The sequence below is a fragment of the Crassostrea angulata genome, chromosome 5 (assembly GCF_025612915.1).
Source record: "Crassostrea angulata isolate pt1a10 chromosome 5, ASM2561291v2, whole genome shotgun sequence".
Taxonomy (NCBI): Eukaryota; Metazoa; Mollusca; class Bivalvia; order Ostreida; family Ostreidae; genus Magallana; species Magallana angulata.
In genome coordinates, this window is record NC_069115.1 from 43,138,790 (window position 1) to 43,346,289 (window position 207,500).

At 33.2% G+C, this 207,500-nt stretch overlaps 14 protein-coding genes and 1 pseudogene across 18 annotated transcripts in view; 11 read left to right on the plus strand and 4 right to left on the minus strand.

Annotated features, from left to right (window-relative positions):
* The first annotated feature begins 8,725 nt into the window (after positions 1-8,725).
* LOC128185443 (uncharacterized) lies at positions 8,726-10,425 on the plus strand (annotated as a pseudogene).
* A 4,004-nt stretch (positions 10,426-14,429) lies between these two features.
* LOC128183359 (DDB1- and CUL4-associated factor 6-like) lies at positions 14,430-25,447 on the minus strand. The gene is made up of 18 exons (XM_052852338.1): positions 25,284-25,447; positions 24,265-24,326; positions 23,825-23,917; positions 23,517-23,588; positions 23,023-23,121; positions 22,314-22,427; positions 21,502-21,637; positions 20,857-21,017; positions 20,450-20,509; positions 19,859-20,186; positions 19,325-19,531; positions 17,818-18,861; positions 17,485-17,584; positions 16,825-16,981; positions 15,740-15,896; positions 15,463-15,551; positions 15,069-15,178; positions 14,430-14,689 (listed from the first exon to the last, which is right to left on the minus strand). The coding sequence occupies exons 1-18, from the start codon at positions 25,351-25,353 to the stop codon at positions 14,629-14,631; spliced, it is 3,120 nt and encodes a 1,039-aa protein (XP_052708298.1). The 5' UTR covers positions 25,354-25,447; the 3' UTR covers positions 14,430-14,628.
* Positions 25,448-28,717: 3,270 nt separating this feature from the next.
* LOC128184408 (MLX-interacting protein-like) lies at positions 28,718-34,640 on the minus strand. Of its 2 annotated transcripts, none has more exons than XM_052853860.1 (7): positions 34,083-34,640; positions 33,156-33,338; positions 32,228-32,312; positions 31,679-31,778; positions 30,589-30,826; positions 30,207-30,336; positions 28,718-30,060 (listed from the first exon to the last, which is right to left on the minus strand). In XM_052853860.1, exons 1-7 carry the CDS (start codon positions 34,158-34,160, stop codon positions 29,462-29,464), a joined length of 1,413 nt encoding a protein of 470 aa, XP_052709820.1. In that variant the 5' UTR covers positions 34,161-34,640; the 3' UTR covers positions 28,718-29,461. The 2 variants fall into 2 exon arrangements, with proteins under 2 accessions (XP_052709820.1, XP_052709821.1); XM_052853861.1 differs by having other exon boundaries at positions 30,700-30,826; positions 34,083-34,637.
* A 5,396-nt stretch (positions 34,641-40,036) lies between these two features.
* Positions 40,037-50,096, minus strand: LOC128183153 (uncharacterized). Its single transcript, XM_052852042.1, has 9 exons — positions 49,979-50,096; positions 47,516-47,766; positions 46,722-46,841; positions 46,198-46,262; positions 45,982-46,074; positions 45,535-45,768; positions 43,568-43,633; positions 43,114-43,193; positions 40,037-42,910 (listed from the first exon to the last, which is right to left on the minus strand). The coding sequence occupies exons 1-9, from the start codon at positions 49,990-49,992 to the stop codon at positions 41,620-41,622; spliced, it is 2,214 nt and encodes a 737-aa protein (XP_052708002.1). The 5' UTR covers positions 49,993-50,096; the 3' UTR covers positions 40,037-41,619.
* Positions 50,097-50,172: 76 nt separating this feature from the next.
* Positions 50,173-52,284, plus strand: LOC128183156 (uncharacterized). The gene has a single exon (XM_052852046.1). The coding sequence runs from the start codon at positions 50,301-50,303 to the stop codon at positions 51,327-51,329; it is 1,029 nt and encodes a 342-aa protein (XP_052708006.1). The 5' UTR covers positions 50,173-50,300; the 3' UTR covers positions 51,330-52,284.
* A 238-nt stretch (positions 52,285-52,522) lies between these two features.
* Positions 52,523-54,704, minus strand: LOC128183154 (serine palmitoyltransferase 1-like). Its single transcript, XM_052852044.1, has one exon. It carries the CDS (start codon positions 54,672-54,674, stop codon positions 53,238-53,240), a length of 1,437 nt encoding a protein of 478 aa, XP_052708004.1. The 5' UTR covers positions 54,675-54,704; the 3' UTR covers positions 52,523-53,237.
* A 190-nt stretch (positions 54,705-54,894) lies between these two features.
* LOC128183155 (hsp90 co-chaperone Cdc37-like) lies at positions 54,895-61,628 on the plus strand. The gene is made up of 11 exons (XM_052852045.1): positions 54,895-55,007; positions 55,810-55,943; positions 56,068-56,119; positions 56,546-56,650; positions 56,784-56,834; positions 56,943-57,002; positions 57,558-57,716; positions 58,293-58,408; positions 58,582-58,702; positions 59,181-59,249; positions 60,708-61,628. Exons 1-11 carry the CDS (start codon positions 54,969-54,971, stop codon positions 60,915-60,917), a joined length of 1,116 nt encoding a protein of 371 aa, XP_052708005.1. The 5' UTR covers positions 54,895-54,968; the 3' UTR covers positions 60,918-61,628.
* A 9,724-nt stretch (positions 61,629-71,352) lies between these two features.
* Positions 71,353-77,699, plus strand: LOC128185657 (ras-related and estrogen-regulated growth inhibitor-like protein). The gene is made up of 4 exons (XM_052855275.1): positions 71,353-72,403; positions 75,763-75,819; positions 75,929-76,005; positions 76,727-77,699. The coding sequence occupies exons 1-4, from the start codon at positions 72,337-72,339 to the stop codon at positions 77,201-77,203; spliced, it is 678 nt and encodes a 225-aa protein (XP_052711235.1). The 5' UTR covers positions 71,353-72,336; the 3' UTR covers positions 77,204-77,699.
* A 16,888-nt stretch (positions 77,700-94,587) lies between these two features.
* Positions 94,588-106,804, plus strand: LOC128184658 (protein henna-like). 2 transcript variants are annotated; one of them, XM_052854223.1, is made up of 14 exons: positions 94,588-94,747; positions 97,932-98,057; positions 98,512-98,701; positions 99,360-99,374; positions 102,655-102,743; positions 102,902-102,969; positions 103,577-103,627; positions 103,733-103,878; positions 104,366-104,501; positions 104,752-104,878; positions 105,043-105,138; positions 105,268-105,401; positions 105,508-105,623; positions 106,424-106,804. In XM_052854223.1, exons 1-14 carry the CDS (start codon positions 94,694-94,696, stop codon positions 106,471-106,473), a joined length of 1,398 nt encoding a protein of 465 aa, XP_052710183.1. In that variant the 5' UTR covers positions 94,588-94,693; the 3' UTR covers positions 106,474-106,804. The 2 variants fall into 2 exon arrangements, with proteins under 2 accessions (XP_052710183.1, XP_052710184.1); XM_052854224.1 differs by lacking the exon at positions 99,360-99,374.
* A 235-nt stretch (positions 106,805-107,039) lies between these two features.
* Positions 107,040-109,697, plus strand: LOC128184659 (5-hydroxytryptamine receptor 1A-like). The gene has a single exon (XM_052854225.1). The coding sequence runs from the start codon at positions 107,736-107,738 to the stop codon at positions 108,924-108,926; it is 1,191 nt and encodes a 396-aa protein (XP_052710185.1). The 5' UTR covers positions 107,040-107,735; the 3' UTR covers positions 108,927-109,697.
* A 2,314-nt stretch (positions 109,698-112,011) lies between these two features.
* Positions 112,012-114,288, plus strand: LOC128184812 (uncharacterized). The gene has a single exon (XM_052854403.1). The coding sequence runs from the start codon at positions 112,297-112,299 to the stop codon at positions 113,467-113,469; it is 1,173 nt and encodes a 390-aa protein (XP_052710363.1). The 5' UTR covers positions 112,012-112,296; the 3' UTR covers positions 113,470-114,288.
* An 8,154-nt stretch (positions 114,289-122,442) lies between these two features.
* On the plus strand, positions 122,443-131,013 carry LOC128182809 (uncharacterized). Of its 2 annotated transcripts, none has more exons than XM_052851562.1 (2): positions 122,443-122,513; positions 128,027-131,013. In XM_052851562.1, exon 2 carries the CDS (start codon positions 128,148-128,150, stop codon positions 129,318-129,320), a length of 1,173 nt encoding a protein of 390 aa, XP_052707522.1. In that variant the 5' UTR covers positions 122,443-122,513; positions 128,027-128,147; the 3' UTR covers positions 129,321-131,013. The 2 variants fall into 2 exon arrangements, with proteins under 2 accessions (XP_052707522.1, XP_052707521.1); XM_052851561.1 differs by lacking the exon at positions 122,443-122,513 and adding an exon at positions 123,323-123,589.
* Positions 131,014-140,062: 9,049 nt separating this feature from the next.
* LOC128184310 (neuropeptide S receptor-like) lies at positions 140,063-142,194 on the plus strand. Its single transcript, XM_052853744.1, has one exon. The coding sequence runs from the start codon at positions 140,106-140,108 to the stop codon at positions 141,189-141,191; it is 1,086 nt and encodes a 361-aa protein (XP_052709704.1). The 5' UTR covers positions 140,063-140,105; the 3' UTR covers positions 141,192-142,194.
* A 31,870-nt stretch (positions 142,195-174,064) lies between these two features.
* Positions 174,065-195,308, plus strand: LOC128182828 (multimerin-1-like). Of its 2 annotated transcripts, XM_052851581.1 has the most exons (4): positions 174,065-174,859; positions 175,346-175,474; positions 192,989-193,117; positions 194,787-195,308. In XM_052851581.1, exons 1-4 carry the CDS (start codon positions 174,139-174,141, stop codon positions 195,194-195,196), a joined length of 1,389 nt encoding a protein of 462 aa, XP_052707541.1. In that variant the 5' UTR covers positions 174,065-174,138; the 3' UTR covers positions 195,197-195,308. The 2 variants fall into 2 exon arrangements, with proteins under 2 accessions (XP_052707541.1, XP_052707542.1); XM_052851582.1 differs by lacking the exons at positions 192,989-193,117; positions 194,787-195,308 and adding an exon at positions 176,876-177,440.
* Positions 195,309-205,246: 9,938 nt separating this feature from the next.
* LOC128186055 (snake venom 5'-nucleotidase-like) overlaps positions 205,247-207,500 on the plus strand; it is a 10,970-nt gene continuing 8,716 nt past the window's right edge. The window contains exon 1 of the mRNA XM_052855781.1: positions 205,247-205,702. Within this exon, the coding sequence (XP_052711741.1) occupies positions 205,361-205,702 (342 nt within the window). The 5' untranslated portion in view covers positions 205,247-205,360. The remainder of the gene's footprint in view (positions 205,703-207,500) is intronic.

The window sequence follows — 207,500 nt, forward strand, 5'->3', positions numbered from 1 at the left end:
AATTTAGCGTCTTATTTTGACTGTTATATTCAAAATCGTGAAAATAAATAATTGTTTTGAATAAGATCAAAGACTTAGGATTATCCTTTAAAATAGATGTCAGTGCTATAAAATCGGGTAGTACATAACTGCCACATTGGTGCATTATCACGTGACAACTATAAATAGCTTACGTATATTCCTTAATATAAAATGAGATAGAACAACACTACCCGGCGGTTTCAAAAATAAAATAAACATACCAAGTGAAAGCAAAACATCTCAGTTTAATCAAAACCGCTGCTAGAATCCAATGTTTTTCCTTATTAAAAAAGTTATTTATCCGCTTCTCGTAAAACCTTCCCAACTTTTATATAGTTTGCACGGAAGACGGCAAATTGCATCAAAACAACACACAACATGGGATTCTAGCAGCACTTTTCAATTTAAGCATTGATCAAACTAACGATACATATAAAATTCCAAGTTCAATATATGCGGGGTAGTGTTGTTCTAGTCGGATTTTTATATCGTAAACAACGACAGAGGAAAGCCTGGCCGAGAAATAAAAGCAAATTTACATACCTTTTAGCGTATGATTGATAAAACTAACAACTCCTCCAGTATTCTTATGTTCAATTCTCAATAAATCACACCACAATACTTTATGAGAGTTCTTAGATTAGTTATATTTTGAATATGTTTACAATGCTTTCCGATCAAATTCACACGACATTCAACTTTTAGTCATGGAAAAAAAAATTGTCTTCAGTATTTTTCATTTGTGTTTTATCTACGTTTTGTTGCTTAGATATTTGAATATGTGCATAATAACTAAGATTTGTGATTTCACGGAATTACATGTAACTCAGATTCCATATGCTTCCTTAACACCCCCGCGGAAGTGTATTAAATACCTATATTTACATTCTACTGTGTTTTTCCATTAAATTCTGTGATCTTCAAATGCCTCTAAATGCAACAAGTAGTCAAAGGTCAAATTGACGAGTTTTATTATGACGTCACAAACGTTGAACGCTGTAAACTGCAACGTCACAAGCGAAAATCAAAGTGCACGCTCGTGGCTGTTACTGTGGCTCTTCCATTAATATTAACTTACCCTTAGGATAAGATCGGAATTTTAAGGTATAATTCACATTTGCAGACAAGGCAAGAAGTTAAAAAATGTAAATATAAGCATTAAATCATGATTTTTTGAAGTATACACTCTCATAACTGCCGCGGTGTGTGCATACAAATTTTCATAACGCGCTAACGCGCGTTACTCAATTTGTATGCACACACCGCGGCAGTTATGAGAGTGTATACTTCAAAAAATCATGATTCAATGCTATATTAACGAGGCCGAGTACAGAACGAGTACGCACGCTTTCGCGCAGCGTTTCATTTGTATTGTGACGTCATTTTTATGCTTTGTTGACGCCATGACGTAATAGTTTCAACTGCAGATATTCAGCGGAATTTGTTGAAAATAGCTAGTTTGATGCGTAAAATTGATATTATATTGTGGAATAAACATAAATGTATCGAAGTATAAGCTATATTCGGGCTCGGGTCGAAAACGTGAAGAGGGTTCAGCAAGCCTAGCCCTCTGTCACGTTTTCTTAACCCGCCAAAATATTGCTTAATTCATTTATTTCAAGGCATTAACCATGTATTTTATATTAATGAACCTTAATTTGTGATGTTATATATTTATTTATTTAATAAATATGTCTGAATGTTTTTATAATACTATATTTACATTCTACTGTGTTTTTCCATTAAATTCCGTGATGTTTAAATGCCTCTAAATGCAACAAGTAGTCAAAGGTCAAATTGACGAGTTTTATTATGACGTCACAAACGTTGAACGCTGTAAACTGCAACGTCACAAGCGAAAATCAAAGTTCACGCTTGTGGCTGTTACTGTGGCTCTTCCATTAATGTTAACTTACCCTTAGGATAAGATCGGAATTTTAAGGTATAATTCACATTTGCAGACAAGGCAAGAAGTTAAAAAATGTAAATATAAGCATTAAATCATGATTTTTTTAAAGTATACACTCTCATAACTGCCGCGGTGTGTGCATACAAATTTTCATAACGCGCTAACGCGCGTTACTCAATTTGTATGCACACACCGCGGCAGTTATGAGAGTGTATACTTCAAAAAATCATGATTCAATGCTATAATAAAGATCACTATTTCCGTCTTTGTCAAATAAAATATAGCCATTATCTGACAAACTGGGAAATTGGGCATACAAAAAATAACTTTGATAAGACCCCTGGAACAAACCAGGAGGTAAAAGGGTTTTTTTATTTGACCATTTGATGCCTTTTAGCTATAACTTTAATATGTAGAACAGAAAAAGCAATCCCTAGGGCAGAAGTTTAAAAAATGTGCAAAATTGGTACATTTCAAGCAAAATCCCATGAGGTCCTATGTTAAATATTAACAAACTTTGAGATGACCCCTTAAACAAACGGTATGGTAAATGTCTTATTTTTTTTATCTTAAAATAATAATTTTATTAGTAGAAATTCTTGTAAAAAATTTCATTAAAAAATCTAGGGCAGAAAAAATTAGACCCGGCCTCGTTAAAACGATCAAGATTTTGTAATGCATTATAGAAACAAAGTTGTTGACCGTAACAGTATCAGTTTGTAAAACTCATTGCCACACCCATTGATGACGTAATTAGGGATTTTAAGGAACTAAAAACTTACATCTCTAATGTTCTGTATGTGAAAAAGCAAAACACTTTGTTAAGCATTTTAAAGGATATTGACAATCGTATACATTATCTGAAAGGGAGTGGCTGAGGGGGAATTCTGACATTTCATTGATAATTTAATCGTATTGTTAAAAAATTGAACGGATGACCTCCTCGTTACTAGTAATGAGATCGTATCAAGTGTTACATGTATTTTTAGAAAATAGCAGTATTCAGTTAAGGAGCTTGATTTCGATTACCAAGGTTGCTAAGCAATGCTAAAATATCTACATTTCTGATTTAAGTGGTTAATGATTCTGTTAAATTATTGCACATAATGAAAATTGGATGTTCTTGATTTTCCAGCAATCGCTGGTGTTAGCTTACTTGAGTTGTCATCAGTTATGCAATTGTGTGCATGAGATATCATCAAATGATTCCTAATGGTATGATTTTTTTCGTTTATGTATATGTTATGATAAAATGATTTGTAATGATATCTTGTGTTCACATATATATTGTTCACATAATACAAAATAAATGTATGCTTTATTAGTGAATGACATACACCATTATACTGATTAATTATGTTAAATACAATTTTATACAATTTTGCTTCATCTTTATAATAGTTGCACCGTATTTACTGTATTAAAATAATCACACAATTACATCATATTTTTGGTTTAAATTAATTTTCTTCAGAAGGAAAGAGAACATTCATATTTACTTTAAAGACTGTTTTATTAAATACAATATCCATTTATAGTTATAAAAATTATGCAAAAGATTACCCTGAAAAAAAAAACAACCTAGCAAACAACAGATTCTTCGAATAGTGAGAAGTTCTGACTAAATAGAACCTGTACAGTGGCTGTTGCTAGGAATTTTACTCACCATTTCGACGTTATTATTGATCGAAAGGACGTCCTTTTGAGCACTCTCACTTGTTTTTTTTATAATCAACGCTCAATTTGTAACTTGTAAATGTTTGTGAAACTTGCAGAGTGAAAATTTACATCATATATCTTGATGAAAATGCATTGATGTTTTTGCTAAAAAAATCTTATCAAAAGTGATTTACAGAGAAAATGGTATATATTATTGAACACCTGATATGCCAATATGATACCCATAATTTGACATAGAAGGGTCTTTTTTGAATAGAGGGTTATTAAACACTTTCTCTAGGTATATGACATAACGAGAACTGACTCTTGGGTATTTTTTTTTAGCAAAATGATCCATTTTTTCTACAAGTTATGGTCATTTTCCTATCTCGAAAAATGAATCCCGGTCACCATTATTCTTTACACTGAACAAGTTCTAAACAGAGCGAAAGGTATAAGGAGGTGAAAGATACACATTTTTTTCGCAATATTTAATATTCTAAGAAATGAAGAACGTTGGCGAGATTAATTTGTTTTGTCAGAAAAACCCCGCTTGTGCCCAAACAGTCTAAACTATTTGATATATACATATCGATTGTTCATGCAATGCACATTGTGTATTACCCAGCAGCGCAACGTCCTGTATGAATTGATATTTTTTCATCTTATATAAATAGTAATTTTGGCACTGTGAAATTTTACCCAATACTCTTGATTTGATATAATCTAATATACAAGGGCTATAATGCTCAAGAAGTTAAGAAGAATGGCATTAGTTAGTAAAGACGAGGAGATATTGGTAAACGATATACAGAACGCAATGGATAACATCCGGACAATCACCGGCATAATCTTTGAAAGAGATTATTAAACAAAGAAGAAGACATGATATAGCCAAGCCCTTTAGTAAAATCGATGCCTTAGAATTTTAATTTAAGAAATTGATTCAGTGATGTGGACATCTATTTTCAACTGATTGGATGGCAATGTTACAATATGCTCCTCTGTTAAAAGCAATGTTTTTAGAGTAACTCTAAATTAATCTTTTGGAAATAATTACGTACATTTTAAGGAATATTACATAGATCCACTTTTAAAAGTGGGGTCGAAACTAACAATGGTTTTTTTTTATGTACAAGTATTTATAATTGTGTTGGTGAAAAATTTTAGTGACAAAGTCAAACAGGAAATATATCACATGTGTCCGTCCAACTTGTGAAAATTAACTCCGTTTTCGTGCTACTCGCTTTGATAAGATTTCATTAAGTCGTCTTAGAGTATGTTTTACAAATAATCATATTTCATGATAAAAATATGAATTACATTTGTATATTTAAAACGTTTGGAGAACAATATATCTGAAACTATATTCTTATTGTAAATTTGTGATTCTTGGGATGAAAATGCTTGTGAACAATTATAATTCAAAATACAGAGACGTGACTATATACTTTCTCGAATGTGCGATTTGTTAAATACATATCTAAGTACAATTGTTCTTTTTTGTAAACCATTTAATTTTTCTTGTTTATAGTTTAATATACATGTTAACTTTTTCATACCTCAAGAAAATTGTATATAACGCGTTATCTATTTAGTTCTAAACAATCACGTGTCAGGGCAATAGAAACTCATATTTCCATGTCATCGTCATATTTTTCATCATATCCCAACCCTTTGAAAACGACGTGAATTTTCATTCCATGCGTATGAAAAATTCCGAAGATAAGCGTACGATATAATCGAATTCTTCATTTTAAAAATAATTCTAGGATTATATCAACATTTTAAATTCTTTTTTTTTCAGAAAACTTACAGAGACAGAAACCAGTAAACATTCACTACATTTTTGCTTCACAAGAATTGAAGAACAGATTAAATCTGATGTATCCTAAATTATCACCTGTCGTTCCGTATAATAAATTATTTATTTCATGAACGTGCAAGAGATTTATTACCCCAGAAAAATCATATTTATAAAAATATGACTTTTTTCCGGAAAAATTTGTTTATCTCCCTCACTATCATGTGACAGTCGAAAAATACAATTTTTGAAAATAAAAACAGCTTAAAGAAAGAAAAGAATTGCCTTCAATTTTAATAAAATATGAAATTTAGAAAAAATAAAATATTACAGGTGGCACTATTCGAGTGACGACATCATTGATAGTTCAGTATGCAATGTAACAAACAAAAAACATTATTATTGCATGGATATTGAGTTTATAATATTGTATTAGACCGATGTGTAATTTTGTAAACTTGTTATTGATTTACATGTTAATTTCTTTGCCATTATCTTCTTACATCTTTACATATACAAAGGACATACTCCAAGTCTACATAAACCTGTAATAAATTTACGTGTAATATTGCGGTTCATTCTGTAACATATATCCCTTCAACGCTGTCTATATGTATCTACGTGTAACATGGTGAAAAGGTTTAGAAATATACGTTAAAGTCTTACGCAGAGTTTAGTGCAATAAATCATTACCAAAACCACTTTTTATTAATGCAGTTGCTTTTTTCTGCTGGTATAATTTTTAAAATATCATGTGCGTGTCATTTCTCAAAAGAGAAAGTGAAAAATATACATGTACATCTATCTGTAGATGTACGTGTAATAGTAAGAATTCTAAAAAGTTAAAAAAAAATTACATGACTCTACAATTTCCTGAGAGAACTTGATGGGGGATAGACAACTATATTTTCCTCTGCACATTATTCTAAAAAATGCAATTCTACATGCACACGTTTGATTGTTCAAAAACAGATTACTCCACAAAGAAATCTTCCTTGCATTGTTGTGTGATTTTTCTTTCAAAGCAACAAATAAATTCCACATCATGTGACCTTGAATTAGTGTAATACTGAGAAAAAAACACAAGAAAAATATTGACAATCACTATTTAGATTTATCCATACAAATTTTGGTAGTAACTGCATGCAAAGTTTAGTTTATATAACAATATAAAATTGGGTAAGGGTTTTTTTTAACAAGAAGCCGTGCTTGAGGAAGACATTTGCAATTAATTTGTACCAAAGATGTCATTCACTGGATGAACTGTCATTTTCAATCACAAGTTCATTCCTGGAGTATGTTCTACCTGACAAAAGATTAAGATTAAACTATTTCAGTCAGCTTTATGAAGTCATATACAAAATATCTGGACAATGTATTATAATACATGCAGATCCTGTATAAATAAAAGTCGATTTTTAGGGTCTTCCGTTTCCAACGGAAGACACTCTTGTTATTCTACGGTTTCTCTTTCTTTATTATAATGTTTTTATTATTTTTCTGACTTTTTTGGAGTGTTATTTCTCAAAAACTATTCGAGCGATTTGCATCAAATTTTCAGGGGTTATAGGGCGTTATAGTTGCTACAGATTGTTAACTTTCAAATGATGACGTCATGTCCGGTATTAAATATTGACGATTTGTAATTTTTTTAGGGTCATGTTGTCCATGCATCTCTTCCGGAACTAATTAGATCGAAGCTTGAAATTTTTTGCGATTGTAGATGAATGTTTGTAGATGTCCTCTCATGCAATGAGAAAAATGCAAGATGCCTCGAAGCTCGCCCGAACCTGAAAATTAGCAGCAATTTTTTTCACGAAATGTTTGCATATTTCTGTTATATCTTTTAATGTAAAAACATTTTGTTTAAACATGTAATGCAAAAGTTGTTCAAATTTAGACGGGCTTAAATTTGATATCAGTTAAAAGGAGCTGGTCTCTCAAACTATGGGGCCAGGGTGGCTTTAAAGTCTTTTTATAATAACTCTTTACTAAACAATAATTTGTTATCAATTATAGAAGCAAAACTGTTCATTGTACAACTGTTTATCTATACAGTACCATATCTAAATCATATTACGTAATTAGGGGTTTCAAGGGGCCAGAGGTCCAAAACTTTGATCATTAATATCTAAAAAAGGATAAATATTTTGAAAAGCATTGCAGAACAATATGCTTCCTTAAAAAAATTGTTGGTGGCCCCAGTAAGGAGTTTAAGGGTCGGCCCCTAAAACACATATGTTCATATATCTTTAGAACGGTCAACAATTCCTTAACACTTGTTGAACAAATTGTATTTATATTTACAAGACCTTTTATTTGATATAATGCAAAAAGGGCTGGCCCCTAAAATAAGGGCCCAAAAGAGCTCTAAAGTATTTTTATAATAACTCTTTACTGAAAAATAATTTGTTATTAAAAATTGAAGCAAAAATGTTCATTGTACAGCTGTTTATCTATACAGTACAATACCTAAGTCATATGTTACGTAATTATGGGTTTTTAGGTGCCAGAAGTCCTATACTCTGATCATCAATATCTAGGAAAGAGTAAATATTTTGAAAAGCAATCTAGAAGAAAAGTTGCTCAGAATAATGTTCTTAACTATATGATACCTTAAAATATTTTTTGGTGGCCCCGGTAAGGAGTTGAAGGGTCGGCTCTTCTTCTAACAGGGTACTTTTAAAGTCATATCATATAGTGAGCATTGCAGTTCTCAAAAAACTCCTAAACAATTGTTTATATATAGGATATAAACCTTCCTTGAACTTTGGACCCCTTGTGAGACCCAATAATCGTCCGGGGTCAAAGTCTTATCAATTTTAATGAATCAACAATATGTCATCATGTTTGCATATAAGTAAAACCATATATTATAACATTTTAGTTTTTGTGAATAACTGAAATGTTTTCTTTTGTAAAATTGACCCCAAATATGGACACGGATAACTGATATTCTCCCCATTGTGGCCCAACCCTACCCCCGGAGATCATGATTTCAACAAACTTGAATCTACCTTTCCTAAAGATGCTATCCACACGAGTTTCAGCTTTTCTGGGCAATCGGTTTCTTAGTTGAAGATTTTTAAAGATTTTCATTATATATTCCCATGTAAAAAAAAAATTGACCCCTCCCCCCATTGTGGCCCCACCCTTCCCCCGGGGATTATGACATGAACAACCTTATAATACCTCTACACAAGTGTCAGCTTTTCTGGCTGATTGGTGTTCTGAGAAGACGATTTTAAAGATTTACGCAATGTATTCCTACGTTATAATCTGACCCCCTCCCCTTTGTGGTCCCACCCCTACCCCTGGCGATCATGATTTGAGCAAACCGAAATCTACTCTATACCCCAAAGAAAAATCTAAAAAGTAAATTTCGACAGTACAGTCCAACTCGACCCATAAATGCGTATTTATCTGTCAAGAAAAAAGGGGCAAGTGTTTGCAAGGCTGCAACGCAGTATAATGTTCCAACTCAAACTCTTTGTGACCGGGTCAAAGGAAAAGTAGGCCTAAAGAAAGTAACTATGGGACCGGCATCATTGCTTGGACAAGAAAAGGAGGCTATGATCTTTTCACATTTGAAAGCAATGGCATCATTTGTATATGGTTATACCCGAAAATAGGTTACCAATATGGCATCTGACTATGCCATTCAGCTACGTAAGAGAACCAAGCAGCAGAAACCTCTCGCATTAAATTGGTTTAGAGGGTTCATGAATCGTTGGTCAGATCTGAAGGTTGTTAAGCCACGAGCATTGGAGCAACAGCGCGCAAAGTCATCAAATCCGATATACGATATTTTGTTGAACTGTCATCGATCGTCATAAAGTACAACTTATTCGATAAGCCCCATAGAATTTTTAATGTGGACGAGAAGGGGATCACACCCAATCATGCACCTCCTCATGTGGTATCCGGCACTGGAGACACGCCGCAAGCCGTTACAACAGGAAAGTCCTCTACGGTTAACATACTGGGATGTGGTAGTGCCTCTGGGGTTGCTATTCCACCATATTTTGTCTTTCCTGACATGCAGATGAGGTCCGAATTGATGGAAGGTTCAACACCTGGAGCAGCTGGTGGTGTCAAAGAGAGTGGATGGTTAAACACTGTTATATTTCTTCAGTATTTACAGAGTCACTTTGTTCATTATGTTCCTGGTGGACTCGATGAACCAGTTCTGCTGCTATTAGATGGGCATAGGTCTCACGTTTCAGTTGCGACTTTTGAATGGGCAAAGGAACACAATATCGTGTTGCATGTTTTGCCAGCGCACACTAGTCACATTCTTCAGCCAATGGATGTTGGTTGCTACAATGGCCCTCTACAGAAAATGTATTACAATTTGTGCCACCAAAAGATGAGAGCAACGTCAACAGTAATCATCAAACAGGATGTTTGTTTCCCTGGCATGCCAGGCATACAGCAAAGCTTTATCAACTCATTATCTTCAGTCTGCCTACCGCAAGTGTCTAATTTATTCTTTTAATGCTGATGTGGTGCAAGCAGAGGCTCTTGTACCTTTTTGCGTATTGACTCAAAAGAACGAGGAAGAAGACATGAGTGGTTCTTATTTGGATGCAGATGAAGACAACAACAGTCAGGATTTTTTTGCAAAGCAAACGCGAGAGTTTGTTCTTATAGAATCCGAGAGATTAAAGGCCAAAAAATAACGCAATACCTTGACCAAGATTACATCAGGCAGAGCAATTACTGAGCCGGAGGTATCAGCAAAAATTATGGAGCATGTTTCAGCAGCAGCAGCTCCAAAACAGAGAAAAAAGATTTTTTTAAATCAGAAGCTCCATACCACGTCTACCATGATCGAATGGAAAAAGTCCACCAAAGTGTGGAAACAAGGGGAGGAAAACATCTGCTAAAACAAAAGATCATTCACAGGAACCTGCCCCCCCCCCCCCCCCATGTACAGCCAATCGACAACACATCTTCAAGGAAATACTTTCTATCCAAACACTCTGAGGACGTTACTATTTCTGAGGAAGAACTGTGTTGTGTCTGTTAAATGTTTACCCCACATGCTGTTCAAAATAGCACATCCTTTATTTTGTAAAGTAGATACAGGGTGACAAATGTAGACATTGGGTGCATTTTAATCATTTAATCACTGCACTGACATCAGAGTAGTCCGGATAGTGGATGACACTACATATGCCCTCACTGTAAATAGAGTAGAATTTGAGTTTCAAATCTGTTTATACCTTGATCTTGGTAAATTATTGTGATTCTTAAGATTGTATCAAATATTTGTTCTCTTGAAATACAAATTACCCTGTATATGACTGTACCACATGTTGTGACAGGCATGTAGCTTCGTTTTTGAAAGTGGGGGGGGGGGGGGGGGGGGGGGGGGAGGCAGACTCATCCAAAAAATCTTGACAAGCAAAAAAGAAAAGGAAATATATCCATAACTTCAATTTAATACCAATTTTTCACATACTCCCAAAATAGTGGGGGTCCAACTCCATGACAATTCAATTTTTTATATGTAAATTTAAAAAAAATTCGTTGCTGCGAAAAAAAAGCCCCCCCCCCCCCCCCCCCCCCCCCCCCGATGCTACGTGCCTGTGTGAAATGATGAAATTCATTGAGATTATGAAACAACGTTTGTTTAACTGTTATTGTTAAGTTTTCATTGCATTTGTTCGAATATGTTGATGTTTATGAATATATTTGATGTTTTTTGTGATATCAAAATGAAAAAGTTCCAAACCACACAAACTTTTATAATTACTTTTCTTGGCCTCATTCCGGGTGCACGGCTACTGGTTCCAAACAAAGATGGCCGACATTGAAACCTCGCTTCGTTTTTGCCCTCGATAATAAGTTGTTTAAAGCACTTTGATGTATTTTAGATAAACAGAAAATCCGAATAAAGTTCAGTAAGTTTAATTAACGTGACAAAATTAATATCCATTAATTTGATTTAATCGCTCAATAATTCAGATCATTTCTAAAGGTACCTCACTACACCTACACTTATACTTTTTAAGATACTACGTCACAAGATGGCGATTTAAATGTTTTGTTAAACATTTTATCGTTCATTCTATTAAAGGCCCCAAGTCTTAGGCTTCAAGTTAAAATTAAAAGGTCAAATTTTTATGATATCTTTCATTCTAACCTCAGCAGGTATTTCTTTTTTTAATTGTGACTAGGGATTGTCTTCGAGAGACAAATTCATAGTGTGATGTCATAGTTAATACCAATGGAGACCAAAACTGTTCTATTAAATTTTCAACTTCTTAACATTACATTGTGTATATCTGCTAATTTATTGTGTCTTTATTCAAGTATGGTAAACTTCAGTTAAGAAGTCAACTAAATGCAGATTCACGGAGAAGTAAAATAGACATGCTTGTCATGTCATAATATTTTTGTGTTGGTTTGATATCAGATTTAGTTCTCACAAAAGTAATTATAAAGTACCTTTTTTAAGAGATATAACTTGTTAGTGTAAAAACTTGTTAGTGTAAAACATTACCCATACATGTGAAATAAAAACTAAATAAGAACACGTAACCTGTTTATAATACAGTCATGTAGTTCTAAATTAATCGGTGCCGGTGTCCGGACATCTCATCGAAAGACGAGAATTAATGTTTCATTCTTATATTGTTACATTCAATTGTATATTCTCACCATATAATACAGATAGTCAACAATTGAAATGCTTCGCGTCTGGCATTCTCCCCCGGGTGCTAATATAAACAATGTTGTCTTTAACACCAGTCAATATATTATATTAAATAAATAGTGCCTGTTTCGCAGGGTAACAGTTGAAATTGACATCCCGACGCGAAGCGGAGGTTGACAATGGTTTTTGAGGGGTTTCAATTTCAACTGTTATCCTCCCAAACAGGCACTTTTTTATTTCATTATACTGAATGTCTTAACTTTAGAGAATTTTTTTAATTAATTAGGCTCCTGGAGTCGGATGGCGGTGATGTGTCTCTCCAGGGTATCTTTGCAACAAGAACAGTGCGTATTTTCTAACGGGCATCATTTTAATTCAGACGCGTAATTCTTAACTCGTAGTATAAGTGGTATTTCTGGCGATATTTTTTTTTGGCGGAACACAGCGTCTGCTAATTCAAGCAAATCGCTTAATGTTATCGTTGATATAACTGTATGTATAAAAATGCACTAAATAAACTCTGTGCTAATTTGTTAAAAAATTGTTTTCTGCCAAATATCATACACCCAAAAATAATATTACGGTTACAGTGAGTTTACAGTTATGAGTAAAAAGAAAAATTGATTGTAGAATTCTTATCTATAATATGACTTTCGTTACATCCGAGACACTGATGCACGCTACGATCGGACCCTCAAAGCTCAACCTAACCAAATGTTAGCAGCATAACCTGTGTATTATGTGTGTGCCTCCTCCCCAATGTAGGACCCCCTCTCCCTTTATATATATATATATATATATATATATATATATATATATATATATATATATATATATATATATATATATATATATATTTTGTAAATCATTTTTTCTTAATTTATTTATTTATTTTCATTTAATTTTATCTCTTTTTAATCAAAATTCGAGTCTACATCATAAGTGCCGTACGAGTTAACAACGAGGGTTCAAATTTTCATTAGTTAACTCGGACGCCAATTTTAATTAGCTAATTAACTTAATCAGACGTGAAGTTGGCAGTCGATTGATTACTTTAGAGCGATCGGCGACAGTAGCAACACCTTCTATAAGAATGTAAACACATGTTTATAATGTAGCTGTTCTTTTTTATAGTTTCTTAAGTAGTTTAGTAGTAGCTTTAGATTTTGTTTTCTTTGTTTTGTACTTAATGGCATATATTTACATTCTACTGTGTTTTCCCATTAAATTCTGTGATCTTCAAATGCCTCTAAATGCAACAAGTAGTCAAAGGTCAAATTGACGAGTTTTATTATGACGTCACAAACGCTGAACGCTGCAAACTGCAACGTCACAAGCGAAAATCAAAGTTCACGCTTGTGGCTGTTACTGTGGCTCTTCCATTAATATTAACTTACCCTTAGAATAAGATAGGAATTTTAAGACATTAATCACATTTGCAGACAAGGCAAGAAGTTGAAAAAATGTAAATATAAGCATTAAATCATGATTTTTTGAAGTATACACTCTCATAACTGCCGCGGTGTGTGCATACAAATTTTCATAACGCGCTAACGCGCGTTACTCAATTTGTATGCACACACAGCGGCAGTTATGAGAGTGTATACTTCAAAAAATCATGATTCAATGCTATAGTAATTTATTTTTTGGTCCTGAAGAAGGGACTGGTTGTCCCGAAAATTTGACAATTTCTATTGTTCGTGTCGTTAGCCATTTTTAGTGCTTTTTATATTCAGTTTACTGGCTTAGTATCTATATATTAGATCCGACACTTTAACGATGCCTAGTGTTGTTGATTCTATTCAGTGCTATATATATATATATATATATATATATATATATATATATATATATATATATATATATATATATATATATAATAAAAGAAAAAAAGCATCACTAACTGCAAAACATTTTTTGCAGTTAGTGTTGCTTTTTTTCTTTTATTATATTTTTACCGGACACTGAGAAAATACTTTTGTGATTTGGATATATGTATATATATATATATATATATATATATATATATATATATATATATATATATATATATATATATATATGTGTTCACTTTATTCAAGGTAAACCGTAAATTTTGTTAATGATGTATTAGACCGGTTATTTTTAAGTGCCAATCTACCTATTAAATAAATTCAAACATGTAACGAATTGATATTATACTTATTTTTTAACATACTTAACTGCCCTTCTTTCAATGAATTAACAATTTTTATGTTCTGAATAAAAGATTTTAAAGGATATAATTGAAAGACACTGAGGGCTGATAATGTTGTCATGGAATTTTCATTTTCTGTGTACATTTCCAACATATAGATCTATGTGTGTGATATCAAATGATAACATATGAGAAAATGTATTTGTTGACATTTAATTCTTAAATGGAAAATTAGTTGTGTATCAATACAGTTTTCAGTTTAGAAAATCTTATTTTCTACAGTTCAGCATTGAGTTTAACTGTAAAACAAATACTGGAATTGTCAACATAGGTAAGGTTTTATCATAAAAGTTTAGCAAGTGGGTCTGCTATATACAAGTTACATTGGTATCACATCACTCAGAATCACTAGATGAGGAGTCATTTTCAACCACAGGTTCATTACTGGAGGATGCTCTGCCTGAAAGAAATCAAGACGACAAAACTATAATGGTGCAAAAAAAAGATCGAGAGGCCCGTGAGCCACATTGCTCACCTGAATAGAGAAAATATAATTATATTGAACATTCCATATGAATGTAAAGTAAAATATAATTATAAAGTCACAAACTGTACAAATACTTATCTTCTAATATAAGTGTAATTTACTAAACAACTACATGTTACTTATAGTATGGGATGCATGCCAACACCAAAGAAGGAATTTTATTAGTCAGTTGATGACATCATCATTAGTTTTAAACTGTCAAATGTATATTTTAAAATAGAAGACATATTTGATAAATGAATAAATAACATGTGAACTATGTAAAAGATGAATCACATTGTTTAAGACTTGCCTGCCCTAATCTGGTTCAGAGACGCTAGAACTCGGAGCATAAAAGCAGCAGGAACGGTGATGGTATCCCGTGTTTCTTCTAACATCACCTCATTACGTCTCATAATCTACAAGACAAAGGTGGATTTTGGTTATTTAAATCATGAAACCTTATCCTAAGAAATATTATTACATTTCTGCATTTATTCAACATTTTACATTTTGGTTATTATACAGAGAAAGGGTCATATTTCTTAGAGGATTAAAAAAATAAATGTAGTTAATGTGATTGAATTATTAAATTAATATTTATTTCAAAACATCAATTGTAAGAGGACCAAAAAAAGTTTTCAAAATGTGTATCCTTTAATTTGAAATGTCTTATGATAATTACATTAAGGTTTAAACTTACCTCAGCTGCTCTTTCTTCTTCAAAGTGGGGATTCTCTTCTAGAGGCATCCATAGTTTGATATCATAGTCAATACCACTGGAGGCCAAAACTTCAAAAAAACAATTTATTCCTATCAATTGCTGTTTTGGAACATGCTATTAAAATTCTTTTCTAACAATCCTTGAAATGATTCTCTCCTTATTTGCAATTTTAAATGAATGCATATATGTAATGCATATATGTTTTAAACTAATATGATAATTCTTAAAAATACATTCAATGACACCCAAGTCTTACTTGGATCTATAGGATGAGGCTGCAGACAGTTAACAACATGTCGGTCAGCCTCCAGCAGCATGGCTAGCTTGGCTGTGTATCGATCCCAGATAAAGATATGGCCACAGTCAGACCCACTCATCACAAACTGGTCTCCCCAAAAATTGGCTTCTTTTATCTGTCAAAAAAATTACCGTACACGTGAACTGATTACTACAAGTGAAGAAAATGATCTGTTAATTATCAATGTAGCTCTGAAGGACTACTGATATGTGTTAATAGCACCATATCAAAAAACAAGACCAACATGATGTTTGTAAAACACTTATGCCCCCTCCCTTGGGAACATCTGCAAAAACTACAAATAATTGAAATTTTTCTAAGTCAAAGGCACATAACTCTGTCAAAAAATGCTTGAACGTACCAAAAATTACACTTGACCTAGATATTAATATGATAAACCTGTATAAGTTCAATATGTGCATCCTATGTGGAGAAAATAAATGGAAACTGCAAATAATTGGAATTTTTTTACGTCCAACGGGCATAACTCTGTCGAAAATTGCTCAATTGTATCCAATATCAAACTTGACCTAGATATTAATATGATAATCCTGTATACCAAATTTCATTTCAATATGTGCATCCTTTGCGAAGAAGAACGGAAAATGCAAATAATTGGAATTTTTCTACGTCCAAGGGGCACAATTGCTTGATCGCATCCAAAATCGAACTTTACCTAGATATTATTATGATAAACCTGTATACCAAATTTCATTTCAATATGTGCATCCCTTGCAAAGAAAATGAATGGAAACTGTTGGTGGACCGACCGAACGACCAACAGACAGCAGCAGCAAAAGAATATGCCCTGATTGTCCTCCCTTCTTTGAAGAGGGGCATAATAAATTATATTTCCACAAAATATGGCAACTTACTGTGTATAGTATGTAGCATTTAAACCACGTCCATAGAATGTTCATAATATATTTTGAATTTGACTCTTCTAAAATATTGATGCACCAGTGCTGAGAAATCATGGTTAATGATAGTAAAAAGAATTCAGTCATGCAGAAAATTCCTGTTTGTAGATCATGCAACCTTACCATGGTTCTGGCGTTTCTGTGACCTTTGAACTTGATCTTGTGGAGAGGTTGGTGTATACTCCTTGTTTCTATCTCCTCATTTTCCCGCTCCTCCTGACGTTTCTTGTACAGTTCCTGGAGTCGGATAGCGGTGATGTGTCTCTCCAGGGTCTCCCTGCTACAAGTACATTCATCATATAGTTATATGACAGGCAGTCATTATGTATACATGTTATCATACATAATGCTTCAATCATAAGTTAGGAGAATTTAAAAATGTGTATGCATCGACACAATTAAAAAGCATGGGTTTCATTTCTCCAGGGTTTTCCTGCTGTACATAGATGTATGGTATAAATTTAGCCAGCAATCAATTAATATCTGTAAATTGCTTTTATCTTAAAAATATATGTTGACAACTTCGGAGAATCAGAAAATGCCTTAGCATCTGCACAGTTACAGGTAAGTTATGTTTCTATGTGTAATACATACAAAAGAGTTTTGATTATTCTTTGAGGACAGGAAATTCATTATTCCTTATCATAGTACATGTAACTATTTTTACCAAACCCTATACAAAGTAGTAGATATACTAATTCAGTTTATCTTTTTATCATTTACTGGTTTCAATTGTGAGGGAGTGAATAACAAACTGTCATGTTTTCAGCACAGAAGCCTTACCTTTGACCCTCCCCCTCCTCATCAGAGCTGGCAGCCTCGTTCCCCTGATGATCAGATGTCCTTGTTCTGTTCTCTATCTCAACATCTTCTTCATGCTCACCTAAAAGTATCATGTGGTTCTGACAGGCACGGTATATTTATTTCATACTCAAATATTCTTATAATATAATTCTCTGTAAAATTTCTATGAAAAAGTTCATGATCTTCTAAATAACTTTCAATTGACATACAGACGAACATAACTGATGGATGCTGAATTACAAAAAGTCTATTTAATGCTTTGGACCAATATCAAATTTAATAAATTAAATGTCCTAGTGTTCTAGCATTTACCTGTAGCATGATCAGACAAGTGACTGGCGCCCCTTACAACAGGTATTTCCTCTTCTTCCTCCTCGGACGTCCCACTGTCCCCAGTGAATCTGTCCGGCTGCAGTCCTGACCCTCTCTCCCTACAGAGTCGCTCTAAGATCCTCATCCTCCCAATCTGCCTGATTTTCTCCTTGACTGCTGCACTTGCCTTTCTTCTCCCCGCTCTCTGTGTTTGACCGTCTGCTTGTGAACTACTGCATGGCTGGTTCTCACTCTCTGACTCCACTAAAATTTCACTGGATTTTTCTGCTCTCTGAGATTCAGCTGTGGAATTAGTTTCAGTTTCAATAACAGTATTTTCACTTTTCTCTCCTGATTCCTCTTTTCCAGACTCTCCTGAGAAAGAATCACTGTCAAAAATATCGCTGCTGTCTGTGGAGTCTGCAAACCCTACAGAATCCTCTCTCTTTGCCTCTTCACTCCCTTCAGCAGCTTCATGGCTTTCAAAGTCTCTACTACTAGTGGGAGTTGCCTCTCTAACTAAAGGCTGCAATGAGGCGTTTTCAGCACTTCGCTCCAGAATTCCAGCTTCTAGATTTTCAAACCTGGCAAAGCCAAGTCTGACAGTACTACTAGTGGTACCCTCAGAAGAATACTGAAGACTAATCACTGGCTCTTCTTGCACTAACAGTCCCACATGTTGTCCCCTTCTTTCAACAGAACTCCTCAACCCCGATATACCCTGGTTTTCTTCAGTGTTTGCTGTCCCCCTTGAGGCAGGTCCTACGGAACGAGTTTGCACACTTGCCTCATTTTCTGCTAATGTCACCTGTGGATCTGAAAGACTGCGAGGGTTTTGTATTGCACTTGATGTGGAGCTTGGGCCCTGGTTATCACACTCTGGTTGGGGATTAATGTCTAAACTGTGGATATTGTCCTGATTTCTGTCACTTATATCTTGGTTTTCTGTGTCTGAGGCTTGGTTTTCTACACTAGAGTCTTGGTTTATTCCTGTAGAATTTTGAGTTCTTCTATCAGTGGTAACTGTATTTTCTGTATCCATGTCTACAAATTAAAAGTGATAATTCTATAATCTATCTTAAGTCAAATATGAAAAGCAATTGTCTTACATTAATCAGCGATTATCATAAACAATTCATGCATGCAATTAATTCTATATAAGCTAAGTCATTATTTAAAGATATCCTTTTCCAAAATTGTTTTTGGACCTTATTCATCAAATATGGTTTATTAAATGCACATACATATATATACTTTACAACCTAATCCCAATATTGTGTTTTTAAAATCAGTTACTTTACTCCATAGTGTTTCAAATACCCAAGTACCTTGAGTAGTTTATGGTAAAAATGGTAATGTTAGTTTTCCTAGTTAATCATCAGCTACATACATGTATATCTTAACCTTTAATTAAGTTTCACATAACTACACATTGTACATGAAATACCCCTTGCTATAAAATTATAACATAAAATGTAGCAGGTTTCTACTTGTATGTATACGCTACCTTCAGCAGCTGGAGCTGATTCATTGACAACATCACCACTTCTCTCCCCTGACACGTCCTGACCCCCCGAGGCCTGGGCTTCAGACCCCCTCCCTGCGGCCTCATCTTCCCTCTCCTCCTCCTCTTGTCGCCTCAGATTTCCATCTAACCATCGCGTCAACATGTCAGACATCCTCTGCATAATGGTGGTCTGTCTGTCTGGTTGTTCTTGGAATTTTGATAAAATTGTCAAAGGTACAATATATTTTGCTAAGCCAAGTTCTACAGATTTCAGTTTACTTACAGAAAATTCATCTCATTCAAAATTCATATGAATTCATTAATCTTATTAACTTGGTTATTAAAAAAGGTGTGTGTTTAGCAAGAAATGCTTTTGTATATCATTACAAAAAGCAGTTGAAGTTATTTATTAAAGTGGAATAATTTCCTTTCCCAATATTCACATTTACCATTGGTATGGTGTTCAATATCTTGTCTGGCATGACGTTTTCTTATCAATGTAAGATAATTTACGTTGCCAATGTGCCCACTTACCATTAGTATGTCGCTCACTCTCCGGTCTGGCATGAGGTCCAGTGTCTGACCAATCTCCACGTAGACGTAGCCTTTTGATTGGTGGTTGTCGTAACGATGATCCAGAAGGACTTTGAGGAAGTAACATGGAGGTGACCCCCTCAGAAGTGGACAATCTGGGGGAGGAAGAGGTGCGGGGAGGGGTGCTGGACAGTGGGAGGTCAGCAGGGGGATCCCTGGAACCTCTAGAGGAATGTTGGGGCTCAGGAGTTTTGTGTTTAGGAGGCGGCTTTGTAGGTTTCTCAGCAAACAAGTCAGACGATTTCACTTTCTTTGCTAGCCGCTCAGCCTAACAAATGAAAAACATTTTAACTCAGAGTTGAACTATAAACTGGTGTGGTCTCTAAAACAATTTGGAATTTTTTCTGGAATCAAAATTTTTTGCAAATTATATTATATATTGATTTTAAGCATATTTCCCAAAATTTGAATTTTTCAAAGAGATGCAAAACTTAAACAAAGAAGACAACCCATCTCAAAATTAAGCACTACATTAATTAAAAATTTCATATAAACCAGTACGTACAAGTATTTTTACATTTGGACACTTACTTTGTGTTTTGACTTTTGAATAAATTCAGCAGGGGTCTGTAACCTATTTGTCTTAAAATCCTGTCAAACGAAATGTTTAAGAAATGACATTTCAAATTACATCCTAAAACTCAAACCCAATCTAGTAGCGGTAAGTGTTTTAAAATAAATGACATATAGTGCCCTTACTTTTTATTATCAACCTGAGAATAACACTATGACTTTTTTTAAAACTGATATGATACACTTACCATGCAATATGTGCACAAAATTAAATAAAACACAAATCTTCAAGAGAGGTCCACAATCTTTGGGCTTAAAGAATTGGTCCCACTAAAATTCTAACAGCTAACACAATGACTGTATTGAGCATATGCCTTCATAATTCTGTATGAACAATAAAGAAGAATCCCCCAATCAACAAGTACCTTTGATCCAAAGAGATAGATGTACTCTGAGGAATAGCTGACCAGGATGTCCTCCCCATTGGGACTGTATGCAAGGGAGGTAATCCTGTGAGGTCTGCTGGACAGGGTAGGTGCTGTGAACTTACAGGTCATTCCCAGAATTCCCTTGCTGCTGTGGGAACCTTTGTTAAATCATGTACACATAGAGATTGACAGAGAACTCTGCCTCAAATGATATTTTTTGTAAAAGCTTCCAAAGCCAATCATATTCACATAGCAAATAATTTATTTCAAGAATATCCTAGCCTTTTTCTATTCTACAGGACTAAACTCTAACAGTGCATGAAACTGATTAATAAATAAATAATAGCAGTACATTTTCAAAATGAACTAAAAATTTACTCCTATACCATAATACTGTATGATGATGACAGTCTAAACTATCAAAAATTGTACATACCTTCATATAACTCAACTTTCAATACTTGTACATCAAAATTTCTTTGTAATTCGAATCATTAATTTACCAATAGCTATTTCACATAAAACAAGATAATCTTCATTTTATTTAACTATCAAGCACTACATGTCCATATCAATCAAACTTCCCGATGTAACATGAGAAAAAAAAATTAATGACAGGTGTGAAGCTGCTTGTGTTGTTACCTGAGGCTTTAGTTCCCAGCATCCTTCGGTCGTAAATTCTGACAGAGCTGTCCGCACAGGCAATGCTCAGCTCATACGGAATCAACGGATTGACAGCAATGGAGGTCACTGCTCTCCTACAGTTGATCAGGATGTCCTACAAAATGTTAGTTTATGTTACTGAAAGTAGCAAATACTGATGATATATAAGAGACACATCTTAGGGCGCAAAGAAATGTATACATGGTCTGGAGAATTGTATAGAATTAATGTATCGCATACAATTTCAATCATATTTTCAATAGTTTGGTATCAGAGTGCAAGAATTGTTGTTAATTGATTATGTACATACTACATATATCAAAATATGGAATATCACTATAGACTGATAAACAGTACGGCAGAAAATAACAGTACTGTTCCAAAATATTGGTGAAAAACAAATCTTTACCTACCAGGTACATTGACAGCAACACTCCCACATAAGAGCTACATGTATTTTAACAAGACCTTTAACTTTGGGTAGTAGTTTCAAACAGCAATGTGATGTAGGAATGTCGATTTTTCGTTTTCAGCCATTCAATCATGGCTCATTGAAATCAACAAGATTTGTATGACTTTAGTTCTGAGCCATTAATGTAGTCCGAGCATATTTTGCTAGAAACCAGCATCAATTTTAAGTTGTTCTGATGCAAGAACTAGATACATTCATCACACCGAAAGTCAATGTCTTGTTAAAATGGCTCTATTATATCAAGTCAACTACAGTAACTATAAGGTCTTGAGACCAATACACATGTATTTTACTCTAGTTCTGTACTTTACAAATGTACCTCCTTGCAGTCCTCTTTTACACAGGAAGTCTTGGCCCTGAGGTCGAACCAGCGGACCGTGCCGTCTTCTCCACATGACAGGAAAGTGGAGGATTCACTGGGGATTACTATCACCTTGATAGGGAGGAGCAAGGGGATTAAAAGAATCATCACATGAAAAGCAAATGCTTGAATAGAGTACATGTCATTAAAATTAAAATATTAAAAGTACTCATTGATAAAATGAGATCAACTAATACTGGTAGTTCAAAAGACACCTCCAAAAAAATTAGGTCATTATCAAATATAATACCCATACATTCATAATAAACATGAAATAAATGGTCCGTGAATTTACATTGGTTTACAAACCAGGCCGGTGTAAATTTCTGTACATCCTGATGAAACTTGAGGTAAATAAATTGATGTCACAATACAATGTGATAAAAATTAGCATGACCTCTTAATTCACTTTGCATAGTTCTACACATATAAAAATATCTGAAATATCTTGAGTATGTACTTGTAAGAAATAAACTCGTTAAAAATGAATCTTAAGGTATAAGACATTTTAGTCTACTTGATGATTGATTTCCAAATAATGTCACACCAATTCGAATTTCAAGGTATACACAAATATGGTTATTGGTACATAAATTATTGTTACGTTACTTAGCTTCTAAAAAAGAGTTTTTGAGGAATCTGAGATAGACCATGGACAAACAAATACCTCATATGTTGTTCCAAAATGACAATCAAATAAGTTATTTCTAGAGCTGGTATCCACATCTGTGTAGTAGATTTTGCCATCCCCCGAGCAGCTAATAATCTGAAGAGAGAAGGGCAAAACATAAATCAAATATCATATTAGCAAAATACAGGTACAAATATATAAGATTTTCATCAAAACTTCAGGTACGGTACAAATTCATTGTATATAATTTATAACATTTAATGGATCATTAAAACAGTAAATACGCATTAAAGCAGCTTTATTCAATTCTGATAAACACTTCCATTTCAAATGTGATTATTGGGGATAAGATTAAAACTGTATACTTGTATCTGTACAATGAGGTTTTGTACTGCTTCAAATAAATAAGATTAAAAAATACAATTAACTAAATTTAAATTTGTTTTGGTAATTAATCTATGAGAGTACAATATGTCATAGCAGTGTGATGATGACTTCTTAAAACTTGATTTTGCCTTTTTATTCATTACCTTTTCATTGGAATATGGGAGGAATTTGGCACTAAATATGTTGGCTCTGTGTCCTGACCTTACAGATGTAAACTGAAAAACAATAGAATAAGTTAATATTACAATGCATAATAATTTGGAAAATTGTTTTCAATTCTGAATAATTTACATCTACACAAAACACATGAGAAGCTCAAATAAATATCAATAAATGTCCTTTTAAATATCAAATGACTTATTATGCACTTGACACACTTAATATATCAAAATAATCTTTATGGGCCAATATAAGGGCATATGTTAAATAAATAGTCTATAAACCGATTTACCTTTCCAGTCCATGGTTCTGATATAACTAGGTGTTGGTCATCTGACCCAGATAACAGATATTGTCCCGTTTCATTCCAGCAAATCGTGTTTACCTAAAAAATCATTATCAGAAATAAATTATCATATGGTATGGTAACCAGTTGACTGTGCACAGTTTCACAACCAATGCATCTCTAAGAAAAAAATACATTCAGGTCATTTGAGAAAACTTACATAATTATGATTAAGCTTAAAAATAATATAAAAAATGCAGTTATCATATGATATTATTAATACTGTGTACTACCTGGTACATGTATTAGCAATTACTACACATATTTTTTACAAGCAAGTGCATACCTACATATTAAATATTTGTATTGAATGTATTCTATGATAAAATTAATACAACTTGCTGCCTTTAGTTGTTATATGAAAGAGTACTTAATCATCTCCTTACACATCCAGAATGAACTTCAATTTTCTTGTGTAATTTCAGTCTTTGTACGAAATCAATATTTCCTGTGGAGAACAAAAACAAACAGATAGTTAATATTTAGGTAACGTGTCAACAATTTTGACTATAGTCTGTCCCGAGTTATAGCTTCCATCACTTTTTAATAATTTTTTATTAAAATAAACATACCTCTCAATGATCGAAGTTGAATTTAAATCAATGAAAAGAAAATTTATGATTTCTTTATTGATACATTGTCTGTTTGTACCCTGAGAATTTCACAGGAATAAAAACAAACAATGTGCAGAAATTCAAAATGGGAAATGTTTATCTTTTCTCCATTTAGAAGTACTCGGAACACCTCGCACAATTTTTCAACATTATCATCCGCAGTACTTTCATGTATTTTACAATGCAAAACCCCCGCTAACATTCTATTTTTGGTTGTGTATAAAACCTGAAGCGGCAGAGGATGCATTTTTGGCCCAAAGGTATTTATGACTTTTGAAATATTACGCAAAAAGTGGTGGCAGTAGAAATGTGGGACAGAGTATGATTAACTTTAAATTACATTCAACACACAATAAGCATAATAAGGTTCCTTAAATGATTTTATATATTTAATAAAAAAAATAATTTTTCTAACTCTATCATGTCTATTGCAATGAAAAGCTGTTAAATAATTTTCAAATAAACATATGCAAAATGACAAATTACGTTTTATTAGTTGCATTACACTTTCATGGCTTTGCACCTATAATTACTTAACAATAAACATACACAAATAAATTGATTATTCGCTTTAGACATTTTAGACATAATAGAAAGAGACATGTTTTAATTTTTAGTGATGTGTATAATGTTAAAGGTATGGTATTAAAGATCTATATAAAAAATCATATAAAATCAGTCTTTTTCTTACTAAATATTTGCAAAAATAAAATATTTTGACATAAAATGGCATTGAGCATCCTACAGTAAATAATAGAATAATGAATTGTTATCTAATAGTATTTTCTCACCTTTAGCAGCATTGTATAGTTTTTGTTTGCTATCTAATCCGTAATATCTGTCTTGTAAAATCTTAAACATAATTTCCTGACAGCTAAACGCAGAAGATCCTCATTGACGTATGTTTGTTGTTGTTTTCACAAATTTCCATTCCGAAATTCCTCAAGGTGGCAGGGGATAGTTTCGAAGGAAAGACCCGGTCAAAATTTTGAAATAAAGGGAGAACCTGGGGTTTGGCTGGTTATTTGAGGGGTATAAATTGGTAGAATATTTATTGCATTCATTTTGTGGATAGAGGAGCTCATGTCAATTTCTTTGATATATGACACTTTAATACTGGTAGCACTTTTCATCAGATATGAAATAAAAATGCGAAACTGAGGCCAAAATTTTCACTTTCGGTTTTGTGCTTGAAAAGTAGGGTGGGTTCAGAACACGAAATGTCACTCGAAAAGAAGGTGATTGACCCCCCATCAATTGGTGATTATTTGCATGGGTATACATTAAGCTACAAATCCTATGGTAGTTTATGGCAGTTGCTCGGGACTGGAGCGTGGTTCTGGACCCGTGAAAATGTGAAAAAAGGGCAATTTTTCAGAAAATTTTGAGACCGTCCCTGGCTGTTCTTTATAGTGCTATATGTAAGTTGTACTTGTTTTATTCTGAAATGTTTAAAAATTCTCAAGAGTTGGGACCATGTGTCCCCTGCATGCAAACCAATTTTAGCAAATTTAAAAATCCACTGAAAAATTAAATCTCATATATGAGCACTATCTGCCTCACATTTCCTCGACCAGAAAAACTATCCCCTGCCACCCAACTGTATTTTTTTTTTTCGGTAGGTTGTTCATAAAATTAGTCGCTTTACCGTAAGAGCGTATGTATCATATGTATAGGCTTGTTGGCCTGCTATTACCATTGATTCTTGTGTATTTTACTTCGGGTTTTTGGTTTGTTTTGTTTTCCAACACCCCAGCTGCACATGAATCACAAGGGCTCGGTTGTCGGAAAGTGGAGTTCTTTAATTATTATTTGTTCCCGCCTGAAAATGATTAAAGAAATCTATTTATGTGTATATTTACCTATATTTACATTCTACTGTGTTTTCCCATTAAATTCTGTGATCTTCAAATGCCTCTAAATGCAACAAGTAGTCAAAGGTCAAATTGACGAGTTTTATTATGACGTCACAAACGCTGAACGCTGCAAACTGCAACGTCACAAGCGAAAATCAAAGTTCACGCTTGTGGCTGTTACTGTGGCTCTTCCATTAATATTAACTTACCCTTAGAATAAGATAGGAATTTTAAGACATTAATCACATTTGCAGACAAGGCAAGAAGTTGAAAAAATGTAAATATAAGCATTAAATCATGATTTTTTGAAGTATACACTCTCATAACTGCCGCGGTGTGTGCATACAAATTTTCATAACGCGCTAACGCGCGTTACTCAATTTGTATGCACACACAGCGGCAGTTATGAGAGTGTATACTTCAAAAAATCATGATTCAATGCTATAGTATTGCAAATAAAACACTCTCTGAAAACTAATGTGGCATATTTCTGCCCCCTACATGTTAGATAAATTATGTCAACATGCACGACAATTATGTCAACATGCAAGATAATTATGTATACATGTAAGATATTGATTGTTGACAGGCAAGTTTTTAAATCTTTTCAGTAAACGATTTGATTTTTATATGGGTAAAATGAGATAAATACTGCCAGACTCTGACATCAAAGATACAAGATGCAAGATAATTTTGACAACTTGCAACTTATCTATGTTGACATGAGAGATAATTGTGTAGACATGCAAGATATTTATGTAGACATGCGACTTTTTATGTCAATTTTAACATGCCAGGTATAATTATGTTAGCATGCAAGATATTAATGTTGACATGCGAGTTAATTATGTCGACATGCGACTTATTTATGTGGACATGCGACTTACTAGATATGGGAACATGCAAGTTATTTAACCGCATTACAATATTACTTATTAGGTTTGTTACTGACTGTTTAAAGAAATTTGTGGGGTCGACCCCACAAATTTCTTTAAACAGTCAGTAACAAACCTAATAAGTGTTTTGTTTTGTCGAGGACCTAAAGTTTGATAAGTAAACAAACGTTTGTGTAGAAAATCAGTTCAAATAACGTTACGTCCGCCATGTTGCGCTATAAATTTTGACGCTTGCCTTTTAAAGAAATTTGTAAGGCAGCCACGTGACGCGTTTCATCCAATGACGTCGCGACATTCTAGTCCGAGGCAAAACAATAGCAAATATAAAGATCGTGAGTTTGAATACTTATACCGCGCTACAGAACAGAACATTTTGTTGATATATACATGTACATGTATATATTGAATCACACACCAGTACGTTAAGTAAAATATCTTAGTCTCTGTAAACGCTCTAAATAGCCTTATTTTCAAGTCTGGCAATAATTAACAAGTTCTTACAAATGCCATGCATTATTTCACTTTGAAATTTTGGTCAATTTTTCCCCCAGATTTAATTTTGTTTAGCTTTTATAACTACTTTCGCGAATTTACACAAAATAATTTCGAATAAAGGCAAACAGTTTGCTTACATCTGGCGTTTTAATATAATCAGTCCAACCGGATTTCAATCAACTGAAATTAAAATCAATCTTGCAAAATCGTTCCGAAGTCGGTCAGCGTGCTTACGAGAAAGTTTGGGGCAAGTACATGTAAAGTGACAACATTATGCAGTAGTACATGTAAGTTGTCTAAAGGATATAATAATACTATTTATTTCTACAGAATTTGCATGGGATTAAAAAGGTTAATAAGTCCAAAACAAGCATATACGTTTCTGTGCGCCGTAAATTGCAACTTGTTTACACGTATATGTATATCCATAAGGAACTGTGGCTCCCAGGTCGTTCATCCGAATTTTTTTTATTTTAGATAGGGAGCTATAGGTATATATACCTTAGCTAGGGGGAGCATTCATTCCGAGATAGATTTCTTTGTCGGAAGCTGGATCGAGGAATATTTTTGGTACCGTTAATCAATTTGAATTTCAGTGTCATGACCTCATTGATTTCCCTGATGATCCGCGCATGCATTGTGAAATACACCCAGTTTCACATATTCCCAAGTCAAGGGTTTCTGATCCGATCCGCTCTACATTTACATTTTAGCGGATCAGTAACCCTTGACTTGGGAAGATGCCAGTTACAAAGCCGGTCAACTCATTACAATGTAGACCTGCATTATTTTAATCCTATTATTTTTTCCTTTTGATATATAAATTTCATTCGACTTATTAGAAATTTGTATAGTTTCCTGTAAGGAAATAACTGCAAAACATGTACACCTTTTTCCTCAACTAAAAATGGAGTGAGTCCTGTCATGAATATGTTCAGTATTGAACAAATCCTCTTACAAATGACCAAAAAATCAATATTTCTGGGAAGGAAAATATTTATTTTTTACAAAACATACAAGCATATAAAGCCCTTTACAATCACTTAAAGGAAATGGAAGAACAATTGATTTGAACATATGATTTCACATGGCAATTTACGTTGAACACGTCAAATATAGTATATCATTGGAAGCAAGGCACAATTAATTTCACAAAATCATTGGTCTGTCAGTGTAAACACAGATTATACAAAAGCTTTCTAAATTATCCTATCAAAAATCAGCTACATGTATTCTATATTTTGAACAACTTTGTTTCCCCAATACTTGTATAAAATGCTGCAAAAAAGTTTTTAAAAGAAATTATGTAAACTCATTCAGGAAATAACAATTAAACTAAATATTCATTATGTATTGTAATACTTATATAACTATCAAACATGTACATCCCGGATGGACCACTTACAATGAAAATTAAAACAACAATTAAATACAGTAATGCCACACTTGATGAAAGGCCTTTGTGTAAATACTGTAATTAAGCATCAATAATACATTATCACGGATAAGCAATAGTGCAACATCGATCCCTATTCTCGATAAAAAAGCACAAACAAGAAATGCAATGAAAAAACTTGTAAGCATGGATTAATCAAGGTGAAAGCAAACACCAGCAAGATAATAAACAGTCAAAATGGTACATCTACTCAAATATGGAACTGAAATGAATTTTTTTTTATACAACAACAGAAAAGCTCATTAAGTTGAGCTAAAAAAGATGTGTCAGAGTGAATAATGGGCATTCTGATGTCCCTGATGTGGTGTAAAAGTCTGCGTATATGGATTCTGACTGTGGGTTATGAACCCCTCTGTGATGGGGGTGGGGGTAATGTCATTTAGGGAGACCGGTTGGTCAGACAAGAGATGGTGGAGAGAGTCAGAACTGTCCAGATTGTTAAGTAGAGAGTCCACAATGGACATCTCGGAATCACAGGTTGGGAGTGGGATGTCCCCTAGAGGACCAAGAGGAAGTTCCTGAGAGTCCGTGCACATGGTAGCTTCAGTCAGGGCCTGCGGCAGGGCGCAGTTATCCGAAACGATGCTGGAAGACATCATCGAATTCCCTGAGGAATAGGTAGTGGACAGGTCCGTGTTTGTTGACAAGACTGAGCTGACCCACACATTCGATTGCGATGGGAGCTGGGGAGGGCTGTTATTCACTGGTGTAGCAATGGTCAAGGGCGTGTGTACTGCCTCCATTTTGATGTCCGAAAGTGTGCACAACTTGTCAGCACAACTCAAATGGGCTTCCACTGGTAGCAGTTCGGGGGCATCCATGATTTTGGTGTTCTTGCTGACTGTTCTTAAGCAATTCAGAAATTCTGGTAGAAAGAATAATTCTTACTGTATTATAAATTTATTAGTTTATTTTCGAACTTGTAAATGAAATTGCCTGTAGTTCAAATGTTTCGATAAACAATGTTCTTGTCATGTGACACAATTAATCATTCAATTACAAACAGTTTACCTATCCGAAGATTTGGAAGAGCAAGTTTTTCTTTGACCCAGTTGCTGACAGAATGGGAAAAGTCATCTGAGGTTGTCGTAGTGACCATAACTTTAAAGGACTCAAACAGTGGCTTCAGCATAAAGCTAAACTGATCAACATAAGGAAAATTCATCATAGGTCTATTTTTCTTCCTTGTGGACATCTGCCTTATTTTAATTTAATATCAAATAAAATTCTTTTTTGTTTTGAAATCTCTGATTAAAAAGAGTTAACTTCTAAATAAACAACAAAAATGTAATATAAAAATGTTGTTTGTTTAAAATCTCTGATTATATGGAAAATTCATCATTTACAAGACTCAAGTCTTCTTTCCTTCCTTGATGACATCTGCTCTACTTACCAATGTGTTAAATGAAAATCTCTGATTAAAGGAGAAAATGCCTAAAAAACATAATTTTTGGGACGAGAGGAAATGGCTATCAAATTCAGACACAAAGTGTGAGCAGGATACGATGTAGAATTTCCAGTTTTTCTTGGTCTGTGAGGCCACATACTGCTGATATAGCTGGTCGATATCTGTACTAGGGGGTTCCTCTACTGCGTCTACACCAGTCACCGGAAGCTCCTGCTGAAGGTCACTGAAAAAAGTCAAAGAGAACCAGTTAAAGAGCGACAGTCCATATTACTGAAATGCAGAGATATTTAAAGACTGAGGCCATCTTCCAAATATCCTCTGCAATACATTTTTGGTGGGATTACAAAAATCCCTGGATTCATCATGAGTGAGATATTTTCCATTCTGAGAGATAATTCATTTATTTATTTCTTTTGTTTTAAACTTGATAATGTAGAGAATTGTCTCTAAATTTTAATAATAAATTTGAAAATTTGAAAATTGTACATGTAAGCAAGAGGAAAATATCTCAGTAAACCAAGTTGTTGGACAACTAAAATAGAAACTTTATCACCTGCAAAAAATACAAACTGTTTTAAATCATAATTCTGATGTAAAATTATTGTAATACAAAGCTGACTACACAGTATATATACAATAATCTTACCCAAATGTTCTGAAAGTAAAAACAATACTACATTTAAACAATGGTTCTTCCTGAAAAATGAAGTGAGAATTAGTGAAAAATCAATACATGTACAAAGCAAGTGTATTTGACTACAACAAAATATTATATTAATAACGTACCTGGAAAAAAAAGAGAAAAAAAATATTTAAACATAAGTTCAATGTACAATTTTCTGATATGAAAACATGTACATTTTCACTTATCAATAAATATATCCAACAACTTGGCATCAATATCATAACATCTGGAAGAAGAAATATAAGGAGAGACTGAGACGGTAAGCATACTGTATAAATAGGAATAATAATATACAAATAGGTACGTACAAACTATTGTTAGTGACGACCATGTACATGTAGAGTGAATCATACATAGCATGGTCAAACATTTAAAATGTTTTTGACTTACTGAATTTGAGTACCCACGGACTGGATTTCTTGCCGCAAAGCAGCCGCCTCATCGGTGAGCCCCCTACATTGGCCCTTAAGTTGCCGACAGTATTCAGCCGCTACAAGAGGGAGACAAGTCAAAACTTTGGGGTAAGATGCCCCCTCACAAAAGGGGGCAAACTATGCAGAGCCTTTACACTATACTGCCCCAAAAACATTCCTCTTTCTGGCATCCAACAAACATTTCTTTGTGGTTTTTCTTTCTTTTTCATCCAACAAACATTTCTTTGTGGGTTTTTTTTTCTTTTTGGAGTAAAGTTTTTTTTGAGGTTTTAAATCTCACACACAACCAAAGTGCTTTAAGTTCTTTTGCAAAAACATTTTTTGCAGTTGCAAAATTTTGTAGAACCACACAGAAGATGTAAAACTATGTCTTTAAGGTGCAGAAAGAGCAGTGTTATCTAAGGAACCTTAAATACCCCTAACACTAGCAGGTGCCCATGAGTGACTTCCCCCTTACGGCTACTGACTTAATTAAAACCTAACCAGGCGATTGGCGGATACCTACTTTTAAACAGCATAACAGCTTTGCTTTCCTTTTCAGACACATCTTCAAGAGAGGGAACCAAAGACCTTAAACTTTCAAATCCTTTCTGCAAAAATAAACCAACCAGATAAACAAATATTCAACAATTCAGAGCATTTTAAATAGCCTGAAAGAAAAGAAATAATGTCAAGGAAAATATAACAAAGCAACAGAGCTTATTATCTTGGAACATTCAGAGAAATGTCTTCCATTTGAACGTAAATATCAATTACACTGTATATTCATTCTCAAACATATTACTGATATCATCCCATTGAGTACAGAAGACATTTCTTTGTTGTCAGTTTAAATATAAACCATATGTGATAATGTAGAAGAGCTTATCAGCTACCAGTAAATCTAAATCATAATGGTTCTAATAAAAATTTATGTCATAGTCATACACTTCTTGAAGTCTCAGGAACAGACTTTTAAATTAATGCTTTTTGCAGTATTTGCTTCTACATATTCACATACTTTGAGCTGCATACAGTGCCAAAATATGAAAATATAAATTGATCAATGTTTCTTAACACACACCCACATCCACTTACCCAAAATGATTCCCTTCAATAGGCCTTACCTGATAGGGTATCATATAGATATGGGGACTAAATTTTAGGTACACTGGCCAATTTAGCCCAGGCTTTCTTTTTGCAAGTCGTACTACTGTGTACATTCAATACCCATGAAAAAATAACATAAAAAGTAATGCTTCAACGAAAACTAACACAGACTTGCAAGAGAGCAGTGCACAGAACACTATGTCACTAACTATAACATGAAAATACCTACCATAATTACTAATAATATATCCCTAACGTGAGATTAAAAGCAATATCTTAAACTACTAACATCTTGATAAATCTCTACAACATAGCAAAACCCAAACTGAGCCATGAATTCAAACCTGTATTTTGTCCCTTCGCTTGTGTTCCGCCTTGATGTGCGAGTCTCGTTTGTGTCTGGGGATTGGATTGGCTGGCCTTCCACATTTACCTGTCCGTGGAGATGAAGGGGAAGATGGCGAGCTTCCATCCGGAGGACTTTTTGCAGCCCTATGTCTGGTTTTTCTCTTTACCCTACCATTTACCTATATCACAATCAAAAAAAAATGATAAACGATAAAATAATTATAAATAGAGATCTAACGTTAACGTTATTTTTTACGGTTAAATGTTTTTAATATTTTAAATCAATTTTTCTCTTGATAATTCAGTTTAGTTAAATTTGATTAGTAGTTTAGGCTTTTTTCTATTTTTACTTTTTTTTTACTTAAATATCTGAAAAAAAATCCACAAAATGATTCCATAACAAATTTTAGATCCACTCCACCTGTTGAGTCAGACCTCGGGACTGTACCTAATGGAATCTGTAAAATCCCGAGTAGTTACGTAGGGATTGTGACGTGTTTTAAACTAATTCATATGCATACCACAGAACAACCAATCAGAATTCGTGATTTCATTTGATCATGTGACTAGAAACAGTCTACTATATAAGCCGAGTTTTCCCCACTAAGAATTTCTTGGCAGTTGTGAACCCGACGGATGTACACCCGTCAAATGAAATTGCTTTCATTTAACCAATTAAATGAAAGAAAAATGTTCCAAAATTCTATGGATTTAATAGAAAAGCTGAAGTAATGGAAGAAATTGGAAAATATAACAAAGAACAATTAAAAAATCATCAGAATTTATGACTGGAGCAAGCTGTCTACAAGTTCGAATGAGAGAAGTAGACGTGTGCATGGGGACAGCATGTTTCATTAATAAAAACATTCTGAGCAGCAAAAGATGGCACGAACTTCTTCGATTAATAAAATAATCTTACATACCTGTAATTTTTCGGTTATTTCCTTGTGGAGATTATTCAAATCCAATTCCGTTTGGTGATTGTTATAACCTGTCATCATGAGTTCACCTTGCCGGGTGAAGGCAGAGCGCCAGTTTTATATACTGCTATACCACAATGCATTGCGATAATAGTCTCGAATCCATTCATGAAATAGTTTTCTTTGTTGTGGTGTTTGTATTAATTAAAAACAAGACCACTGGATCTATACCAGAATGTGTGTTTTACAAATACCACATGTTTGTGTGTCAAAACATCAATTGTTTTGATTAATGCAAGCGAACACAGGGGGTTTACTTAGCACGTGCACACGTGTACCTAAAATGTTGACCTCGTCACCTAAAAATTTTGCAAATCGGATTTTGTTTTGGGGTTTTTTTTTGTCAAAACCTGATATAAAATGAAATTGTTTCAATAAAATAAGCGTTTAATCACCCTGAACCGTTAGATTGAGACTATGTTTACCTGTTTGCCACTGGATGGAACCGGTTATAAACTTCAAAGGCGGATCTATGAAAAATTTCGCGCGATTAAATCGGTAATTGCAAGTACATCATGTCATGTATATCATCGGATGTATGCTTACCAATATACACAATTGAAACACTTTATGAAATAAAAGCGACACAGTGTCTGCCTATGCTTTGTCTTTATTTGCACCTATGCAGCTTGTTTAGAATTACAAATTACTGCACAAGTAAGAGATTTCATGGAACAAATTAAATTATTATATGATTAAATATATATCTGTTAATATGAATTTACTCAGCTTTACTGAACATTGTCATCTGAAAAAAAAAACTTGACAAAAATTAACTGCATTTTTGTCTCTGTAGTATTGTATGACAGTAACATAGAAGGAAAATAAAAGGTAATAAAAATATATTGACTTCAAGTAAGTGTCGACTGAAATTAATCTTGAAAAAATAATGATTTTAATGATACATGCGCTGTAATACATGTCTTAGATCTAATTATTTTGCTTTTCAATGTGAAAAAAGACTTGAAATGTCAAGGAAAAAAGGCGCAAAATAATTCAATAGCCACCCAAACAAAAAATGTTCTTAAGAAATCATATCAAAATCACTTAAAAATCGTATCCAACTCACAAATTCATGATTTTGTTCTATGATTTAGACATGATCCATTAAATGAATCATACCCAAATCATAAGTGACAAATAAGGAAGTATGATCCTGATGTGATTTGTTTCTTGGTTTTGAGTCTGCTATGATTTTCTTGTGATTCTGGTATGTGCTATTATCTTAGAAGGCAACAGAGCATGCGTTTGAAATGATTCGTTAATTGCCAGATAAACTGACCACTAAGAATTAAGATTTCTGCATAACAGGAAGTTGAGTTGCAAATTTTGAATGTTCATCTTGGAGCCTAAATGTGATGTACATGTCAGGGAAATTTCTAATTGTTGGGCATCTGGCTCTATCTTGGCATATTTATAAAGTGAATTTATGGAAGTATTTTGGGGGAATATATTCTTATTCACTTGAGGTAAATAATATTTCATAAAGACTAATTTACAATACACTATCAAGTGATTTAGTAAGTGAAGCAAGCAACTAATGCATGGATGTACATGTATCATTAGTTCAGACTGGGAGCTACAGACCTGCAGCTAGGTTTTGAAATGCATACATGATATTTTAATTTGAACAATTCATGTAATAATTGCTAGAAGAGTTTGAAACAACAGTATAATTATCATCTAAATTATGGAAGACTTTGATCCTGCGTTCTAATTCAGATTATATTGGCTTAACGATACAGTTCATGAGACATATATGTATACTATTTTTCATATTTGGTAATTGACAATGTATTTCAAATATTAAAAGTATATGATTTTCTGTTGCAAAATATTAATTATATATATAAGTGGTCATTTTTTTCTTTAAGAAATTATTGTATAATTGTCCTTTAACAGGTCATATAATGATCATGGTTTTGATATGAGTTGTTAGTTACAACAGATCATACCAGGACCATGGTTTTGATACGAGTTGTTAGTTACAACAGATCATACCAGGACCATGGTTTTGATACGAGTTGTTAGTCACAACAGATCATATCAAAACCATGGTTTTGATATGAGTTGTTAGTTACAATAGATCATACCAGGATCATGGTTTTCTTGCAATTCGTTAAGTTTAACAGATCACCCGAGAATCATGATCCATTAACTCATTTGCATGTGAAATTTTCCTATACCGAAATCATCTCAAAACCATGATTTACACACAAGCCATTGATATGATCCCGTAGGCTATTTTTTCTGTTTGGGCAGCTAAAGAGCCCATATTGGTCGAACCATTTTGTACTTACAGTGTATTTTTAGATCGCGTGCAAAATTCAATAATCAGAGAAATGTGATATTTCTGCATCTTTTGAATTATGCATCTTTTAAATTATGCACCAATTTAGTTTTTAAAACAGTAATGCCCTCGACTGACAGAATTTTATTTATAAAAATTTACACAAAAATTCATTTTCGGAAGGACATCTTAACAACGGCTTCCATGATTTCGGGGAGGGGTTTACCTTAATTTCTTAAACGGGCACCTGCATACTTTTGTCTGTAATCGAAATCCTGATAATGAAGGTCATATATTATCTTCTAGCAATCTTTTACAGCACATTGCAGCGTGTTCAGGTAAACGACCTTTGCTGTCACTTGTATACATGTATATGGATTAACTTGAATTGTATGGATGCTGCAAGATATGAAGTACGTAGCTATATTATAGAACGTTCGGTTGATCGTAGCACACACGCGTAGCACAATATATATCTTTATTCGTAGCACAATTTATATCTATATTCGTAGCACAATGTCAAAGTTAATGGTAAGATGTAATATTAGACCAGTTCAGCCAATGACAAACCTAAACCATGCATGCATGAGTAAAAAGACAAAAAAAAAATCTACCACAGGGAATCTAGTGCAGTTTTGATCCTGTTTGTTAGTAATAACAGAAATCATTAAAATTTATAATCTTCGAAACTACAGGAACCATCAACCAAAACTACAGGAACGTAGTTACATACATGTACTAGTATAGGTCCCTGCTAATCCCTCTATCATTACTATCATGTTTTAAAAGTGTATTCAATGTACTTCATAGGCGTCGGAGCGGGGGGGGGGGGGGGCTTAGCCCCCCCCCCCCCCCCACTTTTTTGCAAAGTTAGACCTATTATAACCATTATAGGCACAATTATAGCATCATATAAGGTACAGGCCCCCCCCCCCCCACTTTTTCTCGCAGGAAAGATAATTCTTCCTAAATGTACCTTGAAAAGATGGAAATATTGAGATGTTGGAGTCATAGATATACTACCCCCCCCCCCCCCCCCCGGATGAGGAATATCATGATTTGGGAGAAAAAAAATTGGTAGGTAGGAATTTTTTGGAATTATTTGGAACTATAGGTATACCCCCCCCCCCCCCCAACTTTAAAGATGATTTTCCAACTTCAGTATTAGAATTTCCAACTTCAGATCCACAACTCGTAAAATTTTATGCGTCTTACATTAATTATCCATTTAAAAAGGAAATAATGAGAAAAAAAGTGGGACAAGAACTTATTACTCGGTTGAGCGATGTGGCTCGATCATGTCTATTTTTAAATACGCAAGGTTGCAAAGTAGGAAACAAGGGTATTGACTAATTCTATCATTGTCCCTACATGAACCCTACAAAGAAAGAAAAGTTATAAATAACGGGGGCCGTAAATTTTTTGAAGAGCTAAACTATTTAATCTTACGAAACACGAATGACAGGATACATGTAAACTCTGCGCCTAGTGAACTAGGCACTTGATAAACTTGGTGCTTTAACATTTATTTAATTCCGAGTCGAGCTTGTGTGTGTGTGTGTGTGTGTGTGTGTGTGAGAAGGAGAGAGAGAGAGATAGAGAGAGAGATCCGCGAATTATTCATAGTAAGTTTATGTGTATGTTATATATGTAAAGTGGTTTAATTAATCAAAAGATCATTAATCCCCCCCCCCCCCCCCCGAAATAAGACAGTAAAAGAATCACGTCCAGGATTAAAAAAAATAAAGTTTGTATTTGAAGAATATTTAAATGCAGCAAGAAAATATTACATGTATGTTCAGTCGAATACTAAGTTTTGTAATTTATTGTTGAATAAAAACCCTGAAAATGCATCACCTTTATGAGATCAACTTGATCATACTACATTAATGTATGAAAATCATAGCGGTTAGGCCTATAAAAAAAAGTTGTGTGTTTAGGGTAACACTGATGAAAAAATTAGGTTAGGTAGGTAGGGATTTTTTTTTATTTTATCATATTTTTTTTTCTGTATGAATCCTAAGAATGTTTGTTTGTGTCATATTTAAAAACAGATTTTTTAATAGAAATAACATAAAATTCACAATCGGATAAAAACAGACATCTAAAAATGGTAGGATCGGGGCATTTTTCTTGTATAGGTCGGGTTACCCTAAACACGCAACTTTTTTTTTAGGCCTTAAAAGGACATGGACGTGATATGTGCTCAAAATCTAAATTTCATTTTCCCATTTAGAATGGTTAATATGGGTATTTTAATTTTAATGCCTCGTCAAAATTTGAAATTCATGCAAGTAATGAGTTTCAAGCAAGATACAGAGTTTGGAATTGACGTCTGATTGTTCCAAAAAAAAAAAAAAAAAAAACCAAACCCGGATCCAAACGTATGGCAGGCCTAAGCAAATAGTGTGCTAAAATTCCAAGCACATGCGTTAAACACCAAATAGTTGCTCCGAAATTTTTGTCGATTATTTGTTTGAAAATTTAGGCTGAAAATAAAAACAGTATTCATTTAACAAAAACTTGACATCAGATTGGTACCAAAATAGACCCGTCATATGGCATGCCTAAACAAATAGTGTGTTAAAATTTTTAACCTCTGCGATGAATAGTTGCTGAGACAGAAACTTTTGTTACGGACAGACAGAAGGATGGACACAGACAGACACACAAGGGTAAAAAAAATGTATACCCCTTCTCCTTCCAAGTGAGGATATAATGAAGCACTGACACAATTCACTCATTGTGTTGCAAATGTTACAAAATATCGACTGTCTAATAGTCTAGGACGACTGACTTATAATGACTAATTTTAATAATGAAAAAAGTTTATGAAATAATCACTAAAACCATTTGTTTTTAGTACATTTATTTATTTAAATTCACGGATTTCCTGTTTTGAATATCACTGAGTTCCTTATGAAGTTCAAAAAAAGTTTAAGCTTATGTTTAAGATACAAGTACATTCTCTTTTGTCTATATCTATATCTCAATCTATGCATTCAAGTAAAATAATAGGTATACAATTTTATCATCTCAAACTGATGTGTATACCACAAGAGCAATACATGAAAATGAACTTATTGGTAAAATCTACTGTATTTAGACAAGACCATACAAAATATAAACAGGCACCTGGGTATAACTCTAATAATCTAAATTGTCCATGAATCAATGTTCATAATTGTTTCTGTTTTCTATACAAAATGTGCACCAATGGGTAATCTCTACTGTCTATATTATTCTGTGCCAGTGGATAACTTCTATTAAACTACATTCTTATTATCTCAATGTGCTGCCTATACAGGGCATCAACGGGCTACCTATCTCATTACTTGGTAAATTGTACCTGAATCTGTGTATATACAGAACATGTATTAATGTGTAATCTCTTTAGGTTATGGTACTATACTAGTATACTATATGTAATCCGTGTCTTGGTCTCTATTCAATCTTAATCTTATTCAATACATGGGTAGACTCTATTGTCAATTAAATCTTTTGATTTCAATCTGTTTACAATAACTTACATTCAATATTTTTTTCAGAGCAACATTATTCTAATTAGAATTGTTCACATGCAGTAAATACAACTTCATCTAATCTCTACAGTCCATGAATTTTATCTCAATCTGTTGGCTATACAATGGATACTTTAAAAAAAAGTTATTGGGGAAAAATAATATTCAGATCAAAACTTATTACAAAGGACAACAGTATACCAATAACTAGTAGTACACGTATTTAGATTAACAAGGTTCTCTAGGCCATTTTACTACGTACAAGCTGCTCATCTATTTTACATGTCATCAGAACAAAAAATTCAGCACCACAATAAAATTCTCTGCATGCACCAAATTTAAATTGACAGCAATTCCTCAACTACATGTATTACCAGACTCTGCTGGGAGTTCACACATAATAAATTACATGTAGAGATTATTTATATTTTTCACCCAAAACATGGTTGTGTCAGCTATTATGACATTGTAAGACAAAAAAGCAATGAGTGTAGAAACAGCTTTTTTTCAGTTTGCGTAACAATTAATGTTTAGCTGACAGAGAACTTTGCAGATATTACATTCAATGAGGTAGTCCTGACAAACTGGTAAATGCTGCTATATGCTGACTATTAAAATACATGTACCAGTAAATACTTATTAAGGTATTACTAATACAATGTACTGTCAACAATGTACATGTATATATACAAATACCATGTGTATACAGTTTAACAAACACTAGAAAAGATAGAGTACATATCAGTTTAACAACAGGTTCCAACAATTTGTCACATACATCTTTATAATTTACACAAGTGTGTTTGCAATTGTCAGGATAATGTATGGAGTCAATTTATTTTAGATAAACATATCAGAATGCAGAAACAAGGTTTATTTACAGAAAAAAGAAAGTTTCTTTCATTAACTCTAAACCAAATATTGTTTATCCATTTTATACAACTTACACATTACATCTCTTGTTTATTTCTTTTGTTAACTTGATGTGTACACAACAAAAATGCACATAACATGGATTTTAATATCAAGTCTTTGAGTTTCAGTAGACACTGAGTTTCAATCAATTTTTTCAAACGAAATATGAAAAGTCATGTATACGTGCAAACACAGCATTTCATCAAATGTCCAACACCCCCCCCTATCCAAACTACTGTACATATTTGTAGTTTGTCTCTAATAAATTAGACATACCATTCAATAATAATGTACTACCAGTAAATAAATAGTTATAATCATTGTCAAAGCTGAAAATACACATACCATTCAATAATAATGTACTACCAGTAAATAAATAGTTATAATCATTGTCAAAGCTGAAAATACACAAAGCTCTTGGGCTAAAAATTTCATCTACATATATTACACAATCAAAAACTATCAACTGCAATTAACTATTCTCCATGTAAAGATGGAACTCTACAGTGCATAGAATACATTAATAAATTATGGCGGATATCAATATTCTTGATAATAATTCCATGTCTGATTTACAAAATCAGATACAATTGTAAACATGATTAAAATCTGTTCTAGAATAGTGAATGTGCAACTATTCAAAACCAATCCACTTCTTTTTTCAAATTGCTGAACACTTTTAAAAGACTGACTGTTTCAGCTAAATGTACATTGTATATGTACATACAGATTTATGTACACGTACATGAAAGCATCACCATATGATTGTTTCCATAGACTTTGACCTCTGGAGGTTAGATAAAGGTTTTCTTTTCCGAGGTGGTGTCTTGGAGCCCATGATTGGTAAAGGAACAGAATCAATATCTGTCTCCAAAACTTTCTCCTTTGATTGCGCCTTTGGGCTTCCTAATTCATCCAAGGACATTGAGAATTTCTCACTCATTTCTAATTTTGACTCTGCATTACCAGAATGGTGTTCTTTTTTCCACTGAGACTTTGCTTTTTCAAATCCATTCTGTTTAACATTTGGGTTCTTTGTTTTGGGTGGGTTGTTCTCTCCCACTACAAAGTTCCTTACATTATGGAGACCATTGCTAACAGTCATAGTAACCCTGAATTCGTTTCGCAGCTTTGGAATATTTCTCGGCAGTACCTTTGGTTTCTCCTTTTGACTGCTACCATCACCTGATAAAGACATTTCATGCTGATGTCCCAGACGTTTCCTGGACGACACATTCTCTTTTCCATTTTCAGGAAAAGAGGAAGGTTTTGAGGTGGCCACAGCGCGTTTTTCGGGAGTTATCAGGTATTTGCTGAAGGAGAACCTATTTTCTTTTGTTTTTTGCAAGTTTTCTAAAACCACATGTTTAACTTGGGATTCTGGAGAAGTAACCATGGAAGATGAACCACTCTGAACAACTGTATGGGTAGTCTGTGATTCAGAACCTTGCTTGATAAACACATCATCTTCATTTTTCTTTGTAGATATTCTGCCATGTGCATGGCTCTTGTCAAGGGAATCTGATGCGATGCTTTCAGAAGGCTTCATTTCAAGAGAGTCAATTTCTGCATAGATTTGCTCCTGAGGGAAGAAGGTTTTCCTGATCTTTACCGGCGGACTGAAAGGTTTTCCTGCTATGGGACTGTGCCATCCTTCATTTCGTGGTTCTCCCATTTCCTGTCCACAATCATCCACCTCCATAGAAGTGCAGGACTCGGTGACACTTACTCTATCAACGGAATTGGAACCTCTCTGTTTATAGTTAGTACTTCTTTCACCTTCCTGAGCTAGGGTGAAAATTTCTGAAGCATATTGACCATGATGTGTTGGTTGTTTTGTAACATTATTATCATCATCAATGTCAGTCAGAAATGATTTTGGGGGGACGGGTGGAGGAGGTGGGGATGTGACCGTCTCTGCAACCACTGGAGGTTTTTTCCTGGGGGTCGGTTTAGGCTTCCATGGTACAGCATACACAGGGGAATTATCAGGGAATGAGGAGGCTGGGGTACCTGGTAGGCTTGTGGCATTGTTATCAACATTTCTGAAACAAAGCAATAAATTTTAATAAAACTGGAAGAACTTTCTGTTGATTTTTAAGCAATAAACTGTTTCAAAAAATAAGGAACCATGTCTGAGACATAGACACTATTGTATATTCTTATATGCTGTTTAAATATTTTAACCTTTGTCTAAAAAGCATTACAAATACATGTACAGCTGACAGATGTTAATTTAAATAACTACCTATCATATGTTGATTGAGTTGACACCCCAGATTCTACCATTGGTAAAGCATTTTTAGGCATTTGGTATTCTCCAAGTTTCTAAGGAAATAAAGTATGATGTAAAAATCCATTTAAAAATACATGTAACAAGAACAAATAAATATCACACATACATTACCGGTAGTTTACAAAGCTTCTGCAGACGTCTTAAACGGCGTACAATTACATGTAATAAATTTTTTTTACTTCTCTCTTTGATGATAAAGTAATACTTAAACAAATGATAAAATGACGGTAGACAAAGATGCATTCTTCATTTGACATATTAACACAAATTCATGGTCTAGTCTATAGAAAGTTACCACAAATCTCATTTCTTGTGGATTGTCTTGATAATAAAATTCTATATAATATTAAATTGGCGTTCAGAGAAAATGAATGAAATAACAATATTTAGTAAATTTTAGTATTACTGGTAGAGAGTCGTGTCTGTGGCTCCCTGATGTATTATGGGTCTCCTCACTGAGTGAACTGTCAGTCTGCAACAAAATTGAACCTTAATCAATTAACATAGAGAATTCAAATATGAAACTAGAAATTACACTCTACAGAACAAAAAAACTGATATTATGATGGAAGACCATCTGAAGAATTTGAATGTTTCTTAAATAATAAAATATTATAAACAAGAGGCCCTGGGGCCACATTGTCACCTGAGCAGCAATTGCCTCAACTCTGATCAAATAACCATTACAGTATCCAAATCAAAATATCTTGACAACTAAGTACAGTAGATCTTGCTTAAAAATTTTTAAAAATCTGCCGATTTTTATCCACATATTTTTATGGTAAATATCAAGCCCCTTTTATTGCTGAACGAAGAAGAAGAGCCTGTAAGAAGATTTAATTACTCTATTCCTATATACCCCCCCCCCCAAGTTTTATGGCCCAACTTTTCTCTAGGGAATCATGGTTTGATCAAACTTTAATCTGCACAACCCATGCTTTCACAAAAGTGAACTGAAAAGTGGACTGAAAACATTCCCAGAATATTTTTAAAGATTTCCTCTATATATTCCTATGCAAAAATTCATCCCCTGTTGTGGCCGCAACCTACCCCCAGGGACCATGATTTAAAAAGACTTGAATCTACACTATCTAAGGATACTTCCATTTCAATTTGAGCTTTCCTGGCCTGATAGTTTTTAAGAAGAAGATTTTTAAAGATTTTCTTTATATATTCCTATGTAAAAATTCATTCCCCATTGTGGCCCACCCAACCCACAGGGACCATGATTTGAACAAATTTGAATCTACACTGTCTGAGGATGCTTCCACACAAGTTTAAGCTTTTCTGGTCAAATAGTTTTTGAGAAGAAGATTTTTAAAGATTTTCTCTATGTATTCCATGTAAAACTTGATCCCCCTTTCCCCCCATTGTGGCCCCACCCTACCCCCGGGGACCATGATTTGAACAAACTTTAATCTACACTCCCTTAGGATGTTTCCATACAAGTTACAGTTTTTCTGGTCTAATAGTTTTTGAGAAGAAGATTTTTGAAAAATACCAACAAATTTTCAATAATTCTAAATTATCTCCCCTTTAAAAAGGCGTGGCCCTTCATTTGAACAAATTTGAATCCCCTTCACCCAGTGATGCTTTGTGCCAAGTTTAGTTGAAATCTGCCCCGTGGTTATGGAGAAGAAGATGAAAATGTGAAAAGTTTACAACAAAGACAACGCCGCCAACACCAATGACAACAACGATAGACAACGGACAAAATTTGATCAGAAAAGCTCACTTGAGCTAAAAACCAAAACCAAGAACATTTAAGGAGGTTATAGGACACTTATATTTAGCATATAAAACATATCTACATTTTCTTTTGTATTCTTGAGGTCTAACAGCATAGTGCAAGTAAATAAAATGTCAGATGCTGATCTACAAGTCATGCCTTCACAACCTGCTGGACAGGAGATTTCAAAATTTACACCTTTTAAATTTTTCAAATGAGATTTTATCATGTTTATGATCAAACTTTCAATAATAGATTTTGTGGTCAAATATTGAATAATTTAAAAATTCATAAATGGGGATTACAATTTGAATATAATGTATATTTACATCAATATCTCAAGGTGTCTCATTTTATCAATGTTTATCTTAAACAGAAGTTTTATATATACATGCATATCATAAATTATAAGAAAAGGCACATATATTTGTTGGGTTAAAATGTTGTTGTTTTTAAACCAATAATTTAATTTAATTTAATTTTGTAATATCGTAATCTCTAAAACCTATCAATTCTGTATGTATGAATACTTGGATTAAAAATTTGCCATGGACTTTATTTTGTTGATTAATAGTTTAATCCTGCTAACGAAAATAACAAAATTAAATCCTCATCGAATATTTCTGCTTCTACAGTTAGCCTACCACTGAGGAGAAAGACTCCAATAGGGGAAGGTTTGATGTCAGGAGATGTTTTGGTGGTGTCTTTCCAAATGTTGAGAAGGGTGAATCGGGTGGCCCCCACGGCTCAATGGACAGGCGCTTAGGCTTGGGGCGCGTGAAACTGACCACCTCTTCCTCATCATCCGCAAAACTGAACGTTCGAGTTGGATGGGTGGGGCATGGACTCTGTATCTCAGCACTGCCTCTGTAGTATTTCTATTTACAACAGTGTAAATATAATGTGAATAAAATGAATGTGGATTTGTCCCAAAGTTTACAGATTATAATCGAAAGTTGGTGCATATTTTTAATTTCAAGATGGAGAACTTTTTAGCATCATTTAGCATCAAAAAATACTTGTACATTAAAATATCAGGAAAAAATTTCCGGTACATGTATAGAGTTTCAAGGTTATAGTGGATACTTTACCTGTGGTAATTTCCTTTTGTTCCACAATTTTAGGAAAGATTTGAAGTAAGCCTTTCTTTTAGGTGATGACATTGCTTTGGGATTTTTATGCTTCTGTGAAAAAAAATTTCACAACTACTATCAAGAGGTTCAAAGAAATTACACAAAATGACACTTATTGTAAAATATTATTACATAAAAGTATTGCTCAGTAACATGTACATGTATTTACAGTACCTCTTCTTCAAGCCAGGTTATAAACTCCACTTGTTTACTCAGGAAATCATCCATGGATAATTTATCTGGAACATACAAACATAGGTATGTTACAATGGAAATAATGGGAGCTCAGTGTTTAAAACCACCATTCAAAATTCTCTATCTTTATGTTATTAGTACCGTACAATGTGTACTTAGTATTTTTAAGATGATATGAAGTATCTGTACTTATTTCAAGATTACTGCTTGCATGCACGACACAGTGTTCATGGGGGTTAAGGTGAGGGTGCAGGGATTGGGGATGGTTTTGAATACCAACATATAATCAAATATTCTGGATAATAATTGTAAGGAACTGCCCCCCCCCCCCCCCCCGGGTCATAGAGGACCCAGTCAATTGATTTTATACTAGTACATGTACTTCTTTGAACTAGCCCAAATTAAAATATCCCAACAAATATGATTGAAAATAAAATAGTATTGCTTTAAAGTTTTATGATTATACATTTTATGTAGTCACTGTCAGTGTATGGCAAACTTACTTTTTTCTTTTCTCTCTTGCTTTTCCTTCTCTTTTTTCTTATCTCTCCTGATAGACTTCTTGGCAAAGGTCTGGAGCTTACGACTGGCTTTGTGGACATCATCACAAGATGATCCTGAAACTAAACACATTAATAAATTATATGTATGCAGAGATGAAATAGTTATTACCGGTAATAAGTAACCCACTATACATGAAATATTACCTCATCTTCAAACCAGAATCACTATTTGAACATTATAGTTTAACATTACAGCAAAACATCTGAATAACAAGTGAAAAGCTGTCAATGTGACAGCAAACCGGGTTTTCTTTTATGTGATCTGTATCAATAATCCATGTCAACCCGTATCCAGTGAAATGGATAAGGTGAAAGGGTACCCTATATGCAATAATTTGCCAAAAAATGACTAAGTTCAAAAGCTGGTATTTTTTTCATAAATAATCAGAAATCAAAATCCTAGCAATATGCACACCTCTGATATATGTACAATTGATCTGCAAAAGGACAACTTCCTATCTTGAAAACTGAAGGAGGAGTTATCCGTACAATGAGAGTACCCTTTTGGCAGCCGCCCGCCTGCCATTTTCACCATTTTAATAACCGGATTTTTCCGTTGGAAAACCCGGTTAAAAGCCAACTATTCAAACATGATAACAGATTCTAGTTGCGTACTCCTACTTATACTATTTTATTAAACCTGTATCAACGAAAAAGATGCATTGAATTTGTTTGAATTATTCATAGATATCATGAAACTTTTTATACAGGCCCACAAGAAATTTCTGCATTACCTGCAGTCTCGACCTCAGATGAACTGTGGTCTGAAGTGTCTCCTTGTTCCAATTCATCATCAGTAACTCCATCAAAATCCTGATAATCTCCATTGGCATTTATTGAAGCACATTGATTTTCTTTGAAATATTTGAATTCAGCTTTGTTTTCCTTATAAATGTCATTTTCCTGTCTATTTCCTTTGTTGCGTTTCTTGTCACTTGAAGAGCTCAAGACAGTTGAAATGGCAAAAAACCCTCTTTTCTTTGACCTGAAAAGTATTAAATCAAATATTTTATATTTATCAAAAAAATCAGTTAATTTTCTTTTACCGGTAATTAATATGCTTTCCGATCAAGGCATTCAGGTTGCATGGACTTCTAATTTTATGAAAGAACTTCACACTGAAGTATTATATTTGTAAAAAAGAATATTAAAGGAAACTATTGTAATATCAATAAAACATAAAAGATTACTTATTCTTTTAATTCACAAGGATAATGCTGCCTTACTTTATGTGCCCATTGAACACAGGTGTCATTCATACAGAGTGCATATAGTCTGCATGTTATTGTAGACCCACAAAGTGTCATACAGTTACTCAAACACAAGAAATGTTTTAACTATTTTGCTCTGAGTTCCTTTTATAATTATACTACATAGTACAAATATAGGTTGACAGTTCCTTCGACTTTTTGTCTGATTTACATAAAATGTAAAACTGCATAAAGGTAGCTAAATAAACCTACTTCAGGTACTAGGTAAATAAAACTATGTAGGTAAATCAAGCTACATAGCTATTTAAAATCTAGTAATGGTACCTGACCTGCTGAATACAGTGAAACATAAATAGTGCTCTCGGCCTTATATCAGTCAGGGCGAGACTCAATTATATCATATACCTAGTAGTGTATCAGCCCTGATACACGTGTTTTGGACTAGGTGAGACAGCAATCGGAAGCTAGGGCTGTATCGCCCTCTGGGCTGATATTTCTCTGTCTCAGCCCGTCGTCAAGGGGGTGTATTGCCCTCAAATTTGAAATTGATAATTTCCATATATCTCTGCTTTAAATTAAGACTAGTTTGTGAAATAATGATAGAATAACGAATACATAATACAAATTATCACCTTACACGTCTGAATATTTTTATTTATTACCAAAAATTGAAAAATAATAATTTAAAAATAGCGCCAAAGAGTGACGTGTATCTAAGTAAGGGGAGGTAACCTTCACAACGGTTGTGTATTTAGAACAATAGCACGCTTTATTTAATATCAATCAACGTTTAAATTATGGGGGATATAGAGAAGGATGAACAGAGACTTAATCTTAAAAAACCAGAGATTAGACTGTAAAAATTAAGGGGTTAAAGTAATGGACGCGCTTATGAACGTTCTCAAACAACTTTCTAGTTGCTATAACACTATGGATCTTTATGAATGAAATCTGACGGGAAACTTACGAAATCCCAGTGAAAGAATTTGACTCATAACGAAGCTGCGTAGGAGGGAAGTTTATCTCACGATAATTTTGAATTCTAGAAGATAGTGCTTCATTTCAGACGACAGACTTCCTTCTACTGTATTTCAAATGACGATGGTTTGTCAACAAAGTCCGACAACTCTTACAGTTTTAACACATATAAAAAGAAATAAAAACGAACAAGTTTTGTAAATCCGAAAAAAATCTATACATTTGTAGCTTCTTCATCATGTTCATGATAAATTATATTCCTAATTTGGAATTTAAATTTGAATTAAAGTCTTTGATTTTAGATATATGATATAAAAAACATCACACTTTTGTTTTGATCTCGTCCCTGGTATCAGCCCTCGGATGGTATCGGCCCGCGACCTTTGGGCTTGGGCCGATACCAACCACTCGGGCTGATACCGGGGCCGAGATCAAAACAAAAGTGTGATATTCTATACATCTATCATTTTTAAATGATGATTACTAGGGTCCAATTTCTTTTCATAAAACTGGTTGGGTGTAGTTGGGGTCCTCTGGTGCTAGGTTGGGTCTGGCACATGTAGATACTGTACTAATATTTTCCACAGGATTTGTGTGAAAATAAGGTTAATCAGTCCAATTTAATACTAGCGCAATTTTTTGGTGCGCAATAACCTGTAACATTTTAACACAGAACTTTATCTCCCATGTCGTCCATCCGCATTTTTTTTTCAGACCAGCAGCTATACATGTATTTACAGACTTGTAGCTACTCTGGTGTTAAGTTCATTTCAATTTCTTTTGGTTTAAAAAAAAAATTGCTGTCTCCTTCTAGGAACTGATGGCTCTGTCTAAAATCTGTACAGTGTCATAGCGTGTGCCCAGGGTACAAAGGTATCACCTCAACCATAACATGTAGCATGCTCATAGCAGAAATTCTCGCCATGGGCATGATGGGATGATTGGATAACATGCCTTAACACAAAGATTATCTGTAATGCTTTATAAATTGATTTAAAATTTAATTACCTTAATTTATCCATTTTTGAAAATTTTACACCATTTTACTGTTTTTGGAAATATCCCTTCGATTTTGACTGGTGTTTGAAATTCGCGTGAACCGCCTACTCTTGATCTATCTGAAGCGTACGTTTCACGTACACATTTTCTGTTATAATAAACGCGCTATTGATTAGGACTAACATGATAAGGTGAAGGTCGTGCAAACTATAAATAGAAAATCACATGGAGGAACTTGTGTCAATGTTATGAGAGAACCAGACTGATAAAGTAGAGGTTTTCTGGTTGAATCACAATTCGTGTGCTAAAAGTTACAATTCCTGAAGTGAAAATGTTTTCATACACGTTAAGGGCATTATACAGAAACATCAATAAATGCTCATTGTCTGGAATTAAAAGTAGAAACTTTTCCAGAAATATCCCATGGAGAAATTACGGAAGCGCCCATTTGTCACGAGAAAAAGAAACCCAAGCAGTGACAGATTCGTCCAAAGTGAAGGAGATAATCGATTCTTACGACACGTATCTGTTGGATATGGATGGCACCCTTTGGGGAACAGATCACTACAGCTCTATTCCAGGAACTCCAAAAGCAATAGAATTCTTGAGAAAGCAAGGAAAAGAAATTTTGTTTGTGACCAACAATAGTTTTCATTCCAATTCTCATTACTTGAATAAATTTAAGTCTCAAGGGTTTGAGGCAGAGGAAGATCATGTTTTTGGGGTGGCATATGCAGCAGCTCTTTACCTGAAAGAGATGCTGAATGTGACGGGGCAGGTTTACGTTTTAGGGACACATGGAATGGAAGACGAGTTGAATAAATTTGGACTGCAGCATTTCGGTTTTGGACCAGATCCAGATGTCTCCAGTTTGCTTGTTGAAAACCTCCTAAATATGGAATTCAGAGAAAACGTCCAGGCAGTGTTGATGGGCTTTGACAAGGACTTCCATTACAACAAAATCTACAAAGCAGCAAGCTACCTGATGGATCCTAACTGTCATTTTGTTGCAACCAATGATGTAGAAATTGCTGTGAAAATTGCCCCGAACAGGATGCAGCCAACCACAGGGAGTCTAATTCAGTCAGTGGTTGCAGCCTCAAAACGAAAGCCCACAGTTGTAGGCAAGCCTCACACCCTGATGTTTGACTGCATCATGGAAAAATTCCCAAAGACAAACCCCAAAAGAACCCTGTTTGTCGGGGACAGCTTGAAAGCAGACATTAGATTTGCGAACAATGTTGATATTGATTCTGTTCTTGTGTTGACAGGAGCTAACACCATGAAGGATTTGAAGGACTACCCTGATGCCATTCCAAACTTTGTGATGTCATCGTTTGCTGAATTCTGTATACCATAGTCATAAGTTAGTTTAATAAACTGGTACAGTAATTGTCCAGAGTATGAATTAACAAGTTAAAGCTTTTATATAATTCCTGCTATAAAATGCACTTTTAATTTATCTTGTATCTTTGTACATGTAAATAACAAGCATTTTATCAAAATTTTAATATATTTTAGAAATACTTCATCCTGTTATCTAGTGTGCCACAATGCTATAGTAAATCTATGTGATCCCTTAACTCTGTCTCAAGATATTAAACATGCAGTCCATTTTCTTAAATTATTCAGAATTAATTTTAGAAATACCTCAGAGGTTTCAACAATGTTCATTCAATACAACTATAAAAAAACCCCAAAATTTCTCCTTTGGAACTCCCCATCTGATTACATACACAGCTAAAAAGTTTATCGGGATTATGCATTGCAAGTGACATGAAAGTACCTGGATGATAACATTAAAAAATTGTGCAAGGTGTTCCAAATGGACTCCAAAAAAGATATCGGATTTTCCCCAGTATAAACTTAGATTTTTCGCAAGAAGTCGTATTTTGTTTGTGTGGACTTCCTTGGTAAAAGTAGATAAAATGTCAATGAAGAAATCTTGGAATTAATCCTTTTATTGTTTACAATTGGTATGTGCATTTTCTTTAAACAATAATAACTTAGTACACATTATATAGTAATCCATGAGGAACTAGTGAACTTTTATGTTAATATTCTTGGTGTATAGAAATGCAATGGGTACAAATCTAGCTTTTTAACTGTATCTTATATTTGTAACTTCATATCAACTGCCATTAAATGCTTGTCCGGATTGTTTAGTTTTGTGTAATAATAACGGGTACATGTATTTAAATAATTTTTTTACAATATATTGCATGACAAGATTTTTGCGCGCTTACAATTTACATGAGAACTTTGTTTTTTATAATGCTTTTATTCAAATAAATAAATCACATGCTTATAGTTAATACAGTGGTTCATGTTTATATTAATTTATTATAATAACAATGTCAATGCATTGAAGGCAAAATTCACTTGGACGCAATAGAAATTAATAGAGATTATCTTAAGAAACACGTACAGTGAGTATTTTAAAGGAAAGCCATTTTAAACTCTGATGATTTAAATCCTTTAATACATATGTAGTTTTAAAAAAAAAACCATGATTTTTGGGATCACCACAAAGTTCATTTTGACTGAATAAAATTGGACATTTTTCAATTCATTTTATTGTTCAACACTTTAAAATGAGAGATGAAAACAAAAACATGTTACTTATTATCAATGACCATTATGATGTGTTAGTTAAAAATATTTGGGTGTATATATATCACAGTTTTAACATCTAGTAATTAAATTTATGTGTAAAGCTTTCTGGCAACACCTTTGTTCATTCAATCCCATAAAAAAAACTAGCATACAACGTCTGTCAAAATATTATTCAAAGCAACAAACTTATGTAGAAAAAAGCAATAGATGACAAGTAACATTCAATTAAAAATTCACCAAAATCAAAAAATTCTTACACAATGATTGATCCTAAATTAACATTCAAGTGAACAAATCTCAGCAGACAAAACTCTCACCTTTGGAACATACAAGATAAATGCCCTATGAAGACTTAACTTGTTAATAGTGTATTGACACATTTCTACCGGTATTTGCGGCATTTGACATTACAATTTGTTAAAAAAAATTACAAATTTAAACACATGCATTTACTTTAAATGTTCTTATGGCCAAAAGAAAATGTGTAATGTCAAACACCTTATACAGAAAATTATCTAAGATATACATACTTGTACAAGACCTAGTCTAAGACAAGATGATTTGTGTAGCAATTACCCTTTACAATAAGAAAGTATCAAATAAATACTGTTCCCTAATATTTCTGACAATAGATATTTGTTCGCACTTCACATTAATGAGTGATGATTTTCTGAAAAGCTTCACTTAGTGTAGTGAAGACAGTGTCAATTTCTTCATCTGAAAGCTGGTTGTTCACAGATATCCGGATGCTTGGCAATGGAAGTTTATGTTCCTCCTCTTCTAAGTAGCGAGCCAACGTCACAGCAACTTTGTTGTCTCTCGAGAGATCGGCTATCTTCTGCAGAGTCTGCACATCAAAGTCCCTGTCAGTACTTGGCTCTGCAAGTCTAATGTGCTTGACTGGGGAAATAGGTTCCCCTACAATGACGGTTCCATTTATATCTCTCAGCTTGCTGTGAATTTTTTCACAATTTTCTCGCAATTCAACAAGCATTCCTGGTTTTTCATCAATCAAACGCAGGGACTCGATAGCTGCAGTTGCTAACATGGGAGGTAAAGATGCTGAGAAGCAATATCCAAGTCCTGACAAACGTTGATGGTCCACAATATATTTCTTCCCACAGCAAAAGCCTCCTGTTGATCCAATAGCATTTTCTAATGAGGCCGCAATCAAGTCAATATCATCTGGAGAGATATTGTAGTGTTCTGTTACACCTTTCCCATTGCTACCAAGAACGCCAAATGACAAACTCTCTTCCAGAAAAAGGCGGACTTTATACTTCCACTTGAGTTCAACTAATTTTGGAAGAGGACATAAGTCACCATAGTTAATGTAGAGTCCTTCCACAACAAGAAATCTTCTGGTCACTTTGGCTTTCTTAGGGTTTTTCTTGTCCTCCTTTGCTTGTTCAATAAGTAGACGCTCTAGATCCTCCATATCGTTGTGTTTGAACCACTTTATTTTGCTTCTTGAGGCAACGAGTCCTTTCTGTATAGCAAAGCATACTCCCTCATCAGCAAATATTACATCTCCACGTTTCGAGTAAGCTGGGATAGCACTCGCTATGGTCGCAAAGCCAAAAGCATATAATATAGCTTCCTCACAATTCATGAACTTTGCTATTTTGTCCTCAAGTTCTAAATGGACGTCCATTGTGCCATAGAAACCTCTGGGTCCACATGATCCCACTCCATACTTTTTCAGAGTTTTGATGGCCTCTGCCTCCACAGATGGGTTCCCTGCCATGCCAAGAAAGTTTAATGTAGCCATGTTAACACAAGATTTTCCATTAATGGTTACATATTTTCCTGGTTTCCCTGTAATAATGTTATTTTCCATCGCCATTAAAACAGGGTGGTCGTCTGGAATTTCGGGAGCTAGAGGTTCCGGCTGCCATTCTGCAATCAACTCCTCCTTTTCCTTTTCGGTTAGGACGGATTCTGGGGCGTAGGCTTTAGAGAAAAACAATAGCTTGAAAATCCATATGATAAGCAATGCTTCGAAGAAAAGATGATATGAGGGAGCCTGCAACAGGGCTTGAAACATATCATACATTTCCCATGTTTGAGGAATGAACGTCGACGCCATGGCGTGATTTTAAACTGGTTCTCCAATACCTTTAGCATATGAACCCGAGCCTTCAAAAATTATGTAAGGGTTTCTTTCATTGATTTTTACTTCATTTTATAAATATATAACGGTAAAGGAATATATTTTCATTTTAAAATATGCATTAAGTAAAAGGTATTTGAATTTGAATTAACGGCTTTCATTCAGAATTTTTTTCAAATCGGGCTCGGAATTGCAGATCATCAACTTCCTGATCAACTGCTGTTTCTGGAAAGAAATTTGAGTTGATCCTAGTTTACAAAATTTTACATCATGACAACGATCAATTACAGTAAATGGGACCACATTGAGGTAAATAGAAAAATTAACAATTTATATCTATGACAAATTCATTTTTGTCTTCGAATAAAGTTTGAGAAAAAAGAAATTACGTTGTTTTACATCTGTGTATCACTGTATGAAAGAATGTTCCAGAAAACAATAGATTCATATAGTTTGCAAAATATTTTTTAAAAAGTCTTAATAAAATTTGTTTACGTGTTCCATGAAAATTGATTTTTCTGGCTATTGCATACTTGGTAGTTGCTTGCCTTTGGTCTCTTTAGTTCTTTATGATCAACCGATTATAAACTCTTACTTATCTGGGTAAGCCAAATGCCTCTGAATTTCTATCAGTAAGCCATTAATTATATGAAAAGAGAGAGGGTATATATCCTTCCCTTCCCATGAATTTGATACATTTAATGGCTTATTGATAGAAATTCTAGATAGAGTGTATATCTTTTTCTTCCGTACATTTAACGGCTTGTTGATAGAAATTCAGAGGCTTAATATCATACAGCACCGTTAAGAGAAAATACATGTGGATAACCTTAACTCTTGGATGAAATAGGAATACGTAAATCAACTTTTACTTGCCTGCAAGAAATTTTTGCAAGGTTTACGAGAGCCTCAAAGTCGCTTTTAGATCTTGCAGCTGGCCAGCATTTGCCATATGTTGTAATAAAAAAACAGGTGTGGATGAGGCTTAATTGCAAAAATTAGTCACCACAAATCAGTTCATCACTAAATATAATCATGACGAATAATAGTTGGTTTGCAATAGGTTGGATGATGATTTCATTTTATACGCTAATTAAGCTTCATTTTACAGATCTCGGATGATGAAGATGACACTCATCCAAATGTTGACACAGCCAGTCTCTTTAAGTGGCGACATCAAGCCAGGATGGAGAGAATGGAGCAATCCAAGAAAGAAAAAGAGGAGTTTGAGAAAGGTTACAAAGAGTAAGTATTTCTTTTCATTACAAATTATCCCTGTCTTTTGCAAAAATTATTTATTTATTTTTAAATTCTATGACTGATTCATGCTAACACTGTTAGAAAATGAATTTTGATTTTTACCCTATAGACACCAGCAAAAGATGAATGAAATTAAACAGAAATTAAAAGCAGCAGATCTGGTGAGTTTAAAACTATTCTGTATATGCACTAAAAGTATTTACAAAGAAATATTACTAGAAGTTGAAAGCAGAACCATTTTTTGTGTAGTGTAGAAACAAAAATGTTCTGGACTAAGAATTGTCAACTTTTTTATACCATAATTTTGCAGGGATTCAATTTTCATGTTCTGTTACTGTTTGTGGGGTTTGTGTTTGATTCTTAATTGTTTGCAATAAAAGCTACACTTTGCTGTCAACACATTTTAACATATATATCTGGTACAATTTTTTTTTTTGAGGTTTAATTTCTTTGATAAATCTGTCATATGAAATCTAGGATGAATATCTTAGCCTTTAGACTATATTGCACAGATGTATAGAACCACTTGTCGGTAAAGAAATTTGTTGATACTCTAATGTTTTTATGAGACTGTTTTATTTCTTTAGAATAATGACCAAGAAGCACAAATTGCAAAGACAAAACTCTCAGAACTGGAGGAACAGGAAAGGAAATGGAAAGAAAAAGAAGCTGAATTAAAAAAGAAAGATCAAGTAGGTTTTTGTTTGATACTTTTACTGTATTTTAACTTAAATATTTTGCATAGTCTAGTTTTTGTTTTCAGCTAAATTTTGTATCATATAAATTTATATTCAATCAACATACCTTACTTCTTTTTACTTCCAGTTAACTCCCTTAAATATTGACACAATTTGCCATGATGGAAAATCCAAAACAGTTTGTATATGAATATTATATATAATCCACATTATTGTAGTTCTGTAAAGCTTGGAAAGATTAAAGAAAAATTACTGCTTGCATTAAATGTTAAATTTTGATCGTCAGGTGATTAACAAACCAGCACCAAAGAAAGAATTAACAGAAGAAGAGAAAAGTAAAAAACATGTAAGTCAATATGTTTTTGCATGATTTAGCTACAGAACTCTATATATAGCTGTACTTGATAGGGAATAACAGGCAGCAAAACTACAGGTCCTTACATACTAAAACTAGCAATTTATGGCTCTCAACAATGTGCACTAGTTTTGGACTTATTATTCTAATTTTTTAAACATTCTGTGATGATATTTAATGCCTAAAAACACATATCACTACTGATGATGTTACTTTACTTGCTGTTGAAAATCTTTTAATTAATCGCCCTTGCCAGCCCCAGCTGTAAAGTCGGAAATTGTGGTAAAAATATGTTAACAGGTAAAAATATAAATAAAACAGAAGGATTTTACAATAAATCTGTTAAGTCTGTTTTATCATTCAGGAATTAATGAATTCTAATGATTCCTGTTCTGTAAATTTGATATCAACCATTGAAAAGTGAGGTTTATATATATAAACTTAAGGTTGATACTTTTAAGCTTATCATTACATCACTTATCATATCAAATAATGATCCATTAGTTTTCCTATGTGTAAATTTGATTCAAATTGAATGATTTACAGGCAGAATTTGTGGAGAAGCATAAAGCAGAAGCCAAGAAATTTGGGATGCTGCGTCGATATGAGGACAGCCAGCAGTTTTTACTGGACCATCCGGAGCTTGTGTGCGAGGAAACTGCAAATGTTCTCGTCATCTGGTGTATAGACCTGGCCATGGAGGAGGTAAGATTTAATAAATAGGGCCAAAAAATTAATCTCTTTCAGACCAAAATGTAGTGTGACCGTGTGACTATCTTATATTTACTGCAAGAATTTAAAAGGAGCATAATCAATATTATTTCCAATATAAAAGTTGAGTTATTCCCCTTTTCAATGTGGCATTAAAGTGATACAGCAGTGCCTGAAAAATTACTGTGGAATCGGTAGATTTCGTGGTGGCTCAATTTTTGTGGAATTTGTGGATACCTCTTAACCACGAATTAACATCCTCCACGAATTAAAGAATAAGGATTATAAAGTCATATTTTCTTTTGTAGATATCAGAAAATACACGAATTTTCATCCCCACAAACCTATAAAATTTGAGCAATCCATGAAAGTTGGCCCCCATGAATTTTAATGATTCCACAGTAATTCAATTTGTCCTAGTATATTCAGTCAGAGTAAACAAGTACCTGTAATTAGATACACGACAGTCAGAAAATCGCATAATTTTAATTGATCATAGAAACAAAATTTGAACATTTATAGTTGCAAATGATTCCTTTGTTTTAATTTATTCCCCTCCTTTAATTACAGAAAAATGACCTGATGAATCATGTGGCTCACCAAACAATAGTGATGAACTTCATCATGGAGCTCGCAAAACAGATGGATGTGGATCCACGCAGCTGTGTTCGACCTTTCTTCTCAAGGTGAATGTTCATAGCTTTTGAATCTTAATTGATAAAATGTCATGTGATCCTGATTGAGATGGTGAATGCTAACTAGATCTATGGAATAAACTTAAGAAATAGCAAAAGAGTTGTGCAATTGAATAACTTTTGAGTTTCGCTTAAATGTTCTTTTTTTATTTGCGAATCCGTAGAATAAAGCTGGGGGAAAAGCAATACATGGAGGCATTTAACAGTGAACTGGATGCTTTCAAAGAAAGAATTACAAAGAGAGCAAAAGAAAAACTACAGAAAGCTATGGAGGAATATGAAGAGGTAGAATATTTCACCATGGGGACTGATAAATCATTGTTTTATTTGTTTATGATATGGATATGGATTATGATATGGATGAGGTTGATCTTGTTTATGATAAAATACTTTATGGATAAGGTTGATCCTGATTTAAAGAAAGACTTAGGCTTATATTTCTGAGAACTGTAATGATATACTGTAAACCAACTTTTATTCACAAGTGAAAAAATTTCGCAAGTTTCGAGCCTTATCGTCGTGAATATTTCTCCTTGCGATCTACGCCGTGCCATATGGCTGTTAAATCAAAACGGGCGAGGGTTAGGCTTGGTTGCAAAAATAAGTCCCACAAATCAGTTCATCTAAGGTTAATCGTAAAATAAAGTCGTCGAGAATAAAAGTTGATATACAGTATCAGTATATACAGTATATGGGTGTGGAAAATAGTATTTTAGACCAAAGTTCTTTCAAAAGTGTAACCTGTTTTTGACTTTTTGAATAGGAAGAGAGACAGAAGAGGTTAGGGCCTGGCGGACTTGATCCGGTGGAAGTGTTTGAGAGTTTGCCAGAGGTAAGTCTCCTCTACAATCTACAGCCATTGCATGCACAGAATCAAGAGGGGCTCAGAACCAACCCCTGGAAGTTTAAACTTGATAAATTTGTTTGGTTGTGTACCGTACCCCAAGAAGTTAATAGACCCATCCAAGCAAACAAAATTCAAGAAGCGAAATTGTTTTTTTTTTATTAGTCTAAAAATTAATTACAGGATATATCAGATACATCTCTCATATAAATGATTTTTTTAACACCTCATTATAACGATGATTATTGTAGTAAACTGACCTTTTTTATGATCACAAACAAATAGCAGGTAAAGGAATTTGTTTACACGTATTAAAGTAAGAGAAATTTTAAATATTTGTACCAAAGATTGTTTACGATGAATTGTGCAATGTTTTGTGTCGTGAACAGAGTTTGCCACCTGTTAAAAAATGCTGTAGATGGAGTTAAGGTCCTTTCACTTACACTATTGACAAGGAATCGAGTTGAAATTTGATGTTTAAGTGAATTACAAAATTGCATAATGAAGAAAAAAATTGTTTATGTTGGCATGGATTGGAAGCCATGTTAAAACAGTTGTCTCTCTTGCATTGCCTAAATGAACAGGAATTGTGTATCTTTAAATTAACTAAAAAATTAAGGAAATCTCATTGAACTTTTATGACATCATACAACTGTTAAAATGGGTCCCTACTCAGCAATGTTTTATTTAAAGTGATGCTTTTTCTCTTGAAATCATTAGTTTGACATCTTGTGTAATTCAGGGATGTATATACATGTACTATGTTATATATGTCTCTGTGTAATTAAAAAGTCCAAAAAATAATTTCTAAACTAATTACTCTCCTCATTATGTATACTTTATGTATACCGTACACGTCTTCAGCCAATTTCCATTTTTGCAGTTTTTGATACATTTTCAAGTAAAGCAAGTTTTAAATAATTACACATTTCTAAATTCAGTATTATGTGAAAAACACATTACAGTTGTTATATTTTATTGATAAACTGATACAAATAAGATTTTGTAGGAAAAAAATACTAATACTAAACAAGAAAATAAACCTTATTACAAAATTAAAAGTATTTTTTAAGTGCTTAGTATTTTTATCACAACTATGTGAAAAGAACATGACTATATATACTACTTTGCATGTACAAATACAATATTTGTAGTGTACAGTAGTAGGTAATCAAAACCTTAGAAACATGCAGAAAATTACACATAGGTCTGGTACTTAAATGCAATACTATTAATTCAAGGTCTCTACAATAATTTTGTGCCTAATACATATTTTCAATACATTGTATATAGAACCATCAGTGATGACAATGAGTGGGGTTTCACTACAATGCCTTCTTTAGCACCATTTGATTACATGTACATGTATGATGTAGTTCTCTAACCCAGCTTGATTACATGTATGATGTGTCTTAAATTGAAACTAATTTTGATACATTTTGACAGGTCTTACAGAAGTGTTTTGAATCTAAAGACATTGCGTCACTACAAAAGGCGATCACGGAGCTGCCTGAGGAAGAGGCGCGCTACCACATGAAGCGCTGCGTAGACTCCGGATTGTGGGTCCCCGAGGCCAACAAAGGCCAGGAAACCGAGGGCAAGGAGAAAGGTGAGGAAGAGGGGGAGGGGGAAGAAGTGTATGAAGAGGTGGAATGAAGAGCTCCTCCCTCAAGGTCAAGGTTAAAATCAGCAGCTGTCACATTAACTACAAAACCAAAGTCTCTAGCACGCCTGACATGTTTTTCTTCTTAGAAAAGTATTAATGAACAGAATATATTACTTTTTCTTTAAAGTTAATGCATGTACATGTAAAAATGTAAGAGTGTGATGTATTTGACTTATAGTGGTGGCATTCATTCCTTCATTATGGTAAACAAAGCACTGGATTTTGTGATAACATTTAATCTAAGCTTGTATTGTAGTAATTGAGTACCTGTGAAGGTTACGTGTATGTACTTAGTTAATGATGTGAAATTGTTACCTTTATTTATGTTCACTTGGTAGTTTTCTTTGTTAAGTACAAGAATTGCAAATGTATAACAGGTAGCCTGAACAAAAATAATTGCTAACTCTGCAGTATTTTGGATGCCTATGCAGGCTAAATTTTGTTAAATTAACAAGTAAAACTTGTTGATATTGATTATATTAGGAAAGATAATTACATGTATGTATAACATTGACGTTCTCTCATGTTCATCTAAGTTTGTCTCCATTTGTCAAAAACTAGGGTGATGTCATGTTATGATGGGAAAAAAACAATTCTTTGTCACCCAATGCATTGTTGTTGTCCATTTTATCATTAATTCATTATAGCTGTCTACAGCATGAATTTTATTAATTTGAAAATAAATAACTCGTATTTATTAATGTTGTTTTAAGTAATTCTCTTTAAAGAAAACTTTTTAAGATTCTGTCTATTGTATCTCGCAAGTTATTTCTTGAAGACAACCAGTTGTCTGTCTATTTATCTAGATCTAACCTTGAACTTAGTTTCTAGGTCAATTATCTAGGTCAGGTCAGCAAAGTCTTGTCTCCCTTAGACCCAATCTGGCTCGTGTACATCACCCAACAAGTGCTTTTGGGTAAAGGATTTACAATTTTCTCCTCATTGTTCAATTGTAGTGCCTGATTGTAACCTTGAACCGAGTATTTTATTATAAAAGTCAAGGTTATAGCAAATCTCCAAATCCTTATTAGAGGATATGTTCCCTTGGCCCTATTTGCCTTATAATTCACCCATAGACTATTAGTTCATTTGGCAAAGTAGTAACCCCCCGAGATTCTACTCGTTTCTATTTACAAAGTGTATTGCTCAATATAAAGTTATTCAATTATTTGCTTCAGTAATTGACAGCAAAATTGTAACGAAAACGTGATATAAGCTTTCACATGTTTTTATCATTACAGCAAAAATGAGCATTTACCATTATAGTTATGTTTTGCAATGTTTAAAAGTCTCATATGACACGTATTAGCTGACATAATTTCTGCGGGTTTAATTGTTTGCGAGATAAAAAATAATAATGGCGAAGTAGAAAAATAGGAGCAGATAATCGTAATTGCAATAGTAGAAGAAAATTACATCTTAAACATTTATTTACTAGAGTACTGTTTTCGATTTTGTTCAAGAGCATTCACCTCGGTGTGTATTGGGTGTAGACAAAAACACATTCTTATATGCATCTAATATCAAGATGAAGATAAAATCATAATTAACAAATTAAGTGTTTATCGTCATCAATTAAAACTGTTATTTTAAGAAACGATACAGTTAATCAGGAAAATAGGATCAAGGTGATGGTAATTAAGGCGCCCTCTACTCGCTTCTAAATCTGTGGCGCTGACGGGAATTAAGATACGGAGCCGCGTTATAACGTAATGGCGATAGAGTGAGCGACCCACGGCTGGAAGTGGAGACAAAAAAGCTCCTAAAATATATATCGTGGCTGATGCGGGTCTCTCTGAGAGAGCGAGAGAATCATTTTATTACTTTACCACATAGCAGTACATGAAAAATCAACAACGCTGATGTTGCAAATGTTATACTTTGGTAAACTCCCAAACTGTTTGTCTTTTGATAGAAGAGGGGAGCGTTTTCTTATAATTAATAACTTTTATAAACCAAGTGAACCTCGTCATATATATCTCTTATCCACGAAAGATATATCAGAAAGTCTGCACTTTACTTATTATATCATTTTATGTAGACTTCTGAATTCCACATCTGCCAGCCATTAAAACTTTATAACACTTTTCGAAATTACTAATAATAAGAGAACCATTGCTTAAGAACGGGATAAATTGAGAAACGCTTCCAGTACGCATCACTGATGTTGGACTTTTATAATAGGAGAGATAGCGTGGCGTTTGAAGATGGCTCTGTAATATCGAATGGCGCGGCACCGCGGAATTAAAACACAAATCTTCCAAGGTTTTTTATTATTAATTTCAAGGAGGATTCTATTTTTAAAGCAACTAATTGCCAAAACGTGTATCATTTTGATCAAAGGGCCCGAGCCAGAGAAAGATGCCATTTGCATTATTTATATATCAAACAAAATATAGCAAAGAAAACCTCGTCTTTATTAATGGAAAAATAATTTAGCTTTATTTAATATTCCTGATGAATGAAAGATATACATTGGTTCCCATAAGAATACACATTCATCTTAGAAGTGACGTTATCGTGTAAACTCTTAATTTATATTTTGCCCGTGCAGCAGATATATAGAAATACTGCCGGTAACGTTAACGGTACGAGTTTTTCTAAGCGTATTATTTGAATAAAAACGTTACCAATTATTTGGCCAGCTTTCGAATTATTCGCGACCATGATTTTTAGCGCAAGTGGTCAAAGTTCATTCTCAACGTTCTTTTACATCACCGAGACAGAATTCGCGTTCCCTAGGTATACGTTGAGCGGCCCTCAGATGTTTTAGCTTTAAAGATGCCGTTTCATTAAACGAGTACGGTATTTTATTAAAACGATTGATTGGTTGTCGTTGGATCACACGAGTCTTTGTTGTGATTTATTTTGTCATGTATAAATGTGCATTATATTTGATTTATATATATATATATATATATATATATATATATATATATATATATATATATATGTCAGTTATTAGGGTTGAATTTTGATAACGTCACGCCCTTAATTAATATATACTCCCGAACATAAGCATTTAACGTTAAGATTTTTCTCTTGATAGATTTATACATATATTTTTTTCATATTATATAACAGTTATACGCATAAAAACATTGGGTTTATTTTTCATGCTTAATAGATATAAATATTTTGTAATATTTAAGGAATATCTACATGTACATGAACCTATCAAATAACCCCTTTGTAGTACCATGCTTGCAGGAAAGTAGGACAAGAGGTCAATGTATGCCATTATTTTATGCTTGAATACATTGATTTATGTATTTATAGAACAAAAAGAACCACAGACTAATCTATATGTACATCGATCTACTAACCCTCCAACTTCTACACGATCTCTTTCAGTTTTCTATGATCTATCACTATTTTGGTTAACCCGATTGTGGCATTTTTTGATGCAGTGATATATATTCATAGATCGACATACAAAATATATAAAGACTTATAGCTTAAAAAGCATATCGACCATGTGTGCGAGACCGAAGTGCTTTTATCCCAGCTGTGAGTCGATGCATTTCTCTTGCGCCAACTTTCCCTCGTTTTGTTTCACTGTCTTATAAAAAAACAGCAACTGTTTTATTGTCATAGTGTAAACTTTGAATCTACTTGATGTACATGGGTGTAAAAAAAATACAGAATAAAATCGTCATATTGTAAAACTCTATTTGCATCCACTTGGTATAGGTTTGATTCACAGGCACCTGACGAACGTTATTTTTTTTTTCAACTCAATATGAAAGAATATAATTATATACTTCATAATATTAGGAATGGTATATATTTTTTTTTAAAGTAGAAGCAAAATTAAAGCATATGCCTGTGGTATTTCAAAGAGACATGAAATGTACCAAAAGACAGTAACCATTCGCCGCAATTATATGTGTGCATATTTATTTTCTGTCAGATCTACTAGTATTGACATTTTTTTTCAATTTTCAAGACAAGTACTTGTAAAAATGTAGAAAAAGATTAGCGAAAACGTGACCTATACTATATTTCAGTTAAGCTAGTATCTTTCATTTTCTCTCTTTTAATTTTCCCATTCCTCTCTCCAGACGCACCCCCCTTCCAAAGAAATGTGTATTATCACAATCTCTTTTGAACAAGAAAAAGTACAGGTCATGGAGATAATAAATGCAGGTACGAGAATCCATCAATGTCTAATGATGAACTACAAATCTACAAACTAAACGACGGGAGCTCGCCATGATAAATTGACTCTGGTCAAATTATTCTTTCCTATCTATCACTGCGGAATGTTCGATATAGGGGTCAGTTTTTGGGGGCACGTTTTTTTTTCTATTTCGTGCATTCCCCTACACATATCTTTTTGGAACGACTTAGTTCAAACAGACTACGGTAGTTAATTGTCTAAAGCTGCCAAGTAATGGGTCAAGATTTAATGTATAAAGAAAATTTCATGCGATATGTACCCGAACACTTACATTTTCAATTTTATATAATGTATTTCTATATAATTCATAAGAAAGCATGAGAGGAGTGAATATATGATGCTAGCCATACACATGTACATACCTGGAATAAGCGTTTATTTCTTAGATTAAAATAGTCTCGGACATATTTATTTTAACGTTTTATTCTCCCAAAATATAAATATGCTGGACCCCCATTTTTCTATGCTCTCATGATATCGTTATATAACACCGTTTCTAAGCAATTATTACAGTGTTTTTCATCATTTCGACAATCCAGAGAATTGTTAGGGGGGATTTACAATTTCGGTCAAGATATGCGCGAAGTTGTTCTGTCGTCAGTTCAATTCGGGAAGGCGTCGATATAGAAATTCCTCAGCAAGTTCCCCGGTGCGGGTGGGACAGTTGTTTAGGAATTCTTATCAAATTCTTTCGGAGTGTATTGTCCGTGTTACTTTAGAGAGATCCTAACCGTACGTACTGAGTAACATTGCATTGACAACTAAGCATTATGTATTCCACTCCATTCAATCGCAGCCAAAGTAGATATAAGAAAATTTAAATGATAGAAAATTGATAAGAAAGAGAATTATATCGCCTGTTTTATCAAAATATACATCCTTGCTCCGAATATCGTGAAGATAAGCTAATAAAAACTCGAAATTAAATGTTGTAGTTTGTATTTTTAATATATTAATTCAATTTAAAAGAAAGATATTTAGGTTTATTACATAAAAATTAGTCTACCATTCATGTCAAAAATAATTTGGTTTTGAAAATTATATTTTTAAGCTAAAAAAAAAAAATTGGACTCCGAGCTGCGTTGCCAAAATCTATTTCAATTTGAAAGTTGAAATCTGCTACTTTTTACCAAAATTAAGATTAAATTATCAAATGTGAATTAAATTAGCCATGACACGATATTTGATTTTGTTGTGTAAAATTTGAATTTACCGATTGATAAAATCGTTATCGGTTAAAAAGAAGTCTACATAAAACAAATACATGTACAAATTTTGTATTTAAATTTGAACCTTTTAATTATTAACACTATACTTGCAAATCAAAAAAAATGAAAATTCAAATTAAAGAATCACCAATAACAAGAGACGAAAAACAAACAGAGAACGACGAACATCAACAAACTGTTATTTATTATGTTTTCCATCTCCCTTTTGGCTCTACATATGGCGATTATAGCTCTAACATGGACACCAGTCGTTTGACATTCATTGGCTTCTGTCGCCGCCGATTGTCAGATAGAGCCTTATTTTTCATTGCAAATTTATTAAGACAATAAAGCCTTTACACGGCAATGTGTCTGCATGCATATATAGTGTTTGTATTTCGCCTTTTTGTTTCTTTTCTATTCAGCGTTTATAGATAAATACTTAAAATCGCAGGTACTTGAGATCTGTTTAATCCTTTACTCCAATTGGAAACCCAACCCCCCCCCCCCCCCCCTGGAATTTTAAAACCATCCCATCCCTGCACTCTAAAAATTGTGTTTATTATAAAATGGGATATTTGTACACATGGGTTCAAAGTATTCTCCACCAATGGAAGATTCCACGAGCCCAGGGGTCTAGATTGATAGAATAGTGTGAGGGTGGGTGTTTCTAGTCCCTCAAGTACCAGTGACATACACGTTATATATATATAGTTTTGTTTTTTTTTACTAATGTATGATTAACAAACGGTGCCATATCCACTGATGAGCCAGTATCTTGATATGTCTGGACAGTTGACTCACAAATTGGGGTTCATTCTGTGGGGGTCAAGGAGAAAAATTACACAAGATGTTGACTCTGGTCCAAGTTGCAAAAACAGTTGCTGGTCAGAAAGCTACATGTAATTGCTGAAAGAAAAATACAGTATGTATATATATACGCGCTCTATAGCTGCGTCTTAGTCCAATCAGGCGGTGGATAACTGTACAGTAATCCACTTCTCTTTTATAATTAGCTTCTTTCTTCGTTATTAATGTACATGTATATCATATCTCAGTTGCTTACGGTAATATTAATACATATATTTAATAAATAAAAAAGATTTTAGACATTTGATCTGCGTTTTAGAATTCTTGACTTTTTGGAGGATTTGTTCAGTCTAATCGTACAATTATTACCTTTTTTTTAAAGTAAAGATGGGAAATCAAATCGGTTGAAATTTGACGATATACAAACATTCCAAATTAATATCCTTGTACCGTACTGGCCATATGGTAGGACGGAAAAGAGGAATTTGAAGAATCCCAACCTATTTAACTTCTGTAATAGAGTCCGCCAATTTGATGTCATGAAGTCTCCCCCCAAACATCAAATAAAGCTGGAAGTCATTCTCTGTGCACCATTAACAAAGGATAGACTAATGAAAAGAGGTCATTGTATCTGTTATTAAGCTTATAGCGCTACAGAATGAAATTAATTTCTTTTAACATGGCGGTATCGAATTTTTACCGTCTGGTAATAAAACAGCGCACTTTTATAGAAGTAGTTTTTTTTAGAAATATAATTTGATACACCTGGTATTGAAAAAAGTTCATTTTTTAATGAAAAAAAAATTGAAGTTAAACTTTTTTGTGCCAGCCAAAAGACAGATTGTAAAGAGCGCGATTCTTTTTCAGTTCTTTGAAATTGTGATGTAAATGTTGATAATTGTCTCTAGGTAAACTATATAAACCCGAAAAAAGGCTAAATATAGAGACATGATTGATTTACAACGTACCTCAGCATTTATTCACACAATTCAAGGCTACTAGGATAAGCAGAAATAGCTCCGGTAAAAGATTGTTAAACTCAGACAACCATTTCCTCAAAGTTTCAAATTCACCCAGTTGCCAATTTTATTTTAAGGTATGTTACTGATAATTTTCTACATAAATGTGACATGAATGTCCTCCAGCCTATTTTCTTAAATGCAGTTCGTGTTTGTAAATTAACATGAATAGTAAAAACTTGCCAGGATAGACTAATAAAATTGCTGTCAAAACCAAATTGTAGAACTGCATGCTAGCAAAGTTTTATCTTTTTTTTATTCTGTACAAAAAATAGTATCCACTGACAAACGTTGTGTTCGGATATTGATATTTAGAGGGTTAATTGTGGTTGGAAATTGGAGTTCATATCGTTACATTCTCTCTCTCTCTCTCTCTCTCTCTCTCTCTCTCTCTCTCTCTCTCTCCCCCCCCCCCCCAAAGGCCTAAAATAAAGCTCCCGGTCGATTGATCTCTGTCAACATAAAAATACAAATCCAGGTCTGTCTTGTTCACTTTTGACAAATGTATAATCTGCATGGAGACGTTTTTATTTTTACTCTCCAAATCTTTCAAAATCTGCCATTTAAAATCGTGATACCCATCTACCTGTCGGATGTTAATTGATAAAAAAAGAAGCCTTTTAAACAGGTATGATGTTTATCACAGTTTAAAGTGAATGATAGTCGCTTGTAACCCCATTATCGTGTTGAATTTAGAAACGGCTCATTTCTTTGATGGATGTCAATTTCTCCGCAGACATGAGTCGAAATTTTAAAAAAAAAGTAACCGGCTTTGTCAAAAGTTTAATCTTCCCAACAATGCCAGATTGCCTGAATCATAACATTAAACAGAGGCATTTAAGACACAACAAGCATATTCCATTTCTCTCTTCCAAAGTATGACCAAGGCACACTCTTATTGGGTATATTGCCTTTGATCTATGTTCTATTGAATTACAAGTCTAATCTCTGTACAGGAAATGCACAACCGTGAGTCAACTTTTGCAAAGGGGTTCTTTTATGTCAATCCTCCATTAATGAGATCTCACGGAAAATAAATAAATAATGTTTGATCTGCCTTTGTGGACAAATTCTGTTTAAGACTAGGGGACAATTACCACATTTTTCAAATATTTTTTCTTCAAGATGACATAACAGTGAAAAAAAAATACATTAAATATACGTGCCTCGGAGAGATATGTATTTACCGTTTAAATTTGCAATTAATCGCACGAATGTGAGAGAGCAAAACCCATTATCATGTATTCTTAATTGATGATTTCCAAGTTTAGAGTGCAAACCTTCTCCTCATCTTTCAAATTCGTCAGCGAGATATAAATCTAGGAAATAAAGGAAGTGCCACAGGATAGATGGAAGGTGAGAAAAAAAGTAGGGAGGAAAATAAACAAAGCATAACACCCCTCCCAGGCAATGGAATTAAGAGGGAGTATTTGGGGTGAATAGGTTCCTGGACAGGTATTAAGCGAGCTTTTTGCACCGGGTTACACGAAATGCTAGAGGCTCTGTATGAGTTCGATAAATGGACTCGATTGGAAATACACACCAAACAGGTGCATATATCTCTGAATCGCGAAAAATAATAATTTATCGAAACACACCACTTGAAAGAGATCAGGGCGTTTTGAAATAAATTCATTATTCATATTAAATCGGGGAAAATGTTTTTATTGAGGAATAACAAGATCAGATTGCGAGAGATTTAAACCATTGGTTTAGATTGTTGTTTTGTTAAAAAATAAACTTTGTTTTTACAAACATAATCAGTAGTTTATTAAAAGAAATTGTGACCTTGTGAGCTTTTCGATTATGTATTGGGTACTAACGTGACTCAGTCAGAGAGAGAGAGAGAGAGAGCGAGAGAGAGAGAGCGAGAGAGAGAGAGAGAGAGATGCAGTAGAGGATATAAAGATGTGACCCCCAATACCTAACCTCAACCCTCCAAGAAATTGAACACAACGTTTGCCAGTGGTGGCGATATTTTTTGGTGCAGAATAAAAAAAATTAAAACTTAAAAGCTAGCTGTTCTCCAATTTGGTTTTGACAGCAATATTATCAGTCTATCCTGGCATGTTTTTACTATTCATTTTCAGAGAGAGAGAGAGAGAGAGAGAGAGAGAGAGAGAGAGAGAGAGAGAGAGAGAGAGAGAGAGAGAGAGAGCACCACTAACTGAAACAGGACCTCTTGTAAACAATTTCAAACAAAACCTATTTATGAAAGTTGACTTCAATTCATTCGATTAAAAGTGTATACAGAATCCCCCGCCGAGTAAGGATCTAACGCGGCTGTTCTATCTTATCAATTCCATGAACAATTTATTATCGTGGGTGATGATAAAAACTCAAAATTATAATCCCAAATCTATTTTTCGAATGAAATTAAATTTACATGGGTCCGTTCGGTTTTCTGCGTTGTGGAATACGGCTGACACCAAATCTAGCAACATACCCTTGTAACTAAGTGACTGTAGCTAGCTCTTCACACGCGAGATTTAACAAACTTTCAAATTCAGAGCAGGTCAGAGAGATAGGTAAAAGATAGCGACGATGTCCTCTCTATGAGTAATTTGAACTCAGTGTGTGTGTCATACTCTTGACAAATAATATCATTGACTGGGTCATTTCACTTACATCTGGAAGAATATAGATATTTATATACGAAAATGGTGACGAAGGATTTCCATAGATCATATAGGAAATCCCGGATAGTTTTGTTTATTTTAGGCGATATATATAGATTTCGTGAACTTATTGATTTTTCATAAAGAAAGAGGAGATATATAAGAAGCCCCGGGAAAATTTATGAAGATTTTACAATGTATGAAAATAACCATCGTCAGAGACTAACAAAACACTCAAAAACACGAGAACACAATAGAAATGCAAAACAGGAAATGATATCTCCCATATTCGAAGAATACGTTTTGTTTACTCAAAGACGTAATTCAAACAAGAAATATTATAAATCAGAAACTGAATACCTGTCGTCTGAATAAAATCATTTGCAATTTGACCCTTACGTAATATCTGGCATTTTAAAATGGTAATAATAGTAAAAAAAAAATTTCTTCTTTGGAACATTTTAAATTTAAATTCGAATGCATAATCACAGTAAAGCTAGAATGACCTAAAGATATATTAACCCATATAATGCTATGAACAGCTCACCACCATTCGTGAGGAAGACGACCTCAAGATTAACTCGCCCTAATACATCTAAATTGGCCCAATGAAACATAATTACAGCAGAGGACAAAAGGCGACAATAAAATGGATGGGTAGGTAAATTATGAGTGACCGGAGAATCCCTTCAACTTCACGCCCGGATCTGACCCAGTGAAATACATAATTCGCGTCGGAGACTTCGTAATAAAGGAGGCAAAATCATATAAAAAGCCCTTACAGAATAGCAGTCTTGTTTAGATGTATTGAAGGCTATTGGCAGGACCTGTGTCAAACAAGAGTTTTCTTCAACGATCGACAGTGTTTACCTTCTGAACAGAGCCTGTCCCGTTTTCACCTGTGCGCCGTTCTTTTAATAAAGCACCTGTGCGTGTGTGTATACAGCTATATAAGCTTCGACCCTCAGATAGCACACATTTAGACTTAGGGGGCGAGAGCTCCACGATCGTATTAAATCCATTATTTTGTTTCAAAAATATTGATTCAAAGGATCAGTTTAAGCAAAAAACCTTGACGTGTGCGAATTAGGTGCATTTGGAAAGGATAGAAGTTGAGTGAACTTCTTGCATAAGTTATTTTTTTTTCTAACCATACACCAGGTTGTTTAAGCCTCGTGCTCCGAATCCCGTGGAGTCATTGATGCTAAAAGCCGAGCCGGGATACAGTGTATTCATAGTTTACATGGATGCGGGCCAGCGATTGTAGCTCTATAAATGAATAACCGATTTTGCGGAAGATAGAGGGAAGAGAAAAAAAATCAGCAATTATCGAACCTCCTGTCGCAAATCATCTAGCGGCTTCACTTTAATTATTCAATTTTTTTTTCGTAGAGTGGGAGAGTATATATAAAAGAAAGCGACTGTGTTTACAAGCAATGTGTAGTAAACTTTTACCAAGAGATCGTGCGTGACTATATATACTACCTGGAATAATTCTGATGATTGTGTCTTAACTTTGTGGATTTTATTATTTTAATAAAGACTCTTAATTGCCAAAGGACCAATTCCTAATGAAGACCACTATGACGTCATCACTAAGAGTAGTGGTCCTAGGGGCAGAAAAGACGGGTAAATCAGGTGAGTCTTGCTCTCATTTATTTTAGAATATTCTTTTGAAATATTCAATATGTTGATGTCTTGTGAACCTTTTTCGTTCTTAAACCTAACTACATTTATTGCATTTAAACCTAGCAGTGGCGAGCAAAACTTAATTTAAATACAGTTAATATGTTTTAGGCATTTATAATAGACTGTATTTACCATCAGAATCTTGCATGCTGATAAAAACTTAATTTAACATCTGTATGGGTCGAAGGCGAGACTTAAGTTACCAAAACGCAACTCAAAAGTGCAAATTGTAAAGTACACGCGTTTCTTTTCTTCCTTCTTTTTTTTTTTTTACAAACTTATTATCAGATTGATTTCATTTTTATGTCGAAAAACACTAGATAAAAAACCGGAAACTTCTGTCTACCCACAAAACTGCTTGATAAGTACTACAGTAAAAACACAATAAGTGCATACTGTCTAGGACGACTACATCACGTTTTGCGATGATGTACGATGGCTTTGATCAGAAAACAAACAGCAAAAGCCCATAATTCAGATTGCCTTGAACAGCCACCCATCTGTTCCTCTGAAGTAGATTTTCCCTTCCTATTTTTTCTCTCTTCGTTCTAACATCTGAGTGAATGGTGGCGCTGGCCATTATACGTGATTCTTGGTGCAGGGATTTGACGTAAAATAAGACTTCTAAACGTTGCTTTTTGTTTGGTTTTGGGATCACGAACAGAGAAATCTCCGGAGTTTATGTTTTAATTGGTAAACACCGCCTACTAACACTCGTCAGAATCTAGAGTGGACCATGTTGTTCCAGTTTGGCAGTACACAAAGCCATTTGAAAAATCAGAAGTTTGAAGTATACCCACCGTACAATAAGAGCATGTTTGCTGATAGACCTTCTCACACAATTTTAAAAGCTGATGGCAAATTTGAGATGGTTGAAGACTTTTGTACACATATATGACCAGGAAATCCCTTTATTGGTGTTTCAAGGTTTTAAAGATGTCAAAATCCCTATATAAGACATCCAATATTTTAAAGATGTCAAGTCTGACCTTAATTGTTTGTTTTCAACACACATTACAAAAGCAACACCAAGGAGGGTAATTATCAGAAATGAGCTATAATCAAACTTGCCGATTTATGTAGGTGGATTTATTTCAAGGACGATGACATGTATTAAATGTCTGCAATGTTTAAACGTTCATTTTTCACGACTTAATATGGCAGAAAAATAAAATAGAAGCCTATTTAAAGTCTTTGCTTTCTATTTACTTTGCATTTTTTCTTATGATGAGCAAACAAAGACCTATATGGGTAATAGCCGTTAAGTCTGGGTCTTGGTCTTTTTTGCAACCACTAAGGCATTTTTAAAGTTAAACGATATACACACTGTCCCGCAAGTTACCAAGCGCTGAAGGTTTTTTTCTTTACATATGTTAATTCTTTGTTATTGTTGGGGTCCTTGCTAAATAGCTTAGAACGGACATCAAAGAACTATTTTGACAATTTGAGTCTGAAGCGGCGGTTCCATGTCATTTCGTGGTCTGGTGATTTCGCTGGTAATCCATAAGATGGCAATATGAGCTCACCCATCACATCTTTTCATGTCTTTTCTTGTTCGTCGTGACAATAAATGCGGAAATACAACGATAAAACATTTAGATGTTGTACCTTGAACAGAAATTTACATTTCTTGCAAGTCTAGAGTTTTTACAAAGAAATTTAAAATGGGTTAACTGCTTTGAATTCTTTGAAGTCACAAAGAACATTGTTTACGACTGTAACGTTTTAATGCAGTTTTCAGACAAACGTTGACCCTCGGCGTGCACTTACGGATTGAACACAAAGACTGGAGACCATTGTTTTACGAACCATTTACAATATCGCTCTCTTTAATTAAAGTTTTACTTTTTGTTTTTCAAGGGTTATTGCTTTTTACTGCCATAGAAGAAGCCTCGTGTTACATTAACACTGCACAGTTAATGCGTGCACACTCTCTCTAAAGTTCTCATCCATACATAACTTTTAAATATTTTACTTTCATAGAGAAATAAACCTTAATCAGAAATACATTGTTCTTCGATTTGAGTCGGCAAGTGCTTTTGGCTTCGTGAATGGTTCTTCGGATATTAACCCTTTCAGAAACATCTGCAATATATGCCAAGATCATGTTGATTACGCAACATTAAGCAAAAAATATATTTATCTTGTATAAAATGCAGCATATGATCTGAAAGTACGATTTTGTTGTACGATAAACCGCTGACGAAGGAGAAAAGGGAAGGAGATTAAGCACCAAAAAAAAATCTCGCACACATAGATGAGTTCATTGTATCTTTGTTGGAAACATAAAAGACAAAAATGATTCGGGAGCTGAGGGTGGTGAATATAAATCCGAGATATAAAGAGAGTTGAAACGGACCTATGTATAGTTTTTTTCTTTGATTAACATGTTATATATTCATTGATAAAAATAATATAAAGCGGATCCTGACAACCTAAAAGAAATACATCGGACAAGAAGATAGCACCTGATTATAAAGAAGCAGCTTTTGTACAGCTTGCACTCCCTTAGTACATAAAACATCGGGTAAAAATATGTAGGAGCTAAATTGTGGGTGGCTTGGTTTTAGACAACTCAGTGGGTAGAACCCGGATCAAAGAAAATCATGCCAGCTTTGTCTTTTTTATGTGACCTGAACACTTCTATGTAAAATAAGTTTGTAAGTGATCATCAGGGGTTTCAAGATCTAAAATTGCTTATACAGCGCCCGATGTCGAGAAATTAACATTCCTGCATTATTCAACCCATCATCACATACAGCCACGTTCTTACCTTGAACAACTAGATAAATAGGGATCTAGGTAAAGGGGGCCCCCGCGCTAGATTTGACAATGGACGTCCTACTCTCAACTTCAAATTAAAACAATATTTGTCAACCAAGTGTAATCTTATGGGTTCTCGACAAAAGGCGACTAAATCTTTAATTTTACGACATAAATTGGAGGAAAAAGAGGCGTTATGTTACATTTCTTTACACCTGTTAAAGAGCTCAGAATATTTCTGTGTGAATTACTCCATCACGTTTAGGCTATTCCTTTACGTAATTAAATAATGCAGCAATTAAGAACTCCTGAAGTGAACATTGTTTTTAATTGTATAACAAACCTTTTCAAAGAAATAAGTTATAGTTTTGAAAACCTTTGCAAATTATTGTGCAGGGACTGTTGTGGTGAAATTTCAGTGATTTCATGAAAAAAGATATAATTATTTTGTTCTTTGTAATTAAAATTTTTAATATTTGACAATTTGTTGTAAACACTTGACTTAAATGTTTCAGTTTATTAATGATATTTTTTATTTCTTTTAGCTGTCACTGTGAGATTTTTAACCAAAAGATTTATTGGAGAATACAACTCAAATATAGGTGAGAACAATCGTGTTTTGTCAAATTATCGTGTGCGTTTTTAATTTCAAATGTGCACTTTTGTTTTTTGAAATCCTATAACTTATGCACTTTTAATCTCTTTTCACAGATCTTTTGTACAAGTCGTGCATAAAGCAAGAAGACTATCTGACAGACATCGAAATTCTAGACACCTGTAGCAAAAAGGTAGATTTCAATTCTTACTCATCTTCCTCCAACTGTCAAAACCCTAATGACAAATCTCCTCAAAAATGCGGATACAAGATAAAGAAGCAATGTTCTTCCCTGGGCAAGGCCGAAATCAACATACGTAATCATAAAAACCTGAATGAATGAATAGTGATTACGTAACGTTATAAAAGAAAAACAATTGTTCAGACGAACAAATCTTACGAAGTTCCAACAATAACAACAACAATATTATGAAAACACAAAATGCTTGTAGTTTCAACTTTAGTGTCTCTGTTTTCATTGAAAATTAGTCTAAGTACTGCTCTACCTGATAATATAAACGCAGTGAAGTCATAATCTATTACCTATATTTCGGGTTTATTTGTTCTGACCCACGGAATGTGTAAATTTGAAGAGCCAGTGTTAGCTGGAGTGTTGACATGGTTGAAGTGATTACGGGGAATTATGCATTACCCTAAATACATTATCTGTCTTATCTTTGGAATTCGTGCTAATATTCGATTGAATGTAAACATTTCATATTAATCCATATCGTATATATAGGTCATCTGAAATATTAATGCCAATAAACACAAAAATGAGAAAAACCTCCTTATTCGTGTTAAACATATTTATTATCATTCGAAATCTTGTATATATTTTATAGCTATACAATGAAATGATAACTGCTTATATGATTTTTAAAAAGATGATTTGAAATTGTTTTCTTTTTTAGAGTAATGGAACTTCGCCATCAGCAGAAACACAGATGAACTGGGCCGACGCGTTTGTGATAGTTTACAGTATTTGTGATACGTGTTCATTCGAAAGGGCGAAATCTCTACTGGACACTATCGGCAAAGTGCGTTCAAACTCTTACATTCCCGTCCTTCTACTGGGCAACAAAACGGACCTCGAACACAGAAGAACTGTTGGCGTCGAGGAAGGCCACCAGGTGGCGCTAGAGTATAACTGTCAGTATTACGAAGTTTCCGCCGCGGAAAATTACGTCACGATCAACATTGCATTCCAGGCTTTGCTCAGAGACGCTAAAATGAACCAGCAACAGAAATCGATGCTTAAGCGCAGGAGAACTTCTTTAGTAAATGTTTCCAAGAAACTAGGTGCCATGTTCAGTGGGAAAAAAGACTGTGCCGAGTTCGATAAACGGCGGACCTCAATGGATGTCAATTCGCCGCTCAAACTCACGTGAACAAGTGCTCTCGCGAAAATGCGCGTGAGACACGAACAAGAACATGTTAAATCTAAAGAAGAGGTTTGCAAGAGAAATGAAAACAATCCAGCATTATCTGTGAACAGTCTGAATCTTCAAAGAATCAGATTATCAAAAAGGTGCTGTGAGAATTGCATTGTTAAGCAAATTGTTAATCGGGCGTGTTGCAAGAAATTAAGAAATTAGAATATAGTTGTCAGACTGTGCGTTTTAATACACAAGTCTTTGAACACAAGACAGAGTTCCGGTATGTGCCCCCTTAATTTGAGAACGACGGCATTTCCCTGTGATGTTTTTAACGAGATAAATGATCAAATCATTGCTCACTAAGATGCCACTCTATTAAATCTGAAGACAGAGTTTATATTATACCCAAGCATCGAATGCTTCTTGGTTTTGTTACAATTGTTTCTTTATTCATGTTATTTCGATTATCTTTGTATATCCATTTCAATAAAAATGAAATGTGCTTTCTTGAAACCGTCTTATGTTATTTAAGTCTCCTTTAAACTTTCCTTTATCTCGTTTGTCTGTTTTCAAATACAAAAAAACTTTGACGAAAATAAATGGAGGGGTTTTTATCACACCATGTCCTGGTGCTGGCATCGACCAGTTTTGCCAAACTGAAGGCTTATTTTAACAAGACTATTGATTTTGGCACAGAGATACAATTTCCGTATTGACATATTTACACTGGGTGACAGACTGTTACCCAAAACATCGTTGTGTAGATTGGAAACCGTGACATGCACCTTGGCACATGCAGTGCATTGGAGGTTCAATACGTAACTTCAATAGATTAAGCCCCGTTTTTAGCTACATTGAACTTCAAAATTTCTTCAAGGTCGGGTCAATGTCTTATTAGGAAATGCTAAAATAATAAATAATCAAGCTTTTAACAAACAAAAAATAGGGCATAAAAAGTGATCTATCGGCCATTCTTTTATGAAGATTTTTATTCACAGTCTACTTCAAAAGTCTCGTCTCATTGTATTTAATATCTGTATAGTTATAAATTCAAGCTTATTCGCAGAGAGTTCAATAAAGCAAAGATTTAGGAGTAAGTGTTACTCAACACTTGATCCCATTGTCCCATTTTTGCTTTTATATATGCAGGTTAATAATGACAAGCCACTACTCTCCTCTAGACTTAATGCTTTTTCAGTAGAGTCACGATATTTTTAGCATAATTACGCATTAACTTTAAAACATCAAACCCTTTTTTTTTAAAAAATAAAAGCACATGTATTATTAGAATTAACACTTCACCTAAAATCTATTTTATTCCCGTTCAGAAATTAGCCGATTTGGCTGGTGTTAGTTTCTGTTGTGTTTCTGACTAAACTTAGCAAGTACTTCAGACTGACTCGTATTCGAAAGTTTAAAATTTTGATAAATATTGACGTTGTAAAAGGCGCAAACAGAAGGGGAATTGATATGGAGTCCAATGAGAAAAAAATATCGATTCTTATAAATCACACGAGAAAATTATGCAATCAGGTTTTTTAAGGGGGTTTGTTTAAAGCATGCTCCACTTGTAATCCATTTTGCGAGATGAACGGGTAATTGCCACTTTTATTAATATCGCTAACGTCTGGTTTCTTATCCATATGATGAAAGGAAAATGGGAGTTAGTTCCTGCATGATGTGACAAAAGATTGCTATCAAAGGCTATGATTAACCAAGTTTTCAGACTTTATCTTTCTTTTCTTCGTGGTTTTTGATAAGACTTTTTGACAAGACAGATAATTGCTTAAGACAACAATCACGACACCATACCGTGATGATATCTGGAAGCCGGAGATTGCCGAACACAAACGACATCCATATGTATTAATAACGTTGTTATATTTTCACATGTATATATATTAAATTTGACCAATTTTTATCAAAGAAAAAAAACAGATATGTGGGGTTGAAAATTAAGCATTTATTTAAAAGTATTGATTTGAATCAAATTTCACTAAATATCAAAATGTTACACTGTAGCATAGAACCGCACTTAAGTGACACACCTCATTACAAAAAATAATGATAAGTATGTTTATTGAGTAAAATCTGAAATGTTGATTTTGAAACCGGGTTAATAGAGCTCTGTTGATTAGGGCTTGGTCCTTTTAACCAACTGCTCTACATTTTTATTGATGCTAGAATTCAGAAAGATAACAAAATGATAAAAAAAGAAGAAACGAGAGTAATACACTTTCACTGTTAAATGAGATTTGCCGCCAATCTTCGCCGATTAACCGTGTTTTGGGTGCCCGATGTTGCTGATAAGTAAATCCGTGTTTATTGAAACATTAATCAATCTTAGATCAAGCTACCGACATGCTCTCTCCATGACCCGTCGCACACGCGCCATCATATCAACTGCCGTTCTTATTAATTCATACAACCAGTCTCCATCTACTCTACATAGAAAAACTGCCCCCACATTTTGCCTGCGCTGATTGATATAATTCATTAACTACTTACAGATTTCCGGTTTGTGTATATTAATATTAGTGAACGGCGCCCATGTACACCTACGCTTGCAAAAGTTAGCATGGGGTGCGAAGAGACGTAATTAATTGGCCCAACGATCATGACATTGCAATCAGACGTCTGCAGTTTCCGTCAGTGCTTTCCGCTTTCTTTAAAAGTTTACCTCCTTAGTACAGTGTACCATTGCAACATCAGTTGGTACAATTAGGCATCAGAGTACCAAAGCAAGCACTACTGATGAATCGGATGCACGGAATGTATGTTATTGCATGGAACCCCCTCTCATGCACAGGTGCTCTATGGATGGAGTCTGTTGACATTCAAGATGTAGACAACACATAATTTCAACATTACACTTAGAGGTTGCCTCTTTCCTCAAATTTAAGGATGCATTTGACACATCTATTTGTGACGTTCGGTGTTTCAAAATAAACAAAAGAACTTAACGAGTTTTTTTTTTAACGTTTTACTTGCTTACAGTGACACTTATCACCTTAATTCGTGTTCAGTCTTTCTATTTGATTTAAGCATTATATATTGGTATACACTCGAGGCAAAATTTATACGTTATAAAAGATTTTGCTTCTTTTTCCCAATACCTAAGTGTTACTACAATACCGGTATATTTTGTACGACGTCGCTTGATAATACTGCGAGTACTGTTGACTTTTACTAAAAGTGCGATCGCATTAAGCAGCAAAACATGTGATAAACTGATAGCGATCGTGAGCGATCTATGAAAGGGTTTAATGATAAACATATTTTGATTTGTTAACATGAATGAAAAATGTATTAAATGTTTTGATGAAATAAATATTTATTTTAAACGATTTTCTAAACAACCCCACTCCTTTATAAAAAGTGCAAATGTAACTGCATGATACATTTATCATCAGAGAAAATCTTCAGAATAAGAGCAAAAAATAAAAAAATGAAGAAAATACATCAAAATTGATCTTATAATAAGAAAAATATTATGTTCATATATTTATTTGTTCACAAAAATATCATAATCAGATGATAGAATCAGCCATAATATATATTGCTTCAAAACAAATAACTCCATTTGAATCCAATAAGGCCAAGAGTAGTATTCAGTTACACGAGAAAACAGAAACAACTGTTTTCAGTTAAAACGACTTCATTGTAAGCTTTAGCATAGAATGGCAAGTTCATCCAGCATGCCATCGTAACATGTTACTTAACTAATTATGACAAAACGTCGAACACCACCATTGTCTTTTATTATAGTTGCCTCTATTACTGGAGCTATCGTGACCTCTCTATGACCTTACGGCAAAACAGTTCCCAAACCATTCCAAATCCAATTACCCTCAATGGCCAATGACTGTTGCTTCATCAATTTCAAAGTTTGCTTTCACCTACGGTGATCCCAAAGAAACCAAAACAAAAAAAGTTATTTTCATCAACAGCTAGCGGTGGTTATTAAAAGATGTTTTCTTATTGGGGGGAAGCTCCCCAGTGGAGGTACCATTCCCAGGTGTCTAGAGTTCTTGTTTGTTCTTACAAACACGAAAAGTCATTGATTCTAATTCGCTCGGTGTTTAAGGCTGTTGACTTGTTGTAGCATGATTCTTTTATTTTCTGAATTACAATGATTTCAATTTTGCTTGCAGAAATGGGAATGGTTCTCTTGAAAATGGTACAAATGACATTGTGTATTACGGTATATTTTGTATGAATGTAACGTTACGGTATTTGTATTTAGAGGGAACACTGTTAAAATGATAGAATCAAAGAATTCACAATTCGAACTCAATGCTTCCTTGAATATAAGTGTTTTAGTAGGAAATATAGGCATGCACTAATTGAACTTTTTGCACTCTCTGCATTTCTCAACTTAACGTAATATCAGAGTATTTCAGCACCAAAAATATGTTGTGGGATTATAAGATTTTTTTTCTAAAAAAAACAAAACAAAAATGTACCATGAACAATAAACTGTTTATATACAAGATGACAATCTGTAATAATTTTTTCAACCTCAACACCTGTTGCTTGGTTTCTGTGTTTAAATTATTTCACTACGAATGATTCTGGATTTTCGGTACAAAACACTTTTATTTGAATGGTTTGGTTTTTGTAAGCACTCCTACACTAGTCTGGGATATGTCAGCAGAGTTCCAATGGAGCTGTACTGTACCTGGCGAAATCTTGTTCTTCAAATTGTGTATAAGTGAACCATTCCTCCACAAGAGGAGGTCTAACGTATATCGATATATATGATTACGTACAAATGTACATCACAAGAGTTCCAGTACTTACGTTAAAAATATAAGTACAGAATAAGTAGAAATAGTTTAAGACTGTTGAATGTAGACTGCATATGTACGTGAATTTTTATCCATTATGTATAAAGCTGTTTGTGTATACTTATATCTACATACAATTTATAAAATGAGATTGAACAATATTACCTTAATCCTTTTGTATTAAATAATGATATTAAATATGAAAGCGTTCTCGCTACCATATGTACATGTACATTGTGGTTTTTCTTTTAGAGGAGTAAGTTACATGTATATGCTTTTGATTGAAGTTTTTTACAACGTTAATCTTACATGCATATCTAGTTAACATTAGATTTGTTGTAAGAATTCTTTAGCTAAGAAAAACATTGTGTTAGTATTGAATTATTACGAGTATAGTCGCACACACGGATTTTGGAAGTGTTTTAAGATCAATCTAACGGCAAAGTTAAGTTTTTATTTTATAGCAAGAGAATAGGGCCATTTTTGTGTTAAAAAATCCATACAGCTGTGACTTTATTTTTTTCCCCAATTCTCTTCTATTTTCTGCGGTATATGCCTTTCCTTTTGATCTTTGATTCCAGTTTCCAAAATAGCAGAGCATGTTCTACATCGATCTTTTTTATTTAGATTTTTACCAAATGACCGAAGAATGAAACAACACGAGAACATTACCTGATGTTTAACATGAAACATCAGGCGCTGGGTGCACAACAAATATATCTATACCTACATCCGTGCTATTAAAGCCTTCAACTGCATCGCCGTCAAGCTGTGAAAGTTTATACTCAATAAGATATACGCATTATTTATCTGAAAGGAAAGCATATCTTAGGCCTGTCATTTTTTATTCTTACTCTCTATAATTCTCATCATCTTTTATTAACCCACCCACTGCGAGCACAATAATTTGCACGTGCAATTGGTAAAATTTTTGGGAAGTTCTCTTTGGAAAGGCTGGGGCATATTTTCATCCATGTCGGAGAGACAATAAAGGCTGGGGGATTATGCTTAATGTAGGATAATAATAGTAGACTAGCTGACATGCACATAAAATAGAAAATCAAAGCGAACTTAGAAGACACTGATCAATGTTATGACAAGATAATATAAGACATAGATTATTCTTACTAATATATATAGGGAGTAAAGATTGTTATATTTAGTCTGCAGCTGCTTCTGATACAGTTCACATGTCACGCAATTAAATAATAGTTTATGTACATATTTACAGATATCAAAAAGATATCGTACTGTTTGTAACATTGCGAAACAGTGCATTATCATGATGTTTATGTCCCAGAAGAATCTAAATGTATATACAATACAGGTGAGTTCCATTTATCGCTTCCTGTAAAATAATCAGTTATGTGTTGAATTATATAGCGCGCAGGCTAATTCTAGATAATTTAAAACCAGTAATATATCACATTTAGTACACAGTCAATATGTATGTATCCATTTGTGATATCAGAAATTGTGCAAATGGAATATCTATATCTAAATTTATATCTACATGTGCAGGTGTATGAAAAAGCTAGTCTAAGATTGATTGAACGGGCATAAATAGTGTTTATATTGCTTTGTTTATGGCTATATTAAGTATAGTATAAAAATATCATCCATACATATTACAAATGCATCAATTTAGATGACAAAAATGATGGTATTAAATATTTTTATAAATAATAACTTATATATATTAAGTATGCATTATTTCACCATTTTATCTACTAATTACAACACTTATAATTAATAATTTGTGATTAGTCGATGAAATGATGAAAATAAATTATGTGCTGTATGTTCTTTGGACAATAAAAAAACAGTTGAAGCTTGAATAATTGATATCGCGGAAGAAATTCTTATCATGTACCTGTATTTGTTTTATATTTCAGGAAGCTTTTCGAAACGCGCACCTGTAAGTAAAGAGCAGAAATCATCCCCACCCTACCCATCCGTACATCACAGGAACTCCAGTCCCTATTACTGAAACCATTTTTAATGAGCCATGCGGGATTGAAAAGTACATTGCAAATGATTTAATGTCGTATGAAGAGCTAAAACGAATCTCATTTGAGTAAACATGATTTGTCTCGTGTTGCACTTTGTACATGTATAGAAAGGAAACTTAGGTTGCATGGAGAGAGTGAAGTACAATGTCTTGCAGAGATCAAACAAAATAGGCAAACATAGATAAGAGTTTTCAATGTGTTAAATAATGAAATGAATCCTTTTAGGCGTATTTCCATGAGATCTAGCTTTTCCTTGCAATCCCGCCCTCAACAGGATATTGTTTCCGAAAATAATGTGTGTACTGGGAATTGTAGGTTAAATCAAAGATCTGAGTTTGCTTTGGTACATGTCGTTGGGTGTGTTTTCTCCATTTCATTGACAGAAATGTGTATTCCAAACAAACGGGCTCTTACAATTAGAAGAATACATATTTACACAATATGAACTCTATGAACCCCACAAAGGACAACAAACGATTGGGATAATTTGTGTAAATTTAACCGAAAGTTGTTAACACTGTTTATTTAATTGAATTCAGAGGAGTAGCAAACCCTTCCCGCCGTTTGATAACAATTAAGAAAAAAGGTCGATCGAGTTTTTCATTGTTTCAAAGACTTCACGAAAGTTTTGGCAAGATCGAGTTCACTTGGAACAAAATTCGCCAATCAATGTCTGTTTTCTTTTTCTAAATTTGAGAGAGAGCACCCAAATTTTCTTGTGAATATATTTATAGATGACTTGAACGAGTGTTCTTGTATTTCTTGTTCAAAGTTATCGCTTGAAAGTGTCTTAGTGGGTTTTTTTTTGTAATGCTCATATAACTTTTAGAGAAAGCAGAGACTTAAAGGACTTAAAGAGTTCAGCGCTGGATCGACCCATAGCTAGCTTATAATACCTCTTTCAACTTTTTCTTTGGACTGCAGGCAAGAGAGCTTTCATACAAATGGTTCTACATGTACCTGTAACAGCAATTCCGACGATAAAAGAAATTGCAAAAGTATTGCTAGTTTATTACTTCCAGCATCAATTGAATTATAGAAAATCTGTCCAGTATGCATTGCACTCTACTATATCTATTTTCATTTGAAGGTGTTCCACAAAAATTAACGTTTGTTGTACTTTAGAAGACTAAGAGAGCTTTTCCTGAACTCCGTTTTTGCACTCTTACTGAAGACTATATCGCAAAGGTGTTTCTGATTGTAAAAAAACCCACCTCCTAACCTGCTGTAGTACCTATATGCCAAGTCTTTGTATATGACAACTGTTGGCTTTCTTCATTGATTTTGACAACAATAGGTAGCGAGCTCACCCCCAGCCTGTCCTAATGAATACACTTAGATGTCTGCCAAAATGTGTTATTGGAACCGTGTTTGAAAAAAAAACCCTTTTACTATCTGGGATTGTATAATGTTTCTCGTTTGTTTTCGCGCTGTTTCTGACAAATTCATCTTGTCTCAGACTTTTGTCATGATAATGATGAAGTGACTCAACAATTTTAAAAGTTTCTATCCCTAAAAAAAATCAAGGTTCAGAGGGAACAAATGATGTGTAGCACTTTACAGAGATGTTGCAACCTTTCCACAGTGAAGTACATACATATGCATTCAGTTTGTTTTAATCTAAGAGAGTGGTAAAACGTTATTTTAAATCACATTGAATCTATTTTGCAGAAATATGGAATTATTAATAAATTATATCACATGACATATTGTATTTAATAAGGAGTGACATGTACTTGCTACCCTTTTGCTATCTTGGATGGATCATATATCACAAATGAATGAGGAGACAATCGAAAAAATCGTTTGCATGATTAAAAAAATTTTTTTCAGAATGTACAAGCCAGACATTTTGATGTCGTTACCTTTCATACAAGATCCCAAAACTGGACAAGTAACATTCGCAATTCGCCGGAATAACATTTAACACCAAACGTTCGATCGCGGTTATTGTTTTAGTTGTAATTGACGCCACTTTCAGGCCTTTATCATTATTTGTTTATTATAAGAATTATTCATATTCTAGATGCTTACAAAAAATGTTGAAGTCAAAGCTTTTAATTCGAGATTTTCAACAGTGAATTTTTATTGTGCTTTGCTTTTATTGGTGATAAATATGACAACTTTATCACCAGCACACCAATTTGTTTTTAAAAAACATATCGTTCATCATTGGCTATGTATATTATATATGAATTGACAAATCACGTTTTCTTTCTATATCTAGGTTTCTGCATAGTGGTTTAAATGAAAAACCATGTTATCGTAAATAAAAAGATAAGTAATATTTTTGCGCATAAAGGTAACGACTGGTTAAGCTGATTTTTGGCTTTTTGCGTCGACGTAATGCCACTTTCCTCTTAACAAAACGTGCGTTTATATTTTCTTAGATTTGTATTAGCAAAAATGATTTCGAAGAAATGATAATATATGCCATTAACTTTATTTACATCGTAAATTCGAGCAACAAAATATGTTAGACGGGAAACGGCGCGGATTAACACACTTTTTAAAATAGGCTTATTGCTACACCGTATCCATTATACAATACAAGACATAAATGTTCCTACTTCCAATAGCAATGATGTATTTCCGCTTGGTTAATTTCCTAATCTTGTAAAATATTAATACAATGGCTAGTAGGTGGAATATAAATTCAGGATATAATAATTACGCTAAAGTTACGTAGGCGGGTTTTCGATAAAAGTAAAATAGTGTCTTTAATTCTTAAATTGACGTCTTGTCAGTTTTTTTTATTATGTTTAAAATGAATTATTATCCTTAATCCATAAAGCTCAAAAAATCATTTATTTTAGTTTAACCGTTATTTGTTTGATGATTATTGGCATGAGAAATATTGCTATGCATATAAAAACTAAAAAGCTAACAATATTACAGAAATTAACTAGAGCTCTCTCTCTCTCTCTCTCTCTCTCTCTCTCTCTCTCATAACTATAACATAGTATAGTTATTCAATAATATATCATTTTGATATTTATATCAAAAGTCAATTTACACAAAATATTCTGTCAATTCCACTTAGTGTACCAATAGTACAGATGTACATGTAAATGACTCACTTGATGGATTTGAAAGCGTGAATCATGCCCCCTGCCTGTAACGCAAATATTTTAATTGGTAATTCATTATCATTAGCCTCTTTCCCGCGAAATCGAATTATCGTAATTTTATAATCAAAGTCAATAAATAGATAGCTCAAGGTCTTGAAAAAAACACCCCGATGGCATCGTGAATGATTTGTGTTTGGTTAATGAGAACCTGTTGTTTCTTCGGGAAGGCAAGGTTGTTGTCTGTGTATACAGGAAGGAAACACGCCCACAGCCCCCTGTCAGGACACGAGCAATTGCTACCACACGCCAAACAACTCGCTCAAAGTGGGAGTGCGCATGCGCCAGATAAATGAGGCCTGAGTGGCTGTTGTCTGTATGATACCGGAACACTGCCAGGAAAGATGTCGATTTCTAACCGATGTATCAGCTTGGGTTTTTTTTTTTCTTTCGGGTTTAACCAAAATATAGGTTAAGCTTTTCAATAAAGGATTTTAACGTTACTCACCTCTTTCTTTATTGAGACATTGACTTGTTTATTGCTAAGTTTTCAAATGGCTTTTGATAATTAAAAAAAATAAAGTTAACCGTGTCTACCTCAAACATCATAATACTTGTGATGCCTATTTGGTCTTTTATAATTTGATAATCTTTCCACTTTATCTTTCTATAAGAACCAAAGAAAAACAGATTACACATGGTGATTAAGTTAATATACAAACTATTCATGTTCATCTATTTCGTAACAATTTAAACCTATACATGCTTAAAAAATGCATTGTTGTGAAACGCAGACTGATATATTCTTTAGCCCTTAACGTAAATTTTTTTGGTGTTCCTTCAGTTAGGTCCTCAAATATTGAACTAGACTGTAAAACGATAACCTTTGTTTGAAGTCAGGGTCATTTGTGGGATAGGTACACACTGGGTGATAGGTGTGAGGGTAGAAGAGAGGTGCAGCTACCAACAATACCAGTACTTTCCTAACTATACATGCATGCCAGTGAATACATGTCTACATGTACCGTGGTACATGAAACAGATTGATGTCTTCTTTTAAAAACATTCCTGGAGTACTTATGGGGAAATTAAACCAGGTACATGTAAATTTGTTGCAACTATGTAACAGAAGCTTTTGTTAGTGTAATACTATTCACATTCATGTATTTTTCTGTCATTTTTTTACACCATACAAAATGATAGTTTTCATTAGATATCAATTTTTTACATACGCTCGTAATTTTTTTAAAGGCGATGGGGGGGGGGGGGGGGGTAACGTGTATTAGATACAGGGATTTTGTTATACGCCATTGGTTTGATATATAAGCAGTAGGGACGGTAACCTTAATTAACCATATGATTTGATAAAATATTGTTCAACCAAAAAAAAAAAAAATGATGGATAAATTGATTCACGAATCTTGCAAAAAATATCTAATTCATTCATATAGAATAAAATTTTCGCTTATTTCTAAAACGGTTGTTCTTAGCGATGAGTTTAACTCCATTTGTCCAATGAACGTTAACTCCAACAAGAAAACATTGTGTAGAAATAGTTTCTTCCCTTAACTTTCCTACGTGTTGCTGTCTCTATCAAAACACAAGTACTAGCAATACTCATATTTTAAAAATGGTACATTAGGTCTCTGTGCTCGCCATTCTACCTGATGCCATTAGTTCTGTTAAATCTGTTATTTAGAATGGTTTGTGATTTAAACTTTTTGGCTGCTTGTTATTAGCCTTGTTCTGATATAAGACTATTCAAATTAATTCTAATTCATTCAAGTTACCATTTTTGTTTTAACACAAAGTAAACACATTATATATACAATATATTCATGCTTTCATTAAATAACCTTGATAACTACACCACTCTACATCTTTTTTTCTTTCCAAAAAATCTTATGTCGCGGATTCTAAATAATTAATGAGTAAGCAAATCTATTTTAATTCGTAGCGACCGATTTCATTGATGTCACAATTAGAGGTGTAAATAACCAACAACCTATTCGTTCACATTTTTTTTATTATACATACATCTCTTGAATAAATATTTTCATATACGATATTATTGACCTTGCTCACTTGAGCAACAATTTTGCTTCATGTTCAATTTTACCAGAAATGACCATAATATATATGCAGAAATCTCTCTCTCTCTCTCTCTCTCTCTCTCTCTCTCTCTCTCTCTCTCTCTCTCTCTCTCTCTCTCTCTCTCGTTTAGCCCATTTCATCGTTCTATGTACCTTGACAAGTACTCAATAAAAGGTTAAGAGGTGGGATATGTGGTTGAGGTCTACCCTGTATACTGATTTGTAATACCCTTAAAACCCTAGTAATAAAGAAATTGGAGAAAAATCTCTTTATTATCAGAATAAAACAAAACAACGATATTAAGAAAACAATTTTTTTCTCAATCTAATTACCCCAAATAAAATTCTGAAAAATTTAGAGAGTCTCGTTATTTTTCTATTGATACACATTTTAGTAATTGCTCTAAAGCCACTCCAACAAAATATGATATTTATCCAGGTTATCCAGGTTATCAAGTAAAGAAAGAATCTAAACGTGTGTGTTATTTTCGCTATCCGTCCATTGCGAAACATTTTTTTTTACTTCGAATACTTCATGCGATTTCTAATTTCATATGGTTCTTGTTTTATTACCTTATACAATACGGTTATCAATACTACGTAATTATTAACATTTTTTTTTAAAGTAGAAGTTTAAGTTGGTATGTAAAGTTATGTATTAAATATCATCTTACTTAATTTCTCTATTGTTTATATGACTTTTTAAATTAGTTTTTGTTTTTGTTCCTCTCTCTCTCTCTCTCTCTCTCTCAGATTAATTCCAATTCTCGTAATGTTGCAATATCGATTATCCTGTTTCATATTATATTTTCCCCTCGGACTTAACTGAATGTCACATGTCACACTTTCATTTGATTAAACATGACACATGGCTGCCGGATATACTTCTACATGTATGTCCGTCTGGTGATAATATTCGGTTATATCGACGACATTTCGGCTACTCATCTCAACATTCCGTAATGTTAATATTTTATTTTTTAATTTTAGCGAAGTTGATGTCTTACAAAAATTTTTTCTTTGTAGACAAGTACATGTAGGAAAGTGTCCATAGATTCACATGGCAGCCTCTGGTTACCAACTAGTCAAGATGCATGAGGAAGGAGAGGGAGGTGAACATCCAGAAAACACCAATGGCAAGAGGAAAGCTCTAGACACTTTCCTGCAAAGTTGTGGCCTTAGTCAAGTAAGAAATCAACAAAAAATAAATTGGAAGGAAGCATCTGACCGTATAAAAAGTGATTATATATCATCAGTTTAATAAATTTTTCAAGAGGTTGTGAATGTCCTTGCACCAGGTCAAGGATCTCTTCTGCTGGATGTTGTATTGAAAAATACTTCAGATTCTGCTGACAACAACATGCAGCAAATTCTTTCAGAAGCCCATAACATTTCTACTGTTTGGGGAATACAGAGACAAACTTTGTCGTTCATTGTTTAATGACATGCCTGTACATACACACAGCTGATTACCTTCATTCCAAGTTTCCAACCCTTACCAAATACAGATATACAGCAACAAGGATATATGCCAATACAAGAGGTGCATCTTGGACAACAGATGCGAAGTCAATAATAAACTACATAATGTTTGTCTGATCACCAGGTCAAACGTTTTATAGATTTGGTCATGTTCCCCTGTATCATGACTGATTCTCCATTTTTGAAACAAAATTAAAACTTTCAAGTTCAACAAATTATTTTGAATAGTGTCAGATCTCGTGTGGTGGAGCTATATAGAAGCGTCTTGCTTTGAGTCAGAAGTAGAAATTGTTGCCAGTGACAGGTCATATAAGAGAGTAATAGAGGGGATTGAGCCAAGGATAAGGAAAAGCATGAAAGGGTAGATAACTATGTTGCGAATGGAGCAAAAGCTATTGATGACCCAAAGAAAATTGTTACTGAGTTGAGGAAGCTATTGAAGGGAGTGAAGTGGGAAGATGGCATTTATAATTCAGAAACTGTCAAATGAAAAATAGGTTCATCACAGTATCTTAAACTTGATTATAAGCTATGTTTTCAAATATATTATATATATTCGCTGCGTTTTTTTCTTGTTGTACTGGATAATAAAAGAAAATAGAAAAAGATGCAACTGTTGTTAATAATTCATATTTGCCTCTGAAAATTTTAAGAAAAGACACAGTTGTTCCTGATTGTAATAAGAGTACACGATGACATCCTTCAGTAATGCAATACTAAATTTTGCATCAAAGTGAAGTTTGATTTAATTTCTCTAAAGATGCATGTTGCAGTTGAGTCAGGACTTCCTGACCATTGTTCCCAATATTCCCTGTCTTCAAAAGCTTATGAACATCAGGTGACTTGCAGCCATCCGTACAACAAAATCTGTTCCAGTCCCAGATGTCACTATTTCGCCTCGCTGTTTATGAGACTAATCAATACAGATATGTTTGTTGTCAGTCAGTAACATACCTAATAAGTAAAGATGTACTTATTGTTTTATATGTACTCGTTATATATGTACTATTATACTTATATAACTTAAATATGATTGAATAACAGTTGTAACTTTGATCCTTGGAGAGACTTACATAGACACTTCCTAATGCCCATTCCTTTTACACTCGGCACACCTTGACCGATTCGAATATCAACTAACATAGCTGTTTGATGTAGGTTACGGAATCAGATGAGGTTTACCGAATGTTCCTTTTATGTATCCATTTAGATAGGGCCATGTAGTTCACCATCGCATCATCGCATCAACGACGTTTGGGACGATAGCGCGATGACGCAACAATGCGATGATGATAAAGCGGTGACAATGAAGCGATCATGCTATAGCGCAATGACGATGATGCCATGGAACGACAATGCGATAGCGCGATGACGCGATTGTACTAAAGCGATACCGCGATTGTACTATAGCGATAACACGATGGTGCAATAGCGATGACGCGATGGTGCGAAAGCGAAGACGCGACGCTCTAACGGTTCGTTGTTAGGTTTTGATCACGCTAGATCCTCATCTTTTCATCGCGCTATCGACTGTATCACTCATGCACGATTGGAAAGAGAAATGGCGACAGGCAGTGAAAGGATTATATATCGGAAATCTACTTTACTCGGTTTATAAGATTGACTGTCTAATAATAATAAGGCATTACAAATTAAACATGCCCTTCTTGCTAGACATAAATTTTTAGAAGAACTAAATTACAGTTTGATATATAAAGATAACAAAACAATAAAAGAAAATCGCATGATCAAGACATGGTTTTTAAAGGGGCATGGTCACGATTTCGGTCAAATTTTTTTTTTTTTGATTTTAATGTTTAAAATGTTTCAGTAAGGCATTTTTCATAGGCAACCAAAATTTGAGTGTCATTTGATGAGATAGAAGCGAGTTACAGGGCTTACAATTCTTCGCTATGTAAACAAAGCGTTTGTTTATTGAGCACATGTAAACAAAAACAGGGCACAAGCCTTGTTTACATGACGACGAATTGTAAGTCTTGTATCTTGCTAAAAACTCAACGACTGGCACCCAAATTTCATTTGATCATTAGAAATGCATTTCTAAAGCATTGCAAATAATAAAAACAGAAAAATAAAATTTGACCAAAATCGTGACCATGCCCCTTTAAACGGGGAGGGTGATAGTTCACATCTTAATATATTTAAGCAAAGTAAGAGCTTATTCCCATAAAATTGTGAGCTATATTACATTTGATGAATAATGAGTCTACAGTGGTTGCATCCCCTTTTTTGAAAGTGCAGAGAGAGAGAGAGAGACAGAGAGAGAGAGAGAGAGAGAGAGAGAGAGAGAGAGAGAGAGAGAGAGAGAGAGAGTATAAAAATTCTAATGTACCCGTTACAATGTGACTATAATATAGTGTGTGAATTTTTGTGTTATAATGAATATACGGGGGGGGGGGGGGGGCTGAGATGGTATAAACGTATTTACTTACATTTATCTCTAATTTTTTTATCTGTCTGGTAAAAAATAAACAATTTTTAAAGCTAGTTTGCCCAAGAAATTAATTTTGTATAGTTAAATTTTAAAAAAATATGTTGATAACCCCCGGTACATGTTTTTTATTTATTCGTTAAAAACTAGACATATTTTATTGCATATTGTTGAAGAACGTTTAATTTTTTAAAGATATTTTTTTGAACTTTCATGTCTCAGAATAAACATTACATATAAGTATTCAATTACAGTTCATATATACATTAACATTATTTATTTGATTTATACATTAAATATTTCAGATGTAATGTACATATTACTCCCTAAAAAGCATATGTTTTAGTTTTACAACTATAGGCACACGTGAAAGTGCTTTTAAGACGGAGTGAATTAAATAAATTAATCGGCAGATATAGGCAGGGGGGCATTAAGGAGAGACAACAGATGGTGATTACTGCTCCAAACATTAAAATATAGCTTTCCATGAAGAATCATATTGATAATAATTGCAATTTCTCAGAAATACATCTTATTCTTATTAACAGTGTTTTGGCTACTTGAAATCGCAACTCTAATTAATTAAGAGAAACGGAAATGAATTCATTGCAAGTAATGAATGTGTTTATTTACGTGTATTCAACAGACGTAGATATAATTGAATAATATCTAGGCTGAATTCCAGACCTTCTTATGTTTGTTATTTGAGTATCTATAACTTTAAAATGGTACATGTACATGTATATACTACATTGTTGTACTTGTCGTGTTTTATGGGGGTGGAGGGGACCCCACTCTGCCTTTAACTTTTTTTAAAGGAAAATTTTGATGACAATTATGTAAACAGGTATTTAATTAATTCTTAAATGTGATATTAATTGTAGGTTTTTACGTCGTGTATTCCCTCAGTTTGTTGACAATGTAATTGCGCAATTTTAAGAAGCATTCAGAGTTATGAGGGATTTAGCTCTAAACTACGAAATAACATCTAACACAGCGAGAACAGGATAATATGTATTCATAGACTGGAATGAATTACGTTTTCCTTAAATACAGTCGCGGATGGTTTTTCTTTCTTTCTTTCTTTGTGTGTGTGGGGGGGGGGGCGCGGGGGGGCGCGGGGGGGGGGGGGGGTTAGATGTAATGCATGTAATTTAAATTCAAAGTAATCTTGTATATAGATAGAAAACTCAAGTCTCAAAAATTGTTTTACATTATTTCGTCATTTTAAAAACTTTAATTTCTATGTAATGAAGAACTGCTTTTTGCACTTTACAAATAAATGTCAGAGAAATGATCGATATTAAATGCTAAGCATCATTTAACACTGACAAAATCATGATGCAATTTCCCCATTCCACTAGTACAAGCATGATGAAATCAATAGAACTACAGTATGACTGTACCTATATATATATATATATACACATTATATGCATTAAACTGAAACGGATGACCTAGTTAATCTACTCAGACGGAGGTGTGATCCGCTCGACCAATCGAATCGCCGCATTTTGACAACAATGTCAAGTTCGTTGGGCTGACGATTATAAACACTCCAGCAGGTACGGGACTTTCTGCTTGTGATCGATTCTCACTGAAAACATGGATAACGGAATTTCACCAGCCAAGAAACAAAAAGTGGCAAATGGCAGCAACGTAAGTAGTTAATGTTGTGCACAATTCAATAATAATTCGCCTTTTTCACGAAACATGACATTTCCCCCCTCTTATCCTGTTATGAAGGTTTCGTCATTGTGTTGAACACGCAAACAGGACTTTCATTGGACACTGTCCAAAGCTATTGATTTTCTTGTGTAACGGGGCTAAGGACGTGTGTAAGACTCCACTCACTGCTGGGACAAGATTTCTCTTTTGTGCGCTGGTTTATTGGTTTTTCTTCATGCACCACGCACTTTAAACCATACTCCATTGAATTTACTGGTCCTTTTTTGCATTGTCCCAATACGGGGTGTTTGTCCGATTATGAGATCGTACTGGGATATTAGCGCCCAGTCACTGTAAAAAGAATACACACTATTGAAAGAATATAAATAGATTTTAGATAATGTTTTTGAAATGTTTTCGTTTATGGTTTTTGTTTATTTAATTTTATTTCATATTGAGTGGTTTTACTTTATTAATTTTTTTTAATGAAACGCAATATTAGTTTCATTTTTTAGTAAAAAAATCATTCAAATTATTTATCAGTCTGGTTTACATCAAGCCTGTTTATATTCGATAATCGATATTCCCCTGCAGATGGCTACAACATTAATTGTGCAAATCACGTAAATGATATTGACTTATTAATAATATTGTGAGATCAATTCCTTCGATTTAAAGTAAAATATCACCACCAACGTAGATCTAAAAATTTCATCAACAAAATTAAAACTTTAGAATTCAAAATGGTCGAGCAAAGTAAATTTCCACCACATGTATGGAAAAGGTACTAATTATAGAGGCATCATGTTGACAGCTCTGCCATTTATAATGGCATAATATATTACTATATAAGTCGGCGCGGTGATATGGTCTCGCCAATGAGAGAACTGGCCCTGATCTTTTGCCCCCAGAGAATTTTCACGATCCGTATTGCAGCGATGCCGTTACCTGCGCTTTATTTACATGTGACGCAGACATGCAATTTTTCATCTGCATGTAAACAATTTGTTGTGCACGGAAGCTAGAGACTTGTATGACATTTCCTTTTCAAACATTTTCGCATAAGGTTAAAGTAAGAAAAAGTCAGGAAAAGGTAAGATATATGGACGGACGTGTACAACATAGAAATGCACGTGTATGCATACATGTAATCATTGGTTTCATGACAATTCAATATACAATGATAGATCGCCATTTAAACAAAACGCGAAATTCTTTACGATTTGTATTGTTTGCACAGACAGACAGATCAACAGATAAAACAGTCACCTCACGATTAAACAGCCTTTTTTTCTCAAAGAATATGTCCTAAAAAAATTAAATAGGTCAGTGCGTCGGACGCCAAAAACTCTATTGATTTTCATGGTGGCTTTTAAAGGCTAAACAAATCACAAGATCCCTTGCAATTCATCTTCGCTGAACTGTGTGTCCGGCAGGACTGACTAACAGAAAACAAGAGAACCTTGATTTTGTAGCAGAAATGCAATCATTATAAAAAATCAATGCAATTCACTGCAAGAACGTTATGTTATATACTTTAATTCTGGAATGATGAAACGCGGCATTTGATTGGATAGAAAAAATTAGTTAAATTTGTATAACCTGGTTTGCACGTCACAAGACACGTCATTATGCAACAACGTCAAAAACGTACTAATCTGCATGACGTTACGTTTGAATTTTGAACAGATGAAAATCATTTTTGAAGTAAAACGGACTCAATTTGTACAGAAAGTTACAGAAAATCAAATTATAAGGAACTCCTCAATATATGATCTACCCAAGTTATACTCGTATAACCTGGGTTGGAGAAATAACTTGGGTAGACATTGAGGAGTTCATTTCTTAAATATATATTTTTAATTATTTTATTTATTTCATCGAGCTCACAAATCCCCGGAGACTGTACATATACATAGTAGGATAGGGACATAACAATTTGAAAAATCCAGAATTAATTAATGAGCAATATTAGCGAGCCGATATACGTATACACCCGCACACCCTACTTGCTTCTAAAGAATACCCGTTTATAGCCACAGAGAATAAAGAGAACTATGGAATTTAGAGATATGGAATGTGTCCAGCAGAACTGAACTATGAATTTGGTCATTGTATGTCTTTCAACGAGTTTATTATCAATTTGGGTAAAAAGATCGCTACATACCCCCGTAACCAGAGACCTAGTTTAATTTTGTCCGATAGAAACGCACATTTTATATATACCTTAGCTACCTAACCATAAGCACTCTCTTATTTTGTCTTTCAATCATCCACATATCGATACTGTATTCTGATAGGACATTGAAAAAAAAATATTTAGGTGATGCAACCTTTGCTTTGAGGAACATGTTGCATATATGTCTTAAACAATGGTTGAATGTGATAGGGTATGGCGGTCGCCCGCTTGGACACGTGGGTTCACTCCGGGTACTCCGGCTTCTTCCTACAACAATGACCCTCTCGAGCTAACATCCGTGCCAACGAGAGATATTAATATAAGTTGTTGAACTTGTTTATCAATCGTTGTAAAATAAATAAAGTTCAGGTTTTTAAATACTAAGTGAATTTTCATTCAAGTATAAAACTTCTTAATTGTCTATCCAAATGAGACGCAACTAAAGAGTTTTGAGGTTTTGTAACATTAAAAAGATTTTAAAGTTACAGACTGCTAGAGATACATAATATTTCAGCAAACGGAGCAAAATCCAAACGAAATTCTCCTTTCCCCATGAAAGTCACACAGAGGAATATAAAAGCCATGTATCTTTCTTAGAGTTATCTCCCTGATCAGAACTTCACTTTAACATTAAGATGGCTCACTACACCTTGAAATATTTTCTTAAATCAGCGGAAAATTAAAGCTTGATTATGATAGATATCATAATGGATAAGAGGTATTTAGGTCCAAAACGGCAAAATAACGTGCAATTTTGGATGAAAAATTACATTTTCGAAAATTTGATTCAGAAAACACGAACAAAAGCTCCAGGCGGATTCGAACTCATGATCTGCAGTTCAGAAGCCCAATACTTTAACCACTGAGCTACGACGATATACAACCGGAACGAACTATATAAACACTTCAACAAAACATTTAAATCGCCATCTTGTGACGTAGTGTCTTAAAAAGTATAAGTCTGTAGTGATGTACCTTAAATGTCTCTAATTTCAGAACGATGCCGACAAAATTAAGAGCGGCTACCTTAAAACCCAAAAAGATCCGGAGAATAGCGTCAGTCTCCTCTTCTCCCTCCCCGAGAAAGTCGGAGCGCTGGCCCAGGTGCTCAAAATCTTTGAGGTAGGTATGTTTACGTATCTAATAATAAAGATGAACTCTGTGGATGTAAATTGTCACGTTTCTTCTTCTTGATCTTGTTCTGTTTTTCTTACTCGATCGATCTAGTATTTTGTCGGATTCAAAAGCAAATAAAGTCCTTGCAACTTTAAGTCGACCACATGACAACATCAATTTTTAGTTCAAACCTTGTGCAAAACGTGTTCAATTTGATATACTCTATTATGATCAAGGATACATCATTTGCATCCAACACTGGAGAGCACATCTATTGTTCTTCGTATTCTTATGGTCAAGGATAAAAGTAAATGCATTCTTTATCATATACTGCATATGTCAGGAAAATTAGCTATCACGATGGTCATACAATGCAGATTTGTTTATTTTACAGCCATCAATATTTTGAAACACGGTAAAAAGTATAACTTTAAGTTTTGTCAACTTTAATTTTTTTCAGAGCCATCAAGTGAATCTGCACCACATTGAATCCAGACCATCAAAGCAGAGCAGTACCGAGTTTGAATTTTTCGTGAGCTGTGACAACAAGACTGGCGGCCTACAGGAAGCACTGGACGCTCTCAAGAAGATCGCCAAGAGCTTCCGGCTTCTGTCGAGGAAGACCGGGGAATACCCCGCTGATGGTACCGGTAAGTCAAAGAGTTTTGGTAAAGTTATAACACGCAGAATGTTTTATATAGGTCGAGACTATAAGACTTTTGGTAAGGTCCATAGGTCAAATTTTTTTTTTAAAAGGACGTGGCTTTAAGTTTCGAATTATCTTAATTGCATTTGAAAATTAAGTAATAGTTAGTTGCAATGTATTTTTCATTTTGTTTTGTCTTTCGTAACATTTTTAAAAAATATTTTAGCATATATGTATAAATCTGTTTTAGTTTCTGAATGAACAATAAAGACGAATTTACGATGCTAAAAATCTTCACACAATATGAACCAAAACAAACAAAAAACATCGATGTAGCAATCACATTTCAACAAATATGATACCATGATACCCACCACATATTTAAAAAATAATAGCAAATAAATAATCTTGTGAAAGGTTAAGAAGGACGTTCATAATGTTAATTTCAAACTAGAATTAAATTCTCATTAATGACGAATAAGTGTGAATGCTTGATAATTAAATGAATTTTTTTGGAACCACAAATATGACAGACCTTTATTTTTTTCGAATGAAAAATTCATGTTTCTGGACAGCTTCTATGACAAATGTGTGTAAAAATTAATATGACATCGAACATTGACAGCAGGTGTGAATGAATAATTTTACTTTATTTACCACAGTGAAAACTGATGAAGGTAAAGTTTAATTTCTATAAGATTTTTCTCAGCTTACTTTCTCTCACTCTGTGTACAGTGTATATAACATTCCCCTGTAGACTTGTGTGTACCTGTACGTGTAGTGGTTGAAATGTGCTAACTTATCACAAGTTTATACAACATCTGTGTTGTGTTTATGCTAGTTATCATGTTACATACAGAGAATTTCATTTTAGATGGTACATATCTTTTTAAAATAAAAAGTCATCACTGCAACTTCATGCATCAAACAACTACATGTAAATGCAAATATTTACATCTACCGAGTATTAATTCCTCTATTTCTTACGGAAACTTATAGTTAAATTCATAGCTCTATAGAAACAGCCAGACAGAAATCTACACGCCCCGATTATCGAAATCTACAGCAGCTGAAACTGACCAGAAACTGACAGGAGTGAAATTTACACGCCCTGTTTATCGATTCGTCGAAGCCTTAGCGACTTAAGAAAAATCACAGACTGCACGAAATAATCATGATGCTATCAGACTCAAAGTCTCACTGGAGACGATTTGGCTGTTTCTTTTAGCTTACGTACTTACGTACATTAACAGTAATTTAGTGAATTTTACTTACTATTGATAATCAATTTATTAATTAGTCAAAAGAAAGATGTAAATATAAATAATAAAATGCTTTCTTTGATGATGCATGCCGGTTATGAAGGTAGTGATTACTGCAGAAAAAATTTACATAACCCGCTAACGCGGTTTATGAATTTTATCTGCAATGTCGCTACCTTCATATCCCGAATGAATCACGAAAGAAAGCATTTCATTGTTTAAATATGTACATTTGCAGATATGTTTCTTTACATGAACCTATAGAATAGAAAATTTCTGTGTAAACGTTTTAATCACACAATGATTACCATACGCGCTTATCGTTTGAATGTTGTAATTTTTTAAAGATAAAAAAATTGGTAATTTTAGCAATTCTGAACGATTTCAATTGCCTTTCTAAAACGTAACTCTAAATAATAAAATTGGTTGGTACATGTTCTTGATCGTATCTTCTGAGAATCTCTGCGGGCTCAACAAGATTTGCTCACGTGACCAACCAAGTTCATATCCCCATGAACTTTTCAACTTGCTGTTTTCGAACCTTTTTGGTAGATGTAACATGAAAATTTTTAAAAGGTTTTCTTGAAAAACGACAATACTCAAGCATTCTTAATTCATTTTCATTTTTAAATGATTACTAATGTTCCATTGACCAACATCGCGTGTGACTATTTCATGAAGTAGCACGAGGCTAAACAACTAATTTTTAAAATTCAACTCGTAGTCCAATATTTATTACAGCTTATAAGCATTAGTTTTTTAGTTACTAGTGGAACTGTAAAAGTAGTCATGGATTTATGTACTATACTCCGCAAGCCTGCTACTCGTATTTATAGTAAAGTCAATAAACGTTTCATTCAGTATAAGTATCCGATCCATATTAGGACCTGATTTTTCTATCCTTGAATATTCATCATGTATTAAGTATTCTGATATTAATTCAAAGCATTGAATAGTAGAAAAGGATTTATTGAGAGGATTTTAAAAAAAATAGTATTAACTAACCAGTAATTAATTAATGAAGATTGCATTAAGGTCTATGCAGACAAGCAAATTTTTTTCAAATAAAAACGTAATTACTAAGATTATTAATAAATGCTTTGGTGGAAAGATGCATTTAATCATAAGGATTACACAAACTATTTAAAATGTATTTTATACCCTTTAGATTTTTTTTAATAATTGATTTTTATAGATTAAAAGCAACGGGGGGGGGGGGGGGGCAACTCTTCAAGAACAGGAAAAGGTCATTTACTTGGACACATTCTACTTTTACATACTGAATCTTAAACAGAGAAATTATGCCCAAGTTCACTGAGTATCAATCCCACACACATATTTGTTTGCCTCCAAATTCATTGAATTATGGGCTATTATGGATCGGATACCTTAAGATATGAATGGTATCTAAATGCCAGTTTCATTAAAGTTTTGCTGTATGTAAAATTGTTCATTATCGTAATAAACATCTATTTAGTGCATCATTTACTTTCTGAGATTTTTTTCCTTTAATGAAGAGATAATTTGTCAAAAGTTTTATGTTGCTTTGTTTATTCGTTGAAAAGGGAGATACGAAAAATATGTTATTTTTCATATAAAGCAGAACAACTTATTGATTGTTGAAAAATATATCAATTAAATAATAAAAAAACACCAGTAAATCCACTCTGTTTTTCTTTTTACCACTCGCTTAGATCCGCCAAAACAAGGTAATTTGCACAAAACGAACTACCATGTTATTCCAAACAATATCATAAACACTTATTCATTGCTTGAGATAGTTGCATAAAAGTTCCTTATTAAACATCTTTATGATATATTCACGTTCTTAAAATGGCCGTTATCATTAGTTCAACACGACAGCGTAGTTTTGCTTAACATCAAGCGATGGTGTGTAACTCGTTGAAGGGATTATTTGCAAGTAAAGTTATTGCTTATCAAAGCGTACCATAGTACCGAAAGTAAAGCATACAAATGTCATGGAAATTAAAAAAAAAACCAAAAAACAAAACAAAACTCAACAACATTTAATTGCATGATAGAGTAGATAGCGGGAATGGGGTTATTCGGTTGGTTTCATTTCATATGCACTTTTAGCACAATGAAGGTTTCACATTTTTTTATAGAGACAACAATAAAAATCAAAAATGAAAAAAAAAATTCTGTCAAGTTTGATAACCAATAAAAATGATAAAAACTCTTTTAAGTAAGAAGGTTACAATTATCATTATACTCTTGCCATAAAATTGTACAAAGCGATTTTCTTTTCAGAGGTGTTACAAAGGCATTTCTTCCGCTTTCTAGAATATCAATTTCTATAATAAAAAGTGTGTTCATATACAATGATTCAAACATAACTTACAGGAATATATATAAATATGTATCTTCGATATTCCGATCTCTATCTTTACATGTAACCACTTGAGTAATACAATCATATTCATACATTTATAAACACATAATTCAAAGCTTTATCTCTATTTGCAAATATATACAGGAATGATAGAATAGTTTAAACATTAAACTGCAGACGGATTAAAAGGAAATTCAAATTTCTTATCAACGAATATAATTTTCAGCTCTAAAAACACAATAAAATCTATTGAAGAAATCGCGTGTTGTTTCCAAAAAGTGCACGTAAGTTTATAATGACAACAACAATGAGTAACTCACAAATATTTTGTTTATTATTTAGTCCCCTGGTTTCCAAAGAAGATTTGTGAGCTTGACCGGTTTGCCAATCAAATTCTCAGCTATGGAAATGAACTGGAATCCGATCACCCGGTAAGGTTTGAAATTTTCGCTTTTCAGTTTCAACAAAAAGAATAAATCTTTTGAAAAAGAAAAAAAAATCATAGAAATTATCATATGGCTGTTTAAAATAAGATGTTTTTGGGGAATCCTTGAATAATGTTCTTAAAATCTCTTTCCTTTTTCAAAAGGGTTTTACGGATGCTGTGTACAGGGCAAGACGAAAGGAACTAGCGGATATTGCATTCTTTTACAAGCAGTAAGTTGAAAATAGTTAAATCCTTCTTCGAGCCATGAAGCCGCATAGGGCTGGCGCCTACCCCAGGTTTCCGTGGTGCTAAGCGAATGAGAGTAATCAACGGATGGGAAACCAGTCCATCGCAGGTTATCTCCCAGCTACACCTACTGTGTGGTCTAAGACAATGTAGTTTAAGTACCCTAAGCTCGTCTAAGGGCTCAACACACAACATCAAAGTGACTACAGCGGGATTTGAACCAGGGACCATTTGGGTTACTGACCTACATGTATGCTACAAACAATATTAAACTCCTCATTTATCCATTTAGAGTAGCTTACAGATTAAAAGGATTAACTGTTTATTTTGAATAAAATCAATGATAATATAATTATTGTCCAGCTTTGCAGTAGCCTGAGGATTATGAATGTTATCATAAACTATTTGAAGTAGACGTATTTGTTAGGTGTAGTTCATGCTTAAGAATCTTTTTAACCTTAAAGCTATATGTATAATATCATTTTGCTCTTTCTAAACCTGTTTTTTTCTTTACCTTAAAGTTTGTTAATCTTTGTTTATGCATACATGTATTTATATTCAATTCTGTTTTATCTTATAATTACCCTATAGTGGGCAAGAGATCCCCAGGGTTAAATACACGGAGGACGAAATCAGCACATGGTTAGTGATCGAATAAATCCTTGAAAAGAAAAATCAATCTGTTACTAATTATTGGTAAACAGTTCTTAATCAAAGTTTAACAATACTTTCACGATGTTTTATAAGGAGAACAATCTACAATGAACTGACCAAACTGTATCCTACTCACGCCTGTAAACAATTCAACCACGTGTTTCCACTTCTGCAAGACAACTGTGGTTATAACCCAGACAACATCCCACAACTGGAGGATGTCTCCAGGTTTCTGCAAGGTAAATTCAGTTATATTTATATTTCTAGAGTTCAACGACTCCATGTAAGAATGATTTTAATTTAAATAAAAAACTTGATAGAGTCTTGAAAATAATTGTTTTATAGTTTATTTGGCACTTAATTCAAACGATGAAACTATCGAACTTTGACATTTTTTTTTAAGTAGGACTTCTTATCTTTCTCTTTGATGCGGAACAAATTGCTGTATCGAATTATAAATAACAATTATATACCGTCAGCAATACTTACCTAATATTTAAATGAAGTTAAATTCGACTGGTAAGTTTAACATTCTTGTCATTTATTTTTTGGACACGTGAATGAAGTTGGTACTATCAAATTCGACTCTTGTCTTCATACTAACTGTTTTTTATATGTTGTTTCGCTATGCAGTTTTGATCACAAGAAAAAAAAGGTTACGGTACGCAAAAATGAACTGATTATTTTCAATATTTTAAAGCTATGTTGGCCTTCTTGTTTATGTAGATTGTACTGGATTCAGAATTAGGCCTGTGGCCGGGTTGTTGTCGTCACGTGACTTTTTATCAGGATTGGCTTTCCGCACGTTTCATTCAACACAGTACATACGTCACAGTTCGAGGCCAATGTACACACCCGAACCGTACGTGATATGATTATGTGTATTGTACCTATAAATATCGAACAGAGAAAGCTATTTTGAAATCAAGCTTTTGTTGTTTTGTCCAGTCCTGTTTCTTAGCTATTGGTGCACCTCCCCCTTGAAATACGAAGAAACATTTGCCAATTTTGTTTATTAATTTGAGGCACGAGTTTACCATGTACATGTAACAGTTGATTACCGGTATCATTTAACACCTATTTATTGAATCTTTTTTCCCTTTCCTTTTTAGCGATGTTTGTCACGAGTTATTGGGTCACGTGCCTCTCTTTGCTGACCCTGCGTTTGCCCAGTTTTCACAGGAAATTGGGTTGGCTAGTCTTGGGGCACCGGATGAATACATCAAAAAATTAGCTACGGTATTATTCAGCACAAACCTTAAGAAATAAAAACACTTTTGATAAAGTAACAATAGCTTATTTTAAGATAAAAAGAAAGAAATTAAAGATAAAAACAAGATGAGAAAGGTATAAAAACCAAAATAATTTATTATTCAGAATTTTTTTTTTACCATTTGTTTTAGTGTTACTGGTTCACCGTTGAATTTGGGATGTGCAAACAAGAAAATGATCTCAAAGCATACGGGGCTGGGTTGTTGTCTTCATTTGGTGAATTGCAGGTACATGGAAAAAATTAATAAGTGATTGGCAAATTACATTCTTTTAAACCCTGTTTCCCTAACTTTGGTATATATCACGCTGATTCCATTGGTCCCTATTAATCTTATTAAGTAATTGGTTATTCCTAGTATTGCCTTACTGACGCCTCAGAGAAAAAGACCTTTGACCCTGCAGTAACATGTGACCAAGAATATCCTATCACATCCTTCCAGCCTATCTATTTCGTGGCGGATAGTTTTGAAAAAGCAAAGGAGAAAATGAGGTAAGAACTGCTAATTCGGAAAAAAAAATAAGAAAGTCCAAAAAGTTTTATATATATGATATATTAAAAATCACTTATTGTGGCTGCTGACGTCCTGTGTTTACAGAGAGTATGCAAAAACCATTCCTCGTCCGTTCAGCGTGCGGTACAACCCTTACACACAGAGTGTGGAGGTGATTGAGAACAAGAACCAAATCATCAACCTCACACACGCCATCAAAGGTAAGAGGCACATTTTTAGTCATTGACGTAAATCTGTATCATTATCAGGCGCGGATCCAGGGAATTTTTCCAAGGGATGGGTGGGTGGAGTTTGAGGAACATATCTATATATTAGGATATATATACGTTTGCCAGGGGGCCTTAACATATTTCTGGTATTTTTCCTATATGAATATAAGAAGTTTAAAATTTTCAAGGGAAGGTGTCCCATCCAACCCTTCCCACCTTTAGATCCGAGCATGAGTAATGATTTAATGAAGATTAATTATGAATATTGATTTCGTGTTTTCCTGTTTATTCAGTGTACTGTTTTACTATAACTGCATATGCATGTGTTGTACATTATGTCGATTCATGTTGTCTCATGTTGGATCTTGATAGCATTGCATAAGTTACACAGTTTGATTTGAAACAGGAACATCTGTTTTAAAAGTTAAGATTATTGTTAGTTATAACTAAATTATAAAAAAAACAATCAAATAAATAGAAAGAACAGATAACCGCAGAGAAAAATTGTAAGATAGGGGATGCCTATTTTATTTTTTAAAACGTGAGAGGGAGAGTTAACAATAATGTATCAAAATATTCATATAGAGTTGGTCAACTTTGAAGTGAGTTTGTTTATTTTTTTGATCGCGAATGATATCCCATATGGTATAATTTTCATAAAAATGTGATGCATTATTTTATGTTTCTTAGTTGTCTTTCTTTATACAATATTGTTAAGATGCCATGTAGGATACAAAGCATTTGTTTGGTTTCTTCTTCTTCATTTACTTAATATTTTTTATTGGTTACAGGTGACCTGACTCTATTGGAAGATGCCCTGTCCAAAATCGGAGGAATTTAATTTTCTGGAATGGACAATGTCTGCATCGTGAAGTGAATTTGTTTTTGTTAGCATGTGTAAATAGTGACGCTTGACACTTTATCAGTATTTTGGGTGTTTTGTTAACTCACTTGATCATCATATAAGTGCTAAAAACCTGACATAGTATATTTCTAGTATATGAATACATCTGTATAAATATGTACACTTGTGTCTTTTAGATTTTGCATCGAAACAGTTGATGCAGCTAGAAATATACAAGGCTTATAACTGGCGTTGGATAAAACTAATCTTCTTCGTCACTTGTACGCTTCTTTGTTATATGTTTGTCAATAAAAATATTTTATATATAGTCCTGTTGTCATCATATATGCATTATTACACTGATTGATATTAATTCAAGCAAGACATACTCAATTATGATCTTTTTGCGTACAGTAAACGTTACGCAACGATAAATGAAACCGATTATTAAGTATACTGCATTATTAGACTATACAAGTATTATTTGGGAAAAACATTCTGAATAAAAATATACAAAAATATTAAAAATAAGATAAGAATTCAAACAAAAAAAGTTAATTTTTTTTCTTTTAAGATAAAAGTTATACTTTAAAAATCATCTTTAAAATTTTAAGGTAGAACTGATGGACAATTTCTTGACACACAGACTCCTTGAAATCAAGTTTAAGATTAATTTTCTCCGGGAGTTTTTCAATTGTTTTTTTTTATTCACAAGTAGTGACTGTTATATTAACACTGTCTCATATTAAGATTTTAACAAAATGTACAAATTTAGCGTAGATGAATAACATGTTGACTCGTCGTCCTTAGTTGGGAATGTTCACGGACTTTTATCATTTATTTATTCATTATTCAAAACAAAGTTGCTTATAATAACTAAGTTTGTAACAAAGGGACATTAAAAACAATTATTTTATTTTATTATAAAAAAAATAATCTTAATCGATTGTAATAGTTTCTCTTTTTCAAGAAATCGACAGAAATCTGTAATCAAAGATATTTTCGTAATTTAATCGATGTATGTTAAAAGAAAGCGATTAATTTTCTTAAAATAATGAGATAAGTCATATAACTAAAAATAAATCAGAATCATGACGCCGATCTCTGGGTACGTAGTAATCGACTAATATAGAAAACGGATACATCCTATATGTTGATGAAATCCTTATACATTTCTACAATAACACTCACAGCACTTATTAACAGGTTATAAAATGACAGCACGAATCCTCTAATTTTGACGTGTATTCCATAGAACCATGAATTACACCGCGGAGGATTTAAATCAAGAGATTAAGGAATACCTGTATTACAACACTGGGATTCTCTCCCTCTACCTGTTTCTCGGAATAACGGGAAATGTCAGTGTTTTATTTATTTACACGTGTAGAATGAAAAAGACAGAGGAGCGCTATTTTATTCCGATTCTCGCCATTACGGACATTTTAGCCTGTTTAGCCGGAGTCATTCTCGGCATCGTTTCGAATTTTTACCGAGCGAACTATGTTTTGGACACATTCTGTAAAGTGGGATACTTTTTCACCTGGGCAACGACTTCCGCTTCCGGTTTTATGATCATGTTAATTGCGCTCAATCGCCATCTTAGGATATGTCGCCCTACAAGTGCACAGCTAACTCCAGTCAGGAAAACACGAGCCGTGGTTGTCATGATAACAATCTCCATAGTGATGTCCCTTCCAATGATGTATTTTCTGGGTAGCAGAGACGTTCCTTATACGTACAAGGGGGATTCTATCAATGCTACTCTTTGCACTCTCAGGTTCACTGATGGAACTTTGAACATATTACAAAACGCATATTTTTTTTTTCAAATAGTCCTTGCCTTAATGAACATGATTGTAACTTGTGGATTGTATATTCCCGTTGGTGTTACAATCTATCGAAGATTCAAAATATTTAACCAGAATATGAAGAATAGAGGTGGATCAAGTTTCTTCTCCTCAGGGTCTACGAATCATTCCAGCGTTAATCCGGCTCATAAGGTCCATGGAAAGGTATGTTGCAACGTTCCGCAGCACGAGATTTCAGTGATATCGTACGCTTCGACAGGTGCGGGGGAGAACGAGATGTGCCCGAAATGTGCGACAAGTACGCAGCCGTCGGCAGCCGAACGAAAAGCCGCCTCTCTCAACCGCCGAAAAGTTTATAGACGGAAAAAAGCTACGCATAACTTTACGCTCATGTTTGCAACGATTATAATAGTGTATATCCTGGCCTACGTGCCCACATTGATTCTGTTTATGTTACCCGGAAGTGATCCAGCTAATTTCTGGTTTTCAAGAAGTGGAGTGGAACTCAATGTTTTAGTCTTTTTTCAGAGAGCTTTCGTCATTAACAATATAGTTAATCCATTTATTTACAGCTATTTTGACTTAGCCTTTCGAAATCAACTTTTTCATTTTTTAAGTTGTGGGAGAATAGAAGCTTAAAATATCAGTGTTTCGATATCTTTACGAGGAAAGCAAGTGCGATAATTTGTTATGTTGTTCATGTTTTGTTACTTGTTACTTACTTGGTTTATATTTCAGGCATACGAAATTATTTCTGCTTGTTTCAATTTCTATTAACTTTGCATATGCACGGATGTTTACTAGTATATGAGTCTTGTTATTTTTAATGTATAATAATTTATTAGCTGTCCAGAGACAGCGGAATGTGTAATGTACATTATACGTATTTCTTGCTTTAAAAATGTTGTATATTAAATTGAATTGCTGGTAGCTCTTGCAATGCATTTGTAACTCGTACAAATGAATTTCATGTATGCTTTCTTATAATACATTGACCATCCACGTTCGTTTATCTATTAAATTCAAATCGATTTTTAAAAATGATTAATTTATTTAAGATGTCTAGTAATAATCCCTTCCTTTTTCTAACTCCAGTATTTACTAATAATGGAATTAAAGGATTAAGACACATTCAAGTTAAATATACTCTAACTAATTATGGTGTATGCTATACTATAATGAACCTACTCATGTTGAGGGTGGTCTACAAAACAATCATGAGATCTTCTTAAAAATTTAGATATGATAAATTCTAGTTATTTTAACTTTCAAATTTGAAAGTGTTCCTATATCTTTATATAGAGCTCTTCTTCTCACGGAGATTATTTTAGTATACAACAGGCCACGGCCATCGAGCCCTCTCAAGATTCACCACAAGAGATAATGTAACAAGTTTAATACATATTTCTTGTTTCTATTTATGAAATCGGGTACACTGTACATACTGTATACTGGGTTATTTTCGCCCAATGTAATTTTCGCCCTTCTACACTTGCAACCAGTTTCGCCCCGTCTTAAATTCGCCCAGACTCGCTTGTGTTCTAAAGAAATAACTTTGAACATTGGAATTCGCCCAGTCTAAAATTCACCCGCTGACAACGAGGGCGAAAAGGGCGAAAATAAAAACGGGGGCGAATATTTCTCTGTATACAGTATATGTGACATTGACCATTGTTGTATACCTGTACCTTGAATCTTTGGCCATTACATTGCCCCTTGATTAAGGATTATTTTAGATTTATCTGCATATCATTTAATATCTTACGGAATTTGGGGAGTTCATTACACTGAAACAGCTCCTATTTATACATGATATCATTGTTGTCAACACCAATTCAGATTACATCTAAGCTTCCGGTGAATTAAAAGTCAATGGCTTTAGTTCCGGTTTCATCACGCTGATGGTAGAAGATTGTATAATGATAGAACATCTGGTGTTTATTTATACAATATCGAGTAGTTGACTTGTGCATGTACTTAAACAAAAGGATACATCGCCTGATCGAATTTCACTGACAGTGGATGTTATTGCAATGGTTGTACAAGTACCCTTATATCAGATCTTATTTTAATGGAAATATGCAAGTGAATTGATAAATTTACAGACAGTGAATATGTTCTATTATTTTCCTTTTATCGACACTGTTAATGTATTCATAAACATGCTTATCTTTTAATTGGATAAAAATGACAAACACACTTTATTCTCTTGATTGATTCATTAATAATTTGCATTAACTTGAAAGTATACTTTTTCTTTAAATCTGAGTTTATTTGCAAGGCTGTTTGATTTATCAAATCCCGTCCCCTTCAACAAAGATATACAAAGATTATATATGATATCTAAAATTATACACATATTTACAATGGCATAGCATTCATAGGTTAATATACATACTTCCAAGTAATACCGGTTTTCCAAGCAATATTTCGAAGAATTATTTAAATTATTGTATAATAAAGGGATCGCCAAGAACAAAACCCATACCAAAGAAAACCCCAAAACAAAAACAAACTAGGGACAGAAAGATATTTACATTATGTTTTATGTATTATATCCCATTATATTTATCAAACATTGAAATAAACATTAAATTGTGCAAGGTGGTAAGTTAAGTTATGGAAGCATAATTCATTTTCTAAAATAATACACAATTTAAAAAAAAAGGGATTGTATTTTAAAATTCATTATGATTATTCTTAAAAGTAATGATTGTAAAATGCTAGCGACTTAGGTTTCTACCAAATATAAAACAACAAATACTTTATAACATTAGCTAATGATAATAATAACAATTGTACTGTTTTCCTATTGTCATTCAGCATTTAGATAAATATTGTAGAACGTGAAATCATCATCCATTCTTATAACTTTAATGATATGGCTGCATCAAAATGTAAGAAATATTCAATTTGAAAAAAAAGCCATCACATTTTTTTTTCTGCATGTATGAAGCATAATTCGTCACCAATATAATAAAGAAACATATATCAGTGCTTGTAAACGTATTTGCAATTACATTATTATTTTGAAAAAGAAATATACAAGAGACGATATTTGTTTCATGACAATTCCCATCCTCATCCTCATCATCCTCATCCTCATCCTCATCATCATCATCATCAATTTTACCAAAGCACATTCTTATTTCTATAAAAGAAATGAAAATAGCTTAATACCTCTGTGTGTAGTTAAATTGATCATATGCATTTTATCTCATGTATTTAATCATCGTCTTAAAATATACAAATTCCCAGCAGAAAAGTTTAAAACTTTGTTGGATCTGTATTTTGCTCAATTCTTTCAGAAACATGTGGCTTTGTATTGGAAGGTAAAACAAAACAGAAAATACAATTTTCAGCTGGAATTGTTACTCCTTTGCTCTGTGAGTCTGTCCCGAATTTTTGCCTCCACCACTTTTTGCTTGATATTTCGATAATCATAAATACCTTTGTGCTCAAACTACATTCATCCACTAATAAGAAAAATGTTTAGATTATCTGTGTTGAAACACCCCCTCTACTGCTTCAGGTTTCAATACAGAACCCAAACTAGAAAGTCTACGGGAATTTTGCATCGCATCAGCCAAAATTAAGCCCGGATGATAACGTTGAAAAACTGTGCGAGATATTCCGAGTGAATTGCGAATGATTAAGAGATGTAAACATTTCCCTTTATGAATCTCCATCAGAAATTTGATTTCCTTCCTGTCAACGTTTATGATTGAAAAATGATTGTATTTCTTTCACTGACATGTTTTTGTTTTTGTTTTTTTTATATATTAAAAATCATTAAATAGCGATGGAAGGCATAAATTGGGACAGCTTTTAATTAAGTTCCGCCTTTCATATTACAGCATGCATGATATTGCAATGTACATTATATAGGGAGGTGAGTAAGCTGTCCACCATATAGACGAACAGGAAAAACTATCATATATCAAACAATTTTAAAAGTGAAAAGTTGGAGAGGAATTTTTCGTTGATATTTAGTTGATATTCTAATCTGATGATGAATTATTCTGCTGAAGATCTGAATGAAGAGGTGACAGGAATACTTTACTTCAATACTGGGTTGTTATCATTGTATCTCTTTCTTGGATTAAGCGGCAACGGAATTGTCTTATTTATTTATACACGCCGAATAAAACGCACCGAGGAGAGATATTTCATCCCTGTGTTGGCCATAGCGGACATTTTTGCAATTTTGTCTGGCGTTGTTCTTGGGATCGACTCAAATTTTCATCGAGCAAATTACGTTATAGACACATTTTGTAAGGTCGGGTTCTATTTAACTTGGACGACGTCGTCAGTTTCCGGAATAATCATTCTATTGATAGCCTTAAATCGCCATCTAATGATTTGTCGACCGACCGGACCCCAGCTTACTGTCGCAAGAAAAAGAAGGGCAATCGTTGCAGTAATCATATTTTCCATCCTGTCATCTGGACCAATGCTGTATTTTATAGGGAAAAGGCAACTCCCCTTTGTGTATAAAGGACAACCCATCAACGCAACTCTTTGCACATTGCGTTTTTCAAGCGGTTTTTGGTATAAGTTACAAATGGGCTATTTTGCGTTAGAGGTCTTTTTAACCGTGCTGAATATGTTATTAACATGCGGTTTTTATATACCAGTGGGTGTGATTATATATCGTAGATTTAAATCAACGAAAAACAGATCTAAATTAACCGGTGATACGCAAGAAATGTCAACCATTCAATTAAGCGAAGTTCCATCAAATCTCTTCAAGGTACAGCAGATAGACAACAGCGATGTAGAAGACTCGGCAATTTCAACTACAATGTCAACAGTCGGTACTTCACACAAGGACATTATACCGGGTACAAACAAGGAAGTGAAGAGAGATGAGAGAGAGTCCTCGGTGAACAGGAAGAAGAGGGTACGGCGTAAACAAGTCAAGCACAACTTCACAACGATGTTTGCCACCATCATTGGTTTCTATATTCTGGCCTACCTCCCGACTATGATGTTAATGATTATTCCGGGTCAAAACCCGGCCGAATTTTATTTTTCAAAGAGCCCCGTAGCAATCAATCTACTTGTTTTCTTACAAAGAGCTTTCTTGTTGAACAACATTTGTAACGCTTTTATTTATACTTACTTTGATTTGTCCTTCAGAAAAGAGGTCAAGAAGCTATTATGTTTACCTTGCTTGTAATATTACATTGACAACACAATAAAATAATGTTTTACCATGTTGTATTATCTAATAACTTTATTATAGTTATTAATTTCATAAAATTATGATAAGTTTAAAGTAATAAAAACAATTTACTATGCTTTCGAACACACGTGCAATTTAGGCGTTTTCAAAAAGTTTAATTGTCCAACTGACTAGAGAAAATTATATATTTTAAAACACGTTATCATTAAACGGAAATTTCTACCACGTTAGTAAAAATATGACGATATGTGGCGTATCAAACAACTTTAACTTTCATATGAAAGGGAAAAAAAAATCTTCATGTAAATCAAAAGTCCGGGAAATCTTTTTATCTTTAGTACAACATACAGTTGCCACGATTAAACCTTGTGTAATTATATTATTCAGCTTTTAGTAAATTGCTAGTTTTATAGAGGTTTTTCTTCGTTCATATGTGGTTTTGGTATTTGGTTTTTCATCCCAACAAATTAATGACATTTTAACCCTATTGTTATTTCTATATCTTGTGTTTCAAACGTGTATCTTTCAGATCCGACACCTATATCGAGAAAGTGTCGCTCAAATCCGGTGTTTTGGATATTATTTAGATTTAGTCTAGTGCTAGTTTTTTTTTTTTAAGATGTTTTTCTCCTTTCATTTGTATTTTGTTGTCCTGAAGAAGGGATGTGTTGTCCTTAATTCTGTAAATATTTACTTTATTGTTCGTGACGTTGTTTTATATATATATAACCAAACGTATAGGAGATAAGCTCATTGTTTTGATTTGTTTTGGGAATGTTATTTCATTGGTGCGTTTGTTTTGCTTTTTGTATAATAAACCCTGGAATTAACAAACACATACTTTGAAATAACTATTCTTTTCAATTACTCTTTTGGCAAGTTGAAATATCCAGAAATTATGTCAGCATGTATACTTAAATTGAAAGTTGTTAATAAGTAATTAATCGTCATTAAAACGTTTGGATTCGAAAGTTTAAACCAACTTGTTATCATTTCAAAAGTATAATGTTGGCAAAATACAGATCATTTTCACTGATGTCGTGGCATCTATGTTAAGGAGCATTCTACACGGGATCGAAAAAACTTTCATCTAAAAGTATTTCTAGGTAATCATTTTTAATCCTTTTAACAAAAACAAATATTACAAGATTCTATATCGAAATCCGACATCAAAGCATCCATATATAAAAAGGTTGACAACATGATTCAGTATGAGAGCTGTCCTTGAGAAATGCAAAATATTGGTAGTAACAGGGTCCATTTGAAACCAAATATCAGAGTTTTGAATAGCTTGACAATGTATGAATATCACGATAGATGGTACATAAAAATGGGACAGGTTACAATTATGCTCGCAAGCAAACCAGTAAAATTTTGTCCAATATTTCTGCAAATTACAATATTTTTTTCAAAAATGTGTTGCTTCAACCTGCATATCTTCTGATTGGGATATACATAGATCTTACTTCGTATAAATGACTTCAGGCAAATTCATTTTGTTTTCTACATTGTTTATAGCGTGGTCTTTTGTTTAATTCGAGACCTAACTCTCGCTAAATTTTTGGAAAATTTTTATTCCGATAAGAATATACAATATTATGATCGTGGGACTAATTAAAGTGAACATAATAGTACAAAAGATCATGTAAGAAAAACTCATAACACGTATGAAATTTGAAACGTTCCAGGTATGAATTGTGGCATTGGATTCTTGAAAAGGGATGTCCTCCCTTTTTTTTCTTCAAACAAGATAAAAAATAGGAACGGCCAAAACACAGGATATACATCCAGCCACGATAACGACAATCTGACTCTTGTGTTTTGCCCATGGCAACGATGAAGGTCTGCATAATTTCTTATACCTATGAAAAGCTATTTTCAGGAGAAGAACTACTTCCTGAAAGGTTATTCAAAGTCCCATAACTCCGACAAAAAGTATTGACCAATGCTGATTTTCGCACTTGACCGAACTCTTGTGTTTTGCCCATGGCAACGATAAAGGTCTGCATAATTTCTTATACCTATGAAAAGCTATTTTCAGGAGAAGAACTACTTCCTGAAAGGTTATTCAAAGCAGACAAGAAGTATTTATTAGTCCCTTTACATAACAATGATAATGGGAAAGCGGCTCAAAAGAAGTTTTAAATCATTCCAACAATTCCTCCCCAAAAAAACAAGCATCAAATCCACTTCTGCGAGAAATGGAGCGAGGAACACGAAATATGTAAAGCCAAAAAGCAAAAAGAGAAAGTAGTTCTAAGTATAAGAAACATCCCAAGAAAGACTGTCTTTGGTAAATATCTTTTTAAAAGTATGAAGTCAAACTACTTTGTTGTGATATTCATCATCAATCTACACAAAACAAAAAGTATATCACTTCTTGCTTACTGCTTAGACAAGATTTACTTTGACACTTGTATTTTAAATCAACTGAGGTATGAAAAATGTTTATTTTTGTCCCCCGCCGCAACGCAGAGCGGGGACATAGAAATGCCAGGCGTCCGTCCGTGTGTCCGTGCGTCCGTGTGTCCGTCCGTCACACTTTTTTGTAAGCGCTCTCATGCCTACAAATTTTGACGGATTTTCATTAAATTTATACCAAATCGTTTTACCACTATTACCTTGGTCAAGTTCGAAAATCAGCATTGGTCGATACTTTTTGTCGGAGTTATGGGACTTTGACCACAATAATGACTCTGTTTTATCCAAAAATTGACCTTGTAAGCGCTCTCATGCCTACAAATTTTGACAGATTTACATGAAATTTATACCAAATGTTTATACCACTAATACCTTGGTCAAGTTCCTAAATCAGCCTTGGTCGATACCAGTATACTGCTTGACCGGCGGGGGACCCAGGAATGCTATTCTTAAAGCTTGTCTCCTTTAAAACCTTCCGCCACAAAATATAATTCATTAATAAACAGCTGTAAATATGTATTTGTCTTAACAATTTTATGCAACGTAGTGTATTTAGATTTTAAGGTAAAAGGTCAGGGCTATACGTGATATAACTTAAAAGCAGGGATCCTGTGGAATCTTTGATAATCTTTTAAAAGGCTTTCACGCTTCCGTCAGAAACATATGCATATGGTCCACGTATTGCAGTCGCTTTTTAAGCTTCTTTGTAAGTAGCAGGATTCCGTTCATAGAGTGTGTCATGCCCTTTAAGACTTATCTGGCCCCGAGGTTATAAAACTTTCTTAAGTACGATTTCGTACTCCAAATCTTACTCCGTGCTCCATACCGTACTCGTACTCAAAGGTATCGAGGTTATAAACTTTTTCATACTCATACTCGTACTCCGGCTGAGTACAAAACGGCGATTTTCTGAGTAAGCTATGAAGCTTTCTCAAAGTCGTACTCAAGACATTTAATCTAAATAAAATGCAGTGCAAACATATAATATTGTTCATATTGTAACGTTGCTGTATTATACGCTATAATTTAATCATATTTACATGTATATGAATTAAAATGGAAAGTTTTTACCATTAATGACATATCTAGAATAGATATAATGGAGGTGAATTTAAGAGTAAGGGCGAACTGCAACCAAGATTATCAAAATAACTTTTAGATAGTTTGCTTCATTAATTAATGTACATATATATGTAAATCTACGTACAAAATACTACCGTTGAATAGCTCGACTTTTTAAGAATTCTGTTTTTAGTCAAATACTACCCATACACCCTATCATTTGAAACAAAGAAATCAATGTACATGTATCGTTATTAATCAATTTCAATCAGATGTACTTGCTGGGTCCCTTTTTTGATTACAGTGAAAATGTAGGTTAGTTCTAAACATTAACAAAGGATGGGGGATGCATAAAAGTCTAAAACTTTCTATTACTTATGTAATGAAGTTCTTTTTGGATTTTGTGGGGGTGATAGCGAAAACGACAAACAGTAAAATAAACAAAACAAAATGAATTTATTTATGAACAAAACAAATTAAAATAATAGAATATGAAGAGACTCACACTCACAAACACACACCCTCACTCTCTCACTAAGAAAGAAAATATAACTTTAAAAAGTTGATCAATCAACACTGACAACGAAACAACAGTGAATGAATCTTTAACACATTCAATTGTCAGTATCTATATGAAACAAATAAATGCTTTAAACGCTGACTAAATATTGCAATAACAGTATGTAAAGGAATAAACCAACAAATCAAAATCACCAATACTGTTATTTGTAATTTCACAGAAAAAGTAAATTGGAATGTTATCTGTAATTAAACAATCAACTTTTATCACTAGGGAAACTGATAAATCATTTAATCATAAAGTAGAATTAAAAGTTTGGCTTCAAATAATTGCAAAAGCCACCCTAAAATAGTCACCACTGGGCCTCCATAGCACACAAAACACATCAACAAAACGTTCCGTCTCCAGTCCCGGACTCGAAGGTCTCTCACTGGAAAGCTATCCACACAGGGCCTCCTAACCACAAACGTTCATCAAACACGAGCTCCCGTGCGTCCCACTTGCGTCACGCTCTGCTCCGTTATTGACTCTCGGTCCTAGTCCTGCCCGACATATGCTACGCTAAGCAAGCCTTCAACTGACGTTGCACCACTGACCCACTGGCTTTAACGATATAACTATCCCTGCACTGAAACAATAATAACCTATTCTAAAACCTATAAACATACTCATTTATACAAGGAAAATAACAAAGACCACACCCTCGTAAATATACCATGAAACTGACAAAAAACATACCAAAACTTACCGGCTGGAGAAAATCAAACGCCCAATCAGATTCACAGTAATTTATGGCTACCAGTCTACCAGACTAACTTCTGGACTTCGCCAAAATTAACAAACTGGAGGACGAATTTAACAACGTGGCCGCACACTTGACCAGCAGCCACGGCTTTAACTCACCAAACCGGTTATACTAAAAATAGCTCTAATACCGAACACTCTCGATTGACAATTATGGAACACAACTTGGTCCAAAATTACAACTATTTACAAACAAAATACAAAAATGAAATAAACTGAATTCAACTTCATCACAACTTACTTATTAATCAATTATCATTTATGCCACAAAACTTGGAAAGGGAAACATTTTATAGAATAAGCGGTAAATCAGTGGCGGAGTTAAGGAGGTCATACACAGCCCCCCCCCCCCCCCACAGCCCTAAAAAAATTGTCCAAATAAAGTTAAATCATACTCCTTCTGGCAAAGATAATGTACAACTTACAAGTCTTAATTATCTTTTTTTTAACTTGGGGGATTTCTCTACATTAGACTGATTTCAATGGTGCAACAGGAAGAAAACGCGTGTGTTCAATGGTGTAACTAAACCCTCCCAGAAAAAAATGTATGTAATCGATTGAAAATACATATACTACTTGTGATAAAATAGCTTCTTCGCATTTTCATGCGAGAGATTTTTCTCTATATAGCTTAGTTGTGGGAATATTCATCTCTTAAATTATCTTATTTCATTAGCAAGTAACTATCTAGATACTTTATATAGTTATTTCTTTTTTATCTAAAGTAACCAAATATTTATGTCAAATGCATTAGAATTAACACATGTATTTTGAGTTTTAAAGATGAATAGGAAAAGGCTTGCTCAAAAATATCAAATGACGTTACTTAAGATTAAAAATGACACAGGACGTGTATATGTAAATTCTAAACACACATTTTCAAGCCTTGACTAAGTGAGAAAAACTTGAACCATCAATAAAACCCCACAAAAAGGGTTACAGCAACTTTAGTACACATTTTCCTTGAACACGTTGTTTCAGTTTAACGTGGTCCTCATAGTGGAATTTTCAAAAATATTTCAATTAGTGAATTTTCTTAAACTAGATCTCGTGCACATTCCCAAAAATATTGAAATGAGAAACTTTACGTGTGTCCTTGGCTTTTGGCATATGTTCATTGATGCAATTCCAACCCCAACCCCCACCCCAACCCATCAAGATATTAGATGTTTTTTCTCACAAGAATTAAGGCAAGTATAGTATGTTGCAATTAAATTGGAATACCCCTATAATTTCTTTAGTGTATACTTTCTGAGTGTGAAAATAAACGGATCTTCTCAGTATTTTTGTGATTTTCCCAAGTATATGTTTCTATTTTTGAATTAAACTCTTTCTGTTTTTTCTAATACAGGAACTGTTCACTAAATATCTTAAAAGATATCCACTTGGGGGCAGTGACTTTCCAGTTTTGTATTGGCGTCGTTTCTGACCTTTTCCTGAAATTAAAATATCAAAATCGTTAAAAAGCCAGGAAAACTAAAGATATATCGAACTAAATTTTATGTTGAAATACTCTCTTCATATCTTTATATTCATATCGTTCCTTACAATATAATTATACTTAATCATCACATGCATGAATCACTATCTGAGTCTCATGAGAGAGAGAGAGAGAGAGAGAGAGAGAGAGAGAGAGAGAGAGAGAGAGAGAGAGAGAGAGAGAGAGATTGATTTGACATAAACACAATTTGTTGATAATTTTACCAATTACACTGGATTTTTCTCGTCTTTGTTGCTAAAAAATTCATAACTTATAGATGCAGACACATCTCCATGCTTGCAGATGAAGAAGGTAATATGTACATGTAAATAATGTGTTACATTTTGTTGATAAATAATTAATCTGAATACATGTACAGTTTGCCTACTCGCAGGACTATTTACATGAATTACTGTTCTCTGTCTTTCTCCAGAGACGTAAATTTTCATTGATCGGCTTTTGGAGCATACTCCAAATAGTACTCAGCGGAGAACGTACTCCAAAACTTTTATAACCTCGGTTTTTAGAGCCGTACTCAGTGGAGCACATACTCGGAGTACGGAGTACGAGTTGGAGTATGAGTATGGAAAAAGTTTTATAACCTCGGGGCCTGGCTTATAATTTCTCTACAAACAGAAAATAAAATAAAAAATAGATAAAAAAAAGTAATTGAAAAGGATTTTGGCTGTTTTGTTATAGACTAATAACCGACTTTAAGCGAATTTTTGTGTGTTTATATTTTATTCATAGTACACTTTATAAGATTAAATACTTCTGTGTCATCCGCGGGTATGACATATTACCTTAAATACATGAAAACCTTTGCTTTGTTGTTGTAGATGAAAAAAGTTAAAATCTTTTTGCAATGAAATTTAAGAAGTTGAGAAGGTTCACGATAAATAATAACAATATTTATTTCTTGCGATTAACAATAGGTTTCTAGCAGTAATACTAATAAACATGAACACATTGCCGATCAAATTATTACATCATACATGCAAATGAACTTTGGGGTTGTGTTTCACTGTTCGTTTTTTTGTTCAAGTAAAATCATTTAACTGTAACGTGTTACATGTACCATGATACGACAGCTTCAAGGAACGACTCGATTCCGAAGATGAAATATAATTTCTTTAGTGAACACATTCACTTGATATTAATATTCAACAATATTTGAAAAATAATATTTTAAAAAATGATCATTATATTGACGATCATTAAACTCGGAGTTGCCTTTACTTACCCGCATCGGTACATTTTCACATACACATCAATTTGATGGCGTTAATGGATGAATGAAATGATTGTGACAGACATGTGCATTCATGATTAAAGGAGAAAACAAAAATTGTGTATATTAAATGGGCACTAATTTGATAAATTTTTTAGTCAACATGACTGGAAATAATTTCGAATGGTATTATGTAATGTCTTTCTAGTTTTGAAATTTTTTTTATCGAAAGACAATAAGGCACTAAAAAATAAATAAATAAGTAAACAAAACAATTAAATGACCCTTCATACTCCATCCAAAACAATATAACAATAAAAAACAATCCTCAAGTAAAACAATCGTAAAAAAACCCACAAATTCATTTTTTTTCATTAAATGTAAAGGGTTCAAACTGTACGTACATTTTCGACCATTATATTAATCATTCTTTTAAAAAATGTTTTAAAACATTAATGTAATACTAAATATCTTGAATGTTAACAGTATTATGCATGCTGACACAATTTTGTTTTATAATTTTTTCTTGCATGTAGATATCCAAATTCTGACAAAATACCTAATTTTATCTGTTATACATGTAAAATCCAACTTATGACATCTTACTTGTAAACCGCCAATATCAGGGTGCCTTTAATTGTAACAAATTGATTTTTATATTTTCAACAAAGCTTTGGTAATTATATGAAACGTTGTTTCGAAAGTTTGTCTGTTTGACGAATAAATATCCATCATAATTACTAGATTTATCTTTCTCGGGGTTGCCAATTGATAATATTTTAACAACAACTAGAAAAAGTATGATTTTATGTTACATGCGCCAAGTAATAAAAATAGCAAGGAAATTATCTGAAAGTATTCCAAATTTGAAATTATTTTTTGGGTAACTTAATTATTCTTGCTTTTTATAATGAAAACTTATACAATATTGTAAGATATTTAAGGTCTAGATAAATTTTACTCATTTAAAATAATTTCAATCACTATTAAGTATTTCATTTTTTAAAAAAATCCTGTTACATCATACAAGAGTAGAAGAGGGTCATATCTGTATGAATTTTTTAAGGTCAAGATCTAGTAATTTATTGTAGAGGTCTTTTGGGGTTTAAACCATAAGGACGTCTTTCAATATTTGATGAATCTTTTCCCCATACTTTACGGCTCTAAAGGAATTATGAAGAAAATAAAACAATTTCTTCACATTCTATATTAGATTGCGAGAAAAGTAATCCCAATACTTATATTCAATTTAATATCATTTTTAAAAGAAAAGACCAGGAGCTTGGTTAATGTTGTGATTGGAAAGAATGTAAGTATTTTAGAGATATTTTATTAGACAATATAGTCAAACTCCTAGAATTCACCTTTATGTGCTTTATGTTGCAAAGAAAATAACAGTTTAAAGTATGACTTTTTATCGTCTTTACCAAAATATTAAACCCTATTACACTTTATCAAACAAATCATTGTTATGAAGCGTCATTGAAAGAATTTATATCTGAATTTCACAGACCTGTAAAGTAAGTGCGATAATTTGTTATGTTGTTCATGTTTTGTTACTTGTTACTTACTTGGTTTATACTTCAGGTATACTAAATTTCCACCGATTTGATGTATATTCCCTGCGCCACATTGACGTCAAAATTCAATGTATCGTCGTTGTCAGATTTCTATTGCTTGGTAAATATATATGTACCATATCCGTATTTCAACTCCAACACTAGTGAAACTTGATCGAAAGTTAGTCACAATAAATAGCGAAATGAAAATACCGGTATATAATCTCATTTCTTTTATTTGTTTCATTATTCTCCGAGTTAATGCTTGCGCCGGGTACCCCGACCACAGATTTTTTTTTATCTACCGCTGAAAACAAAATATTAAACAATTACTTTGTTTAATTATTTGTTAAGATTTATTCAAAGTTCATGCCAATGTTCACCCTATTTCGTCACTTAGAAAGGGAAATATCCGTCTTGTCTCAATATTTCCGAACAACCATCTTATATTGAACCTATTCAGGTTAAGGGTGCTGCATGGTCAACAAAACAATCATGAGATCTGCTTAAAGATTTAGATATGAAATTTAACACATAAGCTGCAGTTTAGTAAAAAAAATCTAAATATTTTAACTTTCAAATTTGAAAGTGTTCTTTGATCTTTATATAGAGTTCTTCTCTCGAGGAGATTATTTAAGTATACAACAGACCACTTCCATAGAGTCCTCTGTACATAATTATATATGTTACATTGACCAATGTTGTATACCTGTACCTTGAACCTTTGGCCATTACGTTGCCCTTTGATTAAGGAGTATTTTAGCTTTATCTGCATATCATATAATATTTTACGGAATTTAGGGTGTTCATTACACTGAAACAGCTCTTATTTATACATGATGTCATTGTTGTCAACACCCAATGCAGATTACATCTTAACTTCCGGTAAATCAAAAGTCAATGGCTTTAGTTCCGGTTTCATCATGCTGATGGTAGAAAATTGCAAAAATATTAAACCCTATTACACTTTATCAAACAAATCATTGTTATTAAGCGTCATTGAAAGAATTTATATCTGAATTTCACAGACCTGTAAAGTAAGTGCGATAATATGTTATGTTGTTCATGTTTTGTTACTTGTTACTTACTTGGTTTATACTTCAGGCATACGAAATTATTTCTGCTTGTTTCAATTTCTATTAACTTTGCATATGAACGGATGTTTATATAAGTCTTGTTATTTTTAATGTATAATAATCTATTAGCTGTCCAGAGACACAGCGGAATGTGTATTGCACATTAGATGTATTTCTTGCTCTAAAAAGTTGTATATTAAATTGAATTGCTGGTTGCACTTGCAATGCATTTTAACTCGTACAAATGAATTTTATGTATGCTTTCTTATAATACATGTATCATCCACGTTTGTTTATTTATTAAATCGATTTTTAAAAATGACCAATTTATTTAAGATGTCTAGTAATAATCCCTTCCTTTTCCAACTCCAATACCAGTTAATAATGGAATTAAAGGATTAAGACAGATTCAAGATAAATATGCTCTAACTAATTATAGTGTATGCTATACTACGAGGGTTGTTCGGAAATTATTGAGACATTTACTCTTATTTCCTTAGGGGAAAAATAAACCCTTCAAATTTCACCAAAACGTAAACCAGGATAGGGTTCATCAATGTGAAAAGTTTCGTGTCCACAGAATGATTAGATCATTCCTGGTAAACTGACCAACTTGCCTTTGTCCAGTGGACCGGCGCAACCTCAAACTTACGTCATTTTAACGCAGCTCATTGATCCGATGTTTAAAACACCTAACAAACAAAATAAAATATAATTAGTTTTTCATTTCTCATCTTTTGTTTACACTTTAAGATGTCAACATTCGCATATTCTAAAAATCGGGTAATTTCTAACCGAAAGTCAAATTACTGTAAAATGTTTCCTACAATCATTCTGTGTACATATTTTAGAACTGTTGACATCAGTTAGTGTGTAAAAAGTACTTGATATTTAGTCAATGTCTGAATTCTAGCTAAACAATTAGTGAAAAAAGACGATAAACTGAATCTCTTTATCCCTTGCCATCGTGTATTTTTGTTAAAGCAATTGGGTGCCCTGAAAAGGTTTTTTTCCCGAAATTTCCACCGATTTGATGTATATTCCCTGCGCCACATTGACGTCAAAATTCAATGTATCGTCGTTGTCAGATTTCTATTGCTTGGTAAATATATATGTACCATATCTGTATTTCAACTCCAACACTAGTGAAACTTGATCGAAAGTTAGTCACAATAAATAGCGAAATGAAAATACCGGTATATAATCTCATTTCTTTTATATGTTTCATTATTCTCCGACTTAATGCTTGCGCCGGGTACCCCGACCACAGATTTTTTTTATCTACCGCTGAAAACAAAATATTAAACAATTACTTTGTTTAATTATTTGTTAAGACTTATTCAAAGTTCATGCCAATGTTCACCCAATTTCGTCACTTAGAAAGGGAAATATCTGTTTTGTCTCAATATTTCCGAACAACCATCTTATATTGAACCTATTCAGGTGAAGGGTGCTGCATGGTCAACAAAACAATCATGAGATCTGCTTAAAGATTTAGATATGAAATTTAACACATAAGCTGCAGTTTAGTAAAAAAATCTAAATATTTTAACTTTCAAATTTGAAAGTGTTCTTTGATCTTTATATAGAGTTCTTCTCTCGAGGAGATTATTTAAGTATACAACAGACCACTTCCATAGAGTCCTCTGTACATAATTATATATGTTACATTGACCAATGTTGTATACCTGTACCTTGAACCTTTGGCCATTACGTTGCCCTTTGATTAAGGAGTATTTTAGCTTTATCTGCATATCATATAATATTTTACGGAATTTAGGGTGTTCATTACACTGAAACAGCTCTTATTTATACATGATGTCATTGTTGTCAACACCCAATGCAGATTACATCTTAACTTCCGGTAAATCAAAAGTCAATGGCTTTAGTTCCGGTTTCATCATGCTGATGGTAGAAAATTGCATAATGATAGAAAATCTAGTGTCTATTTATGCAATATCAAGTCGGTAACCTGTGCATGTACTTGAAACAAAAGAATACATCGCCTAATCGAATTTCACTGACTGTGGATGTTATTGCAATGTTTGTACATGTACCCTTATGTCAGATCTTGTTTTTATGGAAATATGCCATTGAAGTGATAAATTAACAGAAAGTGAATATGTTCTATCATTTTCCTTTTATCAACACCGTTTATGTATTTATACATATGCTTATTTTTTTATTGGATAAAAATGACAGACACCCCTTTTTCTCTTGATTGATTTATTAATAATTTGCACTTATCATTTACAGTATACTTTTTGTTTATCTTAGTTTATTTGCAAGGCTGTTTGATTTATCAAATCTCGTCCCCTTCAGCAAAGATATACAAAGATTATGTATGATATCTAAAATTATACACATATTTACAATAACTTAACATGCATAGGTTAATATACATATTTCCAAGATTTTGCATAACATGATTCGAAGTATTATTATCATAATTATGTATAATTAAGGGATCGCTAAGAACAAAACTCATTGCAAAGAAAAATCCAGAACAGAAACAAACTAGAGACAAAAAGATATTAACATTATGTTTCATGTATTATATCACCTAATATTTATCAAACATTGAAGTAAAACATAAAATTGTGCGAGGTGGTAAGTTAAGTTATGTAAGCATAATTCATTTTTCTAAAACAATACTCAATTCTTTTCAAAAAAGATTGTTTTTCAAAATTCATTATAAGCATACTTAAAAGTAATGATTACAAAATTACTAGCGACTGAGGTTTCTACCAAATATAAAACAAAAAATACTTTATAATATTAGCTAATGATAATAATATAAATTGTACTGTTTTCCTATTGTCATTCAGCATTTATAGTCTGTCCCAAGATATCTATATATGCTGCACATTTGGACGATTTTTGATTAAAATATGCATTCCTGTGAAAGCAGTGCAATTGAAATCGATAAAATTGAAAATTTTCAAGATAACTTCATTCATACGTTATCATTTTTCCCTCGTAAAAATAAACAGGAACGAAAACAGATTTCCTACGGAGATTCATAATGGAGAATGTTGACATCTTTTCTCCATTCGGAAGTACCTCGGAACTCCTCGCACAATTTTTCAACGTTATCATCTGGGATTAATAATGGCTGATGCAATGCAATATCCCCGTAGCCTTTCTATTTTTAGCCGTGCATTGAAACCTGACAAGCTAGAGGGTGCGTTTCAAAAGGGAAATCTTAGGATTTTTTCATACTATTGAATTAACATCGTCTGATTCAAGAGGCATCTATAAATATCGAATTATTTAAGAAAATATGCGGCAAAAATATTTTGGGACAGACTATAGATAAATGTTGTGGAACGTGAAATCATCATTCATTCTTTTAACTTTAATGACATGGCTAAATGAAAAATTAAGATATATTCGATTTGAAAAAAAACCTGTCACATGTTTTTTCTGCATGTATGAAGCATGATTTGTCATCAATATATTAAAGAAACACATGTCAGTACTTGTAAACGTATTTGCAACTACATGAAAATTATTATTTTGAAATAGAAATATACAAGAGACGATCATCATCATCATCATCATCATCATCATCATCATCATCATCATCATCATCAATATAACCAAAGAGCATTCTTACTTCCATTAAAAAAAATGAGAATAGATTAATACCTTCGTGTGTAGTTAAATTGATCATAAGCAATCTATCTCATGTATTTAATCATCGTCATAAAATATACAAATTCCCAGCAGAAAAGATTAAAACTTTGTTGGATCTGTATTTTGCTCATTACTTTCAGAAACATGTGGCTTTGTATTGGTAGGTAAAACAAATAACAGAAAATACAATTTTCAGCTAAAAATGGTTACTCCTATGCTGTGTGAGTCTGTCCCGAATTTTTGCCTCCACCACTTTTCGCTTGATATTTCGATAATCATAAATACCTTTGTGCTCACAGTACATTCATCCACTAATCTGAAAAATGTTCATATTATCTGTTTTGAAACACCCCCTCTACTGCTTCAGGTTTCAATACACAACCCAAAATAAAAAGTCTACGGGAATTTTGCATCGCATCTGCCAAAATAAAGCCCGGATGATAACGTTGAAAAACTGTGCGAGGTATTCCGAGTGAATTCCGAACGGTTAAAAGATGTAAACACTTCCCTTTATAAATCTCCTTAAGAAATTTGATTTCGTTCCTGTGAACTTTTATGATTAAAAAATGATAATGTGTCAATGAAGATATTCTGGACATTTTTCCTTTTATCGATTTTATCTATATTTCTTTCAGAGGTATGTGTATTTTTTATTAAAAACCACCCAAAAGCGATGGAAGGCATAAATTGGGACAGACTATAATTAAGTTCCGCCTTTCATATTACTGCATGTATGATATTTCAATGTACATTATATAGGATTGTGAGTAAGCTGTCGACCATATAGACGAACAGGAAAAACTATCATATGTCAAACAATATTAAAAGTGAAAAGTTGGAGAGGAATTTTTCGTTGATATTTAGTTGATATTCTAAACTGATGATGAATTACTCTGCTGAAGATCTGAATGAAGAGGTGGCAGGACTTCTTTACTTCAATACTGGGTTGTTATCATTTTATCTTTTTCTTGGATTAAGCGGCAACGGAATTGTCTTATTTATTTATACACACCGAATAAAACGCACCGAGGAGAGATATTTCATCCCTGTGTTGGCCATAGCGGACATTTTTGCAATTCTGTCTGGTGTTGTTCTTGGGATCGTCTCAAATTTTCATCGAGCAAATTACGTTATTGACACATTTTGTAAGGTCGGGTACTATTTGACTTGGACGACGACGTCAGTTTCCGGAATAATCATTCTACTGATAGCCCTTAATCGACATCTAATGATTTGTCGACCGACCGGACCCCAGCTTACTGTCGCAAGAAAAAGAAGGGCAATCGTTGCGGTTATCATATTTTCAATCGTGTCATCTGGACCAATGCTGTATTTTTTAGGGAAAAGGCAACTCCCTTTTGTGTATAAAGGACAACACATCAACGCAACTCTTTGCACGTTGCGTTTTTCAAGCGGTTTTTGGTACAAGTTACAAATGGGATATTTTGCGTTAGAGATCTTTTTAGCCGTGCTGAATATGTTATTAACATGCGGTTTTTATATACCAGTGGGTGTGAAAATATATCAAAGATTTAAATCAACGAAAAACAGATCTAAATTAACCGATGATATGCAAGAAATGTCAACTATTCAATTAAGCGAAGTTCCATCAAATCTCTTCAAGGTACAGCAGATAGACAACAGCTATGTAGAAGACTCGGCAATTTCAACTACAATGTCAACAATCGGTCCTTCACACAAAGGTATTACACCGGGTACAAAGAAGGAAGTGAAGAGGGATGAGAGAGGTTCGTCGGTGAACAGGAAGAAGAGGGTACGGCGTAAACAAGTCAAGCACAACTTCACAACGATGTTTGCCACCATTATTGGTTTCTATATTCTAGCGTACCTCCCGACTTTGATGTTAATGATTATTCCAGGTCAAAACCCGGCCGAATTTTATTTTTCAAAGAGCCCCGTAGCAATCAATCTACTTGTTTTCTTACAGAGAGCTTTCTTGTTGAACAACATTTGTAACGCTTTTATTTATACTTACTTTGATTTGTCCTTCAGAAAAGAGGTCAAGAAGCTATTATGTTTACCTTGCTTGTAATATTACATTCACAACACAATTAAATGATGTTTTACCATATTGTATTATCTAATAACTTTATTATAGATATTAATTTCATAAAAGTATGATGAGTTTAAAGTAATAAAAATAATTTACTATGCTTTCGAACACACGTGCAATTTAGGCGTTTTCAATTGCAAAAAGTTCAATTGTCCAACTGACTAGAGAAAATACTATTTTAAAACACGTTATCATTAAACGGAAATTTCTACCACGTTAGTAAAAATATGACGATATGTGGCGTATCAAGCAACTTTAACTTTCATATGAAAGGGAAACAAAATCGTCATGTAAATCAGAAGTCCGGGAAATCTTTTTATCTTTAGTACAACATGCAGTTGCCACAATTAAACCTTGTATAATTATGTTATTCAGATTTTAGTTAAGTGCTAGTTTTATAGAGGTTTTTCTTCGTTCATATGTAGTTTTGGTATTTGGTTTTTCATCCCAACAAATTAATGACATTTTAACCCTATTGTTAGTGTTCTTGATTTTTTTTTATCGCCTTCTAAATCTTGTGTTTCAAATGTGTAACTTTCAGATCCGACACCTATATCGAGAAAGTGTCGCTCAAATCCGGTGTTTTGTATATTATTTAGATTTAGTCTAGTGCTAGTTTTGTAGATGTTTTTCTCCTTTCATTTGTAGTTTTTATTTTGTTGTCCTGAAGAAGGGACGGGTTGTCCTTAACTCTGTAAATATTTACGTTATTGTTCGTGACGTTGTTTATACAGTTAAATATCGATATCTCGAAGTTCGGGGGACCACGTACAAACTTCGAGATCTCCGGGTGTTCGAGATATCCGAAGTCGAAATTCTTCGACTCCATTAGCGTTTTTGTTTTTGTCCTGACATGTTAACACAGGAAGTCCTTATATGCACTATAATTTGAGAACCGGTATGAACGGAAAAAAAGACGGAATATTGAAACGATGTTTTATTTATAGACATTTATAGACATTGCACATATACACTTAAATAAGAATTTATATGAAACGTTACAATTATTTTAAATAACAGTTAATCAAACATACAAGCATAATGTACATGTATACAACTTTTCAGAATATAAATAAATCACGTTCACACTATTGTCAAATCACATAACACACATGATGATATTATGGAACACTGTCAGTCTTTAATTCACATCGCGATCACTGGCACAGTCACTAAGGAGCGCGGTGAGGGTACTCTGTACTAAAACAGATGCACGGACTTGTGCTGAAGTCACTCGTCGATGTATCTTCTGTGTTGAGACATGTTGTTGAATGATGTACAGAATTCTATACCATCTTTTATAGCCAAAGACAAATGTGTTAATTGTTAATTGTTTGATTTTTGTTCACATTAGAAATAAAATTTGTTATATTTAAATCAGCGCGTTGGTAATTTATCATGATTTAGTGTGTGTTATTAAATATATTTTAAGTATATTATTCATTAAGTGGAAGTTCACTTTGATCATGCATCGATATCGATTATACGATAATTTACGCTGCGCTATTTGGTAATTGAGTGACCGTGAACTTGTTTGCTTTATAAGTAGCGTGCATCATTATTCATATTATCGGTAATGTTAGGGGTGCTTACTTTTGGGAGCTGTGAACTTGTTTGTTTTATCAATCACTGGAGTATATACCCAAGCTGTTATAACAATTACCGTGTCATCGATAGCTGCACTAATGTTTTCTTAAAAAGTGTAAAGCAGAGGTTGTCTGATTTTTTTATTCAGGAAAGAGACGCATTTTTCGAGTCATCCTCTAAATGTTTATTGTACAAGTATCTGCCTGACACTTTTTCGTTACAATTTTATTTGAGTAAAAATATTCCGGAAAACCTTGTTGTCCTTTTAACAAAATATAGACTGTCATCGCATATGCTTTTGGTAGAGCAAGGCCGTTATAATGGAACTGTCAGATCGATGCGTATCTGTAAATATTGTAATTTAGGTGAAGTCGAGGATGAATTCCATTTCATACTTATCTGTCCATTTTATAAAAGTCTACGGGTATTGTATTTAAAAAAATATTACTGGTCTCGTCCTTCAATGTTTAAGTTAGTTCAACTCCTTGCCATTCATAATCGCAAACAATTGTGCCATCTCGCAATGTTTCTGCGTGAGGCAGGTAAAAAACGGGATGTCGGATAACTAGTACATCCAACTGATGTATTATTACTATCACTATTATTATTAATATTACTATTATTATCATTATTATCATTATTATAATCATTTGATTTATTGATTTATAGGGTCTCTCCTCCTATGAATGTACATGTATGAATAATATTTTTTTAGAATATTGTTTAACGTCAATAGCGAACTGTTTGATTTTGATTGGATAGAGTGTAGCATTATATATTTATAATTATGTACATATGTTTCAACAGCTTATAATTCATTTGAATTTAGCCAATAAACAATACAATACAATACTGGCTAAGCGTGGAGTTAATAGACTATCAGTCTTGAGAAAAGGTGTGAATTGCCGCGGGCGAGAATAACGAGGACACGACATGCAGGGTGCGATTAGCAGACAGGAAAATTGACTTCACTTCGACATAACCGGGGTATTCGAGATATCCCATGTTCGAGATATATATATATATATATATATATATATATATATATATATATATATATATATATATATATATAATCAAACGTATAGGAGATAAGCTCATTGTTTTTGATTTGTTTTGGGGTTTTTATTTCATTGGTGCTTTTGTTTGGCTTTTTGTATATTAAACCCTGGAATTAACAAACACATACTTTGAAATAATTATTTTTTTCAATTACTCTTTTTGCAAGTTGAAATATCCAGAAATTATGTCAGCATGTATACTTAAATTGAAAGTTGTTAATAAGCACTTAATCGTCATTAAAACGTTTGGATTGGAAAGTTTAAACAAACTAGTTGTCATTTCAAAAGTATAATGTTCGCAAAATACAGATCATTTTCAGTGATGTCGTGGCATCTACGTTAAGGAGCATTCTACACGGGATCGAAAACACTTTCATCTAAAAGTATTTCTAGGAAATTATTTTTAATCCTTTTAACAAAATTAAATATTACAAGATTCTATTTCGAAATCCGATATCAAAGCATCCATATATAAAAAGGTTGACAACATGATTCAGTATGAGAGCTGTCCTTGAAAAATGCAAAATATTGGTAGTAACAGGGTCCATTTGAAACCAATAATCAGAGTTTTGAATAGCTTGACAATGTATGAATATCACGATAGATGGTACATAAAAAATGGCCCAGGATACAATTATGTTCGCAAGCAAACCAGTAAAATTTTGTCGAATATTTCTGCAAATTACAATATTTTTTTAAAAAATGTGTTGCTTCAACCTGCATATCTTCTGATTAGGATATACATAGATCTTCCTTCGTATAAATGACTTCAGGCAAACTCTTTTTTTTCTACATTGTTTATAGCGTGGTCTTTTGTTCTATTCGAGACCTAACTCTCGCTAAATTTTTGGAAAAATTTTATTCCGATAAGAATATACAATATTATGATCGTGGGACTAATTAGAGTGAACATAATAGTACAAAAGATCATGTAAGAAAAACTCATAACACGTATGAAATTTGAAACGTTCCAGGTATGAATTGTGGCATTGGATTCTTGAAAAGTGATGTTCTCCCTTTTTTTTCTTCAAACAAGATAAAAACGGAACGGCCAAAACACAGGATATACATCCAGCCACGATAACGACAATCTGACTCTTGTGTTTTGCCCATGGCAACGATGAAGGTCTCCATAATTTCTTGTACCTATGAAAAGCTATTTTCAAGAGAATAACTACTTCCTGAGAGGTTATTCAAAGCAGACAAGAAGTATTTATTAGTCACTTTACATAACAATGATAATGGGAAAGCGGCTCAGAAGAAGTTTTAAATCATTCCAACAGTTCCTCCCCAAAAAACAAGCATCAAATCCACTTCTGCGAGAAATAGAGCGAGGAACACGAAATATGTAAAGCCAAAAAGAGAAAGTAGTTCTAAACATAAGAAACATCCCAAGAATGACTGTCTTTGGTAAAAATCTTTTTAAAAGTATGAAGTCAAACTACTTTGTTGTGATATTCATCATCAATCTACGCAAAACAAAAAGTATGTCACTTCTTGCTTAGTGCTTAGACAATATTTACTTCGACAGTGGTATTTTAAAACAACTGAGGTATGAAAAATGTTTATTTTTGTCCCCCGCCGCAACGCAGAGCGGGGACATAGAAATGCCAGGCGTCCGTCCGTGCGTACGTGTGTCCGTGCGTCCGTGTGTCCGTCCGTCACACTTTTTTGTATGCGCTCTCATGCCTACAAATTTTGACGGATTTTCATTAAATAAAAATGTTTATACCACTATTACCTTGGTCTAGTTCGAAAATCAGCATTGGTCGATACTTTTTGTTCGGGTTATGGGACTTTGACCAGAATAATGACTCCGTTTTATCCTAAAATTCACCTTGTAAGCGCTCTCATGCCTACAAATTTTGACGGATTTTCATGAAATTTATACCAAATGTTTATACTACTAATACTTCGGTCAAGTTCGAAAATCAACATTGGTCGATACTTTTTGTCGGAGTTATGGGACTTTGACCACAATAATGACTCCGTTTTATCCAAAAATTGACCTTGTAAGCGCTCTCATGCCTACAACGTTTGACGGATTTTCAATAAATTTATACCAAATGTTTATACTACTAATACGTCGGTCAAGTTCGAAAATCAACATTGGTCGATACTTTTTGTTGGAGTTATGGGACTTTGACCACAATAATGACTCCGTTTTATCCCAAAATTCACCTTGTAATCGCTCTCATGCCTACAAATTTTGACGGATTTACATGAAATTTATACCAAATGTTTATACCACTAATACCTTGGTCAAGTTCCTAAATCAGCCTTGGTCGATACTAGTATACTGCTTGACCGGCGGGGGACCCAGGAATGCTATTCTTGTCTCCTTTAAAACCTTCCGCCACAAAATATAATTCATCAATAAACAGCTGTAAATGTGTATTTGTCTTAACAATTTTATGCAACATAGCGTATTTAGATTTTAAGGTAAAAGGTCAGTGCTAAACGTGATATAACTTAAAAGCAGAGATCCTGTGGAATCTCTGATAATCTTTTACGTTTCCGTCAGAAACATATGCATATGGTCCACGTATTGCAGTCGCTTTTTAAGCTTCTTTATAAGTAGCAGGATTCCGTTCATAGAGTGTGTAATGCCCTTTAAGACTTATCTGGCCCCGAGGCTATAAAACTTTCTTGAGTACGATCTCGTACTCCAAATCGTACTCCGTGCTCCAAACCGTACTCGTACTCAAGGTATCGAGGTTATAAACTTTTTCATACTCATACTCGTACTCCGGCTGAGTACAAAACGGCGATTTTCTGAGTAAGCTATGAAGCTTTCTCAAAGTCGTACTCAAGACATTTAATCTAAATAAAATGCAGTGCAAACATATAATATCATATTTACATGTATATGAATTAAAATGGAAAGTTTTTACCATTAATGACATATCTAGAATAGATATAATGGAGGTGAATTTAAGAGTAAGGGCGAACTGCAACCAAGATTATCAAAATAACTTTTAGATAGTTTGCTTCATTAATTAATGTACATATACATGTAAATCTACGTACAAAATACTACCGTTGAATAGCTCGACTTTTTAAGAATTCTGTTTTTAGTCAAATACTACCCATACACCCCATCATTTTAAACAAAGAAATCAATGTACATGTATCGTTATTAATCAATTTCAATCAGATGTACTTGCTGGGTCCCTTTTTTGATTACAGTGAAATTGTAGGTTAGTCTAAACATTAACAAAGGATGGGGGATGCATAAAAGTCTAAAACTTTCTATTACTTACTTATTAATCAATTATCATTTATGTTGCATGCCACAAAACTTGGAAAGGGAAACATTTTATAGAATAAGCGGTAAATCAGTGGTGGAGTAAAGGAGGTCATACACAGCCCCCCCCCCAAGCCCTAAAAAAATGTTCTAATAAAGTTAAATCATACTCCTTCTGGCAAAGAAAATGTACAACTTGCAAGTCTTAATTATCTTTTTTTTTAACTTTGGGGATTTCTCTACATTAGACTGATTTCAATGGTGCAATAATAAGAAAACGCGTGTGTTCAATGGTGTAACTAAACCCTCTCAGAAAAAAATGTATGTAATCGATTGAAAATACATGTATTTCTTGTGATAAAATAGCTTCTTCGCATTTTCATATGAGAGATTTTTCTCTATATAGCTTAGCTGTGGGAATATTCATCTCTTAAATTATCTTATTTCATTAGCAAGTAACTATCTAGATAATTCATATAGTTATTTCTTTTTTATCTAAGTAACCAAATATTTGGTCAAATGCATTAAAATTAACACATGTATTTCGAATTTTAAAGATGAATAGGAAAAGGCTTGCTCAAAAATATCAAATGACGTTACTTAAGATTAAAAATGACACAGTACGTGTATATGTAAACACACATTTTCAAGCCTTGATTAAGTTAGAAAAACTTGAACCATCAATAAACCCCCACAAAAAGGGTTACAGCAACTTTGGTATACAGTTTCCTTGAACACGTTGTTTCGGTTTAACGTGGTCCTCATAGTGGAAATTTAAAAAATATTTCAATTAGTGAATTTTCTTAAACTCTCGCGCACATTCCCAAAAATATTGAAATGAGAAACTTTACGTGTGTCCTTGGCTTTTGGCATATGTTCATTGATGCAATTCCAACCCCAACCCCCACCCCACCCCTTCAAGATATTAGATGTTTTTTTCTCACAAGAATTAAGGCAAGTATAGTATGTTGCAATTAAATTGGAATACCCCTATAATTTCTTTAGTGTATACTTTCTGAGTGTGAAATAAACGGATCTTCTCAGTATTTTTGTAATTTTCCCAAGTATATGTTTCTATTTTTGAATTAAACTCTTCCTGTTTTTCCTAATACAGGAACTGTTCACTAAATATCTTAAAATATATCCACTTGGGGGCAGTGACTTTCCAGTTTTGTATGGGCGTCGTTTCTGACCTTTTCCTGACATTTAAAATATCAAAATCGTTAAAAAGCCAGTAAAACTAAAGATATATCGAACTAAATTTTATGTTGAAATACTCTCTTCATATCTTTATATTCATATCGTTCCTTACGATATAATTATACTTAATCATCAAATGCATGAATCACTATCTGAGTCTTATGAGAGAGAGAGAGAGAGAGAGAGAGAGAGAGATTTAACATAAACACAATTTGTTGATAATTTTACCAATTACACTGGATTTATCGTCTTTTTGCTAAAAAATTCATAACTTATAGATGCAGACACATCTCCATGCTTGCAGATGAAGAAGGTAATATGTACATGTAAATAATGTGTTACATTTTGTTGATAAATAATTAATCTGAATACATGTACAGTTTGCCTACATGCCAGGACTATTTACATGAATTACTGTTCTCTGTCTTTCTCCAGAGACGTAAAATTTCATCGATCGGCTTTTGGAGCATACTCCAAATAGTACTCAGCGGAGAACGTACTCCAAAACTTTTATAACCTCGGTTTTTAGAGCCGTACTCAGTGGAGCACATACTCGGAGAACGGAGTACGAGTTGGAGTATGAGTATGGAAAAAGTTTTATAACCTCAGGGCCTGTCTTGTAATTTTTCTACAAACATAAAATAAAATAAAAAATAGATAAAAAAAAGTAAAATCATTTTAAAATTATTTTTTCGATTTTAATGTTGACAATGCTTCAGTAAGGCATTTTTATTAGGCAACCAAAATTTTAGTGTCATTTGATGAGTTATAAACGAGTTACAGAGCTTGCAATTCTTCACTATGTAAACAAAGCGTTTGTTTACATTTTGAATGATGAATTGAAAATTCAAGTTTAAGACCAAAAATGAATCGTTAGGAACTGTTTATTAATGCTTAAAATAAATAATAAAATAGACAAACCAGCTTGAAAAAGATTTTTTACCGGTATATTCGACCTGTGTAAACAAAAACAGGGCACGAGCCTTGTTTAAATGACGAAGAATTGTGAGTCCTGTATCTTGCTTAAAACTCAACGACTGGCACCAAAACTTCATTTGATCATTAGATGTGCATTCCCAAAGCATTGCAAATAATAAAAACAGAAAAATAAAATTTGACCAAAATCGTGACCATGCCCCTTTAACTGTAACGTGTTACATGTACCATGACACGACAGCTTCAAAGAACGACTCGATTTCGAAGATGAAATATAATTTCCTTATTGAACACATTCACTTAATATTAATATTCAACAATATTTTCATGAAAAATAACATTTTAAAAAATGATCATAATATTGACGATCATTAAACTCGGAGTTGCCTTAACCTACCCGCATCGGTACATACACCTCAATTTGACGGCGTTGATGGATGAATGAAATGATTGTGACATACATGTACATTCATGATGAAACAATTAAATAAAAAAATTGTGTATATTCGAATGGCATTAATTTGATAATTTTTTAATCAACATGACTGGAAATAATTTCGAATGGGATTATGTAATGTCTTGCTAGTTTTTAATTTTTTTATCGAAAGACAATAAGGCACCAAAAAAATATGAAATCAAAACAATTACATGACCCCTCATACTCCCCCCAATACAATATAACAATAACAAAACCAATCCTCAAACGAAACTATCGTAAAAAAGTCCCAACCAATTCAATTACTTTTCATTAAATGTGATGGGTTTAAACTGTACGTACAATTTCGATCTTAAAAAATGTTTTAAAACATGCATGTAATATTAAATATCTTGCATTTTAACATTATCATATATGTTGACACTAGTTTGTTTTATAATTTTTTCTTGTATGTAGATATCCAAATTATGACGATATACTAGTACCTAATCTTATTTGTTATACATGTAAATATCCAACTTATGACATCTTACTTGTAAACAGTCAATTTCAGGGTAACGTTAACTGTTATAAATTGATTTTAACAATTTCAACAAAGATTTGGTAATACATTATATGAAACGTTGTTTCTAAAGTTCGTCTGTTTGACGACTAAATATCCATCATAATAACTGGATTTATCGTTCTTTGGATTGCTAATTGATAATATTTTAATAAACAACAAGAACGATATTATGTTACATGTAAAAGTAAAAAAAGCCAATGAAACTATTTGAAGGTATTCCAAATTTAAATTTTTTTGGGGTAACTTATTCTTGCAATTTTTGTAATAAAAACTAATACAATATTGATAAATGTTTAAGATGTAAATAAATTTTACCCATTTAAAATATTTCACTCACTATAAAGTATTTACATTTTCAAAAAAAAATCAATTATATCATAAAAGAGTAGAAGAGGGTCATATCTGTGTGAACCTATAAGGTCAAGATTTAGTTAATGATTGTAGAGGTCTTTTTGGGGCTTATGCCATTAGGACGTCATTCAATTTTTGATGAATCTTTTCTCCTTACTTTACGGCTCTAAGGGAGTTATGGAGAAAATAAAACAATTCCTTAAAATTCTGTATTAAATTACGAGAAAAGTAATCCCAATACTTATATTCAATTTAATATCACTTTTAAAAGAGAAGACCAGGAGCTTGGTTAATGTGATTTGAAAAAATGTAAGTATTTTAGAGATAATTTATTAGACAATATAGTCAAACTCCTAGATTTCACCTTTATGTGCTTTATATTGCAAAGAAAAAAAACATGATTTTTTATGGTCTTAACCAAAATATTAAACCCTATTACACTTTATCAAACACATCTATTGTTATGAAGCGTCATTGAAAGAATTTGTAGCTGAATTTCACAGACTTGTAACACATTTAATTTACAAGATCTTGATTCTAACGGACCTACATGCAAGAGGTAATATTTTTACGTCACAATTATCCTCGTACGAGCTTATTGTTTGTCTATGGTATTATCTCAAACCTAAAATTAAAAGTAATTCAAATACAATAATAAGAAATATTTAACAATTACCAGGAGATAACTGTTATCAAATATTTTGAGATACCCTTCGGGCTTCGATGGATTCAATCACGTGACCATGTGTAAAACTGTTTATTTTTTAAATATACAAAAACAGGTTGCAAAACTAAGTGAGATAAGCATTTTATATTTACTGTATATTTACTGTATTGTAAAACATCCATTTTTAGAAATTGTTACATGTATTTGATAGGTCAGACCTGAAACATCATCTACGAATTATGTCTGCCTGCGTGCATGTTGATTGTTTTATCTTTTACATGTTTGAAGTCCTCCTTTTACTTTTCTCTTTCCATTAAGACAAAGGATACTTTTCAGATACAATTTGTTTCGTATATTGATATCAGATTTTTAACTTCCCGTACCTCCTACGGAAGCGCTTACATTAAACACTGCATACTTTGGAGTTCTACCAATGCCTGTTCTTTGGTACAATAATTCGAACCCTTTATTTTATCATACTCAGGTTGATTTATATAGGTGTTTACATCTTGTTGATTTGATACAATTAATCTTTCTAGAAAACCACTTTGAAAAATGGGTGTCACTTGTTCATGCGAATATCAATATTGTATGACAAACATGGTGACTGGTTTCCGATTATTAATCGTCGATTGAAACACTTATTATATCATTTAAAGGGCAGTGTGTTAAATAGAAGAGATTAGTGTTAACGTGATATTGGCAACACAAGCAATGAATCTTACGACAGAAAATTTCAATGCCATGTATTCGGACTGGCTCACTCCTAATACAGCCGTTCTTGGTATCCTCCTCACGATGGGGACTCTTGGAAACAGTTTCGCTCTTTATCTGTACATAGTTCGTGTTCCCCACACTGATGAACGATTTTTCATTCCGTATCTTGGAGCAGTGGATTTATTTGTGTGTTTATGGTCGGGAACCTTTGCAATAATTCTAAACTTTTATCGTGCAGATTTTCCATCGGCAAAACTATGCAAAGTAATGTATTTTTTCTCGTGGGGATCCATCAACTATTCTGCATTACTTCTCTTAATAATAGCATTTCATAGGTACAAGAAAATTTGCAGACCAGTATCTTTACAATGGACCAAACGAAAGAGTCGGCTCGCTGTTGGAGTTGCTGGATTTTTATCTTATCTTCTGACTGTCCCCATTCTGGTTTTATTTGGTGAGAGAAAAGGACACATCATTTACACAGGAACCAATGTTACGCTTATAACATGTAATATAATGAGCTTTACTCGTGAGGTGAGCTTTTATTATTTGGGATTTATTATCCTTTACTTTATCATCTTAATGACATTAATCATTATATTGTACTCTCTCATTGGATTGACAATTTTCCGAACGTTTCGAGTCATACGAGCCTCGAGAAAAGTTCAAAACCATATAACGTTCGACCGAGGACACGAAAGCACGATTTCAGAAGTTTCAAATACAACAATGGAAGCATCGATGTCCACTTCTAAAGACGTTAAAAAAGAAAATCAAACACAAATCAAGAATGTCATTCGGAAACACGTTCGCCAGAATTTTACCGGCATGTTTGCCGCCATAATTGTGTTTTGGGTCATTTCCTATCTACCAACCATTACGTTAATAATCATACCAGCTGTTAAGAATTCAATAGAGTTTTGGTTTCATATGGACCCAGTAGCTACAAATGTTTTACTTTTCCTCGACAGAGCATTTTTGTTGAACCATGTCGTTAATCCATTTATATATGGATACTTTGATGTTGGGTTTCGTAAGGAAGCTGCGAATTTATTCTGCTGCCACAAAATGTTAGCAAATTAATAGTTTTGTGTGAAAAATTGAAATTGATCAAATTAAATACTACCACCTTATTCATTGTTTACTTCCTGGTAAAAGTTGGACATGATCACGATATAAAATGCTGAATCAAACGGATATAGTTTTATACTAATATGTGCACGCATGCATGTTAAGTGCTGACATCGTTCTAAACGATTGTTTAATGTTACATACTGCACATCATACTTAGGAGAGCTTGATGGTCCTATCCAATTTTAGATTGAATTTAACTCCCTTTTAAGAAGAGATAAAAAGATACACGAGTAGGAAAACAGCCAAATTTGAATGGTAAAATATATGGATTGCTTCTTTACTAAAGAAAAGTTAATAGCTTATCAAATAATCTTTTAAAAAAGTAGATCTGATAGTTAATTTGTTGACCACCCAGTATTTTTAACATCAAATTAATGATATGGTGAGGAATCAATATAATTTACCTTAAGCAATACTATCGATTTAATAATTACCATAACAATCTTCTGTAAGATTCACATATTAATCTTATGCAAAATCATTTAAATAATGTTGAGACATGCTGCAAAAAATGCAAATAGTGAGCAAAGCAGAAAAACTTGAATGCCATGTCAATTATATATTTGTTAACTAAATTGTGCAATTAAATTGTCGAACTGAAGAAAATGTATTTCTGTTTTGAATGTTTCAAAGTAGTGTATGTATAAATGGAGTTTCTTATACTGCTCCATAATCTTATATTTCAGCACAAACATTGTCTAACATTATGGGATTTAATGCTTTAATGAAAATTATTTATATTCAATGAAAAACCAAATAGTTATTTCACATAATCAATATAACAACCCCAAAACCCAGTCTCTGCACCTCATCACCCGTGTTTGGTTGATGAAATAATATGGAGGTTGAGATTTAAAACGTGTACGAGTACGCGTACGTGTGTTAAAACTATACGTACACGTACACGTTTTTGTAATTTATCAGTTGAGATTTCTAACTTAAAGGATATAAATGTGTACGTAAATCGACGCAATTTTGTGACATGAATTTATTTAGTTAATTCCAAATAAATGGTAATTTCTTATCAATTTTCATTCAAATGAAGTTTAAAAATCTATATAATGTATCACTAGCATACATTTACCTAGCAATGAGATTTTATTTGTTGTTAATAGTTACATGTTTGTACTTATATGTAGACGACACTCTACAAGTTTAGAGAACGTGTAGAAACCATGTCGTCACAAAAACTGGTGACGTAATACGCGAAGAATTAAGGCGATTCCCCTAGTTCACGTACACATATCCGTACACGTTTGAAATCTCAACCTCTCTATTATCCAACTGAAGTTTTACGTAAAATAATTGTCTTTGTACCTTTCTTTTTCAAGCACGTAGCACTAGTTTATGAAAGTGGTGTGGGGGGGGGGGGGGGGGGCAGACTCATTTAAAAATCTTTACAAGCCAAAAGAAATTTACTGTTCATTCATCTTCAATTTCCTTTCACTTCAATTGCTTGCATCCTCGCCAAAAAGGAGGATAGGGGGAAGGAAAGCTCACTTTGTAACAAAGTCAATTTAAGAAAAATGTTTGCCCTCCTTCCCCCTTCCCCCTCCCCCCGCCGATACTACGCGCCTGTATTTGTGTGGTCGTATGTAGATAAACATAATGTTTCTGAGTGCATAAAAGCTATAACCTTTAATACAGAGTATTTAGATTAAAGAATACACGAACTAGCATTTTCCTTAAACATTATTCATGTATGCATTGTACAATGTACATGTATATTACCATACATGCATGCATGGCTTTAATGAGAAATCTTTTAAATATCATTTTGAGTTTGAATACGTGTGTTCTATCAAAAGTTACACTTCTAATCGCGTCAGCACGTTAGATAAGCTGCAACAATCTATTATGTAACTGTTTTTAGCGTGCGACATTGCATTTCCATATCAAATTTCAAAGTTTGAAAGTTGTTGATTTAGTGGTTTTTCGCCATATGATAGAGATATGGAAAGAATAAGTAATTGACCTTCCTGTACCTAAAACTTTTAAAGTTTTAAACTTCTTCCTGTTGGTTTTCATAGAAGGATGATTGTACATACCATGTCATTACTTTGGTAAATATAATGCCCACAAGGAAGTTAAAAACTGTATTAAAGTGTTGAGCATACTTGTTCACATTTAATAACAGATTTTTTTTATCTGCAACAGTCAGGAACACAGATAATAATCATAATGAATTACACCGCAGAAGATTACAACTTGAATTTTCAAGAAAAAATGTACTTTAACACAGCTTTGACGTCCTTCCTTCTACTTCTCGGATTGGCGGGAAATAGTGTGATTCTTTACTTCTATGCCTGTCGTATGCCTAGGACAGAGGACCGATATTTTATTCCTTACCTTGCTTTGGCAGATCTCTTAGCATGTAGCTTTGGAAGCATTTTTGCAATTATCATCAATTTTAACCGCCTGACGTTCCATTGGGATTTTGTGTGTAAAGGCCTTTATTTCTTTACCTGGTGTACATCTAGTGTGTCTGCTGCTATGCTTCTTGTGATTGCCGTCAACAGGTATCTTAAAGTTTGTCGACCAAATGGATACCAATTGACAGGACGGAAGAGGAAATTTGCGCTTCTCTTTGTTTTAGCTATCTCGATTATTACTACGCTACCATTGTTCTACTTTATGGGACGACTCGAAGGTTCTGTTGAAAACAGAGGCATAGAAATTAACGTCACTTCATGTGGGTTAACAAAGGATCGGTTTGGTGCATACTCAAAACTATATTTCTTTTTGGAGTTCTTGTTAAGTTTACTTGTCATGATATTTACGGTGGCATTATACATTCCTATAGGCATCACAATCTATAATCGGTTTCATAGCATTCGGAATTCTAAACGAGTAAAGAAGTTACTTGGAATTACAACTTCGGAAGAGTCAGAAGATGATGGAGGTGCAGATCCGTCCAGTGACAGGAGGGCAACGAGTACTCCAAACTACACAGAGACACTGCAAAACGTCCTAGATTCATCAATCAGCAGAAAAAAGAATTCTCATAGACGGCGTGTACGTCACAATTTTACGTCAATGTTTGTGACGATTGTTATATTCTACGTCATGTCCTACCTTCCAACATTTGTATTGATTATAGTTCCGAGCAAGAACCCTTTTAGGTTCTGGTTTACATTAGACGATTTGTCATTAAACATTCTCGTTTTTCTTAAAAGAGCGTTTATCGTAAATCACATTGTTAACCCTTTTGTTTATGGGTACTTTGATCTTCATTTCCGATCACTGTTCAAAAAATCTTTAGGTATTTGTCAATGACTTGTGACAATCACAACATCAGGAAGATGTAGCATAATATGAAACACATGGAAATTCAATTTATTTGAATGGTAAATATATTTGCATTTTTGTGTCATATTTTGTTTTATATTTTGTCTTTATTCTTCACTTAAAAGCTTTTTTCTGAGTCGTCTCGGCTTTAACCAAACTAATCATAACCAGCTCATTCATGATTCTAGAAAACATTACTCCTGTATTAAGGTTGGCGACGAGGAAGCACTTGAATGTAACCAATAAATAACAGTATAATGAATGTACTTGATGTTGTGTACTTTCCATCGGGACAATTATGGTCGACCCAGTTTCTTATGTACAATGGTGAATACATACGTTGTCTGTACACGTCATCAAACGGGATTTGCCGAGTTTAATTTTTATAAGTAATTAAAATAAAACGAATTAAGAACAACTGCTGTTATTTAACAGTTGTAGGAATGTTTGAATGCAAGAATTCAATAACTGATTTGTTAGTTTTCTTCGTTATTATTGTTAAGTTTCATTTTGATTTATTGTGCAACATTTCACTTTAAAAATCTATTTTACTTTTTTGGATATCAATAATTTTGCGCTTAAATATAGTTAAGGATTTTTATATATCCTAATTCAATGATCTTCACTGCTGGTCTGTAAATGTTTGCTTTTCTTTATCATACATCAACCTAGACAAACAACTACAGAGTTAATTTATAAATCAAGAGAACAATAAAAGGACCATTATCTATTACGTCTGCGCGCGGCATTAAGCAGGTTTAATAATATTACTATTAAATGTGTAATTAATGAAGTTTTTGATTATATGAATACACACACATGGCAATAATGTATGTCATAAGGAAGTGTATTGTATAAGCATTTATTTCACTCGTTCAAGTGATTATCATTATAAACCGAAACTACTGGGCAAACCGTATCCCCCTTCCTTCACCCGATAAAGCGAAGCGGGATAAGTAACCTCCTTTATTCATGTACATATATAGTTTTCCTTAACATTGATTTCTAATATAGATAAACTCTGCGATGAATTTTGGTTTAAATTAGAAACATGTCTCCCTTATCACTCCTTTATGAGCCTATCAATCATATCAACTGATGCACAGGGATGGTACAGGCAGGCGGCTCTTTAGTGTTTGATAACGATGGTGTCTTGAATGTCATTGTTGTTAAATTTAGTGTTTCACAAGTCTTGCAAGAGATATCTGATCAAAATTAAAGATGATTTCCATTGGGATCAAAGAATCGTGTCTTGAAATGATGCATAATAAACTCCTATCATCGGCCATTTGTTTCTGTTATATTGAACTCGCGTCGACCAAATCGATATGAATTTTACAACAGGAATCCTGATTTTTATGCTGCTCAACTATGCTTTAATGCTTGATATTAAACGTTCAAGTTTCAAGATATACTTACCTTGATATATCCGGAGTTTATAATATCTGCACTGCTCCAGGGGGTAGAAACAGAAGTCGAGTAGAATGTTGCGACATGTAAGCTCTCTACAACATTCGTCCCGGTCAGGCACACAGGTCTCCATATAACGAGAACACAACCAAGAGAAAAAGTCTATTGTGTTACTTATTTTTTTAGAAAAACAATATCTCAAAAATCTTAAACTACAATTTGTTGATTATGGTCGACACTCGTCATGTTTTAAGTAAAGGCGACTTATGTTAAGGGTTGTGGAGTTCCATAAAAACAAAACCTTCACATTGCGAAAATGAAAGATGACAGGATCATTACTTTTGAAAAAAAATTAATTATTTTGTGATTATAATAGAGTCATTAATAGCAAATCGTTATGTCAAAGTGCATCACAGTCAAAAATATGTTTAAGATGGAATTCAGTTGTGGAATCATCACAAGACAAGCTTCATTACATTAATATAAGAATTAAATAAAATGCGTCAAAGCCAATTGATATCAAAGTATATATGATAATCCGTTTGATATTAGACAAATGTAAGGAATAGATAGATAGATAAAAAGATAAATAAACACATAGATGGATAGATAAATAGATAGATAGATAGGTTGATAGAGAGAGATAGATAGATAGGTATATAGATAGATAGATAAATAGATAGATAGATAAATAGATACAGGGTTATTTATGCCCCTTGTTATTTTCGCTCTTCTACACTTGCAAACGATTTTTTCCCGTCTTGATTTCGCCCAGACTCGTTTGTGTACTTAAGAAATAGTTTGGAACAACGCTGACAACGAGGGTGAAATGGGCGAAAAATAGATAGATACAACATGTACATGTAGATAAATTGATCAATGAATTATAAGAGCACTTTATCAAGTACTCTTTGAATTTGGTTGAGTAATATACCAGTTCTCACGCTCCATGCTATATTTATATATACTTATAAACCCATACTTTATATTAGAATGTTAATTTTTAAAGTACCTATATCCTTTTGCAGGGATTTTGTCTGAGAACCTCTAAAAACCTTAACTAACATTAGTTGAATTCGGATAAGATTGCACTTTATTGTAAATAGATGATTAAAATGTTGTGGAGTTCCATAGAAACATAACCTTCACATTCCTAAAATTGTGAATTACTTTTGAAAAAAAAAAATTATTTTGTGATTATCATAGAATCATTAATAGCAAATCGTTATGTCAAAGTGCACCACAGTCAAACATATGTTTAATATGGAATTCAGTTGAGGAATCATCACAAGACAAGCTTCATTACATTGATATAAAAAAAATTGATAAACAAAATGCGTCAAATCCAATCGATATTAAATTTTATAAAATAATCCATTTGATATTAGACAAATGTAAGGGATAGACAGATAGAAGATAAATAAACAAATAGATAGATAGATAAATAGATAGGTAGATAGATTGATTGAGAGAGAGATAGATAGATAGATAGATAGATAGATAGATAGATAGAGAGATGGTTATTTTTGCCACTTGTTACATGTATTTTCGCTCTTCTACACTTGCAAATGGTTTTTTCCCGTCTTAATTTCGACTAGACTCGTTCGTGTACTTAAGAAATAGTTTGGAACAACGCTGACAACGAGGGTGAAAGGGGCGAAAAATAGATAGATAAATACATGTAGATAAATTGATCAATGAATTATAAGAGCACTTTATCAAGTAATCTTTGAATTTGGTTGAGTAATATACCAGTTCTCACGCTCCATGCTATACTTATATATACTTATAAATACAAACTTTATATCAGAATGTTAATTTTTAAGGTACTTACATCCTTCTGCAGAAGTTTTGTCTGAGGACCTCTAAAAACCTTAACTAACATTAGCAAAATCTGGATGAGAACTCATTGTATTGTACATAGATGATTAAAATGTTATAATTTTAACATTGGTATGACGAAAAAACCAAATACATATGTGATATAAAACAAACCTCATCAATTTGTATATCTGAATTGTGGGACCGAATAAGTTCAGCAGAAAAGCTATGAACATAAAATGTATTAATTATACTAATAGGCTTTCATTTGTATCCTTGTACCTGCATGATAACAACGTATGTAAGTGATTCGGTAACAATCATACAAGGTTGCAAAATTGAGTCTATGGTCCCATAAGTAAAAGAAACCTTATAAATTTTGAAGACAGAAAGGATTTTTGATTCATTGATCGGAATTGTCCCATACTAACAATGATGTTTCCACAGTATGTTGATCTCCGTTGGAGCGTTAACTACTATATCTGTAACAAATGAGTTCTTATTCAACTAGGGCTTTTGGAATATTTACCATTCCAAAAATTCTTAAATCATTTTTTTTTGCAATTAGATATATATTGTTAACTTTTTAACTGGTGAATGTATTTTAATTATGACGAACTTGTGTCCACTTTTATATCAACAAATGTCCTATACCACCTAAACGATATGTGTTAAAATCATTCCTGGTGAAAGCTTCCATAGCTTTCATTGTCTTTCCGAGATCAAAATACACAGGTGAAAAGCTGTCAATGTGACAGCAAACCGTGTTTTGTTTTATGTGAACTGTATCCATAATCCATGTCAACCTTGAATTGATAAACACTACCTACCGTATCCAGTGAAATGGAGTATCAATATGCAATGTTTTACTAAAAAATGACAAAGTTCAAAAGCTGGTATTTTTTTTTCAATAAATTATCAGAAATAAAAATCCTAGCAATATGCACACCTCTGATATATCTACCATTGATCCGAAAAAGAACAACTTCTTATCTTAAAACTGTAAGAGGAGTTGTGCGTACAATAAGGGAACCCTATATACAATATTTTGCCAAAAAATGACTAAGTTCAAAAGCTGGTATTTTTTTTTCATTAATAATCAGAATTTTTCGCCATTTTGATAACCGGATTTTTCCGTTGGAAAATCCGGTTGAATATCTATAATAAACAACAATTTTTGCATGTACTACTTTTGTTGGTATTTGTATGAAACGCAATGTGTAGATCTGCGTGCATATTACCAAGAAATTCCAATTTCCTAACTTTTCTGGGAATTTTGGCTCTTTTGAAATTTGAATTTCTGTTGAATGGTCAAGTGGTGTAAACTCATTGAACACAGATGCAGAATTCTTTAGGTTTCTAGCTGTTAGGCAGTAACAGTATACTCTCAATGGAAAAACCCACGGTCGATGCAAAAATACTAACGGTTTATACGGGTTTAAAATAGCCATATCTCGTTTGACGCAGTAGAAGACTGATGTTGTTGGGCACAATGGTCCGTTTTGTAAAGTACATTTGAACGACATTGCATTTCTTTCGCGATTTTTACTTCTTTGAAGTGGGATATTTTATTTAGAATACATCATTTGCGGAAGAGTTTTGTTACATTTACAAAAAATAGGGATATTTTTCGTTTAGCATAATCATTCCTGCGTAGGGGAACTGTGCCCAAAACTGTTGTACTGTAATTTTAACTAAACGGTATGTAATTAATTTAAAGTAAGGGCTACGGTGTAATTTTAAGTAAATTGTCCAGGGATATATCAACATTATCACATCATGAAGCATTAAGATTTACATGTTACATTTTTGAAGAGCAGAAGATGTTCATTTCTCTATCAATGAGCGTTTAACGGACAAAAGAACTACGTTTCATTCACAATGAGCATTGTACGAGTGTATTGTTTGACTGTTGTATTATTTCATACATAAAACACTTTTAATAAAAAAAACAAAGCCTACATTTCAGATACAATTTGTTTCTGACATCGGTATCAGATTTTTACTTCCTGTGTCTTCTCCGGAAGCCCTTATATTTCAACACTACATAGATCGGGGTTACACCGGAAACCCCTCTTTGGTATAAAAGTGTGTATCTTATGTTTGAAAAAGCAAATGGCTTTTCTTTATCATACCAAGGTTCAAAATAATGGGCGTTTTCATCCATATTAATTTATATAGAATGAATGATAAAAAAAGTCATGGGTGTTAATTGTAAATATCGATTGATCAATATTGTATGGCAAACATGGATGACTAGTTTTCGATTAGTAATTGTCGATTGTAACATTTATCATCATATCATTTAAAGATGTCTTAAACAGAAGAGCTTATTGGTAAACATTGTACATGATCACGTTATAAAATGCTTAATTAAACGGATAGATTGTTACGCTAATATGTGTATGCCTGTAAAGTGCGACAGCAATCTAAACGGTTTTTTAAAAGTATTTTGGTGCACGTTTCACTTAACTAAACATTTCATATTGAAGAAGCAATATGTTTTACCTTTAAACAATAAAATCGTTTCACTGATTAAGATATTTATCTTCTGTAAAATCATTTTTAATAAATTGATTTCAATAATTTTGATTGGATGATGCAAAAAAGGCCTAGCGGGGCATGCCTAAAAACTTGAATGTCATGCCATTTAGGCATTTATAAACTTAATTGTAAACATAAATTATACCTGTACTGAAAAAAAATGCATTTTCTTCTTTGGATGTTTCAAAGTAATGTTTCCTGTGGTTGTCATAATCTTTTAAATTTCCCCAAAACATTGTTCCAAAAAAAATTGATTCTATCAAACCTTCTTCATGTTTGTATTTGTGCTGAAATGGAAATTATCTACATCCAGAAACATAGGCTCTGCACCTCATCACTTTAGTTTGAAGATGCTAATGTGTATCTGGTAAAAAAAATAAAATCCCACTGAGGTTTTACGTACACCAATTGTCTTTGACTGTTTTTATTTGTATCGGAAAGTTAAACAAAGCCTCTTTCTGTATATATTAACACTAAAACTTTTGATACAGGGTATCTAAATTAAAGAATACACTAATTAGTTTTTTCCTAAAGCATTATCAGGTATGTTTTGTTGTATATTGCCATACAGGCATCCATGGCTTAAATAAAATAGTAATATCGATGTTGAGTCTGAAAACGTGTAAGCATATTTAGTTCCACTTTTAATAGCGTCCACAGTTAAGGTAAGCTGCATCATTCTATGCATTTTCATACCAATTTACAAAGTTTGAAAATAGTTGACTTCAAAGGGATGTAAAGTGGTTTTCACAAGCTGATAAAACAGATGTGAAGCATAATAGAACTGTCTGTATTTTAAACTTTCTGATGTCAAACTTCTTTCCGTTGAATTTCATAGAAAGATGGTTGTTCATATTATGTCACTAAAAGTGATAAATTTCGAGCCCATATGTAAGTTAAAAACATTGTTAGGATGGTGAGCATACTGATGCACATGTAACGAGATAAACATTTTTTTATCTGTAACAGTAAGGACACAGAAAAGAATTACAATGAATTACACCGCGGAAAATTACAATTTGAATTTTCGAGAAAAAATGTACTTTAACACAGCTTTGAACTCCTTCCTTCTGCTTCTCGGATTGGCGGGAAATAGTGTGATTCTTTACTTCTATGCCTGCCGTATGCCTAGGACTGAAAACCGATATTTTATTCCTTACCTCGCTTTGGCAGATCTCTTAGCATGTAGCTTTGGAAGCATTTTTGCAATTATTAATAACTTTTACCGCCTGACGTTCCATTGGGATTTTTTATGTAAAGGTCTGTATTTTTTTACCAGTTGTACATTTAATGTGTCTACTGCCATGCTACTTGTGATTGCCGTCAACAGATACCTTAAAATTTGTCGACCAAATGGATACCAATTAATGGGACGCAACAGGAAATTTGCGCTTTTCTTTGTTTTAGCTATCTCGATTATAACTAAGCTACCATCGCTCTACTTTATGGGACGGCTTGAAGGTTCTGTTGAACACAACGGCATAAGAATTAAAGTCACTTCTTGTGGAGTGGAAGATCGGTTCGGTACATATGCAAATCTTTATTTTTTTTTGTACTTATCGCTAATTTTACTTGTCATGATTTTCACAGTGGCACTATACATTCCTATAGGTATAACAATTTATAATCGGTTCAATAGTATTCGGAATTCTGAACGAACAACGAAAGGACTTCCAATGACAACTTCAAAATTGTCCGAAGATGTAGGTGGTGTAGATACGTCAAGTGAAACGAGGGCAACGAGTACTCCAAACAACACAGAAGCACATCAAAACGGCCTGGATTCATCAATCAGTAGAAAGAAGAATACCCATAGACGGCGTGTACGTCACAATTTTACGTCAATGTTTGTGACGATTGTTATATTTTACATAATATTCTACCTTCCGACATTTGTACTGCTTATAGTTTCGAGCGGGAATCCCATTAGCTTTTGGTCACCGTTAGACGAATTTTCACTTAACATTCTTGTCATTTTTCAAAATGCATTTATTGTACATTACATTGTTAACCCTTTTGTGTATGCTTATTTTGATCTTCATTTCCGGTCACTATTTAAAAAATCTTTAGGTATTTCTCAATGAATTTAATTCAAAACGCAAGAAATAAATGACATGATATGGAATATATGGAATTTAAAATTTTGAATGGTAATATATTTGATATTGTTTCATATTTTGTTTCATATTTTTCTTTGCACTTTACTTTAAAGTTTTTTTTTCTGAGCCGCCTCTGCTGCAACCAAGCTAATTACACCAGTTCATTCGTGATTCTAGAAAACATAACCGTTGTAATTAGGATAATACTACACTGTCGACGAAGAAGCACCTGAATACAATGACAATGATCCATGAATCACGAATGGCAGTACTTGACGTTGTGTATTTTCCATCAGGACACCCCGGTGTGTTATGTACATTCGCAATGTTGAATACGTATATTGTCTGTAAACTTAATCCAGCGGAATTTGTCAATTTTTATACGTTTATAAATTAAAAATTGTAAAGAACTAGGTATATTGCATTTAGAAAAATTATATAAGTAGCAACTAGGTGTTATTCAATATATGTAGAACAAGTTTATATGCAATAAATGTTTTTGTTGGTTTTCTTCATTTACGTTAGGTTCTAGAAAAAAATAGATACACCAATTTTTATGTCATAAATCACGTGATTCACAGTTGACGTTGTTAGTTTTTTAATATGGTAATCTCTTCTTTTCTTGTATCTTGAGTTTGCGTTATTTGCGCACATCTATAACGGAACAAAAAACTTGAGAATAACTAGAATATATACATGGTTTTCTTAACAATTGAAACTAATTTTTATATCAATTGAGCTGTAGACATTCATCAAAATCTTATGTAGGAAAAAAGTTGAAGCTTTAAACTTTTTCTAGTTTTGGAAGAAAATAGTGTTTACAAGTGGGTGAAAGTGGAATTAAGCCTTTGTTTTATTGTGCAACATTTAGCTACAAACATCATTTAACTTCCCCCGGATAACGCAAAGCAGGATGGGAAACCTCCTTTTTACATGTACATCTATCACGTTGATGAAGTTTTCCTAAATATAGAAATAATCTATTGCTGATAGAGATATAACGTGCGACAAATTATCGAGTTTTTGTTCAGTTTAGAAAAATGTGTGAATCGTTTATCGCTCCCTTTTAAGTGTATCATTTATTTCAAATGATACACAGGAAGGACACAAGCGGCCCTATAGTGTTTAATAACAATGACGTCGGGGTTGTCATTTATTTAAATTATATCTTTTCACAGGTGATATCTGATTAAAAAAAATTATTTCCTTGGGAATTAAAGAATCGTTTCTTGAATTGATGCATTCTAAACCCCTACAAATCATCATCAGAATTTTCTTTTCTGGTATATTGGACTTGCGTTGACTGAATCAATATAATTTTAGATAATAAACAGTCACTTATTTTTTTTATGCTACTTTAAAATTTTCCGATGCTCAATATTAAACATTTAAGTTTTCCGATATGCTAATCTTGATATATCCGGAGTTTATTACATCTGCACTGTTCCACACTGCACTGCTGAAGAGACAGAAGTCGCGCAGAATGTTGCAAACTGTCCTTAACATCAGGGTTTGCCGGGAAATACCAGACGGTGCTGGGAATTACCGGTGGTAAATACCTGTATTTCCCGTCCTGATAAATACTACTGATTTTCACTAAACTTGGAAATACTGAGAAATACAAATTTATAATCTTTATTTTTTAGATTTGTTTAATGTAAAATGTATGTTTATGATATAATTTATTAACAATAAGCATCAAAACACCATTTAGCATACTTCGCCATTTCACTGTCAGTTTATGAATATTAAATTCACCAAAAAACCATTAAGGGCAACCATGAAAGAAATAGAGGAATATCATAAATTATCTGGTCTTAAAATAAACCAAGAAAAAACTCAGATTGTGTGGATAGGAAGTAAAAAATATTCTGAAGAAAAAAATCTGTTCAGATATGAATTTTCAATGGACAACTCAATTCAAACTTTTAGGCATATATTATGATGTAGATTTAGATAAAATTGTAAAACTTAACTATGACAAGAAACTTGTTAGGATAAAATCTGTAATGGAACAATGGAGCAAACGACGCTTGACTCCAATTGGAAGGATAACACTGGTTAAGTCTTTTTTAATTTCGCAACCACTTATTTATAGCCTTACCAAACCCTTAGAGTAAAACATTAAAAGAATTAAACAATATCCTATTCAATTTTATTTGGAATTCAAAATGTGAAAATTAAAAGACAAGTATGTACTCAGAAGTATGAACATGGTGGGTTAAGGATGATTGATATAAATTCTTATATTAAAGGATTAAAGTCTACTTGGATTAGGAGATTAATGAAGCATTGAATCATGATTTTTTGAAGTATACACTCTCATAACTGCAGCAGTGTGTGCATACAAATTGAGTAACGCGCGTTAGCGCGTTATGAAAATTTGTATGCACACACCGCTGCAGTTATGAGAGTGTATACTTCAAAAAATCATGATTTAATGCTTATGTTTACATATTTTTAACTTCTTGCCTTGTCTGCAAATGTGATTCATACCTTAAAATTCCTATCTTATCCTAAGGGTAAGTTAATATTAATGGAAGAGCCACAGTAACAGCCACAAGCGTGAACTTTGATTTTCGATTGTGACGTTGCAGTTTACAGCGTTCAAAATTGTGATTAACTCACTCTAGAGTGCTCTCTCTCTCTCAATAAAAAATGTGCTTAATATTTATTTTGTTTTTTTGTCTCTAAGTAAACGTTCATTATATAAGCAATATTGATGTGATTGTTTCGTTGCATCCTTAAACACACTTTGTATTTGAAAATTTGTGATGTATGTAGAAGCAGTTGGCTTATTAATATGTTTTTGTATCATATTATTTGAATAATAATAAAGATTATATTACCAGATCACCTATTCCCAAAGACTTCTATAGCTGCTAGGGTACAAATTTTAGTCTAATCAAGTTTAGTGTTTTACAGATTTATAGTTCAAAGCACAAAATAAACTGTTATAATTACTGTTGGTGTTACACGTAACAATTAAAAAATCACACATGCTGTTTTAATAATTGGCTCTTGACTGTTGCTCCTGTTTTTGGGAGAAATATACTATGAGTGGGCTAATTGGCTTCTCAAGTGTGTTGCATACTGAGGAAGTGAAACAGGTCACACTTTATATTCATAATTTACTTGGCCTATTTTTAACATACACTAAATAACCAGAAAATGGAACTTTTCATATCATGTTTATGATAACTGTATAGATGCACCTTTACCTGACTTAAGTCTTAAAAACAAATAACAATGGTGTTTGAATGAACCATGTTTGGAATATTCATAAGAAGATAACCAATGCATTACTGGCTAGTCAAAACTTGTTAAAATCAAAGACTATTATAAAATGTCATAGCTGACAATATGAACTTTTGTCTAAATCCCAACAGATTTGATCACGACTAAGTATAAAGTACTATAATATGTAGCTGTAATATGTAGTTAAACTTTATTTCCCAGTATTTCCCGGGAATTCCCAGTATTTCCCACCGTCCTGGGAAATATGAGTATTTTTTGCCAACCCTGCTTAACATTCGTACTACTCAGGCACACTGGTCTCCATATAAATGAAAAACAAATGACAATAACAAACTGTCAACCATCTCAAAAATCCATAAAACGAAATACAAATTCAAAGCAGAGCAACAAAGACCTCTAAAAAGATAGAGGTAGGATCAGGTGCCATGGAGGAGTGAGCATCCTCTGCTGACCGGTCACACCCGCCGTGTGCTCTTTGTCGTAATCGGGCAAAAACGGAAAAGTCCATAGACAATTATGTGATTAATTATAGCCTACCTATTATTATGAAAAACGTCAGTCAGCATGCGACCCAGTGGAAGATTGTATTTGCTGACAAGGTCGATTTTTCGACTATAGAACTTACGAAAAGATTACTTTAAACGAGACTGTTGATGGTCCTGTTTAATTAACTTGTTTGTCAGTAGCATGCCTCGCCTTAGATACAGTTCATACGAAGAGCATGCCCTTGTGTAACGAATTAACTGAGACACAAAAACACCATATGCAGGTGATGAAGGTATATTGCTACAAAGTAAGAACAGTTGACTATAGAAAAATTGAAGTCATCACGTTCATCATAAAGTTTTGGTGTTAGTTTACCAGCAGTGTCCATTACCAGTAAAATATCCAAATATGAAACAGATGACGCAGACTCAGTGGTATCTTTTATTTCAAGGGATATATCTAGTCGACGTAAGTATGGAAATAACAATTGTTAATTGATAATAAGTCGTCAAGTACAAGTTTTTGAATAAATTCTGCTTCATAAGAATACAAAAATTGGTCTGCAAATAATGGGGCACATTTGGTACCCATGGGAATTCCAACAGATTGTTTGAAGACTGGATTTCCAAAAACTACATAGATGTTTTCCAACAGAAACGCAAGCATCTTTTTAATGTCAAATTCAGAGATCTTGTGTGTGCAATCAGAATAGTTTTTAACAAAATAATTTATTAGATTTCCAATGACAAGGTAAGAATTTTTACGAATTCCATTTTTATTGAAGAAACAACTGTCGATGATATCATAGCCTATAAAGAAAACAATACCGAAAAAAAGTATATTGTGTTATTTTTAGAAAAAATATGTTAAATCTTCAACTATAATTTGTTGATTAAGGGTACATTATTCGTCATGTTTTAACTTAAGGCGACTTATGTTAAGCTTCAGGATTGTGGAGTTCCATAAGAACAAAACCTTCACATTGCGAAAACTAAGGGTAACAGGGTCATTACTTTTGAAAAAAAGTAATTATTTTGTGATTATTATAAAGTCATTAAAGGCAGATCGTTATGTCAACGTGCACCTCACTCAATAATTTTTTAAATGAAGAATTAAGTGGTGGAGTCAACACAAGACAAACGTCATCACATTAATATAAAAAATTGATAATCAAACTGCGTTTAATCAAATTGATATTAAATTATGATAACCCATTTGATAGTGGATAAATATAAAGAATAGACACATGTAGATAAAAAGATAAATAAATAGATAAACAGATAGATAGATAGATAGATAGATAGATAGATAGATAGATAGATAGATAGATAGATAGATAGATAGATAGATGTACATTGATAGATAGATACATGTAGATAGATATAATTTATAGGGTTATTTTCGCCCCGTGTTATTACACTTGCAAACAATTTCTTGAAATCGCCAAGACTCGCTTGTGTACCAAAGAAATAGCTTGGAACAACGCTGACAACGAGAGCAGCGAAAGGGCAAAATAAAACGGGGGCGAATATTTTTCTTTATACAGTAGATATATATAAGGAATAAGGAATCATTCTTTGAGTATTATGAGATGACAATTTCGGTCGGGGCGTGATCAAATCCAATAAAGCCCGAAGGGCTTTATAATAGATTTGATCACGCCCCGACCGAAATTATCACCTCATAATGATGTGATAATTTCGGTCGGGGCGTGATCAAATCCAATAAAGCCCGAAGGGCTTTATGATAGATTTGATCACGCCCCGACCGAAATTATCACCTCATAATATTCAAAGAATGATTCCTTATTACTCATATTTATATAATTTTAGGTCATCGTACGAGTAAATCTATTTAAATATAAATAAGCAAATCCCACCGGCGCCTCAATTTGGCGTCATTTGTATTATAGGTTATATAGAGCAAACTCGATACGTAGTGTTATCACAGAAAAAGACGCTGGATAACGTAAATATAGATAAATAGATACATGTAGATAAATTGATCCATGAATTTTAAGAGCACTGTATCAAGTAATCTTTTGATTGATTTGAGTAATATACCATACTCACGCTTCATGCTATACTTATATATACTCATAAAAACAAACTTTATATTAGAATGTTAATTTTTAAAGTACTTATTTGGAGGAGTTCTGTCTGAGAACCTCTGATAACTTTAACTTACATTAGTTAAATCCGGATGAGAGTGCATTGTATTGCATATAGATGCTTAAAATGATGTAATTTTAACATTATTGGTATGTAGAGAAAACAAAATACATATAAAATATAAAACATTTCTCATCAATTTGTATAGCTGAATTGTGGGAAGGAATAAGTTCAGCAGAATGGCCAATAATATGAAATGTATTAATATACTAAGAGGCTTTCATTTGTATCCTAAAACCTGCATGATTATTACGTATATTAGTGATTCGGTAATCATACAAGGTTGCAAAATTGAATCTATTGTCCTATAATTAGAAAACCTTATACGTTTCTAAAGACGGAAAGAATTTTAGATTATTGGATCGAAATTGAATCTTAGATTTGGTTTGTTATGTCATAATTAAGTTCGCAAATTCTTAATTCTTCGGTCAATGTATGATCATTTAAATCCACTTTTCTCATCGACGGCTGGAATTTCTTGGCATTTTTAAGCTACTGTAGAATCGTATTTAATCGTGATGTCGAATGTTCGTGGTTAGCCAACATGTCCTGGTTCGTAGGGGACATACTTGTTTTGATGTTAATCAGGATAATTTTAATTAATATTAAACATATGATTGTATATAGGTTCATGGGGATGTACATTGGTGCACAAAGTTTACCCATGAAAGCCATAAACATTGGTCCCCCATGAACAATGATGTTTCCAAAATATTCATATCCATTGGAGCGGTAACTACTAAATCTGTAAATCATGTGTTCTTATGGGCTTTTACAATATTTACCTTTCAAAAACATTTTAAAACAATTTGTTGTAATTGGTCATATATTGTAAAATTTGAAAATTGTGAATTTATTTTGATTATAATGAACTTTGTCCACGTTTATATCAACAACTGTCCTATAACGCCTTAACGATATGTGTTAAAATCATTGCTGGTGAAATCTTCCATAGCTTTATTTGTTTTTTCGAGATCAAAATATTAAAGTCAAAATAAACAACAATTTCTGCATTTAACAGTAAATTTCTGTTGCATCGGTAAGTAGTGTAAACTCATTGAACACACACTTCAAATTGTTAAGTTTTTTGTAACAGAAAACTCTTAATGGAAAAATCCACGGTCATATCTCGTTTGTGGCACTGGAAAACTAGTGTTTTAGGTCTTTTTTTTTACAGCAAATTTGCACGACATTGCATTTCCTACGCGATTTTATTTTATAGAAATGGGATTTTTTATTTGGAATACATCATTTGCGAAAAGGTTTTTGTTACATTTACTAAAGAGAGGAATATTTTCCGTTTAGCGTAATAATTTCTCTGTAGGGTAACTTTACCCAAACTGTTGTACTGTAATTTAAACTAAACGGTATGTAATTAATTTGAAGTAGGGGGTAAATTTAAGTAAATTGACTATAGATAAATCAACATTGTCACATCATGAAGCATTTAGAACATAACCCAGTTATTCAGCCAATCAAATGTCCCCTATTCTCACTAAGTTCTCTTAGTTGTGACGATTTTTCTTTTTGTCGAAAAGTGAAGATGTTTTGATTGGTGGACACTTTGAAAAGTGGCGTTTCGGAAATTCTTTGTTACGTGACTTGATCTATACCCCCTCCCCTCCCACACTCACGTCAAAGAAAAGCTGCCTGTGAAAGATACTCAAATCACAGTGATTTTTTTTTTATAAAATTCAAACATTTCATTCTTTTCTTTTTTAAATTGCATAAATTTTTTGTCACCTTCATAAGTACCGTCACATGATAAAATTCCTCCATTTTCATCGCAAACACGGTTGTTGTCATGAATTTCAGATACCATTCAGGAATGCTTTTAAAATTGATTGGGCATAGTTTTCGACGCAATGATATTAAGTGAGAAGAGAAAACTGCCTTTGCATGTCCCTGATTACCCTGTACAGATTTAAAGTATATTTTTAGTCACCTGTATAAATTTAACACCTTAACACAATCTCATTGTCCCATTTAATCAAAATCAATCATATGTCCTTTAAATCAAATGCTCAGTTCCGCCCATTCTTCATGACGAAAATTTCTCTTAAATGATCTTACTATTACTCAGATTTGAAGAGCAGAAAATGTTCATTTCACTATTCATTAGCGTTTAACGGTCCACATAACTTATTGTTTAAGTCACACTGAGCCATGAGCCTGGTACGATCGTATTCTTTGACTGTTGTATTATTTCATACATACAACACGATTATGTTAATAATACTGGTTGACTTGTTTTTCTCAAGCGAACGTTGAAGAAATTACAACAATCAACACTGTTTTAAAGTGCACCAGGATATAAACTCGGTTATAACGAAATCAATTCCTCCAAGATACTTTTGGGTTTCGCCGGATTCGATTGCGTGATAAACCAACATTATATTTTGAACAATAAATATTAATTCTATTTGTTTCTTAAATGTGCGAAAAAGCAGTTCACAAAACGAAAATATGAGCATTTCTTCGCTGCCGTTAATTTAAACTTATCCATTGAAGTGTTACATGTATTTAATAAGACAAAGCTAAAACATCAATTACAAATTATGCCTGACTGGGTGCATGTTGATTGTTTTATCTTTTACATGTTTGAACTCCTCCTTATACTTTTCTCTTTAAATAAAAAAGACAAAGGCTACATCTCAGATACAATTTGTTTCTGACATGGATATCAGATTTTTACTTCCTGTGTCTTCCCCGGAAGCACTTATATTTAAAACACTACATACATAGAGGGTTACACCGGAAGCTCCTCTTTGGTATAATAGTGTGTATCTTATGTCTGAAAAAGCAAATGGCTTTCTTTTTTATCATACCCACGTTCATGGTTTTTGGCGTTTTCATCCATATTAATTTTATATAAAATGAATAAATAAAATCGTGTGTGTTAATTGTAATTATCGATTGATCAATATTGTTTGGCAGACATGGATGACTAGTTTTCGATTATTAATTGTCGATCGAAACACTTATCATCATATCATATAAAGTTGTCATAAAAAGAAGAGCTTATTGGTAAAAATTTTACATGATCACGTTATAAAATGCTTCATTAGACGGATATAGTAGTGCTGACAGCAGTCTAAATGAGTTTTTAAAGTATTATAGTGCACGTTACACTTGACTATACATTTATATCTTGAGGAAGCTATATACTTTACCTTTAAACAATAATATTGTTTCAATTAACATATCAATCATCTGTAAAATCATTTTAAATAAATTTATTGAAATAATGTTGATTGCATGATGCAAAGAAGTTCTAGCGGGGTATGCCTAAAAATTGAATGTCATGCCATTTATGCATTTATAAACTGAATTGTACATAAAAATACTCGTACTGAAAAAAATAATAAATCTTCTTCTTTGAATGTTTCAACGCACTGTTTTCTGTGGTAGTCAATAATCTTTTAAATTTCCGTTGTCCCAAAAAATTTGATTCAATGAAACCTTCATCATGTTTGTATTTGTGCTGAAATGGGAAATATCTATATCCAGAAACCTAGCCTCTGCACCTCATCACTTTAGTTTGAAGATGCTTAGGTGTATCTGGTTGAAAAAATAAAATTCCACTGAGGTTTTACTTACACCAATTGTCTTTGTATGTTTCTTTTAATTTGGTATGGGGAAAGTTTAACAAAGACTATTTCTATATGTATTAACACTATAACTTTTGATACAGGGTATCTAAATTAAAGAATACAATAATTAATTTTTTTCCTAAAGCATTATTATGTATGTTTTATTATATATTGCCATACAGGCATACATGGCTTAAATAAAATAGTGATATCGATGTTGAGTCTGAAAACGTGTAAGCATATATAGTTAGACTTCTAATAGCGTCCAAAGGTTAGGTAAGCTGCATCATTCTATGCATTTTCATACCAATTTACAAAGTTTGAAAATAGTTGCCTTCAAAGGGATGTAAAATGGTTTTTACAAGCTGATAAAAAAGATGTGAAGAATAAAAGAGCTGTCTGTATTTTAATCTTTTTAATGTCAAACTTCTTTCCGTTGAATTTCATAGAAAGATGGGTTTTCATATTATGTCACTAAAACTGATAAATTTAGAGCCCACATGTAAGTTAAAACATTTTTAGGATGGTGAGCATACTGATGCACATTTAACGAGAGAAACATTTTTTTTATCTGCAACAGTCAGAACACCGAAAATAGTATAATGAATTACACCGCGGAAAACTACAATTTGTATTTTCGAGAGAAAATGTACTTCAACACAGCTTTTACGTCCTTCCTTCTGCTTCTTGGATTGGTGGGAAATAGTTTGATTCTTTACTTCTATGCCTGCCGTATGCCTAGGACTGAAAACCGATATTTTATCCCTTACCTCGCTTTGGCAGATCTCTTAGCATGTATTTGCGGAAGCAGTTTTGCAATTATTATTAACTTTTACCGCCTGACCTTTCATTGGGATTTTTTATGTAAAGGCCTTTGCTTTTCAATCACCTGTACATTTAGTGTATCTGCTGCCATGCTCCTTGTGATTGCCGTCAACAGATACCTTAAAATTTGTCAAACAAATGGGCACCAATTGACGGGACGGACCAGGAAAATTGTTCTTCTCTTTGTTTTAGCAATCTCGATTATAACTACACTACCAATGCTATTCTTAATGGGACGGCTTGAAGGTTCTGTTGAATACAACGGCATAGACATTAACGTCACTTCTTGTGGAGTAATAAAAGATCGGTTTGGTACATATGCAAAACTCTATTTCCTTTTGGAGTTCTCGTTAATTTTACTTGTCATGATATGCACAGTGACACTATACATTCCTATAGGCATAACAATCTATAATCGGTTCAATAGTATTCGAAATTCTAAACGAACGACGAAAGGACTTGCGATGACAACTTCGAAATTGTCAAAAGATGTTGCTGATGTTGATAAGTCAAGTGACACGAAGGCAAGGAGTACTCCAAACAACACAGAGGCACAGAAAAACGTACTGGATTCATCAATCAGCAGAAAGAAGAATACCTATAGACGGCGGGTACGTCACAATTTTACGTCAATGTTTGTGACGATTGTTATATTCTACATCATATTCTACCTTCCGACATTTGTACTGCTTATAGTTTCGAGCAAGAATCCCTCAAGGTTTTGGTCCACGTTGGACGAATTTTCACTTAACATTCTTGTCATTTTTCAAAGAGCTTTTATTGTACATTATATTGTTAACCCTTTTGTGTATGCTTATTTTGATCTTCATTTCCGGTCACTATTTAAAAAATCTGTAGGTATTTGTCAGTGACTTTAATTCAAAACATGAGGAAAAAATGACATACTATGGAATATATGGAAATTTTAATTTGAAATGGTAAATAAATCTGAATGTTTTTTATATTTTGTTTCTGTCTTAATACTTAAAGCTAAAGCTTTTTTAGCCACCTCTGCTGCATCAAAGCTAATCACACTAGTCCATTCATGATTTTAGAAAATATAATTGCTGTATTAAGGATAATACTACACTGTCGAGGAGGAAGCACTATACAACAACCGAATGACAGTGTAGTCCATGTTCTTGATGTTGTGTACTTTTCATCGGGATACTTATAGCCAATTAGGTCTTTTATGTACAATGTTGAATACATATACTGCTTGTACAGGACATTCAACGGGAATTGTCGAATTTGTGAATTTTTATAAGTTTATAACTTGTAAAGAACTAGCTAACTTGGATTTGAAAAATGTATATAAGTAGGAACTGGTGTTATTTACCATCCGTAGAACAGTCTGAATGCAATCATACAAAAAATGTATTTATTGTTTTTCATCATTAATTTTTATGTTCTACACAATAGTACATACAAAGATTCTCTTGTGACAGGTCACGTGATTCATAGTTAACGTTAAAAGTTTTATATTTGCCGAATTATTATTTTTTTATAAGTTTATAAAATAAAACGTATAAAGAACAATTGGGTGTTATTTAACATTTGTGGGACAGTTCGAATGCAAGAATCTAGCAAAATAAAATGTATTTGTTGGTTTTCTTCATTATAGTTAAGTTTTTACAAAAAAATAGATAATCAAATTCTCATGTCATAGATCACTTGATTGACAGTTGACGTTAAAGGTTTTTAATATGGTAATCTCTTCTTCCCTGTTTCTTGCGTTTGAGTTATCTGCGTACATCTACAACAGAACAAAAAATAAAACATGAAAGTCACTAAAATAAATACAATTGATCATTGTAAATTTTAAAATTGAACATTGTACATTAAACAATTGAAACTAATTTTATATCAGTTGAGCAGTGTGCATTCCTTCAAAGCATAAGTGAAAAAAAATAGAATTTTTAAACGTTCTTTAGTTTTGTGGGGAACTAGAGGGTTTAAGTGCAGTGAGCATTTTGTTATATTGTGCAACATTGCGATATAATTTGTTTTTCCTTTTCTGAAAATAAATGATTTGGAAATTAAATACAGTTGAGGTATATAATATATCTCAATGCAATGATCATCTCTGCTGATCTATAACGTCTTTCTATTCTCTATCATACGTCAACCTAGACATACAACTACAAAGGAAATTCATGAAACATAACAGCAATGGAATGACCATCACATAGCATTCTGCGCATGGCATTACACAGAAAATGTAAAATAGTATCACTGTAGCATCAGTAAGTAAGTAATTAAGTTTTTAAATATATGAATATAAATGTGACAATCGTGTATGGCATAAGTAATTGTATTGTATAATGTATGTTATAAAGAAGTGCAATTTATAAGTATCTATTACAAATGATTTTCATCAGAAACCAAAACTAACGACAGCCTCTTCCCCACTTCTCCGATAACACGCAAAAGCAGGATGGGAAACCTCCATTTTAAATTTATCGTTCATATGAAGTTTTGCTAATGATTTATTTCCTAAAGAGATATACTAGGATATTTATTTTGCGACAAATTTTTGTTCAAATTAGAAAAAAGTGTTTACCCCTTATCACTCCTTTTTGAGCCAATCAATCATACCAACTAATGCATAGGAAGGGCACAAGCGGCCCTATAGTGTTTAATAACAATGACGTCTCGGTTGCCATTGTTTTTAATTAGATCTTTTCGCAAGTGTCGCAGGAGAGATCTGATCAAAATTAAAGATGATTTCTTTGCGGATTAAAGAATCGTGTCTTGAAATGATGAAAAATAAACCCTTTTAAATCATTAGACTTTTCTTTTCTGTTATATTGGACCGAATCGATATAAATTTTAGATAATGAACACTGATTTTTTTATGCTACTTTACTAGGTTCCGATGCTTGATATTAAACATTCAAATTATGCCGATATACACACCTTGATATATGCGGAGTTTATTACATCTGCACTGTTCCAGTGGGTAGAGACAGAAGTCGCGTAGAATGTTGCGACATGTAAGCTCTCCACAACATTCGTCCCGGTCAGGCACACAGGTCTCCATATAACGAGAGCACTACAGAGAGCAAAAAGTCAAGGGCTTGTGTGGAGTTCCGTAAGCACAATACCTTCACATTGTAAAGATGAAGGCTGACATGATCATTACTTTTAAAATAAGTAAATATATTGTAATTAATTATGTAGTCAAATTTGGCAGATAATAAATCATATTCACCATAATTAATGATATATTCATTATATAGTATAGAATGAAGTTGAGGAGTCATTGCCAAAAAAAGTCATTGCATTTAATTTAATATGAAAATTTGATAATCAAAATGCGTGTAATCAAAATTTAATTGATATTAAATTAAAATTACCATTTGATACTGGAGGAATGTAAGGAACAGATCGATCGGTGGATCGATAGATAGATCGATAAATAGATAGATAGATAGATAGATAGATAGATAGATAGATAGATAGATAGATAGATAGATAGATAGATAGATAAATAGATAGATAGATAGATTGACAAGTAGACAGATATAATATTAAGAGCACTTTATCGAGTGGTCCCTGATTTTTGTTGAGTAATATACTAGTTCTCACGCTCTGTGCTATACTTATATATACTTAAGAAAAAAAGTACAAGTTTTCGTGAATGTTGCAGAATAACTCTGTGGTCGATAAATGTTGTTTTGAAATATAAAAGCCGAGGCGTTAGCAACATTCACGGTATAACAAGAACTTTATTTCTATTCTACAAACAGCCCAGTATTTCTACAGATCGTTTCTCCAATAGAGAGACGATCTAGGTCATTAATTAATTTGGACGGCTGTTCCGTGTACTCTAATCCCAACGGTTTTGTTAGTAATGTTTACATGTGCATCGATCTAAAGAATCACATGCAGACGACATAATTTTTCTTTAGAATTTTAATGCTCTTCACTTATTTATAAAAAATATCTTTAAATCATACTTCTAATATTTTAAGGGCAATTTAATACGATTTTTAATATGTGCTAAGGAGGCCCTAGGAACAGCCGCTTTGATCTCTTAAAAAAACATTTTTGAGACAATACACATAGTTCTGACTGGAACTTACACGTGAAATTGACATGGTTTTAAAACTTTTTACGGTTTGAAGTCGTACTTTTATGATTATTGCGAGACAAATAGGTATTTCTGATCTGATAATTTATTCTGATGACGTTCGTGGTATATTGGAGAATAATGTCCGCGGCATTTCTTTGATCTCGGCAAATTTTGTAGTATATCCCCGAGTACCCAAACTCCGTCACCATAAGCAGAAAACCACCCGCGTATCTCTGTAAATTATTTTATGTGGTTTTTATCATTTGCAATCACTAAAAATAATCTGAAACGATATAATTTATAAAATTATTAACAAAAATATATTTATTTTTATTCAAATAAGCCCTCTGAATACGACGTTTATCACGCGTGCCTATAATATCTTATGAACCTAACTCCGTCACCCACATACTCTATGATATGGCAGGGAATGAAGACACATTAACAATTTAGTTAAAACTCCATTTGTATCTAGGCCAAGTTATAATAAATAAAAATGGTGCATACAATTTAAATTGTATTTAATTTCATCGAAATGAAATGATCACCAGAATAAAAATGGGTCCATGTAACAACAATCACAATGGCCTTTTCAGAATGTATGGATACCGTTTGATTTCTGTCCTTACATATTTCAAATATTTTATATCATCAATTAATATATTACTTATTATATCATTTATTTATTACATTTTTAGAAATATAGCATATTCTAATTAGCGATATACCGGATATATCTATACCCTGTATAAGGCAAAAGAATCGGCATGAGCGATTTGACGTTATCATCAAGAGTAGTGCATAAAGGCTATTGCGGACTGAAAAAAAATGTATTAATTACCTTAATCAAAAATGTATTACATGTGAAATGTTTCATCTTGACCTCTCTAAAAATGGCTGACCACCGTAAATGATCGAATGGGCCCGCATGTCAGAAATATCGATATTTTAGTGCACCCGTGAAAAAGTTTTAGTTGATTTCACTCAATTAATGGTGCATAAAATGAACAAGGTTTAATTCTGTTATTTTTTGACACATTCTTAAATTAAACCGTTGCAAATTGTTGAGATTTGATCAAAGATTTTTGACATGTAAAAAATGACGTCATAATCGTACTTGATTTCAAACGGCGCGGAGATTCCTGAAAGTGACGGAGTTAGGGTAGTGACGGAGTTAGGGGGCTATGCGATATATATTTAAGGAATGAATTTTATTTCTACCTATGTTATACAATATAACATAACTTGGTGCAGTTTACGCTTTATAAACAGCGAAGCGGGTTATATTTTAAATACAATATTAATCCAGATATTTCATTTTACTATAGTCTGTCCCAAGTTATTGCTTCTATCAATTTTTGATGATTTTAATAAAAATACACATACCTGTGAAAGAAATCCAATTGAAATCGATGAAAGGGAATATATCCAAGATATCTTCATTGAACAATTATCCATTTTCACTCATAAAAGTTCACAGGAACGAAAAAAATTTTCTTACGGAGTTTTATAATGGGAAATGTTTACATCTTTTCTCCATTCGGAATACACTCGGAATACATCGCACAATTTTTTAACGTTATCATCGGGGCTTATTAATGGCTGATGCAATGCAAAATCTCCGAAGACTTTCAATTTTGGAATGTTTGAAACCTGAAGCGGTAGAGGGGGTGTCTCAAAACAGATAATCTGGACATTTTTCATATTAGTGGATGAACGTAGTTTGAGCACAAAGATATTTACTATTATTGAAATATCAAGCAAAAAGTGGTGGAAGCAAAAACTCGGGACACAGTATAATATCTCAATTTAAGTCCTTGCAAGTTTCGATTCCATGATTATCAGATTTGTACCTGACTGTCAAACCCTTTGATGCACGGTGTTATATACTAAAATCGTGAACGAAGTTTAATTTGATTCATATTTTGAAAAGAAAGTGAATCACAATGTATAAATCATATCCGTCATGGTGAACAAAATATATATAGTATACATGGGGGGGGGGCATTTTAATTTGTGTATGATGTAAAGGCTGCTTCTAAGACCAATAAGAAAAAGGTTTAAATGTAGGAAATAACGAGCCCACAAGCCAATCATAGCTACGCTTTTCAACAGCCTCAAGAGTACATGTACATAGTATATATAGGGGTTCCCTATTCCATGGCACTCAGTTCATAAACATCAGGCAACGTTTTTGTTGAAATTTGAGCAAAATTTCTATAAGTTCAAAGATAGCACCCAAGAGACAACCAAGGCAGTCTTAAAAAATAAACAGATAGGAAACAACTCTATTTAAAACAAAAAATGAAAATAACAATAATCTTCATGTGATATTATTACATGTTTTCCTGGGCACTGTCATAATTTGATATGCTCCTAGAAGTTGTGTACATTTGTTTTTACAGGGTTTCCTGTAGGCTGATGAATACAAAATTAAAATGAACTGATATTTTATCAAAGATGAAGACATAGCATCCCATAGCATAACATTATCATAAATATGATAACAATACTACTAACTCACAAAATTTAAAGTAAATCAAAAAGGAACAAATACCTTAGGAAATTGCACTGTTTCTCGGATGTCTCTGTCAGGTAGCTTTAGATAGTAAGGCAGGCCACTGGATGACCTTCCTGAAATCAACGCAAAACCACTGGCCAGGGCGAGAAAACACGAGAAGAGAAGTAGTGTTTTCAGCTGCATTTTCTGAGGAAAACGAAAATAGAACCAATTTAACAAGAGCTTGGACTTTCGGTAGGATGTTAATATCTGGTTTGCTCATCAAAACAAGCTGTCAAACATTGACCTCCTTTCTTCCAATTCGCTAATAGAACCTCATATATATTCATAGAATGTCAAAACCGTAGCTCTGCTGTGTGAAATTGACGTGTTTCAGTAAAATATACATCCCTTGATGAAGTCGGACGAGTGTCATTGTGTTCAATCTATGCATATCTATTAGCCAATGGCTGGACAGTTAACAATGTGTAAACCCCGCCTTCATCAAATCGGAGTTTATCACGTTCTCCCCAAAGTCCAAGCTCTTTGTGGAACGGTTCTAATTATCAAACTGTCTTACGACCGTAATGATACATGTAAAAATTGAGACAATGTGTTACGGCTTTTAAGACTGGAAAGGGATAGGACAAAATTACGCAATGGGCAAAGTTTGTATTCATTCAGTCTCACTATCAAACATCTTTAAAATAGCTTTCGTGACTGATTGGTTATAATCTTGGCACTGAAGGAATGCTAGAAAGAAAATGGCGTCATGATCAGCGATTGAATACCAATCTTATTCTTAGCATCTGTTTAGCACAGATATGATAACGTTTGTAGCTAAATTTATATGTACAGTTTTTAATACAAGAGTTGTTTGTGATACACTTATGCTTCCTCCCTTGGAAACATCCATGACAAAAATGAACGGAAACTGCAAAAAATGGAATTTTTCTAAGTCCAAGGTGCATAACTGTCAAAAATTGTTGCTCGATTGTAACCAAAATCGAACTTGACCTAGACATTATTATGATAAATCTGTATATCAAATTACATTTCAATATGTGCAACCTCCTCAAAGAAAATGAGCGGAAACTGCAAATAAGTGGAATTTGTCTACGTCCGAGAGGCATAACTCTGTCAAAGATTAATCGATCGTACTAAAATTCAAACTTAGTCTAGTTATTATCATTATACATCTGTATACCAAATTTCATTTCAACACATGCAATCGCTACGAAGAAAATAAACAGAAACTGCAAATAAGTTAAATTTTACTAAGTCCAAGGGGCATAACTCTGTCGAAAATTGCCCGATCGTACCTAAAATCAAAATTGACCTAGATATTATTATAAATAAATCTGTATACCAAATTTCATCGCAATACGTGCAACTTCTGCGAAGAAAATGAACAGAAACCATTGGTGGACCGACCGACAGACAGACAGCAGCAAAGCAATATGCCCTCCCTTCTTCGAAGGGGGGCTAAAAATATACATAATCATCAAAACCATTTTGCCTTGCTATCTGAAAACAAAAGACTCATAGGCCTTCATGGTTACCTGAATACCACAGCCCTTAAATGGACCTATCAGGGTATCCAATGTTTGTATTTCAAGCTTTTTTGGGAATCCTTAATCAGAGACTACTCTTAATATTACTCTCACTTTGTCATTTGATGTTTTCAAACATTAATTCATTAGGGGGATGTCGCATTACATCGGATCACATGTATTTATACCCTTCTTTCAGGGGCACACAAAAGGCAAATAGTTAATTGCTACAAGCATACATTACACAGAAAATTAAAAGATTTTAAGATGAAAAATGATATACGACAAACGACAGACGACCATAGGTTACTGATCCGACAGACTCAATCTAAATGACCTCAAACAAATACATGTTCACTAAATGGTTATTTTGTTACACCCCCCCCCCCGCACTTTTTATAAAAGCTTTTACTCTACCCCAATAGGCAATAATATTCACAAATTAAGAAATGGACATCATTTACATTAAATCAATGCATTTTGACTATTTCCTACGTCTGTGAAAGAACAGAAAAAATATTGTATAATTATTTAAACTATATTGCTATATTGTCTAAGCCCTGAACCCTTGACGAAAGGGTCACTGACATAATAACAATGCATTTAGTTATCTTTGAATATAATTATATATAGGAGTAGAGAAAATGATTTTCTACGATTTAACCAATTTCACTTAATGGACATTTTGGCTACCACGATAGGGCTTGAACCCCTGACCCACGGTCCATTGATTCCACTGGTTCATTGACATTATAATCATGCATTTCGTTGGGTTTTTTTTATTTATCTAGAATATTGGAATAAAGACAATTTTCTAAGATTGAATACATTTTTACTATATGGTTATATTATTTGGCCCTGTTCTATGGTCATAACCTCTGATTTAGGGGCAATGTATTTCACAATTTTGATAAATGACTCCATGGACATCATAATATGACATGAATTTCGTTTTTCTCAAATATTTATGGGAGTAAAAAAGATGAGTTTTAAGATTAAATACATTTTTATCAATGAACACATCCTAAAGCTTGAACCCATAACTGCCGATTTTCACAATTTTGGTAGAGGGCTTTAATATTAGAATTTTTAGCATATTTGATCCCGCCATTGAAGCCATGGGGTGGTAAAGTAATAGATTTTACAATTTAGATTTTGATGTTATAACTAAAAATGGTAACAATTGGCTTTGTAGTTTTTTAAAAAGAAATTAAAATCGTAAAATTTACAACGGACGACGCACAACACACGACGACGGACGACGACCAATTGCAATAGGACACCTGAGTGACCCAGGTGAACTAGAATGAAATGAAAAAATATTAATAAGAGACTTTTTAAAATTTGTTGGCGGTGGAAAAAGAGCTAATAAACCTCATTTGATAGATTAACGTGGAAGTGCGCAATTTTTTTTTATTGCGTACTTAATTTGCTTAATGCTTTTTACTGTCATTGATCAATTCAATGCATTTGAAATGCTTCGAACTGTAAATTCGATTTATATCAGGAATATTAGGCATTTGTTCATGTATATATCAATTTTTTTTGTTATCAATGTAATTTCTACTGTCTGTGAAATAAAATGAGCAATGATAATTTTTACACAAAGTATAGACTTCTCTTGGTTTCAATGTGTGACAATTATAATAATTGTGCAGAGAGAGAGAGAGAGAGAGAGAGAGAGAGAGAGAGAGAGAGAGAGAGAGAGAGAGAGAGAGATCATGAAATGATTACAAAAGCCGTTTTATCATCTTCTTGCATTGAAGAAAAGCAATTTTTGAACATTTAAAGAAAATAAACTAAATGACCTTTAATAAGATTTAGATTTTTGGTAACCTTATTCTTGAATCAAAGTACTGAAGTCCTGACGGGAGTGGATTTTATTTATTACTATTTATTTTAAAATCAACGATATGTTATTTTGCATGGCAAGTAGTTTCTAATCTTTAGTTGAATTACGCAGAATTTTATCATATGAATTCTCAGACTTTTCCGACAAGAATTTTGAGAAAATCCCATATGAATCATGTTGTGTGATAGGTAAAGATAGAATTAATACCATCAAACTATGTAAGTTATCAAAATATTTCTGAAAAAATGTATGGATCCAAGCAATATTGAACTCTAGTCTCGTTTAACCCGACGCTCAGCTGTCGTCGTTAATCTCCGACAAGCAAGAGAGACTCTCTGTTTGTCGCAGATTTACGGAGACTGCCGAGCGTCGGTTTGAACGAGACTTTATGGAATACATACAACTACAAAAATATCTAAATTGTTCGTATAATTTTAAATCTGACTATTTTCAAATATTATAAAAAAGATAAGTTCCTTGAAAGGCAATGATTCAGCATACATTACATACATTACATTACATCGAATTCATCAATTATTTTCAAGAACAAAGTCTTGACAGTGGCGATGATTGTGCTTAGGTAAAAACACTGTTTCACTTCCGGTTTGCAAGAGTAACTGCATAGATGAGTTGATTAAATTCAACTCTCAAAAATAATGTATGGCACGTATTTTTAGGTGATAATTTGTCAAAAGTCAAATTTGTCAACAAGTAACCTTTGACAGTCGTGCAAATTGTTCCTCAATGAATATATATACGCATCAAAACTACATTTTGCAGTAAGAGTAAGTTGCTGTGCAATAATAACCAAAATAGAATAAACGAAACGCAATTCTTAAGTTGAAATGTTCTACAAAAAATTTAGAAAAAAAGCATAAGCAATGCTTCTTTTAAGACAAACACAAAACATCAAACGCTGACAAAAATCGGGAAGGTTTACAATAAGTTTACTAAACTGAAACAAAAATATAGGAGTTTTACGTCCTACATTTAATTACCAAAGCACCATTAACATTGTTTGCGTCAGACGACCATCACCTGAAAGACGCATTTGAGTATTAACAGATGGCCTTGAACGTTACTTAAAACAAGCACAATGATTTTCTGAATACATCTATTGATAAGAAGCATCCACATGTTAAAACAAATCTGTTTCTAGCAGTCATGGAATATAATGTTTTAATACTTTATTTAACAAAAAGCATTTATGTTATTGTTTTGGCGCAAAGTATTTTGGCAGTTAACTCATTTTTATATATAAAGAGAGTGTTTTTATGATATCGTTCTTAAGAAACAGATGGTTGTATATCTAAAGATAAACTTAAGCATTCCAAAGCTAAGAGTCGGCACGAGGCATCGTCTTATAAACGTCCGAATCTTCTCACCTGTTTGCAGCACCTAAATAACAAAGCCGAACAATGAAGTTGGTTTTTACTTTAACGATATGTGTTGGTTTTATTTTAGAGAAAGCAGATTCTTCGCGTTCGCGTCTTACCGACAACAACAACAAGACAACAACATTACAGGAAAACAAAACACCGGATTGTTACGAAATAAGCTTCCTACGACAGATGCTTAACCAAGAGACCGTTATCCGCCTCGCTTTGGTCAAGAATGTCCATGCTCTGGTAAATGACATCAGCATTTTGAAAGAAAGTTTTGCGGCAAGTGAAACAAAAATATCAGAACTACAGCGGACGGTTGATGCATTAAATATTCAGGTTAGTTCTCTTCAGCAGGAAAATGGTCAGCTAAAGAAAAGTAGCCTAACCAGTCAGACCACGAGCATGGAGCTGGAAACGAAATTTCAGAACGTTAGTGACAACGTAAGTGCTCTGCACGGACAGCTGAACGTCATTCAAAAAGAATCAGACGACAAAAGACAGGAAATGTTTAACAAAACAAACGCTGCTCTCGATGATATCAAAATAGAAGTGCGATACCTCTCGGTCACCTTGTTGGATTTCAAGGAACGCACGGAAATAGAAAATGAATCGAGAGACAAGAAATACTCTGAACTTGAACGCCATTCGAACACATTGATTCAAAGTTTCAAAGTTAAAAATTCTTTAAGAAAGAAGTTTGGTAATCTTAAATCATTTGTACAGAATCTACAGGACTCCCAAACAGAGATAACAGGTATTTACAGAAATAACAGGTATTTACATGCATCTATCTTTTAAAAATTTATCTCATGGATATTTAAGGTGACTGCCAAAGTTAATTGAAAATTCTTTCTTTGTTTCAATTGTTTTTATTTTGTTTATTCTAATGTTGATAATTGTAAAATAAATAAAACTCCAAAGATTTTCAATTCCAATGTCAATGCCTTGATAAAAAAAATCAAAGATTATTTTCGTTCTTCCTGCGAAGCGAAATCAATGCGTCGTCAATGAATCAGCAGACTTGAAATAAAAAACAACACAAATGACATTCCTCCATGCTTTTTACAATGCATGTACATGTAGTGTTGTTGAAACCTCTGGTTTCACAATTTCTCATTGGTCATTTATTTTACATCATATAAAAGACAAACTTGTTATAGTAAATAAATCTATCCTTGCATGTTTCAATGTTTCAATACAAAATCATGTATTATATTACACTGTATAATTGTGTTTCTAGAAAACCTCAACAGAACAGTTGCAGAGTTTGATACACAGTTCACACTGTCTGAAAATACACTGCAGAAGTTCTCATCCGCTTTAGCGTCTTTGGAAATGGCTCAAACAAAGTTGTCAAAATCAATCGATGGTGAGATATACAGTAAAACACGCTTATAACGAAGTGCCAGGGACGGGCGACTTCCTTATAAACGTAATTCGTTCTATCCGTCAAGTTTACAACTTGTAATAAAGTCTCGGGGAATGATAACAACTTCGCTCTAAGCGTCAATTCATTCTGCTATAACCTTGTTTTACTGTATTTACTTTTAAATAAATCTTGTTATTTCTTTATTTACATTATTTTTCTGTGTTTTAGTCTGTGATAATTCTACGAATTGATTTTGCAGTGTATAAACACAATTCCAGATAAGCATGCCAATGTCTAAGTGACATTTTTGCACCCGCTTTAGATGCATTTTCGTAAAAATCCATATATACCAAATAAAAGATCATTGTGTAGAGAGTATTGTAACTTTTGTTTTCAGAGTGAGTTACTATACATGTAAGATAATTACCTTTATGAATTTATTTCCCATCGGAAATTAAAAATTCCCGTTGAAGAAATAAATATAGATATTGAAAATCCAATGAAAACACCATAGGAATTATATTTCCTATAGGAGAAAAATAATTCGTGAGTTTTGCCGAGTTTTGCTGTAATAAGAATACTTTCGAATTCTCAAAGTTCACAATATTTAACCAACAATTAGGTTTTGAAATTTTTTTGGAAAGGTAAACATTTTAAAATCGACTGCGGGATTCAAACTCATGACTAACGGATTCGTAGTAAAACCTCTAACCCACAGGGCTACGCTGTTAGGTGACGATTTTGGAAACAAAACAATTTATAAAATCACACTTGATTTTATTGGTTTTTTTTCGATAAATAGTATGTCACAACATGGAGACGTCCCATACCACCTTAAAGGTTAAATATCTCACCTGAAAGTTGAGATACATTAATAACAAAGGTGGTTATAAACTCCTTAAGCAATGGCCAATTATCTATCAACTGTTCTTTACTGATTAAGTTATCCAGTATTCTCGGACTTTTTTATGTTTAGATGTTATATTAGATTTGCAAACAAATCTTCGCGTAAAATATCAGAAATTAAAACCTACAATCTTGATTTTCAGCAGAGGGTATAATAAAAAAAAATGAATTAGAACGTGAACTCACTTTAACGTTGTTGCAAACTAAAGGATATTACGATGCATGCATGCGTGCTTAAAGACAGCAATGCTAATGTGATTTTAGTAATATTCATGGGCAGCAATTTACGTTGGATTAATGGAAAATTACACACTCAATGATATATACTTCTAAAATGCGTATTTTGATTTACAAATCAATAAAATGTGCTATCAGAATATTGCATTTTAATTAACATTTCATTTTGTGAATCAACTTAACAACGAAATCAGAGAAAATTGGTATTAAACGAATATTGTTGACATAACAGAATATAAAGCAAATTGTTTATTGTAGATACGAGTAACCACCATGCATTTTCTGCGGGAATATCATCAGGTAACTCTGGTTGGACAGGAGGAACACTAGTGTTCCCCACAGTAATCTACAGTGTAGGAACAGGCTACAACCCCAGTACTGGTATCTTTACAGCGCCGACAGCGGGGACATATGTGTTCTATGTCTCTGTTCAGTCTGCCTTTCAAAAGTTCATCTATTTAGACATAGTTTTGAATGGATCCAGTAAGGTCAGGGCCGAGGCTAGTTACGGTAGTGGGAGTAGCATTTCCATTCGCCAGACCGGAACCAACCTGGTTATCTTAAATCTACAGGCCAGTGACAGAGTGTGGGTCAGTCGAAACTATGGTACCGGTTACCGCAGTTATAATGTTCCCTCTACAACGTTCTCTGGATTTAAACTTAACTAGATGTGATAATTACCGTTAATAAAGCAAAAAAACTTGTTTGAATATTTTTAAATCAAAAACTTGAACAGCACAGTTATTGTTCAATTTAAAGACTTTGACATTCAAGTATTTCGTTTTGTTATTATAATACAGTACATGTATTTATAGAATTTTCATACAGCATTTTGAATATATGTAAAAAAAATTTTAGAAATTAACAAAAGTTTTTCCTTGTGTAAGAGGTTATATGTATATGGCTATGAATAACAAAAGATCAGTTTGATAACATTTTTGTTGTTTAAATCAAATCAATTCTGAGATTGCGTACCATTATGCCCAAGTAAAACTTATTCGCCCGACACTGGTATCGGCCGACGCAGAACAGTCACATTAATTTTTTGGAACACCGATATCTTCAAAAGTTTAAATACTCATTCGCCAGTGAATCATCGCTCGATTATCGAATGTGAAGGTGGCATGGGACATCTGTCGATATTAATGTGGATTAAACTACATTATAATTAGAATACTTTCACCGGTTAAGAATTTTAAAATTTTACAATATTAAACCAAAAAATAGCTTGGAGAGGTAAAAACTGCAAAACACAAGCGGGATTCGAACTCATGACTTACAGATTCGTTGTAAATCCTCTGACCCACCGCGCTACGCTGTTAGGTAACAATATTGGAAAAGAAACTACTTGTATGATTATATTTTATTTTATTGCTAATTTTGATAAACAATACGTCACAACATGGAGATGTCCCTCTCCATCTTAAGTCACATTTTGATTTTTACGGTCGGCCGATTACTAAACAATTTCGCAATAGCTGAGCATTCACCTGGAACCACGCGGGGTGTTGCTTTCAAATTAATGACGAAATTTCGGCCATCGACGCAGAAAAATTATAACATGCAGAAAAATTTTGTGGTCGGTCGACTCAAAAAGAGGTCGATATGGACCAAGACAACGGATGATGAACTGCCGACTGTCGCTTGAATAATCCCATTATTGCTTTAAAAACCGTTGGCCGTCGGTTGTTAATGGAGGTGTGACTGGAGTTTTAGTGTCCGAAAAACATAGTCGGATGATGATAAACTATTCGAACCAATGCAGCCAAAATTATAATATAACGAAGTGATTACCTTTGGCTCTTTGAAAGTCTTTGAGTCGACCGATCGCCTCTCTCGATCATCGGGGTCTGAGCTCCAGGGGTCGGGCGATAATATGCGGGTCGGGTGACAAAAATTATCCTCTTGACTCTGCATCTCTCTGTAAACTCTTTTTGACAATTTTTTTTCACCCTCAGACAAATTTCCCGATGTCCTTTCAAAAATTCTATTGTCATCTGTTTCATGTGATTGTCATCTGTTTCATACTTGGATATTTAACTGGAAGGGGGCATTGATGGTAACCTAACAACAAAACTTTATGATAAACGTGATGACAATTTTTCTATAGTAAACCTTCCTTACTTATATAGCAATATACCTTCATCGACTGAATATAGAGTTTCTGTCTCTCAGTTATCATTAAAACGGCTTTGGTTTGGTTTTCCCGATAGCATCACGATGAATTAAATAAGGTAAGTCAGCAGCATCAAGCATAAACAATGCTCGTCGCCAGTGTAAAAACTGTATGATTGGTCAACTTGTTTTCTTAGGCGGAGTTATTGCTAGCGCTCTCGAGCACTAGAAACTACGTTAGTCCTTTTCACTGGAATACGCATGCTCGACTCCATAGTAGAGGATTCAGGTAATACTGTACTACCGTAGATAAACTGTACCATTTGAATTCGATATCATCTTCAATTGAAATTTTGTGTTTTATTGTAAATGTCAAAAAGTAAGAGTAGCTTAGGTCTTATAATGCAAAGTTATTTTTAATATTATAATGAATAGCTAGCTTTATCTTAAAATTCCTTTAAGCTCGGAAAACAACTTCGGATATGTTTTCCAAGGCTGCCAGATAGGTCCCGAGAAGATACAATTGCTACAAAACAGTACCATTGGTTCTTGAAATTTTTGGGAGTTGATTTTAATCAACTCTCCTATACAGTTCCTCTGGCAAACCGAAAGTGAAACCTGTTTGGACCTAAGCACAAATCATCACCGCTGACAAGACTAAATTCTTGAAAATAATAGCAACAAATTCAATGTAACGTATGCAGAAGCATTGTTTTTCAAGGAAACTTTTCTATAAACACTTTGAAAATAGTCAAATTTTATATACTACGAACAATTTAGATATTTTTGTAGTCTCGTGTATTCCTACGCCAGAGTTAATATAGTCTCGTTCCACCAGACGCTCGGCTGTCTCTGTAAATCTGCGACAAGCAGAGAGGGGGCTCTCTTGCTAAGCTTGTCAGATATTAACGGATACAGCCAAGCGTCTAGTTAAATGAGACTAGAGTTCGTTCGATATCAATAGTATTTGGATCCATACAATTTTTAGAATTGTTTCGATAACTAACACAATCTAGTAGTTGAAATCTATCTTTAAATATTACACAACATGTAAACTTTAAATTTTTTAAAGTATTATTGTGCACGTAACTTGATTATACATTTATATCTTGAGGAAGCAATATATTTTACCTTAAAACGATAATATTGTTTCAATTAACATATCAATCTTCTGTAAAATCATTTTAAATAAATTCATTTAAATAGTGTTGATTGCATGGTGCAAAAAAGTTCTAGCGGGGCATGTCTAAAAACTTGAATGCCATGCCATTTATGCATTTATAAACTGAATTGTACACATGAATTGTCGTACTGAACAAAAATTAATCTTTAAATCTTCTTCTTTGAATGTTTCAACGCACTGTTTTCTGTGGTAATCAATTATCTTTTAAATTACCGTTGTCCCAAAACATTTGTATTTGTGCTGAAATGGGAAATATCTATATCCACAAACCTATCCTCTGCACCTCATCACTTCAGTTTGAAGATGCTAATGTGTGTCTGATTGAAAAAATAAAATTCCACTAAGGTTTTACGTACACCAATTGTCTATGTTTCTTTTTGTATGGGGAAAGTTAAACAAAGACTATTTCTGTATGTATTAACACTATAACTTTTGATACAGGGTATTTAAATTAAAGAATACAATAATTAGTTTTTTTCCTAAAGCATTATCAGGTATGTTTTATTATATAATGCCATACAGGCATACATGGCTTAAATGAAATAGTGATATCGATGTTGAGTCTGAAAACGTGTAAGCATATATAGTTACACTTCTAATAGCGTCCACAGGTTAGGTTAGCTGCATCATTCTATGCATTTTTATACCAACTTACAAAGTTTGAAAATAGTTGCCTACAATTGGATGTAAAGTGGTTTTTACAAGCTGATAAAAAGATGTGAAGAATAATAGAGCTGTCTGTATTTTAAACTTTTTAATGTCAAACTTCTCTCCGTTGAATTTCATAGAAAGATGTTTGTTCATATTTTGTCACTAAAACTGTTAAATTTAGAGCCCATATGTAAGTTAAAAACATTTTTAGATGGTGAGCATACTGATGCACATTTAACGAGAGAAACATTTTTTATCTGCAACAGTCAGGACACCAAAACTATTATAATGAATTACACCGCGGAAAATTACAATTTGAATTTTCGAGAGAAAATGTACATTAACATAGCTTTGGCGTCCTTCCTTCTTTTTTTCGGATTGGCGGAAAATGGAGTGGTTCTTTACTTCTATGCCTGCCGTATGCCTAGGACTGAAAACCGATATTTTTTCCCTTACTTCGCTTTGGCAGATCTTTTAGAATGTATTTGCGGAAGCAGTTTTGCAATTATTATTAACTTTTACAGCCTGGCGTTTCATTGGGATTTTTTATGTAAAGGCCTTTGTTTTTCAATCACCTTTACATTTAGTGTTTCTGCTGCCATGCTCCTTGTGATTGCCGTCAACAGATACCTTAAAGTCTGTCAAACAAACGGGCACCAATTGACGGGACGGACCAGGAAAATTGTTCTTCTCTTTGTTTTAGCAATCTCGATTATAACTTCACTACCAATGCTATTCTTAATTGGACGGCTTGAAGGTTCTGTTGAATACAACGGCATAGAAATTAACGTCACTTCTTGTGGGGTAATAAAAGATCGTTTTTGGTACAAATGCAAAACTTTATTTCCTTTTGGAGTTCTCGTTAATTTTACTTGTCATGATATTCACAGTGGCACTATACATTCCTGTAGGCATAACAATCTAGAATCGGTTCAATAGTATTCGGAATTCTAAACGAACGACGAAAGGACTTGCGATGACAACTTTAAAACTGTCCGAAGATGTTGCTGATGTTGATAAGTCAAGTGAAACGAAGGCAACCAGTACTCCAAACTACAAAGAGGCACAGAAAAACGTACTGGATTCATCAATCAGCAGAAAAAAGAATACCTATAGACGGCGTGTACGTCACAATTTTACGTCAATGTTTGTGACGATTGTTATATTCTACATCATATTCTACCTTCCAACATTTGTACTGCTTATAGTTTCGAGCGAGAATCCCTCAAGGTTTTGGTCTACGTTGGACGAATTTTCACTTAACATTCTTGTCATTTTTCAAAGAGCTTTTATTGTACATTATATTGTTAACCCTTTTGTGTATGCTTATTTTGATCTTCATTTCCGGTCACTATTTAAAAAATCTTTAGGTATTTGTCAGTGACTTTAATTCAAAACATGAGGAAAAAATGACATACAATGGAATATATGGAAATTTTAATTTGAAATGGTAAATAAATCTGAATGTTTTTTATATTTTGTTTCTGTCTTAATACTTAAAGTTAAAGCTTTTTTAGCCACCTCTGCTGCATCAAAGCTAATCACATTAGTCCATTCATGATTTTAGAAAATATAATTGCTGTATTAAGGATAATACTACACTGTCGAGGAGGAAGCACTATACAACAACCGAATGACAGTGTAGTCCATGTTCTTGATGTTGTGTACTTTTCATCGGGATACTTATAGCCAATCAGGTCTTTTATGTACAATGTTGAATACATATACTGCTTGTACAGGACATTCAACGGGAATTGTCGAATTTGTGAATTTTTATAAGTTTATAACTTGTAAAGAACTAGCTAACTTGGATTTGAAAAATGTTATATAAGTAGCAACTGGTGTTATTTACCATCCGTAGAACAGTCTGTATGCAATCATACAAAAAATGTATTTATTGTTTTTCATCATTTATTTTTATGTTCTACACAATAGTACATACAAAGATTCTTTTGTGACAGGTCACGTGATTCATAGTTGACGTTAAAAGTTTTATATTTGCCGAATTTATCATTTTTTTTTTATAAGTTTATAAAATAAAACGTATAAAGAACAAGTGGGTGTTATTTAACATTTGTGGGACAGTTCGAATGCAAGAATCTAGCAAAATAAAATGTATTTGTTGGTTTTCTTCATTATAGTTACGTTTTTACTAAAAAAAAAATAGATAATCGAATTCTCATGTCATAGATCACTTGATTGACAGTTGACGTTAAAGGTTTTTAATATGGTAATCTCTTCTTCCCTGTTTCTTGCGTTTGAGTTATCTGCGTACATCTAAAACAGAACAAAAAATAAAACATGAAAGTCACTAAAATAAATACAATTGATCATTGTAAATTTTAAAATTGAACATTGTACATTAAACAATTGAAACTAATTTTATATCAGTTGAGCAGTGTACATTCCTTCAAAGCAGAAGTGAAAAAAAATTGAATTTTTAAACGTTCTTTAGTTTTGTGGGGAACTAGAGGGTTTAAGTGCAGTGAGCATTTTGTTATATTGTGCAACATTGCGATATAATATTTTTTCCTTTTTTGAAAATAAATGATTTGGAAATTAAATACAGTTGAGGTATATAATATATCTCAATGCAATGATCATCTCTGCTGATCTATAACGTTTTTCTATTCTCTATCATACGTCAACCTAGACATACAACTACAAAGTAAATTCTTGAAACATAACAACACTGGAATGACCATCACATTTCATTCTGCGCACGGTATTAGACAGAATATGTAAAAAAGTATCATTGTAGCATTAGTAAGTAAGTAATTAAGTTTTAAAATATATGAATATAAATGTGACAATCGTGTATGGCATAAGTAATTGTATTGTATAATGTATGTTATAAAGAAGTGCAATTTATAAGTATCTATTACAAATGATTTTCATCAGAAACCAAAACTAACGACAACCTCTTCCCCACTTCTCCGATAACACGCAAAAGCAGGATGGGAAACCTCCATTTTAAATTTATCGTTTATATCAAGTTTTGCTAATCATTTATTTCTTAAAGAGATATACTAGGATATTTATTTTGCGACAAATTTTTGTTCAAGTTAGAAAAAAAACTGTTTACCGCTTATCACTCCTTTTTGAGACAATCAATCATACCAACTAATGCATAGGAAGGGCACAAGCGGCCCTATAGTGTTTAATAACAATGACGTCTGGGTTGCCATTGTTTTTAATTAGATCTTTTCGCAAGTGTTGCAGGAGAAATCTGATCAAAATTAAAGATGATTTCTATAGGGATTAAAGAATCGTGTCTTGAAATGATGCATAATAAATCCCAACAAATCATCAGACTTTTCTTTTCTGTTATATTGGACTCGCATCGACAGGATCGATGTAAATTTTAGATAATGAACACTGTTTTTTATGCTACTTTACTAGGTTCCGATGCTTTTTATTAAACTTTCAAATTATGGCGATATACCCACCTTGATATATGCGGAGTTTATTACATCTGCACTGTTCCAGTGGGTAGAGACAGAAGTCGCGTAGAATGTTGCGACATGTAAGCTCTCCACAACATTCGTCCCGGTCAGGCACACAGGTCTCCATATAACGAGAACACTACAGAGAGCAGAACGTGTATTGTGATATTACTATTTTCTTTTCTTTAAGGTACATAACTCGTCATGTTTTAACTTAAGGCGACTTATGTCAAGGTCTTGTGTGGAGTTCCGTAAGCACAAAACCCTCACATTGTAAAGATGAAGGCTGACATGATACTTATTTTTAAAATAAGTATTTTGTAATTATTATGAAGTCAAATTTGGCAGATAATAAGTCATAGTACACCACAATTAGTAATATATTCATTATATAGTATAGACTGCAGCTGAGGAGTCATTGCAAGAACCAACATCATTATATTTTATTTAATATGAAAATATGATAATCAAAATTTTGAATTGATATTAAATTAAAATTACCATTTGATACTGGACGAATGTAAGGAAAAGTCGATCGATCGATCGATCGATCTAGATAGATAGATAGATAGATAGATAGATAGATAGATAGATAGATAGATAGATAGATAGATAGATAGATAGATAATATTAAGGTAACTCCGTACCTATTAAATTACGGGTTCAAAGTTAAAAACTTAACTTTTTTTAACTTATTGGACTTGAATTTCATCAAAAAATAAATAAAATATATATGTATCCATACTTTTTAAGATGTAAGGTAATAAAAACCAAAGGCTGAAATTATCATCTGAAAATAATACTTTTTTTTTGTTTTAAAATTATATATAAGTGGATGGATACTTGTTTGTCTATTTAAATTTTATTGCTTACTATGCCAGAAAACTAAAATTAATTAAAAAAAAAAGAAAAAATTGTTTACATTAGAAAAATTATAGCATTTAGATATATCACTTAGAGAAAAGTAGAAAAGAGTTATTTCCCTTTGTCATTATTGAATTATGTCGAATATAAGGATGAAAAACGCTTAGTAAATATCTCCAAGTAAACAATGATTTGAGTTTTTGATGTGCACCTATAATAACATAGAAATTACAAATCTACTTACAAGAATTTTAATGAATTCATGGTTTATGTAAAATGTATGACGTCACAGGAGGGTGGATTTACTTTAAGAGTACTTTATCGGGTGGTCCTTGATTTTGGTTGAGTAATATACCAGTTATCACGCTCTATGCTATACTTCTATATACGTAAGAAATAAAGTACGAGTTTTCGTGAATGTTGCACAATTATCTCTGAGGTCAAGAAATGGGTTTTTTTTAAATATAATAGCCGATGCGTTAGCCGATCGAGGCTTTTATATTTTAAACAACATTTCGAGACTGAGGAGGTTATCCTGCAATATTCACGATAACTATTCTACTAACAGCCCATTAATTCTACAGATCGTTTCTCCAATAGAAAGACGATCTATATATAGCTAGGTCATTGATTAATTTGGACGGCTGTTCCGTGTAATCCCAACGGTTTTGTTAGTAATGTTTACATGTGTATCGATCAAAGGAATCACATGCAGACGACAGAATGCTCTTCACTTACTAATAAAATATCTTTGAATGATATTTCTAATATTTTACCACTACACGTTATATATTTAATAATATTACCACAACACGTTATATACCACTACACGTTATATATTTAATGTAAAAACAAGCAGTGAAAATGTGCTAAGGAGGTCCTAGGAACCACCGCATTGATCTCTCAGAATATAAACATGTGAGGCAATACAAATAGTTCTGACTAGAACTAACACGTGAAATTGGCATGGTTTTAAAACTGTTTACGGTTGGAAGTAGTACTTTCATGATCAATGCGAGACAAATAGGTATTTCTGATCTGATATTTTACTGATGACGTTCGTGGTATATTGGAGAATAATGTCCGCGGCATTTCTTTGATCTCGGCATATTTTGTAGTATATATATTTAAGGAATGATTTTTATTTCTACCTATGTTATACAATATAAAGTAGTAATCAAGATATTTCATTTTACTAATATCTAAAAAGTCCTTGCGAGTTTCGAATCGATGACTATCAGATTTGTACCTGACTATCAAACCCTTTGATGTATGTTGTTATATACTAAAATCGTGAACGAAGTTTAATTTGATTCATATCTTAAAAAGAAGGTGAATCACAATGTATAAATCATATCCGTCATGGTAAACAAAATATCTATAGTATACATCGGGGAGCATTTTAATTTGTGTATGATGTAAAGGCTGCTTCTAAGCCCAATAAGAAAAAGGTTTAAATGTAGGAAATGTAACGAGTTCAAAAGCCAATCATAGCTTCGCTTTTCAACAGCCTCAAAAGTACATGTACATAGTATATATAGGGGTTCCTTATTCCATGGCACTCAGTTCATAAACATCAGGCAATGTTTTTATTGACATTTGAGCAAAATTTCTATAAGTTCAAAGATTGAATTTTAAATATAGCACCCAAGAGACAACCATGGCAGTCTTAAAAAATAAACAGATAGGAAACAACTCTATTTTTTTTAAATTGATAATAACAATAATCATCCGGTGATATTTTTACATTTTTTTCCTGCGCACTGTCAGAATTCGGAATGCTCCTCGAAGTTGTGTATATTTGTCTTTACAGGGGTTTCCTGTAGGCTGATGAATACAAAGTTAAAATGAATTGATATTTTATCAAAGATGAAGACATAGCATCCCATAGCATAACATCATCATAAATATGATAACAATACTACTAACTCACAAAATTTAAAGTAAATCAAAACGGAACAATTACCTTAGGAAATTGCACTGTTTCTCGGATGTCTCTGTCAGGTAGCTTTAGATAGTAAGGCAGGCCACTGGATGACCTTCCTGAAATCAACGCAAAACCACTGGCCAGGGCGAGAAAACACGAGAAGAGAAGTAGTGTTTTCAGCTCCATTTTCTGAAGAAAACGAAAATAGAACCAATTTAACAAGAGCTTGGACTTTCGGTTGGATTTTAATATCTGGTTTGCTCATCAAAACAAGCTGTCAAACATTGACCTCCTTTCTTCTAATTCGCTAATAGAACCTCATATATATTCATAGAATGTCAAAAGCGTTGCTCTGCTGTGTGAAATTGACGTGTTTCAGTAAAATATACATCCCTTGATGAAGTCGGACGAGTGTCATTGTGTTCAATCTATGCATATCTATTAGCCAATGGCTGGACAGTTAACAATGTGTAAACCCCGCCTTCATCAAATCGGAGTTTCTCACGTTTCTCCCCAAAGTCCAAGCTCTTGGTGGAACGGTTCTAATTATCAAACTGTCTTACGACCGTAATGATACATGTAAAAATTGAGACAATTTGTTACGGCTTTTAAGACTGGAGAAGGAGAGGACAAAATTACGCAATGGGCAAAGTTTGTATTCATTCAGTCTTAATATAAAACATCAAATAGCTTTCGTGACTGATTGGTTATTATCTGGGCACTGAAGGAATGCTAGAAAGAAAATGTCGTCATGATCAGCGTCTTATTCTTAGCATATTTTTAGCACAGATATGATAACGTTTGAAGCTAAACTTATATATACAGTTTTTAATACAAGAGTTGTTTGTGATACACTTATGCTTCCTCCCTTGGAAACATCCATGACAAAAATGAACGGAAACTGCAAAAATTGGAATTTTTCTAAGTCCAAGGGGCATAACTGTCAAAAATTGTTGCTCGATTGTAACCAAAATCGAACTTGACCTAGACATTATTATGATAAATCTGTATATCAAATTTCATTTCAATATGTACAACTTCCTCAAAGAAAATGAGCGGAAACTGCAAATAAGTGGAATTTGTCTACGTCCGAGAGGCATAACTCTGTCAAAGATTAATCGATCGTACTAAAATTCAAACTTGGTCTAGTTATTATCATTATAAATCTGTATACCAAATTTCATTTCAATACATGCAACCGCTACGAAGAAAATAAACGGAAACTGCAAATAAGTAAAATTTTACTAAGTCCAAGGGGATAACTCTCTCGAACATTGCTCGATCGTACCTAAAATCAAAATTGACCTAGATATTATTAAAAAAAATGTGTATACCAAATTTCATCTCAATACGTGCAACTTCTGCGAAGAAAATGAACAGAAACCATTGGTGGACCGACCGACAGCCAGCCAACAGCAAAGCAATATGCCCTTCCTTCTTCGAAGGGGGACTAAAAATATACATAATCATCAAAACCATTTTCCCTTGCTATCTGAAAAACAAAAGACTCATAGGCCTTCATGGTTACCTGAATACCACAGCCCTTAAATGGACCTATCAGGGTATCCAATGTTTGTATTTCAAGCTTATTTTTGGAATCCTTAATCAGAGACTACTCTTAATATTACTCTCACTTATATCATTTGATGTTTTCAAACATTAATTCATTAGGGGGATGTCGCATTACATCGGATCACATGTATTTATACCCTTCTTCTAGGGGCACACAAAAGGCATATAGTTAATTGCTACAAGCATACATTACACAGAAAATTAAAAGATTGAAAGATGAAAAATGATATACGACAAACGACAGACGACAATAGGTTACTGATCCGACAGACTCAATCTAAATGACCTCAAACAAATACATGTTCACTAAATGGTTCTTTTGTTACAACCCCCCCCGCACTTTTTATAAAAGCTTTAACCCTACCCCAATAGGCAATTATATTCACAAATTAAGAAATGGACATCATTTACATTAAATCAATGCATTTTGATTATTTCCTACGTCTGTGAAAGAACAGAAAAAATATTGTATAATTATTTAAACTATATTGCTATATTGTCTAAGCCCTGAACCCTTGACGTAAGGGTCACTGACATAATAACAATGCATTTAGTTATCTTTGAATATAATTATATATAGGAGTAGAGAAAAAGATTTTCTACGATTTAACCAATTTCACTTAATGGACATTTTGGCTACCACGATAGGGCTTGAACCCCTGACCCTTGGTCCATTGATTCCACTGGTTCATTGACATTATAATCATGCATTTCGGTGGGTTTTTTTTACTTATTTAGAATATTGGAATAAAGACAATTTTCTAAGATTGAATACATTTTCACTATATGGTTATATTATTTGGCCCTGTTCTATGGTCATAACCTCTGATTTAGGGGCAATGTATTTCACAATTTAGATAAACTCCATGGACATCATAATATGACAAGAATTTAGTTTTTCTCAAATATTCATGGGAGTAAAAAAGAAGAGTGTTAAGATTAAATACATTTTTATCAATGAACACATCCTAAAGCTTGAACCCATAACTGCCGATTTTCACAATTTTGGTAGAGGGCTTTAATATTAGAATTTTTAGCATATTTGATCCCGCCATTGAGGCCTTGGGGTGGTAAAGTAATATATTTTACAATTTAGATTTAGATGTTATAACTAAAAATGGTAACAATTGGCATTGTAGTTTTTTAAAAAGAAATTAAAATCGTAAAATTTACAACGGACGACGCACAACACACGACGACGGACGACGACCAATTGCAATAGGTCACCTGAGTGACCCAGGTGAACTAGAATGAAATGAAAAAATATGAATAAGAGACTTATTAAAATTTGTTGGCGGTGGAAAAAGTACTTATAAACATCATTTGATAATTTAACGTGGAAGTGCGCAATTTTTTTAAATTACATACTTAATGCTTAATGCTTTTTACTGTCATTGATCAATTCAATGCATTTGAAATGCTTCGAACTGTAAATTCGATTTATATCAGGAATATTAGGTATTTGTACATGTATATATCAAATTTGTTTTGTTATTTCTACTGTCTATAAAATAAAATGAGCAATGATAATTTTTACACAAAGTATAGACTTCTCTTGGTTTCAATGTGTGACAATTATAATAATTGTGCACAGAGAGAGAGAGAGAGAGAGAGAGAGAGAGAGAGAGAGAGAGAGAGAGAGAGAGAGGGGGGGAGAGAGAGACAGACAGAAAGACAGAGAGAGAGATTATGAAATGATTACAAAAGCCGTTTTATTTTCTTCTTGCATTGAAGAAAAGCAATATTTGAACATTTAAAGAAAATAAACTAAATGACCTTTAATAAGATTTAGATTTTTGGTAACCTTATTCTTGAATCAAAGTACTGAAGTCCTGATGGGAGTGGATTTTATTGATTACTTTTTATTTTAAAATCAACGTTATATTTTTTTGCATGGCAAGTAGTTTCTAATCTTTATTTGAATTACGTATAAATTAATTATATGAATTCTCAGACTTTTCCGACAAGAATTTTGAGATATCCCATATGAATCATGTTGTGATAGGTAAAATAGAATTAATTCCATCAAACTATGTAAGTTATCAAAATATTTCTGAAAAATTGTATGGATCCAAGCAATATTGAACTCTAGTCTCGTTTAACCCGACGCTCAGCTGTCGTCGTTAATCTCCGACAAGCAAGAGAGACTCTCTGTTTGTCGCAGATTTACGGAGACTGCCTAGCGTCGGGTTGAACGAGACTTTATTGAACTCTGGCGTAGGAATACATACAACTACAAACAATATCTGAATTGTTCGTATTATTTCAAATCTGAATATTTTCAAGGTATTAATAATAAGTTCCTTGAAAGGCAATGCTTCAGCATACATTACATCGAATTTATCAATTATTTTTAAGAACTAAGTTTTGACAGCGGCGATGATTTGTGCTGAGGTAAAAACACTGTTTCACTTCCGGTTTGCCAGAGTAACTGCATAGATGAGTTGATTAAAATCAAGTCCTAAAAATCATGTAAAGCACGTATTTATAAGTGATAATTTGTCTCTCTCAAAAGTCAAATTTGTCAACAAGTAACCTTTACCAGTCGTGCAAATTGTTCCCCAACTAAAATGAATCTATACACATCAAAACTAATACTGTGCAGTAAGAGTAAGTTGCTATGCAATAATTACCAAAATAGAATAAACGAAGCGCAATTTATGGTATATAAAACAATGTGTTATCAATGACATTATAATAAATATTTCATTTTCAAACTGGGATGAATTGAATGAAAACTTATTTTCCGTGTATTTTTAGTAGGCGATTCTTTTCATTGAAGATATTAATATAATTCCTTGAAAAGTATGTTTATATTGTTGAAATGTTCTACAAAAAAGTAGAAAATGTGCATTAGCAATGCTTCCTTTAAGACAAACACAAAACATCAAACGCTGACAAAAAAACGGACACGTCTACAATAAGTATCCTAAACTGAAACAAAAATGTAGACGTTTTACGTCATACAATCATTCAATTACAAAAGCACCATTAACATTGTTTGCTTCAGACGACCATCGCCTGAAAAACGCATTAGAGTATTAACAGATTGCCTTGAACGTTACTTAAATCAAGCACAATTATTTTCTGAATACTTCTATTGATAAGAAGCATCCACATGTTAAAACAAAACTGTTACTAGCAGCTATGGAACATATTTTTGCAATAGTTGATCTAATTAATAAAAGGCATTTACGTAATTGTTTTGGCGCCAAGTATTTTGGCAGTTAATTCATTTTGTTTATACAAAGAAAGTGTTTTTTTTATGATACCATTTTTAAGAAACAGCTTGGTTTTATATCTAAAGATGAACTTAAGCATTCCAAAGCTAAGAGTCGTCACGAGGAATCGACTTATAAACGTCCGAATCTTCTCGCCTGTTTGCAGCACCTGAATAACAAAGTCGAATAATGAGGTTGGTTTTTATTTAGCGACATTTGTTGGTTTTATTTGGGCGAAGGCAGATTCTTCGCGTCTTACCGACAACAACAAAAAGACAACAACATTACAGGAAAACAAAACACCGGATTGTTACGAAATAAGCTTCCTACGACAGATGATTAACCAGGAGACCGTTATCCGCCTCGCTTTGGTCAAGAATGTCCATGCTCTAATTAATGACATCAGCATTTTGAAAGAAAGTTTTGCGGCAAGTGAAACAAAAATATCAGAACTACAGCGGACGGTTGATGCATTAAACATTCAGGTTAATTCTCTTCAGCAGGAAAATGGCCAGCTAAAGAAAAGTAGCCTAATCAGTCAGGCCAAGAGCATGGAGCTGGAAACGAAATTTCAGAACGTTAGTGACAATGTTAGTGCTCTGCACCGACAGCTGAACGTCATTCAAAAAGAATCAGACGACAAAAGACAGGAAATGTTTAATAAAACAAACACTGCTCTCGATGATATCAAAATAGAAGTGCGATACCTCTCGGTCACCTTGTTGGATTTCAAGGAACGCACGGAAATTGAAAATGAATCGAGAGACAAGAAATACTCTGAACTTGAACGCCATTCGAACACATCGATTGAAAGTTTGAAAGTTAAAAATTCTTTAACAAAGGAGTTTGGTAATCTTAAATCATTTGTACAGAGTCTACAGGACTCCCAAACAGAGATAACAGGTATTTATAGAAATAACAGGTATTTACATGCATCTATATTTAAAATTTATCTCGTGGATATTTAAGGTGACTGCCAAAGTTAATTGAAAATTCTTCGTTTTTTTCAATGGTTTTTTTTCTTTATTCTAATGTTGATAATTATATAATAAATAAAACTCCAAAGATTTTCAATAGCAATGTCAATGCCTTGTTAAAAAAGGTTGTTTTCGTTTCGTTCCTCCTGCGAAGCGAATTCAATGCGTCGTCATTGAATCAGCGGGCGTGAAATAAAAAAAAACAACACAAATGATATTCTTCCATGCTTTGTACAATGCATGTACATGTAGTATTGTAGGAACCTATGGTTTCACAAATTATCTTTGGTCATTTATTTAACATCATATAAAAGACAAACTTGTTATAGTAAATAAATCTATACTTGTATGTTTCAATGTTTCAATACAAAATCATGTACATGTATTACATTACACTGTATAATTGTGTTTCTAGAAAACCTCAACAGAACAGTTGCAAAGTTTGATACACAGTTCACACTGTCTGAACATACAGAGCAGAAGTTCTCTTCCGCTTTAGCGTCTTTGGAAACGGCTCAAACAAAGTTGTCCAAATCAATCGATGGTGAGATATACAGTAAAACACGCTTATAACGAAGTGCCAGGGACGGGCGACTTCCTTATAAACGTAATTCCTTCTATCCGTCAAATTTACAACATGTAATAAAGTCTCAGGGAATAAAAACGCTCTAAGCGTCAATTCATTATAAGCGTGTTCGCTATAACCTTGTTTTACTTTTTTTACTTTTAAATAAATCTTGTTATTTCTTTATTTACATTATTTTTCTGTGTTTTTGTCTGTGATAATACTACGAATTGATTTTGTAATGTATAAACACTATGCCAGATAAGCATGTCAATGCGTAAGTGGCATTTTTGCACCCGCTTTAGATGCATTTTCGTAAAAATCCATATATACCAAATAAAAGACCATTGTGTAGAGAGTAATTATAACTTTTGTTTTCAGAGTGATTTACTATACACGTAAGATATTTACCTTTATAAATTTATTTCCCATCGGAAACTAAAAATTCCCGTTGAAGAAATAAATATAAATATTGAAAATTCAATAAAAACACCATAGGAATTATATTTCCTATAGGAGAAAAATAATTCGTGCAGAAATTTGATTCAGACAGACAGTTTTCCTATAGGCAATTAAGATTTTCTATCGGATTTCAAAATCCTATCGAAGTTTTGTTCAAATCCTTACGGCTATTAAAATTTAAAATTCAATAGAGAGTCTTTCATTCAGGTAGGAAATTACAAATAGCCGATAGGAAATTTGTTTTCCCAAGGGAGAAATATTTTCCTGAAGGAGTTTATTTCTTAAGGTGGTATGTTTCAATCATACCTCTTTTTAAGGTGGTATGGGACATCTGTCGATATTAATGTACATTATAATAAAAATACTTTCGAATTCTCAAAGTTCACAATATTTAACCAACAATTAGGTTTTGAAATTTTTTTGGAAAGGTAAACATTTTAAAATCGACTGCGGGATTCAAACTCATGACTTACGGATTCCTAGTAAAACCTCTAACCCACAGGGCTACGCTGCTAGGTGACGATTTTGGAAACAAAACAATTTATAAAATCACACTTGATTTTATTGGGTTTTTTTTTCGATAAATAGTATGTCACAACATGGAGACGTCCCATACCACATTTAAGGTTAAATATCTCACCTCAAAGTTGAGATACATTAATAACAAAGGTGGTTATGAACTCCTTAAGCAATGGACAATTATCTATCAACTGTTCTTTACTTATTAAGTTATCCAGTCTTCTTGGACTTGTTATATTACATTTGCAAACAACTCTCCGCGTAAAATATCAGAAATTAAAACACTAGAAACATTCTCTACAATCTTGATTTTCAGCAGAAGGTATAATAAAAAAAATGAATTAGAACGTGAACTCACTTTAACGTTGTTGCAAACTAAAGGATATTACGATGCATGCATGGGTGCTTAAAGACAGCAAAGCTAATGTGATTTTAGTAATATTCATGGGCAGCAATTTACGTTGAATTAATGGAAAATTACACCCTCAATGATACATATTTCTAAAATGCGTATTTTGATTTACAAATCAATAAAATGTGTTATTAGAATATTGCATTTTAATAATCATTTAATTTTGTGAATCAACTTAACAACGACATCAAAGAAAATTGATATTAAACGAATATTGTTGACATAACAGAATATAAAGCAAATGGTTTATTGTAGATAAGAGTAACCACCATGCATTTTCTGCGGGTATATCATCATATAACTTTGATTGGACAGGAGACACCCTAGTGTTCCCCATAGTAATATACAGTGTAGGAACAGGCTACAACCCCAGTACTGGTATCTTTACAGCACCGACAGCGGGGACATATGTGTTCTATGTCTCTGTTCAGTCTGGCTCTAATAAACACATCTATTTAGACATAGTTTTGAATGGATTAAGTAAGGTCAGGGCCATGACTTGGAACAGCAGAAGAAGCAGCGTTCCCATTTACCAGACCGGAACCAACCTGGTTATCTTACATCTACGGACCGGTGACAGAGTGTGGGTCAAACGGCACAGTGGTACCGGTTACCATAGTCATGATATTCCCATTACAACGTTCTCTGGATTTAAACTTAACTAGGTTTGATAATTACCGTTAATAAAGCAACAAAAAAAACTTGTTTGAATATTTTCAAATCAAAAACTTGAACATCACAATTATTGTTCAATTTAAAGACTTTAACATTCAAGTATTTTGTTTTTGTTATTATTATAATAGTGAGTGTACATGTATTTATAGAATTTTCATACAGCATTTTGAATATATGTAAAAATTAGAAATTAACAAAAGTTTTTCTTGTGTAAGACGTGATGTGTATATGGCTATGAATAACAAAAGATCAGTTTGATAACATTTTTGTTCTTTAAATCAAATCATTGAAATTCGAGAATTCTGAGATTGCGTACCATTATGCCCAGGTAAAATTTATTCGCCCGACACTGGTATTGGACGACACGGAGCAGGCAGTGACATTCATTTCTTAGAACACCGATATCTTCAAAAGTTTAAATATTCATTCGCCGGTGAATCGTCGCTCGATTATCGAATGTGAAGGTGGTATGGGACATATGTCGATATCAATGTGGATTAAACTACATTATAATTAGAATACTTTAACAGGTTTAGAATTTTTAAATTTTACAAATATAACAACAAATAGCTTGGAGAGGTAAAAACTGTAAAACACCAGCGGGATCGAACTCATAACTTAGAGATTCGTTGTAAATCCTCTGACCCATCGCGCTACGCTGTTAGGTGACAATATTGAAAAAGAAACTACTTGTATAATTATACTTCATTTTATTGTTTATTTTGATAAACAATACGTCACAACATCGACATGCCCCTTACCCTTACATTTTGATTTTTACGGTCGGCAGATTAGTAAACAATTTCGCAATAGCTGAGCATTGTGACAACGCACTTTGAAAAACTTACGCACTTAGAAATAAAAAGTGCGTTAAATTTTGGACAAAATCAACGCACTTTAAACATTTTTTTTCAAAGTGCGTTAAATTTTGGACCAAATTAACCCACTCAAAAAAATTTTTTTCAAAGTGTGTTCTGAAGGTACATCAACATATTTTAGTGTCGACACTCTTAACGCACTTTGAAAAAATATATTTATATCACAAATTCTGGAACTGAATTTCTAATTTGTTGATAATATGATGATTTGTTAACACTCGTGGATCTAATTTAATGTTATATAGAACTTGGATGGTGGTGGGGTGGTGGTTAACCAAAGATACAGGGCAAATTACAGTGCATCATTTACATGATTACAAGAAGAATGTCCCCTACCCTCATTTTCATTCCGAAACATATGATATTCAGCAAATCTGGGTAAACATTTAAGATCGGAAAATGAAATATGCAGTGTTATTGAAAAAACGAGCTGGCCGAACAATACTTTCTCCATTGGTATGTTAAAGAATCTATGGGTTTCAACAGTACCCCTCTTTTCGTATTCTCTTCAATAAAAGGATATTAACATTAACGAACATTAAATTATTATAAACTTAAAAACAAGCATTAGGATGCGGGTTAATTTTCTCGCACTGATCTTTTAAAGATCATATTGTTTTTGATAAGCATAACCAAGGTATCCTTTTTTCACATTATATTTGGAATAAACCAGTTGAAATATATTATACATTGATCTTCATTATTCATATATATATAAATCATATTCGTTTGGGCATAGCCCAGTATACTAGATAAGAGGTAAATTTGCTGCATACTCAAAAAAAAAAAAAGGAAAATGCAGTTGATAAGTGATGAAGTTTATGACATATTGGATAATTCAAACTTCCCGAATTTTTTCTTCTGTGTAAATTATTGTCTTATGAGAAAAGAAAAAAAATTCTCATCTAGAAACTATTTATCAAGTTAGCTGAGAATGCAATGAGTTCTTTTTTTAAGTATATCACATTAAGCTAAACAAGGTTAAAACAATCATTATTGTTTATAAAACTATCAACTATTTCCAATAAACCATGAACATTTTTTTCAAAGTGCGTTAGTATCGACGATATCAACACACTTTGAAAAAAATATTTCAGTTCGTCGCTATTTATTCAATTCTCATCTATTTTCGCATAGTATACAAAGTATTTATATAGCTTAAGCATCCTATGCCGAAATTGAGCACGGCATTTATGTTTACAACAAAAAGTTTGCGAGCGGGTTTCGAACTCTTGCCACTACAAGCATTACGTCTTAAAGCCCAACGCGTTGCCGTTACGCAGCCGATGATATATAAGTCGATATTTATATATATATAACGAAGAAACATACGACTGACATCAAGCAATTAAAATTATGAATCGTTTTTAAATGACGCTTGATAAAGAATGTACAAGCACAAAACTCAATGAGATTTCGTCTGCTAAACAGTTCGAGTTTTCTCGGTAAGGTGAAACGTCTCTCGTTTCTTAAAAAGAACATAAACCTTTGACGAGTTTTTATTGTACAGCAACCTGTTGATTAAATATTCAATCAATTTGAAATCAATTGAATAATTTGACAGAACAAACGCTAGATTTTCCGGTAATTATTTTTTGAGATAAGACAACACTCAAACGTCACAGCTACTTATAGCAAAGCACGTCAGTATATACAACACTCGGCATTATAATAACATTTAATAGTGTTGTGTTGTGCATGTACTATGCCTCCGGCTCGTGCACCATGTATCAAACCCTGACTACTATTTAAGTATAGTACATGCTCAACACAACACTATTATATAATTAATCGATTCAGAAATTTAAACCAATGTTTTAGAAATCTGCTTCTTTGGTTTACGATGGCTACAGCTAAAACGATAGATATTTAAAAGATAAGCTTGTTTATGCACACTTGCACAATGCCAGAGCATATGAATACCAATGACTATTCCCCTGTGCTTATTTAACATGCCTCCCCCCCCCCCCCCCCCACACACACACATCCACTGAAAACAAACAACACTAAACATTGATATTGCTTCAATTAACGATAACTAACTGGAAAAATTGGGTAATCCACCAATAAATTTCCTATTATCTGACATGCTTTCAGTTTGTTTTCTTCCTCTACTTCCGGTTTTGACAAATGAATTCGTTTCTTTTATTATTTTCTTTAATTAGATAGAATAATTGAATAACCCACAAGAATTGTGCAAAGCCTTAAGTTTCTTTATCAAGTTTCCGGAAGTTTCCGGTGTCGAAGTATATTACATTTCTAAGTACATTGTATGCTGTCTATACATGCATTTATTCACTTGTCGTGAGTCCAACCACAGGGGCATCGTATCCGCTCTACACTATATGATATATGTATGCTTTATATATATGTCATATAGTGTAGAGCGGATACGATGCCCCTGTGGTTCAAACCAATAATATTTAAATTTGAAATTCCGGTAAAGCAACGATTTCATTTAAATGCACCATTTTTGGTAAAATGTATTGCTGTTTCATGATAACATACAGCAATAATTATTTTAATGTTTTTTTCATTATCAGAACATTCAGTGAAAAATATAATTATAATAAAAGGAACATTTTTGATTAAAAAAACATATTTGAATACATTTATGCACTGTTTATACCAAGATTAGAAACTTACCTCACTAAGAAAGTAGTAGACTGAGAAGCAGGCTTGGAATACCCAGCGCTTTATGTATTGGTAGAGAAGAAGCTTAATGGATTTATACAGGAAACATCGATTATAACATAACGTAAGCTTTCAGTAAAAAGCTCATTGAAATATAACGAAATTTCATGAAAATTATTAGTGACAAACTTATTTGTATGTAAAAAAAAAAAAACAAGTCTAAATATCTCGAGATAACAGAATGCGTAGGGAAAAGTTGTAGTTTGTTTTAAAAATTGCACAATTATTTGTCTTAAATTAATAGAAGAAGTTCAAAGGTATGCGTGGTTTTTCCTGGCTAAGGTTTCATTTAAAGAGGCCGAACGGTCAACAAATTGACCACCAAATTTGCCTTACAATTTTAAAATATGTTACATTTTACCATAACTATTAATAGGAAAAGAAAAAAATCTAAAATAATTTAGTTTTAAAGAATATTTCCATACAGTTTTACACGTAGCTTGCCGTCTAAAGGAGGTAAATAAAGCCTAAAAAATGGCCTCGACCAACTAGCCGTCTTAATTCTAGTGCAGATATACATGTACCGTTATGTGAAGCATCCGAGGTAATTTACCGACATAATATCCGCCTTTCTTGTTTACTGGAACTAGAACGGACTTTCGACGAAACTACTCATAAGTGCGGGAAAAAGGAAATATACACGTATAATTTAAATTCACATCTGTATTTATCTCGTAAATTCTCTGTCTACCTTGTTCTTACGATATTTTTAATCTGATATCATGAATATTCTTGTATTCCATCGTTCTCGATTTGTTGCCTCTATTGATATAGTCTAATAATATTTTTTTTCGTTACTCAAAATAGAATAACGTGATCAATTTTAGGCGGAATTATTCAAATTGTTATCATTTTTTCCCGATTGGTCCCATCGTTAGACATGGCTTACTTCAATTAAATTTTCTGACCTAATAAACACAAGGTATGGTACACTCATTTAAACATAAAAATGTTTCTTTGATGATTCTTCTGGGATATGAAGGTGATTTCATTGCAGAAATAATACATAAATTCAGTTTGGTTCACTATCCTTTTCATAGATTTCCTCTTCACTGAACTTGAGACTGTATGTCAAGAATCCACAGGCAACATACATGTAGCCATCTCTTACCAAAAAGATACATGTATGTGTATTCTCGGTCAAGACTTACTCTCTCAGTTTTTAATAAAATTGGTACAAACAGCTAGCTCATCGAATTTGTATGCTTTAAACAGAATTCTTCACATGAACATACACTGTATATGAAAATTAAGTAAAACCGCTACATCAAACAATTATAGATATTTGGTTTTATTGAAACACGCGTGAAAAGTTTGATTTCACAACACCAAATGGTGTTTGATTTGACGGTTTCTATATATGTACATGTAGAGTGTAAAAACAGAAATGTCTACTAGATATAAAGAATCATTACATATACACTTTTATTCGTTAAACTGACCGACTTTTTAGAGTTGCCCCTTTGTAAAAATAAAAAAAAATATGCTGCAATGTATCTGTTCAATATTAATGCTTCTAAAGCGCGGTGACAAAACAACTACCCTGTTTCTATCTTTATCCCAGATCAACATGTCATATTCGGTTTTTCATTAATAAAAAAGACATTACTTCGTATACTTTCAGGACTTAATGCAGTGAACATTTTTAAAATTAATATTTAAGTAAGATGGGGATTACTTTTATCCCGATTAATCTATTTTATTGCATCCTCTATCTTCATATCCTTTTAAGCACTCAAACAAGAGTTGGGCCATTATTTGATTATACTGATGGCTATGGAATCCGGATAGGACCAGTAGTTCACTATCACTATCAAGGTTTGGGTCGATAGTGCGATGGCGCGATAATGCGATGGCGATGGCACGATGTTGCGATGATGATGAAGCGATATTGCGATAGCACGATGACAATGATGCAATGGCGCGACAATGCGATGACGATGGTGCCATGGCACGACGAAGCAATAATACGATAGCGATGACGTATTGGTGCGATATCGATGACGCAATGTTTTATATGGTTATCGTTTCATCGCACTATCGACTGTATTGCGCATGTGCAATTGAAAAGAAAATTAGCCACAGACAGTGAATGAATGAACGGATTATATATCAGAAATCTACTTTACCCTCTAAAAATAATTAGAAACTATAAAATAACCACGCCCTTCTTGCCAGACATAACTATTTAGAAGAGTTAAGATAACATAGCAAGCAAAGAAAATGACCAGACATGGTTTTTAAACGGTGAGGGCGAGAATTCACATAAACTGAAGCAAATTCTCTCTCTCTCTCTCTCTCTCTCTCTCTCTCTCTCTCTCTCTCTCTCTCTCTCTCTCTCTCTCTCTCCGAGATTGACATAGTATGATGATACGATAGTGAACGAAACTAAGTGCCCCTATCCGGATTGCATAGATAGTAGAATGGAAATTATCAATATTTAATTTTTTCACATTTACAAAACGTGATGCAAATGTTACATCAAAACAATCGATTTGGTATTGTCACAAATTTTATTACACCTACAAATGATTATTTATGCATATGTGTATTGGTTTATCTTTTACTTTGGTACAGAAAAAAGATAGAAATACATTGTATCAAGAGAGATATCACTAAAAGCGCCAACAAAAAAAAATCAAAACTTCTGTTTAAAGGACGTTGGATCCTGCGATCAAAAGTCTTTTTTCTGAAGTTTTTTTTTAAGTCTACACATATATATATAGCTAAACCAAAATTCAAAACAAAATTTTGGGGTCTATATGCTTCATTTGGTGCTGCTGTCTTTTTAATATGACCTTTCTGCACTGAAAGTGCAAATTGCACATAAATCGCTTTTTCTTTTTTAATTCAAAATCGGAGTGAACCATGGCATCAAATACAAATTTATACTATTTAAAATAAATAAAAAATGAAATTAAAATTATCATAAAGAAAAATGTCATAATTTCTTCACCTAATTGAAATTTTGACCTTTTTGCACTGTTAAAACGCTATTCTATATACGAGGTATCTCCGATGAATCCAAAGTGAATTATTTATTCAACAGAGATATAGAGATAGAGAATGAGAGAGAGAGAATAGGAAAGAGAGATTTCTATTATCAATAAGTTGATAATAATGTTTTCAAATAATTTTATGTATCTTATAGAATAAGACTTTGAACTGAACACTGAATCATTTCAGCGGGATGTTGATCTCCATTAGATCATGTTGATGTATTTTGTATATTAACCTTGATAACAGTGTGAATATTTTCCCGAACTGATGATTTGAATTGAACATTTTTTCAATGAATAATGGTTGTTCTCACTTCTACTTCCTGTTCTTTTGCACTTTCAGTAAAACATGGATATTTACGATTTTATGGTTGCAATTTGATTGTTTTAATATATTAAACCATTTCTATAACTACTGCAAACTTAGCACACGCGAAAATTAAGTGTCTTCAAGTTTACCATATGAACATATTGGACTATTGATAGTACTGCATCAATAACTCAAAAGTATATGAGCAAACCCTGTATAAGAACCATTTTAACAAGGCCTTGGACTTTCAGTAGGACGTAACTATCTATTTCTTGCGTCAAAACAAGTTCAAAATGACACTGGTTTCAAGCGAAATATGCACCGATTGCGTAGTTTTAACTCAAAAGCCAGATAAATCTTGTTACGGGCCACCAGAAGGCGGTCCGTTATTTGATACACATTTAGATATTGTAACTGCGTTTCTGCGGGATAGTTTTTTTTTTAAAGAATTAATGTTATGCTTATTTTAATGAATTGAAATTAAATTTGCATATAAAAATATGTTTTATGCCTTTATACATGTATTTACATTTTCCAGTGTCTTTGCCTATGATAACACTACGTATCGGTTTTGTACTATATAACCCATAATACAAATGACGCCAAATCGAGGCGCCAACTTATTAATACTTTAATATACTGGTTTACTTATTAATACTTTAATATATAATCGTACGATTATATAAATATAAGTAATAAGGAATCATTCTTTGAATATTATGAGATGATAATTTCGGTCGGGGTGTGATCAAATCTATCATAAAGCCCTTCGGGCTTTATTGGATTTGATCACGCCCCGACCAAAATTATCACCTCATAATACTCAAAGAATGATTCCTTATTCCTTATAAAGAACATCACATATTTTTTATTTTACTAGTAAATGTAAGTAGGTCGTAGGCTGTCGTGTTAAGCGCGTTTTTATCGAGACTATAATCTATTCGGAAAATTTTGGAGTTTTTCATTCTTTTCAAATTGGTATACAGGACATACTAAAGACCTAAAATGCTAAAGACCTGAATGACATGAAATTTTTTGAATTCCCAGGTTTTGCGCCAAATAAAATGACTTTGCGTGTATATTATATTATATTTCTATGTGAAATGTGGTGGGAAAATATCAGGAAATGACATCCATATCAATTACTTATGCAAAAATATGAAAGACCTGAAAATTTGAGTTGACCTGAAAATTTGACTCAAATGATGATTCATACAACAGTTATATTTTTGCAGCCTATTTGACGCTTGCGTCAATATGATTTCTTGTCGATTTCAGAGAGCCATGGCTGGGTGACCGACACTGAAATAGACAGGCCTACGTCACATTGCTGTTTAACACAACTACCCAAAGTCCAAGCTCTTGTTAAAATGGTTCTCAATATATACAGATATATGTCACCATAAATAAAAACATCAAGTATAAAGTAACAAGAAACAGAATGAAATGCCAGTCCCACATAAAGAGTTAAAATCATGTAACATCATGTAACATCATGGTATTACTTACATAAGTTAATTAAAGAAAAACAAATTGAATGTAAACTACAGTAAGAAAAGAGAATAAAAAAAAATAAGAAACCGTCTTCTAAAATAAAAATAAAGAATTGAAGTATCGCTTCTTTGGATGTTGATGACAATCATAAGAAATGGTTTATCTATTTTCAATACGTATAGGCAAAACGTTGACATTTATCACATTTGTAAAACCACAATACAGAGCAACATGAATCAAAAAGAAAAGCAATTATCAGGAAATCAAGAAAGTTGGATATTTTCCGACACTGCCATCTTTGATTCCTCATTTATCATTAAAGAACTATTGCTTTGGGTCCTTTGCTCCGGAATTCAAAGACATCTTAGCAAGCCCCAAAAGCGACAATCAGAATGAGAATTGGATGAATTAAATACAATGTATTTTCACTGCGACCACTGCTTTATCTGATACACATAGAGTAAATGAAAACATTTTTACATGTAACCACTTGATCATGGCGCGCGGCATGATAATTTGTCTGCACAACCTGGTGTGTGAAAGGAGCGACTATATCCAAAAAATAAGCATTGGATGGTTATATTTTCAAAAGCTTAATTATATCAAATTGGTAAAATAAGAAATAAACAGCAAGTTAAAAAAAGGTTCATCGGGATAAAAATATATGTATATGAACTTGGTTGGACAGGTACGTGGTCAAATACTGTGTATATACTGTGTATGTACGTTCTCATTCTGAATTTCTTCATACATCAGCTCAGTGTCTGTCTACATCTTAAACCAATCGCAACATCTCGGGCCTTTCATGCAGCCTGCCGGAAAGGCCCGAGAAGTTGCGATTGCATCTTAAACGAAACAATTCCATTTCAGTCACTTCCATTCTGAAGCACAATAGCCGGAGTCCGTTGTTTATTATACAGGATCATTTCTGTCAAAAATCATCGACAGACTGGTTAGAGCTGGATCATGTAGATTTCAATCTATAGAGCTATGGATCACAACCAATTTTCGTAAGAAAAAATAGGGAATTATACTTAGTTGATGTAAATATTGACCATTGGACATCACAGACTTCCTATTCAAACATTAGGGGACAATTACATCGAATGTAAATATTTTGAATTGAACACATTCGATTGCAAGATGACAATCCAGACACGTAGCATCGTTTTTATTAAAGTGGGCGGGGGGGGGGGGGGGGGGGGAGGAGGCAGACTCATCCAAAAAATCTTGACAAACAACAAAAAAGTGTTAGTTGAATATTCACAAATCACATTTCTGTTAATCATATATTTACATATTTCCCTATTTCTTAAATACTTGACATGAAGTCAATGTGTGATTTTTGTTTTAATTAGCTGTACGCATTGTACTATAGCCCATGTCACCATATATGCAGACGGAGCTTACAACGATAAATCATACGAACAGCCATGTCATTATGACCATAACAGCAACATTTCGTTGAAATATTCAAATTATTTATATCTTAAATATTAAGATTAATTTACAAAAGAAAACAAGGTGCGTGTAAACAATTTATTATCACTCAGTGTACAATTACCCTGGTGTTGACAAAACTCAGACAAATAAATTGACGTTGTCGATTTTGGGGTATTTTGTTTACATAATATTCGAGTGGGAACTTATCTTTCCTTTTGGGGGCAACGCCGTGCTACCGGGTTTTAAGCAGGTAAATCTGTGACTGGCGAGTGTTTCCGTAGACTTGTTCTAGGTGAGACGTGTGACGGTCGCGGTATCCCCCCGGTGGAAAACAATATGTCTGGGAGCCATCCAATTCTGTGCTTGACACTGCTACTGAATTATGCAACATGTGCATGTTCTTACAACCTCGTCCTTCTCCATACCAACGATGTCCATGCACACATCGAAGAGATGAACAAATACGCCAGTGGGTGCAAGGCCAGCGACAGGGACAAGGGGGAATGTTACGGAGGGGTGGCGCGGAGGGTGACCAAGATCAATGAGATCCGGGGCATGGATCCTGACCATACCCTCCTGCTGGATGCTGGGGATCAGTTCCAGGGGACACTCTGGTTCAATATATACAATGGACAGGAAGCGGCCAGGTTTATGAATGAAATGAAATACGACGCCATGGTAGGTTTTGATTTATTTTTTATTTGAGAAGAGACGTCCCTTTGTGTTCTGATAAAAGGCATATTTGTTGTCGTTATTTAAAACCATTTAACAAAATCATATGTGGAAAAATTACTTTTGTCAATTATACAATACTCGATGCTATTTTAAGCCGGGGGAGAAAAACATTATAAAAATCATCTTTTGTGTTTTGATAACTAAAGTCAAACTTTGTGTAGACGCTGTATACTGATGCGTTAAAATAATAAATCAATAACAAGTTTCTTACTTTATCTTATAACGAGCAATTGAGAAAGAAAATTTTAGTCGACAATCATGACCAAGTGATAGTCGAGTACTCGAGTTCTTGTTGACATCCATTGTATACACATTTAAAGAAATCAACTGTCCGTGTTCCAATAGAAAAAAAAATGTATGTCTAATAGAGGTTTTGTCCGTAAATATCTTTTTTTCATGGAACCCCCCCCCCCCCTTTCATCAACAGCTTCGGATACTACACTCACACTGTACGTTACATACATGTACATGCAATATACTGTGACCCGAGTCGAATCAATTACTGAGATATTATTTCAATTATACCATCAATATAATGATATTTGAGGTACATGTAACATATTTGCAATTGTGTATACTGCACAAATTATTGGAAATAATCGAAAATTTTCTACATACAAAAAACACCCAGCATCATGTAAGAATTTTTATTCATACAGCCGGTAATTAATTCATAATTTTTGCGTATTAACGTGAAAATCTGTTAGAGTCTTTTTAGCTTTGGGGGCGACATAGATGTATTTATAAAACAGTGTTTTTGGTGTTAAGATATCTCAACTAAAACAAATGCTGCTGACAGCGTCAGCTGTTTCACTACACGTATTTTTTTTTTCGATTCAACATCAACACAATATCATTAATTACCCTATTTTGTTTAAACTTTATGCACATGCAACAAGTTCATTCATATATCGGACTTTCAAAAGTAGTTTTGATCAAGTCCACCTAAATTTGAATCTGTCTAAAAGCACATCTAGTTGTTTATCAAATTGCACAACCTAAATCATAATATATATTTAGCAAACCGTGACAGAAATCAGAATTAACCGCTATACACACTGAGTGCATGCTTGTCAACGAACGACCTTAATTGACTAATCCATGTCAATGTTGTTTAAATATTTCAAGCATAATGGACTTCATTTTTACAATTTATATAAATAAGTACATGTATGTAAGTAAATGATTTATTTCTATGATGACAAGTGATGCAGAATATACTATTAGTCTAAGATTGAATTGATGAAAGAGTCGAAAACTGTTTCCCCACTTAACAAATGGTTTTTATGGCTCAGGACACGGTCATATATCAAACCTATATTTGAACTACCCTCACTTCCTCGTTTTGTATTGAGAGGTTTGCTATGGACGTTCATGTCAAACTGTTTTATTAACAAAAATTCTTCAGATGGTGATTTTACAAAGAAAGTTAAATTTGCTTTATAGATAAAAATGACCATCAGGAGTGTCTGTCTTTAAATACATGTTTCTTTATAAAAAAAAAATAGAGCATTATATAAATAGTGCCTGTTTGGGAGGGTAACAGTTGAAATTGACACCCCGAGAAAACCATTGTCAACCGACGCGAAGCGGAGGTTGACAATGGATTTTGAGGAGTGTCAATTTCAACTGTTATCCTCCCAAACAGGCACTATTTATTTTGTTATACTGAATGTCTTAATTTAAGAACATTTTACTGCTTTTATATAGGAAAAACGTGAATTCTACAGCGAACCGTACG

Bases quoted from the DNA above. Each gene is read 5' to 3' on its own strand.
- LOC128185657 (XM_052855275.1), top strand. From the start codon at position 72,337: ATGAAGACCACTATGACGTCATCACTAAGAGTAGTGGTCCTAGGGGCA. The intron at 72,404-75,762 runs GTGAGTCTTGCT...TATTTCTTTTAG, and splicing joins AGAAAAGACGGGTAAATCAG to CTGTCACTGTGAGATTTTTA. The intron at 76,006-76,726 runs GTAGATTTCAAT...TTTCTTTTTTAG, and splicing joins TAGACACCTGTAGCAAAAAG to AGTAATGGAACTTCGCCATC.
- LOC128184658 (XM_052854223.1), top strand. From the start codon at position 94,694: ATGGATAACGGAATTTCACCAGCCAAGAAACAAAAAGTGGCAAATGGC. The intron at 98,058-98,511 runs GTAGGTATGTTT...AATTTTTTTCAG, and splicing joins AGGTGCTCAAAATCTTTGAG to AGCCATCAAGTGAATCTGCA. The intron at 104,502-104,751 runs GTACGTGATATG...TTTCCTTTTTAG, and splicing joins CCAATGTACACACCCGAACC to CGATGTTTGTCACGAGTTAT.
- LOC128182828 (XM_052851581.1), top strand. From the start codon at position 174,139: ATGAAGTTGGTTTTTACTTTAACGATATGTGTTGGTTTTATTTTAGAG. The intron at 175,475-192,988 runs GTGAGATATACA...TTGTGTTTCTAG, and splicing joins GTTGTCAAAATCAATCGATG to AAAACCTCAACAGAACAGTT. The intron at 193,118-194,786 runs GTGAGATATACA...GGTTTATTGTAG, and splicing joins GTTGTCCAAATCAATCGATG to ATAAGAGTAACCACCATGCA.
- LOC128184812 (XM_052854403.1), top strand. From the start codon at position 112,297: ATGATGAATTATTCTGCTGAAGATCTGAATGAAGAGGTGACAGGAATA.
- LOC128183359 (XM_052852338.1), bottom strand. From the start codon at position 25,353: ATGTTTAAGATTTTACAAGACAGATATTACGGATTAGATAGCAAACAA. The intron at 23,589-23,824 runs GTAAATCGGTTT...ATTGTTTTTCAG, and splicing joins CAGAACCATGGACTGGAAAG to TTTACATCTGTAAGGTCAGG. The intron at 19,532-19,858 runs GTAAGTGGGCAC...CAAAATTCCAAG, and splicing joins GAGTGAGCGACATACTAATG to AACAACCAGACAGACAGACC.
- LOC128184408 (XM_052853860.1), bottom strand. From the start codon at position 34,160: ATGATGACAGGTTATAACAATCACCAAACGGAATTGGATTTGAATAAT. The intron at 32,313-33,155 runs GTTTGAATTCAT...TTATTTTTGCAG, and splicing joins AGCGAAGGGACAAAATACAG to AAAGGATTTGAAAGTTTAAG. The intron at 30,827-31,678 runs GTAAGTCAAAAA...GACTTTTTTCAG, and splicing joins TCCGTGGGTACTCAAATTCA to TGACCTTCAGCAGGAGCTTC.
- LOC128183156 (XM_052852046.1), top strand. From the start codon at position 50,301: ATGTTTTCATACACGTTAAGGGCATTATACAGAAACATCAATAAATGC.
- LOC128183155 (XM_052852045.1), top strand. From the start codon at position 54,969: ATGACAACGATCAATTACAGTAAATGGGACCACATTGAG. The intron at 55,944-56,067 runs GTAAGTATTTCT...TTTACCCTATAG, and splicing joins TTTGAGAAAGGTTACAAAGA to ACACCAGCAAAAGATGAATG. The intron at 59,250-60,707 runs GTAAGTCTCCTC...ACATTTTGACAG, and splicing joins TGTTTGAGAGTTTGCCAGAG to GTCTTACAGAAGTGTTTTGA.
- LOC128182809 (XM_052851562.1), top strand. From the start codon at position 128,148: ATGATGAATTACTCTGCTGAAGATCTGAATGAAGAGGTGGCAGGACTT.
- LOC128183153 (XM_052852042.1), bottom strand. The intron at 46,075-46,197 runs GTACTGTAAATA...TTTTTTTCACAG, and splicing joins TAACCTGGCTTGAAGAAGAG to AAGCATAAAAATCCCAAAGC. The intron at 43,634-45,534 runs GTAGGCTAACTG...ATTTTGTTGCAG, and splicing joins TGGAGTCTTTCTCCTCAGTG to ACTGACAGTTCACTCAGTGA.
- LOC128184659 (XM_052854225.1), top strand. From the start codon at position 107,736: ATGAATTACACCGCGGAGGATTTAAATCAAGAGATTAAGGAATACCTG.
- LOC128184310 (XM_052853744.1), top strand. From the start codon at position 140,106: ATGAATCTTACGACAGAAAATTTCAATGCCATGTATTCGGACTGGCTC.
- LOC128183154 (XM_052852044.1), bottom strand. From the start codon at position 54,674: ATGGCGTCGACGTTCATTCCTCAAACATGGGAAATGTATGATATGTTT.